Below are 236,947 nucleotides of genomic sequence, written 5' to 3'. Positions count from 1 at the left end.
CACAAGGCACTGAATTCTGCCAACAGTGAGAATGAGCATAGAAGCTGATCTCCCCCCGGGGGCGCCTGGGTGGCTCAGTCGGTTGGCATCCGACTTCAGCTCAGGTAACAATCTCATGGTTCATGGGTTCGAGCCCCACGTGGGGCTCTGTGCTGACAGCTCAGAGCCTGGAGCCTGTTTCAGATTCTGTGTCTCCCTCTCTCTCTCTGCTCCTCCCCTGCTCATGCTCTATCTCTCCCTGTCTCAAGAATAAATAAACATTTAAAAAAAATAAAATAAAAAAAAAAAAAGAAACTGATCTTCCCCAGAGCTTCCAGGTGAGGACTCGGCCTGGGCCAACACCTTGATTTGGGCTGTGTGGGACTGGAAGCAGGAAATTCAGCTGAGTCTTTCTGGACTTCCAGCCTAAAAAGCTGAGACCATTAATGGATTTTGTTTTTAGGGGCTAAATTTGTGAAAATCTGTTATGCAGCAATAGAAAGCTAATACACAGAATTAGGGGAAGGGTGTCTTAGGAGACTCCTATGATGGGAAGGAGGGAGATAAAGTTGGAAGAGGTCTGGGTTTCTATCCCAATGCCATTTCTCTCCCCCCATGTTCCCACATATCAACAATTGACTGGAGCTGCTCCCCAGCTGCCAAAGTCATCACGTCTCCCTATTGCTTTACCTGGGATCCAACCCTTGCAAACATTTAAATTTGTGACTCTTGCAAGGTGGAGCCTGAACCCCAGGGTTATGAGGAGCAGGGATTCACCTCTCATAGCAAAGGGTCCTTGACAGGAGGAACTTCTATGGAATTTGCTCAGGCAAAGCCCTCCAAGATATGGGTAGGGGCAGGCTTATTCAGTGCAATTGCAGACAGAGATTCCCTCCCCATCCCAGAGTTTTTTGGTTTTGTTTTTAATGTTTATTTATTTTTGATAAAGAGAGAGAGAGACAGAGTGTGAGTGGGGGAGGAGCAGAGAGGCTCCTCGGTTTCCTGAGCTCCTTTCTGGGAGTGGCTGTAGCTAGATCTCACTGGGCTTTCTAATCTCTCTCTCTCTCTCTCTCTCTCTCTCTCTCTCTCCCTCCCTCCCTCCCTCCCTCCCTCCCTCCCTCCCTCTCTCTCCTTCTCCCACGTATCTAAAGCAAAGAGACCTAAGTTTTCAGTATGTGGAGGGTTAGCCCATGGCCCTGAAACCTGGAGTTCTGAATCAGCAAATGCCCACTTGCCCTGAGATGGGAGCTCCTGACCTCTAACCTCCAGAACCAGTGGTATGGGGGACATAGACTCTAAGCTCTAACCCTGCTAGAAGCAGGGGTTCTGGCTCTATAGCTCACATATATCCCTATACATTCCTGACACGTGGTCCCCACACATGTCCATGCACATACCTGATCTCTGCTTGTCAGCCCCACACATGCCTGATTTGATTCCACATGGGCTCCACACAGGGCTTGATGGGTGCCTAGACTGGCCTGAGACACCACCTTCCCCCAGCTCCAGATTTCCCCTGAGAAATCCTCTCTCATCACTGTGACTTTGGACTCAATGGACTTTGGACTTTGGGAGCACTTTGGGGCCAGTTTGACAAGGGCTTCTGGTCAGGCCACCCTACCTACCTGCTAGACCACACACCCATTGGAAAGGAATCACCCCCCTGGCCTGTTCCTCTTCCCCTCAAGCTGCCTAATGGGGAGAAAGCCTGGGACCCTTAGTGTCTGACCTGAGGAGAGAAGGCCTCAGAGGCCATGCCCTTCTTCTCCCTGACGGAGAACAGTCCTGGAGCCCTGGGCAGCTCGTTTCTCACCTAAGGGGCCAAGGACTGCAGCCCCCACCTCAGAGCTTCTGAGAGCCAAGGTTCCCCACCCCCACCTTGAGGGCCTCCCTAGCCTTCCACCACCCAAGTGCCTATAGAAGCTGCAGAATCAAGTAAAGGAGGAAGGCTCTAGGAAGATGCCCTAGAGAAGCCCTACTTGCTGCCCAATCTATACTATGCAACTATGCAGCTTCAGTTTTTACTGTGAAGTACAGACTCAGACCACAGATATCCCTCCAGAGCCTGGCTCCATAGGCAAGAGGAAAGCTCTCTTCTCCATGTTTCAAGTTCTATCTTTCTGGACCTCACTCCCTCTACCTGATAGGAACAGACAATCAAGCCTCTCTGGGATCTGGAAAGGGAAGGGCTGCTCCGACGCACAGGGATGGCGAGACACAGGAATGCTCCAGGGGTCATCTTCAGGGACAGGGGGATCGTCAAAAATGGGTATCATGAGGGCGGAGCCTTGGGGGTGGGCTGGGCCGCTACTGCCAGGTGTATAGGGGGAGGGATGGGACAGGTATTGAGGTCGACGGGCGCACTTCCCGGAACAGGCCAGCAGAGGGCGCGCGAGGACCGACGAAGAGGACGGGCGAAGCGGCCCTGCGGTGTGCGAAGGCCGGGATGGGGGTGTGGCAGAGAGTGCGCCAGGTACCGGGAGGAACCGCCTAGTGGAGCTTCTCTCCCAGGTCGGGGAGGGGAATAGGAGGTTGGGGCTGGAAGGGTCCGGAATGCGCTGCCGCTACGCATCCCCTCCTTCCTCCTCCAGAGGATGCCTTGGGGGATGTGGCTTAGTGCCCCTCCATGGGTGGGTAGACCCTCCCCATCACCCGGGAGGGAGCAGGATCCTGGACTGGTTACCTTAATGTGGTATGCTGGGGACCCTTTTCCCAGACTCACCTCTGGTCCGGATTCTGTGCCTCAGTTTCCCCCTGGGTGAGTTCTGTCCTTGCTACTGGAAGCTATAAACTGGGAGACCAGGTGGGGTGAGACGACCAGTAAGAGGGAACCAGTACCCTCCCCTTCCCTCCCCAACCTTGTAGCTGAGCTTTGAGAGGAAATAGAAAAAGAGGAGAGGAGAAAAGAGCGATGGAGGGAGAGGTGACGCTGGGGAAAGCAAATGGAAGGGGCGAGTGGAGGGGGGAGAGGAGGGTGGCTAGGGTGGGTAGGAAGAGGGGCCTAACCTCTCAGCGGAAGCTCTCCCAGCTCTTGGGCAATCTGTGACTCCTCTGGGCTGTGCTGGGGGCCGAGCTCTCCGCTGCATCCCGGAACCTTCGCTCTGCCTGTAGGCCCCCTCCAGCCGCCATGATTTATAGCTGGGCCAGGCCTAGCGACCTTGGACGGATAACTAATGACGGGTCAATAACGCTACAGAAAAAGTGAACTGGTAAGGGAGGAGGGACGAGGCCCATTAGCCGTCATTTTCTCTCTAATCCTGGTGCGCTCACTGCAGTCTCCTTGCTGGGGTTTTCCCTAGGGCCTCTTGATGGGTCTGAAAGGTGACAGTTAACACAGCTGTAACAGGAAAAGGGGAGGAGGGACCTCAACGTACTAGAGAGACCCAAAATGGGTCATATGAGGGTGAAGGAGACAGGTGCCCTGTCCGGGAAATACTTCCCACTCCCCCTATTCTGTAGACAGGAGTAGGTCACATGTTGGGAAGCTAAAGTTAGCAGGTCAGTTCCTGTCAGGCAGAAGGCAGGGCACCTGCCTTTCTCTCCCAGGGAGAGAAATAGGGAGAAAGTGCAGAAAATAGGGAGGGGGTGCCCTCTACTCCACCACCTCCACCTAGCTCCCTCCCCTGGCCCATATCTCTGGAGATGTCCTCTGCCTCCCCTCACTCCAAGCTACCCAAAGGGAGGGTGTTTACTTCAGTCCTGGGGACACCTCATATTCGGCCTGTGTCCCTGCTTGCAGGTGGGCTGGGGAAGCAGGGGCCCGTCTGTGTCTCAATTCCTAGGTCATCTGGTTCTTTTTTTTTTTTTTTTTTAATTTTTTATACATTTATTTATTTCTGATAGACAGAGCACAAGTGGGGGAGGGGCAGAGAGGAGACACAGAATCAGAAGTAGGCTCCAGGCTCCGAGCTGTCAGCACAGAGCCCAACTCGGGGCTCGAAATCACAAACCGCGAAATCATACCTGAGCCGAAGTTGGACGCTTAACTGACTGAGCCACCCAGGCACCCCATCTGGTTCCTATTGATAGTGGACCAAAGCCTTCTTCTCCCAATCTGGCCACTCCCCTCCTCCTATTTGAGGTCACCTGGGTCATCCTCTGGGTCCCCAGTCTATTTTTGACACCTCAGGAACCCCAGAGTTGAAAGGAAGGAAGTAATTCTCTCAATACCTGACCTGATAGAAAAATCTCCCCTAATAATCTCTGTTGACATCAAGGTGCCTATATAAATGTTTTTCCACCTTATAGTCCCATTTTGTGGATGACGAAGTTGGAGCTCAGAAGCATAGTCAGCAGAGAGAGGAACTGAAACTTGAATTCATATCCTCTGGCTCCAAATCATAGCGTCTCCCCTCCCGGTCACTACAGGATCCTGGGCTCCTGCCCCATCAGCTCATCCTGAACTCCTGCCCTGCTTTGTTTGCAAAGGAGACACCCAGTGAGGAGGCCACTGAGGCAAGGGCATTCTTTCCCCAGAGTAGACACAGGGTAACAGAACAACCCTGGAGGAAGTATTGGGTGGTGGCAATGGGGAATGGGCCTGCATGTACCCCTCACGTTGGGGACCAGACTCCCGGTGGGTGTACATATATGGACTTGTGTGTGCTCGTTCATTCACGCTATCACTTATTCCTTCAACAAACAGGTATTGAGTGGCAACCATGTGCGGTGACCTGGGGACATAGGGGCAGCACTGGGGAGCTTATAGTCTAGCGAAGGGAGTACACAGAATAGGTATGTCTGTGGCGCCTGGCAGTTAGTGGATTCCCCGGGGAGCAGAACCAAGCATGAGCAGAGGCAGATGCAAGGCACCAACTTCTGGGGATAGAGACACTAATCATTACCCATCACCTCAGCCCCTCAATCCACATCTAGACTCTCACGTATCAAACTTGCTTCTTATACTGTCTTACTTGATCAGCCTGGCTCCAGCACTGGCTACATAATTTTGGGGCCCCATGGCCAAATGAAAATTCAGACTCCTTATTATAAAATTATAAAGAATTTCAAGACAGCATCAAACCAAGCACGGGGCCCTTCTAAATGCAGGGCCCCCTGGGACTGCACTGTTCATATGCCTGTAAAATTGTCCCTGGCTGGCCCTTTCCCATTCATTGACCTCTTGGTTTTCTCTTTTTTTTTTCCTTCGGTAATCGCTATACTCAACGTGGGGCTCAAACTCAAAATCCAGAGATTGAGAGTCACATTCTCTTGTGACCAGGCCAGCCCGGTGCCCCTGCCCTCCCCTTTTCTATGTCTGGTGCTGACTTAGGCCTCACAGGTCCCTCATGTGGACCTGCCTCGGCCTCCTTGCTGGCCCTCTAGCCTCCAGGCTCTTCCCAACTGCAGCCTCCTGGCTCTTGTCTCTGTGATGACAAGTCTCCTCACTTCTCGCTGACACTCACCCAGTGCCATTTGCCTGCACTCCTGGCCCCTTAGACTCCTCGGCCCCAAACACTCCCTACAGGTTCCCATTTTCATACCTTTTTTTTTTTTTTTTTTTTAAACAGAATTCAATTCCTTTTGAGAAATCATTCTTCCTTTAGCCACCTCCTCCAGGAAGACTTTTCTGATTTTTCTGTTGGAGATCTCACGTCACAACTAAGTACTTGGGTCAAAGCACAAATCATCTTCTGCCTTCATTCATAGCCATTTGTCTGCTGCCTCTCATAGACTTAGAATTCTGGAAGACAGGGATGATGTCATATTCATCATTGTAAATTCCACAGTACCTAGCTGACATGTAGGGGCTCAGTTAATATTTGTTACATGTTAATAACAGTTACAGCTGTGTGTGTGTGTGTGTGTGTGTGTGTGTGTGTGTGTGTCTGGAAACCCTGAATTGTGTGTGCAGAGCTTGTATGTAGGGGTTGTGTCCACAAACATTTCTGCTTATGTGTACACATACCTCCATATCCATGGATGTACAGGCATGTTGGGGGCATACATGTGCACGGAGATAAGTGTTGTTTTTGTAGGCATGTGTACTAACCACAGGTGCATGGATTTATGTTGGTGGGTATGCACCCAGATTTGGATGGCAGATGTATGCCCATGCATGGCACAAAAACATGCGTCTCTGGTCCTGTGAGGTGGGGGTTGTGCCTGGACAGGAGCTGCAGGTGCACTGTGCAAGGACACAGGCGGCTGGCGCGTGTGCGGACCATGTGTGTGCACAGCTGCGTGTCCTGGCCGCCGGCAGGCCTGCCCAGTGCGCCTAGCGCTCCCGCTGAGCTCGCCGCTTTGTTCCTCCGCCGCGGGCGGCCGCGTGGGCTCCTGGCTCCTAGGCCTGGGCGGCTCGGGCCCTTCGTGATTGGCGGCCAGGCGGGTAGCATGGCTCCCTCCCGGGCGGGCGGAGCCAGATCGGCTCCCGTTACCGGCGCAGGGGGTAAGGGTGGGGGTGGGGGGGGGCGCCAGGCCATCCATCTTCTGTTATTACAGCGTAATGGGGCTGCTCGGGCGCCCGCCCATTTGTCATCGGCCTCGTTCGCTGATAACGGGCATTTGTCATCACTTTCCTCTGCGCCAATGTCATCAGCGCCGTTGACAGGCGGGGCGGATGCGGGGGGCGGGGGGCGGGCGGGGTGTCGTGTGCATGAGCACAGGCGCGCACACATGCTCGTGGTCCTGCTGGACACACGCTTTTGCACATACAAACGGGCACACGAACCCAAGGGGCACACCGAACCTGGAGGGACACATGCCCCTATGTGTGGATCAAAGCTCCCCAGAGACGGACACACATGCAGACACACACTCAGAACAGCCTCATCTGTCAAGCAGCTATTCCCAGCTGGAGATCCTCTTCCCCAGTTGAGGAGACATGTGCTGGGGGGAGGGGCTGGTTCGTGGTTAATGGCAGCTTGAGTGCAGGTGGCCCTCTGCCAGCTCCCTGTGTGCACATGTGTGACATCAGCCACCAACATTTACTGAGCCCCTTGCAGGCTCTACAGGCTTGTGTGTGACTGTGTGTCCTATTGACAGAGTGTGGCAGTGCAGGGACAGCCACATGGTTGCTCTGAGGCCTCCCAGACTTCTCAGACCCAAGGACTTTGGACAAGTCTGCGGGGCTGGATGGTGGGGGTCCTGGGGTGGTGGAGGTGATGTTTGGTGGTGGGATGGTGGCTGGTGGGATGATGGGTGGTGGTCCTCATGATGCTTTCCTTCCAACCCTCCAGAGACAGTGTAGCTGGGCAGATACCCTTCCACTCCTGGCTCTACTCAGGCTCTGAGCCTAGGCTGATTTGCAGCAAGAGGGATTCAGGAAAGACTCCAGAAAGAACTTCCTGTCGGAAAAGGGTACGTAGCAGTTTGGGGTAGGCATGGCACTGGTAGCCAAGAGGTGAGTTTGGAAGGGTGAGAACATCTCTTGCCCATATCCTATGCCCCCTGGCTGGCTCAGGTACCAGCTCACCTGGGGCATGGATGATGTGTTTCTGATGCTGCCTTTTGGCATATTCACTCCAGGATGGTGTAGGGGACGCCATTAGCCCTTATCAGGGAGGGAGACATCTCCTTCCCCAATCTTGCTAGTCCCTAGTTGTCTGGCACATATTAGGTGCTCAATAAATAGCTGTTGAATGAATAAATGATTGAAGACAGGGTATGTGGAGGTGGGGAGTCTTCCTAGTCCCTCCCTGAGTGGCCACCAGCCACGGATGGACCCGATCTCATCTCCCACCCACCCCCCTAACTCCTTTCTTCACTCTTTTGTAGCCCCCCAAATTCCCCTTCTCCCCCAGCCTCTCCCTCCTGGGCTGAGGGGGAGAGGGTGGGGGCAAGGTCCCCTGGCAGAGCAGGGCTCGCTTGTTCCTTGTAAATGAAGACCATAATTAACATTAAATTAAGGTAATACAAATGAAGGCAACATAGAGGCTGACAAGATGAGCGTTTGGGGAGGCAGTGGGGAGAAGTGATTCATATTTTTAATTTACTGTACGGATGGGCCGTGTGGCTGGGGAACGGGCGGCTCGCATGGAGGGGGTGTCGCCCCGCGATGTTTGCTGGGCTCTGAGCAAGCACACAATGACTATTAAACTCAACTGTCCATATAATGGGACAGATTCGACATGACGCCCACCAGAGCACCAGGAGCCTGGCCGGCCAGGCTGTAAATCCTGCCCACACAGCGCCTGCCTGTCCACCTGCCGACCTAGCCTGGCTTGGCTCAGGCCTGGCATCTGGTGGGCACAATCCCCAAGCGGCCTGAGAGGGGCCTTGGACCTGGGCCACCACAGGGGCCAAGACGGTGCAGGCTCCTTGCCCCAGCTGAGTTCAGGGCTGGGGGGCAATGGCAGGTCACATCTTGATCATGCTGGGGTGACCCTGGTATGCCCTCTCAGCACAGGACCTTGGTGCCAGGATGCGGCTGGAGCTCTGTGGCCCCACACGTGGTCTGATCCAGGAAATGAAGAGGAGACAATGGTGTCCTCTTCTAAAGAAGGGAGCGAATTGTGTCTACATCACCACCACCACAGATCACATTTACCAAGCACCTACTATGCACAGATCCCCACCTCTGACCCATTAACTGACTCCTCACAACCAGCCTATGAAGAAGATGCTATCCCCATTTTACACATGGGGAAACTGAAGCTGAGAGACGGGGAGTAAGTTGGCCACGGGGCCTGCCCGTAAGTGTCCACTGCCTCATCCCAGGCCTCTGAACCCCAGAGCCTGAGGCTACCCCTCGATCTTGTAAACTCTGTACACAGAATGAAGGCTGGCATTCCTGGTGGCCCTCACCCACTGGACCCCGAAGCCTCAGACACAGAGCCCTCTGAGGACTCCAGTGTGGGTGCACATCATCCACCCTCCCTCCAACCAGGAGAAAGGTGTCAACAAATCCCAGGCAGGCAGGGAGGGATCCCTGCTTACTCACTCTGCAAACAGAGCCTAAAGATGCTCGTCTCTGGGATGAGAGACGCAAGTGTAATTTAGGTTTTGATATTATGAAAGTCTCGCTGCTCTAAAACAGCAGGGCACTCGGTGCCTCATTAATAAAGGATAAACTCGGAGTCTATTTACAAGGCGCTTTTTGGGGTTATTTACTCTCCAATATACATATGTAATGTTGCGCATACTTACCGCTAGGTACGGCTCATCGTTCCTGCCTGTGCCTTGGAGTTAGCCTGGTGGGGGGGGGCGTCCCTACAGAGTGGAGAGTGTCACTGGGGAAGAGGGACTGCAGAGGGGGCCACCCCTGGGAGTAGGGAGGCTCTGTGGAAGAAGACAAGGCCCCACGGAGGGAGGGGAGTCATAGAATTTTAGAGCTGGAAGGTAGAAGGGGCAGAGGGTGGATTCCATCTGTCTCCCCTCCCTCCTCTCCCCTCCCTGAAGCTCAGCACCGTTAAAGATAAGGTACAGGCGAGGCTCCCCTTCTAGGCCCCCAGGATCTCCCTTCCAGTCCCTCCTTCTGTATCAGGCCAGGGCATGGTGGCCTCCCTCAGCAGGACCCCTACTCTGACCAGATTCTGACCACACTGGGGAAAGGCCCTGTAGTTCTGAAAGGAGGTCGGCCAATTTGTATCAGCAAGCACGTCCTGAGCAACTACTGTGCGTCTTACACCAACCCTAACTCAGCCCTGCTCACTGTGCCCAACAGTGCCTGGAGTGGGAGAGGCCTTCCCCAAACCAAGATGGAGGTTACCTCCTAGCTCCTGGTGCCACAACAGAAATGAGTTCTCTGCAGCTGCTTCCACCTTAGCCTGGACTCTATGTGCAGTATCTCAGTGAAACTGCAGCCATCTTATGAAATAGGGCACTGCTTTTATCTCCATTTTATAGAGTGAACTGAGACATAGGTTAGGGAACTCACCCAATGTCATATAATAGCCAGAAGGTGCCAGGCTGGAATTTTAACCCAGATTAGGGTTCTTACCCCCACAAGACCTCCTCAAGAGTCCTGGGCCTTAACTGCCCATCCTGGCCCCTCTGTGAAGCCTGGGCTTCAAGCAGCCCATGGCCTCCAATGAGGATCTCTAGGCCCCATCCTCCCAGAACACATCTCCCCTCACTGATCCATTCGTTTGAGTCATCGAACATCCACCATGTGCAGACTTGGGCCTGAACCTATGGTCTTGGTGAGTGTAAGGGTGCGGCAGTGGAGGTCTTGGTTGGAGACCTGGTTAATGCACAGGAGAGCTTGGAGATAGGAATGCCCACCCATGTCCCATAGCTTAGAGTTGGAAGGTTTTCTGTGCTTGCCAGAATGTGGATGAGGAATGGGTGGCTCAGGGCCCAGCCTGGGGATGGAGAGGGGCAACAGAGCACCTCCTCCCTGGCCAGTTTGGACCAAGGAGACACCCGGTGGCATTGCCTTTTTGAAGAGAGCCCTGGGTGGAGGGATCAGTCTAAGCAGTCCTTTGGGAATCCCCAGGGGTCTAAAAGGAGGACATAATCACTACTGGAATGGAGCTCATGGGCCTCAGTGAGATGAGAGCAAGTTCTTGCATTCTTCCCAACCTGAGCTGGGGGAGAGCTGACCTGGGTGGTGCTGGACAGAGGGAGGATGGCAAGCAGGAGGATCTGATCCATCATTGTTGGTGAACAATGAGCCGTCACCACCCTAATTAAAGATGTAATTACAGCAAATACATTCCGGGCTGAGAATGAATGACGGATGGCAGGAAGGCACCTTGTAGCCGGCAGCCAGGACACATTGCCCTGAAAAGCTCCCTCGTCCAAGCTAGGGAACCATCCCCCTCTGCAGCGCCTGGTAGCTGGCTATAGGATGTCCTGATGCCTCCTGACAGGATAGTGACAGACAGGAAGGCAGATACTGAGGCCCTGAGGGGCCAGGCAAGGGCCAGGGGCTGGGGCCTTGTTGGAGGATTGAGGGTGGAAGGAAGCCAAGGTTATTGGAGGATGGAGGGTGGAAGAGGCATGAGAGGGACTGGGCAGGTAAGTGAGCAAGGCCAGTGAGGAGCAGGTATCTCTCGGGGAGTATCACCAGAGCACAAAATAGAATTTCAAGGCATACCAGCTTGGGGAGTAATTGGGCTCATGGTCATTGATCCTTGGCCCTAGAGGGTGAGTGCAGGGGCCAGGCCAAGAGGACTCACCCTGTATAGGGTAACAACACTGGGGGATCTAGTGGGCCATACTGGATCTTAGGTCTGTCCCAGGTATCAGGGACTGGGGTGGGGGGGTACTATCCTGAGGGCTGATTTGTCCTTATATGGGGTCAGGGTACCGGGCAGGGGACTGGCCACACGAAGGGAAAAGAGGTGGATTCCTCCCAGTGATCTTCAGGAGGGAAGGCCTCCAACTACCCCCTCCACACACCCCCTACCCTTACCCAGGGCCACCTCAGGAGTTGTGGGCACCAGCTGTCTGGGATGCCTGGCCTCAGGACGTCTTCCCATACTTGGGGTCTGAGCATCTGGATTCCAAGGCCTATTTGCCCTGGGCCCCCATCCGCACTCTCAGGGAATAGGAAACATTGAGCACAGGGTCAGGTCACTCTGGGGCCAGCCTGAGCTTGACCATCCTGGGGTCAATGCAAGAAGGCCTGCCTAGATGGGGAGCTTGGTGGCCTCAGCCTCATCTGCTGTGGTGGCCCCTGGCCAGGGTCCCTCAGGGTGTGTGGGCTGACCCCAAGGGAGACAGGGCTGGGGGGGCAGGCAAGGAGGAGCCCAGGCAGGCAGGCAGAGGGGAGGGAGGGAAGGCCACTGACAGCAGAACAAATGCTTGTAATTTTATAACCAATCTCAGCGTGTCCGTGGGGGGCCGTTTGCGTCTCCACTCAGGACCAATCAGCCTGACAGAGCTATGAGTCTGCCTGAGTGAATGTGAGCAGCTTCCCCCCCCAACACCACTTACTGCAATCTCATTACCCGCCCAGCCCAAGACTGGCCAGAGCTGAGGGGCGGCAGGGAAGGGGGCTCCAGCCTGCGCTGGGGCAGAGCCAGGCCAGAAGCAGGGCTGGGACTGGGGCCAGGAGGGCAGGGTGGGTGGCCTTGGAGGTCTAGGGGCTCAGGGGGAGGAGGGCGGGAGGCAGGTTCAGGAAACATTTACTAAGCACCCACTGGTGGCTGAGCATGTAGGATACGGATAGGGCACAAACACCTGCCCTCAAGGGGCTTGCAGTCCGCTAGGCACAGATGGAAAGATTGCAGAGGGATGGGCCCTGGTGAAATCGGAGATGGAGAGATGGGAGGGACAGAGCCCCAGAACAGAGCTGGCACGGGGCAAGTGGTGGGAAGGAGGGAGGGGTAAGAAAATCAAGGGAGAAGGAACCAGAGGAACCTCAGTGGTGCACGCAGAGCCTGGGCAGAGGGGTACAGGGCCTGGGAGAGAAATGTCCACCTGGGAAGAGAGGAGGTCGTCCAGGAGGAGCTGGCTGGGCAGTGGTGGATATTAAAGGACGGCCTTGCTAGATATCTGGCTCTGGGGATGGCTATGTGCCCATTAGTCTCTCTAATTGTCAAAAATCTAATTTAGTGTCTGGAGCCAGGGCCGGCCTTGGGTTAAATGGAGGGAGGCAGGCCTAGCCATAAATCTGCCCTCCCGGTCTGGGCTGGTGCTAATTCTGCAGTTAAGTGAGGGGGTGAAGAGGGCAGCAAGATGGGACAGGGAGGGTTCTGGAGAGGGGCTAACTTTGACCCTGCATGCCAGCCCCCATGTGCCAAGTCAGAGCCAGGCTGGAGGGCTTGCCTAGGCTCACTTGGACCACGCAGGGGAAGTGCCTCAGCTGTGTGGTGAGCTCAGGACTAGAGTCCTCTCAGGGTCTGTGTGGCTGGGATTGTAAACCCATCAGCCCTTCCTCGTCCCGGACCCACTCTGGGTCTATGTGGGTGCAGCTCCTGCAAAGTGACCGGTAGGAAGGTTACACTTGCTAATAACATACTGAGCCTTTGGTGAGGAAGGGGGCGTGGAGACTCACACCATGTGACCAAGCCACCGGTCATCCTGTTCACCAGGTGACCACTAGCAATAGCCTTGGTGTGGGCCGTTCGTTACTGGGGAGAACACAAGCCCTGGGGCGGCCTAGCCTCTCCTTCCCTGGCTCACTCCAAACAAGGTGCCCGGACAGACTGGCACAGTACCTGAGGGCCTCATGTGTCCTTAGGCAGGGGAAGCTCTCCACCTGGGCTTGGTAATGACCTCACTCCCCTCAGAGCTGCTGATTGAAAGCAAGGGGTGTGGCAGGCGCAGCAGGAAACGCTGGGGGACTGAGAGGGTTCCCTGAGAGGCTCGGCTTCCACGGGGGGGGGGGGGGGGGGGGGGGGGGGGGGGAGGAAAACAATTTCTCCTGGCTTCAGCTCCATCTCACCAGGCACCCACCCGGCCTCTCCCGCTGCTAACGAAGTGCCTTTAATTAGCAGCCTAATAAAATGCTCTTAATTGGCAAGAGCCAATCAGGGGGAAGAGAGGTCTCCTCCCTTAGTCATTGCTGATGGTGGGGCAGCTCTAGGTTTCAAAGGGAGAGGGATTCCAAGCCCAGTCTCGCTCTAGGACACAGTGACTTCAGCGCTGAGTCTTCCAAGGGCATGCCCTACAAGACCCCAACCTTCTTGACACTGGTTTGAAGGTGAGACCCATAAAATCCAGGCCCAGCCTCTGCTCACTTTTGGGCTCAGGAGCCTAGCTGGTGACAACTGACCAGTGGCCTGGTCTCTGTGGGCTCCTCCCTCCCTGTCCTTAGTAGTTCGGCAGGAAACTCTGGTGTGGTCTCAGGCAATGTGAGGAGCCCCCCTTTTTGCTGCTCAGGTTCCCCGCCTGCAAAATGCCGGTGCACCTGAGGCTCTGACGTGTCTCCAGTTCTAGCAGCGTAGTTTTGCACTTGGGGCCCTGATATCTAACAGTCTGAGAAGAGCTCTCAGGAGCACAGTCTCAGTCTAGGTATAAGCACTGAGATCACAAGCTGACAGATTCAGGGAGTCTAGTCAAACAGGGAGGAGCACGACCTCTAAAAGCTCCCAAATGTAAAGCAAGAGGGAGTAGAGTCCATCATGCTTATAACCTTGTACCCTTCTCCCGAGATTTTCTTTTTCTCCCCCCGCGGTTTTGTTTAAGGAGAGAAAGGGATGGGTTCACCTGGAGAAGCAGTTTTGCCCCAGATGGCCAATGCTCCCGGTCGTGAGATCGTGTCCCATGTTGGGCTCTGTGCTGGGTGGTGCTGAGCCTGCTTGGGATTGTCTCTCTTCCTCTTCTCTCCCTCCTCATGTACACGCTCTCTCAAAAAAAAATTTTTTTTTTAGATTTTAAGTAATCTCTAAACCCAACGTGGGGCCTGAACTTAAAACCCCAAGAACAAGAGTTGCATCGTCTACTGACTGAGACAGCCAAGCACTCTGCCCCACTCCCTTCATTTTTGTAGTTTGTTGGGAGTTTCTCTGGAAATTGCCCCTGGATGTGAGCTCACCTCTCCTGAAACTGATTGAAGGGGATGCAGGGGAAACCTGTCCTCTCACCCACTAAGGAGGCAGAGGAAAATCTAAGTTCTAGGCTCAGGCTGGGATGGGGCAGGCTGAGGCCATGGTGACCAGTTCCCAAATTAGGTATCACTTGGGAACACTGTCTGCCAGGGGTCCCATAATTATTCACATCATTTGGCCCTGACTTCTCTAAATGTTGTTTTCTCACATCAGATTATCTTAAAAGGTATCTGTGCATGCCCTCAATTTGTATATTGAAACTCATTGTCCTCTTGATGTTGGGGCAAAGAGACAAGACACTTAGAAAACTCACTTTAATCTTATATTTGTAATTTAAGTTACTTTTTTTTCTGAACAGTTAAAAAAAAAAAAAAACCAGAACACACTATTTTACCATGATCCTAGGTTGTGAACATATTGGTACCTTGACTACATATCACGATAACATAACCACAAAAGTCAAAGCAGTCAGTACTTAGGAGTCTAGAGAACAGAGGGCTGAGCCAATCGAAAGCTCTCAGGGAAGCTCACACTCGTCAGGCAGGCCTGCCCCATAGCTGAAGTCCAACGAACATCCCTCAGAACAGTCTGAATGGGCTTGAGTGATTTGGGAAGGTGTTAGTTTCCTTGGTACCCAAAGGTCTAACCCTCCTTGTTGGTCTTTTCCTTCAGTGTCCAAGAGGAGAAAAGGATAGAGGGGAAGGGATGCTTTATAATGCCATTTACTGCACTGATTCTTAAATACACACATAGCCAACCAGGAGCTGAGAGAGCCAGCTGGGTGGGCTGGAGAGCACATCTTTTAGAGGTCATCTAATTTTCTAAATTTCTCCAGGAAATTTTAGATCATAGGTACTCAACTTCCAACAGAAGAGGTTTCTAGGAAGTTCCACTGGAAATCAGGCAGCCATAATCGTGCTTTTTTGGTTTCTCTCCTCAGTTCCAAGGATTCTGAAGTCACAAATGAAGTACAGATAAAAACAGCAAGAAGCAAAACTCAGCTTTATTACCCTGGAGACGGCTATCTTTCTGGCACTGATTATGTTGAGACAATGGTAAAGTAAGAGGCTCTGCTCGGTCAGTGATCAGCCCAGGGAGATTAACTCAGCCTGCAGGCTTTGGGTGTGCTTGTTACAAGCGAGAGTTATTCTAGGAGAGAAAAGAGGAAGGCAAAGAGAAGCAAGGGCACCTTTTCATGTTGTCCAGTTCTCGGAAAGTCTGTCCAACTCATCCAAATAGGGAAGGAGATCGGAAATGTGGATTAAAGTGATAGGGTAAACCTGATCATCAAAGAGCATGATGGTCACAGGTGGTGGGTATCTAAGCATCCCCTTTTCCGCCAGGAAGTACTTTTGGATTCCTCCAGAGTTAAGCTTGCAGCCTAGGCTCTCAGGCCTGCACTATTCTGGGTTGGATGGCTTGCACTTCAGGCAGGAAGGTATTACCATCTAAAGTAAATGGAAGATGCCAAGAAGGTCAACAATACCGAGGTATCTAATCTACTTTTAGGAAGGAGAAAAAAACCACTGTAATTATTTCCAATATCCACCCCCCTCCACCCCAAGTCCTTGGTTTCCATGTACAATCAAGTGCTAAGTAAGGAGTAGACCAACCACAGCTGCTCTGACCAATGGGTACCAGAAGGCAGCAGGGGAGAAGAGTGCATATTTTCTTCTCTTCAGCTTATGACTTTACAAAAGAAAAATAAAAAGGATTTTTCTTACTCAAGCAGAAAACAGAATGATTTAGGGGTCCCAGGGTTTTTTCTAGTTCAGAAGCAAGTTATGAGGGCCAGACTTTATTACACGTCAATAGAGTTCAGAGAGTCCTGTCTCTGAAGTTTCTGGTGAAGAGTCACCAGAAAAAAATCTTGCCAAGGGACAAGTGTAAAACGCCTCCCATTCACAATCCATGTCCACTTTCAAATTGCACAGAACAAAGGAAAAGGATGTTCTCAGCAGTGAAAATACACACACGTGCAGCAAGGCATGCTGGTTTTGTCCAAGCAGCCCCAGTGTGACTGGAGAGCTCCCACGTGCCCAGAGAGCTCCTGGGTGCAGGTGCGTGCACTCGCTCCTTGTGTGCCTGCCTTTGAAGGGGCTTCCTCCCATCTTTATGAAACGGTTCTTTCAGGCCCATGCTGGAATTTTAGTGAGAAGAGACTAAGCTACAATGGAGACATGGCGTTTCTGAGTCAAGAGACTCCTTTAGCTCCTTTTCTACCATTCCTTTCAATGTGTTGAGACTTTCTTTGTTTCTCTTTTCTTTTTAAAAAGGTCAAACTTTACATTTATTCTAGCCCAGTTGGGGATTAGTGATAATCAATTCCCACTGAAATCATGCAGAGATGGTAAGTGGGGTTTACCTTCTCTGGAAATGAACTTCTACTTACCTGATTATTTCTTCTACAATGAACTGGTAAATGACCCCCAGAGCTGAGAAATGTGACTGACTCAGTTTTTCAGACCACTTCACTTCATTCCCATTTCCATCAGCAGCAAAGGACAACTTGGAGAATATCCTCGATGGAGCTAATGGCTCCAGACTGCAGGGTCCACTCTCGATCTCATTTATGATGTACTGGACAAGCCTCAAAACAATCTAAGAAACAATCTACCTTAAAGTGAACCTAGATGGGAGAGCAAAACCCCGGGCACCAATGAATATTCAACAGCTCCCACGTTTAAACAGCAGCATATAATAGAAGGGCTAGTAAAGTTATGGCTATTGGACAATATTTTCAAACAGCTTGAAATCCATGCCTCTTTAATGCCTGACCTGTGTGTTATTCAGGGCTGATGGCCCTCTGCCTCACCTGTAGCAAAATCCTTAACCAAGCAAAAAGCCAAAAAGTCAACACAACAGACAAGGAACTCTGATGATGGCTAAATAGAAAACATTTCTCTGTAGCATTTGGGTAGCTGGGAAGGGAATTATACTCAGAAAGTATTTCCCAGGCAAGGACATATTACACTGGGAAGTAGTTTCTGAATATAACCTGGAACCAAAAGCTTAAAAGCACTCATGAAGTCAGAAAGGAAAAATGCGTATACATAACTTGCCTCCCAATATGTAATAACAACATTCAGTCAAATCAGGAGGGAAGAGTGAACATGGCTTTCTCTTCCTCTTCCCTTTGCTAAACTAAAAGTGGTCTGGCTTTGAGGTCACCTGCAACTGGCTCCTGTTCTGATGTTTCTACAGCAGCTGGCTTAAAAGGGGCTTTTACTCAACTGCTTTGATTAGGAACAGAAACGACAGGCCTGACTGCTCGGCTTCCAAGGGAAACTAGAGACGGCGGTGTGGCGCTGGGCCTTCGATGTGTGTGCCCATGCCACACAAGATGGCTGGGGCAGCTCCATGCCTGCCCTGGGAAACACGCTGGGCACATGCTGATAGTATACCCTGTGTTCCCAGGTTGGGGTGGCACATGTGCCCTGCACCTGATGCCCATACAGCTGCCTTTCAAGTGGCCAGGTTGGCCTGGCTCTTGCTGAGGTCCATTTGTTTATGTTGCTTACCAACATCCAGAGAAATTTTACTGGTTGGGGAGAGTGGAGAGTTAAATAAGGCCGGAGGAGGAAGAAAAGGAAAGAGAAGGCAGTGTCTGCCCCGCTAGTAAACCCTGTGTGCCAAACTTCACCCTGATCCTCTTTTTGGCAACTCTGCCCTTTTGTAAATATGGGATTTGGGAAATGCGTGAAGAAGGTTCTACAGTGCAAGGTTGAGATGATTAGCTTGCTTTTTGAGAGATGATATTTACTGTTCTAAATGAGAAAGAAATCCACTTTTAACCCTGATCACTTCTTCAGCTGCTTTGATCGTGATCTTGGCAAAGATATAGGCGCTGGGTGCTCACAGACCCTGATGAGCAAATCAGAGGTGTGAGCCATTATGCAGAATGCACCCAGCAACTGGCTCCGGCCATTTCAAACCTTTCTTTAGGCTGAGCCTTACCAGTGATTTAAGATGAAGTACAATGCTTTTTATTACACATCTAATTGTTAATGAGAGGAAATGCAATCAGCAACTCCTTTCCACACTCTACATGGAATCGAGGAGACTGCTGAGTCCAGAAAAGAGGCAGCCATTGATGGAGCCCAGGCAATTTCTGCCCCCCCACCCCACACCGTTTTTGGAGGGGGGTGGTGTTAGAAGAAGAGAGAAGAATTGCAAATACGATGGGGGTACCTTCTAAGAACCCACTGCTGCCACATGGGGTCATCTGCAGCAAAAGCTTGGGTTTGAAATTTTGATCCGAACAGCATTTAGCTCTTCCAGGTGTGGCATTTTCTCGCTGATTTGCCTCATGTTAACTGAGATTACTCTCTTCATACTCTTTCTTCTCAGGTGGCGCAGAAAAAGGCTGAAGGGGGGCGGGGGAGGAGGGGAGATGGGGAGACGAGGGACAGAAACAGAGAAAGAGATGAAAGGAAAGAGGCCCAGATCTTCCAGTGTGGATTCTCGTTTTCTCTCTTTCTTTCTTGCCCCAAAGGCCATAAGACAGCTGTCTCCTCTTAAGCACAGTGGGGCTGGGCTGATCCTGCCAGGTGCTGGGCATTCCTGCAGTTCACAGGGAGAAACTGGGTGCTGTCTGGCTTGAAGTTGTATCCCCTGTCCCCTAGAAGTTGGTCTCCCAGAAGGCTATATAGGGAAACTAGTTCTTCTGCTTAACGGCAAGGCAAGAGAGATTCTGGCAAAACACTAAATATATTTATAAGTCATCTTTGTCTGGAACCAAATGAGGAAAAACAGGTGCAGAGAGGAAAGGAGGAGGGACGTGAGGTGAGGTTTAAAAGTTCCAATCATTCACAAAAGATAAAAGACATCTTCTGATAGCAGCACGGAAGCAGTCAGCTGTGCTGAGTAGACCATCCTGGGTCGACTGCAGACCAACTGTGTCCCAACAGGAGTCTCAAATCCCCGTTCCTCGGCTAGTCCGGGGAAGTGGGTAGTAGTTTGATTGTTACTGTTGTTGCTCATCCTGGTATTGGCAGATATGTTAAATACCGCAACTTTAATGAGTCCTGTGTGAAAACAGAGCACAGAGTCATTAGTCCCTTTCCCTACGTTTCTCACTTGCTCTGAGAGAGAAGAATATTAACTCAGCTGTCAATTGGGAGAAAGGCTCAGAGGTCCTTCCTAACACCTGCTCTCTGCCCATGCCAAGCAGGAGCTTCTGTCAAAGGCTACGTAGCCTGCCTGGTGACATGGTGGGGCTCACTGACATGCCCAGGGCCCCAGTGCTCGTGCAGGGTAACTCTGATGCCTTGAGATTAAGAGTGACTCTGGTGGGTATATCATCAAGCTCTCACCCGCTCCCTGTAATGGTGCAGTAGATGAGGCTGGCTCTGAGGTTCTGGCCCCGAGTGGCCAGAAGCACAGCTGTGCCACCAGCATGAATGGGGCAGCTGGGTGAAGCTGTCTGGCCACTTGGCTGGAGGGCCCCAGCAGAACAGATGAAAGTCTGATTGTTAGAAATGTGCATTGGATGGGCTTCTGGTACCTTCAAGGCCAGATGCGTAGGTGGTGGCTGGTAATGTGGCATGGAGATTAAGACAGAGGTTGGGACTAGAGATATAAGTTTGAGAGTCATCTACATTGAGATGAGAGCTGAGAAAAGGCAACCAAAACAGGAAGCTTCAAAAAGGAAGAAAAGCTCGAGACACACTCTTCGGTGATGTCTGTGTTTTAGGGGTGAGGGGAGATAGGAGACATAATCAGAGAACCAGGAAGAATATTTTAAGTGGCAAAATGCCACAGCAATCCAATGAAGAGAAAATTTTGGCAAAAGGAGGGGACGGGTACATGACAATTATAGTATTACTAACAATGACCACTTCTTACTGAGGGCTTGTTCTATGCTTGGCACTGTGCTAAGCTCTAAGCATTTTACATACGACATTTCAAGGCAATCCTCACAACAGCTCTGTGAGATAGGGATTGCAACCCATCTTACCAATAAGGAGTCTAAGGCTCTGGAAGTTGCTTGCCCAGGGATTCTCACCTAGGCCTGCCTGTGTGATTTGGCTGAGGGATAGGAAGCAGCATGTCCTCTGTGAGAGCAGCAAGCGATGAAGTGAGCCCAGCAGGGGCACGGACCACCCCACTTGGAAGAACCACTATGAAAAGACATGTAGTAAAGTGTACTAAATCCGTACTTCTGCCATAGAAGTGAGGTAGGCATAGGGAATAAGAAACCGTAACGACAGCAACACTGCCCAGGAGTGCAGCTTTCCTAGCCCAATGATAGCCTGATGAATGGATCTGAACTGTCTGACACTGGGTATGATCTGAATATAGCATAACATAGGATGTTCTCCTGCTGCACAGGAAGGTTGCAGACTCGAGTGGGAGAGTACCCAGAGTTCTCACCAACTGCAGAGCTACTTGCAAGGTCAAAAGACAGTTCTTTTCTTTTTTGGAGGGCATGAGGAGGGGGGATGACGATAAAAAAGCCACTTTTTATAATCCAATGACACTGACAAAGCAGAGCTGTGAGAAGTCAGCCAAAAGATGTCACCAAGAAAATTTTCCACTCACACATTATTTACTTGGTTTGAAGGGTCTCTGTTACAGGAACTGGTTTGATATGGGAACTACAAAGTCATAGGCTTATGGGTCATTACTCTTAGTTTTGAAATGGATTCAAATCTCATTTTATTGTCTTAACAATCCTATCAGATAACTGGGGTGGGAATTATTCATTCTACTACATAAGGACCATCCAGATCTAGTTCAACAATCACCTAGAACTGAGAGGCTAGCTACCTTGATGAAAGACAGCGTCCAATGTGCAGCCCCAGCCCTGTCTCATGTTATTGGCTTTACCTGCTTAACAGGAATTGTAGAGATAAAGGGCGAGAGAAGGCTCTATGAACTAGCAACACCTTACAGCCAATATTCCTACCCACCGTGCTATGTACACAATTCTTTTTCATACCTGGGCAAGTATGAGGTCACTGTATGATTATTTATCTGGAGATATAGGTGTATGTTCGAGAAGGGGAGCGGGGGGGTTCAGCTTGGGCAGCTGGATCATTTAGGAAGTCCCAGATGAGGATTGTGTCATCATGTGAACTACTGACAATCTGGAATTCATCAAACTGGAGTCGGAAAACTCTTCCAGAATGCTCCTAAAGCAGCAGAAACAAAAACTTTTGAACTACTCAAAATCAAAAGGACACAAATTCAGCAACATGTCAAAAGGAGTCTATGGAAAGACTATGGTATGATGATATTTTTCTCTAATATTTAGCTGTTTCAAGAACACAGAGAAAAAGTAATTTGGATTAAAGGCACAATGGAAAAATCAAATATTGGTCAGCTGATTTTGTACAAAGTTACATTCACTACAGCTGAGCCATGTCAAAGAGCATGCTGGTTTCTCACTGCTACCTCTCCTTGGTTTAGGCTGAACGAGAACATTCCTCAGTACCTACCTGGCCTTATCCTCTTTCTGTATCTGCTGGATCCTTCTACGGTCAGAGGCCAAGGATTGATGAGCAGTAATATGAGGCACGCTGGGAAATGGTTTATCAACAAATTCTCCCCAATTTGTAAAAGCATTCGCGTATTTTCATGATGTAAAAATTCCTACAGTGGCTAATTTCAAGCTACCCGTGTGAGGTCAACTGGCTTGCAAAAATCATGAAAATTTAAGTGCTCTCATGGCCCTTATTCAATACTACCTTCACCCCAATGCTTTCATTATCAATTCGTTTTTTTGTTTGTGAATTATATATATATATAAATGCATATATCTTTTTACTCAACAGTGCAAGATTCCTCTTTGTTACTGCATGTAATGTTCGTTTTCTAAATTACTGGTTGGCATTTCATTATTTGAACACACTACAATTTATCTTTTCTCCTGTGGTGGACATATGGCCTGACCTAGTTTTGGATATTTAATAAAGCTGCTATGAACATTTACGTCCATGTTTTTTTGATGGATACATGCTCTCATTTTACCTGGGTAGACAGAGCTGCTGGGCCACAGAGGAGGTAGGTTTGGCTTTAGCGGGTACAGGGAAATAGTTTTATGAAAGTTGTGCCAGTTTATACTGCCGCCAGCAGTGTGTCAGAGTTCCGGCTGCTCCACATCTTCACCAGCAAACTGATACTGTCAATCTTTTTAATTTTAGCCATTCTGGTAGGTGAATAGTGGTTTTTTATAAGAGTTTTAGTTTGCATTTTTCTTTATGAAGTTGAAGTTCCCCTCTATTCCTAGTTTGTTGAGAGTTTTTATCATGAATGGATACTGGATTCTGCTAAATATCTTTTCTGCATCTACTGACATAACCACGTGATTTTTCTTCTTTAGCTTTTTAAATTTTTTTTTTTAACGTTTTATTTTATTTTTGAGACAGAGAGAGACAGAGCATGAATGGGGGAGGGTCACAGAGAGAGGGAGACACAGAATCCGAAACAGGCTCCAGGCTCTGAGCTGTCGACACAGAGCCCGACGCGGGGCTCGAACCCACGGACCGCGAGATCGTGACCTGAGCCGAAGTCGGACGCTCAACCGACCAAGCCACCCAGGTGCCCCGTTTTTGATGTGATGGATTAAATAGTTGATTTTTAAAAAAATATTAAACCAGTTTTGTATACCTGGAATAAATACCACTAGGTCATAGTGTACATTTTTAATACACTGTTGAATTCAATTTGCTAATACTTTGATGAAGTTTTTTAAAAGAGCTACTTCATTTTATTGGCTTATACTACTACTTTTTAAATAAGTACAGAAATTCTTTATTGTGAAATCACTAAATGTAAGGACAGTGACAAGACTACACTTAGATCTTAAGCAAACAGTTTAAGACATTACCAAAAACTTCTGCCTAATAAACTCGTATCAGTCATACAATTGTGTTTGCCATTACATTAGCATTTTTAAAAAATATTTTATTTTGGGGGCGCCTGGGTGGCTCAGTCGGTTAAGTGTCCGACTTCAGCTCAGGTCATGATCTCACGGTTTGTGGGTTTGAGCCCCACGTCGGGTTCTGTGCTGACAGCTCAGAGCCTGGAGCCTGTTTCGGATTGTGTGTCTCCCTCTCTCTCTCTCTGACCCTCCCCAATTCATGCTCTGTCTCTCTCTGTCTCAAAAGTAAATAAACGTTAAAAAAAAAATTTTTTTTTTAAAAAATATTTTATTTTGAATTATGGTAAAAACCACATAAAATTTACCATCTTATCTATTTATCGTTAAGTGTATAGTTCAGTGTTGTTAAGTACATTCACAATGTTGTACAATCAACATCCAGAACTTTTTCATCTTGCAACACTGAAACTCTATACCCACTGAACAGCAACTTCCTATCTCTTCCCCCTCCCCCCAACCCCTGGCAACCACCATTCTACTTTCTGGGTTTGATCACTTGTAGATACTTCATGTAAGTGCAATAATATAGTATTTTGTCTTTTTGTGACTGGCTTGTTTCAATTTAAATAACGTCCTCACATTTTATTCATGTTGTAGCATGTGACAATATATCCTAAGGCTGAATAATATTCTACTGTACATATATATACACCACATTGGTTTATTCATTCATCTGCTGATGAATACCTGGGTTGCTTCCACCTCTTGGCTACTGTGAATAATACTGATATGAACTGCATATGCGTGAGATTCTGCTTTCAATACTTTTGGATATATACACAGAAGTGGGAGTGCTGGATCATATGGTAATGCTATCTTCAATATTTTGAGAAACCCCATACTGCCTTCCATAGAGGCTGCACCATTTTACATTCTTCACAAGAAGTAAATGAGCTCATAGATGAGCATCTGTGTTCATTAGACAGGCTCATCTGTACTTTTCTTGTAATACCTTTGTTTGTTTTTGGTATGAGGGTCATGCTGCCCTTACAGAAGGAGTTACAAAGTATTCACTCTGCTTCTATCTTTTGTAAAAGATTGTGAAGAATTGGTATTAATTCATTCTTAAAAATTTGGTAGAATTCACCAGTTAACCCATCTGGGCCTGTGCTTTCTGTTTTGTAAGGTTATTAATTATCAATTAAATTTAATAGGTTTAGTCCCATTCAGATTGTCTATTTCCTCCTATGTGAGTGGTGGAAGATTATACCTTTCGAGGAATTGGTCCATTTCATCTAGGTTATCAAATTTGGGGGCACAGAGTTGTTCACAGTAGTCCCTGATTATTATCCTTTTAATGTTCATGGGATCTATAGTGATACAAAATTAGGTTTAACATTTCGATGCACATAAAAGCAGTTATACAAAATCCATTCCCAATAAAAACTCTCAGCAATCTAGGAACACAAAGAAACTTCCTAATCAATGGGTATCCACAAATATATATACGTATGTATATACATATATACAAAATATATACATATATACAAGATACATATACAAAATATAAATATATGTATACACACACACACACACACACACACAATGGTAAAAGACCAACTGTCTTTTCCCCAAGATAAGGACATCTACTCTTCCCAATTCTTTTGACACTGTACTGAAGGTCTTAGTACAAAACAAGAAAGAGGAATGAAAGGCACACAGATCATAAAAGAAGTAAAAGTGTATTTTGATATACTTGTAATGAACAGTTTAGAAATTAGAGATTTTAAATACCTCCCGAAACTTTAAAAAATACTATTTATAATGGCATTAAAATTACAAAACACTTAGGGATAAATATGACAAAAGATGCATCAGACCTTTATTTACCCTGAAAGGTATAAAAAACACTGTTGGAGAAATTTTTAAAGACCTAAACAAATGGAGAGATATACTGTGTTCATGGACCAGAAGACTTTGTGTTGTTAAGAAGTCAATTTTCTCCAAACTGATCTAGATTCATCACAATCCCAAGTGAAAATCTCAGCCCTTTTATTTTTTTTTTGGTTGTTGAAATTGGCAAACAGATTCTAAAATTCACATGAAAATTCAAAGGACCCAAAAAATTTTGAAAAGGAGCGAAGTTGAAGGACTTACACTACCTGACATCAAGAGTTAATAAAAAGCTGCAGTAACCAAGAGAGTATGATACTGGCAAAAAAAAGACCAATGGAACTGAAAGGGTCTAGAAGTAGACCCACACATATATGGTCAATTGATTTTTGACAAAGCTGCAAAGGCAATTCAGAGGATTGCCTAAATAGTGCTGGAACAAGTGGATATGAACTTCGATCCGTATCTGTACCATCTACAAAAATGAACTCAAAATGAATCACAGACCAAAATGTAAAGCCTAAACTACAGAAATTTTAGAAGAAAACACAGGGGAAGATCTCCGTGACACTGGATTAGGTAAAGATTTTTTTTTTTAAGATATAACTGCAAATAATACAATCCATAATGGAAAAAGTTGATACACTGGACTTAATAAAAATGAAGAATCTCTGTTTTTCAAAAGATACTTTCAAGAGAATGAAAAACAAAGCATGGACTGGGAAAATATACGTATGCATCACGTATCTCCTAAAGGACTTGTATCTTGAATAAGTAAAAGAAATCTCAAAACTCACTAAGAAAACCAGTCAATTAAAAAAAATTACCAAAGGATTCAAAACAGATACTTCACCAAAGCAGACATACAGATGGCAAATAAATGCATGAAAAGATGCTCAACATTATTAACATTAGGTATGTGCAAATTAAAGTCACAATGAGGTACCACAATATACTATTAGAATGATTCAAAAAGACTGTACTAAGGATTAGTGAGGATGTGGAGTCACTGGAACTCTCATGCACCACTGCATGATACAACTGCTGTGGAGAACAGTTTGGCAGTTTCTAAAAATATGAAACATATGACTTAACTATTCTGCTCCTATGAGTTGCCTTAGAGAAACCAAAGCATATGTTCATTTTATTGTACATAAATGTTTATAGAAACTTTATTTATGATAGCCCCAAACTGGAAACAACCCACATTTTCATCATCCAGCCAAAGGATAAAGAAATTATGGTATAACCATGCAATGGAGTACTACTCAGCAATTTTTAAAAAGAAATTAACTATTGACACAAATCAATGACATGTAATTAGGCTTAATGAAAACAGACAAAAAAGAATACATACTGTGTGATTTCATTTATAAAAGTTAGAAAATGCACACAAATCAATACTGACAGAAAACAGATCAGTGGCTGCCTGGGGACTAGAATAGCAGGAAGTGGGGTGGGATGGGAAGAAGAGATTACAGAGGGGGCACGAAGATATGTTCACAATCTTGGCAGAAGTGGATGGTCTCACTGGTATGTACCTATGTCAAAGTTTATTAAGTTGTGCACTTTAAATATGTCCATTGTATTGTATGTTGATTACATCTCAATAACTCAGTTTTTAAAAACGTAATAAGGCAACTCAATAAATAAATGAGGACAAGATTTGAACAGACACTTCATAAAAGAAGATAAGCAAATAAGAAGATGTTCTACACCATTAATTATCACAGAAATGCAAATTAAAACTACAACCACTACACACCCACTCAGACTACTATAATTCTTAAAAAAACTGACAATACTGAGTATGGTCAAGGATGTGGAAAAATGGGACTCTCATACACTAAGTCAATGGAAATACAAAATGGTTTGCATTTGTGAATTCTCAAAATGGCACTTTGGGAAACACCTTGGTAGTTTCTTGTAAATTTAACACACACTTATCATAGGACCCAGAAATTGCACTCCTACTCTCTGGGTATTTATCCAAGAGAAGTGAAAACAGTATATATACACAAAAATCTGTATGGGAATATTGTTAGCATCACCCCAAACTGGAAGCATTCCAAATGTCCTTAAACTGGTGACAATTAAACAAACTAGCTCATCCACACAATGGACTACTACTCAGCAATACAAAAAAACAAAGCACTAAAACATGCAACAACATGAATGAATCTAGAATGAAGTGAAAAAAGCCAAATGCAAAAGCTACATACTATATGACTTACTTTATATGACATTCATAAGATAGCAAAACTATTAGGAAGAAATCAGAAGAATGGTTGCTAGGGGTGGAGGAGAGGGGATTGATACGAAGGGGGCATTGTTTTTGGGACGATAGAAATGTTTTAGATCTTGACTGAGGTATTTACACACTGCAAAATTCAGAAAAAATACACTAAAAAAGGGTAAAACTTGCTGTGTATAAATTATACTTCACAGTAAACCAGACTTAGTTTAGCTGTAAATGAATGAAAGTACACACTTTAAAAACATGTGTGAAACACAGGCAAAGTAGGTCTGGTGCTGCAAGAAAGAGCTTTAAATCCAACAAAGTCTTAAGACAAAGAAACGTCTCTCTCTCCTCTCCAGAGCAGAGACTGCCAAATGTTGAGAGTCAGGATTCAGAACACTGGCTTCAAACGCTAGCTCTCATCTTTTTCCTGAGTTGTGCAAAAGATTCTCTGCTCCCTGGTGTCCCACCTAATCTTCTTTTTCTAATGGCGGCTGCTTTTAACCTTAGGCCATTTTCTCATCCGGGCCTTTGGTGAACACCATGATAAAGAATTTAGTACTTTCAAAGGTGACTTTCCTCCTTTTGAGTCACTTCTTTCTTCAACTGTCAAGATGTTCACGGCAAGGGGGTATATGAGGAATAAAAAAGACAGGATTCATGTTGCTGGAGGCGGCATGCCTTGAACAGGCTGCAGAGCTAGGGGGCTGACCGGGGGCTCACACAGGCTCCCACGGCACTTTTTGCAGGCACAGGTGTGCAGGTCCTCAGATTCTGGACAGGTTCCAATTTGAGTAATTATGTTCTCTCTCCCTAAGTACCCCCTACTGTTTCTGGTGGATACAGAATTCTTATTCACTTCCTGTACTAAACTGTTGTGTAGAGTTGCTGTGCAGCTGTTAAACAGCTGCCACGTTCCTCTCCATATATAGTCTCTAAAGCACTTTTGGATGAAAGGCGCTATATAAACATATTTTATTGTCATGTATTGGTTGCCTTTCCACTTAGTAGTAGGTTTTGTGAGCGTCTAACTATCAAATCCAGATCTATATTCCACAGCACATCAATGTTTAATTCCTTCCCCTTCCTGTTCCCCAGCCCCCTCAAGGCTCTTACCACAAGGGTCCGTAGACACAGCGTCCCTGCAGGAGCTCGGGGGTCCAAAGCAGCTACAAGATCCCACACTTTAATTTTTCTAAAGATCAAAAATGGGATAAAAATCTTGATTAAAAGCAAAATTAAGGGACCACAGGAAGAACAGCACAAAGTCACGGCAATAAATATGTATGGTGAAAGTAATTTATATGACAAATGCAGTTCACAAGAATATACAAAAACTTTTTTGTTTTTGGAGACTTGGTCCTTGCATTCATTCTTGGGTCAAGGTTATTGGTCTTAACAGGGGAAAAAGTACAAATTTAACCTAAAAATGAGGAACAGGTTAGCCTTAACCAAGCTGAAGATAGTGAATGGTAAGTTTACACCATATTTTGGGGCCAGGAAGAGATCTTATATACTAGACCTCTTAATGATATAACAGATTATTTAGGCCTAGAAACCTACAATTCTGAGAATGGCCCAGGTCATGTGTACCAGAGGACTGGAACTCACTGAAGAACTCTGGAGTTTAAATTTTTTTTTAAAGTTTATTTTTATTTTTGACAGAGAGAGAGAGTAAGCGTGAGCTAGGGAGGGGCAGAGAGAGAGAGGGAGACACAGAATCTGAAGCAGGTTCCAGGCTCTGAGCTATCAGCACAGAGCCCGATGAGAGGCTTGAACTCACGAACTGTGAGATCATGACCTGGGCCGAAGTTGGACGCTTAACCCACTGAGCCACCCAGGCGCCCCTGAACTCTGGAGTTTATATAAGCAAATTCTCATAGTTTAAGTAAGAAAAGCTTAGCCCTTCTAAAAATCAAACATATGGTTATGCCTTCTCACGGTAAATAACAGATAAAACCCAAGAAAGGTGGGAACAGATCAAAACCGGGGCAATGAGAAAATATAACCTAGCTGGAATGCGTCATCATACCGTGAACAATTTCCCAAGGGTAGAACAGTGACGGCTGACTCAAAGCAGAGGAAGCTCTGCTTCCTGCAGCTTGAGTTGTCTTAATCAGTAAAGCCAGCTCATAAACTAAGATCAAGCTGTAAGTCAGCTTCTGATACTTAAAAGCTGCCAGTTTTTGAACTGTAGCCTTCCACTCCCCCATGTTAGGCACCCTGACAAGAAGAAATGATAAGGAGGCCTTTTAAGTGAATATACTTTCGTTAAGAGTTTACTGTGTGCTTACCACTGCTGGACATGGTACACACTCACAACATGAATGGATTCTAGTACCATTGCTATTAGACCAAAGAAAATAAAGATTACTAAACTTGTTGTAACTGAAATGTTAGGAGAAGTGAAGACAAGAGAGCTGCACTTTTAGAATTTCTCAAAAAGATAAAAATTCAGGACCTTACCACATTGTGCCCCAAAGATACTGCCTCCAATATTTCAATTTTATTAATAAGTCACTATTTTATACACATATCCTGGTATACTGGGATTTTTCCAGTTCACTGCTTTATAGAGTAAAACAGACAAATGTATAACCAAATAACTTATATTAATGAAAATCAGGAGCAAACAAGTACAATTAAATGACTGGGAAGAACATTTTAGAAAAGTAAACAAGAAAAGAAAAGGAAAGAGGAGAATAGTAAATAATAGAAAAGAAAGTAAACAAGAGAGGTGCCTGGGTTGCTCAGCTGGTTAAGCGTCTTGACTTTTGATTTCGGCTCAGGTCATGATCTCATGGTTTGTGGGTTCAAGCCCTGCGTTGGGCTCCAGGCTCACAGTACAGAGCCTGCTTGGGACTCTCTCTGCCCTCCCTGCTCTCTCTCTCAAAATAAATACTTTTTCTTTTTAAAAGTTTATTTAAACAAAGCAAAGGTGAACATATAGATCAGGCACAAGAAATATCGTATCAGAACCTTTCCATGAAATTTATAATCTTTTAGAGTCAAGGGAAGACTATATTTAACATCCTCAGGCAGGAGGGATCAAGATGTACATTTTTTTTTTTTTTAAACCCTGTTAGCAAACTCACCCATCATAGGCCCCACTCACTATCCTCTTGTTATCAAATCGAATACAGCGCACCAGTTCCTCATGGCCTTCCAACACTCGTAAACATGCACCACATTCTATGTCCCATAATCTGGAAGAGAAAATTGAGTGAACTTTCGTGTATTCTTTTCTAAAGCTTTGGATGTTATAATAATACACTTTGTATGTCTTCAAAAAATCCACAAACATAAAATCAATCAACAATCATACAAAAATGTACTCTTTTCAATGTAATTTATTTCCTTTCTGCTGTATAACTCAGACAGAAGAATGTATGATTTAAGTTCAAATGAAATATATATTTTCAAAGCACGATGCTTTATATAATTCTGTAACCAGGGTCCCCAAGGCATAAAAAGGATGAATTCAATGTCCCCAGTTGCCTGTGAAGGACAAAACCAAGCCAAGAGAAGTAATGCTTCCTGAAATCACTATTAAGAATGAGATGCAGGGTATCAGTGATATCCTGCTCTCACAAAGCATGTCCACGTCTGTTAGTAAGGACACTCTCTGCTTTTACCCACTGTCCAGGACAGTCTTTCTCATATAATGGAAACAAAAAGCAAGTTCTCAAAAACTTTCGTATATTAATTTAAAAAATTATATGCTTCCAGACCAAGGCAAATGAAAGGACAATTTCCTTAGATGTGACAATAGTTCTATCCGTTGTTTTTTTAATAGCCTTTTCATTCTCTTAGTACTTTTTGAAGGAAGGGAGAGGATTCATAAATCTTCCAAATTCTATTCATATCTGTGTCATTCATCTTTGTGAAGATGAAAACACCAAAAAAGTACTTTAAGCTGTGGATTCTTCATAATTTCAAATTATGGATAATTACGTAATGCTAAGAAAACAAAATGCACAATTTCTAGTAGGGAAAACATAGTTTTTCTTTTTTTTGTTAGAACACTGGTGGAAAAAAGGCCTTTTGCTACTTATTAGGACTTTTCAACTGTACACAGGAAGAGCTTAAAGAGGAGGGCCTTCAACCTCCATTTACTTATCACTCTTGTCCACTTCCTCATTCAAGCAGTACCTTTAAAATAAGTATATCTGGTAATGAAACTATTATAGAAAGGAAACACATCAATAAAAGGCTTTGCTATGCTATCTTTCTGCTTAGGACAAAAAAAAATTTTTTTTTTTTTTTTTTTTTTTTTTCCAAACTTTTGGCCTATAAGAAGCTATAGAAGGAAAAACATTTGGGGTGTCTGGCTGGCTCAGTTGGTAGAGCGTGTGACTCTTGATCTCTGGGCTGTGAGTTTGAGCCCCACACTGGGAGTAAAAATTAAAAAAAAAAAAAATTATTTATTTATTTTGAGAGACAGAGAGAGAGACAGTGCAAGTGGGGAAGGTGCAGAGAAAGAGAGAGAGAGAGAGAGAGAGAGAGTGAAAGAGAATCTCAAGGAGGCTCCACACCACCACAGTGCAGAGCCCAATGTGGGGCTTGAACTCACAAACCAGGAGATCAAGACATGAGCTGAAGTCAGATGCTTAACCGACAGAGTCACCCAGGAACTTCTACAAATAAAAATCTTTAAAAAAAAAAACAAGAAAGGAAAAACACTTTATTATAAACATAACACACTTGAAGATGTGTTTGATCTGTGTGCAAACAATGAATGGCAGAGTAATAGTGATCCCTTCTGGGTAAAGGCACCTGCTGCTCACCTGATAGTGTTGTCAGACGAGCCACTCACCACCAGCCTATCTCTGTACTGCAAACAGGCAATGCCACGTTTGTGTCCATTTAAGGTCCTTACAAACTCACAAGTACTTGTGTTCCATACCTGAAACAGAAATAGTATTTAGCAGTTGATTTGGTGCTTTTACTAGTAAAATCTAGGGCAATTGGAGTCTTGGGGAAGCAGAAAAGAGTACTGAGCCAATAGGGGGAAGTCAACTTCTCAAACCAAACCAAATAAAAAAAAAGAAAAAAAAAAAAAAAAAGACAAGTTTAATTCTCAATAACACAGGGGTAATTTGTAGCTGGCTGCTATAACGTGAGAATTCCTCCAACTGATTTATTCTTATGGAGTTATTAGTCTGGTCTTGCAGACAAATTTTCTAGAAGCTGAGTTTACCCCTGGCCTTCTCACACTCACCATTATCTATAGGACTAAGATACCTAACCAAAATTTTCACACCGCTTGTCTCATTCATCGCCTTCTTACAAACAGACTAGTATCTGAATTAAATATTAAACTACTCCATATGGACGTTTAAATATGAAATTTCCCTTGATTGGATTTTCATATGAACACCCTTACTCTAAATTGGAGACTTATCAAAAGATGCCTCATTACCTTTATAGTCCTATCTCCAGACGCAGAAACGATGTACTTGTCATCAAAGTCTACAACGTTGACAGCAGCTCTATGTCCGACTAGCACCCTCCGGAGGGTAATGTCAGTTGGGGAGGCCATATCCCATACAGCAATGGAACGGTCTTTGGAACAGGTCACCATCATGCCATTATTGAAACGTAAGTGCAGAACTGCTTCACAATGGTGAATCAAGGTGTTTAGCATTTCACCTGTATTTACATCCCATACCCTGGAACAAACAACATTAAGAAGCTTATCTGAGGCTTCGATGATATTCCTGGCTATGATCTATTTGACTACCACATTCCCCACTCATCTTGCCTCATTTTCATAATTAGTGTTACACTCTACCCTCTTGTAGCTTTGGGACTGAGCTGAGGTAAAGAGTTCTGATGGACCACAGGGAAGTGATAGATAGAGGGCTGGACTAGGAGAGTAGGACAAGGAGAGGGACAGGATGCTGCCAATGTGAAATCCTTAAGACACACTATTTGAAATATGGGTGAGTTATATGGGAGAAGGGTAAGAATGAGGATACAACCACTGTCACCTACTAATTGGGCCTAGACTTCAAGATTATTACAAAACTTCTGACATTCAATCTGATGCCTTTAATGAGATATATATTTTTTTTAATGTTTATTTTTGAAAGAGAGAGAGAGGGAGAGAGAGAGACAGAGTACGCACGAACATGGGAGGGGCAGAGACAGAGAGGGAGACAGGATCTGTAGCGGGCCCTGTGCTGACAGCAGAGAGCCTGATGCAGGGCTTGAACTCAGGAACCGTGAGATCATGACCTGAGCTGAAGTCAGATGCTTAACCGCTTAACTGACTGAACCACCCAGGCGCCCCTAATGAGATACATTTTTAAGTAGGAATCTGATTAATGACAGTAGCATTAGTGTCCCACGGATAGCCCTCAGGAAATAGAACTGATTCAGGCCAAGAAGCTTCTGTAACAGTCTGACTTAGTACTGTGGATTTGAGCTTGATAACCCTGGATCTTCAATTTTACCATACAGGCCAGGCCCAAGATGACCTATACTCTTAAGTCTAAAGTTCCATTTCTGTGCCTTGAATGGGGGTAGAGATCAAGAATAGCCATCCCAGGGGTGCCTGGGTGCCTCAGCTGGTTAAGTGCCTGACTCTGGATTTCAGGTCAGGTGCTGATCTCAAGGTTTATGGGATCAAGCTCTGTGCTATGAGCATGGAGCCTGCTTGGGATTCTCTACCTCTCTTTCTGCCCCCTCCCTGCTCGCTCATGCCCGTGCTCACTTGCTCTCTAACAAAATAAACATTAAAGAAAATAAGGGAAAAAAATAGCCACAGTGTAAATGGGGGCTTACAGCAGAGTGTGGGACCTTTGGATATCTTGAGAATTTTGTGTGATGATATATTTCGATTACTCTGTTTTTGTGTATTTACTTTGATTTTCATAACACATTTTATTTCCTTTTCCAATTTAACCCCATCTTTTAGAAAATCATTTTGTCCCTTATCCTATAAATGATGTTAGCCTCTACAATGTTTAGCTTCCTTGAGGCACTCCAGAGCATCAATAAATGTTAAATGTCGATAACTATAAGAACTGAGTTTGCTATGCCTTTAAGTCAAAAGACAAGAAAGAGGAACAGCCTTTTCTTATTCACAGAGGATAATTTGGATTGGTAAACATTTAACTTCAGAGGATCTAACAATGCAGTTAACTGCTTTTTTTTCCTATTTTTTTTAAAAGTTACTTTTGATGCATTATGTTTAGAAAATCCTTTAGCTTAAGGCAAAATTCCTAACAGAGGTTTCCAGCAGTGCTGCTGGTACCCAGAACTCAAGCTACACTGGACTCCAGCAGCATAATGGCTGTGTCATCAAATCACTAACGCCTCTGGAAATTGAAGGCCCCTCCCTGAGTAAACCTTGCAATTAAAAACTGCAGGGACAGCAGGGGAGGGGCTGGCAAAGAGAGAGCATTGCTCACCTGTACACATTTTAAAGGAGGTAATGCATGTCTGTACCACAGTTATAACCACCTGAAAGGAGGCTTAATTCCATTCACATCATTCCCCTGCGAGGTGGTTTTTGTAAGGCATGCACAAGGTTTACCAAGTTTTTATAATTGATGATTTTCCCAAATTAAAACAGAATATGTAGTTTCTTCAATGTGCAAAAATGTAAACTTGCCTTAATCATTCCTAAATCAAGTTTTCTACTTCTAGGTGGACACAATGATGTGGAGAGCTGATGGCTTATTCTTCTTTAGTTATGAAGTTTCAGAACTGCGTTCATGCAGCTACATACAGCAAAACTACTATCTATGACAAAGAACAGAGCAGATCTGATATTCCAGAGTTCAAAAGATCATTTGGAATTCTCTACCTGACTGTGGAATCCGATGATCCAGTTATGATCACCCTCTCATCATACTGGAGACACAGGACAGAACCCGTATGGCCTGTGAGAATTCGCTTGCATTCCAGCGTGCTTTTATCCCAGATCTAGGATGGCAAACAAGATCTTTTTGATCACTGTGATAATGGGGTGGTGCTGAGACTTGTTGGCTCTACTATGTGTTTGATTCCTCTAAAGAATCAAAGCCCAGAGTAATGTGGAATGCATTCTTTTCTATAGGTATAGCTAAGCACCTATGTGTGTGTGTGTGTGTGTGTGTGTGTGTACACACACACACATATAGGTGGCTTTAATACTAATGCTGACTTTATCCTTTTCATTAAGGAACAGAGGTAACCTATAATTATGTGAAGCCTAAAGGAGTAATAGCACATTCAGTGCACTTTAAGGAGAGAATTTAACCCTAGGACTATCCATTTGTACATGCTTCTGGCAGAAAGCAAGTAACTGTCCTTTAAGGAAATGATTCTGGCTTCAGGATGGGAAACAACCTAAAACTCTCATTTACCTTCTGGAAATAATACTTAGAGATGATGCTGGGACTGCTTTATTAATGTGGACACCCTTCTCCTTCAGCCATCTTCCCATTATTGAACAGACCTCACCTTGATTGTGTTGTCTCGAAGGCCGCTTACTATCTTCTGATCATCATACTGTAAACAGTAAACTCCTTTGCTTGTTTCACTTCGGCAGTGGATTCTCTGTAAACTATGTCTTCCACATCTCCAGTTAGATTCTATTGTCTAGGAGAAGGAATAATAAAAAGTTAGTAATTAGGAAAGGACCAGCACTAAATCCTTATCTGACTTTCATGGCAACCAATGACAAATGCTCAGTGCTTCACTCTATTAACTATATAGAACTTAAGGCAAACTCAAAATATGTTTTAAAAAAACCACTGTTTAAATTTGTATAACATTTTTTCATTTGTAAAGTTATTAAAGATTTACTTTCTAGAACTCTCCTGCATATAACTCATCCAATTAAATGATAAACCTGGTGGAAAAGGGGCAACAGAGGGCAAGCTGTGCACTTCATGAGGTTACATGCTCAGTGCTCCCCATACCTATGTGGTGGCCATTTCTACCAGTGAACTTCCAGGAAGGCTCAATTCATAAGATATTGGAGTATCGTAACAGTCTCAGTGCTATTGCATGAAGATATCATTTTCTCTCTCTCATCTACTTATCTACCAGTAAACAATCTTTAAAAGCTTTAAAAATTTTGCCTGGCAATTTACTATATTTTACCTACCCTATTTACTTAAAAGAAATTGATTTTTAACCCACATTAATAAACCTTAATGGGTTTGCTGTAACAATTCTGTTATTGAAGAATGCTGATGATTCTCTAGTATTTGGCAAATATCCAAATATAAATAGATTCTTACCTCAATGTCTTGTATAATTTTAGGATAAAGTGCTCTGTAAAAGGAGTTGGGAGGAGCGTTCCCATCAGGAGGTTTGTTTTTGAATAAATACTGTCCCCTAAAAAACAAATATTTTCAATAAAAATCACAATATCAAACATTTACAAGGAGCTTCTTATTTTTTCAAAGTGTTGTCACAGTTACCATTCCATATAATCTCTGTAGCCTGGAAAGGTGTGAAGTTAAGCCTGATTTCAGGAGGCCAACTTTCTGGGTTCTAAGGAGCTCAGTCAACACTGATTGTAAACATGACCACTTGTAGTGTAGCCATCAGAGTATCAGGCCTTCAGGAATACTATAATGTCATCAAGCAAATACGCATAATCAGAATTTATCAACTAGTCTATCAGACCTCTGTACAGGCAGATTCACTGGGCTTTTGAAAATTTTGTTAGTGATGGTAACTACTAACTCTGAACTAGGCACATGCCCCACATTCTCTACCCCCCCCAAGTAAAGCTGTGCCAGTATCAGTGGAGCCTAGCATCATGGGCAATAGGAATGCCTCTATCATGGAGATCATTTTTTCTAGTCTTCATTTATGTGGGGTAAGGTGTGTTGGCAGCTCGGGCACCCAGGCTGCTGGTGATCAGTGTAGCTGTGCTTTAAAAGGAGCAATTCAATTCATTTTGACAGAGAAGAAAGGAAACACAGGAGTGTCCAGCAGCAGGTATGGAAGAAGATGAAAAGAAATGCCTAAGAGCACTGTGCTGTCAAGTCTAAGGCATGACATTCTTTCCCAGGTTCCTGGCTATGCACATACATACATGCATTTTACTGCCTTTCCTTGACTCCAGTGAGCAACATTTGTTAGCATCTCCTTCCTTATGACAGCACATCTCTGGAATACTCGTATCCCAAGCTAGATCTTTGCTACAAAAAAAACCAGTAAATGGCAATCACTTCCTGCTGGGTAAAAAATTTAATTCCTCATCCTGAAGTTAAGAACCCACCGAACACGGTGTGGAAGCTAGTAAACCCCACTATGGGTGTACTAACTGCTGTTCTCACTGGCACCGTGCCTTGCAAAGTGGAGATAGGCAGAAATGCCTCAGAGTGTAATCCTGGCACCAGAGAAATCATGTTTTCTCTGGGCCAGTCATCCACTCCTCCCTCTATAGCTCCATTACAATATAATTAATTGTTCAATGTCTCCAGGAGCGCTTCTCCCCTGCCCTCTTCCTATTATACACCTTGAAAATTAGTTGAGAAAATTTATCAGGAAGGTAGCTTTCACTTCTGTGTTAACAGAGGAAGGCAAATCTAGAATGGAGAAGCTAAAATAATAGTTTATAAAAGGGGGCTAATAGGAGCAAGAAATATGATACATCAACATAAAGGGCAAACAAGACACATTGTGAAATAATTCTGGGTTACAAGCACACTTCTCTTATTCTGCAATAAGAGAACAATCTTACTCTGCAAACACACTGTAACCAAACAACAGATTTTGAGCGAAAAGATCCTAAATCTGGTTAATAGTTATAACTTAATAATTTCAATTCCAACACCCTTTCATGAGGTGATAATCACTACATTCATTTTGCAAGCAAACAAATCAAATGCCAGGGAGGTTAGGTAACCCGCTCAAGGTCACACACCTAGCAAGTAGACCTGGAATTTGAATCTAAGTCTGATTTTAGAGCCTACACTCTACTACTTTATTATCTCCCAGTACCCACCATTCCTCAGAGATTCCTGCCCTCCTTTTAATCTCTGGCAATTGACTATAGGCGCCCAGGATTTTCTTCATATGTAATGAAACTATCCCTACATTCTAAGAAAAGAGAAATCATATAAGCCTCTGATTTCATTTTTTACCTCAATGTATTTTTCATGCCTTGCTAAAGTGTCTGAGTTTCTTCAAATTAAAGGTGCTACAAAAAAGGGTGGTGAGGTGCTGAAAACTGGTTTTTCAGTCTGTATCTGTGTTGTAAGTCAAAACCTTTTATGATGGAAGCTCTCTGACAACAGGGACCACTTCTGTGTGAAATGTCTAGTACCTCTGAGAATGTAAGTACATGATAAATGCTAAATATTAAATTTAGAATGTTATCATAAAATGTGATCTGCTGATTAAGAAAATGGACTTTCCCAAGTGGTCGTTTATTATACTTTTAAGAGTTACCATTACTGAGCACAGAGAGTACACTCAATATTATTCAAGATAGAAAGAGACAGAGTTCATGTCCTAGGGGCAGACTGTCAGATTCATCTAAATACAACAGTGGAGTGGAAGCTAAACCCAAAGCTTCATTAGAAAACGATATTTACTTATTGTTTTTGGTTGGGGGAAATGGAAGAAACTGTCAAAGCCAGGATTTGGGGAAAGGTATGAAAGGAAAACTTTATTGACACAGTAGGCTTGGAAAGACAATCTGAGAGAAGATGAGAACGTGATCATAGACTGAATTTTTTAAAAAGTAGGGAGAACACTAACACAAGAAGAAAGTCAAAGTTAAAAATACAAGCAGTCACTGGGACGCCTGGGTGGCTTGGTCTGTTGAACGTCTGACTTTGGCTCAAGTCATGATCTTGCGGTTTCTGAGTTCAAGCCCTGCGTCGGGCTCTGTGCTGACAGCTCAGAGCTTGGAGCCTGCTTCGGATTCTGTGTCTCCCTCTCTCTCTGCCCCTCCCCTGCTCTTGCTCTGTCTCTCTCTCTCTCAAAAATAAATATAAACATTAAAAAAGTTTTAAAAAGACACAAGCAGTCAAGGGTGCCTGAGTAGCTCAATCGGTTAGGTGTTCAACTTCAACTCAGTTCATGATCTTGCAGTATGAGTTCAAGCCCTGTGTCCGGGCTCTGTGCTGACAGCTCAGAGCCTGAAGCTTGCTTCAGATTCTATGTCTCCCTTTCTCTCTACCCTTCCCCCACTCATGCTCTCTCTCTCTCTCAAAAAAAAAAAAAAAAAATACAAGCAGTCAGAGAAAGTCAAGGGGGATATTAAAGGAAGTCTCCACGGGGTGGACAAATTCTTGTAATTTCATGGGGCTCTATCAAGGTAAGATGACAAATGTGGCCAGGGACAAAAGAATATGGTCTGAACTATGAAGGATGCTCAAAAGAACAGAAATGGGCTCCTGTGGTTGAGGAGATAGGGAAAGAGTGATAATCAATACTGGATCCTAGATTATTTCTCATCCATACCTTCATATACCCTTCATATAAAAGGCAAAAGGCCATCTTTTCAATGATCTTGTTTGTTTTTTCTCTTTGTAACTAACATAACAGATCTTCCTATTTACTGCCAACTCCAAGTAAAATTGTGGAGGCTGTTATCTTTGGTATTTTCACAAGCATCTGTCCAAATCTACTTATCTGTTTCTTGTTCTTCCTGCCTTCAAAAAAAAGAGTTTGTAAGGGCACTTGGGTGGCTCAGTTGGTTAAGCATCCGACTCTTGATTTCAGCTCAGCTCGTGATCTCATGATTCATGAGATGGAGCCCTTCGTCAGGTTCTAGGCTGATAGCACGGGATTCTCTCTCTCTGGCCCCTCCCCCCCCCCCCCCCCCCCACTCCACACAAGTGGTCTCTCAAAATAAATATATTTTTTAAAAAGTAAAAAAAAAAAAAAGTTTGTAAACTCCCAATGTCTGATAAAGGTTTACTGTTATTTACAGTATAAATGGGAAAAAGTATATTTTAACAGGGAAGAAACCTTTATTGTTATGGGAGTGAATCTCTGTCCTAGAGATTTTAGGTTATGAGTTCCAATTTGGAGGAGAATTTGGGTTTTTCTTTTGAAATGTCATTTTTTAAAAGATTAAAAAAAATTTTTAAGTTTATTTTTTGAGAGAGAGAGCATGAGTGAGTGTCAGTGAGGGAGAGAGAGACAGGGAGACAAAGGATCCGAAACAGGCTCCGCACTGACAGCATGGAGCCCCATGTAGGGCTTGGACTCACAAACCATGAGATCAAGACCTGAGCCAAAGTTGGATGCTTAATTGACCGAGCCACCCAGGCGCCCTAAATGATGTTTTTTAAATTTTTATTTTTTTAATGTTTTATTTATTTTCTGAGAGAGAGAGAGAGAGAGAGAGAGAGAGAGAGAGCACGAGCGAGCGCACGCAAATGGGGGAGGGGCAGAGAGATAAAGAGACACAGAATCTGAAGCAGGCTCCAGGCTCCGAGTTGTCAGCACAGAGCCTGAATTCACGAACCATGAGATCATGACCTGAGCCGAAGTCGGCTGCTTAACCAAATGAGCCACCCAGTGCCCCTAAATGACTTTTTTTTTTTTTAGAGTTTATTCATTTATTTTGGGGGAGGGGGAGGGAGGGACAGAGAGAGCGAGAGAGGGAGGGAGGGAATGAGCAGGGGAGGGGCAGAGACAGAGACAGAGAGAGAATCCCAAGCTGACAGCAGAGAGCCCAATTCAGGGTTCAGTCTCATGAACTGTGAGATCACGACTGGAGCCAAAATGAAGAGATGGGCACTTACTCAACTGAGCCACCCAGGTGACCCTGGAGAATTTTTCTTTTTTTCTTTTCTCTTCTTTTTTCCCTGTGAGGGGTAGTAGAATATTCCTAGCTGCCCTAAAACTCTTCCACGTAAGCAACTGCTCTATATCTAAGGCTGGTCCTGGCATGCCTGTTAGCAAAACGATGGATTTTGAATCCCATACAACTATATATATGTATATGTATATGTATATGTATATGTATATGTATATATATATATATGTATATATGTATATATGTATGTGTGTGTGTGTGTATATATATATATATATTTGCTTTTTTATAAAGAGTTTATTTCCAAAGTATGAAATAAATTATGAAAGGTTTCTATTTTTCTATATAGTGAAATAAATGAGAATAAGAAAAACATATTTGGGAAGAATAACACTATGCTTTCATATATTCACGTTTATATAGCCAAAGAATAGCTTGGCATTTGCTTCCTTTAAAATTGAATTTGAGGGGCGCCTGGGTGGCTCAGTTGGTTAAGCGGCCGACTTCAGCTCAGGTCACGATCTCGCGGTCCGTGAGTTCGAGCCCCGCGTCGGGCTCTGTGCTGACAGCTCAGAGCCTGGAGCCTGTTTCAGATTCTGTGTCTCCCTCTCTCTCTGCCCCTCCCCTGTTCATGCTGTGTCTCTCTCTGTCTCAAAAATAAATAAACGTTAAAAAAATTTTTTTTTTAATTGAATTTGAGGGAAATTATAAAGCCTTCCTAATAGCCAGAATGACAGAAATTTCTTGAAGCATTTGGTATAACATTTAGGGGTCAATACGTTTATTATATATCAATGAATTTCAAATATCCAAAAAGATAAAAGAAAGGGAGCCATAAATTTCAAAGATGAAAAAAAAATGAGCTAACTATATTTTAATGAAAATTGCTGAGAAAAGCTGCCCCTCTTTTCTTAACAGTTTTGTATCTCTTTATGGTCCAAGATATATAATTGATAAAATTAATTGCTCAGGATATCCCTGAGCACACATATGTCTGCTGGTGCATTTCTATCAACTAAAATATTTAATATGTCACTTTTATTTTACTTATGAAATTATTCACACCTGACTTTCTTTCAGTGACATTCTAGAGATATCCTTTGAAAGTACATATAGAAGGCATCTTCCAGAAGTTCTAATGAAATGGTACCTTTATCTTAAAAGAACAACAATAAAATTGGTGAGGTCTCTCAGGCTGCTCACTATATAATGCCTCAAGGAATTCAGGATTAAGCAGTAAAATCTTAAGAAAATATGAGTCTTCTGAGGAAACAGTGAGATATACTAGATGACACATTTCACTCTTTCCCATGCCTAGAGTTCTTATTCTAGTTGAGTGTAAAAATAATTTTGATTACAAAGGTGATAAACCACCACAGGCATGGATTAAAGACAAGAAATCTTCTGAAGGAGAGCATACTTACTGGTTCGGGATTGTTTCGGGCATCTGATGGCTTCTGTGTGATCTAAACTCATCTGTCTTACAAACTGCCTATCAGCCCTTTTTCAGGACACTACTTTCTGCCCAGAGAACAGAATGCTCTAAATGAAGTCGGTTTTTAATCATTTTTTGCAAAGTAGTATTAACACAGTATGTCATTTATGAATGATTGGTCAGAAGAAACACTGTTGAGTACGTGTACAACTATTTTACATTTTGTGCTATAAACCAGCAACATCATCATATTCAATGAGAAGCAGTCTCTCTGGTTCCCAATATTATTCCAATGACTCTGAACGGCCAAGTCCTGAAGCTCCATGATAGTAAGAAAGTTAAAAGGCTCACCATCCTCTTCGTTCTGCCAGGCCTCTCCACAGAGAATCCGTCCTGACCATTCTCTCAATGAGCTTCTTCCATAACATGCCATCAGATGTCACTCGGTACCATTCCTTACATACAAGTTCAGCAGCACATAGTGATTTGGCATCCAGGTATGACAGAATGTTCTCCGCAATGTGATCCAAACCCCGAGCTGTTGGGTTTGGGGGAGGAGGTAAAGAAGAGAAGCATAGGTGGTGAATGGTTTTTTACAAAAGGTCCTTAAAAAAAGAACAGCATTTATTCTGTTCTGAAAGCATATCATTGTCCCTAGTGTGGTCCAGTTTCTTTTTCAAACAGAAACTTGGGTAAAATGAGTGTCAATAATTTTTCCATAAGGTTACAGAAATGAACAGTATTTTCCATCTTCCTTTAGATAAGGAAGTTAGAGCTAACAACTAGCAAACCCCCCAAGACATTAAAAATAAAAAGGATTCCAGAAAACAATTCACATCTATCTATATGGATTTCAGCACTAGGGGATGTTCTATGGATGGCATCTCAAAGTCTGTGATTCAGACCCCCCCAAATCTCTATATTAGGTCCATTTCTCATTCTGTTTCTATTACTGCTGCAGTTCCAAAGCTGTTCAGTAAAAGAAATATCCTTTAAATGTACTAGGGGAGAGGCACTAAGTCAGAATGTGCTGGGTTATAGAATTTTGGGCATGCAGAAAGAAGAGAAGAAGGAAATACAGATTGGTATGGGAACATCCCAAGAGGAAAAGAGAGAGGTATGTTTAAGTTCAAGTATCAGTTTAATTTCAAATGTTTAAAAAAACTGTATTTGAGAGTAGTTGCTGCTATAAAGCCTACATGACAGCTGACCAAAAGATGAAAAAAATCCCAGACCAATAAATAACTTGGTTAGAATTTCAGAGACCATTTTGTAGGATGTATAGAGGAAAACAATGGAAGTAGATCTTGGGCTTCCTAAACTGGATGGGCTTCCCAGTTAAAATACTCTACCACCCAAATCTGTACTGAGGCCTCAGAGAAATAGATACTATAAAACAGGATGATCACACGAATAAAGTTTTTGGCTATTGTTCTAATTCACAAATGAGACAAACACATTCACGGTTATTTCTTCTTCGGGTTACATATCAGAGGTGTGCTAAAGACTTAAATAGTGCAGAAGGATTCCTTCATACTCTGACCCCCTCAGGCACAAACTTAACCAAAAGGAAAGAGAATACCACATTTCATTTTGTGCCTTTCCCTTGAATCACACGAAGACACAATTGGACACCATTAGCAACAACCCAAACGTGCTTAAACATTATTCTAATTATAAAATTGTATGGATAGCAGTCACATTTTTCAGCAGATTTGGAGAAGAAAGCATTAAATGGATTTTGTTTGGCTGGCATCACATGTTCATATTTAAGCATAAGCAGATGGAGGCATCCATCACTTAATTCTTATTAAAGGAAAATGACTATAACCCAATTAAAGATATAATAATTAGTTCTTCGTGAAAAAAAAACAAAAAACAAAAAAACAGTGATGGTACAATTCCTGCACCTTTAAATTGAAACTTTCTATGCCGTCAGAAGTTTCCAAAATTCATTCCTGTGTTTTTAATGGCTGTCATCAAATTGTTCCTGATCTTCACTATATCCCTATAGTAAGTCTTTGGAAGTAATTTCACCTAACACTCTAAACAAACCCATTACATTAATGGATTATAGGCATTTTTTGAAGTAGTTTGGTTTACTAAATGTAGCCAGATGGTGTAGGTTTATAAGTTAAAATGGCCATAAAGCATTAGCCTGATGATTTAATATCTTATAAAGTGGTCAGCAGATACACACCAGGGATCAGGATTAGGCAAAGGATACACAGATCTAATCAACTCCTGCTCAATTCTTAGTGGTATATGCTTGAGATAGTAGCATGTCTCAGTAACTGGGGAGAGCACAGTAATGAGGTGCACACAGATTGTTCACACAATGAAAACTGTTTGCCTATGGCTAGAACAAAATCCAGTGAGGGAAGAGGGGGCAGAAGTCTATTCTACTTAACAAAAAATATAGATACAAATTTAGTTTTAAAATGGTTATTTCTAAGATATAAATAGGTATTTCTTTTGTTTTAAAGGGTGATTTAAATTCCAATTTTGGAAAAACAAACAAAAAAATTAATTGGCCAAGATGAAGCAAAGTAGTAATATGCCTTTTGGGGGAGGGCTGGCATATTTTTGAAGAGGACAGTTTGGCACAAGTATTAAAAACCTTGAAAATATTCATAATAATATTTCTGTTACTTCTTCCTAGGAAAAGACTAGTGAATAAGAATGTCTACCACAGCAAAGTTTACAATAGGAAAAATATTTTGAACTACCTAAGTGTCAAAAAAAGGGGTTAAATAATATGTGTTTTGGCCCCCATAAAGAATATATAATACTATAAATAATTACGTTTTATTTAAAAAAAATTTTTTTTAACGTTTATTTATTTTTGAGACAGAGAGAGACAGAGCATGAACGGGGAGGGTCAGAGAGAGGGAGACACAGAATCTGAAACAGGCTCCAGGCTCTGAGCTGTCAGCACAGAGCCCGACGCGGGGCTCGAACTCACGGACCGCGAGATCATGACCTGAGCCGAAGTCGGCCGCTTAACCGACTGAGCCACCCAGGCGCCCCAATAATTACGTTTTTTTTTTTTTTTTTTTTTTAATTTTTTTTTTTTTTTCAACGTTTTTTATTTATTTTTGGGACAGAGAGAGACAGAGCATGAATGGGGGAGGGGCAGAGAGAGAGGGAGACACAGAATCGGAAACAGGCTCCAGGCTCCGAGCCATCAGCCCAGAGCCTGACGCGGGGCTCGAACTCACGGACCGTGAGATCGTGACCTGGCTGAAGTCGGACGCTTAACCGACTGCGCCACCCAGGTGCCCCCCCAATAATTACGTTTTAAAAGAACACTCAGGAAAATACATTAAGAGAACACAGTAAGAAAAAAAATGTTACAAACGTTTTAGAAGGAAATATACACACCTAGAAAAAACAGTAAGGCTACATGCCAAAATATTAATAGCATATTAGCAGCTCTCTCTGAATGGTGGTGTTCTGGGAAATTTTATTTTTATATTTTAAATGGTTTTGAATTTTCTAAATTTCCTATAACTTCTATAATCAGGAAACAATTGAAAAAAATAAAAACATGATATAATAATATTTTAGAGATTCACTCATCTTTTGTACTATATGTTCTTTTATAGCTTTTTTAAAAAATGTTTTTATTTATTTTTGAGAGAGACAGAGCAAATGGGAGAGGGGCAGAAAGAGAGAGGAAGACACAGAATCTGAAGCAGGCTCCAGGCTCTGAGCCGTCAGCACAGAGCCTAATGCAGGGCTTGAACTCATGAGTTGTGAGATCATGACCTGAACTGAAGTCGGATGCTCAACCAACTAAGCCACTCAGGGCCCCGATACTGTATGTTCTTTTAAAATAAACTTTTAACACAGAGGACAACCTTGTATTTCCTCGAGATAGCATTTCCTCCAAATACTGATGTCTACAAAGTATCCTAGGATCACCATCAAGCATTCAGTAAAACCACCACATCATCTTCCACAAAAAATGTATTTTAAGTGTGTGAGCTTGTGCATGTGTGTATTCAAACATATATTTAGCTTATGATAAATGTTTGGTTATTGAGAACAGTGAGGTTGCAAAGCCTGGTGTTTACAAATTATTGTCACAAGGCTCCTGAGATATCTTTCTTTACAAAATACTCACTTAAAAATTCAGTCCCATAATTTAAATTATTCTGTTGACAAATTCCCATAGAAATCCAAATCCAAGTACATAAGTTAACATATCTTGAAGCTAAGACACATTATCAAGGTAGCACCTCACAAAAAATTTTATCTGTACCTCTCAGTGGGTAAGAACAGGGTGACTAGAAGGTAGGAGATCCAGAGAAGACTGGGGAAAGAAGGGTCTCTATTTCCAGAGTTTGATGTTTTGGGTATTTATACCCCAAGAAGGTAACATTAAAGAACTCAGTTTATAAAAATCAAGCCAATGAAGACTTTTAAAAAGAAAGACGAAGATCTAGTTCCATTACCATTGTCACATATCTTCTAGGCAAATTAATGGCTCACAAACACCCGGAGACATACCTGGCAGAGCAGTTATGAAATCCCTCTGCAGCATAGGTTTAAGATATGAGTTTATGTGTCCATGTTGGTAATGACACATTTGGGATATAAGATGTTCTACAAATTCCACTTGATCGGACTCTGACCACTGCTCAAAATATTTGACACACAGCTCCTTTTCCTTCTCATAGCTTGCTGAGAGTTTTCGTTGCTTGGGCACAATCATACTGGAAGTGCCATTGGCAAGTTTCGTCTGTAGAAGGGGTGGATTAAAAGAAACATGAAACAGTAAGTACTGAAAATGAGGGAAATATATAATTTTCTGGTCTGGCATGCTATTTATGTCTATATGATGGAGCTCACTCTGTTACTCTATTAGTAATTGGATGCTTGTGAATAGCAGTTACATAGAAAGCCACACAAAGACCACAGTAAGTTGGTAAATCAGAAATAGTGTTGGATGACTAGACATTCATGTCTAAAAGTTCACAGGAAGATATTATTTGGAGATACACAGATGAAAACTGAAAGCTGAAGGCATATTAAGTTATTATTACTAGCAAGCAAAAAAGCTAATTTGCTCTTTTTTTTTTGTATATACCAGTTACTGGACATTTACAGAATTACTTACTTACAACTTATTTTTTACCAATCAAATAAGAAACCTTCCACGCAAAGAAAGGCCAATGAATAATCTGAAACTCTAGTACCTTGGAGATAAAGCTTAAATATAATATGTATATGTTCAACCTACCCTTTTCCTTCTAAAAAGGAAATCAAACTTACATGCCATACAGTCTTTCTATTAATTAGTTAGTTCATTGAGAAAATATCAACCAAGCATCTACGATGTGTCAAACACTGTCCTAGGTGCTAGGAATACAACACTGAACCAAAATAACAGTGTCTGTTATCAGGAACTTGTAGTATGTACAGCAAGATAAAAACATAACCAAATACTGGAAAATACAATGTGCATAGTGCTATTAAGAAAAGTAAGGGGATATGGGGCGCCTGGGTGGACCAGCTGGTTGAGTATCCAACTCTTGATTTCAGTTCAGGTCATGATCCCAGGGTTGTGGAACCGAGCCCTGCATTGGGTTCCATGCTCAGTGTGGAGCCTGTTTCAAGATTCTCTCTCTCTCTTCCTCTGCCCCTCTCCCCCACTCTCACTCTCATTCTCTCAAATAAAAGATTAAAAACTTAAAAAAAAAATAAGGGGATAGAAAAAAAAAGTATACGTTATTGTACTAGGCAAAATTCTAAGATGGCTCCCCCCAAGATTCTGGGCCTTAGGTGTGTGTACGTATATATATATATATATATATATATACGTACACACACCTTCTCTCAGCTATTCAAACAAACACATAGGCACTGCTTTAATTAAGGTGCCAAATCAGCTGACCTTAAGATAGGGAGATTACTGGAGTGGGTTTGACCTATCAAATGAGCTCTTTAAAAGCAGAGAGCTTTCTCCAATTGGTTACTGAAGAAGAAGGGGACCACATGGCAAAGGATGTGGTCAGCCTCTGCGAGTTGAGAGAGCTCCCAGATGACAGCCAGTAAGGAAATGGGTACCTCAATACTACAAAGGCAAGGATCTGAATTCTGCTGACAACAATGAGCTGAGAAGAGGATTTCCCCCCAGAGCCTCCAGATGAGAACGCAGCCTGGTCAGCACCTTCATTTCAGCCTTGTGACACTCTGAACAGAGGACGTGGCCATGCTATGCCAGACTTCTGACCTAGAAAATTGTAAGCTAATGAATGGGTGTTATTTTATCCTGGTAGCTTGTTATGCAGCAATTAAAAAAACACAAAAAACTAATATAATTATTTAAGCCTAAGGGGTCAGAGATAGTTTCCCTAAAGAGATGACTTCTGACCTGAGACATGAAGGAAATGAGGAAATTAGACATTTTGTTACATGGGGGAAGAATGGTCTAGGGCAAAGGGAATTTGAGGGCAAAGGTCCTGGGTGGCACAGTCTGTCTGGCATTTTTTTTTTTTAAACGTTTATTTATTTTTGAGACAGAGAGAGACAGAGCATGAACAGGGGAGGGGCAGAGAGAGAGGGAGACACAGAATCTGAAACAGGCTCCAGGCTCTGAGCTGTCAGCACAGAGCCCGACGCGGGGCTCGAACTCACAGACCGCGAGATCATGACCTGAGCTGAAGTCGGACGCTCAACCGACTGAGCCACCCAGGCGCCCCTGTCTGGCATTTTTAAGGCACACCAAAAAGGCCCAGGTGGTTTGAACCAAGGGAACAAGGAGAAGTAAGCCGGAGTAGTTCAAGCCAGTTCATCCAGGTCATTTAGGTGGGAGCAGCCAATCTCCAAGACGGCCTGAAACAATTCCATCTCTCCCTGAACATTGAATGCTGTTCCTTCCATCAAAAGGCAGAGTTTGTCTTAGCCTTTGAATCTGGGCTTTGGCTAACAAAGTGTGGAGAAAGTGACATTCAGCTTCTGCTTACTTCTTAGAGTCTTGAGCTACCCAGTAAGAAATTCAGGCTACCGTGCTGGAAAGGGAACTCAGGAAGATGAGCAGCTATGTAGAGAGAGAGAGAGAGAGAGAGAGAGAGAGACAGAGAGAGAGATCACATAGACAAGCACCTAGAAGCCCTAGAGTGACATGATCTGACTTCTTTTAAATGGAGCATGGCTATGTGAACAACAAGACTGTAGGGGACATGAATAGAAATAAGGAGACTGATTAAAAGACTACTTCGAAGTAGTCCATGGAAGAGAACAATCTTTTGGACTAGGGCTGTAGAGGTAATGAGAAATAATTGGGACTCAACGTATACTTTGAAAGCTAAGCAAACTGAACTTGCTGACAGACTGGACATGGGGTATGAGAAAAGAAAGAAGACAAGGATCATATGCAAGTTTGAAGCTGGGGACACTTTTCAAAGTACTTTGATAGATCTTCGGCACATTTGCCTGAGGCAATTCCGATTTGGCAGGAAGGCCAATGTTACTATGGAGCTCATACCTGCCTAGACATATTGAACGTGCTATAAAACTATCAAATTTGGAAAATCAACTTCTGCTATTCAAGGCACAGGCTGGCTTAATTTCTAAATGTTAAATCCTACATGCAGGTTTCTGTACAAATGATCCACGAAACACAATTCAAAGTGTATGGTCAAGAATGACATTAGCCATTCTGTTTACACGAAAGAGCTGACACCTGTAAGCAGCAGGCTCTGGTATACAGAGTTGGGTGTTTTCTAGCGTAAGTGCCACTGTGGTCTATGATATAGACTAAAAATGATTAATAAGAACCTTGTTGGACACAGGCCTTGGGGGACTTCAGAGCTATTTTGGGGTAGGTTATTTGTTTGCATTTCAGAAAAGAAAAATTTGTGAAATATGGAGTAAGATTTAGTGAGCTAATGAATAGGTGGGTGTACAAGCTTCACCAACACCACTTCTCAACAACCCAAACCTCCCCCTCCATCATCTTTTATAAATTTGTCTTTTTGTCTTTTAAAAGGTGGAAATGGGTTGGAGTTGGATGCTACCCTAGGTTATTGTTTTCTTGCTAAAGACCAGAAATGCCAGGAACAGAGAACAATAATCGGCATGGTAATGAAATGATTCTATTTATAATCTTCAACAAACCAGATGTTTCTAGAATCACAGGGAGTCATGCTTTGATCAGTGGCTATCAGACTATTAACAGATAAAAATGCCTAAGGATTTCACAAATTTGGTTATCCCACTGCAGGAGCTAAAGTTCAGTCAGGACTTCCTTGTATTTTCAATGATCCAATCATAAATAGGACCTAAAACATTTGGCTATTAGAAATGAAGTATAAACTGATAGTTCATGTATGTACCAACTGTCTGGGCTACTCCAGCTGGTACTACATTTTAGTCACAACTTCCAAAACAGAGTATTTCCTTGTGAGGTAGGAAAACACACACTTTAGACCCATTATTGCTTTGAATGAGTTGCTTACTCTTAACCTCTACACCACACTGTATTTTTTAAGAGTTGTGGTCCTACAGTAGTACAAAGACCTGGTTTCAAACTCTAGGTCCACGATTTACTAGCTGTGTGTCATGGAATAAACAACTTGATTTTTTTTTTTTTTTTGAGTCTCTGTTTCCCTCATCTTGCCAAATGGGGATAATTACACAATATATTCCACTGGGTTTTTGTGAGGATCAAATAAAATAATCTAAGAAAAGCATGCTTAGTTTACTACCTGGCACACAGTAAAGTGCTCAATAAATCAACACTCCTAATGAACTTATGACACTGCTGGAATTGGACTTTCCCTCTTCTTTTGAAAATACATACTTCTGGGGCACCTGGGTAGCTCAGGCAGTTAAGCATCTGACTCTTGATTGTGGCTCAGGTCATGATCTCACAGTTTAGATTTGATCCCCATGTCAGGCTCCATGCTGATAGTGCAGAGCCTGCTTGGGATTCTCTCCCTTTCTCTCTCTGTCCCTACCCCACTCGTGCTTTCTCTCTCTCAAAATATATAAACTTAAAAGAAAATCCTTATTTCTTTCTCACTATGTAATATGTATTTTTCTATTTTAATTTTTCATTACAGTATAATATACATAAAAGTGTATAATTTTGGAGCACCTGGGTGGCTCATTCAGTTGGGCATCCAACTTCTGCTCAGGTCATGATCTCACAGTACACGAGTTCAAGCCCTGCACTGGGCTCTGTGCTGACAGCTAAGAGCCTGGAGCCTGCTTCAGATTCTGTGTCTCCCCCTCACTCTGCCCCTCCCCTGCTCGTGCTCTCTCTCAGAAATAAACATTAAAAACAATTTTTTTTTAAAGTGCATAATCTTAAGACAAATATATGACTTCACTTGTATGAGGACTTTAAGAGACAAAACAGATGAACATAAGGGAAGGGAAACAAAAATAATATAAAAATGGGGAGGGGGACAAAACATAAAAGACTCTTAAATATGGAGAACAAACAGAGGCTTACGGGAGGCGTTGTGGGAGGGGGGATGGGCTAAATGGGTAAGGGGCATTAAGGAATCTACTCCTGAAATCATTGTTGCACTATATGCTAATTTGGATGTAAATTTAAAAAAAAATAAAATTAAAAAATGTGCATAATCTTAAATGTATAGCTTGATGAATTTTCAGAATGTGAACACACCCATGTAACCAGCACCTAGATCAAGAAACAGATTACCAGGAGCCTTATAAGCCCTGCCTTGACTCCTTTTTTTGGGTTGCCAGCCCTGCTAAGGGTAAGCACTATACTCATTTCTTTTTTTGGAAAAATACTTTTTAAAACTGTTTGCCTGGGACACCTGGGTGGCTCAGTTGGTTGAAATAAAATATTTTCATTTATAAAGAATAAATAAATGAATAAAACTGTCTGCCTATACAATTTACAGTAGCATTAAAAAATATAATACTTAGGAATAAACGTAACAACATATGTGTTAATACCTGTAAAACTGAAAACAACAAAACAGTGCTGAGGGAAACTTAAAAAAAAATTTTTAACGTTTATTTATTTTTGCATGCGAGAGACACACAGAGCACAAGCAGGGGAGGGGAAAGACAGGGAGACACAGAATCCAAAGCAGGCTCCAGGCTCTGAGCTGTCAGCACAGAGCTTGATATGGGGCTTGAACCCATTAGCTGTGAGATCATGACCTGAGCCAAAGTTGGATGCTTAATGGACTGAACCACCCAGGTGCCCTGGGTGCTGAGGGAAATTTTATAAGACCTAAATAAATGGAGAGATATATTATGTTCACAAATGGGACTCAATATGGTTAAGATGTTCATTCCTTCCAATCGATCCATTGATAAGAGTCAATGCAATATCAATGAAATCCCAGCAAGCAAACTGACAACGTGACTCTAAAATTTAAATGGAAACACAAAGGACCTAAACTTCAGCCAAGTGATTCTGCAAAACAGAAACAAAGATGGAGGATTCACAGCACTGAATTTCGAGACTTAAATAAAGCAATAGTAATCAAGATAGTGTGACTTTGGTGTAAGGACAAGCATGTAGATCAATGAAACAGAATATAGACTCAACGAAGAGACTTACATATGGCCAGTTGATTTTTGAGAAAGGTGCCAAGATAACTTAATAAGGAAAAAATAGACTTTTCAAAAGATGATGATGAAACATCTGGATATCCATGTAGAGACAATGGACTTTGTTCTTTACTTTCAACCATATCTGAAAGTTAACTTACATGGATTTTGGATTTATATGTAGGAGCTAAGACAATGTCTAGAAGCAAACACAGGAGAAAATCTTGGTACTCTTGAGACAGGTAAACATTTCATACATAGGACACAAAAGCACAAACTTTTTTTTTTTTTTTTTAAGTTTATTTATTTGGGCGGGAGAAAGCGAGAGTGAGAGCAAGCAAGCAGGGGAGGGGCAGAGAATCCCAAGCAGGCTCCACACAGTGCAGAGCCTGACATGGCTCAACCCCACAAACCGAGAGATCACCACCTGAGCCGAAATCAAGAGTCAGACACTTAATTGACTGAGCCACCCAGGCACTCCTACAAACTATTTCTTAAGGAAAACATAGATAAATTAGCATGTGCCAAAAATTTAAACTTCTGGTTTCTAAAAGAAACAGTTAACAAAATAAAAACACGAATCACAAATTGGGAGAAAATATTTGCAATATACACTTTTGACAAAGGACTTGTATTCAGAATATATAAAGAACTCTTAGAACTTGATAATAACAAATAATTCTTTTTTTTTTTAATGGGCCGAAGATTTGAATAGACACTTCACAAAAAAAGAATCATGGATGGCCAATAAGCCCATGGAAAGATGTTCAGAATCATCAGTCACTAGGGAAATGCAAATTAAAATCACAATGAGATACTACTACACAATTATGACAATGGCTAAAATTAAAAAGACTGATCATAGCACATATGGGCAAAAATGAGGAGCAAATGAGCCTCTCATACTTTGCTGGCAGTAATGGTTAAAGGTACAACTACTTTAGAACACACAGCACAGTTTCTATATAACTGAACTTATATTTATCATATGACCCACTTCTAGGCATTTACCTCCTCTGCAAAATGAAAACATATTTCATAATAGTCCCAAGCTAAAAAAAAAATCTCAATGTCCATCAAGAGTTAAGCAAACTGAGATATATCTGTAAAATGGAACAGTACTGGGCAATAAAAGGAATGAACTACAGATACACAAAATCTCATGTATGAATCTCAAAAACATGCTGAACAAAAGAAGCCAGGCACAAAAACTCATACTTTACAACTCTACTTATATGAAACTCTAGGAACAACTACTCTAATTTATAATGATAGAAACAGGTAAGTGATGGACTGGGGCTGGATGTGGGCATGGGGTTGATTGAGTAAGGGCACAAGGGAAGGTTGTGGGGCAATGAATATGTTCTACAGCTTGACTGTTACACAGCTGTATGTGTACTTCTGCTAAAATTCATCAAACTTGTGTACTTAAAATGGGTGTATTTTATTGAATGTAAATTAAATTTTAATAAAATTGAAACTTCTAAGGATAGAGTACTCCCAAATATAAATGTCATTGTAATATTAATTTCATCTGTAACAAAGATATTACATTTGTAGAGAGCTCAGAGGTCTTTGTTATCAAGCCTTTTCCCTCTATCATTCTCCCATACAGATTTTTCTACTAATGGCTAAAGCAAAAGTAGCAAAATTTCAATTTGAGAACCTCTGAAAATCCACAAGGGCACAGTGAAAAGGTTCAATTATTAAAAAATCAAAAGGTTGTATATTAGAGTGTATGGGAGAAAGGGTAATGGTTACTGGTGGCAATAGAATTGATTTGGCTTTCCCAACAAAAGCTTGATGACTCAACCACTGCTGTTCAAATGTCTAGGAAAGCTGACAAACAACCTCAGTTTAATGGTGACACTAACTTTCTGCCACCCCTGCACATCTCTTCTTCTGCTTTTCTGTTTACAATGAACAGTTAGCTCCAAAAGAAAGAAAGGAAGAAGCTGTCAGGTGACAAGCACATAAATGAAAGGACTTAAGTATTTATATGACTGTCCTCAGCTTAGTCCTCAAAGGCTAAAGCCAACATTTTCCCCCCCCTGAAAACATATTACAAGCACCACTTTCAAAATTACCATGAATTTCTTTGAAGCTGCTGCCTGGGCCAGGAGGGAGAAATATACACTTGCAGACATCAACCAGCCTAACTACAACCACTGCAATATCGAGTGAGCTGACTTTGCTAATTGTAATGTGTAGAGGTTGGAAGACACAGCATGGACTGGCTGAATTTGATGATGAGATGATAGATGTTTCCAGTTGGCATGTAAACTCTGCTTTAGCCGCAGGAAGGGTGTGGTAAGTAGAGAAAGAAAAACGTTTTAGACACAGGACACCATTGGGAATTGGGGGTGCAAGGACTAGATAAAGAGTAATATTTATGACTAGAGAGAGGCAAATGATATTTAAGGATTCTTTCTGGCCTTAGGAAGGGCTTTGGGGGTGTGTGTGAAATAGTTAATGGGGATTAAGGAGTACACTTGCTGTGGGGTGCCTGTGTGACACAGTTGGTTCTGACTTTGGCTCAGGTCATGATCTCATGGTTCGTTGAGTCTGAGCCCCTCATTGCGCTCTCTGCTGTCAGTGAGGAGCCTGCCTCAGATCCTCTGTCCTCCCTTCTCTCTGCCCTTCCCCCGCTGGTGCGTGTGTGCACAGGCTCTCTCTTTCTTTTAAATATAAATACACATTTTTAAAAAATTAAAAAAAAAAAAGGAGTGCACTTGCCATGATAAACACCAGGTGATTTTTTAAAAAAGGGCTCTGAGGAAAGACTAGCATTGAAACCCATGGTAGAGGAAGAGGGATTTAATGATTAAGATGATGAATGAGTCTAAGAATAAAATGGGCAAGGATTGTGCTGGGGATAGGGCTATAGCTTAGGAGGGATAGGACAAGAACTGTGACTAAGGCTGGGACTTCAGAGTTATCAATCAACCAACAACCATTTATTGAATAACTATTCTGTGCTAGGCACTTTTCTAAGTGCTAGAGAAATTGTAGTGAACAGGCACAGTTTATCTTCTCTAGGGAGGAGTGGAATGAGAATATATAATAAATGTTAATTTCAGAAACCAATAAATATTGTCAAGAAAATGAAATAATTGTTAACATAAAACAGGGAGGGAATAGTACAGTCTACTGTAACTGAGGTGGTCATGAAATGATGCAGAAGGAGGTAACATCTGAGCTAAGAGCTGAATAATGAGGGTCAGTCTTGTGAAGATCTGGGAAAAGACCCCCAAACAAGAAGTCAAAGGTGTGTTCAAGTGAAAGACAGAAAGAAGGCTAGTATGGCTGGGGCACAGTGAATGTTGGGGAAAGTATTGGGAAATGAGTTAGCGAGGTGGCCTGAGGCCATATCACATTAGGCTTTCTGTAAGTAAGGAGTCTGGATTTTATCCTAAGTGTCAAGGAGAACCTCTGCTGGTTCTGAAGTAGTCAAATATGACAGCATCTGATTTATCCTTTAGAAATATTTATACCAGCTGCCATGTAGAGAATGGTGAGGGGATAACAGGAGCAAGGTGCATGAACAGAGGAAGGCCAACTAGAAGGCTGATAAAATGATCCAGGCAAGAGGTGATCATGGCTAAGATTACAACAGGCAGATTAGCAAGTACTTGGAAGAAAGGTATTTTATCCTCACAAGAAAGGAAGGAGAACCTGTTGAAAATTGTACATTTGGGGTATAATACACATTTACTTCAGTAATAGTAACTCACTTTTTCAACAGGGCTGATCCTTCAAATATTTAACCTGGTATATTAACCTGGAAGGGGACAGAACCAGGGTTCTTGATCCTGTGGCCAGAAGAAACAAGGTAAAACATTCAAGAGTTCCGAGGGGGGGAAAGGGAGAATTTTTTTAAAAAATTTTTAATTGTTTATTTGAGAGAATGTGAGTGGGGGAGGGGCAGAGAGAGGAGGAGGAGGGAGGGAGGGAGAGAGAGAGAGAGAGAGACAGAGACTCTCAAGCAGGTTCTGTACTGTCTATGCAGAGCCTGATGAGGGGCTCAAACTCCCAAACTGTGAGATCATGACCTGAGCCGAAATCAAGAGCTGGATGTTCAACACACTGAACCACCCAGGCATCCCAAAAAGGGAGGACGGAGGATTTTTTAAAGGTCTATACTATACTCTCTATTGGCTGTTGCCAGGTTTAGTTAAATAAGAATCCAAAGGCAATAACTTTAAAGTTTTTTCTTACTGTTTTCCCTTGATTTCTTTGGAAAAATATCTCTTACATAAGTTCAACATAGCCTTGGTTGAATTAAGAGGAAATGGTATCGTCTGAATTTTGATTAGGACTGAAAGAGGTAAGTAAACACACATAGGGATGAGGACATGGTGATGGTAGGGGATCCAGAACAGCTCTAGAGCTCCTAAAGAGCTAGACAGAAACAAAAGAGGAACCCAGAAGGGTAAGGGCCCACTGGCATTGGGGCATCTTTTATTTAACAGAGGATTTCAAGAGAAACTGAAAGAATCTGGCCATAAATTGAACATGCAGAATGAGAGGTACTGAGTGTTCAAAAGTGGGATCATAGATTTTATCATTCTAGTTTTCAGTTCTTAAAAAACCTTTATAACTTTCAGTGACCAAAAAAGTAGTCTATTGTCCCATTTCTCTTGGGGTGGGGGTGAGGGGGCGTGAGAGTGCAAATGAAAAGAAACCGGTGGCTCCACATATAAACAGAATGGGACATACATTTCAACAGAAGTAAACATCACATTTCTCGGTGGGATTATTGCATTAATATTTTAACAGTCTCTACTAAATATGATTACATATTAGGTGAACTCATAAATATGTCAGATCTGATTAGTGAACATGGAAGACAGGAAGGGGCAGATTTGTCAGCAGAAGGAAAGTTCACATTATGAATCTGACTTGTTTCTAATAACCAACAAGAAAAAGCTCGCAATCACTTCAATTCTTTCAAATAAAACTCGCTAGAAATGAACTCACAAAGGTCCCAGTACATATGATTATTTATAGACTGGACACCTGCCAATTTTCTATTTACTAATTATAGGAAAAGCCATATAAAAAATTCACCAAAATCAAAACAAAGCCATTTTTGATTATTTCCAGGTTTCCAGGGTAGTTAAAGAGATCAGATAGTCACTTAGCATTGTTAGGTTTCAAAACCAGGGCTCTTGTTTCTGCAGTGGCTTCCCTCATGCAACTTCATAGCTTCCAGGGCAATAGGTTCTTTTGTTCTAAACCAAGAAACTCACAGCAGTTTAATTTACTGCTGCATTATTATAGCTACTAACTACACACACCTCCAAGGCTGGTAAACCCACTGATGTAGGCAGTGCCACCTTAAAAGGATTTTTGGATGGGTCTTAGTGATGGGGGGAAGAAAAGGACATAATGTTTAATTATAAGAAATGATTGAAATAGGCACAGACATACCCCGGGTGCCTCTGCACTGCAGCAAGCTCTAAACTTGTTATCGTTAATGGTTTAAATTTCACTGTGCTAATCATTTCAGGACACAAGCCTTTCTTGATAATCTAATGAATTATTCCAACATCCTTCAGCAAAAAAAAAATCCTCCATGACAGCACTAATTACAAGACGTTTTCCCAGAGCTTATGTAAAATATGACAGAGCAGCAGCTTAGGGAATTGCAGAAAACTGCTTCTAATTTCCACTGAGAAACTGACAAACACCTCTCTTTCATCTCTCCCAGCTCTCAAGTAAGATTTAACTTTCTCATTTAGTTAATTACCGAGTGAGGATCATCATTTCCCCGGATCGGAGCGGCACAGAGCCTTTATCGTGTTAACTTGTGAACTTGATCGATGGCTGCTGCTAAAACTTAATAACTTCACCCCCTGGCAAATTGTAAGATAAATATAATAGGAGAAACTCTGACAGTAAAAACCTGCCAGAAATGAGCGCTGTGTTTATGTTTCTTTGCAGGCAGCAAAAAAACAACCGACAGCTTATTACTGGTTGCGTGTTACTTATATTTAAAAGACTCCAGGCAGTTAACTTTCTACGTACTGTTAAAACTTTGCTCACAAGATGGGGGAAAATGGGAAAAAGCACCAATAATGCAGACTTGGAGAAGTGAGGAAATAAGAAACACAAACAAGGAGAAAGGCAAGGCAAGGGAGCAAATACACTGTGTAAATTCTTTTAAAATGTCATGTTTATCGTATAAAATGTCCAACCTGCATAAATAGGCACAAAATCCTTAAAAAAAAAAAAAAGAATTCAGGAATTCTAAGGCACTATATGAACTATATCTAGGAGCAAAGCAAGAGAATTTTGCTCACTCACATTTTTTCAATGACCATAAGTCCTGGCCTGAAGAATTCAATTAATTGTATAATTCCTAGATCTCTTTTCAAAAACCCCTGCAGCTAGAAAACCATTCACTAACTATACCATTTAACCCTTTCTTAAATGATCACACTATAGGTAGGAAAGGGATAACTTTGTCTCGAACACTTACTTCATCTAATCTTACACTCACCTTCTACACCTAAGCTAGCTAGCAAGAAGGACATAGTCTGGAAGTTTTTTTGGTCAAACTTGAATCTGTACTTGGAATTTTAACATTTAACTGTAACAGAGTTGGTATCACAGCCTAGTATAACATGAATTTTATGCCTTTTATAACCAACAGTACCAAGGGCAATAAAGAAGGTACAATAATGAGGTGTAACAATAATAGAATGGCTGTTCACCAATGCCAGTTCCCTCTATCCCCCAAGACTGATAACAGGGCTGAAAACAAATCTATGTACAAATTGCCAAGTCTGTCACATTGACCACCCTCAGTGTATAGAAGATTAAGAAAAAAACAAAATAGGAACTAAATTTTGGGGAAGCAGAGAAAGGAAGAAAAGGTCTTATAGGACTTAGAGGTTGAGCCTAACTTGTAAGACTATATTTAACATCCATTGTGTGCTATGATAGTGCCAATAGCTGAAAGCTTCCTGCTGTAGTCCAAAGGGCCACCATTTTGAAAGTTAAAAGAATTTGGAAAACTAAACATCAAAAAACAAACCAGATTCATACTCGCTAGAGGGTCAAATCTGATTCTTCCATTTTGTTTTGTTTTAATTTTCAATAAATAAGGACCTAGTGGGGTCAAGCAGAGAAAGACTAATTTGTTTTTTAAAAAACACTGGGGTGCTTGGGCGGCTCAAGTCGGATAAGCATCTGACTTCAGCTCAGGTCATGATCTCGTGGTTTGTGAGTTCAAGCCCCATGTCAGGCTCTGTGCTGACAGCTCAGAGCCTGGAGCCTGCTTCAGATTCTGTGTCTCCCTCTCTCTCTGCCCCTCCCCTGCTCATGCTCTGTCTCTCTCTCTCTCTGTCCCTCAATAATAAATAAACGTTAAAAATTTTTTTAAATCATTTATAATAGATACACTTTAGACAATGTGAAAAATATAGAAGCACAAAGAACATAAAAACTGCCCATAATTTCCACCATCAATAAATAATTTTCACATTTTGGTGGGTAAATATGTTTCTGGTCTTTAAAAAATATATACTAGTCAATTATTTGATGTATAGGGGAGGGGGATGTTTCTGTGCCATCTAGAGGACTTTTTTGTCTGTAACATCGAATTAATCAGAGCTGGGAAAACTTCTCTCCTTTGCCTCAGACAAGTCAAGATCTGATCCTGGAGGATATGGAATTACAGATCACTGTGACTGTGGACAGGAGGAGAGAGAAGAGGAAGAAGAAGAGGGAAAAGGAGACAGGAGAGGAGAAGGTTGGAGCAAAGGAAGAGGGGGAAGGAGAGGAGAGAGAAAGAGAAGGGGAAGAGGGAGGAGAGGAGAAAAGGGAGAGGAATGACCAAAGTGTCTGCGGGCAGGGGAGAGACAGGGAGCACTTGAGAGGGGGTAGGTGAGAGACCTGAAAAGAGTGAGGAGAGATAAGCAGGGGTAGGGGGAGATGGGAAGGGAGAGAAAGATAAGGCACAGAAGAGATTGGGGGTGGGGTTGTAAGTAGAGTAGGGGTGAGGTGGAGAGAGATGAAGGGGACAAGAACAAATGCAATAGGGACCCAGCATTACCAAGCTCACCTTCAATATGCTCGTTGGACAAACAGGTCCTCTCCCACACAATAAACAATAAACATCAAGAAGGAGAGGAGATGGAAAACCATTTTCTGAAACCACTACTTAATGTTTCAGGCAGAGTAATAAAGTTTAATTGTCTGGAATCTGGTTGCTCTTTCTGTAAACTTCCTCAGATAGAGGTTGCTCATCGGGATGTTAAATAATGCTAATATTGCCAAAATAAAATTTCTGTGATGGAGAAAGTTTAAACTAAGAGTCTTCTCCCCAACTTCCCCCTCACATCCTCCCTTTATTTTAGCAGCAGAAAGTTTACGTTCTACCATAAATAACAGGGAAGGACGGGGGTATTGGCTGCCAAAGGAAAACAGACACCCACTTAAAGCACAATTAAAAGTACATGGGAGAAATACAGTCAGTTTTAAATAAAGAAAGAAAAAAACTACCCCCCCCTCCTCTTTGTGCTCTAATCCTTACATTTTTGTGTCCAATAAAAAGGTCTCCATGATTTGGTAAAACTTGCTCCTGAAGAACGCTTTTGAGAAGGTATATCTAAAACCTGGATTAGGAAAATACAACGGTTTTTGGAATAGGATCTTAAGAAGCCAACTCAACTTTCCAGAAGAAATTCAACTCTTTCCAAATGCTTGTTAATGCATGTTAAATGCAGCAAGAAATAATCCTATGAGGCGGCAGTACAGGCCTCTCTTAGCTGCAGTGAATGAAGTAAATGACTTGTAACTTCTGGAAGTCTTGGTTATCTGCAGGTAAAACTTTAATAACCCTTGGAGCATCAAGGGACTAAAGACATTTCTCTCTGGAATACTTGGGTAATTGTTTTCTTAATTTATCCAGGAGAACCTTAGTTTGGATGCAGCATCTGTTTTTTTAGCAGAGGTGATCAAAATAACTTGTTCAGATTCACATAAGTTCAGAGTAAATTTCAAAATGCAGTTGTTATATAAAGTGAACAGTTTTTTTCTAAAATGAAACTTTGGCCCTTCCACTTTTTAATGACAATAAAACTCCAGGTCAATGACTAAGACTAAATGTTAAAGATCAGGACCGCTTTGTACAGATGGATAAATACATTTTCTACAGCTTTCAAAAGTGGTTTTCATAAGCACCATGACCACAAGTGCCACACTGAAGCTAGTTCAAATGTCATTGTGAAGAAATTTATGTTTCTGTAATGGAATATCACAAAAAATGATACCATAATTTGGCACTGATTCTATCCTAGCTCTACCATTTACTCAATGTGTGATCTTGGATTAATTACTTAACCTATCTGTGCCTCAATTTCATCATCTATAAAAGGGTGATTCTTACAGTAATCACCTAGAGGTGAGGTTAATGTTAGGATTAAAAATAAAATAATACAATGTAAAGACATTTAGAAGAGTACCTGGCACAGAGTAAGGGTATTAGCTGTAATCATGCTTTTAACTAGAGAGAACTGTAATAAACTTAGTTGCTGATTGTAATTAGCTTAATGCTTTATTAAATACAAGCTTCTTTGCTTTTATAACAATTTTATGTCTAGAAATATTCACTTTCACACGAGATTTTAAACTCTGAAGGATAGAGATGATGACATAAGCACTTTATGTCTATGTAACAGCAGCTCAAAAATATTTGGTAAACTGAATTTTTAATCCAAACTTCTAGCAAGAGCAGATATTGCTTTTTGGGATTATAGCAGTAAAGCATATATGGAGTCCCCTTCTCTCACTAAACAAGGATGCTACTATCACTACATTGATGCTTTGTCCGTAAGTACTCTAACTTGGCAATCTTTAATCCATTGTTTTCTAAGATTTGTTTCGAAGTTTTCGTGTAATTATGTAAAAATCTAAAGATCATAGTAAAACTTAAGTTCCAAAAGGAGTTATGATTGACACTAGGTTGATGTTTCCATTAAATTTAACAGTTGGAGAGAAAGAAAAGAGCAAAAGGAAGACTTCTAAATATGTTTTACAATATGGAAAAAAAGGCATGTGCACTGATTTTTTTATTTCATTTTCAATCTTTCAGAGCAGTTGCCAAAACATTCCTGTAACACTCCAATTTAGTGAGGAAAGAACAATAAGGAAATTATTAGCATGGTAACAAGACTCTCAATGCATTACTCCAATTTCTAAAATCCACCTTGTTTCTATCAAAGAGCTAACATCCTGTGTACAGAGTACATTTTGCCTCCTTCAGACTTTTAAAAAATTTTTTTTGTTTAACGTTTATTCATTTTTGAGAGAGAGAGAGCAAGCAAGTAGGGGAGGGGCAGGGAGAGAGGGAGACACAGAATCCTAAGCAAGATCCAGGCTCTGAGCTGTCAGCACAGAGCCTGACGCAGGGCTCGAACCCACGAACCGTGAGATCATGACCTGAGCCGAAGTCAGATGCTCAACCAACTGAGCCACCCAGGCACCCCGCTTCCTTCAGACTTTATACTTTGTGTTAGTGATAAGCAAAGGCAGAGCTAGAGCTAAAACCAGAATGAAATTCTGTTACCAGCACTCACTCTCCTCTCTCTCAAAAACTGGCAGAAAAACTATCACCATTTGATTCTGTTTGAAGTTTATTTATACTTCCCTCACAGGGGCACTATTTTTATGGGATTTCATGGGCCAGACAGAGACTGTAGATTTTGGTATTTCTGAGGAAAGATTTAATTTTGAGGATCACGAAAACTACCCCCCCCCCTCCCCCGAATAGGACAAACTTCCACCAGGGATTTTGAGTGTGTATTTGTTGGGGATAGAGGTGGCAGATGAAAACAAAATCAGGAAGAAATGATAATCAAGAAGACAGTTACTTCCACAATGTTTATGCAGTTGATTTAGAAAGAAATCATATTCTTTCTCTGCAGAACTTGGCTTTTCTTAAAGTATGAAATGGTGTCTATAAAGTTATTTCCTGGTTTACTACTCCACCTTTTTTTTTTTTTTTAAAGCTTTTTAAAGAAAAATTGTTTATTCATCTTTGAAAGAGAGCAAGAGAGAGCAAGCGTGAGCAGGGGGAGGGGAAAAGAGAGGGGAGAACAGAGGGTCTGAAGCAGGCTCTGTGCTAACAGCGGCGAGCTCAATGTGGGGCTTGAACTCATGAACCACGAGATCATGACCTGAGCCAAAGTCGGACAGACGCTCAACCGAAATGAGCCAAGCAGGGGCCCCACTACCCTACCTTTTAACTTCACCTGGCTGTGATGTAAACTCACCTAGAACACTATAAAAATGAAACTCAAGGGTGCCAACTTTTTCTCATGAAATTTTTCTGTGTATCAAATGTTCTGAAATTTACATTAGTTTTATTTTCTGTTTAAGGAATACATACCCAACTCTGATACCCTGGAAATAAAACATTATGAAAAGTTTTCTTGTAGTTGACAGACATATAAACTGCCCCACAGCAAAGCATGATGACCCAGCCCTATCACTAATTACCTATGTGATTGTGGGCAAGTTTCTACGTCATTGGACCATATCTGTAAAATGAGTAGGTGGACAGAATAATCTGAGGCTCAGTCTGGCTTTTGTATTTTGAGTCCATATGATTCAGCTCCATGGTAAATTAAAATAGAGCTGAGTAGGGGTGCCTGGGTGGCTCAGTCGGTTAAGCGTCCGACTTCAGCTCAGGTCATGATCTCACACTTCGTGAGTTCAAGCCCCGCATCGGGCTCTGTGCTGACAGCTCAGAGCCTGGAGCCTGTTTCGGATTCTGTGTCTCCCTCTCTCTCTGACCCTCCCCCCATTCATGCTCTGTCTCTCTCTGTCTCAAAAATAAATAAATGTTAAAAAAATTAAAAAAAAAATAGAGCTGAGTAAATAAATTTAAAAATAAAGATTCATCCTTCATATTTTCTTACTAAAAAATTAACATGTTAGAATTTAAGTATGTCCCTCAAGTGAAAAGAGAAATATTTTTGGGGTGCCAGGGTGGCTCAATTGATTAAACCTCCGACTCCTGATATTGGCTCAGGTAGTGATCTCTCTCTCAGTTGTGAGATCAAGTCCCGTGACAGTCTCCATGCTGAGCTCCATGCTGAGCGTGGAGTCTATTTGGGATTCTCTCTAACCTCCCCCCAATCTCTGCCCCTCCCGCACTTGCATGTGTGTGCACGTTCTCTCTCTCTTTCTCTCTCTCTCTCTTTCAATAAACATTTAAAAAGAGAAAAAAAATATTTTTCATATTATTTGGATAAGCAATATATTCCAGAATCTTAAGAACAAGTCAACCTTTTCTAAAATGAACAAATTTTTTATTTTATTTATTAGTTTATTTTAAAAAGATTGAATTTTCTTTTTTACATTTACTTGAGAGAAAGGGAGAGAGAGAAGGAGAGACAGAATCCCAAGCAGGCCCTGCACTGTCGACAAGCTCGACATGGGGCTTGAACCCACACACCCTGAGATCATGACCTGAGCCGAAAACAAGAGTTGGATATTTAACTGACTAAGCCACCCAGGCACCTCTAAAAATACTGAATGTTTAATGCAAAGAAATGTTACCATTTTGAGTGACAGGTACACAGGTATTATTATTCTCTCACTTTTCTACAGGCTAAAATATTCCATAATTAAGAAATTAACACTTTAGGGGCATCTGGGAGTCTTAGTCAGTTAAGTGGCCGACTTTAGCTCAGGTCATGATCTCACAGTTCGTGAGTTTGAGCTCCGCCTTGGGCTCTGTGCTGACAGCTCAGAGCCTGGAGCCTGCTTCAGATTCTGTGTCTCCCTTTCTCTCTGCCCCTTCCCTGCTCGCGCTCTCTCTCTCTCTCTCTCTCTCTCTCAAAAATAAACAAACATTAAAAAAAAAAGGGAAATTAACCCTTTAAAAGTGATAAACTTTCTCAGGGCTGACACTAAGTAGGAAGACTTAATAATGTCATATTGAAGTTTATTAACTCATTTCTTTCACGTTTAGTCTCATTTCCTCCATCTACCCCTCTGTCCATAGTTCCCAGTATCTAAGATAATGTTTTCTAGAAAAATGTCAATAAATGAATGTATCTCTCTACTAAAAATCCCTCCGTGTGTTGGCAAAAAATTCTATCAGTTTAATACACCAACTTGTCTTATTTAGGGCCAATTCAAAATAGTAGGACTACATGAAGAGTCTGCAAATAGATATGAAAAACCTACTGGGATGTCTCAGCACAGTGCCCGCTTCAGATCCTCTGTCCTCCTCTCTCACTGCTCCTTCCCCACTGGTGTTCTCTCTCTCAAAAATAAATAAGTGCTGGGTCAACTGATTATCACCTAACAACAAAAAACAACAACAACTCTTCACCTATACCTAATACCAAAACACACAAAAAATCAAGTGGACTGTACTCCAAATGTAAAAGGTCAAACCATTCAAATTTTAGAAGAAAACAGAATATCTTCATGACACTGGGGTAGGCACAGATTTAAGTAGAATGTAAAATACTAACTATATGTGGCAAAGATTGATATATTGGACTATACTAAAATTAAGAACCTGGGTTTCTCAGTAGACATCATTAACAAAAAGTGCAAAAGCAAGGCACGGAATAGGAGAAAATATCTGCAACACATATATCATATCAAACAAAGGACTTTGTATCCAGAATTTACATAGAACCCTTATAAATCATTAAGAAAAATACATAAAACCACATAGAAAACTGGGCAAAAGGACCCGAACAGGCATATCACATCGAAACGGTCAATGTATAAAAACATAGTCAATTTTAACTTTTAAGGGAAACTTAAATTAAAAAACACAATGTGACAGTGTGCATATATTTAACACTACTGGACTGTACACTTAGAAATGAAATCACAAAAAAACCCACAACAATGTAATGTGATTCTCCTCCTCACCATCAGAACGCTCAATGAAAAAGCCAAAAAATCAAGTGTTGGGTAACAATGGAACTTTCACTCACACACTGGCAGGAGTATAAATTGGTACTACCAGTTTGGAAATCCCAATTCCCTTCCTAGATACATACCCAATAGGATACATGTATTCATTGTATGTACTTACCGACAGATATATACAATTTTTCTGTAGTTATCAAAATCTGAAAGCACCCAAATGTTCATCTATAGCAAAATGGATAGATCGGTATAATGAAATACTACACATCAATGAAAATTTAAAAATTTACAACTATATGCAATGTGACTCTCAAAAACATTATGTTGAGTGAAATAAGTCAGACAGTAAAGAGTATGTATCATGTGATTTCATTTATATGAAGAAAAACAGGCAAAACTAATGACTGATGTTAGAAGTAAGGATAATGTTACCCTTGGGAGGGGAGTGACAAAGAGGACAGGAATGGGTTTCTGCTAATGTTCTTTTTCTTTCCGTTCTTTTTCAACAAAACAAAACAAAACAGAAAACGAAAAAAAATTCAGTGGTGAGTATTCAGGTGTGTTTTCACTTTGTGAAAATTCACTGAGCCAAATTCAGGGTCTCCTGAAAACTGTATTAGAAGGAGATGATTAGATTTATAGAAAGAGGAATGAGGGTGACTAAAGTCCTGTTTGATTATACTTAGACAGTCCTCACCCATATTTTCTGATATACAGGAAACTAAAGGAAACAGGGAGTTCTAATAAAGATCTAAATTTTTGCCACGTAACATCCTTAGCCTCCTATCTTTACTTGCGACCCCATGGCCACATACAGACAATTGTTCCCATATGCCACTACTCTGAACAAGGTTAGAGCTCCCTCTAGCACTTTTAACTAAGGAAACACCACAGGCCCTTCCAGAGCTGACACAGTTTGGCGCTGCCCATGGTTAAATGCAATATGGCGATTTTTATTTTTAATTTGCTTTAATTGTTGCTATGATATGAATAATTAATAGGCTGCCGAAGCCAGTTTTGTAAAGTTCACAATACAGAAAGCCAGGAGAGAAATATCTACTTAGAAAGGAGGCTTAAAAATGGTTATAACTGCTATAATATTAGGGAATTCAGAATATTTATTCATGATTTGTGGAAACATTATGTCTTACCAACAAAGAAACACGCTACCAAGCACTTGCTACTAAAAAATTCTTCTGGTCTTCATCTATTTTTCTCTGCATAACTGTTTTATCTATAGTACCATATAAGCAAAGTAGGTCAGTGTTAGGAGAACCTTGCTCTTCAATGGAGAAGAGAAAGGTTTGGCTGTAAACACTTAACCTAGCTCCATCTATGCTAAAGCAAGTATTTATTAGCATTAAATAACCCCCTGGACAATAGAGACCCATTCCAATTGAAGCTTGTACTCTTTTCCCAATGCTAGTAAGCTTCCTTCTTTACTGACAGACACCTTAACCACTAGAAATTATGGTATCAATGCTTCCACTTAACAATGTCTACTTCGTGTTTAAATATTGCCGGAAAGTATAATTTAGGTATGTTGTAACCCTATGCAGTCCAAACAGAATTTGAGCAGGCTCTAAAAGTTCAATGATTATGATACATACAACCATCTAGGAATGCAGCCAGAAATGAAAGAGACTTCATTTTTCATTATTGGATTTCAAATCTTCCCCACCCTGAAAGCAACAGTGCTTTTCAACACTCTTTAAAATAGAATTCAACACTTGTTAAAATATAAATACAAAACCAGCTAATAAATAAGTTTATTGAATCAAGAAGGGAGAATGAAAGAATGAAAAGGAAGAGAACGTAAAGAGTCACATCAAAAGTAAACTCATTTTAGTGAAGACTGTTGTGTTCTTTGTTACTCTGTATTCTAAAATTAACAAAAAAAATTTTTTAATTATGATATGAAACAAACATTTCCTTATCAACTTTTTTTTTCTTTTTTACGCATATAGATCCCTCAAGAAGTATGTCCATAATTAAGGGAGACTTAAGCCATTTCCAAGGGGAATTTTTACCATTTTGTTTTTTAGCATTCTAAATAAAAATTAATAGAAGTCAGTAGGATATCCTCTCTCATGCTCTGGTTACATACAAGCACCTTTCTCCCAGTGACAGCCCGCTATGGACATCAGTTGTGGATCTTTCTTGCACAGACCGCAAAGCCATGGTGCCATGTCACCAACTAGTTTGGTTTTGCATCGTGTCTGCTGGTCACATCAACACGGCCACATTCATTCCAAGGGCAGCTCCAACTAGGGGTGAAATATTGTCTGAAAACAGTTATTCATTAACCTACTGTGAGCCTCAGTCATGACTTGTGTTTTTCTTAAAACAGGATTCACTACTGCTTCTCATTCAATTCTCCCCCTATCTGTTGGGAGCCATATATCATCAACTAGGACCAGAATGGCAGATCTAAATTAACACGACAGAAAACTATTTGATGCTGCCTCTTGGTTTCTCCTCTTCACCCTCTTCTGTGGCATCCAAATGCTTCAGAACCCTGGCATTAATTAAGCAACAGTTTTATTACACATAATCAAAGTCTGCAAAGAAAAGCCTAACAGACAGCAAGAGGACATTACAAGGTTCAATTAACAGTTTTACTTTTTTGTGGTTGCTAATTGAGGTATTTTTAATTTTTAGCATCTCACATGGAATGCTGAAAAGGAAAATACCGTAAGTGCGAGTGAAGATTACAAACCTAAAATGTATTACTGTATCATAATTTTATACAACCAATTTGCATCCTTCTGTGTTTTCCAAATCCTGGCTACTTGATGGTAAATTCTTAACATCTAATAGGCACCATAGAGAACTTTTTAGGTAACCTCCCTACTGCACCCTTACTTCCATGTACTAAAACTCACCATCCACCCTTATTTTGATGTACTAAAATTCACAAACGACAGTAATTGAAAGTACATGGCTATGGGGCCAGTCTGGGTTCAAATTCCAGTTCTGCAACATAACTTGGGCAAGGTGCTTGATCTGAGTAGTAATGTATTTGTATGTAAAATGGGGTTGTGTGCTTAATGAGACTGTTGTGAGGATTTAAGTGAGAGTGTAGTACCCGTAACACAGTGTCTGACCCACTGTAAACATTCAATGAAAGTAATGGTGCAAAAGGCTATCATATATGATAACAATATTAATATATTTTTTTTTATTTATTAAAAAAATTTTTTTAATGTTTATTTATTTTTGAGCAAAAGGGTAGACAGAGCGTAAGTGGGGGAGAGGCAGAGAGAGAGGGAAACACAGAGTCCAAAGCAAGCTCCAGGCTCCAGGCTCTGAGCTGTCAGCACAGAGCCCGACACAGGGTTCGAACCCACAAACCGCGAGATCATGACTTGAGGGGAAGTCAGACACTTAACCAACTGAGCCACCCAGGCGCCCCAACAATCTTAATATTTTAAAGAACGTATTTCACAATTTATTTTTTTTAGAAGTCAATTAGACTCAACAAATATAATCTGAGAATCTACCTTTTGCCAAGTGAAAATTAGTTCCATTCAAACTCTACAATGAAGGCAATTTACTTCTGCATACCATTTGCCTTACAAAAATAACCTGTATTACACATTTTCAATTGAGGGAAAGCACGGAGTAAAAATCTAAGGCTCAAACTTTTGAAGTTTCAAGAGCACTAAATAATAGTATTACTTGGCAGTCAACAACCTAAAGAGTTGACAAAAACATTAGTTTAAAAAAGCTCTCACTTAGGGGAACGTGGGCGGCTTAGTCAGTTAAGCGTCTGACTTCAGCTCAGGTCATGATCTCATGGTTCGTGAGTTCAAGCCCAGCGTCAGGCTCTGTGCCAACAGCTCAGAGCCTGGAGCCTACTTCAAATTGTGTGTCTCCCTCTCGCTGTGCCTCCCCTGCACACTCTGTTGCTCTCTCTCTCTCAAAAATAAATAAATATTAAAAAAAAAAAAAAAGCTCTTAGGATTTACCCTTATTGCATGTTCTCATGTTAAAATGTTGAGACAATGGCTATTAGTGTTCCAGTCTAGACTACTCAAGTTTACATTACTCAGTAGCCAAACCTTTCAAAAGCATCCTCTATTCACAAAACTGCACATGAAATCTACTGGGATTTAGATACATGTAGTGCCTACACCTACTCCTTAATGTTCATAACTGATATCTAAAAGATAGCTGTATTTCCTGGACTTAATTTCAGAACCCACTACTTTTCCTTAAATATTGCCCAGAGAAAAAGTTAAAAGAAACTCTTCCAACCTATCGATTTTAAAGTCTTAAAAAATGACAATACATGAATGTGACAAAAAATACGTAAAGTAAGATTCAAGGAAACGGTTTTTTTTTTTTTAAGTTCCCTAATTAAACTATCAGGTTGTAAGTGTTCCAATCACAAGAATAACAGAAAATACACAAACTGTAAAAGAACCTCACACATAGATGTAAATAAAGCCACTCTTTAGGTTGCCCATTAATCCACAAGTGGCATATTCATCTTATTTACAGTATTATACCCCCTGCCATGATATTCCATTACAGAGTCACGCTACACACTCCATAGTTAACACTGTAGGAACCATCTCTGTTTAAACCTGGTTTTCTCTGTATATTTCCCTTTTGGTTGGCTCTTAGGTTTTAAAAAAAAAAAAATCTTTACAATTAAATTTCTTATGCTATTAGATATTCCAAGAAAATGTGTATAAAGTATACACATCTTATACATGTGTATAAAGATGTGATGTCTGTCCTATAAAATGTAATTACATTTAGTTCATTCTTCCAGAAATATTTCAACATTCCTGTTTGTCATGGTCTCTGTGCTCCATGTGCGCAAGTACTTACGTATTCTTGTAAGTCTGAGCATGAAATTTATGTCAACCGTAACTATCAAACACTTCTTTCTATTAGAGAATATGCAGGGAGATTTTATTTGTGTGCACATGCTAATAGCCATGTTTGCTTGCTTTTTCTTTTTTTTTTTTTAACATTTATTTTGAGAGAGAGCGTGTGCACGCAAGCAGGGGAGAGGCAGAAAGAGAGGGAGACAGAGAATCCCAAACAGGCTCCGTGCTGTCAGCACAGAACCTGATGTGGGGCTTGATGTCATGAATAGTGAGATCATGGCCTGAGCAGAAATCAAGAGTTGGACGCTTAACCAACTGAGTCAGCCAGGTGCCCCTGTTTGCTTTTTGTTTTCATTTGCTTTCAATAAACCTGTTTCTTTTTAATAAATCACTCCTCTCCCAAGTTTCCTCTCTCCTCTCTGAAACAGGACTTTAATGTCCAGCTATTAATTCTGATATCCTCACCATGTCTTTGCAATCACCAAATTATCCAGAAGCACGTAAACCATATAAAAATATTTACTGAAATGTAATCAGAGCCAGGGTTTTGAAGCCATAAGGGACATTTTTTTTAACTGCCAAAATTAATTACCAAGCTGAATCAGGAAAAATAAATTTTTGGTATAAAAGGACTGCCAATACATACTTACAATGTAAATCCTGACACAGAAAGTAGGATGAGATCTGTATTCCAAAACAACTTTTTTTTTTTTAACGTTCATTTATTTTTGAGAGAGAGAGAGCGAGAGAGAGCGTGCGCATGCACACACACAAGCACGCGTGAACGGGGGAGGGGCAGGGAGAGAGGGAGACACGGAATCCGAAGCAGGCTCCAGGCTCTGAGCTGTCAGCACAGAGCCCGACGCGGGGCTCAAACTCATGAACTGAGAGATCATGACCTGAGCCTAAGTCGAACACTTATCTGACTGAGCCACCCCAGCGCCCCTCAAAACAACTTCTAAAACAATAAGGTGTGAGTGACCACACTGAACCGGCTGTATTGGACTCATACTGTCCCTCTCATTTAACGTGTAGAACTATGAATGGAACATGGAGCCATGAGGTCATCTTAGATACGTTAAAGACCTTTGTTTACAAGGCAAGTGATTATTATTGAGTAAGCATTTAAAATTACATAGTAGAATTATTGACTAAGTAGCCCAGAATAGAGATAGTTAAGTCTTCTGAATATCGTACTTGGCTCAGGTCAGTCAGAACAACGTATTTTACAAGCAGTAAAGGAGGCAGGGGAGATGAAGAAATAACATTTGCTAGCTGTCAAAAGTGTTACAGGAATCAAATGGCGAAAAGCTATAGGTGGTTTGTAGTGTGAGGCCAATTGTAATGGTAGGAGAGATACAGAGGGCCTCCAAATATTATTTGAAAGGCAACAAACCTGGTCTAGTATAGAAATGACTCTGAAGTCAGGGAGATCTGAGTTGAAAACTTGACCCTACAACTTAAAGATGTGAAAACCTGGGAAAAGACTTAACTTCTCTAAGTTTCAGGTTCCTTATCTATAAAATAGGGGTTATATATCCATCGTATCAGGTTCACGTAAGGACTGAAATAGGTAACACAGCTAGCACTATAGTGCCTAAACATAGGGCTTAGTAAATATTAACATACCCTCTCTCCTCCTCAAACTTTTGGGTAGCAAAATACAAAGCTGAAAGAAAAAAAAAGACAAACGTCTTCCATCCTGAAGGTACATGAGAAAAAATGGGACATTTTCCAATTCTTTAAATAGGAACATATCCCAAAACCAAAAAGCAGGTGGATGGAGAACTTAGAAAGGATCATAATAGCCTCAGAGATTCAGCTGATTCCACACACGAGAACTCCAAAAGACTAGACTAATGAAAAATTCTCTACAGTGAACCCGACTGATGAGACTTGGAATTAGTAGAATTTAAGGTGACTTGGTAATTCTAGCTCTGTTAGGAAACTAAAAAGGAGTTTCTTGGTCATTCAGCCAGTTAGACATTTCTGTAATTACTAACATAAAAAAATATGCCCTCGTCTATTTTAACACTAATCTTGAGTAGCAAATCTTACTGGAAAAGAACTCTAACAAGAACAAATATTGGCAAGGTCACTAGGTCAGATGGAAATCCAGAATCATAGGAAAAAAGGAGAAAAATACCAATTTTATTTGGTAGAAAGTTGGTATAGAGTAGAATAGTCATTTAAATTCATAGCTCATTTGCCTTACAAGCTGGAGTCATGAAACAAGAATAAGATTTTACATGTATGGATCCTGAGCTCATGGGTACTGAAAGGTTCAAAAGAAGAGCTCAGGTTTCACAAGCTTTGTAAGTGATCTATTTACACCATATGACTAAGAACATATCCTTGGACAACTTATGAGCCCAGGCTTCTGAAACTGCCAAATTAGGAGAAAGGAGAATAAACAGCCACAAAAATCCATAAAAGCGGTAAGTAAAAAATTTTTCTTCAGATTAAGGAATATAGAAAAATATCATGCAAAATTCTAACAAGTGGGCTTTAAAATATTAATATGCACAGTAGCACCATTCTCTTAAAGAGTGTGTTGGGGGTAGGGGAAGTCCTAGAAACTATTTTGTATTAAGTCACTGATCCTAAAATACTGAATAAGAGTATTTTCAGGAAAAGTGATCAATCAAAAAACAAAAACAAAAACAAAAATAAGGTTTCTGACAGAATTCCAAAAGCTATACTAAAGATTTGGGGGGGTGGGGGTGGGGAGAGGACTAGGGAGATGGGTAGTGAAGTGCCTTTATTCTATGGGTTTTACATAGGGCTATAATATCAGGGACTTACATTCTGTAAATACCTTAAGGTTGCAAGGCTAGAATCTCCATTAGTTATACAAATTATGAAGAAAGTCCTATTAACTATGATGATAAAAGATATTACACCTAACCTCAATATTTCATACAACAGGCTCTTTATTGTTAATTCTGTACTCAGAAGGGTGCCTGATAACTGGCTTTTATGTATTAGTACTTTATTTTAAAGTTTATTTATTTCTTTTGTGAGAGAGAGAGACAGAGAGAGAGAGAGAACACGAGCAGGGGAAGGGCACAGAGAGATGGAAAGAGAGAATCCTAGGCAGGCTCCGCACTGTCAGTGTGGAGCCTGAACTCATGAACTGCGAGATCATGACCTGAGCCGAAAACAAGAGTTGGATGCTTAACCGACTGAGCCACCCAGGTGCCCCATATGTACTAGTACTTTAAATAAATGTCTAAGTCACTTAATTGTTAATATAAAAAAAAAAACAAATTTATTTTATATATGCTTGGAAGATAACTGGATTCATTTACATAGCTTACATTATATTTCTGCTTTCACTGTAAGCAACTAAAAGCATAAGGATTAAAATACTAAAAACCTCATACCTTCCCCAAAGTTAAAGCCTGTCAAAATAGGCCTAGAAAACAGGCATTGATTTGGCAGAGAAAATCTGGCTCATTAATATCTTCCATGGCTTTATACCACATTTTCCAATATTACAGCGATAATTAACAAGGTTTCAATTTTAGTATAACTGAGCTTTAAATGGATGAATCAGCCTTTAGTCTGTTGCTACATAGATTTCACCCTCTCTTCCTCCTATAAATACCATACTTTATTGATATTCAATTCTTAATTATATAAATTGAAATAACACCCTCAACACTGATAAGTCAACAGCACGGTGGGGGGCGGGGTGGGAGGGGACACAGTGATTTTCCTAATAAACAGAATCAGGAAAGGGACACAATTTAAATATGCCATAGCTTCCTGCCTGGACTTTGCTCCTCTTTCAAACAACTCAAAGTGACAAAAGTTTTCCAGACCAGAAAACTCTGATGCTACTTGCAAGAAAAACTCTACATATTGGAGGGGCTGAATGGTGGGAGGTCGACAAAGCAGACCTTTTAAAATGTAAATTCTTTGCTTACTTAATTTAAAAAAAAAAAAATCAAAAGTTAAAACCCAATATGCAATGCCAAAGACAGTATACTGGTAATCAAAATCCTAAATGACCCCTGAAAGAATTACAGCCTATAGATGACAAACACATCAACTATATTTATGATATTACTTTGGAAAGTAGGCAGTATTTGTTGAAGTCTGTAAACAAGCTCCAGAATGGAAACACGATGCCTATATACAGCAAGAGAAGTATGATATAAAACCCACTGATTTTTCTTTTTATTCTTTCCCCTTTCAGGAATTGTGCCTGGCATTGTGCAGCTGTGGTGCTGCCTTCTTCACTCCCTGCGTTTCCAATCTTGCTAATTAAAAGGTTGATCACAGAACAATGCTCTTCTCATTAATTTCAGTGTTCCGATTGGGCAGGATCCCTGCTTACCCCACCTGATCTTTTCACACTACTGAAGTTAATGTGACAAGAGCCCGAAGATGGATTACCTGCTGCCATATTGCCCATCGCCTCCAATCAGGAGCTATCTGTGTAAACTGATTGTTCTAATTTGCTCTCATTATTTTTACAATATCAGGAGAAAATAACGCACACAGCTCACTGTCAAAGCCATGAAAATCAGCCATTAGTTAAACCCAGACACTGAGTGGCTTTATTAGAGGCACTGCAGTTTATTGATGTAGCTCCAGTCAAACAAGGCAGCATTTGCTTCAGTGGAAGGAAATGTTTATACTGAAAGTAAATATTTATTGTAATAATACCCACAGCAACATGGTATTTTGAATAATCCTGTTCTTATTTCAGAAGCTTTGTTTTGACACAAATTAACAACAATGAAGAGTTGGGTTGGCATAAGAAAGCAGGTAACATTTAATACAGACTCAGTAGCATGAAAATCTGTCTATTAACTCAGATCTATGAGCACTCCTCACCTCCTATACCTTGTATAAATAAACTTGATTCTGTGACTACCAACCCTAATCAATCAATAAATAATGGAGGTTCTACTCTGCTCCACACAACAAATATTTTTCCCAAACAGAAATGTTATGACTTAGGAATCAAAATTATTTCTATAATGATCATACAGGTACAGTTTTAAATAAGAATAACTGCATTTTTGTACAATGTAAGCATTCAACAAGAAAGATTCCTAATCCTAGCATCATAGACATTCACAATATATTGCAGAATAGAAAATAAGCAATGCAGTAAAGCCAGCTAAGCAAACAAGCTGGGTTTTAAACCCTTCAGTAAGAGATGGTTTCTTAAACCGGAAGGCAGAACTCTACAGAAAGGTTTGATATTCAATGAGATGAGATCTTTAAAAGATTTATTTTGGGCACAAAGGAAATATATTTTCCTGTTGTAAAGAAAATGATAAACTCTAGAAGAAAAGATTTAAACTTGGCATTTTTAGTCTCGCCTGGCTATGAACAATTTTGTAAAAATGTTAACTAAATGGTGCCTGAACAGCATTTGGGGGGCCGGTAAAGGCGGGTATAAATAATAGAAACTGACGCCTTTTAAATAAAGGAATTTAGTCCATACACTCTTCCCCCTCCCCCACTTTAGTACTGAAGGAAACATGGCTTCCTCCTGTTTTCTTTCTACACTAAGATTCCTAGGTAATGTGAAGGCAAGAGTATGCCCTTCTTGCTGCTCCCCTTTTAATGGCCACTTTTCTTTCTCTAAGAAACGTGTGCCATGCTTTTCTCCTTAAAATTCCTGCACTAAAAGACTGCACCATACTGCACTCCGCAAAACGTGCTGATGGCGCCAATTACAAGCCCCCAGCCGAACGCTCCAGCCCCCACCATTCGGGCAGATTTATGCGGACTCTTGCCGACGTTATTACAAGTCAGAGTTTATTGGGAAATTGTTACATTATGCGGAGTGTCTAACAAATTGCTTATGCTGCTATAATTGGATTACAACAGCCGCTTGCTCCCACCGGTAAGATTAGGCAAGTAGGACTCCTGCCGATCTCTGAGCGTTAGCAGTAATTTTATTTGCCTTGCCTCTCTCTTTCCTAACAACATGCCTCTCTCCCTGCCAGCTGTCTGCTGAAAAGGCACAGGCTTGTTCCTTGGCCCTAACAATGCAATTACAGCCCCGCAGATCGCACTGTTTGTGCATTAAGTACAGAGCCAAAACGAGGCGAATTGATCGTTTGACTTTTGGAGAAGCCATGTGATCTCTCGGTGCGGGTGATCCGACATGCATCAGCAGGCAATACTGCAGTCAGTTCTTGATGAAGAACTTTCTTCCTTCACCCCTCTCTCTCCCAACCTTTCCTTTTTCACTGAGGAAAACACTGACTGGGCTCATCTCCTGCTAATCTAGACCGATCCACAAAGACAGGCTTAATCTTATTAGCTCCCTGGCTAGACAGAAATGTGAATAGGTTCTAGCATCTTGAAGTGCCTCGGTCAGATCTAGTGGTTCCCAACAGTTGAACCAATGCTGCTATCTTTAAAAAAAAAAAAAAAAAAAAAAAAAAAAAAAAGGTTCATAAAGAGTTCACTAAGGAAAATAAGTTTACACAAACAACGTAGTTCAAAAGAACCACACAAAGTTTTGGGTTCTGGCCAATAAAACTGCCTTGGAAAGGCTTTGAAGCTCTATCTTCAAGGGCCCATCAAGAATCAGCACTGAAACCCATGTCTGCCTTTCTCTGCAGATCTGCTCTGCTGGAAGATGCTGGTGTCCAACATGTAGAATCAACACAGCTGACTTTAGGCTTCTAACAGCCAGTCTGATATCCACTCAAGGCAAAGTTTTACACATACTCTGTTGACAGCTTTCTGCTTCTTGTTTCTATCTCCTGTATGTTTAGCAATGAGTACAGTTAGTAAGGAGACTATATAGGCAGTTCTCTCATTCAAGGGCATAGTTCAAGATTCTCAATGGGGTCTGGACTTTTTTTTGTTTTCCTTTTGAAATTAATGCTCTTGAAATGGTTAAATATGACTTTTACTTTTATCGAATTAATATAGACCAGGATTCCTGTTTACAGTTTCCTCTCCAATGGCATATGCTACTTAAGGTTCCTGAAGATGATTATACAACAAATGCAGCTGATCCATTTTGGTGTCCCTCGTCAGTACTCCTAAATATCATGTACATCTAGAAGGTGTATTCTTGCATCTTTAATCTGACAAACACACAAACTCTTGTCTATAATAATGGTCCTTGATTCTATTATTCTATTATTACCTGAAAGCGAGCTGGGAAATGTCACTTTACTAGTATTTCTCAGAACCTCTCTATAACTCCCATTCACACTCATTAAAATCATATGAACATCTGTAAAATGAAAGAAAAAAAATAGTACTTCTGAACTTTATTCCTGCCTTTTTGAAACGGCAATATGCCTAATGTGTAACACATTAACATGCCGGAGTTTTTCCAACCTTATTGGCCTCAATGATATGGTTCCATGTTAATATATTCTCCACAAAGCTAATGTTTAGACCCGACAGAGAGGCCTGTGCAAAGAATGGACCATCTGACATGCTACTTGTGGAACAGTATGTTAAAGAAGCCTGTTAACATGTAGTTTAAAACTCAAAAGAAACTCTGAACAGCTGAAATGCCTTATAAATAGCGCAGACCCAGAGGAAGTGCAAACGTCTGCATTGTGAATTGTAGATCTTAATTACCGACAATGGCTGGTACAGCAAGTAGCACGGAAAAAAAGTGAAACAGTTGCACTGTTCATGGTTGGCAATAATTCTTCAGGAAAATATTTACTATCAATCAGTTATGAGAAAAGGGACTCTGTGCTCGTAAAACAGCACGTTGCTTCTCATACCAGGACCATTTTGCTTCAGCATAATCTGAATTTAAACAGCTTGTTTCCTGCGGATATAATTTTGGAAATAAATAAAACAAGTCTTCTATCAAAATCTGGAGTGAGTGGAAAGGAACATCACATTTTTCTGTCTCAGTCAGTTGCAAACAGATTATTAGTCTCAAGTAAAAAACAGTAACAACAAACAACTACAATACAGAACATCTACAAAGGACTACTGAAAAGGTTTATTTTCCAAACATAAAGAGGCATAACTTCTCCCACCTGGGCAGGTATGTCGGTAGCTGTGTTCAAACAACTCAATTTTAATTCTGTGCATGCATGTATGTGTAAAAAGTAAATTAGGAAAACCCTGAACCCAAAATTTTCAGTAATATTTAAATATAAAGTCACCAACAAGATAACATAAAAAAGTAATGCTCTTCATTTTTCTAGTTAGCTTTCTTTACCAATTAAAAAACATCATGAAGGTTGACAATTAGGTACAATGTAATTATTGATTTTAAAGACTAAGCTGGCAGTCAATAATGACTGTCCATTTAAAGCTACAATAAATACAGAGCTCGTCATGTTCCAAACAAATCTCATGAACTACAGACCTATAATTAGAAAGAAAAGAAGGCTTTGGAAGAAAATAAAAGATATTTCAATGCCTCCAAATGTTACTTAGACCAGGTTATACTGATAAAATGACCCCATTTTTATTTTTAAATCTTTTCCTAGGTCTCATTCTTCAAGTTAGAGATTCAGATTATTATTAACCTAGAGTGGCCGTAGTTTTTCTTACCACTTTGTTTTCTTGTATTCTAAAGAGGACGAATGGGCCCGTTTTCATAGACCTATTATAAAACATTTATTGTAAGCTATTTCTGCCAAAGAAGAGTCACATACTATGTACTACAGGGTCTGAACTTAACAACTTTGCTGTTTTTCAGGGAATAACTGGTATTGATGTCTTCTCTAAAACTCATATAAACAATATTCAATAATAGTAACTACTATTTTCACCCAAATCAAAGTCACTCATCAGAATTAGCTGCTTTGCGCTAGAGGAAAAAATGGTTGACAGCACTATATTATAGGTGCTCTCACATGGAGATGGTTGGACATTCAAGGCCACTCGGGAGTACGGTCTGAATCAACAACGGACACCTGTACAAAGTTAAAAACCACTGCAGCCATATCAAATGTAGCAGATGAAACTACTCAGTTAAGGGCTAAAGGTGAAGAGCAGGAAACAGGACAAGCTTGTAGACCTACAAAAATAATGGCAAGTCATTACCTTTCACAGGTCAAGCAATAAATGAGGCCAACAGAAACAGCACAGAATCATGAGGTACACATAACATATGTAAATAGAAAAGGGAAAACTCTTACGGAAGGGAAATAGAAAAGGAAAACTCATGTTACTGGTACCTACTGGAGGCTGTTACAAGAAAGACATAATTTTAGCTACGTGTTTTTATTTGCCATTGATCAACTAATTATTTGGCTCAAATCTGAAGCAATGAACCAGAAGCCAGGATGTGGGCCAACAAAAGGAACCAGAAAGTTAGGTAGGTTCCAACAGGAAATGATAGAAATCATTATTAAATTAGGGTATTTAAGGAGACGATGAAAGGATCTAAGTGTCAGAATAATGTTAAAATAAGCAAGAGTGGGATGAGAGGGTCACCATCTGGGAGCAAAGGAAACAGACAGATGAGCAGCAATGAGCAAACTTATTTCCTCACCCAAGAGCACAGAAGAAATTATGCCATTGTGCCAGATGCCAGAAGATTTCTAACCATGCACCACTGAAGTACAGGGTGGGAGAAAAACAAAACAAAACACATCATACAGACACACACCAACATGACTATATAGCTTAGAAATCCTGGCTTACAAAGTATGGAGAAACAAAAGGAACAGATGCTCACTTGGCCAGCTCTCAATGAAACTCATTAAAATTGTCACCCTGTCCTTGGATCGGTGCTCATGCTAAGATTTTACCTTGTTTAGCCAGAAGTCACCCACTTGTGATGAAACTGAGCAATGTGGCCAAAAAGGAGGAAGATTATTTTTAGAGGCCCAAATAATTGGTCCCCCATTTCAATGTACAAATGCCAGACACAAAATAGGGTCAATTAGCACTTGTTAGTTGTGACTAAATGGCTGAAAAAATAAATACATGTAATTTATTATTTTCATATTTTACAGCAAGTTACTAGACACTCTAATTTAGGAGACACTTAACCAACTTTTTAAACTATAATTTTAAATAAATTCTGACACTTATTATATGGATCATTTCTAATGGTTATAGTTAGTATGATTTCAGTTGATTAAGTAGGTCCAGTGACTATGTTTTAAGAAAGAAAATAAAAATAATAAAAAATATTGCTGTCCTTTGATTTTTTAGTAAAGGATGGAGACTACCTGATTACCAGGTCTGGCTCTAATAATAATAGCAAGTAACTGAAAGCCTTAGTATAATAAGATAGACTAAACTAAAGTAGTTAAAGTTGGAAATGTTGTAACAGTGACAAATCCCTGAATAGCTATTAAAACAATAATTTTGCATATATGCAAAGTAAAAGTCTAGAAACCGAGCCCATACTGGAATTTTACTTAGTCCTGGAATAATCAAAATGGCTGATATCGAAATTTAGGTCAAAGTTCCTAACTAATTAGAGATACTTGAAAGATTTGAGCCATAGTTAATGTAATTATTAGATCATAAGATCTCTAATGTGTGATTAATTTTATCTCTGTAGATATACATACATTTTGTGCACGAGAAAAGGTAGAGCATATGCACGATAAAACATACTTGTACACTCAGATCAAAATCACCAAAAGCAATATTTCTATCTTTAGCCATTCAATAAATAATAATAGTATTATAATAACTGGATTTTCTATAGTGTATCTCACAATCCTTGCAATGGATACCCTATACTTAATTACATTTAAAACCCATGAACAACCTTATGAAAGTAATTGTATATTTTCTTTCATGAATCTTATTTATTTGTAATAATCCATAACTAGTGTCAAGTAACAAATGTGAATTCGACTGAAGTGTGACCAGAATGCATAATCAAAAGATTCTTTTGCAACTGAAAAGATGGAGACTCCAACTTGCAATCTGCTTTGGATAAAATGATGTCTCCTGTATTTTTTTTTAAATATAAAATCTTGTGATGATCTTTAATAACAATATGATATAAAGATGTTTACAGATAAAGCACTGTTAAGATGCGGTATAATGCATATTGATGAGTAATATTACTTACTTTGGCCACACAATTTTCAGTCTTCATAGCAGTGCTTGCTAGACATACTGTTTCTTGGTTTAAGCAGAGTCTGGCACAGCTGTTGTAAGTCTGTAATGAGAATTTTTTGGAAACAGGTTTAAATATTAAAATGCTGTCATATACAGTTTTCAAATTTTGTTCCATTTCTCAAAATCAACGTACAGATAGACCTATGTATAAATTCCAGATTTATGCGAACTGGAAACAAGGTAGACAACAGGAAGCAAAGAAAGTGAGAGCCCACAAGAGCCAATGATGAACTCATGAACAAGTATGTAAGCAGCAGTGATCTGCTGGAAGGTGATAGAGCTATTCAAAAATGTGCAAAGAACTTAAACAGACATTTCTCTGAAGAAATACAAATGGCCAACAAGCACATCAGCTCAGAAATGAAACCACAATGAGATACCACTTCATACCCACTAAGATGGTTACTATTAAAAAACAGAAAACAGGGGCGCCTGGGTGGCTCAGTCAGTTAAGCGGCCGACTTCAGCTCAGGTCGTGATCTCGCGGTCCGTGAGTTCGAGCCCCGCGTCGGGCTCTGTGCTGACAGCTCAGAGCCTGGAGCCTGTTTCAGATTCTGTGTCTCCCTCTCTCTGACCCTCCCCCGTTCATGCTCTGTCTCTCCCTGTCTCAAAAATAAATAAAACGTTAAAAAAATTAAAAACAAAAACAGAAAACAGTAAGTGTTGGCAAGGATGTGGAACAATTGGAACCACTGAGCACTGCCGGTGGGAATGTAAAAGGCTACAGCTGCTGTGGATGACAGCATGGTAATGGTTCCTCAAAAAATTAAAATTAGAATTACCATATGATCCAACAATGCCACTTCTGGATGTATACCCAAAAGAATTGAAAGCAGTCTTAAAAAGATATTTCTACATCCATGTTCATAGCAGCATTATTCACATGGAAGCAACCCAAATATCCACTAACAGATGAAGGGACAAGCAAAATGTGGCATGTACATCAATGGAATAGTATTCAGCCGTAAAAAGGAAGGACATTCTGGGGCACCTGGGTGGCTCAGTGGGTTAGTCACTGGACACTTGATCTTGGCTCAAGTCATGATTTCATGGTTCATGAGATCGAGCTCTGCGTCCAGCTCTGTGCTGACAGCACGGATCCTGCCTGGGAGTCTCTCTCTTCCTCTCTCTCTGCCCCTCACCTGCTCTCTCACTCTCTGTCTCGCTCTCTCTCAAAACAAATAAATAAACATTAAAAGAAAGTTAAAAAAAAAAAAAAAAGGAAGAACATTCTGACATATAGGACAATATGGATGAACCTTGAGGACATTATGGTAGGTGGAATAAGCTAGTTATAAAAAGATAAATACTGATAAGTGGTTGCCAGAGGCTGGTATAGAGTTTCAGTTTTACAAGATGAAAAGAATTATGGGGATGGATGGTGGTGACAATTACATAATAATGTAAATATATTTAATCCACTGAACCGTACATTTAAAAATGATTAAGAGGTTGTTATGTTACATGGATTTTACCACAATCTGAAAAAATGGTAAGCAAACATTATTAATAACTGGCCAATATAGTAAAACAATGTTTTCTTGTAGTCTAAGTTTTAATTGATGGTACAAATCATGGTTCTCAAACTTTAGCATGCATCAGAGTCATCTGGAGGGCTTGTTAAAACACAGATTGTTAGGTCCCATCCCCAGGCTTCTGAGAATTTGCATTTATAACAAATCCCCAGTTGATATGAATGCTGTTGGTTTAGGAACACTCTTTGAGAACTACTATGCTGGAGAACCATATGTGTTGGAATTAAAGAGAAAAATCTTAAGACACAGGCGATCTCAGGGCGCTTGGATGGCTCAGTTGGTTGAGAGACTGGTTTCGGCTTAGGTCATAATCTCACGGTTTGTGAGTTCGAGCCCCACGTTGGGCTCTGTGCTGACAGCTCAGAGTCTGGAGCCTACTTCTGATTCCATGTCTCCCTCTCTCTCTGCCCCTCCCCAACTCGTGCTCTGTCTCTCTCTGTCTCAGAAATAAACGTTAAAAAATTTTTTTTAAAAAAAAGACGTAAGCAATCTCTCATAACCAACAATAGCAAAGAATCCATTTTTTAAATTCTAGATTTACACAGTAGTTGCAAAAATAAGTTCCTGTATACCCTCCCCCAGCTTCCCCTTATGTTAATGTCTTATGTAACCACAAAAGACTTACCAAAGTTAAGTAAATTAACATGGTACAATATAAAGAATTTATTTTTAGTTTCACCACTTTTCTCACCAATATCCTTTTATTATTCAGGATCTCCCCCCACCCCCCGCCCCGGTTTATTTTGAGTTGGGGAAAGGGGCAGAGAGAAATTAAGAGAGAGAATCCCAAGCAGGCTCCGTAACAGATGCAGGGTTCAAACTCATGAACCGTGAGATCATGGCCTGAGCCAAACCCAAGAGTCAGACCCTTAACCAACTGAGCTACCCAGGCAGAACCTCTGTTCAGGATCTAACCTAAGATCCCACATTGAATTTAGTTACCATGTCTCCTTAGTATCCTCTAATCTGTGACAATTTCAGTCTTATCTTTTATGATTATGACACTTCTGAAGAGAACTGATTAATCTATATAATGCCTCTCAATCTGGCTTTGTCTCATGTTTTCTCACGATCAGATGGAAGTTATACATTATTGGGAATAATACCACATAAGAGATGTGCCCTTCTCAATGCATCAAGTAAGTCAGGAGGTATGTTAATAAGTATTTATAGTGATGTTAACCTTTATCACTTGCCTAAGGTCATGTCTGACAAGATTTTCCATTATAAGTTTATTATTCTTCCTTTGGGAATTACTAAATATATTGGGGGAAATATTGAGACTATGCAAATATACTGTTTCCGTTTCAACTTCAGCCTGCTAATTTTAGCATCTACTGGTAGATCTTGCCTATGGTAATTTTTAGTGTAGTGTTCTGACAGTGATTTTTTTTTAAATTTATTTTTATTCTTTTAAGTTTATTTATTTTGAGGGAGAGAGAGAGCACGAACATGTGCACACAAGAGAGAGGAGAGAGAGAATCCCACTAACAGTGCAGAGCCTGACATGGGGCTCAAACCCACAAACTGCGAGCTTGTGATCTGAGCAGAGAAGTCAAGAGTCGGACACTTAACTGACTGAACCACCCAGATGCCCCTTTTTAAATTTTATAAAATGTTTATTTATTTTGAGAGAGAGCATGTGCACAGCAGAGGAGAGGCAGAGAAAAAGGGAGAGAGAGAATCCCAAGCTGACAGCATGGAGTCTGATGGGGGCTTGATCTCACAAACTGTGAAATCATGACCTGAGCTGAAATCAAGAGTTGGATGCTTAACCAAATGAGCCACCCAGGCGCCCCTGATGGTGATTTTTCCCCTGAGGGTGATTTTCCCTCTTTCCTTCCACATTTATTAAATGGAATGTTTTCTGTGAGGAAGAGCCATGATTTCTCCTATTTATTTATGTCAGCAATGGATGCATAGATATTTTAAGTTATTCATTTTTGGTCAATTCTTTGGAAAGGTGTAGGTAAAAAAAATCTAAGAAAACGGAGAAAAAGTATTATAAAATTGGTTTTCCATTTACACAAGTTAAACTTTAAAAATTTATCCACTGAACTATTTTACTCTTATATTATTTAAGTTGAAATTATTTCAAAACATATTTCAAAGGAATAAATTGGATCATTTGTAAGCAGGTATTGGTACGTGAATCTTCTGGGCTCAGGATTCAGTACTTCTTTTGCAGCTACTAATACCGCAAACATTATGCATGTACAGACAACACAAAAGTCTTTAAATAAAACTTCCTATATTTTTAAAAGACACTTATGAAGTAACTAGTATATACTGAATAACATAAAAACTGTAAGCCACAGAGCTCAAGTTCCAAAAATGGTAGAGATATTTATATGGGATTAACCCTCATAAGGCAACAATTATAAACCATGGCGGAGGGGGGGGGGATATTTTAAAATTACTACTTAAAAGCACCAGAGATTGACTTAGTCAGGAACCAGGGGAGGGGGAGGGTAGGTGAAGAAGAGGGGGAGGAAGGGTGTGGACTGACCTTGAAAGAGGAGAATCACACTGGGTAACATCCTTGTTTATGTGCTTTTTCCCTAAGGGTACTCACCAATCTACTTGGTACAGGGTGACTAAAATTCAATTAGAAAGCCATTCTATTGGCTTGATATGTCAAAGGACGGAGTTCTGGACTGCCACAGTGGCTGGAGACCGAGAAGAGAAATCATAGAAAATAGACAGACCCACAGGGGAGGCACAATTCCCCTCAAATCCATGGCTGATCTCCAAACTACATACATGAATGGGACACTCTAAGGATTCCAGTGGAAAATGACAGAAGACTGAAAGATCCAAGCTGAGATTCTAGCTGCTGCCCATGAGGGGAGACATAGTTTAGAATATGATTCCTACTAAGTTAGAGGAATTTGATAGGCATCTCAAACTTTCCACTGAAAAGTTGGAAAACCCTACACTGAGAATAAATAGTAAGTCTAAGGAGTAAGGGATCTACCTTAAGACCAAGGGCAAAATGAAAACATACTTGCCCTAACAAACATGGAACCAAGACTCTATGAAGTCATGTGATCAGTCAGTAAGTTAATCGGTGTTAGATAAAAGAATCCAGGGTCATCGCAATTAGTCATTTATAATTCTACAATATAATAAAAAAACTGCTAGACATGAGAAAAAGCAGATAAATGGAACCCATAGTCAAGAGAAAAAAGGATAAAAAATGACCCTGAGATGGTCTTGTATGGGAATCAGCATATAAAAGCTTTACAGAAGCTATAATGAATGTTCAACATCTTAAATGAAAGACAGTCATAATGAATAAACAGAAATTTTCACCAGAAAAAAATGAAAATCCAAAATGAACCGGACAGAAACTACAATTGAAAAGTGTATTATCTGAAATTTAAAATTTACTATATGGGCTCAAAAGCAGATTGGAGATAGCAGGGAAAAAAAAGTCAATGAACTAAAAAGACAGATCAACTGAAATTATCCAAACTGGAGAATAGAGACAGTGAAAGAAAAAGAAATGAATAGAGTCTCAGTTATCTGTGGAATAAGTGTCAATAATCTAACATATGTATAATTGGAAACCCAGAAGAGAAGTGAGAATGGGGCACAAAAGTTATAAAAATAGTGATCAAATATTTCTCAAATTTGGTGAAAACCACTGGCTTACTGATCGAAGATCAGCAAACTCTAGGGAGATTAAATACAAAGATAACAAGAACTACACACAGTCAAAATTGCTGAAAACCAATAAAGACAAAACTTTGAAAGCAGCCAAAGAAAAAAGATGGATGCTTCATACATGGGAGCCAACAATATAAATAAAGGCAGACTCTCCACCATAAACAACAAAGGCTAGAAGACAAGAAATAACATTTTCAAATTGCTGAAAGGAAAAAAAAAAAATCTCAAACCAGGTTTCTTACAATTAGAAAAGAGAATTATAAATATGAAAAGGAAGAGCTCTAGAACAAACTCTGTGGTGCTGAATTGGAATTGAAGGTACCAATGTGAATTCATGGTTTTCAAATATATAAACCCAGATGAAAAATCTTGGCTTCTAGATACCATTTTACACTAAAAGGAACCATAGCTCTCTGGAGAAATGGCTGGTTACAGGACTGGACGGTGAAAATACAAGATGAACCTGGAGATCTGCAGGGAATGATGGCGATGTGTCAGAGGGGAATGATGCCAGCTTAAAGGGGCTTTTAGTAACCCAATATGGGATAATCTCAGTATTAAAATAAAAAAATACAGCCTGCAATCTGTTGAATAAGGTACATTTCTTGAAAAACATAAATTACCAAAACTGACACAATAAGAAATAGAAAATCTGAATAGCTCTGCATCTATTAAAGAAATTAAAATTGTAATAAAAAATTATTCCACATAAATTTTAAAAAATCCTCCCATAAAGAAAACTTCTACCCAGATGGTTTCACTGGTGAATTCTATTAAATAATATGAAAGAAATAATACAAGAACTATACACAAACACTTTTAGAAAACAGAGGAGGAGGAGAAGACTTCTCATCTCATTTTATCAGGGCATCATAATCCTAACACCAAAAACTGACACAGACATTAGAAAGAAAACTACAGGCCAATATCCCCCATGAACACAGACACAAAAAGTCTTAATAAATTCAATTAATGTAATTCACCATATTAACAGAATAAGTGTGGATGGGAGCATTTGACAAAATTAAACACCCATTCATGATGACAATAACAACAACAAAAACAAACCAAAATCTCAGCAAACTAGAAATAAAAGGGAACGTTCTTAATCCCACAAAGAGTGGCTAAAAAAATGTTAACTAACATCATACTTAGTAGTGAAAGACCAAATACAGTCCCTCTGAGATTGGGGACAAGGAAGGCAAAGATGTTCTCTTACCACATCTATTCAACATTATATTGGAGGCCACTGCCATTCAAATAAAGCAAAAAAGGGAAACAAATGGCAAATATGTTGGAAAAGAAGAAATAAAACTGTCTTTAGTAACAAATGATAGGAAATAAGGTCAAGAGTCAAAAATCAATTTATATTTTCTAGCAACAAACAATTAGAGAATGAAAAAAATTTACAATAGCACTGAAAAAAGATTAAAGAGTTAGAACTGAGTAAGAAATATACATTGAAAACTAAGAAACATTGCTCAGAAAAATTTAGAAAGACAATTAAATGCAGATATATACCATGTTTACAGACTGGAAAACTCAATATTACAGCAAGGTTAATTCTACTCAAATGGATACATGGTTTCAATAAAATCCAAATCAAAACCCAGACTTCTTAAAAGAAACTAAGTTGATTCTAAAATCTATATAGAAATGCAAAGTATCTATGATAGCCAAAATAATATTAAAATTAAGAATACGGAAGACTTGGGGCACCTGGGTGGCTCAGTTAGTTGAGCATCCAACTTCGGCTCAGGTCATGATCTCACGGTTCAGGGGTTCGAGCCCCCCATTGCGCTCTGTGCTGACAGCTTACTCAGAGCCTAGAGCCTGCTTCGGATTCTGTGTCTCCCTCTCTCTGCCTCCCCACCCCACCCCCCACCCCCCGCCTTGTGTTCTGTTTCTCTCTCTCAACAATAAATTAAAAAAAATTTTTTTTTAATTAAAAAAAAAAAGGACATGGAAGACTCACACACACTACCTGATTTCAAGACTTACTAAAGCTACAATGATGAAGACAGTGTAGCATTTGGTGCAAGGATAGACACTTCTAAAAAGAAAAGGTACTTTGAGCTCGTCCTCTGTGTGGATTTGAAGTAGGGGTTGGTCAGTGCCTCAGCTGCTATTACCCTTTGCTCTGCATCCCAGCAGCACCCTGTTTTCCAGGAGGTGCAGAAATAGACTACACTGGGGGCACCTGGGTGGCTCAGTCGGTTAAGTGTCAGACTCTTGATTTTGGCTCAGGTCATGATCTCAGGGTTCATGAGATGGAGCGCCGCCATCAGGCTCTCCGCTGACAATGCAGAGCATGCTTGGGATTCTGTCTCCTGCACCCCCCTTCCCCTCCCCACTCTCTCTCTCTCTCTCAAAATAAATAAATATTAAAAAAAAAAAGAGAGAGAGAGAGAGAGAAAGAAATAGAATACACTTGTACAACCAACTGATTTTTGGCAACGACACTTCTGGAATTCATTGGGGGAAAGAAAAGACTTTTCAACAATGGTGTCAAAACAACTGAATAAAAAAGTGTTGGTAAAATAATGAACAGCACTCATAAGAATTAATTTGAGATGGACTAAAGGGTAAAAGCTAAAACTTAACAAACCTTCTGGAAGAAAACCTAGAATATGTACAAATCATGGGGTAATGATTGACAGACTGGGTTTCATTCAAAAATTAGAAACTTTTCATCAAAACACACCATGAATAAGCAAGCCATATATTATGAGAAAACACAGAACACATATCTCACAGAGCCAGCAGCTAGAACTCAACAGAACTCAGTAAGACAATGCAATTTTTTTAAATGGCAAAAAACTTAAAACAGATACTTCACAAAATATCTGAATAGCTAATAAGCACATCAAAAAGTATTCAACATATGCTCACTAAAAAAGCTTTATATAAGAACATCCATAGCAACTTCACTTACAAAAATGCAAGCAGCTTAGGTGTCCATCAAAAGAATGGAAAACAAACTATAATGTACTTATTCAACAGATATATCATAAAAAAGAATAAACTACTGAATCAGTGGTATAAAATGGATGTCATAAAATTACACTGAGTGAAAGTCAGACTCCAAAAATCTATGATTCTATTACATGAAATTCTAGAAAAGGTGAAACTAACCTATGAGAGTAAGCTGACCAGTTTTTGATTCACTGGCGATGGGAAAACTGATTGGGAAGGAGACCAAGGAAACTTTCTTGGGTAATGAAAATGTTCTATAGCTTGATGAGGGTGGTGGTTACACAGGTAGATAGACTCATCATTAACTCACTGACTTATACAATATCTATGCAGTTCACTGTATGAAAATTTTACTTCCGTGAAAATGTAAAAGTATGCAGTTAATATTTTAGAGGAAAAAGGACTAAACGTTTGCATAATTAATAAAAATATGCTATTTTCTAGGAAAAAATAGTTATGGTAGGTTAGACAATTCCTTTTCCCCTCAGAAATGGATAGAAGACACTCAGAGGAACATTAGACAGATTCAAGAAACCAGTTCTAGTCCTGCAGGAGTTTCTAGAGTAAGGCTATGCATAAGCTTTTATTTTCTAGACATCCCATCTGTAAAATGGGCATATGATCTTGTTTACCTCCCAAGAAAGTCACATAGATTAGTAAACTAAAACTTGTCACAGTCTTAAGATCACCCTGGAATAAAAAGGCCAAAAAAGTCAGTATTTTACATTCAATATTTTACTAAGACTTCTTCCAGGCTAGAATTAAACTAGTGAGTATAATTGCCACTGGCAAGATACGCTCTGTCCCCATGCAACATTCGGAAAGGTAGCCTCACTGCTGAACCAGAGGCAGAGAATTTTGCGTTGGAGTACTTTAATACGTTTTTATATTGCATATAAAGCACATAAGCATAAACCAGTAAGATGCCTTGCTGAAAACTACCTTCTTTGTGAAAGCAGGCTGTAATTCTGAACAAGTTTTCAATTTTCACAGTGCTGCTAGGGTAAAACATTTTAAAGAGTTTAATTTTTTACAATGGATTCAATGACATAGGATTATCTAACAAAGTAATGGCTAATCAATAGAAGGTTTAGTTGTCAGGTGAAACATATAACACACTAAAAGGGATTGATTGCCAGACTTCTCCTTATTTACTAGAAGGTATATATTTAAAATGACACAAACTTGTTACCAGGCTGCATTCTTTTAACCTTGCAAAAAGCTGCTTAAGAAATCTGTTCAGCAGCCCTATAGCAAAACAAGATACGGTATAATGAAAATGGGCAGCGATTGGGGGGCAGTACAGGGGGGTACAGGGAGGGGGGAGACGGGGACCTTCAGATATATGGTAACATCAAATCAAGTTCCCAGCAAGAATATGGGATAGAAAAAGCAAACTACAAGGCGACATCTAGGGAAGCTGGGACTGGGCTTTAAAAATGCCACGCTGATGCTACCCAATCTCATTCAATGGATGCAATGCTCTATCTGATCTCCTCCCAAAGTACTCTTAGGGCAGATTTTTAAAAGACTCATACAAAAGGGCACAATAGGCTCCCTTCACCATTTTTTTTTTTAATGGTACATCCACATTAAGCACTGAACACAAAATGAATTGGTCCATATGGGCTTCGACCAGCATATAAGCTGTTTCCTTTATAATTTATTCACAACATCTCAAGTCTCTATATGAAAATACACTTTTTATGGTCATTGCAACCCAGGAGTTCAATAATACTTTTTCTACTAAGTCAGTGATTACACAATTTATCAAAGAATGATTACCCTGAAATAAACATAAAACAAAACACCAACCCCCTATACAGTCTTCCTTCCTCAAAGTAATTTTAAGAAAGCCGGTTATTAAATTGCTTCTTTTGGAAGAAGGGTTTTTGTAGCTAGACACAAATTGCCAAACCATGTTTTTAAAAAAAGTTATTAGACTCTGAAGGATTCAGCCGAAGTGGGAAGTTAAATAAACAAATCACTTCATCAGACTTGGAAAGATCACTTTTGTCTTACTTAAGAGACCTACATTAATTACCTTTAAGATCTTTTACATGTACTATTTAAAATAAGTACAATTTATTTATTTATTTCAAATGAGGTGCTTCTTCCAAAGTATTAAATAATGTCTACAAATGCAAAAGCATTTTTATAAATAGGTAATTAAAACAGATGACTAAAATTAAGTCAAGCTGCAAAACATTACCCGGGATGCACTGTGATTTTTTTTTTTTTTTTTTTTTTTTAATAAACATCTCACGCAATATTTTTCCATCCAAAGCCCAAAGCACTTCAGGGGGTAAAAAAGAGGTAGGAAGTTTCATAGGGAAAAAAAAAACACACACATATATAATGAAATAACGCCAAACTCCAAACTAAAGTATTTACAAGATAGTCCCTTAAGCATAGTTTGTCATATTGCAATTACACCTTGCCTACTGCCAAGTCAAAGTGCTTACTATTGCCACTAGAGGGAGAAGTGTCTTAACACAAAGCAACAGCAGATAGGGAATGGGTTTTCTTGAGCAATTATCAGAACAAAGCTCCCCTGGCTGTGTGTACCTTCTAATTACTCAATACAATTAAAATGACTAACCTAAAACAAATAGAAAAAAAACTTGCCTGGCTAATATCTGGGACTTCATTAAACCTTCTCTCCTCATCAATCAAATCAGAAAGAAGGGAATGCCATCATATACAAACATTATAGAGCTATTAAAGGAAGTAAATTCAGTGAGGTTTTTTTTTTTGTTTTTTGTTTTTTTTTTAAGGAAGAAAAGAAGTGGCTCTCTTGAAAAAAAGAAATGTCGTGGTATTTACCCATCTGGATGCTGCTTGAAAACAAATTGTCCTCCAAAGAGCAGAAATACAGTATGTTTTCTCTCAGTTCACTGGCTTATGAATGACTTTTTGTTATTGTTGTTGTTTTGTTAATACACAATATAATGTCATTTTCTGTGTCAGTGACGTGCTTTTTTCCTCCTACTCATCCAACTGTATAAAGGAGCTGTGCCAGTTAGACCCCCATGCTTATACGGGGCTGTTTAAGATCTTTACTGCTGTGTTTTATGGATCTACTCCAAGGTACTGTTCAGAACAACATAGGAATTTGGGGGCACAGGGATAGGAAAGGAAAACAGCTACTTATTCCTTCCAAAAGGCTTATGAGTTCCCTTTATAAGGCCCAGTCATTAACAGAAGATGACAACACAGTCATTTTTCTTTCAGCTGACAATTGTGACATTTTTCCAGCAGCGTGCAAGGTGTTGAAAACCTGGCAGCTGTTACCTCCTGGGATGAAGATACTTTTTTATCCTCCCTTGACAGTTTAACTCAGTGGGTCAGCACCTTTAAAAGACTGCAAAGTATCCTTGAAGAGGATGGAAGCTTGAATTACTGCTCCCTCCCTAATCAATGTAAACCCTCACTGCAGGTGAAGTCTCCATCTATAGAGGTGCATGGGGGAGGAAAATGTAATGCCCTGAGCCAGATGGTTTTTATCTTGTTTTTAAAGAATAAAGGAACAAGCTAACAAGGGAGACAGCTACTTTGTTAGCTTCTTGGCCTCTCTCATGGCTTTGCATCCCCAGGGTTCCAGCTACACAAGAGAAAGAATACAGAAAAACGTAAACACTTAAAGAAATATAACTAGAGGGCTGGCATCATGCTGCTTTCAAAGAGTTGAGAGAGTTCTACTCAATGCTTTATTTATCACTGCCCACGTTCTCAGGATGGTAAGTGGACACATACACAAAGGGAATGGGGGATGGGGGAAGGATTAGACAGAGGTCACAATTTACTCAATTACATAGAAAGGCAGGGCTGACAGATCCTATTAGCACCAATGTGAAGCAAAGGAGTTGCATGTTGTGAGGCTACATTTTCAAAAAGTAATGAGTACTTTCATGTATCCTCCCAGGCCTTTGCCCTTGTTTGCAGATATGAATAAAAGCTATGAAAACAGTTGCTATGGTTTCTTTGACTTCACATTTTAGAAATAAAAGCAGAAAGAAAATTGTAGCCACTTTGTACATTCTTTAAATAAAAGTTCACACTTCACTTAATGTGGATAGAAGAGATTATTCTGAAATTTAGAAAATTAAAAGAATACATTACCTTTCTTTCCCCACCAACTTTCCTGCCTTCTGATATGGAATGGAAAAGCAGGTATACAAAATGGCTTAGTGACACAGGGACTAGTGTCTCCTGACTTTCTCCCTCAGTATTTTCTTTTTCTACTAATGTCTTTGTTAGGTTTTGGAATTACGGTAATGGTGGCCTCAGAATACAAGTCCGGAAGTGTTCCTGCCTTCTCTATTTTCTCTAGTTTCTGAGCACAGGAGTGGGTTATTTATTCTGCAATATTTCATAGAATTCACCAGTGAAACCATATGGGGGCCTTTTGATAATCTGATTTCTTTAATAGACATCAGGCTATTCAAATTTGGTTTCACCTTGCATTGGTTTCTGTAAGTTTTATTTTTCAAGGAATTAGTCCATTTCATCTAAGTTGCCAAAGCTGTGGTTTAAAGTTGTTTATAATATTCCCTCATTATCCTTTAAATGTCTGTAAGAATTGTAGTGATAACCTTTCTTTTAGCTCCTCCAGTGATTAAGTAACTCAAAGTTACCACACAGTAGTCACAGTCTATCAACACCTGTGAAACTGTACTTTAGAACAATATATGTAAACTATAAAATCAGTTTAAAACACTACTATGTAACCAAGCATTTAAAAATAAAAAGTGAAAGAGTTCCTGAAATCCCATTAGAAATATCTGTAAAAGGATCTCAAGGGATTGGCCTAGATGATGCAAATCCTACCTACATCAACACTAGGGAAAAGGCAGCTTTGACATCTTTTTATCTATATAGCTTGACTAAAGTGGGGAGGGGGAGCAAATGGCACTTCATTATTGTCATGCAACAGAGAAAAGGGGGAGTTTAAACAGCTTATATATTATGTCCTACATTAAAAAAATCAGCAGTGGGGTAATCAAGTTCAGGGCAGTCCCGGACAGCTGCCCTGTGACCCGCTTCTATTGACCCCTGCTATTCATCACTCTTCCCTAAGATTGAGAGGGCAAGCTCCTAGGGAGTGACCACCACAATAGACAGACACAAGCCAACAGTAATCTGGTTCGAGCAAAAAACCAGATGGCACTGCAATAAATTTACAAATCTGCATTCATGGGGCTGTTAAAACACCCAGAAGCTAAAAGATTCAGAGGGCCCCAAGAGGATCTCCTACTTCCCAGTTTCTAAAGGCCATTTCTCTTTCCAAGAACACTGAGTTCATGCTCTTCATAAAGAGAATAGAGAAAAAACCCTTTACAAAGAGAGGAGGGGGAAAAAAACCTCATGACCTAATTAATCTCCAGAGCTTGGATCTCAACACTGAATGGCAGATATTAGAAAAACCATTGTGGAGCAATAGGAGGAAAAACAAAAACAAAAACAAGACAGTTGTTATATTAGAGTGGAGAGGGTGAAGCAAACCTGCTAAAAAGCAGTGAAAAAGCCACATCAAATCTCTTTCAAATACTGCACACGACAGATCTTGCAAGTAGAAAATGATTCAATAATGTATGCATTTATTTTTAAAATGAATCAGATTAGTCCCATGTGTGACCTGCTGGTCCATCTGTATGTGCTGGACTTAATAGGCACGATTCTCTCTCTTGCTTCAGTTTGAAGTATGAGAGAGATAAATTTAGTTTAATTTTCAACAGATCAGCCTATCCATTTTCCAAATGGACCATCTGGATCAGCCTATTAAAATTAATTTATAACTTTGCAGAGTGAAAATTCGTTTGTTAGCTTAAATAAAGTTGCCAAAACTTTTTGTCGTGTCATTGTTTTCTGACAGTTGTTTCTGTATAGTGGGCAGACCGCTTCCACCTCTAAATTTATCTTACTCAATACTGTTCTATTTATTTAGATTTATAGATCAGGTGTTTGTCTCCAAATAGTTAAAGTTGTAACTGCACAATACCAATCACTGATCATTTGGGTTTTTTACAAAGCTTCCTGAATGGATTCAATTCTACTTACTAGACAATAATTTTTACAAAAAACGAAAGTGCCCAAACCCAAATTTTTAACAGAAAGTAAATAAAAAATGGACATATCACAGTTTCAAGGACTTTCTCCCTAAATTAACACTGTATACAGGGGCACCTGCGTGGCTCAGTTGGTTAAGCGTCTGACTTCGGCTCAGGTCACGATCTCAGAGTTTGTGGTCTTGAGCCCCGTGTCGGGCTCCGTGCTGACAGTTCAGAGTCTGGAACCTGCTTCAGATTCTGTGTCTCCCTTTCTCTCTGCCCCTCCCCTGCTCATGCTCGCTCGTGCTCTCTCACTCTCAAACCTAAAATAAACATTAACAAAACCCAAACACTACACAAACCGGAATAAGAAGGCAGAAGTAGAAACACTTGGGCAACATTGAGGTCTCGCTTTTAACTCACTGACTGGCTAATAAGCAAGTCCTCTAGTCTCTCTAAGCCTCCATTTTCTTCATCTATAAATCAGAGACCCTATCTAGAAACTTTGCAGGGGGATTGTGAGGACGGAATGAAACAAGTAGCAGGGTTATGGTGGGCACCCAACAAATATTAGACCTCTTCTCCTTTTTCCTAGAATAATGCATAATGCAAGTAAATTAAAATTATTTTTACTACTGCTCGTTCTCATCTTACCCAACTATATATTAAAAGTTAATAGGTGGTATGCCTATTCTCTGGCAACACTGTAAGAACTTGTTTTTGTTGCTAGTGGGAGACAGAAGATGTTAGAGGTTGTTGCTACAGGCAGTGAGAAGAAGAAATTTTTTGGTGAAATGTTTTTGGACATTTTAATCCAAAAAAAAGTTTTTTTTTTAACGTTTATTTACTTTTAAGAGACAGAGACTGACAGAGTGCAAGCAGGGGAGGGGCAGAGAGAGAGAGAGGGAGACACAGAATCTGACGCAGACTCCAGGCTCTGAGGTGTCAGCACAGAGCCTGATGAGGGGCTCAAACTCACAAACTGTGAGATCGTGACCTGAGCTGAAGTTGGTCACCCAAGTGGCCCAGGACATTTTAATTTTAAAAAAGAGAGCACCAAGGAATTAACTTTCAAAGTAAAATGTGTTACCTTTGGGGACTGGGAACACAGTAAGCAGTAAGTTTTTTTTAGGTTATCAATAACAGTCTTTACTTTTAGAAAAGGCAAATATCGCTCAGACTAAAAGGAGCTAACTTCTCTAGAGGCAGATCCCTTTTGATTGTTAATTTTTTTTAATGTATTAAGAATCTCAGTAGGAAAGTAAGATTTAAAGCCAACTATTCTACTATCTGCACTTAAGAAGCAATTCAAGTTATTTTTCCTGAATAAGAAAACTTTTATTTGATGTTGTTTTCACTACACGTAAGCAATCGATCTGTCCTGTACTTGTACACCTAGGATATTTTTAAATGATTGGGAAAACAATGTTACCTGATTGAAATTGATGGCTATAGCCAGACCAACTTCAAAGTACTCTTAATTTAAGCTCTAATGCTTAATGAATGGCAAATTGAGGGTTTCCTGTCTTTTGTTTTGTTGTTGGTAGCTTTTTACTTTAAGACAGACTGAATTTCATACCTGTCTAAGTGAATTCTTCTCTGGTATTATCTTCCTAGGGGGTTCGCCATTATTACAGTCTTCTCTCTCTGAGGAATTCTGTGAAAGAAAGTAAGCTTTAATTCAGTTCTCATTATCTTCAATCTTATTCTGTGGGGGTAACTGAATTACATTTCTAATTCTGTAAGCTAGAATACCATGTATATTTATGCATTTATTCATTTGAAGATTTATATACATATAGACATACACTTATGTAAAGGAAAACATATGCCCATGTATATAAATAAATGCAAGTAGGGACGTAGGTGGAAAGTATTTCATTTATATTTAAGCACTGCCCAGCAGATCACATTCATCAGATATCTAGTTTATTGCTCTTTGAAAATGCAGGTGGGCACTGGACATGAGAAAGTTCCAGTTTATGCTTAGCTGATAACAACTTAAAGCATGATTATTACCTTCTCTTTAAATAATTAGTTTTGAACTATAGTAAATGTTTGGTCACTACAAATTCTCAAAGTATGGATCCTAGAAAAAGAGTTCTTTCTCTTCTTCTTCTTCTCAGATTTGATTTTCTTTTATTAAAAATAACATAGTACTTAGCTCAAAACAACATCATTTCATCAACGCTTTAGGATTAGAGTCCATTCTTGCCACTATCATCTCAAATAGCAGCTAGGAGGCCATAAATGTCAATGGGATTTTTAAATACTTAAGAAGAGGAGGAAAAACAACAATCCAATTGAAAGCAAGTTCAGAATTCTAAATATCAACAGAATTATAAAGCAGCAACACACCGAATGGGAGAAAATATTTGCAAATCATGTATCTGATAAAGGATGAATATCTAGAATATGTAAAGAAGTGGTAAACTAACCAAACAAAAAACCCCAAACAACCCAACTCAAAAATGCACAAAGGACTTGGATAGACATTTCTCTAAAGAAGGTACAAACGGCCAATCAGCACATAAAAAGATGACCAACATCACTAATCATATTTCAGAATGTAAATCAAAAAGTGTAAGTAGATACCACATCACATTCATCAAGAAGGCGACTATAAAAAACAGACAAAAACCAAAATATATATTGGCAAGGTTGCTGAGAAATTGGAACTCTTATGCACTGTTAGTATGAATGTAGAAACAGCTGCTGTGGAAAACAGTATGGTGGTTCCTCAAAAATTAAAAATAGAATTATCATATGATCCAACAATTCCACTTCTAGTATATACTCAAAAGAGGAGAAAGCAGAGTCTCAAGGAGGTATGTGCACGTTCATGTTCATAGCAGCATTACCCACAATAGCTAAAAGGTGGAAGCAATCCAAGTGTCCACTGACTGATGGAAGGGACAAATAAAATGTGGTGTATACATCAAAGGAACAGGGTTCAGCCTCAAAAAGGAAGGAAAATGAAACAGGCTACCACATGGACAAACCTTGAGAACATTATGCTAAGTGACATAAGTCAGTCACAAAAAGATAAACCCTGTATGATTCCACATATATGAGATACTCAGAGTAGTCAAAATCATACAGAAAGCGGACGGTGATTGCCAGGGACTGGGAGAAGGGGGGAATGGGGAATTATTGTTTAATGGGTATAGAATTTCAGTTTTACAAGATGGAGAATTATGGAGACAGATGGGGGTGATGGTTGCAAAACATTATGAATGTATTTAACACCACTAAAAAATGGTTAAGATGATTAATTTTGTTATATATTTTTACCACAATACAAAATAATAGAAAAAAAAATCTGGTAATCAACACACGTAAGTCACTATCTGCAAGGCAAAATACAGAAACTCCGAATACATATTTTGGGGTACTATTTTCCACAACTACATTTATAGTGTTAATATTTTAATATTTGCAAGTTTAAAATACTCATTACATATATCCAACACAGTCTAACTGGGGAGCTACTTTATTTTTAGATCCAGGAATTGTTTCCAAACATGAGTTGATCTGAAAATTTTCATACAAGTATGAAGTTATTAGTAGAGTATAGGATCATAACTGTACTTTAAACTTAGGTGTACCTTTTTTGGTTTGTATCAAATATCGTATTTTAAAATATATTAAAGGACAAGCAGCATATATAGAGTGTCATTTTAGGGCCTTTGCACCTCTGTGGCTACAATCTGTGGGCCCTGTGCATTACCTGTAGTTGGGTGACAGACTACTACTGTAAGGTGTTCCTTTTGGGCAGAAATCTCTTATGAGATTTAACTTGATATTTTATATTTGGATGACCACTTGAAGGTAATGGTCCCTAAAATTAAGACAAAAAAGAAAAAATATGCTTTGCTATAAGCAAGGGACAGAGAGACTCAATAACTTCAGAATTCTGTCTTTTCTCCGCATTTTGAAAAAAAAGTAATTTAGTCTACCTACAAAACGGAGAGATAAAGCTGAATTAATGACTATAAAGCATTCCAAACAAGGAAACTAGCAATATATGCCACTGTAAGATAAGCAAAGGAGGGGAAAGGCCAACATTAAACCCGTAAGATCAACTTGAGTATTGAACTTTTTTTAAAAAAAAGAAAGTATAGGGGCGCCTAGGTGGCTTAGTCAGTTAAGTGTCTGACTCTTGGTTTTGGCTCAGGTCACGATTCATGGTTTGTGTGGTCGAGCCCTGTGTCAGGCTCTGTGCTGACAGTGCAGAGCCTGCTTGGGATAGTCTCTCATCCTCTCTGCCCCTCCCCAGCTCTTGTTCTCTCTCTCTCTTTCACAAAGTAAATAGATAAATGTTAAACAAAATAAAAAATAAAGTATAGATCAAAGTTTTAAATGCTAAAATTAAAAAATTAAATGTTTTACAGAATACAAACTTAAGGCAGTATTCAATTATAAACTTACAATTTGCAAGTAACTATTCCCCAGACCATGAAGTTCCACCCTCCCTTAAATGAAGTACCATTTATAATCAAAACTGGTTTAATTCAATGTAAATTCCCATATTTGAACGTTAATTATGTTTTATAAAAATGTCATCATAATAAACTGGAAGCCTAGTTATGTTTTGGTCAAAGTTTATTATAGTAAAGTCACCCTAAAGCACATTTTTACTGTATACGTACAGGAAGTGAAACAAAATTGATGGTAAACTCTCTATATACTAAATTACATTGTGAAAACAGTAACGTGAACCTAATGAGCGGCAACTATCTAGTCCATATCCACAATTTTCTTCCTCCTGACTCTCTTAATCTGATTTATTTATCTCTACCTCACAGTAGAGAGATCTGATAGACACTACCTTAACATTATGTGCCTCTTGATATGATGTACTGAGAAGAACACATTATTACTTCTGAGGTAACCTTGCCAAAAATATCTAAGCTCAATCTGATCACAGAAAATATCAGACTAACCCAAATTGAGGGATTGAGTAATTTTTTAAAATTACTAGTATTGTACTAACAAACAATGTCACAGTCATGAAATACAAAGAAAGATTAAGGATCTGTTTCAGGTGAAAGGAAACTAAAGAGACATGACAACTGAATGCAACTTGTGCTCTGAGATCACTGGGGTGGGGGTGGGGGAGTTAAAGCAAAATTGATGGTAAACTCCTCTGTACAGAATTATATAGTGACAACAGTGATCTGCATCTAAGAGAATGAGTAGTGCCTATCTAGACCACACCCACAATCTTCTTCCTCCTGACCCCTCTACTGCATTTGATTTTGATGGTTAAGTACTGAGTGAGTATTGTGACATAATGGTATAAAGAACATTATTGGAACAATTAGAAAAATTTGAATAAGGTCTACAGATGAGCTAATAACATTGTATTGGTGTTAATTTCCTGATTGTTTCCTCACTTTTAAAATTTACATACAGAAAAATTCGCTTGTTTTGGTGTTTAGTTATAGGAGTTTGACAAAAAACATACCGTTATGTAACTACCACCGCACTCAAGATGTATCATTTCCCAAATTCTCTTGCACTGCCCTTATCCAGTGAGCCCCTTTCTCTAGTAATCACAGATTTTTTTTTGTCTCAATAATTTTATCTTTTCCAAATATCACAAAATAGAATCATATGCTATGTAATTTTTTGAGCCTTTTCCCACTTGGCTTAATACATCCGAGATTCACTCTTGTTGAATAGACCAGTAGTCCTTTCCTTTTTACTGTCAAGTAGTATCACTGTATGGATGCTGCACAGTTTCTTTATACATTGTTTCCTGATTTTGATAATTTGTACTGTGATTATTTGAAAGAATATCCTTGTTTTTTGGAACATACAATGAAACACTTATGTTGGAAAAAGGACATTATATCTGTAACTAACTTTCAAAAGGTTCAGAAAAAATAATAAGTAAATGAATGTGAGCACATGTTTCCATATAAACAGAGATAAAGCAAATGTGGCAACATGTTAATATGTGGAGAATATGTGTGAAGAGTATAAGGGGATTCTTTTCACTATTCTTTCAACTGTTCTGGAATTCTGAAATCATATGAAAATAAAAAATAACAAGTAAAACTGATGAAACCTAGAGGAAAATATGTTTAAAAATGGAAAGACGGGGCGCAGCTGGTTAAGCGTCTGACTCTTGATTTCGGCTCAGGTCATGATCTCATGGTTAGTGAGTTTGAGCCCCACACTGGGCTCTGCGCTGACAGCACGGCGCCTGCTTGGGATTCTCTCTCTCTCTCTCTCTCTCTCTCTCTCTCTCTCTGCCCCTCCCAACTTGCTCTCTCTCTCTCTCAAAATAAATGAACTTAAAAAAAATGGAAAGGTAGAAGTCAGATAAGTGAAAAATAAATTTTGGGGGAAAAATTCCCTCAAATATAAATAAAAGTTACATTCTACCACTTAACCCTGAGCCAACTAGAAGAACTTGACTGCCTATTACGGCTCATTCACAATACTCAGATTAAACATTTCATTATAGTAAACACATTTGCAGAATGTATTTGTAGTCCTGGAGCAATAATATGGTATAAATAGTAGCAGTATATTAAAATATTTCTAAAATATTTCATTACCTTTCATAAATTTATTACCTTTAATTCAAATATTTCTCACTTAAGCCCAGGAGCCCCTGGGTGGCTCAGTAGGTTAAGCATCTGACTCTTGATTTCGGCTCAGGTCATGATCTCACGATTCCTGAGCTCAAGCCAAGCATCAGGCTCTGTGCTGACAGCATAGAGCCTGCTTTGGATTCTCTTTCTCCCGCTCTCTCTGCCCACCCCACCCTCATGCCTGCACCCCCTCTCTTAGTCCAGCACTTAATAGTTTAGAATTGTAACTTCAAACTGGAAGCATTTGGGTTGTAACACCTATACACATATTCACAGATGTTTGGGTAGGAAAAAGTCAATAAAGTGAAATAATGCTAAAGCTTGTGCATTAGATCTCAGGGATGTATTCTGGATAAAATGTTTCCAGGAGTAACCTCAAGGTGAATAAAAAAGAAAAACCATCTCAAAGAAAGTATTCAGGTGATAAATTTAAATAACCTGTCTCAAAATCAACATATCCAAATTTAAAGCACTCTTTTACCATTCTCACCCATCTTAGGCCACCTCTTTCTCTCCCAACTTTTCTTCCCACCTCAAACTTAAATCCTCAGTCAATTTTTACTCATCCCTCCCCCCAACTTTTTTTTTCTTTGAATGTATCTAACCAATTTCAGGTCTTCAATTTTTCCTTTGAATCGTCTCTTTTAATAGATCTAACCCTTGGTTTGTATTTCCAGTCTCTACTCTAGGCCACCACCAATGCTATTACTATTGAGACAGCCTTCCGACACACTTACCGAAACCCTTGTCTAAACCATTCTACACACTACTGTCAAAACCATCGTTCTAAAAAGACTTACCTCATCTCACCCCACACCTTGCTCAAACACCTTTTATAGCTCTCTGTCACCTTCAGGATTAAGTCCAAACCTCTTAGTATAGCATCCACAATCTGGACAATTTACCTTTCCATCAGTCTCTGGAACCATTTACATGACATTATTTACCGTTCTCCAAAGTATGAAAAGCACTCTCTCATCCCTGTGCTTTTGCTAATTCTATTCCCTCAGTGTGTAATAGACTCCTTTCCTGATCTCTCCATCATCAAAATCCTGATTCAAGAATCAACTAAAACGATACTTTGTCAGGGAAGCCTACACTTATGCCCTCCTCCACCTACACCACACTTACCCCAGATGGAACTGATTACTCTGAATTAGCACTTTATTTCTATTTTGGCACTTATACTTTATATCTCTCTATATTATATCTCTCTGTGAACAAGCTTCCCACCCCTACTCCCCACTGTAAGATTCCTTCTGAGCAGGGGCAGTTTCTTTTTCATCTGCATTTTCCAGTGGCTCAGCACAAAGTTTGAGAACATAATATGAGCTTTTAAGCATTTGCTGGATTGAATGCTATTGCCAGATTAATCTTTCTTAAACACCACTAATTTCATGGTGGTCTTTTTTCCTTAAAAACGTTCAGTAGCCAGCCCTTTGTATCTATGGAATCAAATATTAAGTTCTAGGCCTGATTTTCAAGATCTTCCAGAATTTTCTGCCACATTACACCAAGTTATTTCCCTCAAGATACATTTTCTGCCCTAGTCAAGCAAGTCTCTTCACAGTCTTTTTTTTTTAATTTTTTTAACGTTTATTTATTTTTCAGACAGAGAGAGACACAGCATGAATGGGGGAGGGGCAGAGAGAGAGGGAAACACAGAATCTGAAGCAGGCTCCAGGCTCTGGGCTGATGGCCAGCAGCCCAGAGCCCGACGCGGTGCTCGAACCCGCGGACCGCGAGATCGTGACCTGAGCCGAAGTCGGACACTTAACCAACTGAGCCACCCAGGCGCCCCTCTTCACAGTCTTATAAACAAGTGATATGACCTCAACATTTTCAGGCTGGAAGGATCCTTAACTTTAATGTCATTCATTCAACAATTATAAACACAAGAAAATTATTTAAACTATTCAAGTCCTACCCATTCTTGAAATGAGCTTCAACTGTCGAATTCTCTAAGAAACCATACAGCTATTCCATCTTTCCCTACTGGAAATTCCTTAACATTTCTATCTTGGTCCACACAGTTGAGCACTTAATTAGGTAAATGTTTGCATGTTACTCTCAGCTACCCAATAACATTGAAAGCTTACTGGGTAAAGTCTTTGTGGCTCCCTGTACTTCCCAACACATTACATAATATACAGATAAGTGCTTAATAAATAATCAAAGCCCTATACCCACATTGTCCAGCTAGCTTTAAAAAAGATTTTCAGGGGCGCCTAGGTGGCTCAGTCGGTTAAGCATCCAACTTCAGCTCTGGTCACGATCTCGCGGTTTGTGGGTTCGAGCCCTGAATAGGGCTCTGTGCTGACAGCTCGAAGCCTGGAGCCTGCTTTGGATTCTGTGTCTCCTTCTCTCTGCCCCTCCCCCACTTGTGCTCTGTCTCTGTCTTTCAAAAATAAAAAAATGTAAAAAAAATTTTTAGTAAAAAAAAATTTTTTAAAAAAGAAAAAAAAGATTTTCAAAGCAGAAAACCTTCAAAGTGATAGCCCAACTACAGTCCTACTAGCCCATCACTAAGGATGTCAGCATGACAATTTAAAGCAGGAGCTAGCAAGTTCCTGCTCTAAATAAAGTTTTTGCAAATAATGTTTTTCTGGAACTTAGCCAACTCCACTCATTCACCTTTTATCTATGGCAACTTGCATACATCAATGGCAAAGGTGAATAATCACAATAGAGATCCTATGGCCCAGAAAGCCTCAAATATTTACTGTCTGGTCCTTTGCAGTTAAAGTTTGTCAAGCCTTGATTAAGAAGGAAAAGTTCTTCTGTGGACAAGCAAAGCACTCCTGATTCTTCAGAACTGGATTTTATTTGTTTCTCCCGGTGTCCAAAACAAGTAGATGGATTTTGATGATAGCACACAGCAGGTTTACGGCTAGGGCAATATTCTCCACGACCTAGTAAGTGGCTTATTTACTGTTTTCAGTTATCTATTCGAACACACAACTCCTGATGACATGGATAATCAAGAGTTGATTATATAATCAAATGAAAAACTAAACTAATTTACACAGTGATGAAAAGTCAAGCCACTTGTAATGACTTATCATAATCTTTGAATAAGCATCTTGCTCAAGGTTGGATGGTGCAACAGAGCCTGAGTCTGTCTAAATAGACATCTGTTATAAATAAAATAATCACTGCCAACACTAGAAGTAACATTCCCCACCTATGCCACATTTCTTATTGAGAAAATTCAAAGGATTCTGTAACCAGGAAAGTTGTATCATTTTAGCGAAATGGGTAAATTGTGGTGATTTTGACTCTGATTTTGAACACATTTAAAAAATGGAGTCATTTGAGCATCATCACATAGAATGACAACCACATGAAAGATGAAATCTTGAGACCAATTTCTAATAGCTAGTTGCAAACATCATACAGTGGGCTTGATTGGTAAATTAGTAATTGAATTAATATTTTTCCCATTAACTTAATATATCATTTGGAACTAAGAACAGCCTCCAAATATATATGATTTGCAATTCTCAAAAACAGAAACAATTCTACAAGGTTAAAGGTAATTTAACTACATGAATAAGAACCACTCAAACCCTTTAGTGAAAGGTGACAACTAAAATGTGTGTGTGTGTGTGTATCTAAACAAATTTTAATTAATCCTTCTAGGATACATTGGGGAAAACATAGGTCATTTAAGTTCAGAAGCTGACTGAAGAATCCTATTCAAGGACCAGTTCTAGGGAGGACCTGAAGTGTCCTCATAAGATAATATTCTCTGGCATGTTTTCATGCACACTGCTTCTCCGGCACGTTTATCATTTGACATACTCGATTAAACCACAACCACATCAAAGCCTCCCCATCCTGCTAAACTTCAACAAGATCTTCCAGTTAAAGCTTTCAAGAAGTGGTATTTTCTAGTAATATACCAATCCAAGCACAGTGCTAGGAACCAGATATAATGGAAAGCACTATCAGACAACCAAACACACAGGATTTCCATTAGTACTGTCTTACTTCCTATGAGAGAAGTAAAAAAAACTACCAACTAGGTTTTTTCCCCTGCGACACTGTCCGACACTAATTATAAAACACTACAGATGCAGCCTTTCTAAAAATGCAAAGGGATTGTGTATATTTGCAAAGAACAACTATTTTTTATGCTTCCAAATTCTTAATCCTGTTTGGAGCTGTCAGTGGGGGTTAATGGAAGCCTTGGATAGGAGAATTCCAATCTGGTTGGCAGATGGATAGGTTGGTTATAGCTGCATAACTATGTCTTGCCTGCAGGCACAATTCAGAACACTGTTAAAGCAATATAAAGTCTCTGTCAAGCTGAACCATTTGGATCAGTAGCAAGGAGAAATAATAATAAAAAAGAAGTTCATTTCTGGGCCTTGTGCATTTATGCTAGTATGCAGAAACTGATTAATTGTCATAGTGTGCTGGTCTTCTATACTTCAGATTTCTACTTCTGGAGTAGATTTTGCATGCTAATATAATCATTCTCCCTCTTGAGACATTAGCAAATAATCAAATGAAAAACAGGATCATAATTTACTGAGATTCGAGCAATTCTCTATGCAAATTTGACTTGTTATTGCTGCTGCCTCGTTAATCTGAATGCCTTTGACAAACTCCTTTGATTTATGAACTCGTGACAACTCCAATGTGTATATATTTTGCTAGATTGACATTATCATTAAGAGTGGGTGGACTGAGCTCACATGAATGGCTGATTTTATTCGCTGGTGTCTGCTGCTCAACAGCTGAGCATCTCCTCCTCACAAAGCCCCTGAGCGTCAGGCTCTTCCCATCTTCCCATCCATTCATCATCTCGATGTTAATTGGCCCAGGCTTTAAGCAAATTTTCAACACGATTTAAAGGCACGATGACACTGATTACTGACCCTCTGCCATACGGTGCCTATTGATTAACCTGACAGAGATGATGAGCTTGAGGGAAACTAGGTGTGTGGGGACCTCAGGGGGAAAAATATATTGTCTATGCAGGCAAACACTTGTCATTACCTCACAAGCTTGAATTTGCACTGCACACATTCTTAAAACACACTACTGCATTAACACCTACAGCTAACAGAGAAAGTGCTTTCTGTATTCAGAGATATTACAGATATGTCCTGTCAAAGCACATGACACATTCAGTATTTAGAAGAACTCCCAGATAGATGGCTGCCTTTCAACCAATTATACTTGTGCTAGCTGATATATGTATTTTAGGTTAAGTTCAAAGAAAGTGTTGGGTGGCTTGGTAGTTCTGTAGGAGACCAGAAAATAATTAGAAGAGGAAAACGTGCTAGGTTTTTAATAAATACAGAAAGAAAGAAAAGGAGTAAGATTGCTATCATTCCACCAATACTATAATCTGCCGTTCTACCACTATTAAAATAAGAGGTACTCCAAAAAAGGAAGAAAACAACAAACTGAATTTACAAATTTGATTTTCTATTCTTTAAATACTGCTACTTTAATTCCAATTGTCAAGAGTATTCCTGGCACAGAAATTACCAATAACTGAATATTTTAAAACAAAGCTAAGCATATTTAAGCCTAACAAACATACCCCTTAAATTCTTGCTTACCCACTTTCAACTACTGCTATACTTAGGGAAATTGTGCAGCATATTTGAAGTTAAGCTTCATGAGAAAACTAAATGCTTCATTAATTCGAGGGAAAAAAGTTCCTAATTAATAGTTACTGATCAGGCTCACGCATTAGTAACAAACAAAAGTCTGCTTTACAATACTGCTAGATCTACAAATTTACAAAAGCATGCACACTATCAGGGATCAGACAAACACCATATTTAGATAGGGAAGATTCTTATTTAAAACAAAGCTAACAAAATATGCTCCTGGCCACACATATCACCTTGTTTACTTACGAGTCCTGGGGGGACAGCCAATATACAATTTTAAACACGGAGATTTTGGAGCAGCACTAACAGTTATTTCAAAGCTAAAATAATAGAAAACTGAGCAGCAGCCCAGCTGTAGTCTCTATTACAGTGACACGGGCTGTTAATGTAAGAGATCAAATGTTTTTCAAGTCAAACAGCATTGGTGCCTGTTATACTGGAACATGTAGCTTACTCCCTAAAAGCCTGCCTCCTGCTCTTTTCAGATAAACAAGCTCAACTAAACACTGAGATACTCCGATAAGAAGGATGGAAGCGAGGAGCTGCACCAGGGAGTGACAAGGCAAGGGCAGGAAGGAACAAGCATGCTTTTGTTAACTTTCAAGTTACAGAATACACTGTAATATGGCATTTTAATACTTCACCATTAAATGTACAGCTATAGGAAAAGGATGAATTTCTGCCAATACACATGGGAATTAAAAAAAAAAAAAGCTGAAACAGTTACTTGTTTTACACGTTTTGTGAATAGAAGAGCTACCACACAGCAGTCTCAACACAGTCAGCTGTGTGACTTAAAGGCTGAACCTCAACTTAAGAATGACTAGGAATATATAAAAGAGTTTGTAATTATGTTAATATGCTCCACATCAGAAATAATAGTCTATTTAAACTCTAAAGGTTTTTGATTCTAAAGGCTTGATTTAACAACAAACCAAAAACTTCACACCTTGACCTTTCCAGCACATATTTTTTCATTTTATTCTGCTTAACATCCCAATTAGGTCACAAAACTGCATTTACTTGTAACAATGTGGCTTAATATTTTTAAAAATCCCAATAGGCTTACAAGGGGGCATTTATATACTACTGTAGATTGTTTTTCTTGACAGAACTAAGACAACTATCACTCTCATTCAGGAAAAAAAGGAGTTTCAGGCATATGCTTTCACTGTTTAAAATACAATTGACAAAACACGAAGTAGCTAAACAAGCATGGTAAGGTGAACAAAAATTCACCAAAGATTTGGGGTAAAAAGACACATGTAATATAAAACCAAACTCACCTACCATGTGAAACAAAAGTGTTTCTAGCTTAATTTACCTCTTTTACCTTTAAATCTACATGGATCTTAAAGAATGGGTGTTTTTTTTTTTTTCCTTTTCAAGATACTACCTTTTTGATTATGTGTTTAGGGCAGAGCCTTTCATGCCACAATTTTCTTTTCTGCCATATTTACACAATATTTCATCCAGAGATCCTCTGCATATAGTTTTAGGTGAATTAAGAGGCAAACATTTGCTTCTACTAATAAGCACATCTGGTTATTTTTGTAACTCAAAGACATCTGCATTCTGTAGATCTTTTTGATTTCTCAAAATGGGGTTGAGAACTATAGAACCCTTAGGATGTATGCCAAAATCCTTTCTGTCCGCAGATTAGTTATTTCTCTCATCCCTATTCCTGATTTTTTTCTGCTAAATGATTTTCGTCACCTTGGAGGTCTTCCCTGTTTTGGTGTTCCCATTTGATTACAATTCAACAATATCATGAAAAAAAATTAAAGGCTTCTTTAAAGTTGATAAACTGTAATATCCCCAATGTCTACGTATTGTGGGGTAAAAATGAAATCCTTCCACGTAAGTAAGTAAATTTCTAAAAACCAGATTGGACTAGGTTAAGATTTGTGTCAGGTATGTATTTCAGTTGTGAACTGTCCCTTATTTAATTACTTTTTTTCTTATTATTATTAAAAAATTACTATTTTGTGGGCTTATTATCCTCTGGACTTTTCCACTAATTATACAAAGTCTTAACGAATTTTCAGGTCTTTAAAATTACAAATATCATCTCCTCTTACATAGACTTATATAGATTTTTGGTTCCCAAGGGTAGAAAAACATGGTCCAACATAGGCCAACATATACTTGAAGGATATGCCTTAAAGAACTGCAATATATCAATAAGAAATAAAAAATCACACTTTGTTTTATATCTCTTGCTTTCTTTTTAAAATGCCAAACAGACTAACTACACTCCTTATCCAGGATACTCGGCTTTAAGCTGTAACTTTTGCTTTTACTATAAATTCTGCTTTCTCATTTTCTGCTCATCTCCACCACAGAATTTTTTAAAAAACTACAATAAGGGAAAATATGTTTTTAAACAGAAAACAGCTAATATAATTTATAATGACTATATTCTCATAGGCCTCTAAATAGCCAGATACCAAGGTAGTATTGGCCTAAAGGATTTAAAATTTAAGTGAGAAGTCTTCTATTTCTGAAGGGTCAAAGGTTATAAATAACAATTCATGGCTTCAATTTTTCATTTGTCAATATTACCAAACAACAAAATGAAAATAAAACCAAAACAGATTGACTTCAGAGTTCTACCAGGAGTACTTTAACAAATTTATTTGGAAAGATGGCTAATTTTACCGCCCCAGGAATAAACAACCTTTGTAGGTTGGCTGCTGTTGTTTTAACAATGCTCTTTAAGTATAACAAATTTAAAAACAGTTTTCTTTTTCTCCAGATTTTTTTTTTATATAACAATGCAAATGGTTTCTACTTAAAGGGTATGTTTGTGTGTTTCTCTAACAAAACTATTTCTCTTAAGCCTATGGTCTTAAATTATTGGACTACTAGAGAATGATTAAATACCTTAAATCTTCCATTTAGTTAAGTATACAGAATTTTGTTTATGCATTCCTGACAAATCCTACAAACAGTTTATGTGTCATTACTTTCTATACCAAAATTGTTCTTAAAGAGTCACAACAAATCTACATTATCTTCTTCTCTCAGAATTACATGAAAAGTCACTACAAATTGAAAAAGTAAGTTTTACTATCATTTGGCAGAAGTAAAGAGCTTTCTTTGCAAATATTAATGATCCTTTGTTGATTAAAGAAAAAACACATGAGAAATATTAATCCAAATGTTCCAAAATTATTCGACCTTGGATCAGCAGCTCATTTTAAAATGGCCTTTTTATTTAATTAAATAATCATGCTAAAATGATAAAAATTATAATGATTAGCCAATTTAAATGGGACTAGTTTTAATCAATGATTTTTAAAAATCTGTTATTATTATCATCAATAGTATTTTGTTGTGTTATGAAAAAAAAATCGCTTTACTAACTTTAGACCTCCATATTGGATAACTGGTTTGACAGATATCAAACATTAGTTTTAACACGTTAGTACTTGTTCTCACAGCCCAGAACCTGTGAATAGCCTAAGAACCAACTTGGTATTTAGTTTGTTTTGCCACAATTCCCTCTTGTGGAAACCAATGGATCTCTTGCTCCTGCAATGAAGGCAATGAAGGAATAGTTGACTTCAAAACCAGTTGCCTATCACTGACTGCTGTACAAAGACATTCTGGGTAGTGGTTGGTAAAGAAAGCATAGCCATTTCTAAATGCCAGTAGTTCCCAGCATCTCTTTTCCTTCTGAGTGGAATGAAGTCTGCAAGCACTGACTGGTGGGTCATTCGACCCACGAGGGCCTGGAAAGGTTTCAAGAATAACAGAGGTCATGTAATTGCCAAAAGAGCATTAGCCACTCAATCATAATGGATAATTAAATGACCTACATGATTCCTGAAATAGCTGCTCTATATTTGGTCTATTACTTGCGTCCCTCAAGATAAGCTACTCGTCTGGTCTGCCTTGACCCGCAAAAGTCCAACCTGCGCCTGAAAACTAGCTGCATGCTTCTATTGCTTTGTAAATCCGCTCCCCCCGCCCCGCTCCCCCCCCCCCCCCCGTGCCTCCAAGTAGTCATGCCCCACACTATGCTTTCAAGAGGACACACATAAAAAAAATCAATCTTGTATCCTTCTCCCTATTGTGCTCTGTGGAATACAAATGACTAAAGCAAAGAAAAAAAATTAGTAAATTCCTGGTTTAGATCTTTAGGGGATAGAAGGAAGAAACATAAGAACCACAAAGAAGGAAAGTCATGATAAAATTTTTTTAAAGTTTTGCTCAGTACGCCTCCAAAGAATTTCACATTTGATTATAAAGCTAGTCAGGGCAGCAAGTCATTAAAACTCCAATTGCCTGGACTGCATTTTTGATGGTGTGTGGCTATTAGAATCTTTCCTGGCCTAGTTTTTTAGTCCATACAGAAAGCAAACTGCCTCTCAACAAAATGAAATATACCGGGAACCAACTGTTTATATAATAGAAGTAACAAAAGGAACAAGAATCTCTATGCCTCACATTTTCATCTTTCTAAATAGTTCAACAATCTTACTACAATATTTGATCAGAAATATAACTGAATAGAAGCCAGCAGCATGAAATGGCAAAAATGTACAGAAGAATATGCTTCTTTAGGAGAAAAGGATCTGTCCATGGCCTTAGAGTAGCTGCATATCAAGCAAACACAACAGAAAAAGGCAAGAGACAAGAAACCAAAGACAACTACACAATAATGGCAAGGAACAAGGCATGTGAGGGACAAAAGAGCTCACATTTAGAATGCCTTGGAGGCTAGTAGAATTTTTCCGTTTCCACAGGAAATTATGTAGCTTGAGGCTACTGACTACCCTGATCTCTTACTAGTACATGAATGGCTTATTAAACCTAGAACATATCTGTTTTAGTTAACTTCTGGGCAGGGAGGGGGTTGGGGGGGAAAGAGAACAAAATGTACTTAAATGCTGAATTTTTTCTCCAGGCTGAATGCCTTTCATCCAATAAGACATTCAAAGCAGTGACCCAGCAAATGGATTGAAAAAGCAATCTTCCGTCCCAGTGCCACATTATCATTCCTATTCAGTATTCTCCATGAGATATCTCAATCAGCTGTGTGTAAGTGACAACGCAGCCCATTGCTGGGTTAATTAAACATTTGACTTTAACACCCTCCCCGTCATTAAGCAAATAAAAACAGATAATTCAAACTGCACTTCATCCTCAGGGTACACAACACACATGTCAAAATTAAGAGAGTCCAAGGCCTCTGGGGAATTCTGTTGGGGGCTATAATCAGTTTAAATCTTATCTGGTTTATCAATTATTCTATTGATTAAACCAAACCGGTTATATACAACTCCTCTGCCACATGGGATTGATGTCAGCAGAGCAAGAAAATAACTCCAGGAGGTTCCAAACTGATTTAAAAAGAGACCAACAGACAGACCAATAATAGTCGATTATTACATACCAGTGATCCATATACTGAAAAGTTGATTCTTAGTTTCAGGCGGGTGAAGTGAACTGTTTCCAATCACTATGTCCCCCTACCTTAGAGTTGGCTTGAGTAAATTTATGTCTTGGAAGATCAACATATTTTCTACTGATTTAAACAGAAGCTACCATGCCCAGCAGCTAAAATATTTTATAGATACTAACCCTAAACTGTAACAGAATCTCAAACAAGGAAAACTATTTTTTTCTTATCTTCTTCTTACTTGTCTGCATGTAACCAGGAACATGCAGGGATGAGAGGGGACACGCTTGAAAGTGGATTCTCCTGGGGCGCCTGGGTGGCGCAGTCGGTTAAGCGTCCGACTTCAGCCAGGTCACGATCTCGCGGTCCGTGAGTTCGAGCCCCGCGTCGGGCTCTGGGCTGACGGCTCGGAGCCTGGAGCCTGTTTCCGATTCTGTGTCTCCCTCTCTCTCTGCCCCTCCCCCGTTCATGCTCTGTCTCTCTCTCTGTCCCAAAAATAAATAAAAAAAAAACGTTGAAAAAAAAAAACAAAAAAACAAACAAAAAAAAAAGAAAGTGGATTCTCCTAAAAATATGTAATCGCCCAGCCATTCCGGTATCCTAAAACACCATATTCTTGAAAAAAGAGAATCTAAGAAAGTACAAAGACCTTACCATAGATACAGAGTCATGGTTCCTCTTACTAATTCCAAAGGTAAACATCTTCAAAGCTATTAATAACAGTGAAAATACTGAGCCGCATCTCAAAAGAAATGTTGATATCTACAATCCCAACATATTGCATTTCTCCTGGATTTTTTAAAACACAATTTACTCTCCTGCCCAATTCATTGTGTGATATCCTTCAAGTGTCCAGAATGCTTAAAACAAGGCCATGCCCTACTGTATATGAGAAACCTACTACCAAAAGCGGGGGCGGGGGCGGGGGCGGGGGTGGGGGGGGAGGCTACTATACACCTGCTATTTGTACACTTGTACCTATACTCTTCAGAAACAAAATTTGTTTACTGCTCTGTTGGCACCGCATGTGCAATCAACCATAATTTAACTTATCTCCTTCAGATTTTTTGTTTTCAGGCAGACTAAGTAAGAAACCTGCATTAGCATGCTGTATTCTACACTCACCACTAGAAATACTGAGGGTGCTATTTGTAATTGTATTCTTTTTAAGAGGTTTGTTCTCTGCAGCTGTTTTCTGCTTGCAGTGTATTTTGTGTAATCAGCACATCATCATAAATACATTGGCTGTTCCCCTGAGGGTAGCTGTCAGTGTTTAATTTACAGAACAACCTGGCCAATGTGAATTTTAACACTACAGCACTATGGCAAGGAGTTACCACACTCTGTGAAAAACAGGTTTCAATGAATTTTTATATGAAGAGCTGGTCCCATGACAATTTAGGTTCTAGAAATAGACTGTTTAAAGAAGCATTTTATACCTTGCATGCAATGGACTCTTTCCCGTTTGTGGCCTTAGAAGAAGCCCTAACTACCAAACCACAAGTGGGCACTACCAACTCTAGAAACAAGGATTGAAAATCTGTGCTCTACCAGCAGGAGGCACTATAATAAATGTTACCCATCTCTTTTTTAAGCTGTATGTAAAACTACCAAAAACAATACTGCTCCCTTGGAAGGTGTCTAAAGGAAGAAGGGAAAGCCATTAAAGAGACAGACTAGTCTGAAATATGCATATCACTCTTTTGGCTGAGATGAGTTATATCTGATGTGAACATCAGTGTACTGCTCCTTAGGGCTGCTATTATGCCAGGCCTCTAGCTCAATGAAAGGGAAAAATACATTCAACTAATGGTTGCTCACAGTAGCAATGCCTCAAATTATATGCATAGTGCCCTGGTACATAGGTTCTCCATAACTGTCTAATAAATGACTCTAAGCTCCTTGAGGACAGGGCCTGACTCTTAATTTATGCCCAATTCTCTGTACAGTACCTGGCACACAGAAAGTATTCCCTCTATATATGAATTAAATGGGATTGTGGCTAGTTGTGAATGGCAATATTGTTTGTTAAAGCTTTAGATCTACATGATGTCAAAATGCATTTTCCCCTTACAGCCTATATAGAGCACACATCATATACTTCAGTCATTTTTATCAAAGCCACTTGTACAAAAACCCTATGTAGTTCCATCTTACAATAAAAAACTTGCCTACACAATAGTAGAATATTTCAAACTTATATTTTTATTTTAATAATGATGATTATATAGGAAAGATTAAAACTTTTATAATACTTTGTTTCTTTCATACAATAAAATTAAAAGATCATTTTAAATGCTCAGAAAGGTAACCAGTAGCAATTCTCTATTCATAAAGTAGTGGTACATGCACACATACACTTTCTACAAATCAGGGGATTACACATATTTATTTTTCTGGTAGGGGCTATTTTACAGTTAGAATGCCTAGAGCTAAACTGAATCAAAAGAACAGTTCATGCTGAGTTCTACTCAGTGTGTTTGCTTTTAAAGCTGTATAGAATTATACTTTTCATGATGTTTTACAAAAATCATTAAATTATTTTTTTAGGAAAAGGAAAGAATTACCTATTTCACTTCTGAGAATTTCAAATTTGCCCAAATTTATGGTACAGTTAAATTTTAAATGATTAACTAGAGCAACAGACGTTTGTGGAACTTGATCTGATACTGCTATACTTAAAATGTTTTTCTCTATAACAATTTTAAAAATTTTATAAAGCATAATCACGTATAACAAAATGTGTTAACACTCCTAAACTGACTGATCGGTATTTTGACAACCAGGAAGAAATTTTAGTTAAGAACCCAAACCCTATGCCACTCTTCCCTTCTGTGATGCGAAGACATTTCAAAAAGGTAATTCTTTTGTGTCATATGGAAGGCAAAATAGGAACATGATCCACTGACTCAGTACATTTGCAATTGTTTTCACCCATTAAATTAGAGATGAGAAGTTTTAAATTTAATTGAATATTTACAACTTAATACTTCATAAAAAATTGTATGCCTAATAAAACCTATCTTAATTTTTAATGGAGAAATTAATCATATTCTTCCTTCTTAGATTTAGAATTACAAAAATACATCCTGAGACCTTTTGAACTAAACAGGACGGGGTTAGACCGAGGTCACACCAGATCAGAAGACTGTGTTCTCTCTTCCCAGGAGACCACGGAGTAGTTCCATAGGCTGCCATTAGATAGCAGCACAGTACACACCATCAGTCATATCTCCCACAGTCTCTCCTGGTAAGACTGGAACTATCTCAGTTACACACACACGCTACACACACACACACACACACACACACACACACACACACACACAGATTCTAATTCAATTAGTGCAGTCGGCAACTCCAGAAAAGAGTAATTCAATTAGTGCATTGTGGAGCTCTACAATACCTCTAAGCAGATGTTCACCATCTTCAGGAACTGGAGTAGGTTTAAAATACCTGCACCACTCAGATATGCCACTACATTATGTCATTTGTCAAAGTGCTTACATATGCTTTTCTGGCTTCAAAGAAAAGGTGAGGAAACATACCCAGGCTAAGTTCCTAGAGATTTTTCTATCCCCTCCCCTACAGAAGTATTTGAGTTTTAGGCGGCAATAATTAAATTACATACTCTGAATTTAACGTTCAAAACAAGATGTTTCACTGTATACTACACTATTACACACTTTTGCAGCACTACCTCCAGTTATGCATGCCACATTGTAATGAGGACACTGTCAAGGTGGAATGCACTTACAAGGAAAGACAACCAGAATGATAACGCCCTCCACCAAAATAGGAGGTTATGAAAATGGCAGGTATGAATACTGATATTTTCCAAAGAAACCCTAACAGAACCAAGAATATTCACCCTGGGAATGGAAAATATAAGCAACATGATAGCCATCCTCAAACACAAATATACAAACATGAAAATAATTCCTTTATATTACTATGAAAGGTAGACTTCTAATCACTAGGTGAACAAAAAGTTTGACTCCTTCTTGAGGGAACCCCTTCTTATAGAACCAACACTGAAGAAGAAAACAAGATGCCTCAACAAGTCCAGCTTGCCAATAATGGCCGTGATCAGAGATTACATGACCCCGTGACAAACATTTCATAAAGGATTCCTCTATGTGACAAAATGTCCATGTATGTCCCTCCCAATTCTGAAATTCTAAGATTCCATGAATACACTGATTTTTGCTCATGAGGCAAGCCTGGACTTTAGGTAGTAAGGCTAATCATTATCATGGAGGTGTGACTGTTTAAAAGCCCATGGGCGGAGGCATTTTCACAGTAATTGATGCACTAATAATATAACAAAAGAGGAAATTCTGCACACTTTCTCCGTGTTAAGATTTAGGAGATTTCATAAATGTACATATTTATAGCCTTATTTCTTTGATAAGCGCTTGCATAACTCTTATTCTTCCCACATTGAACAGAATGGTTTGTTTTTATTCATCCTCAAGAAATCAGACAATGAGAAATCAATTTCTGTGAGAATGATTTTTGAAACCCCCCGCCCCAACTGAGTCAAGAGAGTGGGTTCTCACAGCACAGCTGAAATGCATATCTACATCAATATTTATGCTTTAAAAATAGAGAGCAATACTTAAAACAACAGTAATTAATTCTCAATGTTTCTCCCTTTGGTCTTGCGCTGTATTTTGTAAGTGAAAACATAATTCTGGGTACAGGAGAGCAGGACATTATTTTACAATTATTATCTCCTCTCTTTCCAGCATGACCTCAAAGGAGGGAATTAAGAAATGTCCAAAATGATTACCACCATTTTTCCAGTGCATTTCACTATGTATTCGTGATAGAGAGCAGCTCTCCTGCCTTTCACATTTGTAGACGGAGAGAGCTAAGAGAAACAAATGTCCTTTAAAACCATCGATAATGTTAAAACACACACACACACACACACACACACACACACACACACACCCACCCACCCACCCAAATAGTGTTAATTCAAGTACTTTCAACACAAACTCCTACTTTTTCATTCTCCAGAAGAATTACAAAATATCATTCTCACTTAAAACTTTACTGGTAAGGTCTATGCCCCAAAATGGATTAAGATAACAGCACACATCTATTAACAGTGCTGTTTTCTTTTTTTTTTTTTTTTTTTTTTTTTTAATTTTTTTTTTATTTTTGGGACAGAGAGAGACAGAGCACGAACGGGGGAGGGGCAGAGAGAGAGGGAGACACAGAATCGGAAACAGGCTCCAGGCTCCGAGCCATCAGCCCAGAGCCTGACGCGGGGCTCGAACTCACGGACCGCGAGATCGTGACCTGGCTGAAGTCGGACGCTTAACCGACTGCGCCACCCAGGCGCCCCAACAGTGCTGTTTTCTTAAGAAGAAAATTTTTTAAAAAAATATGTGTTGTTTTAAGATAAACAAATAGCATCTTAAAACAAATAGCAATGGAAAACACATTCTACAACTAGAAAATATTTACCAAGAAAACTATGGTTTGGCTTTTGCAACCAAGATTTTCTATTCATGTGCCATTAAGTTGTACTAATACAAACATAATGGTTCTTTCCATATGACCTCGTCATCATCAACCTTACAATAAATATGAATTTTGCACATTAAAAAACGCTATTTTTCTTACTGAACTTCTAAGTCTTTCATAATGAACCACTTCCTAAAGACAGTGGATAATTAGAGCAATAAATAACATAGCTGCGTTAATTCTGACTTCACTGACAATACGGTTATGTAGTTGGCTATCAGTTTAACAAACCATGTTATCCCATCTCTTATCTTTACCCACTACTGCCTTCCCAACCTCCTGCCTCCAAAAAAATAGAACCAAGACCTAAACCAATTCTTCCTAAACTTCCTTATGCAGTGTTCCATAAACCCCCAGATTAATGAGCTAACCCAACTTCAGTCTGCTTTTGCCCATGCCTCACAGGCGGCACTTCTATTCCAGTGTTAAGTTTATTTGGCTCCATCAGCACCACTTCTCTTTAACATTGTCCCTTTTCATGCATTTAAGGCAACCACCTCCAACCCTATCAATGAGAGCAGACAAATGGGGGAGAAAGGAATGAACTGCAAACACCTCAAACAAGAGAGGTTGCTTAAAAAACCAAGTGTCACATTCTGACAGTTCAATATTTCATAGCCAATACAAGGAATGTGCAACGACACTGCAACTTTAAATCTTTTCCTCCTATGTCAGTCTCTCTTTCTCTCATTGTAATGCCAAAGGGAACAGCAATCAGAGTGGAGATGTTCAACGTGATAGAGGTCAGGACACCATCGGATCAACGTACCAGAAACACGACCTTGTTTATTTTTTTTTCCACAGTATTATTGTTTACAGGGTGCTTTGCTCGTGTACCTTGTGGTTCTTAGCTAAAAGATGAAATTACAGCCCAGGATGAAGCGCTCAGGCACACATCCAATTTGTGTTTCCATCTCAGAAAACAAAAAGCTTCTAAGGCCCTCAGGCTGCCATTCAAACTTGGAGGCTGACATTTTTAACAGCATGAACCAGAGACTGGCAGAGAGAATGATATAATGCATTTCTGACTTGTCAATCAAAGACCTCACCTCTGCTGTCTTGTAAACAGTTGGGGGCCATCTAACTACATTCATAAACCTAGGGAGAGCTTACTGCCAGCTGGGGTGCTGGAGCCACATGCTCTGGCTTCTATTCGCCAAAATCATGATTCAGTTTTATAATCTCACTGTAAATAGTCCATAGGCACATTTCCAGGACTACTGGAATAGAACCAGAATAGGGAATACAAAAGAGATTTTGGTCAAATACTGTGTTATTTTCAAGCTGTTGGAATCCTGTACCCATTTTATCCTCATTTTACCAATTCCCCCCAAAGGACTGCACTATACTGCAACTGAAATGCTTAAAAAAATTAATGACCTGCCAATTTAAAAATCTAGGAGAAATATACAAATATTATACCAGAAATTTCCCTTACGTTTTATTACATGTTAAGAAACAGGCACTCCCCCCAAAAAACACGGCTCACGCAAAGGGTAGAAATTGCAATGAACAACAGCAACTATTTTTTAGTAAAACTGATCATGTGTTTTCATTCAAATATAAAACTTTCCATGCTACACAAAAGCTTTATATTTACTAGTTGGAAATAGTGCTCTCTCTATATTCATGTGTGTGTGAAACATGAAAACAAAACAAGTACTTATCTCTTTACTCTTCCCTTTCTGTTTACGACCTCTAACACAAAAAAATTAAACCAAATCAGGCTAAGACCTGAACGTTTTGCTGAAGGAGCATATAAGAAAATGGATATACTCTTTTTTAATGTCAGTTTTACAGGACACAAAATTCCAATTTAATTCATATCAAGACACAGATACTAGGTTTGCAACAAAGGTCTTAAGGATTTGAATGGTACACCTGAGAACTTTAAAAGGCGGATGACAGATAAGCCAACAGGGGAAGGTACGCTGCAACATGCTGTTCCATAATGATGTACTACATCCTAGACCCAAATAACTATTTCAAAATATAACAGACTTGGTCTCCAGAGGGCTGGGACAGAGAATATAGAAAATCTCAAAGCTACTCAACATCACTCTCAGGAAAAACAAAACTCATGGGTATCACCTCCCAATAGTAAAGTATTGCAATTCTTAGAGGCCTATGCAGCTAAACAAGTAAAGAGATGGGTCCCCCCCCCACCCCCCACCATGAGGCTGTCATAAATAACCTGGGTTTCTCTCTTCATGAAAAATGACAAAAAAAGTTTCCTGAATGCTGCCGATGTACCAAGACTGCATATCTTGACAGTCCACATAAAATACCAAGTCTAGAAACTAACACAAGGAAGGACAGCAAGACAATAAAACACTACCACATAAAGCAGAATAGTGAAAGAAGGTACAAATAGCTGTGGCAGTCACAAAACAACCAACAATGATTCCTGAAGAACAGAGAAAGAACTCCTGTGATACTCTGGCCTCTACTCAGCACAAAAAGGAGAATAACAAGAAGGTAATCTTGGAATATAAAGAAAGTAATACATACTTCTTCAGAGGATACAGGTGAGTCTTAACTGCCCATAGCAAGAATTTGTCTGATAAGGACAGTACATCCACAGAGGTTCCCATCACCCTTAAAGGTTTCATCAATTCCTTCCTCCAGTCTGTGCTTCTTACACTGAGGCAATCCCAGGCCCCTTGGCGTACCTGTACTCTCCCTTCTGCCATTAGAGGTCATGTTGAATTTAGAGCAATTAGGGAAAATCCAACATTATTTAACATAAAGGGTAAGCCCACTTTATGAAGAGTTTAATTTTTCAGAACCATTAGGGAAAAAAAAAATTTAAAGGAAATGATTGTCTCACAATAAAATGATTTTGATTTGGTTTACTCTAAACATTAGATAATGTTGCACATTAGCCTGTAAATGAACATTACCAGCATCACAGGCATGTCAAAATACTCAGCAATGGAGGAATCTATTATAACAAAACTTGAAATAACTGGAGTATTTAAATAACCAAAGTGGGCATCTTAAAAGACAAATCGATCCATGGGCACCTGGCTGGCTCAGTCGGTTAAGCATCTGACTTCAGCTCAGGTCAAGAGCTCACGGTCTGTGAGTGAGTTCGAGCCCCGCGTCGAGCTCTGTGCTGACAGCTCAGAGCCTGGAGCCTGTTTGGGATTCTGTGTCTCCCTCTCTCTCTACCTCTCCCTCCCGCCCTTCCTTTCTCTCTCTCTCTCAAAAATAAACTAAAAAAAATTTTTTTTTTAAAAAGACAAATCAGTCCTAATGATTCCTCCAAGAAAACCTATTTCCAGGATAGAGTAAAATGCAGCAAACTCAGTTCATCTCTCCTTTTCTTAGTGAAATTCATACAAACTTTGCAAAGGGTAGAAGCTGAACAGTAAATTCCAATGTTAGCTAAAATGTTTTAAAATCTACAATTATACTTTATTTTTAAGAAATGATCTTCAATAATATATTTCCAACATCTTGCACATGTACTTTAATTTTGTGCCTCATCAAGCCTGAAGGGTCACTTTCAGTATGCTTGATGAATTCTACCTTCTCTAGACTGTTGTTTATCACTACTAGCATCATTTTAATTTTCCCAGTGTATATTCTTCATAAAATAAGGATAAAATGCAATAAAATAGTCAAATAATTGTTCAAACATACACTGCTGTGTTGATAAAGATGTTGAATCATCGAAACCAAACTGTTTACTGGATGGCATTGGCAGTGCCACTATTTAATAGCTGGAAATGTGCATTTGTTCATCAACAAGAGTCCAAATTCAGCATACAAAATCCAATTCAGAGGGGATCATCATAGTGTGAGCTGTATGAAAGCCAAATGTATAAAATTTGAAGACTACCCATAAATCAGATTCAGCGTGTTTTCCTTGTTTCCATGTAAATGTGTGGTCTTTGAAATGTTTAATTATCATGACTTCTTTCTGAATGCACAACAGTAGTGTGTATGTATGTGTAGGTACCACTGGCAATTCAATGCTTTCACTTCTCCCACTTTATATATGTTATTTGATAGTTTTCTTCAAATTATTTAAGTCATTTGTTCCGCAAAAAATCCTAAAGCACATACTTTGTATCAAGCACTGTACTTGACATTGAAAATATAAAATGAACATAATCCTACTCTCAAGAAACTCAGTCTAGTGAGGGAACAACTGCAAAAGCTTATCAGTGCTATGACAGAGGTATCCATTGTATGCCCTGGGTACAGATGCTCCAACGAGATTAAGGGGGAGGGTGAAAAGATCAGTGAGGACCTTTATCCTAGAGGTAAAACTACTTGAGTTGAATCATGAAGATTAGTAAGTAGTCAGGTAGATAAACGTGGGAGGTAGGAGTTAGTTAGGGAGGACAGGTGTTTTCTGTAGAGTTCTCCAGGTAGAACAGAACACGCAAAGACACAGATATATATAAGAGAACATAGCACTTTTGGAGAACTGTAAATTTGAAATGGCTAAGAATTACATGAGAGGAAAGTGGTGGCAAGCCAATCAATTAAGCCAACTTCAAACTACGTTCAACTTACAAACATGTAAGCAACTGGCCATGAGATAAAAACTGACCAAAATCAATGTAACCAGCTGATAAATGTAGAATTTGAACAAGAATATGACATAGTTAAAATCTGGAAAGTATTAGTTTCAATAAAGTGGTAATATCCACAAGGACACTTAAAACATTTCTTTTCTGTGGCACAAAAACAGTCACTCAAACCGATGAAACAGAATAGAGAACCCAGAAATAGACCCACAAACGTATGGCCAACTAATCTTTGACAAAGCAGGAAAGAATATCCAATGGAATAAAGACAGTCTCTTCAGCAAGTGGTGCTGGGAAAACTGGACAGCGATAAGCAGAAAAATGAACCTCGACCACTTTCTTACACCACACACAAAAATAAACTCAAAATGGATGAAAGACCTAAATATAAGACCAGAAGCCATCAAAATTCTCAAGGAAAAAGCAGGCAAAAACCTCTTTGATCTTGGCCGCAGCAACTTCTTACTCAACATGTCTCTGGAGGCAAGGGAAACAAAAGCAAAAATGAACTATTGGGACCTCATCAAAATAAAAAGCTTCTGCAGAGCGAAGGAAACAATCAGCAAAACTAAGAAGCAACCAACAGAATGGGAGAAGATATTTGCAAATGACATATCACATAAAGGGTTAGTATCCAAAATCTATAAAGAACTTATCAAACTCAACACCCAAAAAACAAATAATCTAGTAAAGAAATGGGCAAAAGACATGAATAGTACACTTCTCCAAAAAAGATATCCAGATGGCTGACCGGCACATGAAAAAATGCTCAACATCACTCATTACCAGGGACATAAAAATCAAAACCACAGTGAGATACCACCTCACACCTGTCAGAATGGCTAACATTAACAACTCAGGCAACAACAGATGTTGGCGAGGATGCGGAGAAAGATCTCTTTTGCCCTGCTGGTGGGAATGCAAACTGGTGCAGCTTCTCTGGAATACAGTATGGAGATTCCTCAAAAAACTAAAAATAGAATTACCCTATGACCCAGCAATTGCACTACTAGGTATTTATCCAAGGGACACAGGTGTGCTGTTTTGAAGGGGCACATGCACCCCAATGTTTATAGCAGCACTATCAACAATAGCCAAAGTATAGAAAGAGCCCAAATGTCCATCAATGGATGGATGGATAAAGAAGACGTGGTATACATATACAAAGGAGTATTACTCAGCAATCAAAAAGAATGAAATCTTGCCACTTGCAAGATGGAACATGGATGGAACTAGAGGGTATTATGCTAAGCAAAATTAGTCAGAGAAAGACAAATATAACTTCACTCATATGAGGACTTTAAGACACAGAACAGATGAACACAAGGAAAGGGAAGCAAAAATAATATAAAACCAGGGAGGGGGACAAAACATAAGAGACTCATAAATATGGAGAACAAACAGGGTTACTGGAGGGATTTGGGGAGGGGGGATGGGCTAAATGGGTAAGGGGCATTAAGGAAATCTACTCCTGAAATCATTGTTGCACTATATGCTAACTAATTTGGATGTAAATAAAAATTTTAAAAATAAAAAACAAAAACAAAAACATTTCACTTCCTTTCTGCTCTGTGCTGACAGCTAGCTCAGAGCCTGGAGCCTGTCTTCAGATTCTGTGTCTCCCTCTCTCTGTCCCTCCCCTGCTCGTGTTGTCTCTCTCTCAAAAATAAAACATAAAAAAAAAAAAAAATTAAAAGAAAACCATTTCCTTTCTTATTTCTACTTGTCTGTATTTTCTACAATATTAAAATTTTAATTTTTGTATTTTGTAATTTTACAATAAAATGGAATAAAAAATATTTTAAAGCTAAACTGCATTTGCAAGACATGCCTGTGTGCATATATCCACAAATGGAGGTCATTCCAAACTGAAGGAAGCTAACATATGATTATGCAAGGATTATGGGCGATATTTTCTTGTTTATATATTTACCAAATAATTTATATGTTCTACAACAAACAATAAATTGGTTTTATAAGTAGGGGGAAACGTGTGTCTCCCCACCCCTGCCACACACACACACACACACACACACACACACAAAATAAAAGCATTTTTTATTTGCCACTACATGCTAACTCCTAATGCAAAGACTATGGCTGGGATAAACATAGGTCAAATGTCAACATATACACAAAAAGAACCAAATTCTTTATTATACAGAAATTATGCTGTACTGAGATTATCCATATACAATGCTGTGGAGGAGGCCATCACCTAGGGCTAGTAAGCATTTTTGTCATGGGAAAATTTTCCTTATGGTGTTATTTTCTGGTCAGATTTGAATGTCAGTTTACATTCAGGGTGATAATCCATATTGCCATTTAACCTCAACTATAAAATGAAGTCTTCCATACATACATATACATACACACGGACATTTTGAAAAATGCTTAATTTTCCTAGTATTGTTCCATGGTAGATGGCAAGATTTAGTGGATCTCTAAATATTCTTTTTTTTTTTTTTTTAACGTTTATTTATTTTTGAGAGACAGGGTGCGAGCGGGGAAGGGGCAGAGAGGGAGAGGAAGACACAGAATCCGAAACAGGCTCCAGGCTCTGAGCTGTCAGCACAGAGCCAGACGCGGGACTCCAACCCGTGAACAGTGAGATCATGACCCGAGCTGAAGTCAGTCACCCAACCAATTGAGCCACCCACGTGCCCCAGACCTCTAAATATTCTTAAACAATAAAATACACTGTCTCTCCTAAAGTCAACCCCAAACAATTTCAACCTTTGACAAGGGACCGTTACTAATATTAAAATATTATATGGTACATTTAGCTCAAGATTTCCTTAAAATATCATAGCTATACTTGACACCTGAAATACTGTAAGGCCATATAAATCTAGTTATATTCTTAATGTTACAATTTCTCTTCTCTTTCAATGTCTAAAGAAAATAAAGAATCTTAATTACCCAGTTATTTTTAGGCACTTTCTTTCTACTGCTCATTTTCATTTAATATCAGATCATAAGATCACCACTTGCTGAGGATGAGCAAACGATTCCACGAAATACATCCACTGTTAATCAACAGAAATCCTCTTAATTATCCATATACTTTCCAGGACAAACCAATGGAATGATGAAAATGAAAATATGTTCAAATTAACCACGTCCTCATAGAATCCATTTAAACAGTATTTTCACAATCTTTTCTGTGACTAGTTTAAAATGCGTGATGTGAAATGTTAATTAATCAAACCATCTCAATGTTGCCATTTCCATATGAGTTACTGAAGATAACCCAACAAACTAAATAATGACTCCAAGGCTCTTCTTCTTCTGTTGTCATTGAATTTTGACTTTGAAGGTACTTCAAACTTACTAAAGAAATGACATAATTTCAAAGAAAAAAAATATCATGAAGCTATTACCAACTCACTTCGTTACACACATTTGGCAATATTAGTAAAATGAGTATTCCTTCGGGGATAATCACTTTGAAGAAATACTTGGCTGTCTCTCTTCTTTTCTTAAGTTTTAAAATTTAAATTCCAGTTAGTTAACATACATTGTAATATTAGTTTCAGATGTAACGGTGATTCAACATTTCCATACACCACTCCTTAATCCCCATCATCTATTCAACCCATCTCCCACATCCACTTCCCCTCTGATAACCATCAGTTTGTTCTCTTTGTATACTTAAGAGTCTGTTTCTTGGTTAGCCTCTCTCTCTTTTTTTCTTGCTGCTTTGTTCGTTTGTTTCTTAAATTCCACATGAGTGAAATCATACGGTATTTGTCTTTCTCTGACTTAGTTTGCTTAGCATAATACTCTCTAGCCTTTAGCTCCATCCACATCATTGCAAATGGCAAGATTTCATTCTTTTTTATGGCTGAGTAATATTCCATTGTGTGTGTGCGCGCGCACACGCACGCACGCACACACACACAAATATATACACATACATACCGTATCTTCTTTATCCATTCACCAGTTGATGGACAGTTGGGCTGTTTCCATTTGACTGTCTCTTTTAAAGTTAAAAATATGCTTTATTTTATGACACAGCAATTACATTCTTTTTTTAGAAATGTTTATTTATTTTTGGGAGAGCGCAGGTGAGGGAGGGGTAGAGAGAAGGGGACAGAGGATCCCAAACGGGCTCTGTGCTAACAGGCTGACAGCAGTGAGCCCGATGTGGGGCCTGAACTCATGAACCGCGAGATCATGACCTGAGCTGAAGTTGGACACTGAACAGACGGGGTCACCCAGGTGTCCCGACCCAGCAGTTACATTCTTAGGCACTTACCAAGAGAAATAAAGACACATGTCCACAAAAAGACTTGTACAAACTGTATACAGTAGCTTTATACATAGTAGTCAAAAAATGGAAATAATCTAAATGTCTATCAATAAACAGATAAATTGTGGTATAGTAATATAATAGAACATATTCAGCAATAAAAAAGAATAAATTACTGATAAACAACAAAATGGACAAAACTCAAAAACATATTGGTCAAAAGAAAAAAGACACAAAACAATGTATGCTATATGAGTGCATTTATATGAAGCTGAAGAACAGGAAAAAAACAATCTTAGTGGCAAATCAGAACAGTAATTGCATAGGGGGGATGAGTACTAACTGGAAGGGGGTACAAAGAAACTTTCTCAGATTATGCAAATATTCTATGTCTTGAGAATGAGGTTACATAAATGTATAAATGTCAAACTCAGTACACTTCAGATTTGTGTGTAAATTTTACATTAATAAAAATCTAAATAAGTAAAATAAAACCCAAACCAGAAAGACGTAAATGTACTAGGAATGTTTTATTCTAGTAGGAACAGAAAAGACGTAAATGCTGCATCTTGCTAATTCGTCAGCCAGTAATATTGAGCATCTGTGCACACTGACCCTGTCATAGAATTATTGAATTAATAGAATAAAACTGGTATATAAGCTCATGTCTTCCATTTTTGCTACGTAAGACATAATAAGAAAAATAAACATTCACACCTACAGTAATATTGAGAAAAGCAAAATTTTTTCATCAGTCCCTGAACCAAGAGTAGGCTCCCTATGATACAAAATTGGGCTATAAGGAATGAAAAAAAAATAAGAATTTATTGAACAGTATATTGCTTTATAACAAGGTGAAAACAGTGTTTGCTGAAAGTCTCCAAACCTATTCTTCTGTACATTTTCCCAATAATATAAAACTCATTCATGTGCCAGACACTGTTCTAAGGACTTAACATAACTCATTTAATGTTAACAACTGTATGAGATAAGTACTATTATTATCCCCATTTTCCCAATTTAAAAAACTGAGGTATAGAGAGGTCAAGCACTTGCCCAAGGTCACACACAGACAGAGCCAAGCACAAGTCTCAAGCAGTCTGGCACCAAGGCCCAAGCTCATAACCACAACACTACAAAATAGCCTTTGGCCTGCTTTTCTAAAATGTTTCTTAAGCACCTCTTTTCTGCCTGTGCCACACAATTTCACTCCTGCAATATACTTCAAGGTCCATACACCCAATTTATTCCTGATTTTTCCAGCAAAATCACTAAATCAACATCCCTCCAATTATATTCCAGAAGTGGTAACTTACAAGGAGACTAAAAATATTTTTTAAATAGGTATTTGTTGATTTTTAATTAAGAGCTAACAGAAAGGGACGCCTGGCTGGCTCAGTCAGTATAACATGTGAGTTTTCATCTTGGGGTTGTGAGTTTCAGCTCCATGTTGGGGGTAGAGATTACTTAAAAAATAAAATCTTAAAAAACAAAAAAGAAAAAGACCAAATAGAGAAAGTCCTGAGAGTGACAGTAAATTGCAGAATTCTTTCCTACCTGACCTGAGATTCAGACTGCTTTAGATAAAATGAAAATTTGAATTTTTTTGGTATCTTGGTGTGCAAGTCAGATGATTTTAACTTATATGCTTTAAAAAAATTTTTTTAATGTTTATTTATTTTTTGAGAGAGAGAGAGGGAGGGAGAGGGAGAATGAATGAACAGGGGATGGGCAGAGAGAAAGGGAGACACAGAATCTGAAGCTGGCTTCAGGCTCTGAGCTGTCAGCACATAGCCCAACAGGGGGCTCGAATTCATGAACTGTGAGATCATGACCTGAGCTGAAGGTGGAGGCTTAACCGACTGAGCCACCCAGGTGCCCCTAACTTACACAATTTTTAATCGCATGTTATTTAACACTGTCTAATATAGTTCAAATCATTCCCCCCAAATACTAAAAATCACTCTACAGAACACTGTGAAGGTCAACTGATAAATACAAAAGATTGCTTCTGCTTTCAAGGAATTTTCTAGCCCAACATCTCTCATATTAAACTAGGATGTGGGTCTAAACCTAGGGTCTACTGAATTCCCAATCCCTACATCCAGGGTGAGAAGAGGCATGTGGTAGTAATGCAGTAGTATCTCACTGTGTTTGCCCAACCCAAAGTCACAATGACTTTTTTCTCCCTCATTTTTTCCTATTAGTTTTGTAATTTTAGCTTATATATAGGTCTATGATCCAATTTGAGTTAATTTTTATATATGGTGCAATGTAATAGTCGAGGTTCATTATCTTAGACATAGATGTCCAATTGCTCCAGCATGATTTGTTGAAAAGATTGAGACCAATGCATCTTAATGTAACAGAACACAAAAAGTGTGTACGTTTTAGATTCTATACTGTAACTCATCTTTAAGAAATTACAACTAACTGGGGTGCCTGGGTGGCTCAGTCGGTGAAGCGTCTGACTTCAGCTCAGGTCATGATCTCATGATCCATGAGTCAGCACAGAGCCTAGAGCCTGCTGCGGATTTTGGGTTTCCCTCTCTCTCTCTGCCCCTCCCCTGCTCGCTCTCTGTCAAAATCAAAAACAAACAAACAAACAAAAAAAACCATAAAAAAAATAATAAAGAAATTACTAACTGAAAAGGGTATTAAAGCACCCCTCTCTTTTTAAACTATATATCTGTATGAGGCTGGATACTTCATATATTTCGACCAAAACACCACAACACAACAGATTGCAGAAACAGAAATGAGAATCCAGCTGCCTTTCACTAATCCAGACATTATTTGCACTAGCATGTAACGGATTTATTACAGATACTTTAATAAGTTAATACTTAAATTTTTTCTCAGTTCTAATTTCAAATAGTGACTATCAGTGCATATAACCCACATAAACAAAAGCATTCTGCTGGCCTCAATAATTTTTTAGAATGCAAAGGAGTTCCAGACCAAAACCAAACGACCACAATCTGTCTCTTCAATTACTGAAATCATCCTTGTGATAGCTAGAGTTAATACATCTAAAGTGGAAATCAAAACTTGTGTTTAAGTCCTTTCGACAGCTTACTGCTCTTCTTAGCATCAAGACTAACCTGGCCCACAAATCCTGCATGATCAAACTTCCCAGTCTTTCCTAGCTCCATTCTCCTCATTCTCTAAAATAATAGTGTTTTTTCAGTAGAGGCCTTACATGCAACAAGCTCCACCAGTCTCCAGAGCCTTTGCATTGCCTCTTCCTTAAGCCTGAAATGTGTTCCCCTCCCCTCTTTTGCCTAGTTAATTCCTACTCACCCTTTAGACCTTAACTCAATCAAACATTACCTGATTTTCCTTACCCTCACCCTCAGGTTAGATCAAGTTCCTCTTTTATGTATTCTTACAGCTCCTCTATATTTCTGTGATAGGATTTTTCAGTTTGGGAGTTAATACTTTGAGGATTATGTGATTTAATATAAATATAATAATCACACACATAACTATTAAATAAAATTTTGCCTATGTGCCATATGCAGTTTTTCCCAAGGTCAATAGTGCTCATTAGATTCTCAAAGTAGTCCGTAACACCTGTGTAGTGAAGGATTAACCTTATCAAAGATAGGCATGGCCTTTTCCTTTGGCTATCGGGAAGTGGTATCTAGGCTTCTGGAACTTCTTACCTAACAGAAGTGTCTTTCTTCCTGCGGCTTCTGGCCATTGGACAAATGGGATTTAGAGTGGGGGCTCTGAACCATACTTTATCAATTCCTATCCAGAGAGGAAACTGAGGCAAAAAGCATTAGTGTGACCTACAGGAGGGGCTAGAGACTAACAGTCAGCCATGCAGGCAGTTTGTAATTGAGCCCCAACAAAACTGTAGACACCAAAGACTTGGGTAAATTTCCCTAGCTGGTAATACCCTGTGTTGTACTGTCATATACTGTGGCCAGGAGGCAGTAACGCCATTCCTGAATCCATGGAGATAATGACAGGAAGTTCTATATTTGGTCCCCTCTTGAATCTGCCCTATGTGTCTCTTTCCTTTGGTTAATTTTAACCTGTCTCCTCACCCTGTAATAAATTCTAAGAGCTTTCAGTGAGTTCTGTGAGTCCTTTTTAGTGAATTCTCAAGCATGAATGTGGTCAAGGGGACTCCTAAACTTGCAACTGGTGTCTGAAATGAGGGCAGTCTTGCAGTGACTATTCTCTTGGAGTTTGGAGTTTGGCTAAACTTATTACAACCCAAACAAGATTAAAAACCCACAGGTTAGACCAGGAGTTCCTCGAGAGCAGAAACTTTATCAATATGACATGTGGTAAAAAAAATTTACAATATTTGAAATAAATTGATAGGAAAGTAGCATTCTCTAACAGTAATAGTGGTAATGTTAATAATAATGAAGATGATAAAAACAGCAACCGTTTACTGCATGCCTTTACTGCAGTCTCTGTTTACAGATGAGGAACACAAGGATTAGAGTGAAATGGCTTGCTCAAGACCATACTAGTGACAAAGACAGTATGTAAGCCCTGATCTAACTAATTTTAAGGCCTATGCACTTTCCTATATTGTATCTCCTAAGACAAGCAAAGGAAGTTTAATATTCTATTTTGCAAAGAACAAATACAAATATCTAGCATTATCACCACTAAAATTGTATCATTAAAGACTAGCAATTGTCAGCACAATCCAAAATGTGGAACACTTAACTTTGTCTCTTCTAACTAAGACGATAGTCTACGCATTCTGATGCTTACTTATAACTTGCCTTTGAAATTCTTCTAAATAGAATATGAGCTACAAAGGTTAAAAACAAACCAAAAGCTAACTTGTTGTGTATTGCTATCAAATGCTAAACACAAACTGCAAATACCTGAGGTGGATAGATAACATTTCTACCAAGAAAATATACAGTACCCAGATTTGTAAGCTACGAGCATCAAGTGCTTTCTTACATTTTTCTCTACAAATTTTTCATTCTCTCTATAGATTTCTTTCACATCCTAGAACTGTCCTGATATTCTCTAAGAAAGGCTGAAGGGAACTAGAATCTGTCCGTTCATGCAAGACAAGCTGGACTGTTTCAAGCTAAATATTATACTCAAAGGTCTTTAAAAGGCCTTTTCACCTTGAAACCAGACTTGTTAGTCAAGAAATAAATAAACACAGATCTTACCCCAAAATATATATATAGCTGTATAGCAACCAGGAGACACTCTGAACAGAGCACTTTTTATTTTTAGTAATCATAAGAAAAACACAACGTGTTCAGGCAACTGGCTGTAATTAATTAATCAATTACATTAATTGGCTTTTTGTAGGTCCAGAACAAACATTACATAATAAACACTATTTGTTGAAATTACTTTAAAATTCACTATCATACTTCCACTAGATATGAAAACAGTCAAGTTGTGCTATGTCAATTCTGGCAAACCAATCACGATAATAAAATTGTCTTAAGAGTGGAATGGTCTGGGTCTACATTAAAAAATAATAATTAAAAGAGTACTGAGTGATGTGAAATACAGGCAATATGAAGGAGAGAAAGTGAACATAAGTAGAGCACAAGAAAGAACGAGGACACGCTAATGAATCAGACATACACACTAATGCCCGCAAATAACCCACAGAGACAGAGAAAGTACCTGGAAAGCTGTGAGTGCGCCAGTCCCTGGGTTATACAGGCATCGCAGCGAAGGCATGCTGTCCGCCAGGCTGGAGCAGCCCAGCCACAGAGACCTGGGCATAGAGCACTGCAGAGAGAGGACAACTATGAGATGGGACAGTATGAGACAGGATGGCACAGATTACAGGAATTTTCAAAGCTTGGCTGAATGTAATACTCCAGTCGCAGCTGGCCTTTATGATAGAAACATATTCAAGAAACATACTACTTACAAGTTCTAACCCCAGAGAGAACCTCAAAAGGGGCACTAGTGGCCAAAAGGCAAGGGGAAAGAAAGGAGGTTACAGATCAAAGAAACAAATATCTAGTGAAATTTTTTTCTCTGTTCTTTTACGTAGGAGTCCAAAGGAAATCTACTTCTTAATCCAATAATCAATTCTTTTTCTCTCTACACCTCAACTCATCTCCCATGAATTCACCACAGGGTGAGATACTGCACAGACTAAACAGCAAAAGGAACCCTTCATGGTAGCATTTCATTATTAGGAATGGTAAATTAGAAAACAAAATACAAGAGAAAAGTTGGTGTTTTTTAGAAGGTGGGGAGGAGGAAAAGAGAAAGTATCATACCCCCACAGCTTTGACAGCGACCAACTCTGCACAGTTTGCATATGTTTTATGTATCTTGTTAGTCTGCTATTCATTAACCGAAATGCATAGTTACCATAGCAGCTGCCTCTTCATCTTTCCAGATGGATTGGGGGGCGGGGAGGGGGGGCAACTCAAACAGAAGGGAAAACAACAAAGGAAGAGAGACAAGGATGGAAAAAGAGAAAGAAAGAGAAAAAGAGAAAGAACCCAAAAAAGTTACTGGTATTAAAACCTCCTAAACAGAAAGATATGTGTGAGTATAAATATACACAGTGTATTCAGTAGCAAAAAAGAGTAGAAATGATTTCTAGTAACATTAATTAAACACTATCAGTGTTACTGCTCCTATAATCTTATAAAATAATATATCTTTTAAAAGAATTTTTACATGCTTCAAGTTTCTCTAAATGTATCCCCACCGGTGGTTTGGTCCATCAACTTGGGTGCTATTACAATCTAATAGTACTAAAAAAACTAAACACCTGATCATATATAAAAACAGGAATACATATTTTAAAATATAGCAGTCAATACACATAATATTAAACTTGAAATTATAACTTTTGAAATATTTAGTATCATGGGACTTTTTTATTCTTTTTTTTTAATGTTTATTTATTTTCAAAAAGAGAGAGAGAGAGGAGACAGAGCATGAGCAGGGGAGGGACAGAGAGACAGGGAGACACAGAATCCAAAGCAGGCTCCAGGCTCTGAGCTAGCAGCACAGAGCCTGATGTGGGGCTCGAACTCATGAACAGCAAGATCATGACCTGAGCTGAAGTCAGATGCCCAACCAACTCAGCCACCCAGGTGCCCAGGACTTTTTTATTCTTAAAATACCCTAGTTGTAGAAATTAATATCAGGAAACAAAACATGGTATTTATTGCTCACACTCCCTATAATTGATATAAGAAGTGTGCAATGCAAACGACTCCAAAAAATGATCTGGTCTAGATCCTGCTTTCAGGTCATTATTTCCTCATTTTACAATTAAGGTGACTGATACCCAGGAAAAATTGAAGTATTTATTCATGATCATGAATTTAGAAAGCAGAGAAGTAGGTACGGGAAAACTGGCCTATTGCTTTTTAAGTGCCCTGCCTCCCTCCATCCATCCCTAGGTCATAATGCGGAGACATGAGACTTCAAAGAAGGGTATCTGCTAAAGGCATCACTGGATGACACACCAACCAAAATAGCTACGCTGCTTTCAACTACTACAACAATCTCCTGACTTTGTTCACTGTTCCCAATGTTCCTTCACCACAAGCTATAATCCATCCATTTTATGAAGAGCAACTAAGTAGAATAATTGTGTTCAGCTTACTATCATGTCACTCTCGCCAATAATTCATAATGGCTCCCTCTATCTACTGTATGAAACCCAAGCACTCTGTTGATCTGATCTTTCCCTACTGCCTACATTAACACTTTCTCTGTCCTTCCAATTGGCCCTGGCACTCTAGCTAATAACTAACTTGATATTTTGTTCAAATATCCATCTTACTCCCATCCTTTGAACCTGTAATTTCCTTCTCCCTTTCACCCTACCAATGTACACCTCCCATTTACTTCAGCTCTCCTTAGAACTATTTATACTAATTTCAGTCTCATTCAGTAGGCCTCAGTAGCAGAGATTCTCATATTGTCAGAAGGCAATAGGGAGAAGAGATTAAGGGGGAGCAGGACAAAAAAAGTTTCTTTCTCCCTGAGAATCGCTGTTTTCATATTACTGCTCTACCACAGAGGTTATAAAGTTCTTCGCTAAAGTATTTTTTTCAATAAATGATGTTAAAAAATTTCTAAGTCTAGGGGCACCTGGGTGGCTCAGTCACTGGTTGAGTGTCCAACTCTTGATTTCAACTTAGGTCATGATCTCACAGTTCGTGAATTCAAGTCCCGCATGGGGCTCTGCACTGACAGTGCAGCGCCTGCTTCAGATTCTCTCTCTCCTTCTCTCTCTGCCCCTCCGCTGCTCACTCACTCTGTCAAAAATAAACATTTTTTTTAAAAAATTCTAAGTCAGAGGTGTCTGGGTGGCTCAGTTGGTTAAGAATCCAAATCTTGATTTCAGCTTAGGTCATGATCTCAAGGTCATGGGATTGAGCACCACGTCAGGCTCGATGCTGAGTGTGGAGCCCTGCTTGGGATTTCTTCTCTCCCTCTCTCTCTCTGTCCCTCCCCTGCTCATGTTCTCTCTCTCTCAAAATAAAGAAATAAACATTAAAAAAAAAAAAGTTAAAAAAAATGTCTAAGTCTAGGGGTACCTGGCTTAGTTGGAAGATCATGCAACTCTTGATCTCAGGGTTGTGAGTTCAAGCCCCATGTTGGGCATAGAGATTACTTAAAAAAATAAATTTTTAAAAAAACCTTATAAGTCTAATTTTTTAGTCATTTATTCAACAAATATTCATTGAGCATTTTCTTTGTACTGTTCTAGAGACCAGGGATAGAACAATGAACAAGAGACAAAAATCCATTCTAGTGACATTCTGTCAAACTTATTCTATGTTTAAAATCTTTAATGTAAAAAACAAAACCACAAAAATCCAAAAACTTGTTTTTGAGAGTTGAGAGTTTCTCTCATGGTTAATGAGAGACACTGTACATTATAAAGCAATTGGTTAAAGTTCTATGTATGCCAGGTAGAAAAGAAAGTCTCATCCTGGAGAAGGGACTGAATTTCAGAAAACTGGTAGAGTAAGGGAGAATAAAAAAGAGAGAATGAAAATACAGTAGAGGAAAAAGGAAATGGTAGAACGAAAAAGCAGTAAGCACTGGAAGACAGCTTTACTTCCCTTCGTAAGAGGTATACGGCTCATGCGCTTTATGCCACACTGAAGCCATCTGCATGATCACTTCCTTTTTATTAACTATGCATATTTGTTTGTATTTGTGAACACTCCCTGGTAAGTTTTTAAGGCACTCTTTTTGTAATGTTTTGTCTCCTTCATTTTATATTAGATCCTGGGTTATTTTTGCAGTATGTCCTTGATTAATTATTATAACTTCCTTACTATTACTCATTCTAACACTCTTCCTTATTCATTCATCCCTATCCTCCATCGAAACTCCTAACTAAGAATTTGAAAGGACTTACCCCATCCTTTTAAACTAAAATTTCAAAATAAAATTATAATCAATAATGAAACAAAGACACTCAGAAAAGCCACTAGATATACTGGGATGATTTCTAAAACAGCATTAACTTGCAAACACCACGCAGAGGATGCATTTTCCATTATTACAAGACAATTGGTATGGGTATGAAAACTGCACTTGCATATAGTCAGATCTGAGCATTATCATAAGATTTTATACATTATAGCTCAATTTAAAAACCAATTTGAAAATTGGTTTGTATTATAACAATTAATCTTACCCATACTGGTAAATGCCACTTAAAAACATTGAAGAAAAAAATTTAATCACAAAATTAATGGAATAGGCTGTAACTTCTACTCTACCTCTTTCCCTTCTATCTTCACATTTAGGAGTATTTTCTAAATGAAGGGGGAAATCAAAAGAAATTTGGGTAACAGGTGGAAGTAAGTAAGTAACAGGTGGAAAGGAGTGTCACTTTGGTTACTATTCTTATGTATTCTATATAATTCAGGGCTATCCTGATTGGTTAATTTCTGACAAAGATCTAAGACTTCTTTTGTCCTTCAATGTTTAATATATAATCCCCTTTAAAGCTTACCTTTAAAACCCCGAAGACAAAACAAATAGTTTTCTACTTGAAGTTTAGGCTGCAAAATATTTAAATTTCTAAGGTTTTCTCTCTACATTAAAAAAAATTTTTAATTAAAAAAAGCAGATTCGTGGGGCACCTGGGTAGCTCAATTGGTTAACTGTCTGACTTAGGCTCAGGTCATGATCTCACTGTTCCTGAGTTCGAGCCCCGTGTCGGGCTCTGTGCTGACAGCTCAGAGCCTGGAGCCTGCTTCAGATCCTGTGTCTCCTGCGCTCGCGCACCCACGTGTGCGCGCTCTCTCTCTCTCTCTCTCAAAAGTAAACATTAAAAAAAAAAAAAAAGGCAGGTTCTAGAGACATCTGGGTGGCTCAGTCAATGAGGCATCGGACTCTTGATTTTGGCTCAGGTCATGATCTCAGGGTTTCATGAGTGAGAGCTCCACATCGGGCTCTGTGGACTGGCTGCTCAGAGCCTGCTTGGGATTCTCTCTCCTTTGCTCTCTGCCCCTTCCCCACTTGTGCTCTGTCTCTCTCAAAATAAACTTAAAAAAAAAGCAGGTTCTAATAATTTAGAACTGCAATCTAGCAACTACATCCTCACATTTAAATATTTAATTTCTATTAACTGTTAAAGAGCTTGTGAATGACCTACTCCTTAAATGTTACTCCTATGCAATCTCAAAAGATACAACAGTTTAGATCATACGTGTGCCTTCATCCTGTACAAATCCAGCCCTACACAGCACATGTTTGTCTCTTCAGCTTTCTCCATTTAACCTCATTCCAACTAACTCTACTCTGCAAAATCAAAGAAAGTTGAAGGCCATAATAATTACAACTGAATTCTGTTACCCAACTGAGTAAGTTTACCAGCTTTTGAAAAGCAGACACAGCATTTTAAAAAATCCTTGAACATGTTTTCTACTACTTGGAAGAATCAGAAAGAGATTGAAATGTTGCAACAAAGGGCCTCCAGTGCTTCAAGAAGAATATACTACCGAGTGCCCTTCAGGTTCAACAGTACAAATTCATTTTCACAGAAAAACTGAAAACCTTGACTCCTCCCCCTACTTGGCTGCCTAGAGAAAAGTCACAGTTCCTCTTCACTGATAGAGAGCCCTGCAGGCAAAGGGCTGGCCTCAGCATTTACTATATGAAAGCTGAATGACAAAATCTCCTAAACTCAGGTCCCTGTTGGTCAACTTCTAGGAGTAATAGAAGCTATAATAATCAACAATAAAAAGATTGCTGCATTGAGAGTTTGTGTATCCTTAAGCCATGGAATAGAAGAATTCCCTTTTCACTACTATATCAACTAAAAAGTCAGGCCAAGAGAACTACAGTATTCCATAGGCCATGTAATAGATTCAGAATCTACCTATACAAATTCAATGATTGCCTCTTAAGAATCCCAATTGAGTTCACTCACTTTAAAAATGAAACTCTACATGTCACATAGAATAGTCGTATCTGCCTAGCCTTATTGCACAAGGTTGTGATAAAATTAAAATTAAAATAAGAGTACAAAAGAAAAAACATATAAATTGGCATCATTACTAAGAACAGAATTCCATGAATGTCACTTGCATTTCAAAATGTTCTGGGAAGCCATTGCGAACCGCAGACCATAGAATCAATAAATTAATCCGTCAATCAAATACTTACTGTTCTTTACCAGAATGGATACATACGGAGTACAAGAGAAGAACCAAAATTTATCAGGCATAAATTGTGCTAGACCCTTTAAATACATTATACCATTTAATGACTACAATCCACGTCAAAGGGTTATTAATATTTCACTTTAACTCGAGAGTAAACTCGAGTTCAGAAGAGTTACAGTAACTACATGGCAATGACAGAAATAAGACCCTAATGTGTTTGTCTACCCAAACCCAAAGATTCACCACAACAACGACCTGTTCTCAAGTAGTTTACACTCTATCTTAGGGAGATAAATTAACCAACACAAACAGTAACTGCAAGGAAAAACAGAAGAATGTATTAAATTGTGTTAGACAACAGCTGCTGTATAAGTTTAATTAAAATTTAGAAAACTTCAGACACAGGCTTTAATTTTATTGTAGCACTTGTTATTATTATATGTAATTTAATTATATATTTGCTCCTCTATCAGCCTGTAGTCCTCAGAGAGATGAGTCATATATATATATATATTTTTAATCTCCAGTATCTGGTCATAGTAGATACTCAATAAATGTGAGCTTATGGTGAGAGATCATGGACAGCTACATACCACAGAGAAAGAAACATTTTTTACTTATGGAATAGTGAAAACACTGATAAAATAACAATGGTTACTTTACTAACACCAATCTTACTAGACTGGAAGATCTTACTAGACTGGTGTTAGATAAAGCTCTTTCACAATTCATTATCTTACTTACCTGTAAAACAATCTAGCAAGGTAAATAACATCCAGAGGGGTTAAATAAATTAACAAAAGTTGATGGGTACCTAGCAAGCAGTAAAAATGGGATTCAAAACTAGGTATTTTAGTACCTAGGATAGTCCCACATAAAAATGGCACTTAAAAAGGAATCCCACCCAGGAGGCTGTTGTAATCATCAAAGTAATGGCCATGGAGAAGATAAATGTACATCAAAAGAAGAATCAACAGGACTTAATGACCGACTATAAGGAAAGAAGGAGTACAGTCAGAAATGACTGTAAGATTTCAAATTTGAAGGACTAGAAGGATGGTGGTAGCACCGTTGGACAAGGCAGGAGGAAAGTGAGCTAGATAAGCTCAGAAATCATTAATTTGACATGATAATACACCTCTAGTATGTAAAAATTTAGCATGAAAGCTTGGATATAAACGTGTAAGGATTACATAGATGTGGGAATCACTGAGTTCTACATAAGCACTAGGTTAAAAGCATTTGCTGTAAAAATACTATTGAGGTTTTTTAAATAAAATTTTATTCCTCTTTCCTTGTCTCCTTTCCTACTTGAAAAATTCAACAGCCATTAAGTAAGAACAGGCTAAGCGGGCATCCCGCTGAGTGGTAGAAGTGGTAGCTGTAGTGACCCGATACAGGCTTTTGGAGTCCAAGTAGTATGAGAAAGGTGTCTCTGAGGGGTTAGAGGCCTGCCACAGTGTCAGAGCTCAAGCTGGGTGAGGGAAAAAATATGCACAAGACGGTGGCCTGGCAGGGGGTACCACACCCTAGTGGACTGAGAAAGGCTTCCACATGGGGGACCAGAATGGCAGGAGCAGGATGATGAGGGATGTGATGGAGCAGGGCAGGGCAGTGCAGGAAGGCAGGGCAGCAAGGGTTCCCAAAGTGAACAGAAGACATTCATTGAGAGTGGAGGGATATTGGCCCAACACTGAGTTTCAGACCCAGTGGGATAAGCAGGGTGGAGGGGCAGTGGCCCAAAACAGTGTTTCAGACCCAATGGGAGAGGAGCCCAATGCAAATAATCAGAAACCTAAAGAGTAAGGAAAACATCCACACAGAATATGAGGTGGGGGATGAAGAGCCTTTTACTAGCAACGGGAGATGAGTTATATAGGAGGATTGATCAAATAAGGGGGTAGATCAAATACTGAGGATAGGAGCAAGATTTCTCATAATCAAAGTTACAAAATACAGAAAAGAAAAACTGAATGAATGCTATGTTGCTCAACTACAATTAAAGATATTGTGAGCTCAAACCTTACAGTACATGGAGAAATTTCTAGGTAAATGATGTATATGTATGTGTACATACATACACATTACAGATACAGGTTTCCACTGCTATCCAAAAGTAGAGTGTTCCTATGAAACGTTTCGTAAGCCAAAATGGCATAAAGCAAGGAAAGAATTACCATGAATTTATATGGAAACATTTTTAGTGTTCCCAGACCCAAAAAAAATAACCTCTCCTAGGATCTTCTGATACCTCACAGCACATCTTGCTAATGGACACACAAAATAAAAGGAGATAAAGCAGGGGCGCCTGGGTGGCTCAGTCGGCTAAGCGTCCGACTTCAGCTCAGGTCACGATCTCGCGGTTCGTGGGTTCAAGCCCCGCGTCGGGCTCTGTGCTGACAGCTCAGAGCCTGGAGCCTGTTTCAGATTCTGTGTCTCCCTCTCTCTGACCCACCCCATTCATGCTCTATCTCTCTCTGTCTCAAAAATAAATAAACGTTAAAAAAAAAAATTAAAAAAAAAAAAAGGAGATAAAGCAAAGATGTTCATAAAGCTATGGAGGCTTGATGCTGAGATGCTGAGTATAATTCTTGGAGAAGGAGCATGACAGTGCCGCTCTTACTGCTCCAGGGAATAGTACGCTCCCTCTACCACAACTGACAGCAAAACAAATACCGAATGCTACTTTTACTTGTCTCCTTTTTTCATAAAAGTGAGAATCTCCTTCAGATTTCTTTTGGTTAGTGAAAACAGGTACTAATGTAGGTCTTTTATAAAAGCAAAATGATATGAAGCAGGAGATACCTGTACACAAAAACACACCCCCGTTCTATCATTTGAGAAGGCTCACTAACTGTAACCCCCTAATAGCAATGAATACATTTAACGATCCTAAATACCACTCTCCAAGCTGCTTAGGACAATGGCTGAATCCAGGACTCGGGCAGGAAAAAGTTTAAGATGAGCAAAGAACATTTTCTCATGGTACTCAAAGGATAACGGAGACATGGCAAAATGACATGGGGCCAATATGAAATGCTCTCACAGGATAAATTTGAGACAAATCAGATATCAAAATAATGATAATAATGGATTATAACTGTGGTAGGCAAAATGTAACATACTCCCCAATGATCCCTACTTCTTGGCATTCACAACCCTTGTGTAATCCTATCGATGCTCCTAAGTATGGGACAGCCTAATACCTTCTAAGTTACATAAAACAGTAACTTCCATCTTACTAACAGACACTACTGCCTTCTTGGCCTGGATGTATTAATGAAGCAAGTAGTCCACATGGCAAAGAACTGAGCATGGCCTCCTACCAACAGCCAGCTAGGAATTGAGGCTCTCAGTCCAATAGCCCTTAAAGAAAGGAATTCTGCAACAAACAAACAAATAACAACGACAACAACAAAAAACATGTAAGCCTGCAAGTGGATCTCTCCTCAATCACGCTTTCAAATGAGACCTCAGCCCTGGCCTACCCCTTGATTACAGCCTTATGAGAGATGTTGAAGCAAAGGATTTGGGTCAGCCATGGCCAGGCTCCTGACCCAAAGGAACTGCAAGATAATAAATGTGTGTTGCATGTTATTATTAGCCACTAAATTTGTGGTAATTTGGTATGCGGCAAAAGATACCTAATACAATAAGCCATCGAGTAAAATAAAAATATATGACTCTATTAATAACAGAATAAACTGAAAGTTTCATGAGAAGCATGATAATTGAATAGTCTCAAATGTCTCCCCATATAAAACAATAACTTTAAAGTGGAAAAACCTGGTTGACCTCTTAATCAAGTGATCAACATTAATATCACCAATAATGAAACAAATTAAAATCATGTGTCATCTGAGAGGATACAATAAGAACAACACAGCATCACTTCTGTGATATTCTGCCAAAGATACACAGCCTCTACCCAATCATAAGAAAACGTCAGGAAATCCCAAACTAAAAAACAATCTACAAAATAACTGGCTTATAATCCTCAAAAAAGTCAATGTCATGAAAGTCAAGGAAAGATTGAAGAACCATCCCAGATTGAAAGAGACATAAAAAGTATGACAACATAATGCAACATGTGATTCTGACCTAGATCCTTTTGCTATAAAGGACATAGGATTGCTAGAAAAACTTGAATACGGTCTGTAAATTAGTTGGCAGTCCTTATTTTTGATAGTCATTAATAGGTCATGTAAGAGAATGCTCTTGTTTGTAGGAAATACGTATCAAAGAATTCAGGAGTGATGAGAAATCATGTCTGTACCTTAGTCTCAAATGATTTATAGGAAAATGTTACTTGTATTTTACTTGCAACTTTTCTGTAAACTTGAGAATGTTTTTAAAATAATATGAAATTTTAATTAATGAAAATTATATTAAGATTTTGCTTCAGCTATGGTGTATTAATTGCTATGAAACTAAATTTTATGTACAAAAAGAGAACTATAAAATCTGAATAAAATACAGAAAGCTATTTGAAGGCATCAGAGAACAACTAATGCAGCTAAGACTTTAGGGGCCAAAATTCTAGGCAGGAGGGAGATGTATTGCGGTGAATCTGACATTCTATGCAATTTCCCTCCAGACATTTGCTGACATTTGGTCCTATGTTTTGCATGTAGAGTCAGATTTGAAAAACCAAATTTAAAATTTATTTAGCAATCTCATGGTGCTAAGGCACCAAAAACTGGAATACAGAACCAATCAAGGACAAGGTACCCTGGGGAAAAAAAGTTAGACTTTCAGCTGACACCATGGAAAGACACCAGAAATCAATCAAACCAAAGGGATATGTCCATGAAAAGAATATTAAACCCTATGAAGGAAGCTATCATCTAAAGTCTCCACCATTTCATGTTTACCATTCAATTAAAAATGACTAAGAATTCAAAGAAAAGGGATTAAATTTGCCCCCCCCCAAAAAAACCCAGAAAAATAAACAATAAAAACAGACCCAAATAGCCAAAAGGTAGAAATAACCCAAGTATCTACCAGTAGATAAATGGATAAATAAAATGTGGCATATACATACAATGGAATACTATTCAACCTTAAAAAGGAACGAAATTCTGACATGTGCTACAATATGGACGAACCTTAAAAACATTATGCTAAATGAAAAAAGCCAGTCAGAAAAAGGAAAATACTGTATGATTCCAACTCATATGAGGTACCAAGAGTAATCAAACTGAGAAAGAATAGTGGTTGCGAAGGAAGAGGAGAATGGGGAATTGTTGTTTAACTGGCCTATAATTTTGCAAGATGAAAAAGTTCTGGAGATAGGCTGGCCAACAACGTGAATGTAAAACTACTGAACTTAAAAATGAGTAAGATGATTATGTACATTTTAATACAATTTTTGAAAGCCCCCAAAAGTAGTAAGTATTGGAACTCCTAAACACAGGCTTTAAAATAACCATGTTTGAGGGGCGCCTGGGTGGCTCAGTTGGTTAACCTTCTGACTTCAGCTCAGGTCATGATCTCACGGTCCGTGGGTTCGAGCTCCGCATCGGGCTCTGTGCTGACAGCTCAGAGCCTGGAGCCTGCTTCTGATTCTGTGTCTCCCTCTTTCTCTCTGCCCCTCCCCTGCTCATGCTCTGTCTCTCTCCATGTCTGAAAATGAATAAACGTTAAAAAATTTAAAAAAAAAAACAAAAAACATGTTTGAGGCACGTAGGTGACTCAGTCGATTAAGTGCCTGACTTGATTTTGGCTCAGGTCATAATCTCGCAATTTGTGGGTTCGAGCCCTACATTGGGCTCTGCACTGACAGGGCAGAGCCTGCTTAGAATTCTCTCTCTCTCAAAACAAATAAAAATAAACTTTAAAATAACCACGTTTAGGGAGTGCCTAGGTGGGTCAGTCAGTTAAGTATCCGACTTCAGCTCAGGTCATGATCTCACAGTCCATGAGTTTGAGCCCTGCCTTGGGCTCTGTGCTCACAGCTCAGAGCCTGGAGCCTGCTTCAGATTCTGTGTCTCCCTCTCTCTCTGCCCCTCCTCCACTCATGTTCTCTCTCTCTCTCTCTCTCTCTCTCTCTCTCACACACACACACACACACACACACACACACACACACACAAATATAAACATTAAAAAAAAAAATAGAATAACCACGTTTAAGATATTCAAGATGAAAAAAATGAAGCATTCCATCAGAAAACTCAAATCTATAACAGAACATATATACCACAGAAGTTAATATTACAAACACAAAAGCTGAATTTAAGAATTCTTGGGGCACCTGGGTGGCTCCGTTGGTTGAGTGTCTGACTTCAGCCCAGGTCATGATCTCATGGTTCATGAGTTCAAGCCCCATATCGGCTTGCTGCTGTCAGCACAGAGCCCGCTTCGGATCTTCTGTCCCTCTCTCTGTCCTTCCCCTACTTGCGCTCCCTCAAAAATAAATAAAACATTAAAAAAAAAAAAAAAAGGATTCTTTAGACTGGTGGGGTACCTGGGTAGCTCAGCCGGTTAAGTATCTGACTTCAGCTCAGGTCATGATCTTGGGATTCATGGGTTCGAGCCGCCCCACATCGGGCTCTGTGCTGACAGCTGGAGCCTGAAGCCTCCTTCAGATTCTGTCTCCCTCTCTCTCTGCCCCTCCCCCACTCACCCTCTGTCTGTGTCTCTCTCTCAAAAATAAACATAAAAAAAAATTGGCAAACTGCCTCTTTCATTATCCATTTTTGTAAAATATCTCGTGGAATTAACACTGGAAGAGGAGACAATACAACTGTATTTCATGTTGTCTATGCATAAACTCAATAACAGATGTGCAGTGACTAATTCACAACAGACTTTGGAACAAGTGTGATTGTGATGAGTATCTGCCTTACCCACAGTGAACTGCAGACCAGAAAGCTTGTACTTTATAAAAATTACAGTTAATACACTGATAACTAAAATTTCAGCCATATTTTGGGGAAACGGTATTATTTAACTGAACTTTAGTAAATTGAAATTTGTGTATATCAGAACCATGTAAAGTGAGGTCTTCCAGTACATTAAATAAAATATGAACTCTCAGGGGGCGCCTGGGTGGCGCAGTCGGTTAAGCGTCCGACTTCAGCCAGGTCACGATCTCGCGGTCCGTGAGTTCGAGCCCCGCGTCAGGCTCTTGGCTGATGGCTCGGAGCCTGGAGCCTGTTTCCGATTCTGTGTCTCCCTCTCTCTCTGCCCCTCCCCTGTTCATGCTCTGTCTCTCTCTGTCCCAAAAATAAAAAAAAAAAAAAAAAATATGAACTCTCAGTAAAAGCACATTAGACTTTAGCTTCCACCATAAGAGAGTAGCTAATATCAAAAATAGCCCCCCATCATGGACAAGAAAATTGGACAAAATATGTGAAAAATATATTTGAAGACAACTTGGACAACAGGCAGTGACAGATTGTAATGACCCTCATCATCGTCCTACTCTTACACCTCAAAGCATTTTTCAGTCAATGGCACAAGAAAGGAGGAATCCAAGCAGAGCAAAATGGGACAACTTATTGAGGAAATACAGAACAGAATTTGGGGAAGCCAAAGAGACTAGAATTGATGAGGCAGAATACTGGAGAATGAATTATATGCACAAATAAGCTTCAGATATCTGAACATTAAGTCTGCTCCTGAACACAAAATCCTATTTACATGAGGTGAAACTCTACAAGGCCAAGCAAAGAACTATGAGGGAGCTGGAAGCTCAATAACTCCCAGAACCCACACAGGGCTAGGGAACTTTTCTGTTTTGACCATCCAGATTGCAGAAGCCTAGCTGAACACTTGGGACTTTCAGCAGGAGACCCAGAAAGCTCACACTTCACTTATAGGGATAAACTACACTAGTATAAAGGTTACACTAAGTCTACCCTAATAAAATTTAAAATCAAGCCACAACAGTATCAAGCTGATCCACAGGAAACTTAACTGCTGGCTGAAATAAATTCAACCTTCTTTTACAAAGACAATAAAATACAAATATTGAATAATGTAACATTCACAATCTAAATCTAAAATTACTAGATGAAACAAGCAGCAATAAAATGTGACCCATAATCAGGAAGAATACCAGTCAATGGAAGCAGATCCAAAAATGATAGGGTGAAATCAGCAGACCAAAATATTGAATAGCTATTATAACATGAACATAGTGAAAGGAACTGTAGGATTTTTTAAAAAATGAATGAAATAGAACTCCCAGGGAAAAAAAAATACAATGTCTGAAATGTTAATTTCAGGAGATAGTATTAAGAGCTGTAGAAGAAAAGATTAGTGAATTTGAAGAAATAGCAATATGCAAAATAAAGCACTAAGAGAAAAAAAACTGGAAAAAATTGAACACCTCAATGACCTGTGGGAAATAATAAAGTAGTCCCAAATATGTATAATTGGTGTCCCACAAAGAAAATTGGGGGCATTTGGAGAGGGGCAGCATAAAATATATTTGGAAAATACGTTTCCCAAATATATTTAGAAAATGATACTGGATATATCAGCCAGGATGTGGAGGAAAAGGAACCCTCATGTACTGTTGGTGCAAATGACTGTGGAAAACAGTATGAAGTTTCCTCAAAAAGTTAAAAATAGAATTACCATATGACCCAGTAATTCTACTACTGGGTTATTTACCCAAAGAAAATAAAAACACTAATTTAAAATGATATATGCACCCCTATGTTTACTGCAGCATTATTTACAATAGCCAAGGTACAGAAACAACCCAAGTGTCCATCAATAGATGAATGGATAAAGAAGATGTGGTATATATATAAAATGAACATATATGGATATAGATATACACACACAATACAATATTATTCAGCCATTAAAAAAACGAAATCTTTCCATTTGCAACAACATGGATGAACCTAGACAGTATAATGTTAAGTAAAACAAGTCGGAGACAAATACCATATGATTTCACTCATATGTGGAATTAAAGACACAAAACAAATCAACAAAGAAAAACGGAGACAAACAAAAAAGCAGACTCTTAAACACAGAGAACAAACTGGTGGCTGCCAGAGAGGAGATGGGCAGGAGAATGGGTGAAACAGATAAAGGGAAGTAAGAGTACACTTATCTTGATGAGTACTGAGAAATGTATAGAATTTTGTCAATGTTTTTTATTTTTATTTTTGGGACAGAGAGAGACAGAGCATGAAAGGGGGAGGGGCAGAGAGAGAGGGAGACACAGAATCGGAAACAGGCTCCAGGCTCTGAGCCATCAGCCCAGAGCCCGACGCGGGGCTCGAACTCACGGACCGCGAGATCGTGACCTGGCTGAAGTCGGAGGCTTAACCGACTGCGCCACCCAGGCGCCCCAGAATTTTGAATCCTTATACTGTGCACCTGAAACTAATATAACACTGTATGTTACTCATACTTCAATTTAAAAATAAATATGAAAAGTGCCAGAAATATTAAATATGTGAGTAAATATTTTTAAAATCCTTCTCATTTTAAAAATTTACTTTAAAAACAATAAACAATTTAAAAATAAATATCAATTTAACAATAATGAATTATGATATTCATAATTGGAAACAAAATATATGAAAATAACACCACAAGAATAATAGGAGAAAAGGAAATATATGAGAAGTGAAATATTATTTCAAGGGAGTTTGTAGTAAGTTAAAAGTACATATAGTTTGGCAAATCACATATTTGATAAGGGTCTAGTATTCAGAATATATAAAGAACTTCTACAACTCAACAACAAAAAGACAACCCGATTCAAAAATGGACAAAGGAGGGGCGCCTGGGTGGCTCAGTCGGTTAAGCGTCCCGACTTCAACTCAGGTCACGATCTCACGGTCCGTGAGGTTGAGCCCCGCGTCGGGCTCTGGGCTGATGGCTCAGAGCCTGGAGCCTGCTTCAGATTCTGTGTCTCCCTCTCTCTCTGCCCCTCCCCCGTTCATGCTCTGTCTCTCTCTGTCTCAAAAATAGATAAATGTTAAAAAAAAAAAATAAAATAAAAAAAAAAAAACAACAAAAATGGACAAAGGACTTAAACACATATTTCTCCAAAGATACATAAATGGACAACAAGCACATAAAAAGGGCGCTCAACATCATTAGTCATTAGGGAAATGAAAACCAAAACCACAGGAGGTGCCCTTCATTCCCACTAAGATGGCAATTAAAAAACAAAAAAAACCAGAGCCATCCAGAAACTTCAGATAAGACACATGCCAGGAGATGCAGCTGGACTGGAAGGGGTTTTATCATCAAAGTCTTATTCAGTCTCAAAAGCTTTTGAAGCTACAATAATGGAAACACAAAACAAAACAAAAAACAAAAATGCAAAACCACACACACACACAGAAAATAACAAGTGAGGATGTAGAGAAACTGGAACTTTCGTTGCTAGTGGGAATATAAAAAAGGTCAGCCACTACAGAAAACAGCTTGGCAGTTCCTCAGAAAGTTAAAGAATTACCATGTGACCGTTTCTGGCAATTCCACTACTGAGTGTATTCCCACAAGAATTGAAAACAGGTACTCAAACAAATATATGAAAACATGTTCTTAGCAACCTTATTCGCAACAACCAAAAGGTAGAAACAGCCTAAATGTTTACCAACAAATGAAGAGATAAACAAATTGTGGTATATTCTAAACCATGGAATATTATTCAGCCCTAAAAATGAATGAAGTACGGATACATGCTACAACACGGATAACCATCAAAACTATTATTCTAAGTGAAAGAAGGTCAGGTCATCATGGCACAGTTGTGAGATCAAGCCCCCACTGTGAGATAGAGCCCCACATAGTTCCACCCTTGGCTCCTGCTTAAGAGTTTTTCTCTCTCTCTCTCTCTCTCTCTCTCTCTCCCTCTCTCTCGCCACCACTCCCCCATCTGCGTGGGCACAAACATACTCTTTCTCCGTCTCCAAAAAGAAAAAAAAAAAAAAGAAATTTTACCAGGAGTTTTGGAACTAGATAGAGATGGTGGTTGCACAACATTGTGAATGTACTAAATGACACTAAACTGTTCACTTTAAAGTGGTTAATTTTAGGGGCACCTGGGTGGCTCAGTTGGTTGAGTGTCCGGCTTCAGCTCAGGTCATGATCTCACAGTTCTGTGAGAGAGAGCCTGCTTCGAATTCTGTGTGTGTATCTCTCTCTCTGCCCCTCCCCGACTTGTGCTCTGTTTCTCTGTCTCTCTCAAAAATAAACATCAAAAAAAAATTTTTAAGCAATTTAATTTTATGTCATATGAATTTCACCTCAATGAATCACCCTGAACGTAGATTTGAACTGTGAGGATCAACGTATATGCAGACTTTTTTGGACAAATATAGTACAGTACTATAAATGTGTTTACTCTTATGATTTTAATAAAATCTTTTCTCTAGCTTACTTTATTGTAAGAATACAGTATATAGTACATATCATATACAAAATACATGTTAATCAACTCTTTATGTCATTGATAAGGCTACCAGTCAATAGTAGGTTATTAGCAGTTAAGTTGTGTCAAAAGTTATATAAGGATTTTCAACTGTGGGGAGGGGTGTCAGCTCCCATAGCCCCCGTGTTGTTCAAGGGTCAACTGTATTTTAAAATTCATATTGTAGGGACGCCTGGGTGGCTCAACTGGTTGAGTGTCCGACTCTTGATTTTGGCTCAGGTTATCATGTCACAGTTCATGATTTGAGCCCCATGGTTGGGCTCCATGCTGACAATGCTGAGCCTGCTTGAGATTCTCTCTCTCTCTCTCTCTCTCTCTCTCTCTCTCTCTGCCCCTCCCCTGCTCATGCCCTCTCTCTCTCTCTCAAAATAAATAAGTAAACTTAAAAATAAATAAATAAATAAAATGCATATTGTCATCTCTAGAGTGACCACAAGAACAAAACAAAGATACCTAATAAGCCAATAAATAGAAGAGATAAAATGGAATACAAAACAACAACAAAAACAACAACAAAAAAACACCTAATTCAAGAGAGGGCAGGAAAATTTTTAAATAAAAAGGTAAAAAAGGAACAGGTGGTATAAACAGAAACAAATAACGAAACAGTGCATTTGAACTTAGTCATGCTAATAACTACATTAAATATAAATGGTCTAAATCAACATTTTTCAAATAGTGACCACTACTCACATGTGGCTACTGAACATTTGAATGGTGGCTAGTCCAAACTGAGATGTGCTTAACTGTAAAATCACATGAGATTTTGAGGACTCAATATAAAGGAAAAAAGAAGAAAATATCTCAATAACTTTATATTGATTACATGTTAAAATAATACTGAGGGGCACCTGGGTGGCTCACTTGGTTGAGCATCTGACTTTGGCTCTGGTCATGATCTTCTGGTTCATGAGTTTGAGCCCCACCTCAGGCTCGCTGCTGTCAGTGCAAAGTCTGCTTCAGATCCTCTGACCCCCTCTCTGCCCCTCCCCTGCTTACGCTTTCTCAAAAATAAACATTTAAAAATGTATTTTAAAAAATAATACTTAAAATATACTGGGTTAAATAAAAACACTGAAAATTTCAACAAGTCTTTTTACTTTTTTGATGTGGTTATATGAAAATTTTAAGTTATATACTTTGTTAAGATCTGTGACTAACACATTTCTACTGGACAGTGTTTGCAAGTCCAAACACTGACAGATTGTTAGACCAAATTAAAGACACAACTATATATTAATGCATACAGATAAAAGTCAAAGCTTGAAAAAGATATCACAAAAGGCCATCATAAGATAGCTGAAATGGCTCTACTAACATCAAAGTACACTTCTGACAAGGAATATCAATAGAGATAAAGATAACCATTTCTTTTTTTTTTTTTAATGTTTTTTATTTATTTTTGAGACAGAGAGAGAGAGAGAGAGCATGAACGGGGGAGGGTGAGAGAGAGGGAGACACAGAATCTGAAACAGGCTCCAGGCTCTGAGCGGTCAGCACAGAGCCCGACGTGGGGCTCAAACTCACGGACTGCGAGATCATGACCTGAGCCGAAGGTGGCTGCTTAACCAACTGAGTCACCCAGGCGCCCCAAGATAACCATTTCATAAGGATAAAGAGGTCGATTAATCAAGACGTCTTAAAAGTACATGTATTAATAACAAAATTTCAAAATATAACAAGCAAAATAAACAGAACTAAAGGGACAATAGACAAATTTACAGTTTCAGGTTTTAACACCCCTCCCTCAGCTATTTGATAGAATAAGCAAAAAAGAACTGAAGAGCATAATCAATGAACTTGACCTAATGACTTTTCTAGAACATTGCACCAAACAACTGTAGGTGTTTTCAATCACGCTTGCTACAAAACAGAACTTAAGATGGGCCATGCATGGAGCAAATATCAACAAATTTCAAATGACTGAACTTGCACAGATTATGTCGTTAACTAGCTATAAAACAGTTTCAAAAAGATAACTAAAAGGGATTCTGGTTCCAGTTAAAATGGAATAAGCATGCTCTCTCCTCTATCTCCCATTGAATGCGGCTACCAAAAGTGGGCAGAATGCATGGCACAGCTATTTGAGGACCCTGAGAAGTAAACAGCAGTAAGCAAACTGGGGAAGAAGACTTCAACACAACACTAAACCAACAATGGATTTACCTTTGTTTTTTGTTGTTCCTCTAGTATCCACCAGCCTAGACTACAGCCTGAAACCCAAAAGTAGATATCTGTATAGGCAAAGAGAGATCCAAGAGAAGCCCTCTAATTCTGGCCCAGTGAGTGTAAAGGGGAATCTAACACTAAGAGAAAATGGTGGAAAACTTCCATCTTTATTTCCTTAAAGTTCTCTCTATTGCCTCCAAGTAATCCCATGATGAAAGCCACAGTAGAAGCAGGGGCCCATGGGAGCCTGAAACTCTGAAACAAGGAAACTCTCTTTGATCAGAGGAGCTGTGATCCTAAAAGGCTAAGGTGAAACATCACTGCTTCCTTTTCCTCTTCATCCTCCCGTCACTTAGCCCCAGATACAGTAACATATTTAGGTTGCAAAGCAGGTTAAATAAAGCTCCAGCTCTCTGGCTAGAGAACTGAAATAGGGAGTCCTAGGGAACTAGATGGTACTGGGGAGATCATGGAGAAGGAGTTCAGGAAAGCAAGCCCATAAAGTGGTTCATGAACTCCTGTGCTCACCCACAAGCTTCATGTGTGTGGCTATGACCCAAAACAGCAAGCCACAGACAGACTTCGAGAACTGAACTACAGACTGGCCACTGACTAGCATACATACAGAAGAGATTTCAATAGCACTGCAAAGGCTTTAAAAATGTAATAAACTTTGAAATGACAACCCCACAGAAGGCTGTTTGAACTCGCAGGCCAAACTCAACTGGACTGTGAGAGCCTGATAAAACAAAAATATCAATATTTTCAATAAGATTTAAACAAAACTCAGAGTCTTGTAATATTAAAAAATGTCCAGGTTACAACCCCAAAATAACATGGCATGAGGGAGGGAGAGAGAGAGAGAGAGGGAGAGAGAGAGAGAGAGAGAGAGAGAGAGAGGGAGGGAGGGAGGGAGGGAGGGAGGGGAAATCTCAATTTACATCAACAGATGACAATTTTAAACTGACACAGATGTTGGAATTACCTTTAGAGACAAAGAAGTCAGCTAGTATAAAAATGTTCCAATATTAAGGGCAGACACTCTTGAAAGAAATGGATAGATAGAAAGTCTCAGCAAAGAAATAACAGACATAACACAGAACCAAATGGAAATCTAGGAACTGAAAATAACTGCAATTTCAAAACTCAGTGGATGGACTCAATAGCAGAATGGAGATTACAGACCAATACTCCTAATGGATATACAGGCAAACATCCTACTCAAAATACTTGCAAACAAAATCCAGCAACATATAAAAAGGTGATATATCATGATTCACCCCAGGATTTACCCCAGGATTGCAAGTGTGGCTACTTAGATTCCTACTGGTGTTCTGATGCCCAGTTCCACATTTTTGTGGTACCTCACTATACATCTTTCCACTTAGCTCTATAAGCTATCTCTGTACCCTAAAATAGTTGCCCCTCCTTAAGGGGAAATGATACATCTGTTACTTAAAACCAAAAGCACTTGATGAAGACAGAAATATAACTCTAAAATGAGTATTATCCCCAGAGTAGACACCATGGGAAGCTACTTATCCCAACAATGCCATCAATGCTTGAAAAAAAAATTTTTAATTTAAATTTACCAAAATGAAACTGGATTAAGTTTATGAGAACAAAACCCGACCTACCTTTAAGATTATAATCTAGTAGAAGCAAACAAAAAAGATTATAATCTAGAATAAGTAGATTTAAAAGTTTAGTCCACTACATGTTAATATTTATAAACACTGGAAAACACAAAATAAATTAGAATTAAAAGGTAAAATATTACTTGTTTGGTATCATTGTTAGACCGTACAAACTCACACTATTCTTATAATCTCTGCATGCCCGGCCCACATAGCAGAAGTGTTCAAGAAATCCCTGGTGAAATAAACTGTTGAATTATCATGACAACCGGGAGATGTGACACTAACCCAGGAGGGAAGACTTCAGGTTCTGGTACAGACTTATCCTCAAACCAATTGTAAGATCTTGAGCAGTTCACTTCATTTCTATGCATCTCAGCCTCTCCACTGGTAGAGTCAGGTAGATTAAAACATTTCTGACAGTACCTTGCAGCAATGAAATTCCATAATTCTGTGATTTAAGTCTATCTACAATACTTCTAATATGGATTTTTCTTAGGAATTATTAGTTTCACCACTAAATCTAGACTAAAGGGATCGAAATCCCTTTAAACAGTAAGATGAAGGGGGAGGAGAGAAAGCAGCCCCTGATGTTTATTTAGAACTGTTAAAATTCAAACTTGGATGCTTTCTAAAATAAATTGTATTCATTATTATTTATTAATATGCAATTAATCAAATATAACACTCTGATAACTAGAATTTTGGCTGCTTTCTAAAATAAATTTTATTCATTATTATCTATTAAGTATGCAATTAGTCAAATATAACACTGATAAACTAGAATTTTGAACAAACAAATGCTTTAAAATTCTAATAACTATGCATAAGCAATAAATTATTCTTACTCGAATTTCTACTGCTGTGTAGTGCAGGGTTACTAAGTACATAATTACATAAGAGAGTCACCCTACTTCCAAAGGAGCCATTCCAGTGAATTGTGTAAATAATATGCTTTAAAAAAACATAACCTCCTCACATATGAATTTAGATTTACCAGATATGGAGTAGCTGTGTACCTGTGAGACTAGAACATAGTCTTTAAAAGGCCTTTCTAATTATGAATTTACCAGAGAGACTAGAATGACCCAAAGCAAATTAATACATAGACTTCTTTTCATAACTTTCTATAAAAACATTGTCACTAATCTGTTTCAGTAAATAAAACAAAAGATCTTAAAAGTCACTGGCTTGAGAGAAGAACTCCAGAGTGCAAGCCTATAACCTAATTTTTCCAACACTGACATTCTGGTTTCCTTAATTACCAAATATTTGGGTTTCGTTTTTCTTTCATTTGTATCAATATAACAAATTCTAAATATTTGGTCTATAGCTGATTTTATGTGAGATTGTTGAATTTGAAAATAAGAACAATTTTGGTTTTTTAAAAAAATCACATAAAATATTCAACATCAGTAGGCAGCAGGGTATCATAATACCTAGATGCCACATGTTTTCTGTACCGAAAAAGTCATTTTTAATACCCAACCACAGGAAATCAACCAACTTAGTAAACAAATTTATGCATACAGCCAGGTGGTATCTTTATTCTCCTCATAACAGAACAAAAAGTAAGGATGTTCACTTACATTTTCTTTGCTACATTATTAAAAATCACCTTATGCTAAGTAAAGAGAATTCCTATATTTTTGAAGTGCTCATTTACTCAGTATGAGTAAAACTGCAATTAGCTCAGATTAGTTTTTACAAACTCAATCTCCTATACCTGTACTTAAAGACCTTTTAAATCATGCCACAAAGAAATTATTTGGTTATACTAGATTTCCATTGAATTAAAAATTCAAGTCAAATCCCACTATAATAAACTCTTAAGAAACTGTCCAAATTATTTTCTTGCCCTAGAATTTATTGTATTAAATATTATTTTAAATAAGTAGGCCACCAGCTGAGGCCTAGGAATCTTGGGGTTAAACAACAATTTTTGATGATGTGGGGTTGGCCTATATACAAATTTCAAATGACTGCAGTGCTCACTGGAAGGATTAGATTAGGCTTTATGTGCTCTGAGAAAGAGGAGGAAAGAACGAGAGGAAAGGTAGGGTAAGGGAAAAGAAAGGCGGGGGAGACACAAAAAAGTTTGGTTGTAACTAGAGAAGTAAAGAGAAGTTGAAGCAGTCTTCCATCTTGAAGAACATTTATAACACTTCCTTTTCAGTATGGATTTACATGGTTGTTCATAGGAGTTACTATTACTCAACAGAGGTTGGTGTCATGTTAATAATCCACATAGGAGGCTGGCTATCATATGAGCAATCAGAGCTCTTGTCCCTCACTTTACTGGCAAAAAGAGCAAAAGAAGCCACAGAGTAAAATCCTTTGGTTGAGAGGTCAGGACAGGGTAGAGGAGACAAACCCTCACACTTCTATATAATCCCCCTCTCTATAAATGCATTTGCTCTAACAATGAGTTCAAAAGGAGAACTATCGGGGGTGCCTAGGTAGCTCAGTCGGATGAGCATCCAACTCTGGCTCAGGTCATGATCTCCCGGTTCGTGAGTTCGAGCCCCACGTCAGGCTCTGTGCTGACAGCTCTGAGCTGTGAGCATGGAGCCTGAAGCCTCCTTGGGATTCTGTGTCTCCCTCTCTCTCTCTCTCTGCCCCTCTGCCACTCACACTCTGTCTCTCTCTGTCTCTCATAAAAAACGTTAAAAAAAAAAAAAAAAAAAAAGGAGAACTATCCGGAGCTTTCTTCTTAACTGAGAAGGAAACTCTGCTCGTGAAAAGGGTCCCCGGATATCAAACAGTATTTCAAAGACTGCAAACCAAGTATCCCAGCCCTCTTGGGTACTCCTTAATTTAACTTCTGTGTAGGAGAAGAGAAAAGAAAATTACTTCCTCATTAGAAAGAGAGTAAATGCCTACATAAATAAATGGAACTGTATTACATCTGACTTCCTAGGCACCACAGACCAGCAGAGAAGAAACTTGTTTTCAGCAGTGTGTTTACTTCACTATTTGCAAATGGCTGGCTGATTGGCAGCTACAATATATGAAAATAAATAACCATTTCAAAGATCAAGTGTCATGTTCTCAGGTAAGTAACAAAAATGAACATCATCTACCCTCCCCATCCAGTTTATGGAATTTAGCAGGAGAATAGGTTTATTGGCTATTTGATTACTTGATATGTTGTGAGGACATTTTCTGTGATGGTGTGGTTATTATTTAGGTTAGATCAGAAATTCTGCTTTCTCTCAGGACATCAGTATTAAGAGTTACATATTCACAAGGATCCGAAATGAATATTTCTGAAGCAAGTGAAATGTGACAAGAAATTGTGAAATGGGAGTGATGAATATATCTAATATTTTTTTTCTTCCAGGAAAATAAAGTACTTGATCTTACAATCCAATTTATCACAAGCCAAGATGCAAACTAGTAAATCTCAAATGCACAATCTGATGATACTGCCCACTTAAAAAAAAATTTTTTTTTTTACATTTATTTATTTTTGAGAGACAGAGCACAAGTGGGGGAGGAGCAGAGAGAGAAGGAGACACAGAATCCAAGACAGGCTCCAGGCTCTGAGCTGTCAGCACAGAGCCCGACATGGGGCTCAAACTCATGAACCGTGAGATTATGACCTGAGCCGAAGTCAGATGCTTAACTGACTGAGCCACCCAGGTGCCCCATATATTGCCCACTTTTAGACACCAATCTAAAAATCAGTGCATCAGATTTTAATGGGAAATATTTTTATATATTTACAAAGTTACCTTTAAAAATGTCTGTTCCAAGATAAGTTAGGAGAAAGGGAGACTCAAATTCAGTTACCTCCCAGTGGTGCTACAGTATCTAGGCATAAGGGATATGGGCACTTATGGTCAACTTTTCATTTTCCAACTCCTTTACAGAATTTTAGCTAACTTGTTGACAGAGTCTTTGAAGTGTCTGCTGTGTATCTGAACCATTTAATAGCTTAAGTTGTCTGATCTAGTCACATAAGTCATACATGACCTATTAGCATAAAGAACAACAGAAAAAGATGAGTATTTTACAAATCTTTCAAAACAAACAAAAAACCCTCGTTAGCTCTCTCTTCTTTCCTCTAAAAAAGTTGCTATCTTTTTCTACTTTTTAAAACAAGGTTTCTTGGGGCGCCTGGGTGGCTCAATCAGTTGAGCATTGGACTTCGGCTCAGGTCATGATCTCATGGTTCGGGAGTTCGAGCCCCACATCAGGCTGGCTGCTGTCAGCATGGAGCCTGCTTTGGACCCTCTGTCCCTCTCTCTCTCTGCCCCCCTCCCGCTTGCACTCTCTCTAAAAAATATTAAACATTTAAAAACTAAATAAAAATAAAAAGAGGTTTCTTCCCTACCTATATGAAGGGACGGATTTTGGTCAGTCAGGCAAACCTGCGCAATGCTTAAAGAGCTTATTTATGAAAACTAATATTTAAGCAAATTAACATTAAATATTTGGATTGTGGCTGAAAATATTCAATAGATTACATTAAACACTGTTCTTCTGGTCAAGTCAATATTATCTCTCATAACTGACTTATGTTCATACCACAAGAATATTAAATATAAAAATCTCAACTAAAGGGCCAGAGGGTAATGGCATTAGTGTACTCAGGCTCGGGTAGTGTTCAAATGTAGACAAATATACAGGAATTCTGACAACACAGTTTTAGACAAGCCCCTCAGTTTTATAGATACTTATAGTGCGTAGGTGTCCAGTCTAGCAGAACTCCATCTTCCTCCAGCTCATTTGTAACATAAACTGCTCTTAAACCATTTCAATACATTGTTACTGAGATACTTCTTTGACACAGTACCTACACCAAGCAGCAGATCAATACTCTAATACAGAGATGCCGATTCCATTACCACAAAAACCCTTGCAAGCAGCCAGATGCTGAACAAAGAGTGCGGCTTTCATCAGGTTTATTCCTAACATGTCTCCACTCCACCTGGATAAAATATTTTGCTATGGTGGGCAACTAGAAGTTAGGAAAGAAATAATGGCATTTAAAATAACAATTAAGAAGCTTTGATTACGGAGGAAGTGTGAAAGATAAAGCTAAAATAAATTTCTCCACACCTACAGGATGCTTATCATTTATCATCAAACCCATCTGTTCATCTGCAATCATAATGCTGCACTTGATGCTTTACAAACTGCCATGACATTAGGTGTTTATGTTACAGTTCAACACAAGACTGAAATGATACAGGAAGGGGTTATAGAAAAGAAAGAAAATAAAGTATTGGGTGAGTAATGAGGGGAAAGGGAAATAGGAGAAAAGGAAAACATTCTACTGTTCTTTTAAAGCCATTTTCAGTAACAAATTTTGTAACTTTGATTTCTTTCTAATTTTGCTCCAAAAAAAATTTTTTAACGCTTTTCATATAGTTATTACATTTATATTTCCCTCATACCATCATTATGATCGGAGGCAATAAAACAGAGTTGAAATATAATTAGAAAGGACAGATATCTGTCTACATGCAGCGGTACTAGCAACTTGTGGCACCAGCGGGATTTAACTTTTGTCTAAAACCAATTCTGTCTTTTCTTACATAGTTACTTCCAATGGACTAATGCTGCAATACATCCTTTATAGACCAGCTTTAATCATTTTCACAACTATGGTTGCTATGACAACAGGATGCAGCTTACGTGTGCTGTTTTCATTTTCTCCATTTGAGTTGCCATAACAACACAATTATTCTGCCTTTCTCCATTATGTGACAACTTTATTTTAGGATTGTGCTCTTAAAGACACTGGATTTCCCCATGAAAAAAGTAAATAATACAATGTATAAGAATTTTAAAATCTTTTAAAATTTTAAGATCTTTTAAAATCTCATTTTGATGGGTCTTTCGTCATACGAAACCAAACAACATTAAAAACCCTGATATCTGCTGAAATCTGAACTGATTTTTGTATAGACTTCCACAAGCAAAAGACAGCAATGCCATCATGATTATGAGCTGTAGGACAAAGTGTCCATTAATACCTGTCCCAAGTAGAACAATCAAGAATGAAGACAGTTCTGCACCACATACTTTGCGATGGTAATCCAACATAACTCATTACAAATACAAGTTCGGAGTAGCAGACTTTATACTACGTAAACTACTTTTGAAAATCTTTATCTTTATCCAAGATTTTCCATGGTGGTAGAATCCTGCAGAAGTTTATACAGTTCAAATTCTTTTATACTATATATTGAGTATAAAAACATTCATACAATAGATTGAAGACAAGCATTTATTATTCTAAACGAATAATATAAAATTTTAAAAATATTTTTGGCTACTGAACCACCATATCCATAACTAGGACCATCAAGATGGGACGTGAAAGTGCGTTTTTTAAAAACTCTCAATTGCTATAACCCTTTGTTGTATCAATATTTGCTATAACAGGACTTTGTATATGCAAAAGATTACCTTAATTTAATAGCTTATCTTATCTTACTAAGTTCAGATCTTTTAGCCCTTTAATCAGCTGACAAAGATACATTAAAAACTTCTCCCACTGCATAAATATCCATGAATATATATACATATTTATTGCTTATAAACAAAACATGGAATTATTACTATGTAAAGGAGAAAATATGCAAATGTTACTAAATTCCCTTTAGTTCCCTATAGGCATATAAAAGATCATTTATAATATTGTAGTATTTTTACAGGATAGAACTAATTTTCACATATTAATATAACAAGACACATTTTAATGTTAATCACAGCTGAGATAATTTAATAAATTTTATTGTTTACAATGATCTGAAAAAATTAGATTTATTTAACCAAACCTGAGGATCAAAAGAAAACTTAGTCTTTCATAGCACAATCATTTCCTTAAGTTCATTTTTTAAAGAAAAAAATCTACTAACTTATCTAAAGTAACAATGCAACAATTTTTAGCCTTTTTTTTTTTTTTTTCAAAGGGCTGTAGTGGAGAGGGTCTGAAAACGTTAAGAGCAAAAGTAATAACTGAACCAAGATCTTTCCTTTAGAATCCTTTCCACATAGGAAACTGAGGAACACTGATAATGAAAATAAGGCCACTGGAGCAATAGGGTGTTTACGCTGCTTACAGGGGGGTTGAGAGAGGGGTAGCAACAGCACAGAAGGTGCTGAAAAAAAGGAGAGAGACTAGCACAAAATAAATTCCAATCCTAGGAGAAATGGCTAGACCCTCACATGAAAATGAAACCAGCAAGCTAGGCTAAAATCATATATGAAACCCCACCTCTCTCCACCCCTGCTTTCTTCTTTCCTTAGTTTGTTGTATTGGTAAGGAACCTCAAGAAAATCCTCCTTTGTAAAGCCTACACTCCCCCAAGGAAGTGCTACCTTGCAATGACTTCTAAATTAGCTGAAGCCAGTAGGTCCTAGGCTGTAAGCAACATGATGTAATTTTATTATACTGCAATAATGTGAATTTAGGTGCTAATGCTGTTGGAATCATGTGTCTCAAGACTGGATTTTTGTGATACACTTTGACAGGATCAGTGAATTATTTGTGCCTGTGCGGCCTGGCATTCTTGGTAAAAGCAATGACTCATCCAAAATACCCCTTAAAAGAAAGCCTCTGGCCTCATCTCCAGGGCAGTCTGCTGTGAGCTGACATGCATTCAGATCCGTGCTATTGCTGTTACACCTGCTGGAACTCACTGGTAGAATTGCTATTCCTGCCCTGATCTGACATGTCTAGCCATGTACTCCACAGGGACTTACAGGCTACTGGGACAAGCCCCTACCACTCTTCTCAGGAATGTGTTATACCCTGTCAAGAGTGGTAAGAATTTTAACCCTTACTCTCTCTGGGCAAGGGCCTTCCTTATGTCTCCTCTCTGCTCCTTAAGAGGTGGTTTGCTTTTGTTTTACTCATAACTAAATTCATTATTTCTTATGTGTTTTGTGGAGAGAAGAGTAGGGGTAGAACCTGCTTTTAGCTTTACCTTTGATACTAGATAATTGAGTCTACAAAAAGACAAAAACTCTTAACAAAAGAACAAACTATTGTCCCTATTAGAAGCAAAGTGAAGGGGCGCCTGGGTGGCGCAGTCGGTTAAGCGTCCGACTTCAGCCAGGTCACGATCTCACGGTCCGTGAGTTCAAGCCCCGCCTCAGGCTCTGGGCTGATGGCTCAGAGCCTGGAGCCTGTTTCCGATTCTGTGTCTCCCTCTCTCTCTGTCCCTCCCCCGTTCATGCTCTGTCTCTCTCTGTCCCAAAAATAAATAAACGTTGAAAAAAAAAATTAAAAAAAAAAAAAAAAAAAAAGAAGCAAAGTGAAATTCACAAGCCAAGCCAGTTGTCTGCTGCAAAAAGTGCGGAAAGGGTAAGAATCTCATATATATTTAAGCGATCTATATGTACTCCCACGCTCCAAGATACAATGCAGTGATTTATAAAGTTCTTCCAAATAGAATTGAGATGAAAATATCTCCTGTGGTCCAGCTAAACAATGTCCACATTCCATAAAGTCTTAACTTACTAAAAGCCTTGGAATAAAGATGTAGGTACAAATTCCTAGGCATACAGCTAATTTTAGAAGGACATTCTATACAGTATAAGGAGTTTGTATTACATGGGCTATACTTATTCTAAGGATTAGTTTTCCCAATCTAGTGCCTTTCAATGGTATGAAATTTGAAGAGAATGTGAGAAAAGAAAGGCAAAGAACTCAATTCTGTCACAAGTAGGCCAGTTGTGTTAGGCCACTTGTTTTCCAAACTGAGGTGTACACATGCCAGGGGATAGGCTAGATGATCATTTGGGATGCAGGGGAGAAAGGCAGACTTTTATTTAAATTAATTTAGTGTAGAAAAGAAATGAATGTTTTCTGATTTTTATAATATAGATTGACACTGGTTCCCTCACTTGATCTGATGTGTTAGATGGTCAAATGTCACTTGTGAACCAAGTGACCCAAAGGAAGACTGAGAATTCCACAACACAAATGAGGTGACAGCAGCACCCCTCAATTCCTATTCATTCTCTTTTAGCATATTGCAAAAATCATAGTATGCCCAGGATTTAAGAACATAATCTAGTTTTAAATAAACTGTCAAGTGATGCTTCTCTAATTCCTTGCAGAAGTCCTTCATTAGTTACTTTATAAGATAAAAACACTGTATTAGTCATCTGCAAAAAAAAGTGAGCCAAAGACAATATAAAGCAACCATCTGAAATATGAATTTATGTGTACTATTTATATACATGTATATACACTATTCATAATTTTTTTTAACATTGATTTATTTTGAGAGAGAAAGAGCACAAGCAGGGGAGGGGCAGAGAGAAAAGGGGACAGAGGATCCGAAGTGGGTTCCATGCTGACAGCAGCAAGCCCAATATAGGGCTCGAACTCATAAACTGCAAGATCATAACATGAGCCAAAGTCAGACGCTTAACTGACTGAGCCACCCAGGCGCCCCCACTATTCATAATTTATATTCATAAAGTATATACAATGTGTATGTCCTGCTGTAAGTACATATACTATGCCTTGATATTGTAGCTAATGATAGTAGTGCATGCATACAATTTACAATTTGTAAGTCAACAAATAAAAATATTTAGGATGGGTACTCAAAATTACTTTTTGGCTAGGAGACCACTGTTCTAGAGAGAAAGTTACTTGGATTTACTTATTTTTAATCGAGATATAATTGAAATATAACATTGTGTAAGTTTAAGGTCTATAAAATATTGATTTGAGACATTTTTATATTACAATATGATTGCCATTGTAGTGTTAGCTAACACCTCATCTCATCACATAATTATAATTTCTCACATAATTATCATTTCTTCTGGTGGCAGGAACAATTAAGATCACTTGGATTTGTTTTTAAAAGAATTTAGCAAATTAAGGCACATGCCAACCTTACCTTTTTTATAAACAGTCTCTGAACTTTACACCTCCAACTTACACCTGGTGAACAAGAAGGGGGACTTTGTGATGCCTCAACTAAGAAAGCTAAAATCATGCTAAGAAACAAAACTAATTTTCCATTTGGCATTTGTTGTAACAATTGACGCAGAGACAATTAACATGGACAGTACTATTTTTTTAGTTATTACAAACTCCATTTGCTAGTAAATTAGGCCTCTAGTTCCAAACACTAGATGTTCCAAATGATTAGACAGTCTCTAGTTTCAAAGGGTAGTTTCTTTATACATTCCAAAATAATAAATTTCAAAAAAAGTAGTTCTCCTAGTTGAATACTTCTAATCCAAAAATACGTTCCATCGCTTCTCGGCCTTTTGGCTAAGATCAAGGGTAGTATCAAAAATACGTTCCAAAGGGGGCGCCTGGGTGGCTCAGTCGGTTGAGCGTCCGACTTCAGCTCAGGTCACGATCTCGCGGTCCGTGAGTTCGAGCCCCGCGTCGGGCTCTGGGCTGACGGCTCGGAGCCTGGAGCCTGCTTCGGATTCTGTGTCTCCCTCTCTCTCTGCCCCTCCCCCGTTCATGCTCTGTCTCTCTCTGTCTCAAAAATAAATTAAAAAAAACGTTTAAAAAAAAAAAAAAAATACGTTCCAAGGAATTCAAATTACACGATTTTCCAAACCTAACCTAACTCCTCAAGTGTTGTCATGTATATTTTTTTTAGTGTTGTAATATTTTAATCATGGCAGGAGCTATAGTTACCATCTAGGATAAATAGTAACTCTACAAGTTGTTTTAAAATATAAATCAGACTGTATGCCATATCAAGAAATCCTGCTTATATACAGACTAGTTTCAGTAAAAGTTCTTTAGGCAAAATTCTTATAAAAACTTAAATAATCAAGAGTAAAATTTCCAAATATGATGTAGAACCATTTATATTTACCTCTTTTCACACAAGCATCAAAATACACATTTGAATTACCCACATAACTTCAAAAGCATGAAATTAATGTGTTCTACCTGATATGATCACTTGAAAAATGTTTGGAAGCTGCGTGGGACAGAAAAAACAGAAGAGTGCTAGACAGTATATTAATCATTAAAAGTGTTTTAAAAAATAAGTAAAGTTTAAAAAGTGGTTGTGTAGGGTGACAAGATTTTTAAATTTTTACTTTCTCAAATTTGTTCTTTTAAAAAAAGCAAGGAAAAAAACTCACTTATCAAAAGTTATCATATGGAACATCAAAACTGATACTACAATATTGTTAAGATTACTTACTCCCTAGAATGACTTCATGAGGTGGGATAGGCCATTTATCATTACCCTCATTTTACAAGATGAGAAATATGGAAGGTAAGTGATTTCATAAATATTTATTTGCTGCCTATCATGTGCCATCCACTGAGATATACTGGAGGACAAAACAGATAAAACTTTACCTCATGGAGTTTATTTTCTAGTAGAAATAACAATGAAGGAGCACTGGCTTTAGATAGGGTAGTCTCTAAGAAAGTGACATCTGAACTGAGATACAAAAGATCCAGTAAGGATTTAAGCAAAAAACCAAGGTCAAAGAAAACAGCAAATGAAAAGGCCTTACAGTTGTCTTGCAAGAGTTTGGCAAAAGGCCAGTGTAACTATAATGTAAGTGAAGAGTGGGAATATTGACTTTAGATAGGGAAAGAGGTAGGTAGGAAAGGACCCAATCTGCCTGGCAGAACAAAAGTTAAAGTCTAATCATGCATGGCCTAAGTGCAAAGGAAAGAAAATGAAAAGTTTTATATTTAGATTTTTGAAAGATCCCTATGACTTCTGTATGGAAATTAGATTTAATGAGTATAATAGTTAGAAAACTATTACAAATTAAAAGCAATAATAACCTATAGTAAGTTGATGGTAGCAGAAGCAGAAAGAAGCGAAAGATTTTGAGATATTTTGGAAGTAAAACAGATAAAATCTGATGAGGAATTGGATATTAGAGTAAGGAAAAGTGAGGCGTCCAGGATGATCCCAGGTTTGGGGTTTCAGTAACTGGGTAAATCGTGAGTAAATGGGCTAGCAAAAACAAAAAACAAACAAACAAAAAAAAAAAACCACAAGATTTCTGATATACTGTATTAAGTTTGAAATCACTATGCAACATTCAAGTGGATAGGAAGTTAAATATGTAATTCTAGGTGTCAGAGAAGAAAGATGACCTGGAGATCAATGGCACATTAGGAGTCATCAGCACACAGATGGTTCCCCCTTAGCCAGGGGGAAAACAATCCAAGACCTTCAGTGGATGCCTGAAACCCTATATACACTTTCTCTTATGCATGCATACCTGTGATAAAGTTGAATTTATAAATTAGGTACAGTGAGAGGTTAACAACAATAATAATAAAAATAGAAGTTATAATAATATACTATAATAAAAGTCATAAAAGTCATGTGAATGTTCTCTCTCAAAATCTTCTTGCTCTGGACTCACCTTCTTGTGATGATCTAAGATACAAAATCACTATGTGATGAGATAAAGTGAGTGAATAACAGAGGCATTTTGAGGTAGTGCTGAGCTACCACTGACTTTATGACAATATGTCAGAAGGAGGAAATGACCACAGGTAACCTGAAACTGTGGAAAGCCACAGAAATAAATGAAATCACCTAGGAAGAAACTGTAGACAGGAAGAAGAGGACCCAGGAGTAAGGGCTAAAAAACTCCAGCATATAGAAAATTTATCTAAGGACCAAATGCTTATTAAATGATCTAGCTCAACGAAGTGTTCTTTCATTAAACCCCATTGCTATTAACATTAAAAAAAAGCCATCTTCTTTAGCCAAAGGTTCTCAAAATTTAGTATTTAACCCATTGTAGGTGTATTCTAGGTGGGTCCTAAAAAAACTACTTATAGAATCTAGCAAAATAATAAGAAAGGAGACAAATAGTTGCTTCTGGAGCAGGAAACTGAATGATAAGCAGATGGGTAAGAAAGATTTTTTTGTTATATATCCTTTTCTTTTTTCTTTGAGAGAGAGAAAGGGTGAGTGAGCATGTACGAATGGGTTAGAGGTGCAGAGGGAGGGAAAGAATCTTAAGCAGGCTCCATGCTCGGCATGGAACCTGCTATGGGGCTCCATACCATGACCCTGGGATCATGACCTGAGCCAAAATCAAGAGTCACAAACTCAAATCAACTGAGCCACCCAAGTGCCCCAATGCTATATATCCTTTTCTACTTTTTAAATTCTGTACTGTGTTGCATGTTTTACATATCCAAAAATACATATTTTTAAAATAACTCCATATTTTGGCTTCTATTAATAATTAACTTGAATCCCAACAGGTTTATTACTGTTTGCCTTTGAGTTGCTGTTGTTACTGAACCTTGACAAGTTACCTGTAAAATATTCTTATGAAGGTATAAAAAGCCATGATTAGACAAGACTCTCTTGAAGAAACACAACAAGGTATGAGAACTTAACTAACTACCATATATCAAGGCTTATTATAAAGCTACATGAATAAGGCTACACGATACTGACACAGGGATGAATAGAAAAATAGAACAATATAACAGAATAATGAGTCCAAAAACAAATCAATGCATGAAGGACATGAGGACAAGGCATGTAAGGACATGAATTATGATGGAGGGAGCACTGCAGATCAGTGCAGAATACATATTCTTCCACTAGATGATGCTGGGAGGCATTGGAAATCCATATGAGGGAAAAATGAAACGGAATCCCTTCCTCACATCACATACAAAATCAATTCTAGAGAGACTGAAGTTCTAAATATAAATGGCAAAACTATAAAGCTTCTAGTAGAAAACATGAGATTATGCTCATGAGAGTAGAAAAGGTTTTCTTAAACAAGTCAAAGAAACACTCGCACTCATACACACACACACACACACACACACACACACACACACACACACACCCTTCAATTCACCTATCAATCACAATTACATCCAGTGGAAGAAACACAAACAAAACAAGTCAAAAGGGCACCAACTAGGTTTGGATTAGGGAAATGAGGGCTCTAATCCAGGCTGTATTCAACTGTTAACTTTGGACAAGTCAAATGACCTCTTTGGGTCCCAGTTTCTTCATTTTTAAAAGAAAGGAGTCATACTTTATGATCCAAACAAGGTCTTTGCCCAAAGTGATCTAAAATGATCAGGGAATCACAGCTTCTTGAACGAGCTGTGGACAGCATTCCCAATGTTGATACCTTAAGAGAATGAAGAAAAAGAGAAAATGATGTTTCCCAGCACTCCCAGTACTGCAAGTATAAATAACTGAATATGTTGACAGTGTTTAAGGTTGACCTTGATAGAAAAGTGTATTCTAAATGCTCTTAAATGTAAAGTGCACTCACTGGGGTAAACTGACCTTGCTGGGCATTTACTTGGTCGTACTATTTCTTTAATAAAACTGATAAAAGTAGAAAGATCATGGAAATATCAGTAGGCTTGCAATCAAAGGCTTTAAGTGTGTCTACCCATATATCCCTGACAAGTAAAATTCCACCATCATAGACAGGAATAAATTATGGCTGCTTGCCTGGGTGGCTGAGGGAATGAGAAAATTAAGAACAGGACGTTCCCGTAGGATTTGTGATAACCACCACCCAAGTCATTTCTGTACCATTTTTCCTAACACTACCAAATAACATATTCAACATTTCATTAGCTTCTCAAAATGGCATTTTATGATAAAGCTCAGATCGGATAGTCATAACCTTGTTAAAACAGTCAAAACTAGTTATAGTGAAATAATTAGTGAAATAATTATAGTGAATAGTTATAAATAGTTATAGTGACATAATTTACAATAAAAGGTTCTCCACTAAAATACTTTATGAAACAACATTAAAATAAGGCTCGATCAGGGGTCTTACTCTAGGATCCAGGAATAGGAGTCATCGGTCCCTGAGCCTTTTAAAACTGTGTACAGAACCTATCTGGGGAGAGTAGCTCATGACAATACAAAAGATTTTTAGTTAGGTCCATGAACAAAAAAGGTTATGAAGCCTTTAATTAGATGATACTCCAGATTCTTAAAGCCTATGACCTCATACATATTTGGTGACATTTTAGTTAAGGCAAATCACTGACTGACTTAAGGAAATAGAACTTTGCCTCCTGATTCATTGCTCTTTCTCTTATTCCAAGTATAATAAAAGTCAGTCTCACTTTAAAATAAATAAAAGTTAAAACCAAATAAAAATTAAAAAAAAATTTTTTTAATGTTTATTTATTTTTGAGAGAGAGACACACACACGCAGAGAGAGAGACAGAGACAGAGCGTGAGCAGGAGAGGGGCAGAGAGAGAAGGAGACATATAATCTGACAGGCTCCAGGCTCTGAGCTGTCATCACAGAGCCTGATGTGGGGCTCGAACCCACTAACTGTGACATCATGCCCTGAGCCGAAGTCAGACACTTAACCAACTAAGCCACCCAGGTGCCCCAAACCAAATAAAATTTGTAAAAATAAAAATGGGGGGTGCCTGGCTGGCTCAGTGGATAGAGCATGGGACTCTTGATTCAAGTCTCATGTTGGGCATGGAGGCTACTCAAAAAAACAAACAAATAAAATAAATAAAAATTTAAAATTTAAAGCTTCATGGCTTCGGGGTGCCTGGGTGGCTCAGTTAGTTGGTTAAGTGTTTGACTTTGGCTCAGATCATAATCTCATGGTTTGTGAGTTCAAGCCTCAAGTCAGAGCCTGGAGCCTGCTTCGGATTCTGTGTCTCCCTCTCTCTCTGCCCCTCCCCCGCTTACATTCTGTCCGTCTGTGTGTCTCTCTCTCAAAAAATATTACAAACAAACATTGGGGTGCGTGGGTGGCTCAGTTGGTTAAGTGTCCGACTTCAGCTCAGTCATGATCTCACGGTTCATAGGGTTCAAGCCCCATGTCAGGTTCTGTACTGACAGCTTAGAGCCTGGAGCCTGCTTCAGATTCTGTCCCCATCTCTCTCTGCCCCTCCCCCATTCACACTCTGTCTGTCTCTCTCTCAAATATAAATAAACATTAAAAAAAGTTAGGGGTGCCTTGGTGGCTCAGTGGGTTGTGTGTCCAACTTCAGCTCAGGTCATGATCTCATAGCTCGTTGAGTCTGAGCCCTGCATCTGGCTCTGTGCTGCTAGCTCAGAACCTGGAGCCTGCTTAGGATTCTGTGTCTGCCTCTCTCTCTGTCCCTCCCCTGCTCTGCTCTGTCTCTCTGTTTCTCAGAAATAAATAAACATTTAAAAAAATTAAAAAAAAAAAAACTTCATGGCTTCAATTAAACAATTAAAAATTCATTTCAATAACTTCCTCCAATTTCAAAACCTTCAGTTCATCTCCTTTTAAGCCTCTCTAAATATTCAAGTTTTAACTACAATATATTCCATTCCTCAGTAAGAAAGATAATCTATTCTTTGGTCTTTTCCACCAGGCATCACTCCTTCTAGGTCCTCAGTAGATTTTCACATTAATTGAAAACAAGATCTCACTCTGTCCTAACTGCTTTACATAATTAATTGGGATTGCTAGTCCAAATTCACCAATCCCTAAGCCTTTGAAAAAAGCTATTAGTCAAATCCTACTCTGGCCAAAATATGGTGACTGATTCCCACTCCTACTTCATAAATACATAGTTAAAAAAACACACACAAAACTTACTAATGAGAACTATAATTTACCACCAACTACTCATAAGAAATTATGGCTCTGCTGACTGGCAAGTAATTTGCAAAAGCAGATCAGTTTAGCTGCATAAAATAAATATCCACCTGCACGTACTAGCACTAATCAGGGCGTGAAATTAAACTTTTTATTCGGAAGGAAATAACTGCTTCAAAGCTGTGATTTAGTCTGGGAAGCAAATATTAAGGTCATCCTTTTCTCTCTGATGTTTATAGTATTTCTAACGCGGGAAGCAAGGGAGTTGGGCCAACTGACCAAATTGTGTAAAAGCAAAAATATCTCTATGACATAACAAATATTCTACTTGCTTTACTAATTACACAGACTTAACAGAACCAAATTGCTGGAATGTATGCAGAAATCATTTAAGAACTGAAAGCCCAAACAGATCACTACAGACATCTAATTCAGTCAAAACTAAGGGATCAGTATTTCATTAAGTGAAATAAAGAAAATTCAACAAATACAAATGCCACAGTAAGTTTTTAAATAGCCTATAGCCATTTTCTTTATAACACAGTCAATTCTGGATTAGCCAGGTTAATGAGATCCTATTCAGTAATAGTATTAGCCAATAATAGCCAATAGAAGCCAATTTCCACAATTTTTTCAGCATTTATCAAAATTAACTAATGCAAACTTCAACTTATTCCACTATTCTATATCCACTATTCTAGAGAAAGCAAACAAGTGGAAGGGAGTCCAAATTTTCACAAGCAAAATCCTGGCTTGAAAGGCCTACAGAAGTCACTATGGCACTCAAACTACAATCCCACAACTAGCATCATCATTTGGAAACTAGAAATGCAAATTTTCAGGCCTCATCCCAGGCCTACTGAATGGAAAATACAACCCCTCCAGGAAATTCTTTTTTGTTTTTTAAGTTTATTTATTTTAAGAGAGACAGAGACAGTGCGAGCAGGGGAGGGGCAGAGAGAGGAAGAATCCCAAGTAGGCTCTGAGCAGTCAGTATGAGTCCACATGAAACCTGTGAGATGTTATTCTTTGGTCTGAGCTGTTATTCTTTGGTCAGTTAACTAACTGAGCCACCCAGGCACCGCCCCCTCCAGGAAATTCTAATACAGCTTTTACTACCACATTGGTAAATCAGGGTTATATAATAACAATACATACCTAATAAGGTGAGAGGGTCAAATGAGTTAATGTACATCAAGTGCCTAAAATCCAGCATGGTACGTACTAAGCTTTGCTGTCATTATGACTGTAGTTATTTTATTATTACTACCTACAACTACCACCACCCAAGGTCAGAGAAATAAAGAATCATAGCTTGGGGGGCGCCTGGGTGGCTCAGTCGGTGGACGTCCGACTTCGGCTCAGGTCATGATCTCGCAGTCTGTGAGTTCGAGCCCTGCGTCGGGCTCTGCGCTGACAGCTCAGAGCCTGGAGCCTGTTTCAGATTCTGTGTCTCCCTCGCTCTCTGACCTTCCCTTGTTCATGCTCTCTCTCTGTCTCAAAAATGAATAAATGTTAAAAAAAAAAAATTAAAAAAAAAAAGAATCATAGCTTGGATGTTCATAGTCCTATAGAATTTCCAAAATATTTTTACTATCAATAGCTTCACTTAGTCCTCACAACAGCTCTTTGGAGTAGGAAGAGTATTATTATCTCTGCTTTCCAGATGAGGAAAATGAGACTCAGAAAAGTTATGCAACTTGCCCAATGTTTTATGACTTTTAGAAAGTAGTGTGAGATGGGAACAAGGTCTTGTTTTCACTATAGCACAATGTAAAATTTATATTCTAATCTAAAAAGATTACATGGTATTTCAAAGAAAATACTTAAGACAGGTAGAACTCCCATACTGGCAGTTATAGAGAAAAGAAGTTATCACTAGTCCATTCAGCAAAACAGATGTCACTTCGCAGAGCTTTGATATTTTTCTTAAATACCCTTGAAAACAAGGATCAAAAAATATGAACTCTTATAAAAACGGATTTATTGTATTTTTATAGCTTATTACATACCTTGTAACAATCATTTTGTTAAATGTGAATGTCAGTTTTATTTTCGGTCCCTTTTTTCCTGGCTATTTACAAGCTTTGTAAGAATCGTTCCTTAATTAAGTCTAAACATAGTTTTATATAAATGGATTCCTGGAAATAAAACGTTCAGACTTAAGAAATGATTGTTACAGAGACTGTAACAGGCCGTAAAAAAAGAATGCCACTTTAAACAAAGATTTCTCATTTTAATTAAAAAGATAATCATCAGAACATTCCTATACTTAACAGAACCATTTAAAGAAGCTTCTTTGGGAAAAAAAATATGTAGCATCTTATGCAGCCTTCCATGTATAATTTATAATATATTTAAATCAAAGTCTCAGTTGATCCTATAGGATGAATTCTTATATACTATGCCTACATTTTAATAACACATTGAAAGTGAAGCGGGTCCAAATGAAATAAACATCAGGGCACCTGGGTACCTGAGGTCTTGATTTCATGGTCTGTGAATTCGAGCCCCACGCCAGGCTCTGAGCTGTCAGCTCAGAGCCTAGAACTGCTTTGGATTCTCTGTGTCTCCCTCTCTCTCTGCCCCTCCCTTGCTTGAGCTCTCTCTCTCTCTCAAAACTAAATAAACATTAAAAAATAAATAAACAAACATCATTTCTAATTCTTTTTAACATGAACACTTTCAAAAGATTGTGAATATTTTTCCATAAAATATTGGTAAGACACATTTAAGAATACTTAAGAAATACTTTTTAACATGACCACATATGAACATAACAAGGATCATATAGTTTACTGATGCAATCACTACGTGTCAGCTACAGGTGTTAGGTAAAGGGACTATATTCACAACACTACCATATAATCAAAGATGACACCTACCTGAATAAAGAACTCTATTCTCAAACTCTGATAAAAAATAAAGTGACCATTCTGCTTTTCAAAATGCCAAACCTGGATACGATTGGAGGGTGTGAAAAACCTTTACAAGTATGATTTAACAAGCAGGATTCTTTTCAATGAATTCATTTGGATAATTTTAAATTGTCCGTTTTTACCTCAAATCTCATAAAATTTGTAATCTTAGGCAAGAGTCCAAGAGAGAGTGAAGCAGATCTTATAAGCTGCCATTATAATTAACTGCAATTTGAAAAACAGATGAATCAATGTTCTACTTAAGTCACCTTTTCTAAATTACACTAGAGTCCCTACTTGACAGTCTATCTCTGTAGCAATATATTACTGGAAACTGCTTCAAAGTGGACTATATTTTCCCAGGGAAATAAGTTATAAGCAGGAAGCTATCTCCTGAGGACTTGGTAACAAAGAAAGTACTCACATGCCTGACAACATCAAAACAAAGAGTCAATAACTATAAACATCTACAGTCATTAAAAATAAGGAAATTACATTCCAGCTTCATGAACTAGGATAACATACCGATGATGAGCAAGTATTTGTCCAAAGTGGGAAAAAAAAAAACATAACTCTTCCATATTTACTCATTAAACAAATTTGACCTCAAGCTAATAACCAACTAAAATAAACACTAAACATTTAATTAGCAAACATTTGGTTCGCTTCTCATAATACAAACTGCTGCCTGGGATGATTTATAAGGAAGGGAAAAGAAGCAGGAGAGGGTCAAATATTACTACTCACAGGAATATCCTCCTTTCCTTTATCTTTCCTTTATCTAAATTATATCCCTAAATAAGCAAGTTATTCAAAATCATACCACTGACCTATGCTACCAGTAATAGATCAGTTTATGTTGATCATGATGACCACAAGTGTTTCTCATTTATTTTGCTTTAAGAAATTATAGGATGACCAGATATATTTTTCATTTGCTTATCTCCTCAGTTTATTAAAACCCACCAAGTGTGCTATGTAAGACCAAAGGTCACCAGAAACAAACTTCTCTCATTCTCACTGTCACAAAGGCTTACTTGAGACTTTATAGACATGTTTCAGAGTGCCCCACTCTTAATTAAGAACCACGAACATTTATTAGTACAAACTCCTTTTTAAAATATTCACAGAGTATCTTTCATAGAATGTTAAATTTAAGGCATATTCTGATGAGCATTCCTCTGATTCTTCTGATGATGACTATCTCTTGTGTTTGATCCCAACAGATAAAGTCATCAAGAACTGAGGCATTCATTAGAAAAATACAAATTAAAACCACAGTAAGATATTACTATATACATATTCAAATGGCTACAATAAAAAATAGAGACAATCCCAAGGGCAACTAAGGATGCAGAGCAACCAGAACTTTCATACACTGCTGTGGGAATGCAAAATGGTACAGCCAGAGATGAAATAGGGGAAGTGGATTAAAAGGTACAATCTTCCAGTTACAAAATAAATAAGACAGGAATGCCTGGGTGGCTCAGTTGGTTAAGCGTCTGACTCTGGATTTCAGCTCGGGTTATGATCCTGTGGATTGTGAGATTGAGACCGCCATCGGGCTCTGCACTAATAGCACAGGGCCTGTTTATGGTTCTCTCTCCCCCTCTCTCTGCCCCTCCCCCCTTCGTGCTTTTTCTCTCTCTCAAAATAAATACATAAACTTAAAAATTTAAATAATAAATAAGGCAAAGGGATGTAATGTACAGCATAGGAAATATAGTCACTAATACTGGAACAACTTTATATCGTGATAGACTGCAATCAGATTTATTGTGGTGACCACACTAAGTAATTTTACATTTACATTTACACTAAGTAAATTTACATAATTTATGTAAATGTCAAATCACTACCTTGTACACCTGAAACTAATACAATATTGTACGTCGATTATTCTTCAATTTAAAAAAATGGTACAGTCACTCTTGGAAACTGGCAGTTTCTTATAAATTTAAACATGTGTTTACCATACAACCCAGCAATTCCCCTCCTGGGTATTTACCCTACAGGAAAAAAAAAAACCTTATATTCACACAAAACCTATACATAAGTATATATAGCAGCTCTATTTAAAGTCACCAAAAACCAGAAACAACCCATATATCCTTCAACAGGTGAATGGATAGACAAAATGTGGTAAAACCCATACAATGGATTACTAAACAATAAAAAGGAATGAAATATTGATATATGCAACGACTTGCATGAATCTATCTCAAGGGCATTGTGCTCAGTGAAAGAAGCCAATGGCAAAAGATCACATACTCTACGATTCCATTTAGATGACATTCTCAAAAAGATAAAACTAAAATGAGAGAGAAAGTTCACAGTTCCTAAAAGTTAGAGATGAGGTGGGGGGAACATAGTACATGGGAGTTTTGGGGAAGAGTGATGGGACTGTTTTGTATATTGACTGCGGTGGTAGTTACATAAATCTACACGTGTTAAAATTCTGAGACCTATACACAAAAAAACCTCAATTTTACTGGATGTTAATAAAAATTCTTTTTTAAAGAACTAAGACCAAAAATTTGCACACAGCAGCATGAATAAATATATGCTCAAGCAGTAAAATGGAATAGTGGTAGAATGCCTATTCAATAAACCTTGAAAGTCTGTGTGAATTATTTTGTGTTAGAATTTTGTTCTAAAAGTATCATCGCCACTATATCCTTATGGCCTAGAAAGCACTGTCACATTTACCTCATTTAATTGTATCAAATTATATCTTCCTTCCTCTATTTGAAAGATGCTGTGGCAGATGGTGATGACGATCCAAGAAATGGGAGAGAAAAAGACCTTTTTAGACAGAATTTCTCACTACCTAGAGAGCCTGTGGCTATGTGCCTGTCACTTGAGGTCAGCCTGAGGTCCTTGCTCAAAAGCATTCCAGTCTAGGTAATTGTACCAGAGACTAATCTTTCATCATAAATTTCTCTACCATTTAAGTATGCCTTTTAAGCAATACTTCAGTGATTCCTCAAAATTCTTCCCTTGCTCCTTAACATTACTTCTACTTCAGAGCAATATGAAACAACTGGGGAGGTATTCTGTTGTTATTTACTTTCACACATGTGATAGGTTCCTAAAATACTAACAATAAAAGTAACATCAGAACTATTCACAACAATTTCATAAGCACCAACAGGGACTACTATTTTGTACTGTGAGGTAATTTTAACATACCTAGAGTGTCCACATTTTGGGATGTTGCTATTGTTCTTCTACTAGATGTACCTCTTCTTTTTTTTAAGTTTATTTATATTTATTTTGAGAGAGAAAGAGCACGAGCAGGGAAGGGGCAGAGAGAGGGAGAGAGAGAATCCCAAGCAGGCTCCGTGCTGTCAGCGCAGAGCCCAACATGGTGCTTGAAACTTGAATCATGAGATCATGACCTGAGCCAAAACCAAGAGTCAGACACTCTTGACTGAGCCACCCAGGTGCCTCTCTGCTAGATATACCTCTTATAAATGGCCTATCTTGCTTATTTTTCTGCCCCTCATAGCTCACCAATTTCTCTAGCTGCAAACAGCCCCCAGAAGTAAATTCTTTTTAGAAATCTAATCCGTTGGAATTCAGATTCCAAGCCTCTGCCATGAGGTTTGTGTCATTCTGCCTTCACTCTTTTTCCCCCAGCTTTATTGACATATAATTGGCATACAAAAGTGTGCAGGCTTAAGGGGTATAATACATTGATTTAATACACTTTCATACTATATTACAAAATGATTACCACCTGCCTTCACTTTTGATTCCAGTTAACTCAGTTCCTTCCTGCTATGTTCTCCACGTACAAGGCTTCACCTTTTACTTTGGTTCTAGCCACAATACTCCCCCACTCCCTCTTTGTTGGTAGACTGGCCAGAACACAGTGGACTAGACTTTTGTCAAACATGATCTGAGAAATATCTGTATCAGAAACACTGAGGGGTGCCTGGATGGGTCAGTCGATTAACCATCTGGCTCAGGTCATGATCTCATGGTTCATGAATTCGAGCCACACATGGGGCTCTGCGCAGACAGCGTGGAGCCTGCTTCAGATCTCTGTCTCCCTCTCTCTGCCCCTATCCTGCTTTCATGTGCTCGCTAGCTCACTCTCTCTCTCTTTCTCTTTCTCTGTCTCTCAAAAATAAAATAGGGGCGCCTGGGTGGCTTAGTCGGTTAAGCATCCAACTTCAGCTCAGATCACGATCTTGTGGTCCGTGGGTTCGAGCCCTGTGTCAAGCTCTGCGCTGACGGCTCAGAGTCTAGAGCCTGCTTCAGATTCTGAGTCTCCCTCTCTCTCCACACCCCCCCCACCCCCACTTACACTCTGTCTCTCTCTCTCAAAAAATAAACATTAAAAAGAACTAAAAATACATAAATAAAATAAAATAAACACTAAAAAAAAGTAACACTGTTAAATATGCAGATTCTTGAGACCTACTAAATTAAGTGGAGGGAGAAAAGCACAGAATCTGCACTACAATTTAACACACTCTCCAAATAATTCTTATGCATGGTAAAGTGTAGGACTATTGTAGCAGGCACTAATGAGTACTGGTTGAATGAATAAATGAATTGAATGATGAATTCTTTAGTTCCTTGCTGGGTATTCCAGTTTGACTTTTGATCCCCAACTTTAATCAGGGTCCTTGCTACCTGTTTTCAGTACATACTGATGCTGTCTATCTGGATCTCCTCAGAATATCTGCACCCAGACTTCTTGTCACTGTTCTCGCCCTGAAAGAATATCCTGCCCTTGCGAAACTTGAGTTGCCAACAGATGCCATGTTCCATCTACCTAGCTAAATTTCCTCTCCTTAACTCCTAGCCACATCCACGCACTTGGCCTACCTCAGCTAGCATGGAAAGCCTTTGTAGCTTTGAGCATCCTTATCTGGCTGATCTTGATAAAACAGTGTCACAGCACAAGACAGTGATCATGAAATTACTCAAAAGCCAAATATAGTGTTTAGATGAATCCTGATCTTTCTATCACATAGGAATTTGAGGTGAGTGGTCCAGAGAACTTCAATTTGGCTCACTCTCTATGCGGATAAATCTTTCTCTTTTAACTTGTTACTATGATACTTTTATATACACAGAAAAGTATGGAATAGCATATAATGGATTCCCTTCACTCAGCTTTCCACCTTCCAAATCCCAAGGCAAATCCCAAATATACCATTATGCCCATTTTTTATTTTTTTAAATGTTTTTATTTATTTTTGAGAGAGAGATACAGATAGACAGAGAATGAGTGGGGGAGAGGGGCAGAGAGATTGGGAGACACAAATCCAAAGCAGGCTCCAGGCTGTGAGCTGTCAGCACAGAGCCCGACGCGGGTTTCAAATTCATAAACCATGAGATCATGACCTGAGCTGAAGCCAGACACTTAACCAACTGACTGAGCCACCCAGGCGCCCCATGCCCATTTTTATCTATGTGAATATATTTTAAATTTAGTCTCCTTGTTAGAATTAGGGACTATCTCAACATCTTTACCCGCCAAATACTCATTTTCCCATATCTATTGCTATGGAAAACTTCCCTTTAACTGCCCCCAAACATGCCTGACACCTTTTTTTACTCTTTTCTCTTTTTATTTATTTCTCCTATCCTACTCCAGGCAAACCTTATTCATTCTATCTCGAGAATATTCCTTAAGTGTCTTTCGTTCTTTCCATACTTACTGTCCTGGCTCAAGCCCATATGGCTTCTTACCTGGACTATTATATAACCTCTAAGTGACCTCTCTGCCTCTGTCTATTCCCTCCTCCCAAGTCCAATCTACTCTAAGTGAAACTGCTACAGTGGTCTTTAACCTTTGTTGTTATTGCCCTCAGTGGGAATCAGGTTCAGATGTAAATTATAGACCTTTCAGAAAAAAAGTATTTGCATGTGTTTATATCTTGAATGGGGGCCATGGACTTCAGATTAAAAAACCTTTGCACTATCAGCAACAAGTGGAAAATTAAATTTTAAAAATAGCATCTTAAAAAAAAGCATCTAAAAATAACAAATACCTAGGAATAAACCTAACAAAAAATGTACAAAGACCTCTACATAGAGAAATTAAAGACCTAAATAAATGGAAAGATGTACCATTTTCATGGATTGTAAAATTCAATAGTGTTACAATCTCAATTCTCCCCAAACTTTATATAGAGATTCGATGCAATAAAAATCATACCAGCATGTTTGTGGACGTTAACAAGCTGATTCCAAATATATATATGGAAATGCAAAAAGCCAAGAATAGCCAGTACAATCGGGGGGGGGGGGGGGGAGGGGTGTGTGGAGGAACTGAAGGGCATATACTATCAGATATCAAGAAGTGATATAAAAATACAGTAATTAAGAAAGTATGATATTGGCACAAGAATAACAGAACAATGGAACAGAACAGAGAGTCCTAGAAACAAGCTATACAGACAGGTGGTATATGGCAAAAGTGACCCTGCAATGCAACATAGAAAGAATAATCTTTTCAATAAATGACATCGGATCAACTGGATTAAAAAACAAACTGAATTCTGTCCTCTACCTCACACCAAACATTAATTAATTAATTAATTCCAGATGGACTATAGATCTAAATGTAAAAGGTGGGGTACCTGGGTGGCTCAGGTGGTTAAGCGTCCAACTTAGCTCAGGTCATTATTGCATGGTTCACAAGTTCAAGCCCTGCTCTGGGCTCTGTGCTGACAGCTCAGAGCTTGGAGCCTGCTTCGGATTCTATGTCTCCCTGTCTCTCTGCCCCTCCTCCACTCTGTCTCAGTCTCTCAAAAATGAATAAACATTTCAAAAGAAAGAAAGGAAGGAAGGAAGGAAGGAAGGAAGGAAGGAAGGAAGGAAGGAAGAAAGAAAGAAAGAAAGAAAGAAAGAAAGAAAGAAAGAAAGAAAGAAAGAAATAAAAAGAAAGGAAGAAAGAAAAAGGTAAAACAATAAAGCCTTTCAGGGTCTTAAAGACATTATCTCTTTTTTTAATTAATTTTATTTTAAATAATCTCTACACCCACACAGGGCTCGAACTCATGACCAAGATCAAGAGTTGCATGCTCTTCTGAGCCAGCCAGACACCCCCTTAAAAAGACTATCTCTAAACTCATGTTCATAGCATTATTCACAATAGCCAAAAGGTGGAAGGATCCCAAGCATCTGGCAAGAGATCAATGGATAAACAAAATATGATGTTTATATACGATGGAATATTAGTCAGCCTTAAAAAACGGAAGGAGGAGCACCTGGCTGGCTCAGTTGGTTAAGCATCTGACTCTTGGTTTTGGCTCAGGTCATGATCTCTCAGTTTGAGTTCCAGTCCCACATCGGGCTCTGTGATGGTGGCATGGAGCCTGCTTGGAATTCTGTCTCCTTCTCTCTCTCTGCTCCCCCACCTGCTCACTCTCTGTCTCTCTCAAAAGTAAATAAACATTTAAAAAAAAAAAAAAAAAAAAAAGGAAGGAAATTCTGACATATGCTGCAACATGGATGAACCTTGAGGACATCCTGCTAAAAAAAAATAAGACATTTACCAAGAAACAAATACTATAGGATACCACTTATATGAGGTATCTAAAGTAGCCAATTTCATAGAAACAAAGTAGAATGGTGGTTGCCAAAGGCTGAGGGAAGGGGGAAATGGAGAATTGTTGTTAAATGGGTATACAGTTTGTTTTGCAAGATTTAAAAAAAAAAAAAAAAAAAAAGCATCCAGTTTAGTCAGGGCCAAGCACAATATATGTCTACACAAGATGGGGTGGTGGGATCAGCACTGATCTACTGTAGGAAGTCAGAGTGCTAGCAGGATAAAGAGGATGTACATACAGGAATATGGCAGCCTTGGCAGCCCTGCATGGAGTGCTGGAATCCAGATGGACTGAGAAGAGCAACCTAGTGCAGGGTATCAGAGCCTGAAGTGAGAAAGATGTTCAAACAGGGAGTAGAGGCAGCAGCCTGATATGGGATTTTGGAGCCTGAGTAAGGATGCCATCCATGTGGTAGATGTCAGGAACAGCAGCAAGAGGAGAAACTGGTCACATATAGGGAAATTGACTGGTAAAATACATTGAGGATAATGAAAACCAACTTACTGTCAGAAAAGGGAATTAAGGAAATTACTGAATGAAACCTATTACAGTGTTAGACTAGAACTGGACATATCAAAGTGAACTCATGGTTTGAAATAAATATGTAGATAGAGTTAAAATAGTGATATAAATGCAGGTGTGCATGTTTACACATACATATATACCCTACCTCTGTCCAGTGAGAGGACCTGGGAGCAGCGAGACCCCAATAGCAATGAGTACATCTAACACCCATATCTTGACTTCTAAAGATCATTCTCTACTAAAAGAAACCAAGGTTACTGGGAGAAATCACTGATTCCAGGGCTGAGAGAAAAAATACAAGATGAGCCTTTTTAAATATAATAATACCTTCTTATACCAGAAAGAAAGAAAATGCTTAAAGAATGATGGGAATACATCAAAAAGACAAAGGAAGCAGCTTGAAAGCACTGTCATAAGCTAAACAGGGAACAGCTTAAGCATCAAAATAAATGACAGCACTGAGGGGCGCCTGGGTGGCTCAGTCGGCTGGGTGTGTGACTTCGGCTCAGGTAATGATCTCATGGTTTATGCACTGGGCTTGCTGCTGTCTGTGCAGAGCCCAGTTCGGATCCTCTATCCCCCTTTCTCTCTACCCCTCCCCTGCTCACTCGCTCTCTCTCTCTCTCTCAAAAATGAGTAAACATCTAGGGCACCTGAGTGGCTTAGTCAGTTAAACACCTGACATTGACTCAGGTCATGATCTCGCAGCTCTCGCAGTTGAGTTTGAGCCCCATGTCAGGCTCTCTGCCGACAGATCAGAGCCTGGAGGCTGCTTCGGGTTTTGTGTCTCCCTCTCTCTCTGCCCCTCCCCTACTCTCTCAAAAATAAATAAACATTAAAAAAACATTTTAATGAATAAACATTTAAAAAATAAATATAGTATCCAAAATCTATAAAGAACTTAAACTCAACACCCAAAAAAACAAATAACCCGGTGAAGAAATGGGCAAAAGACACGAACAGGCACTTTTCCAAAGAAGATATCCAGATGACCAACAGACCCATGAAAAAATGGTCAACATCACTCATCATCAGGGAAATACAAATCAAAACCACAATGAGATACCACCTCACACCGTCAGAATGGCTAACATTAACAACAATCGATGGTGAGGATGCAGATAAAGAGGAACCCTTTTGCACTGCTGGTAGGAATGCAAACTGGTACAGCCTCTCTGGAAAACAGTATGGAGGTTCCTCAAAAAATTAAAAATAGAACTACCCTGCGACCCAGCAATTGCACTACTAGGTATTTATGCAAAGGATACAGGTGTGCTGTTTTGAAGGGGCACATGCACCCCAATGTTTACAGCAGTGCTATCAACAATAGCCAAAGTATGGCAAGAGCCCAAATGTCCATCAACAGATGAATGGATAAAGAAGATGTGGTATATATATACAATATAGTACTCAGCAATCAAAAAGAATGAAATCTTACCATTTGCAACAACATGGATGGAACTAGAGTGAGGGTATTATGCTAAACAAAATTGGTCAGTCACAGAAAGACAAGTATCATATGACTTCACTCATATGTAGAATTTAAGATACAAAACAGATGAACATAAGGGAAGGGAAGCAAAAATAATATAAAAACAGGGAGGGGGACAAAATGTAAGAGACTCTTAAATATAGAGGACAAATTGAGGGTTGCTGGAGAGGTTGTGGGTGGGAGGATGGGCTAAATGGGCAAGGGGCATTAAGGAGAACACTTGTTGGGATAAGCAATGGGTATTATATGTAGGGGATGAATCACTGGATTACTCCTGAAATCATTATACTATATGCTAACTAACTTGGATGTAAATTTTAAAAAATTAAAAATTAAAATAAAAATAGATAAAAATAAATGACAGTAATGGACTACAGCCCATCAAATAAAACAGGGTTTCATAAGCCCATTCTGTTACAAATAAATGGACTGAAAATCTGATGAAAAAAATAGGATAGTTACCTAGTTCCAAAGTCTCTTTCCATAAAATATTTACTACAACTAGACACAAGGCTGAAGGCAAGGGAAAGAAAAGCAAACAGGTCTATTGGGACTTCATCAAGATAAAAAGCTTCTGCACAGTGAAGGAAAGAATCAAGAAAACTAAAAGGAAACTGATGGAATGGGCTAAGATAATCGCAAATGACATATCAGATAAAGGGTTAGTATCCAAAATCTATACAGAACTTATCAAACTTAACACCCAAAAAAACAAATATGGGCAGGGGGTGCCTGGGTGGCTCAGTCGGTTAAGCGGCTGACTTCAGCTCAGGTCACGATCTCGCGGTCCGTGAGTTCGAGCCCCGCGTCGGGCTCTGGGCTGATGGCTCAGAGCCTGGAGCCTGCTTCCGATTCTGTGTCTCCCTCTCTCTCTGCCCCTCCCCCGTTCATGCTCTGTCTCTCTCTGTCTCAAAAATAAATAAAACGTTAAAAAAAAAAATTAAAATAAATAAATAAATAAATAAATAAATAAATAAATAAATAAAACAAATATGGGCAGAAGACATGAATAGACACTTTTCAAAGACGACATCCAGATGGCTAAAAGACACGTGAAAAGATGCTCAACGTCACTCATCATCAGGGAAATACAAATCAAAACCACAATGAGATACCACCTCACACCTGTCAGAATGGCTAAAATTAACAACCCAAGAAACAACAGGTGTTGGTGAGGATGTGGAGAAAGGGGATCCCTCTTGCACTGTTGTGGGAATGCAAACTGGTGCAGCCACACTGGAAAACAGTATGGAGGTTCCTCAAGAAACTAAAAATAGAACTATTCCTATGATGCAGCAATTGCACTATTATTTACCCAAAGGATACAAAAATGCTGATTCAAAGGGGCACAGGCACCCCAATGTTTATAGCGGCATTGTCAACAATAGTCAAACTATGGAAAGAGTCCAAATATCCATTGACTGATGAATGGATAAAGAAGATGTGGTATAGGGGAGCCTGGGTGGCTCAGTCAGTTGAGCGTCCGACTTCAGCTCAGGTCATGATCTCACAGTTTGTGAGTTTGGGCCCCGCATCGGGCTCTGTGCTGACAGCTCAGAGCCTGGAGCCTGCTTCAGATTCTGTGTCTCCCTCTCTCTCTGCCCCTCCCCTACTGGCACTCTGTCTCTCTCTGCCTTCAAAAAATAAAGTAATAAAAAAAAAAAAAAGAAAAAAAAATATTTACTACAAAAGAAAAAAATTTTTAAAAGAAGAAACTGGCAGATGCCACCTTAATGAAGTAAACAAAATGATAAGACAAATAAAAATCATGTGTCACCCGACAGGAGGCAATGAGTAAAACAGAGCATAACTTTTGTGGGATTTCTGCCAAAAATACATAACCTGGATCCAATCATGAGGAAAAATCAGATAAACCCAAATTGAGGGAGCATTCCACAAAATAACTAGCCTATCATGTTCAAAAGTGCCATAGTTATGAGAGTCAAAGAAAGACTAATTAACTGTTGTACACTGAAGGAGACTAAAGAGACAGGACAACTAAATTCAATATGTGATTCTAGATTCGATCGTTTTTGCTATAAAGAACATTACTGGAACAGGTAGCAAAGTTTGAATGGGGTCTGAGAGTTAGATCTGTAATTATACCCTATAAATTTCTGAATGGTTTTATTATAGTTATGTAACATGTCCTTATTTGTAAAAAATACACACGAAAGCATTTAGTGATGTGACAACTTACACTCAAATGATTCAGGAAAAAATTTCATTTGTTTCATTTGAAACTCTTCTGTAATTCTGAGATTGATTCAAAATAAAATGTTGACAGAAAGAGAAAGGACTGCACTGGTAGTTATCAAACACTAAAGATAAAGATACTGATATTATGCATGTATATATATATGCATGTTTATCAACATATACACCCCAATTAGGGTAACTACCTTTTTTTTTTAATGTTTATTTTTGAGAGAGAGAGACAGAGACAGAGTGCAAGTGGGGGAGGAACAGAGAGAGAGACAGAGGCACAGGATCTGAAATAGGCTCTAGGCTCCGAACTGTCAGCACAGAGCCCGATGCAGGGCTCGAACTCACAAGCCATGAGTGAGATCATGACTTGAGCCAAAGTGAGACGCTTAATGGACTAAGCCACCCAGACACTCCAAGGGTAACCATCTTCTCTTGAGAAAGAGTGTATTAGTTTTCTGTGTCTGCTGTAACAAATTACCACATACTTAGTGGCTTAAAACAACATCAATTTATTATTTTACAGTTCTGTAGTTCAGAAGTCTGAAATGGGTCTCACTGAGCCAAAATCAAGGGGTCAGTGGGAATATGTTCTGTTCCGGAGGCTCTAGCTTGTCCTTAACAGCTTCTAGGGGCTGCTTACATTCCTTAGCTCATGCCTCTCCTCTCCCATCCTCAAAGCCAGCAACAGTAGATTGAGTTCTCACATGGCATCACTCTGACCTCTTCTTCTGCCTTCCTCTTACACATTCGGGGTCCCTTGTGATTAATACTGGGACCAACATGAACAATCCAGGATAATCTCCCTATCTTAAAGTCAACTGATTAGCAACCTTAATTCCATCAGTCGCCTTAATTCCCATGTAATTTAACATATTCACAGGTTTTTGGAATTGGGGAATGGGGGGGGGGGTGTTTATTCTGCCTACCCTAAAGAGTTTCCTTTATCCTGAGATTATATCCTTGCTATTTGTGGCATTTCTTTCTTTTATAAAATGATGGTGTTGTGATGATTCTTTTTTTTTTTTTTTTAAGTTTATTTATTTTGAGAGAGACACAGAGACAGAGAATCCCAAGCAGGCTCCACACTGTCAACATGGAGCCCAACACAGGGCTCGTGAGATCATGACCTAAGCCAAAATCAAGAGTAGGAGGCTTAACCAACTGAGCCACGCAAGTGCCCCATTATGATTGTTTTTAAAGTACTGGTATGTAGAGGAAAAAAAAAAAAAACTTGCTAATCCCGTGAATCCTATGTAGTACAAAATCCTAGGTAGTACACAAAATCTTGTGACATTTTTTATTGATCCCTCAAATGAAAGTCTGAAAACAAACATTCTGTTCATACAAAGATACCATATCCTTGACAAAAGATTTGTATTTTTCAGAATATAAGGAACAAATCAATTTAAAAAAAAATGACCAAGGCTTGAATAGACACTTTACAAAAGAGTATATTTAAAGAGCCAATAAACCTAAAAAGGTGCTTGATTACAGTAGTCCCTAAGGAAATGCAAATTAAAGCACTGAGATAGTACCATTCATCTACTAGTATGGCTAAAATGAAAAAGACAGACAACAAGTGAGTGTTACAAGACCACGAAGCAACTGGAATTCTCATACGCTGCTGTTCGAAGTGTGAAATGGAAAAGAATTTCATCGTACTTATGAAAGCTAAACATTTTCATAGTCTATGACCCAGCAATCCCACTCCTAGATATATACTTGACAAAGATATGTACATAGGTTCAAGAAAAGACATGTATAAGATTATTCATAACAGCACAATTCACAATAGTCAAAAATTGGAAATAACCCAAATGTACATCAACAGTAGAATGGCTAAAAATACGAAGTATAGTCACACATTGGAATACTACACAGCAATAAGAATGAACACACTACACCTAACAAAAACACCTGAATGAATCATCTTACAAACAATATGGGACAAAAGAAGCCAGACACTTAGAATATATACTGGAATGATTCCATTTATATGAGGTTAAATACAAATAAAGGTAAAACTAATCTTTAGATATTAGATAATGCTTACACAGAAGTGATCACTGAGGTGCCTGGGTGACTCTTGATTTCGGCTCAGGTCATGATCTCATGGTTTGTGAGTTCAAGCTCCTCAGTAGGCTCTGCACTGTCAGCGCACTTGGGATTCTCTCTCTCTCCCTCTCTCTTCACCTTCCCTTCTCACTCTCAAAATAAATAAACTTAAGAAAGAGAGAAAGAGAGAGAGGGAAAGAAAGAAAGAAAGAAAGAAAGAAAGAAAGAAAGAAAGAAAGAGAGAGAGAGAGAGAGAGAGAGAGAAAGAAAGAAAGAAAGAAAGAAAGAAAGAAAGAAAGAAAGAAAGAAAGAAAGAAAGAAAGAAAGAAAAACAAGTGATCAGGGCACCCAGGTGGCTCAGTTGGTTAAGCGTCTGACTTCCGCTCAGGTAGGTCACGATCTGCTCAGGTAGGTCACGATCTCGTGGTTTGTGAGTTAGAGGCCCTCATTGGGCTCTCTGCTGTAAGCACAGAGCCCGCTTCAGATCCTCTGTCTCCCTCTCTCTCTGTGCCCCTCCCCTGCCTGCGCTATTTCTCTCTCTCAAAAATAGATAAACAAAAAAAAATGTTTTAAGTGATCAGGGTAAAAACTGAATGAGCTATTTATGATTTATGTGCTTTTTTATATAATTACTTCTCGAAAAAGCTTACACAGACACATACACAAAGTACACTAGAATATTATTTTTCAATATAATTCAATCCAAACTCCCCAGTACTATTTCTTTTCTTTCTTGTCTGCTATGCACCTATGTCCAAGTCGTATCTATCTACTCAACCTGTGCCTGCCCATCTCCTGATTTTCTAACCTTTACCCAAACTACTCTCTCCTCTTCCTGGAATTACCCACCTCAAAAACAAGTCTATCAAAACCTATCTATTCTACAAGATCCAATATGAAGCTACCTTCTCCCACAAAGTCCAAAGATCTCTCCAGTTAAAACTGATTTCCCCTCCGTTAACTTCTGTAACACTCTGTGCCCCTATTTTGGCACTTACTGGTGTGCCTTAAGAGGTATTTATAAATGCCTATCTTCTCAATAGACTGTGAAGTTCTAGAGGAGACAGAAGTTTTATTTAATTTTGTATCTTCATCCCCTCCTGCCCCCGTAACCACCTCCCTCCATATGTAACACAATGCTTTGCAACTCAGTTTATGTTCACATTTTTATCAAATCACATTGCATGCCAACTATCATGGCTTCGTTTTCAGCTGTCAACCCACTGAATATGCCAAGTATTATTTAAAAGGAAAACACAGTGCTCCAGCACAATTTAGGAACACACAGTCCTAAATTCCCAATGAAAATCTTGGATACATAGGAGTTTAACAGTATAAATTATCAATTAATATATAATACATGGCAATTTACAATTTAAAATGAACTGAGAAGGAGAAAAAAAGAGAACGTTTTTAGGAAGGTAAAACTAATAACAGCCCATTTTCCAATTAAGAAAATGAGCTTGGCTACACTGCAGTCCATGATCAAGTGCAGGTCTTAATTTGAGGCACTTGTTTTATAAGTATATGCACTCAGTATACTAAACTTAAATTTCTTATTAAAAACAATACACATTCGCTGTAGAATCTAGAAAACATTAAAGAATGCAAAGAAAATCACCCAAGTAATGCTTTTGTGTGTATGTTTACTAGTACATTTTCAGATGTCACTAAATATTTTGAAATATTTGAAATAATCCAATAATTCACAAACAACCACATTAACAATTTAGTGCTAATGTGTTAGTTCCCAAGTACAAGGATTTGTGCATCTGAGCAGCAAAAGTATTATTCACATGCTATAATACCTGGAGGTCTACTTCTATGACTTTTCAGTGAAAGCCTGAAATTCCCCCAGACATCTGAAAATACCAGTACCATATCTCTGCAGCCTCAAGTTTAGGTGCAGAGAAGGGATTTAAGAGCTCTAACCCTGCTACCAAGGGAGTTGTTAAAGCATTACATATGACCTTGATTCAAATTCTGTTACAGTTCAAATTCTGTTACAAATGCCACTGGAATGACATCAACTTTATCCTCCCTAAGGATTGAAGAATAGCTTGTAATAGTGATGAATTTTTCAGGGCATATCTGTGGATTAAAGTCAAGATTCTAACTATTTCTTAAATTTTTTTTTAATGTTTATTTATTTTTGAGACAGAGAGAGACAGAGCACGAATGGGGGAGGGTCAGAGAGAGAGGGAGACACAGAATCCGAAGCAGGCTCCAGGCTCCGAGCTGTCAGCACACAGCCAGACACAGGGCTCGAACTCACGGACCGTGAGATCATGACCTGAGCCAAAGTCAGAAGCTCAACCGACTGAGCCACCCAGGCGCCCCTCTAACTATTTCTTTATGCCCTTTTTTAATTGCACAAAACATTATGCAAAGGCACCTGTTATATTAAATAGTGATTCTGAAAGTATCCAACCAGAAAGTGTCGTTCAGTAACCAAAGTGAGAAAGTGCTAGTCAGGACAGCGTAACAATGAAGAGCAGAAAGAAAGCACAATAGCTGTCATAGTAAACATTTTATCACTCTTCTATAAATCAAATGAACTAGAGTACAGACTATTGTTATTGAAGTGCATTATTGGGCAAGTTTCTCCCTCCCCCATGCCTTCTATGGGCAGAGTATATTTTCCTGCCCTTTGACTCTGGGCTTGCCCATGTGACTTGCTTTGGTTAATGGAATACTGGCAGGTGTGATACAACCGATGACTGAAAGGTACTTGAATAATTGGGCTTGCTCTCTTGTGCCTTTGCTGTAGCAATGAGAAGAGCTTTGCCTGAGAAGTCACCATTTCTTTAGTCTGAGCCCCAGAATATCATATGTTAACAGTCCTCAGTGAGCAGCAATGTCCAGAGTCACCCAGCTAAGCCCAGCCTATACCATCCAATACTCAGCAAATCCACATATTCATGAGGATAAATGTCTACATTGTGTGTGATGGTATTTTGTGGGTTTTATTACTCAGCAACAGCTAACTGATACAGTAATGCTGTGACTAAACTATAAAGTCTTACTCCACTTCCTCAGTAATTCAAATGATTAGAAAATCTATACATAAGTCTGGACAGTAACTCTTCCACTCCAGCTATCATGTGACTAGCAAAGAAATATGCCATTATATTCCACTGTTTCTCTGCTCTTCAAAGATTAAAAATAGTGTAAGTCAGGGTTGAGTCAGACTGCATGGCTTTGATGTCAGGCTCCTTGCTAGCAGAGTGACTTTGTACAAGTTACTTAACCTCTCTGGAATGAGTCTTCTTATCTGAAAATGGAAATAGTACTGAATCTATTATTGGGAGGATTAAATGAAATAATATCTATAAAGAATTTAGGGACATAGGGCTGGCTCAGTCAGAAGAGCATGCGACTCTTGATCTTAAGGTGGTGATTTCGAGCCCATTGGCACAGAGATTAAAATAAACTTAAAAAAAAAAAAAGAATTTAGAACAGCACATAGTAAACAATAAGTAAATGATAGTTGTTAGCTATTCATGGCTAACTATATTTTTAAAAACACACAAAATTAAAAAAAACACAACTTGCCCACTTCTACTGTGGTTACCTCATTACTGACAGAGTCAAGTCAGGTAAGATCATAGCTTGGGAATAAGAAGGCAAGTATATCCTGGGGCACCTGAGTGGCTCAGTCAGTTGAGTGTCCGACTTCAGCTCAGGTCATGATCTCACGGTTCGTGGGTTTGAGCCCTGCGTTAGGATCTGCGCTGATGGCTCAGAACCTGGAGACTGCTTTGGATTATGTCTCTCCCTCTCTGCCCCTCCCCTGCTCACATTCTGTCTCTCCCTCTCTCTCAAAAATAAATAAACATCAAAAAAAATTTTTTTTAATATTGCTAGAAAGTAAATGGTATTTTAAAACACTTCAATAGCACAAAGATTTCCTTTTTCTTTCCTCGTTTTAATTGTGATGCCATTTACCATAAAATAATCTTTTCTATACGTGATCAAGATCTTATATATATATCCCATCTTCCTTTAGCAATGGAAAAAAATTCTCATCTGCTTCCTCTTTCAGGATTTAAACACTATATAAATAATATACAATAATAAGTGCTCTCTTTTTTAAGTTTACTTATTTTGAGAGAGAGGGTGCATGCAAGAGGGGGAATGGCAGAGAGAGAGGGAGGAAGAGAATCCCAAGCAGGCTCCGCACCATCAGTGCAGAACGGGACACGGGGTTCTCACGAGATCATGACCTGAGCCAAAATCCAGAGTGGAAGGCTTAACTGACTGAGCCTTCCAGGCACCCTATCGGAAATTTTTTATTGCTAAATTAGAAAATGAACTTTAAAAAGAGACCACTTATTATCTGGGGCATCTGGGTGGCTCAGGCAGCTAAGCCTCCAACTCTGGATACCTGCTCAGGTCATGATCTCATAGTTCATGATATCAAGACCCCCTGATGGCATGGAGCCTGTTTGAGATTCTCTCCCTCTCTCTCTCTCAAAATAAATAAACTTAAAAAAAAATTTTTTTTTCTGACAATCTTTCAAAACAAAATTTTCACTTTACAACTAATAATTCACATCTGGGCCACCTCAGTGGCTCAGTCCATTAAGTGACAAGCTCTTCACTTCAGCTCAGGTCATGATCTCACAGAGTTCGTGAGTTCTAGCCCTGCCTCTGGCTCTGCACTGACAGAGCATAGCCTACTTAAAATTCTCTCTCTCCGTCTCACTGCCCCTCCCCCATGCTCTCTCTCTCTAAATAAACTTAAAAAAATAATTCACTTCCAGTAATACATTATGTACATCACAAACATGAACTTAAAAAATTAGCACAAAGAATTACCACTAATTCGTAATTTCATACCCTAATACCTATATGAGTATCCAAAAAAAGAAACTGAAGGCTAATTTAAATTGAAAACAAGTAAAAGATACACAGAAACTCCAACAACTAAACTAAGAACTAGTTTCAAATGTTCACCCAACCTGCTGGTAATCAAACTCACTGACTTAAGGAAAAGCCCATCACAGTGAAAAATCTGAGTATTTTGAAATGCAATTTCTTGCTTTTAGATACATATGCTTCTCAAGCAAATAAGAAGTTACTGAATCACAAGCAAATAAGAAGTTACTGAATCATATAATTCACCCAGTATTATCTCTGCAGTAATGTTATCAAGGCAAGGCATGCAGGAGATCATGTCAGTTCCTTAAGAAGTTAACCTCAAAAAAGATGCTTCCAAAGCAAACCTAGTGTTTTTATTCACAAATTTGGCTGATCCCATTTGTATTTTTAGCTTGAACATCCAACTAGAATAGCATCCCTGGTAGCCAGTCTCAAAAGGGCACGGCCCCCAGCAATTTCCCTGTTTTCGCACCTCATTCTTCTTGTCTCCAGGCAGAGATTATTTCCCCTCCCTTTGACTCTGGGCTGGCCTTGACTATCTTTGACCAAGAGTGACATTCTCAGACTTCCAATCCAAGGACTTAAAAGAACTGGCTGATTGCCTTCTACTTCCTATCTCTTAAAATGTTCCTTCTTAGAATCCAGGCACCATGCTTAACTAAATCCAAAGACCACGCGGAGAAAGTAGGCCCACATAAAGTAGGACTGAAGGCCTTCAGGGCTAACTGAACTCTCAGGCAATGGTCAGCCATGTGAGTGTGGCCATTCTGAACATTCCAGCTATCCTGGCGCTCCAGCCAACACCATGTGAAACAGAAAACCCATCATCAACCACAAATTTGAGAGAAATAATAAGTTGGTTTTTTAAGCTACTAAGTTGTGGGGTGGTCTGTTACCACAAATTATCTTTTATACTGTTTAACTTAGCTATCAATTCTATAAAAAATATTTTATATGCCCCAAAATTATTTCATCCAAGTTCAAATGTTTCCCCAGATCTAATATTCTGGGACTCATTTATCCTGTCCATTTTTTAAAATAAACTTCAAATCCAGCCCTCAACTCATCTTTCCATCCACTGTGTGTATTTTTTTAATATCTCATAAAATGGTGCCTACATTCCCTCAATCATTTTCATTTCTCTTCTCAGACCCTCTTCCAGTTCCCATTTATCTATTCTGAATTATAATTTTGTCGACCAAGTATTAAGAAGGTACTTGAGGACCTGCTAAAGCTGAATGAGATATTAGCATACAGGTTATTCAATGTATACCACTGCTTTAATGTCATTTGTTTCTGAAAGTTAAACATTCTGCTTAAACTATTTTTTGACAAGTATCCAAGGGTAAACTTTAAATCTAGACTAGGTGTAAATTATGGCCAACTCTGAATTAGCAGTCTTGTTAATAAGACTTTACTGTAAAATTCCTAATCGAAGCACTACGCTAATGTTGTAATAAGCAAAAATCATGAAAGAGAGTATTTCATGTTGGCATATTAAATAAATTTTACATTTTCTTAAACCATGGAAATCAGGGCATCTGTATAAAATTGCCATTCACAATTCGCAATTGAGGGAAGGAATAAGACCAGAACAATCCAAAGACTATATAAAAATTTCAATTTGATTAAAAGGATCATTCTTCCCTGTGGATTGTGCACTAATGACTTGGTACAAGCACAAATAAAAGTTCTTCCTATCTCAAAACTGACTGAGTAAAGAGACGTGTTTTAGCAGGGTAAATGGGACCAAAGGCAAGTTGTGACTTACTCAGATTCATAATAAGACTGTGACTGGGCTGAAAAATATGAAATTTCTAACTCTCCATTCTCTGCTTCGGTTATTTAGGTGTCATTCTTGGTGACGCTCTTCCAGTTGGTCTTTTCTCAAACAGCAGCAGCCAAAATAGCAGGCAAGGTCAAAAATGAAAGTAACTAAAATTAAAGAAAAAATTGGCTTCTCCATATGAAAACTGACTCAATATTTAATAATGTGTGGTGCCCTAAAAGCTGCAAACTACTACATGGCCATCTCCGGATCCACTTTAACTCAATCGGGAGACCATTATCGAAACATTAACTCACTGGTACAAAGCAAAAATCAAGCAGTTGCGAATGTTCCTAGGCTGAGGTCTAATGAAGAGTAAAGAAGATGATCTCATAATGTCTCTTTATGATCTATAAATCACATTATTCCCTAAATCTGACACAAGTGTCAAGATCAGGACAGCCAACCTCTAAGTAGGAAAACAAAAATAAGCATCTACCAATTTTCTAACTAAAATCTAGAAGCTGACATACAGGTTATTAAGCACAGAGATTAATATAAGTAAAATAGAAAGCAACTTCCTGTTATTTCTAAAGTCCAAAAATTTTTAATATTTTAGAATTTCAACATTGGCAGAAACTCAAGAACCTTCCCTCAGGCCTAATGACATTTTGTTAATGATACACTTGAACTTTAGGTAGGTGATTTTGAAAGCACTAAAGTTTTAGTAAATTTGACCAGTCTCTGAAAAAGTATTCTTATAAATGGGGCAGTTTAAAGCCTAATTTCAATTAGAATAGTGTCCAGGTTTATTTAGATTTGCTTTGGTATTTCAGGCAGAAACAAAATAACTATCAAAGAAATGAGATTTGGAATGAGAGGTTACAATTACTTCTGAAAAAGGACTCCACCGCAAATAAGATCAGTATCCCTAAGGCCATCTGTTAAGATAGCAATCTATGCATTCCATCATTCTTTAGCAGTAACCACGAAGTCTGGTTTTACACCTAGGATATACAAGAAGCATCAGATTAAAAGCATCAAATATCAGCCTATACAAATTTGCCAAACAAGCACAGCAAAAGAGAAGCATGATACAAAGTTAAAGAACTAGGCTCCAAAGGATTTAAATACACCCAACAAATTCCAATCCAAGTTCATACAGCGCTTCAACCTAAAACTGATAAGTAAACACCAATTCTGACATCTATTCCACTAATTACATCTCCTCTTTATCTCCTGAATTTCTCCACTGATCTCATCACTTCTTAGGAGCCCTGCGATTGTAATCTCCATGGCCTTTCCTTCCCCAGAAAGTGATACCACACCAGGCCCCCATGTTCTACTGTCTTTACAATGAAGCACTACGGTTTATTTTACTCTGTTAGATACTAATTTCCCCCCAATCTCCTGTACCTGTTTCCCTGACAGGCCAATCTCTTGTGTTTTATCACCTCATCCTAGCTACAATAATTAGCCTCTCCTTTCAAAATAGAGTATGTATCCCTTTTTTGTGACATTTGTAATTCTGACTCACCATCAACACCCCCTTCCTGTCCTATAGACTATTCACCACAACCCTAGGTCTCCATCCCTAGCCCTCGTCCTCGTGAGGATGGCCTCTTCCTTTCCAGAGTTTGTCAACACCAGTCTGGCCAAGCTGGGATTGTACCCTGAAGGCAAAGGCTATCTCCCCTCCCCGCACCACCACCACCCCCACCCACCTTCTACAAAACAAGTCTCCCACCTGCCCTGGCTTTCTCTCCTCCACCCTTAGATCCATCTGCATCCCGTCATGCCCGTTCCCCCCATGCCCCCCGCCCCGTAGCTCTCCTTCCACTATCCCTCGCTCCCCTTCCCCACTCCTGAACGAACCTCCTCTCCTGGGCCTTACCCGAAACCCTGACACCGAGAAGGCCCTGCCAGCAGCCTCACGGCGTATCTCCTCCGGGCTTCCTCGGCTCTTCAGTAACTGTCCCCACGCCCCTTTCCCTCCAGGGCCCCGCGCGCCTCCCAGAGCCCCCTCCCTGATTAAGCTCCCGCTGTCACTTGGCCTCTCATCCACAAGATGGCGGAGCTGTTGCCCCCCACCCCCGGGTCCTCTCCGCAACCCCCCTCCCGCCTCCCTGGAGCTCTCCCGTCCCGTCCCTTCAGCTGCCCCCGCCGCGGGCCTCGGCCCAGGGTCCTGCTGCCCCCTCCTCCCGCAGACGGGCGGCCCAGGCCCGAGCCTCAGCGACGCCGCCAACGCCACCGCCTCCACAGTACCCCGGCCTGCGCCTTCTCCTCACCATAAACTTGAGCGCTTTTTCCTGCAGGACCGCCTCGGCTGGGTCCATAATCGCCGGGGGCCACTGGGTCTGCACTCCGCCGGGGCCGCCCCCTTGGTGCCAGGCCGCAGCCAACGCAGCTCCCGGATCCGCCTCCTCTTCCTTCCCCCGCCCTCTCTTACCTCTCAGGCTCCGGCAGGGGGCCAACGAGGACCCACTGTTCCGTGCACATGCGTGAGCCCACTGGCTCACGGGATTTGTAGTGCTGGAGTTTCCCGCGGCAAAAAGTGAGGCCTAGTCGCGAACCGCAACTCCCGCGGTTCACTGCGGCACGGTCGCGGCGGCCAAAAGGCAAATCTAGACAACTCGCCATCAAGTGGAGAAAATCGGCTGATGGGAATCGTAGTTTACAGCCTCTACGGATGGGAAAGGGGAGGGGGCACGGGTGTCTCCGTGGTTACCGAGCGACGCCAGTGGCGGCTCGCCTGGCATTTGATATCAAGATGGCGACGATCGCCTCACCTGTAGCCTAAACGCTAGGAAAAACTGAGAAGACTCAGAGGTCTCGGCAGCACCTCACGGACCCGTGCACATTTCAAGGTCCTTCTAACCTATCACCCCACACTTCCCCTGAGCACCTTATTCTACCCCCACAAGAAGTCAGGGTCAGAGAGAACTCACCTCAGGAAATTTTTGAGTGTTTAGTACTCAGAAGGCATTGCCTGTTACTGCTAACCCCGGGATTTAAGCCTGCATTAAGGGTCAAAAAGTGCTTACAAAATGCCTTCGGTGGCGGGGTATAATGGCCATCGAGCAAATAAAGCTTGTAAGTATTTAGTTTGTCCTGGAAAGGAACAGTATGATTTTAGATTGTGTCTACCTCAGTGGAAAAAACACTAGGGTTGAGCTAGAAGTGATACGCTAGTATAGAATACCCGGACTGATAAAATAAGTGAATTAGGAAAATGCCTTTCCGCTTACAGAAAAAATTTCCATTGTAAACTATTTTATTCATCTGTTCAACAATAAGTCCCTAACTGTGTCCAGACATCATCCTAAGAGATGGGGATTCATTGGTGAACATGATAGACCCAGTGTTGTGGAGCTCCCATGTGTGGTACGTTGATACGGTATTCCTAGTCATCTCTCTGTCCACAGAACTCAGCACGATACTTAATACACAATAGGCTTTCAGTTAATAAAAAGTTTTACTCTGGAATTAAAGTTCTACACAACTGCAAAATGGAGAAAACTTAAAAATTCATTCACATGGAAACGACCTGGAAGTTGTCATCGGACTAGGGCAGCATGTGACACAATTGCCAGAAATGCTTAAGGAGTTCTAGGCAGCTTGAAGCATAGTGTCCGGGGGAGAGAGGCTCGTGGTCTTCGTCTTGAAGCAATCAGACCACACCTAGAATACTGCGTTCTGTTATGGGCGCCGTGTCCTACCAAACATCATATGCAGCAGCATAGACAAGGCCAGGCTGACCAAGGGAGAAAACATTGGTAGATGCTTAGTGTGAAAAAAATCAGAGCACTTAGGAATAACATGACGACTAAATTCAAGTGTTTGAAAGTATCAAAAGGCATATGACAATAATAACAGCTATCACTTTATTAGCTCTTTGTGCCAGGCTTTGTACTAGGAATTTTATACTCGTCATTTCTAATATTCATAGTAACTCCGCAAAATAGGCATTATTACCCCTAATTTACAGATGAAGAGACTGATAGAAGATGAATAACTTGCACAAGTCATACAGCAAATTACATTGTCAGAATTCTAACCCAGGTCCTCCTGACTCCAAGGCCTGTGCTATATTCCCTGAACCACACTGCAGACGCATAGGACTCAGACTCAGAGCTTTGTACTAATCAGAACTGTGCTGACAGAGGAATGGGCCACCCCATTCCTGAAAACACGTAGAGGCAGGATGACTATCTGGGCACGTCTAGAGGGTTTCGGTTTGGGGGGGAGGTTAAGATCTTTTAAACGCTAATATTCTATTCTGTTGAGAAATCATTCGTTGTGCTTTGTTATCCATAAAGGAGTATGAAAATACTGCCAGATGAGGCTGGCAGTCAGTGATAGTCCTCACTTTGTTCAGCCATGTAAAGGTAAGGATTAGTAAAACAAACCCAAGGAGTTTTTGCTTGAAAGCACAACAAGCTAGACAGTTCATATGCATATGGATTGAAGCTGGCAGGGACTGGGTACAGAGAGGGTAAATCTTTCCTTGAAAATTGACTGCTCATGATCAGTCAAACCGAGAAATCCAAGTATACACGGCCTTTATTTTGTTGTTTTTTTTTTTTTTTTCAACGTTTTTTATTTATTTTTGGGACAGAGAGAGACAGAGCATGAACGGGGGAGGGGCAGAGAGAGAGGGAGACACAGAATCGGAAACAGGCTCCAGGCTCCGAGCCATCAGCCCAGAGCCTGACGCGGGGCTCGAACTCACAGACCGCGAGATCATGACCTGACTGAAGTCGCACGCTTAACCGACTGCGCCACCCAGGCGCCCCACACATGGCCTTTATTTTGAAGCCTATCATATCCAACATAGTTTAGGACTAGTCATTGGACTGGATGTTAAGAAGCCCTGGTTCTAGCCCATTCTTTCTCCAGTTAATTTGTTGACTGGGCAATTAACTGAACCTCTCTGCTCCTTTCTCTTGTCATCTAGAAAACAAAGATCTCTGCCAACTCTAAAATGTGTGCACTTATGAGCCTACTTATGGTGCAGTTGCTCAAGGAGAACACTGAATCATTAGAACCTTTTAAAGCTCCACTTTACTGAAAAATTAGATTTCCAGTATAAGAAATCACACCTACTACTGGACTTAATTTCTTCCCCAACCTCCTGGTTTAAGACCTCAGAGTACTCTTTGACTCATCCTGGTCTATTAGTGTCTGTATTCAGTCAGTAATCTATCAAAATGTCTTTTCCAGCCTCTACCTCCGATGTTAGTCTATTCCAGACTATCACCATCTCATTTGCTTAGTTCGCTGTATTCACCCCCAATCTAGTTCTCTGACTCGAGGCTCTTATTCCATTTCATATGATACTGTCTTTTAGACTTCACTTTCATCCCAGTTCTTCCCTGCTCAATCCTTTTCTGCCTCTCTTGTCTCTGTCATCTTTGTGTAAATTCCTTTGTCTGCCTTTCCAGAACTTCACAATCTTATCCAGTCCCCTCTCCCACCTCACTCCCCACTTTGCTTTGATATGCCCCTCTGCTCCAATCAGACACTTCTCCTACACACCTGTTCAGTATACTCCTGCCTCCTGGCCTTGGCTTGTGGTAATCATTGCAGACTTCTACAAGTCTTCCCTTTCTCCCTCTTTCCTATTCATCTTTCGAGGTCTGGTTTAAATCCTAGTTTTAAAAATAGTTGTCTTGTTAATTGCTCTCTTCTAGCACATAGCTTGGTCCCTTTTCCCTTCCCCCATAGACAATTTTTATCTTTTTTTTTTTTTGTATGGTTCTCGAAAAATAGATATTCATGTGCTACATTTAAAAAAATTTTTTAATGTTTATTTCTTTTTGAGAGACAGGGAGTGAGTGGGGGAGAGGCAGAAAGGAAGAGAGACACAGAATCCAAAGCAGGCTTCGGGCTCCATGCTGTCAGCACAAAGCCCGATGTGGGGCTTGAACCCACAAACCGTGAGATCATGACCTGAGCTGAAGTCAGACGCTCAACCAACTGAGCCACCAGGCACCCCTCATGCACTACATTTTAAATTCTATTACATACTGTTTATATATGTCATTATATGTAATAATATATAGGTAATATTGTTTTATATATTTTATATTATTATATTTATATATTATTTATTTTATTTATATATTTATTTATATATTTTATATTTTATAAAATATATTTTATATATTTATATATTATTATTTTATTTATATATGTATTGATATTATATTTTATATATATCTCATTATGTTTCATACTTTTTTCACCCAGTGCCTATGGTTTTCCGATCCATTTATGTTGCTATGTGTACATCTAACCTGTTGCTTCTAAATGCTGCATAGTAGGATCAAAAATAATGAAATCTTTCCATTTGCAACAATGTGGATGGAACTAGAGGGTATTATGCTAAGCAAAATCAGTCAGAGAAAGACAAATATCATATGATTTCACTCATATGTGGAATTTAAGAAACAAAACAGATGAACATAGGGGAAGGGAAGCAAAAACAAGATAAAAACAGAGAGGGAGACAAACCATAAGAGACTCTTAAATACGAAAACAAACTAAGGGTTGCTGGCGGGGTGTTGGATGGGGGGGATGGGCTAAACTGGGGGTGGGCATTAAGGAGGGCACTTGTTGGGATGAGCACTGGGTGTTATTTGTAAGTGATGAATCACTAAATTCTATTCCTGAAATCATTATTACACTATACGTTAACTAACTTGGATTTAAATTTAAAAAATAATAATAAGGAAAATAAACAAATTAACTAATTAATCCTGCATCGTACCCTGATGTTGTGTATCCCTCACATTTCATCTATCCACTCTCCCAGCAAAGCCTACAGTTCCCAGTCACTGCCAATAACGCTGCAGTGATCAACCTCCTACATACCCCGAGTAAGAATATCTTTGGGAATGCCTACCTAAGCTCATACTTGCTGGTTCATAGCTATTAAGGACACTTAATTGGACTATTTAGTGCTAAACTGAGGTACAGAAAGACCAGAAAAGTCTACACTTCCATCACACTATTCTACCACACTTGGCATTATCCAGGTTTCTACCATTTTTCCCCAGTCTATACGTTCTACCTTCTTCTTCTTCTTCTTCTTTTTAATATTTGTTTATTTTCGGGAGAGTACAGGCAGGGGAGGGACAGATAGAGGGGAACAGAGGATCCAAAGCGAGCTCTGCACTGACAGGCTGACAGCAGTGAGCCTGATGTGGGGCTCAAACTCATGAACAGCAAGATCATGAGCCGAAGTTGGACACTCACCTGGCTGAGCCACCCAGCTGCCCCTTTACCCTCTTTAAGAAAGTGCACAAGGATCATGCCCTTCTCTAAGCACACTGTTCTGCTCTTCTAACCCTTATCCCCGTAATGTGTAATCGTAACACATAGCAGGCTGGAGCCAGAAATAGTCCACATGTGCCTTCACTTTTTTCTCATTCCACGGCATTCCCTTCTCCTGTACCCAATAGGGGTCTCAGCCCTGATTATACTTATGAGTCGTTTGAGGGGTTTTATAAAAAATACCAGTGTCTAAGCTCTACTCCCCAGGTATTCTGATTTGATAGATGTCCTCGGCAATGGTAATTGTAAAAAGGTCCCCAGGTGGTTCTAATCTGTAACCAGATTTGGAAGCACTGCCTTGGAGTTTAGATGCCCAGTGCCTTCTTGCTGACCCCTGGCTATCCAGAGTTCCCCTCCATGCCTAACTTGTCTTCAAAACTCTAGAATTACTTCTCCTCCCATCCCCAAACCCTCTGTTTTCCGAGGACAGCCAATCAAAGCTCAAGGTTGACCAGAAGCAAAGTGATGAACTGATTAAAACCCCATCAATTATTTGATATCTGATAGGCTTAATTCTAGGGCCAAGACCTCCAGCGGAGGTAGGAAAGATTATTTGTATTTCAGTTGGCAGGAGAGACATTGTTTTAGTTATGGGCTAAAGAAAGGATCTTTCCCCCTTCCCCTCACGTCCTTATTCTCATAAAAGGTCAAGAGTGGGTGACTTCTGAAAGTTTGTTGACCCCATTGGGGTTCTATATTCTTGTACCGAAGTGGAAGGAGTCACTATCAACAGTGATCTGTGATCCAGATTTGGTTCCCTTCACAACTGTTATCACTGTCATAGGCCTAGGCCATCCTTATCTAGATAGAGCAATCAGTCCCCTTCACGGCAGTGGGAATGGGGTGGGATGGTTGTGGGGCCACCGGAAAGTGTTCCAGGAAAAGGCAACTGCATTTTTAATGGTGCATCCTGAGAACCAAAACAAGGCCAGGTGACTTTAGGGGAAGAGTGACATTAGATGAGACTGCAGACAACAATAGCATCAGACTCTATAGGCAAGCCATCATTCAGCCATCACATTTTGGTCAGGTGAACCAGCTGACATCCTTTCAAACTGGGGTCAGTACCTGTGCCCTACCAGCAATAGGATATTTTAACTTTCACCCCCCATTTATAGGTCACATTAAGGAATTTGGACTTTATCCTGAGGGCTGTAAGAGAAGAGACAACTGAAAACTTTTAAGCAGAGATGTAGCATGATCAGATTTGTAATTTTAGAAAATCATTTATGGCTGGAGGCTGGGAAAAGGATTATGAGACTGCTGAAATCTTCCTGGGAGAGATGATGGAGGCCTGATGAGGGAGATGAACAGAAAGAAGTAAATAGATTCCAGAGATATTGAGGAGATAGAATCTGTAGGACTTGGTGATTGATTAGATATGTCATGGATGATGTCAAAGGGATGTGTCAAAGATGACTTCTAGGTATCTAGCTCAGGAAACAGGATGAATGAGGAGTGCCATTATTTGAGACAAGGAACACAGTAGAAGGAACAGGGGGTAGGAGGATAATCAGTTCTTTTTTGGACATATTGCTTTAAGGTGCCTGCGAGACGAGATTTCCACGTAGATTCAGATGTTGAGGAGGCAGCTGGATATTTGGAACTGAAGCTGGAGAAAAAAACCTGGGCGGCACATAGAGATCTTCAACATACAGGTGGTAATCGCAGCACCCTCCCTTCCCCCCGCAAAGAATGAAATCACCCAGGGCAAGTATAAGCAGTGTAAAGAGCGGCAGGTCTAGGAAAGAGTCCTGAAGATCCTTGAGATTTACAGGAAGAGCAGAAGAGGAGCTGGCAAGAGCCCAAGAAGTGACCAGAGAGGCAAGAGGAAAAGCCAGCGAGTGTGGGTCTCGGTGGGAGGCTGATACCGATACCACAGCGCAGTGAGCTGAGTGCTCTCAAGGGAGAGAGAGAAGCGACAGCACAATGGTTAGAGGTAGAAGCGGAGGGTCTAAGGAAAGTGTTCATGGTTTTGTTTAAATGAAGGGAGACTTTAGTTCAAAAAAAGCTGAAGAGGTATGACAGCTAAATGTAATAAACTGGACTGATCCCTGATTGGACCATGGAACAGCACACACACACACACTGACACACAAAAGAGAAAACAGCTATACAAGACCCTAGTGGGACAATCAGGGAAAACTGAATATAGGCTGTATATCAGATAATAGTATTATATCAGTGTTAAATTTCCTGGGTGTGAGGATTAGAAAATCAAAAAATGCCCCAGTCCTTAGGCTATATGCTAAAATATTTAGGACGAAATGTTACGATGTCTGCAACTAACTCTCAAATGGTTTAGGAGAAAAAAACAAAAGTGTGTGTGTGTGTGTGTGTGTGTGTGTGCGCGCGCGCGCTGTGCGCGCTCACGAAGGAGAGAGGGAGGGAATTAAAGCAAATGTGGCAAAATGTTAGTAATCAATGGATCTAGGTGAAGGGTTACGGGTATTCATTGTACCTACCCATTCTTTCTTGCAACTTTTCTGAAGGTTTGAAATTTCCCAAAATAAAAACTTAGGGAATGAAATGAAATGAGACTTGAGCATATTTAAATGCTGACGGAAAAGATCCATTGGAGAGAAAGGTTGAAGATAAAAGACAGAGAGAGAGATAATGATGGAGCCAGGTCCCGAGCAGGTAAGACAAAATGGGATCCAGATGGAGGGATTTAGCCTCCTGTGACAGGAAGGAGGAGAATAGGGATGCAAAATCAAGTCGAGCATAGGGCTAGCTGGAGGAGAAAGATCAAGAGGTCCCCTTCTGCTGGATGTTGGAATAGGCCACTAGCAATCTTTGCCACAAAAAGAAATGAGATTTTTATATTTTCTGCTCTTCTAGATTTGGTTATCCCTTTTCTTTCATTCATTAGCACAATCAAAAAGCAGCTTTTCTTAGATTAGATGAATGCTATTCTAGACCAGTGGTTCTCAGCTGGGGGCGATTTTGTTCCCCAGAAGATATTTAGCAATATTTGTACTCCAAGCCTGCACAGCAGGAGGATGCTGTAGAGGACACAGGACATCTGACCCTTTTTAAGGGTACGTTCTAGAAGTCCAGTAAAACAGTTCTGCTATACCTCATTGGTAACTGGGTGAATTGGGGCAAGTTACTTGACCTTTCTATGCCTCAATCAGTGAAATGGGGACCACAATAGTTCCTATTTCATTGCACTGCTCTGAGCATTCATAGAGAATCCTTAGAACATTACCTGGCAATAGTAAGTATTCAATAAATGTTAGCAACTTATAGGTCTAAATTCCCATAATTTGCATATACAGTACAATCAAGGTGGGCCCAATTTACTTGCACCTTCTCCTTCCTGAACAATTTAGTCTTAAAAGCATTATGTAGGGGGCGCCTGGGTGGCTCAATCGGGTAAGCATACGATTTTGGCTCAGGTCATGATTTCATGGCTTGTGAATTTGAGCCCCATAGTGGACTCTCTGCTGTCAGCACAGAACCCACTTTGGATCCCTTGTCCCTTATCTCTCTGCCCCTCGCCAGCTCCTTTCTCTCTCTCTCTTTCTCTCTCTCTCTCTCTCTCAAAATAAATAAATGATCTTTAAAAAAAAAAAGCATTATGTAGGGCAGAATAAGTTTGATGTCTGTGCTGAGAGATGGTCTGCATGGGCCACTGGAGTCCAAGTGGCCTGGTAGGGTATCCATATGGAGGTAGAAGCTAGCAGCAGGGATGGAAGATTGGCTACATACATATATATGTACATTCCCTAGCTCCACCCACTGCCAGGGCCTTGGAGCAGCCATACACAATAGCAATGAGTACATGTAGCACCCAGATCTTAGCTTCTAAGTGCCATTCTCCACTAAAAGAAATCAATACTCCTTGGATAAATGGCTGATTCCAGGGCGGGGACAAGGAAAGTACAAGATGAGCCCAGAACATTTTGTGCGAGAACATGAGGAAGTGCTCAAAGAATCATGGGGATATGTCAAAAGGACACATCATTTCATAGTATTTCCTCCCCAAATGCTTCATGACTTGAAAAAGAAAAAGGTAACTTCACAGTGGAGAAGTCTGGGAAACAAACCTTCAATCAACTGATCAGACCGAACATCATCAGGAATGAGGCAAATTGAAATTGTGTGCCCCAGATAGAATGCAATGAGAACAAAGAAGAACAAAAATTACCTCCAATTCACATCCCTCCTATACTGAATAGAGCTGACTTGTGTGACCAATAAGATATGGCACAAAATCGGGGAGGCTGGGTGGCTCAAGTCAGTTCAGTGTCCAACTTCAGCTCAGGTCATGATCTCGTGGTTCGTGGGCTCAAGCCCCGTGTCGGGCTCTATGCTGATACCTCAGAGCCTGGAGCCTGCTTCGGATTCTGTGTTTCCCTCTCTCCGTGCCCCTCTCCTGTTCAAACTCTGTCTCTTTCTCTCTCTCTCAAAAATAAATAAACATTACAAATTTTTTTAAAAAGATATTGCACAAATGATGGAGGATGATTCCCAAGGCTAGGTTATAAAAGCTCTTGTGTTTTCTGCCTTACTCACTTGAATCACTTGGTCTAGTGGAAATAGGCTATGTTGTGAGAACTGTCAAGCAGCCCTATGGAAAGGTCCACATGGCAAGAAACTGAAGGCTTCTGCCAAGTAGCTGGTAATGTGCATGGGCCATCATAGAGAGGATCCACTAGCCCCAGTCAAGCCCTCAGATGACTACAGCCCCAGCCAATATCATGACTATGACCTCATGAGACACTGGGTGGAAGACTCAGCTAGAGCTGTTCATCAATTCCTGACCCAAGTAAGATAATGAATGTCTGTTGTTGTTTTAAGCTCTTAAGTTTTGGGGTTATTTGTTAGGCAGCAATATATAACTAATACAGATTCTCCCATAGATAGTCCAACACCAGCACCTAACTGCAGTGATAGTATCTCATTGATTAACAGTGGTGTCCTAAACAGACAAAAAGAGTATTCTCTTCAGTTATAAAAAGATACTTTATTGGGGCACCTGAGTGGCTCAGTCGGTTGAGCATCTGGCTTCGGCTCAGGTCATGATCTTGCAGTCTGTGAGTTCGAGCCCTGCGTTGGGCTCCGTGCTGACAGCTTAGAGCCTGGAGCCTGTTTCTGATTCTGTGTCTCCCTCCCTCTCTGCTCCTCCCCTGCTCATGCTCTGTCTCTCTCTCTCTCCTTCGAAAATAAATAAAAACATTAAAAAAATTAAAAAGATACTTTATCTATTTGCTGCATATTTTTTCTCAGCCTGGGAGTTAATCAGCCTTTTGTACTGACAAAGCTATCTTTCCCATGATCTCTTTGCTTAGATTTATAGACTTTGACCAAGAGTATTTCCATATTTCATTTTATAGCTTTCAGCTGAAGTTGATACAGGAGGCTTTCTCCTTCACTGGCCTTTGTCCAGATCTCATCACTACCATGCCTTCAGGTAGATGGCTTCCTTTATCTGGCTGCTGTCATTTCCCAGACATTTACAGTATCTGAAGCTAGTTTTCATTTGATTTCCCTTCCCTCCCCAAAAAAAGTCATTTGAGAAAAAGGTGATGAGGGCCAGGAATAGTTCTCTCAGTGAGTATTAAACACTCTCTAGATCTTTATTACCTTGTACATAGATAGATAAGAGTTGGGCCATGACTTCAAGAAGTTTTCTGTTTTGTAAAGGAAACAAAACACAAACATATATACTAACCAGGGTTCTCTTAGTGACAGTATGGGCCTGTATATCCATATATATGCCAGTCAGGATCCTGGCATATGTAAACTTGGTTAATTTGAGGAAGTCTTAACTAAGGGCCTATTTTTCAAAGGTGTGGGCAGGATTTAGGGAAACCAGCAAGAGATAGTATATACCCCTGGGCTAGCAATAGGAGAGACCATACCACTCCTAGGCCTGAAGAGTTGAAGGGAGGGAGTGGTTACCAAGATACTGAGGAGGTGGCTTTGGGGTAAGGGCCATTGACGATATCTGTGACCTTCACAAGGGGATGCAGCCCTTCCACAGTAACTTAACAGGAAAGGGATATAGAATGATTCATACCGCACTCTCCTCTAATCTTCTTATATCTCCTGTTGGCCAAACAGGAACCAGAGGGCAAGATGCAGTTCACCTAGGTTGTTTCCCAGGGTCCACAGTAGGGCGGGTAAGAATGGAAAAGGGATCTGGAAGGGCAAATAGAAGACTTTAGCATGGGACTGCTTTAGGGGTGGATGAGATCTGGGATCTGGGCAGCCTGCAGGCCAGGGCAGATCATTCAGGGAAGCCCCAGGAAAAAACCGCAGGGAGACTTTCAGCTGGAAGGACCTTCTACATGGGGCACATTAGTAGGCTAACAGAGAACAATCCAGACGGCCAGGCTGTCAGCCCCCAAGAGGTCTGGGATTATACTAGGACACGAGGTAGCAGAAAGGCAGAACTTTAATGCTAAGAAACCGTCCCTTAAATCAAATGCCATCTCTTCCATGTACGAAGAGACAATTTTTGAGGGAACAACTCTGAGGATGGGTGGGAGTATAGAGGAGGGTGCCAGGACAGCTCTACAAAAAGGTCTGGCCTCCCTATCCCAGAATTTGCATCTTCTTGGGGTTCTCACACAACCCTCCCTTCTACCTCCACTGCACCTGGATCCTAGGAGCCCTTTTCTCACTGGCCCAGATGCAAATAGAACCCATTTGACTTGGTTTGTCTTTTCCACAGCTATAATAGGCTGACATTTAAAAATTAAAAAAAAACCCACACACACACACACACATTACTTCAGAAGCAATAACAAAACAACCGAGAAAAAGAAAACACCCAGAAGTAATCACACACACACAAAGAAAGAAAAGGGGAAAAAGGCACAGTGTATGTGTACATGTGGGTGGGTATTGAACTTCCAATTAGGTAAACTTTCAAACATATACAAAGGTAAAGAGAAGAATATAATGAACTCTTTTCACTCATTACTCAGCTTCAAAAATATTGACTTATTGAAAGGGGACTTTACCTCCATTTTGACCTCCAGCTTTCTGAGCTCTTCTTTCCAGCTTACCTCTTAACTCAGGCAAAAGACCCTGCAGGCAAAGCATGTGATAGGAAGTGAAATGACACTTTCAAGCCAGAAGAACTGCCCTGAGTGAGCAAGACCCTGCCTGTGATGGACCCTAAGATGATGATCCACCTGACCTCACTGCCCACCAGCATGGACCCACCCACCTTTGTCCCACATCTTCCTTATACAAACCTGGAAGTGTTTTCAGAACTTTGGAGACAGTCTTTGAGACATTAATCCACTCTTTCCAGTGTTGGTCTCCGTGAAATAAGTCCCTTTCTTGTTTCACCTCCACTAATCTCTCTGCTTTTGGATTTTGTCAGTAGCGAGTGGCCGAACCTGATCTCTTTGGGACTCCTGGAGCCAGGGGCTCCGGCAACCCCTGTGTCCCAGCTACATTATGGCCACTTTTGTTTCATGTGTACCCCCCACCCTCTTCTTTCCCCTGTCCTCTGGATTATAATGATGCAAATCTCAGATATATCATTTTAGCCATGAATATGTCAATAGCTTGCAGTTTATAATGTCATAAAGCTCTGTCCTGATTTCTGGTCTCGAAACTTTCCAGAGAACAGAATTCCTTTATCCCAAGCTAGTATCTTTCCACATTGTTATTAAATGGAGACATGACCGAATGCTACTCTCCAGTCTGTCAGAGAACTGTCACAAACTTGTCCCAACTGTCAGAGAGCAGCCTATCTAGACTTTACCTCCAACCCCTGAGTACCCTATCTGAAATTAAATTTAACTGGGCATTCTTTTTTTTTTTTTTTTTTTGGCCTAAATTTAGCAAGCCCACTCCTCCCGACCCCTGCTGGTTCCAGTACTGGCCTGAGGGTCTGCCTCATTTACAGAAGAGCCCTGGACAAACACTGTCCTTGTTCAGGCTTAGCAGTCCAGGTTTAGCTGGACCAGGGGGAGAAGACACATAGAAAGCACTTTGTCAGCGCCCCAGCTCATGCTAAGGACTTAGTAAATGTTACAGGGCGGTGGTGATGATGGCAGTGACAAAGACCAGACAGAATCCTGTCAAGGACTCAGGTCCAGAGAGGACTCAGCAAAGATTCCTTTAACAAAATTCAGCTGTGAGGCCTTAACTTGAATCTAAGCATGGCAGAGTAGTTTTTTGTGGCTGTTTGTTTTAATTTACCTTCTCCAGATGATGGGGGATTTAACAGGAGACGCTCTGATCACACAATGCTGGAAATATGCAGAGGGTTGTAAAGCTGGGCTTTTGTTATGAGCGCTCGCCTCCCAACATTCTCCCCAATTCGGTCATGTGTCAGGGAATCTGACTGAGAGAGTCCCTCAGAGAAGGGGCCAGACCATGGAAGAAAGGATGGTAAGAGAATCTGAGGATGGCTGGGGGTGCAGGTGGAAAAGGGAGAGAAGGGGCAAGTGGAAGGATGTGTTCGGCCTCCCTCTGGGGTCAGAGGATTTGTCGGACCCCCAATGACTTGGGCGGGAAGAGAAGCCAGATGACAGAGCCATGGAGCCACTCTGGAATCTTCAGGTCTTGTGGTTGTAAAACATTTTTATTCAAGTCATCAGTACTAGGTGAGAACTTGAATGGTTCACAGCCAAACTCTTTGGGTCACAGACTGTGCTGCCCCTTCCCTTCAATACCAGGGTATCTATGGGGGGAGCGTTATCTCAGGAACAAAACAGTTAGCTGCTAAAACCACCCATGAGACTTCCTGATTCCAAACCTCTGAGTTCCAGAGCAGAAGTGCTTTGTGATACTCCTAATGATAACTTGAGAAGTAGCTTAGGGACAACTCCACTGAGGGTGGACTGAGGGTTGATTCCAAACAGTAGGTGGATTAATCCTACCTAAATGTTTCTGGGACTACCCCTCATCACCACCCCCCCACAAATTACAGGGCAAGTTCACGTTCTTTCCCCCTTCTCTACCTCACTAAGCAGTTGGGGGTTGTGTTGCTGAACCTTTATTATGCTGGAAGAGAGAAAGTGGTAGATTGTTCTGTGCAGAAGAGGCACACAGGATCAAAAGGTTTTGGTGGGAAAGAAGAGATTCTGAAGGAGGAGGAGGAACTGAAGAAAGACCACCTAAATCAGAGGAGAAGGGAAAAAAATTCTCTCTTGAGCCAAGGTAGGTCCCACCTCAGAGCCTTTACACTTGCTGTTCATACTCTCACCTAAGTCACTCTTTTCTCCTCTCCTGACTGGTCTGTCTCACTGGGCAGGCATCAGGGCACCCAGTTAGTCCCTTCAGAGCATTCATCGTAATTTAGAATTATTGTTTGCTTACTTGTGTTTCATTTGTCTCCCCCGTGAGACTACAAGTGCCCTTGAATCAGGACTCAGGTATATCTTGTTCAGCATTATCTAGCCAGCACCTAATGTGGTAGTTGTTCAATAAGTATTTGTGACAAGGAAGAGTGGAAGAAGGGAGAAAGATTTTGGTGGGGAGAAGCTTCTATAAGGAGAGGTCTTTAAGCAGTGATGTATGGTGGAAGGAATTTCCCTTCTTTGCTGTCCCTTTAAGAGATTAAGACTTAAATTACTCTTTGGTGCTATTTAGAGTCAAATTTGTGTTTTAAAAAAGAGAGAGACTTCATGCTGGCTACACGGGTATATTCACTTTGAAGAAATTCATTGAGCTGTAACCTTATTATTCTGTGCACTTTTCTGTATGTATATTACACTTAAATAAAAATTACATTAAAAGGAGGGGGAGAGGGAGAGGAGAGAAAAACGCCATACCAGGCGTTTACATACATACCACGTATGTAAAACCCAGATCCAGGTGAGGAGTGGAGGGGAAGGCACACATAGGTGAGGGCGAGGACCAGGGTGAATTAGAACGAAGACAGGAGAACACAGCTGGCGTGTATGAAAGGCTGGAACGATCGGGGAGAGTGGAGGTGAGGGCCACCTAGGGTCAGACTGGTGGCCTGGATACCACAGTGGAGGTTTGGGATCTGATTGAAACTACTGGAAGCCAGTGTTCACAGATTATACCAACTGTTTCCCACGTTTGGATGCATAATCATCCGGAGAGCTGGTTAAACAGCAGGCTCACGAGCCCCCATATTCAGAGATCCTGATCAAGAAGATTGGGTGGGGGTCATGAACCAGCATCTTAACAAGCCTCCCAGATGATTTAGTTAAAGACTGTCCTTAGGTCATAATTTGAGGAACAAAGGACAGTCCCTCAGTCTCCCATTGGGCCCAGGATCCTGGGTTCTTGACAGACATTTGTGGATTTTGATGAAGATCAAACATAGCATCAAAACGAACCTAACTCTGAGGTTAGATGTCCTGTTTCTAGCTTAGATCAGAATTTAGATCCTGCTGTAGAAAGACAGTTCTCTTGTACCTATAATCACTTGGCAGTTTTCAACAGTTTTGTGGTTAACAGCACAGGCTCTAGAACCCAAACCTGGGTTCAATCCATGAGCTACTATTTAATTTCTCTAAGTTTAACTGTAAGATGGGGATAGAGAATGGGATCTACTTCACAGATGATGAGGATTAAATAAATTGCCAAGTGAGAGCACTTAACCCAGCGCCCGGCACATGGTAAATTCTCATTAAATAACAATGATCCTGATTCCCTTCGCAGCCCTTGCTCCCATGGTCTTCTTCTCCAACACTGAGCACTGGAAATAGTGCAGACAGGTTCCAGAATATCCTGCAGCCTCCTGCCCTCCCTAGCGCCGGGGCAGCCAAGCAGGGAAAAGTCTGGCCTCCACAGACCTCTATCAGCATCTGTGTGGGAGAGTTTTCCTACGGAGGAGACTCTCATCTCAACCTGCCCCCCAATTTTATTAGCCCTAGGTCTAATTTATTTCAGGCCCTGGATCTGGGACTCCAGATTAATTAATGAGTTGATATCGTTCTGCCTCATAAGAATATAGACCTCCTGGATTTTCTCGAGCAGGAGATTGAGAAATCAGTGAAACCAGGAAAACTCCCCAGAGGTGACAGCAGGTCAAGAGTCAGGATCGTCATCTTTTTCATTCTCATTTAGGAGCACAGCAGCCGGCACCCATTCCTCATCACCCCTCCACCTATACGGCTCAAGTGCCAATGCCCCAGCATGCTAGAACTCACAGGCTGGACCTTCCCATTAGGCAAGAGCTAACCACCCTCCTTCCCACGGCAGGGCTTCAGCTAGCGGATCTGGCAGTTCATTTGTCAATATTATTTGTTGCTAGCTTAATTGTAGGAAAATTGAAAAGTGTAATGCATAGCCATGAAACCCTTAAGGCTGGTTGATCTTTTTGGATTGTAACCAATGTAATTTTTATTAGCTGATCCCGTCTTGACTACAATACGCAGAGTGCTGGAAAAGTTGCTGAAGGCTCCAAGTCATGGTGTGCACGGGGAACCAGACAGGCTCCATCATCTGCATTTTCTGCCAAGGAGAGAGGAAGGGCAGAGGGGTCTGGGTGGAAAGAACTGGGTCTGAGATGTCGGTGGGAAGAGGAGAGCAGTCTCCAGGATAGACACAGAGGTGATCCTGGCAGTCCCATTAGGAGAGGGGCTAGGCCAAGCCGGGTTAGGTCCTGTGCCTTATATGCTGGAGGCACTCAGGCCCAGCAGTGTGCGGCAGTGAGAACATTCGAGTAAGGACGACGACTCAGAATTAGGAGGAAACAGAGACAAATCCAAAAGGCCATCAGCACTGATTTATTTATGATTATTTGAAGAGTCCCTCTTCAATTTTATAGTTCAAGCATGGTAGTAGCATCAATAATTGGAATGGTATCCACAAATGAGAATTTGAAATGTGTAAAGGACGATGCTAACAGTCTCTCGTCCCCCTCTGGACTTTGATTTTCTGCACCAGAGAATGGGGAACAGATATTCTCAGCCATTCTTCTGCCCCTTCTCAGCTCCGACATACGAGGAAGTCTCCTCTTTGGCTTTGGCATCTCCAGAGAAGGAAGGAGCTTTGCATTCTCTTGGGTACCTCCAAATCCCCAGTCTAGCAATGAGCCCCTTCCAAAAGGTGAAGTTGCAGGCCAGAAACACCGGGATTCTACTGACACTTGACTGATGCCCTTGACCCCCAACCGTACAGTAAATGATCCAGCAACCTATTTTAGACAAACGGGGAGCCTAGAGGCAGCACATGGGCATTTTTCCCCTTAGCCCTTTTATGAATATAAATATTTAGCGCATGGTGTTTTGCAGAATTAAATCTCTGAGCCTAGATTAGCCTGGTAATATCATTATGTAGATACCAGGGACGAGCTACCTGTGACTGCTGTGTGTCTTCTCGTTCAAGGATACCTGTGACGACTTGATGCACTTTCACTTGCCAGGGCAATCATTAATTGCATATGAAACAGTTGGTGTTTGGCTTTAAGGGAAGCTGATTGGGTCAGTCACCGAGTGTTTGGCTCAGTGATCTACAGCTGGCTCTTTGCGCCTGCACTCCTGCTTTCTTTTCAAAGCATCCTTGCTCAGTGTTTTGGGGACCCCCTGAGGAAGAGGCAGTGAAACATAGGGGGTTTTAATCTGTGTTTTCCTTTGGGCATTATAGCTTTAATTTTAATATTTTGGATAATAAAGAATGATTTTAAATTAAATGTGCGAGTCTGCCATCTGTGATTGTTTGGACTTTTTCCTCCTCTCTGGCGGGTTTTTCACTTGATTCTTTGTGAGCGTTAGCAAGAGTAGTACGCAAGCCCAAAGAACTTAGAGAAATGGGGAAAGGCTTTGATCCTTGGCCTCTGGCCCTGGGGGTTGGTGGGAAAAGCTGGGTGCCTTGAGTCAAACTCACAAAAGTTAACTCAGATATCATTGCAGCTTCCTGTCATCTCCTCTTGATTTGACTTTGAGAAAGAAATCTGCCAGGGTTATGCCTCGGTTTGCCCATCTGTTAAACAGAGAAGTGCTTTTCCCCACAGACTTGCCACTACAGTTTTGACATAGTTCTTCATCTGAGAACAGCCACTGGGACCCAGTCATGATCACTATCTACTGAAAGCTCAAAGGGTCTGAGGGCTTTTGTGTGTTTCCATAACTAAAGTTGAATCCAAGAAACCTCTACCTAGAAATATGTTCTTAAGCTTGTCAGTGAAATCCAGGAAGAATTTTCTACCCTTCCAAGGGAAGTGAGGGCACATCATCGTCACCACTGCAGACCATGGCATTAATGAGTCAGACAAGGCCACCGAACACACATATGCTGCACGAGTACCGGAAAAAAATGAAGAAGCACCTGCCAGCGGCGGGGTTACTATGATGAGTGGGTTGGCTAGGGAAGGTGGGGTGCGGGGAGGGGGGGCAAGGCAAGTAACTCCTTTTTTAACAGAAGGTGGCTCCTTGGTGGGATCAAATTTTGCATTTAGGGGAAAAGAGAGTTTGAGGAGCAGTATGGGGAGAGTATGCGGTATGGGCCGGGCCGGCTGAGCAGAAGCCTTACCCAGAGGATAGTACAGTGATCAGGGCCTGAGGTTAAGGGGGTGAGGGGAAGGAGATAGCCCAGGGGAGGGAAATAAACCAGAGGGTGCGGAAAGCTACCTTAAGTGCTCTCTGGAACAAAAAAATGGGCTATAAACAAATTACTAGGAAGCTGCTAGAGGCCTGACGTTGTGGGTAGGTCAGAGGGAATTGTTAGCATGAGAGTGATTTCCTTTACATCTCTGTTCTTTCCCCACTGTCTCCCCTCCTTCACCCCCAAATTCTGCTTTCATCAGATCCAGGTGGGTCTCCCAGCCACTTCCCTACACAGAGAAGGGCCCAAATCACTGCTGCACGGGTGAGGAGGCAAAGGTTCGTGAAATGACCTTGAAGGTCAGAGAGGCAATATCCATGGCTCTGAGCAGAATGGAAGCTCAGTAAACAAGTATTTATCATGTTTTTAAGACCTCACATGAGCATCCTTTGTCCCACATGACGCTTAGACTAAGAGATAAGCTTGGAATCTCAATCAATCTCTCTCTCTCTCTCTCTCTCCCTCTCTCTCTCTCTCTCTCTCTCTCTCTCTCACACACACACACACACACACACACGCACCCTCTCTCACCTCCTTTTCCTCTCTCCTTTCCAAAATCCCTGGTTCTACTAAATACAACCTGGTATCCCCCCAATAGTAGAAAACAACCCCAACAAGTGCCTATGAAAAAAGCCTTTAAGACTCATGAATATTTAGCTCGTCCTCATGTAAAATATATGACTTTGTGTAAGGATCAGGCGAACGAGGTGCATGATTTTTTTCTGATTTATGGGCCTGGAGACGGATTATTCATAGCAGAGCAGCTGTGTGGAAAGATTCATCCGCTGCAAAATGTGATTGTACATCAGGCAGTGTGTGGGAACGGAGCTATGACTAATGGCTGCTTTACATATAAATGAGAAGGTTTGTGCTAGGAACTGTAAAAAAATACAATCACTCAGCTGACGGGCAGGCTCCTTATCGTGGGTGCAAGAAAGGGACCACAGGAGAGGCAGGCAAATGAATGCCTTGCCCTGAAAAACCAGGTGGGGGGAAGAGTCAGGGAGCAGGAGAGGGGATGGAAGGAATTGGGAGAACAGGCCGACTCTCCTGATCTGGCCGCAGATAGCCTCGTATTTGTAACTCCATCTTCCAGGGCCCTGGGCCCTGCTGTGACCTCTGAGAGCCTGTCAGGGCAGAGAGAGGCCCAATGGAAGAAGCTGCATCACCAATACATCCAGGGGCGATGACCGGGCCCCGAACTCTCCAGAGCTTGGTGTTAGGCTGCTGAAGATTCAGGTCCATTTCAGAAGTCAGCACGGGATTCATCTGGGTAAACCTCAGAAGAGAAAAATTGTGAAAAATCTGAGATTTCCCTCTGCCACTCCTCACGTCTCTCTGGCTTTCCCCCGTTCATCTCTCTCCTCTCTTGTAGCTGAGACAGGCTGTCTAGACACTGCAGATGTGGACAGATGTTGGGTCTGTAATTTATAACAACGGCCTCCAGAAGGCAATTCCAATTTGTTTCGGTAAGGCTTTGAGTTACAGGCAGAAAAAATATCCTGTAAATACCGTTGACTTACATGGTAAGTACACCAAGGGTTTACTTAGTGAACAACCACTAACTACAGCATAATTACATATCCCTGCGGATTACCAGAGAATTTAATGACACTGAGCAGGTAATGACCACCAAAACCAAGTTCCTGGTTGCGGGGGGCCGGCGGTGGGGGTGGGGGTGGGGCCTGGAGAGCAAGGGCGTTGAGCCACACTTAACAGCAATTTATGCCTGTTTGTCCAAGTCATCAATTACTCTTCATTTCGAGGGCCTTTCAGTTTTATCGACGTGTCAGACATCCCCTCGCTATCAACTGAACTCCAAGCAGGTTGGATCCTCTTTGTTGCTTTCCACGGATACGGTTTTAAACCATGTGTTATCGGTAGGTACTCACAAAGTCCTCAGACATGCCGGGAGGCTGGAAAATTATCTTCTCTGTTCTCATAATGGGTCATGCACTCTGCAGCAGGGCTGAGCTGCACTGACCCACTCTCTCCTGCTGGCCGATGACTAAACAGCCATCCAGGCCAATAGTGAAGGGGACTGGCCCACCCAAGATCAAGCTAACCCGCATGGGGACTAAATTCCGATGTGGTAATTACAGTGGGAAATGGAAAGGTGCATTTCTAGAATAGTGTTTCAAGAAATTCAGGATGCCTCTGTCTATCATCTGGGGTAGTATGTGTACCGGGGGAGCAGGATGCTGATAATAGAGCCAGCACACAGAGAAGCTCAGTAATCTGGCCATGATCAGAGTCTGTTGGAAGCAGAAGCCAAATTTGCACTTGAGGTCTGCCGTCCCTGAGAACTCTGACCAGCTGGTCCCTCTGGGATTAGGGGATCAGAGCTGGCCAGCAGCTGGGGGGCTCAGGCTTCCCTGGGTATATAGGGTTGCAGCTGAAATAGCCATCAGGGTATCATTTTATGTCAGTCTGGGGGAAGGGAAAAGAGGAATGGGAATAAAGGGGGTAGGAGAATGTGGAAATCAAATAAACACATTGACAGGGTTGGATTCCAATTTTTAATCCATCACCAACCTCTTCTAGTTTATCTGTTCCACAGAATCTTCCTCCCTCCTCTTGTCTGTCCAAAGACAGTCAGACAAAACTTAATACACCCCTAGGCACAGACCCCTGGGTTTCCACAGACCGTGAGAGGAAAGCCTGATGCCAGTTGAAGGACAGATATCGTCTGGAGGATCCTGATTCTTTGCGATGGTTGCTGTGATCTCCCCTTCTCGTCCTCCCCCTGCTCTGCCCTTGCTTTGTATCCATCCAACTTCAATGATATCTTGCTTCACCTGAAGAAGTGGGTCTGGTTTAGGATATCAGCTCCTGGAAGAGCCACAAAACTGATCACTAGCTGGGAGGGTAGGCCACCTGGGCCAGAGGGAAGTGGTTAGAAGTATCAGGCATCATGACTGAAATTGTGCTTCTCCGGTGGGCATTGGCCAGTGGGTCTGGCCTCGGGTCTGGCCCGGGAGAAAAGATGTCAGCTACAGAAGAATGGGTTTAGGAAACAATCTGTGTCTCAGGAGCTTAAGGTTTTGGATGCAGTGTCTAAAGAGACTCTTGAGATTTATTTTATGGAGACTTTAAAAAATATGAGTGACTCCTACTTGCCAGGGGTGTGTTGAGATTTTTGTCCTACTGAGAGATATAGATGGCAATGGCCTGGAGCCCTATAAACCCAGGAGATCCTTGTAAGTGCACCAAGCCTCACTCAGCTCCCTGGCAGGAGGAGATGGGGCTATTTGAACTTCCAGCCCTAGGAGGGCTGTGGGAAGAAGGAGGGATGCCCTCTGGTCAGGGAGGACAAATGAGCTACAATAGTGTTAATATCTGACATGAATTGAGAGATTACTGCGTGCCAGGCATATATTTTCTCTTTGATGATGCATCTATGCACTAGCTCTTTGACAGAGAAAGTTACTCTCTGCCAGGGAACAGAACTTCCTCAAAATAAGAGGAAGCTCGTGGCACACAATCCTACTCTGCGGCTTGCCAACATTAGCTGGAGGGTCACATAATTTCCTGGGTAGAGGACAGAAGCAAGAGGAAAAGTCAGCTACAGAGGCATATATCTGGAGACATCTCTGAGGCGGGAACTTCAGGGTGCGGACTCAGGGGTCTGCATACTTGGAAAGTGCACATGATGGGATATGAGAGAACTGGTGCAAGGAGAGGATCACTGATGCACGCGTATGCATCCATGAACACGTGTCCACACACAACATGTCCACACAGATACATATCATCTGGTGAGTAAATATCTCTGAGTTCATGAGAAAGGACCACATGGCTTAATCAAAAGGGACACGTTACAAGATGTGGTTGATTCTATACACACAGGAATGATGTTCCATCTCCCACAAAGACCTTCCCAGACTTTTTACTAAGCTAACACAAGCCTGGGGTGTTAGAGGAAGGACAGGGCAGGACTGGGAAGGGTTTGCATTATGGGCATCTCCCCACAGAGATTCAGGTCTGGTCTTCTAAGGTATCCCGTGTCTGTGGAGAGGCTAGGGTCTGGGTCAGGAGGAGGCGTGGGTCTAGAGTCCAACGTCAGTTTATTTCGCCAATACAGACCAGACCCTGAGAGTCCAAAAATAGTTGCCTGAAATAAGTAGCAGAAATACCAAGGGCTTTGGAGCCAGAAAGCCTAGGTTTGATTCCTGTCTTTTTTACTTATTAGTGTCTCATTCATTCACTCACTCAATAAATATTTATTGAGCATCCATTGTGTGACAAGTGTGTGACCTCTTTTGGGCAAGCTATTTAAGTTCAGTTGGCTTCATGGGCACCTGGGTGGCTCAGTCAGTTGAGTGTCCAACTTCGGCTCAGGTCATGATCTCCCAGTTCATGGGTTTGAGCCCCGTGTCAGGCTTTGTGCTGACAGTTCAGAGCCTGGAACCTGCTTCAGAATCTGTGTCTCCCTCTCTCTATGCCCCTCCCCTACTCGTGCTCTCTCTCTCTCTCTCTCTCTCAAAAATAAATAAACATTAAAAAAACTCATTTGGCATCAGTCTCCTCATCTATAACACAGGGATAATAATATCTAGGTGTCACAGTTATTGTGAGGGTTACATGAGAAGAGAAGCTTGGCACATGGTTGATTCTCAGTAAATGCTTCTTATTAGCACTAGTAAAAGAATTCCAATTATGCCCCTTTAATAAAGTCTCTTTCTTTTGCTGTATCTTCCCCCCAGTGGTGACTGAGCTATGTCTGGGGGAAATTTAGGAGAATTTTATATGGCCTCAGATCAGTCACTTCTCGTAGGTGACTTTCACAATGGGCCCAGGACATAGCTTCTCTCTGGAGTGAGCAGCACGGGACAGGTTTAGCACCAGAGTTTGTCTCTCTCCCTCCCTGGACTGTGAGCTCCTCAGGGGAAGGGACTATGTCTTCAACTGTTTACCATGCGGCCACAGTGCCTGTGACATTGCCTGGCCCTTAGGAGACATTCAGTAGATGTTTGCTGAATGAATGAAAGAAGGAAGAAGAAGGGTTTCTACCCCTGTAGTGGTTGTTCGGGCCCCTCATTTCTTCATTTAAGCCACTCAATGAGTGGCTACAATGTTCCTGAGTACTGTACCAGGTGTTGGAGCTACAATGGTGAGCAAAATAGACACGGCCCCTGCTCTCACGAGATCATGGGAGCCCAGAGGGAGAATACAGACCGTCATCAAATAGTTGTACAAAACCCAGAATCCTTGCGATGTATGATCTGCGTTGAAAAGGAAGTAAATGATGCTAAGAAAGCATATCAAGGAAGAGAACACTAGCCAAGTCTGGGTAGGCCCAGAAGGCTTCTTCCAGGATGTAACATGCCAGCTGACACCTGAAATGGGAGGAGTGAAGGCCATGCTGGAGTGGTCTATTGCCCTGAGAGGAGTCTTCCAAGAAGAGGCAACCTCACATGCACAGCCCCAGTGGCTGTTTAGAATGTGGCACATTCAGAGACAACAGGAAAAGGCCAATGTGGCCTGGAGCATGGCCTGCAACGGAGAGTGTGAGGCAAAGACATTGGAGTCATGGGTTCCAGTCTTCATCCTAAAAGCAAGGGGACACTATAGCAGGGTTTCGAGTGGAGGGACAAGAGTAGTGACATGACCACCACTCGGCCGAGTTGAGGGGGTAAGAAGTTGAGGGAGCAGGAAGGCACCTGTGGAGACCACAGTCGAGAGAGGGTTGAGTCAGTCGGGCAACAGATGGCAGTGGCCTTGGACCGAGGGGGTGGAAATAGAAAGGGGGGAACGTAAGTGAAATGGCTCACTGATGGCGGGTCGTGCAGTGACAGATGAGGGAGCAGAGGAGCCATGGGGAACTCCTAGTTCTGTAAAACTTGTTCCTAGCATCTGTCTGCTCCTTGTTCACTTCTAGAAAAGGTCTCCTACCTCGTCCACCCAAGAGTTTCGTTCTGATAGCCTTTGGAGGTGGATGCATCTCCATTTCCAGAGAATGAGAGGGACTACAAGATAGCCTGCAGCATCTGGGAGGCACCTTAGAGGGTCATTTTCCCAACCAACCCCCACTGAGGCACTCATTTGTCCTCCCAGACTCACCCAAACCCAAACGTACTCTCAGATTCTCTGGCTCCCCACACTTACATAGACTTCCAAACACTCCCTACAGACCACTTCATCCTACCCTTCTGATCCTTGCCTCCCAAGGCCCTCCGTGCCCCCTCCCCCGCTCTTCTCCCTAGCTGCCCCCCCCAGCCCCCACCTCCCTCTGTCTCCACTTCACCCTATTAAGAAACAACAACCCCCCAGAACGCCTGCCCCCGGCTGCTGCTCCCTGAGCCCCGCCCGCCCTCCCTCCTCCTGCTCCTCTCCCTGACAGATGCCTCAGAGCCCCGGGCCGCAGTTAAGGTGACGAGATGCAGCAATTCTTTATGAACATTTCATTCCTGCTCGCTACACGACGTAAATTAGATGGTGTGTTACATTCGGGCAATAAGAGAGATATGTCACCACGACGCTGGCCCATTGGATGGAGAGGGTAATCCTGCCGTGAATTTCATTACTGCTTTTATATAGACAGAATTAGCTCGGTGACAGCGAGCCTGATTGTCTTTCACTAGGGGTTTGGAGAAGAGCTGAAAGGATTTCACCCTGATGTGCACACTACTGAGTGACCCCGCTCACCAGCGGCTCCGCTGATTGCTTTGCACCTTGCGGACCCGCGATCGGCTCAGCCTCGCCGCCGCCTCGCCTCCCTCCCTGGTCCCCAGCCCTCCCCGCCCGCCCGGCTTTTTCTTGAAGCAAGAAGAAAGGAGACCTAGTGGAAGAGTCACAAGGTCACGAAGGGAAATTTGTACGCGGGGAGGGGCAAGTTGGCAGAGTTGAAAAACCAAAAACCAAAAAACTAACAATCCCTTTCCAATCAGAGTCTCCTGGACAGAAGCTATCGCTGTTCACTCCTGCCTCCCAGAAAAGGGCAAGAAGGACTGTGGGCCACGTGTCCATCACTCTCAGGGCAAAGGAGGGACTGGGTAGGGACCAGCAAGTCCTTGTGAGTCTCCCTAGCAGAGACCAGACCCCGGAGCTGCCACTGGGTCCCTGTCCCTCGGCCTCTTGCACCTTTGGGTCTTTCCCCCTGTGGTGGCTCAGGCTCTTTCCCACCTCCTAGGCAGGAAGAGTGGAGAAAAACAAGAGTAAGTAAGAACCATTGTCCCTCCCAGGCTGTGGACTCGGCAACTCCAATGTGGAAGGCCAGGGAGGGGTGTGGATTCCCTTCGTTCTGTCTCCCACACTCACCCTCATGGCTCGCGCCCCAACCCTACCACATATACATACAACCCTCTTCGATGACCTCCAAAATCCTGAATAGCACCTGAGTGGCCCGTTCCAGCAGCCTGCGAACAAGCCCAGACTGGGCACTTCCGTTCTTCAGTTTTCTGCGGGAATGGCTAGCTCTGAGAGAGCCAGCTCCTTCCCTGTTCCCTGGGAAACTTGCTATCTCTCACCTCTGTCGCCTTGTCCGCTCCTTCCTTCCCCTCTGTCATTCCCCCAGCAAACATCTTCTGCCAGACTTTCCGGAGGCGGCTGTTGCCCCTGGGGCTGGCCGGGGAGGGGGCTGACCATTGCTGTACCCTGCTGACTGCCATGCTGCCCCCCTCCAAAAGCCCCCAGGGAGACCCACAGGGCTTCATTTCTTGCAGGCCCAAGGGCCAGGCATCAAGCAGGCAGAATAATTTCCTCAAAGCCCCTCATCTTTTGGTCAATCGGACACATCTGTCAGGAAGTTTTCTCTTGCGACCCAGATCAGCCAGCTCTGTGGCCTGCGCTGAGAGGGATGAAGGCCACAGTCTCCACTTTCCAAAGGGAAAGGAGGCTCCCTGGACCTTGGCAGAGTCGAGCGGACCCTCCGGAGGCCTGGCACAGGGCCGCTGCACCCTGACTCTGTCTGCCCCTGAGGTGTAGTACCCTGAGCTCCCCTTCCAGCCCCCCATCACCCCCCAAGCTCCTACCGTCTATCCTCCATGGAGCCCAGGGCGAGTGATCGCTCGATGATGTACTCACAAAGTCACTCTGGACTAGTTTGCCACTGAAACCCCTTCTCCATGAAGCAAAGACTAAGTCCAGGATGCTGGGACTAACTATGCTGTAGCCCTGCCTCTGTGCTAGCTGTGCGACAAGGAGCTCATCACACCTCTCTGAACTTCAGCTTCGTCATCTTCAAAAGGAGAGAGATAACTGCTATGGCGGAGGCTGGGGTGCAATGCTGTGCTTCCTGGGTACTGAGCGAGGGCCTCCAACTGTTGCCCTGCCCTGTCAGGCTCCCTTGGATTTGTCTCTGCCGAAGAGAGCTGTCTCACCTAAGGCCATGCCTTTCCCTGGGCAGCCTGCATCCAATGCCTTGTCACCATGGACATAGGAAGGCCCAGCCACCTCTCCCTACCTCAGGACCGTTCAGAAGGGCCATCCCTGCCTCAGAGTTCCCTTGAGGTTGGTGAAGGCCTTTTTCTGAGACTACAGCGCAGCCCAATTTCTCCCTCTGGAGAAATGCCTTCTCTTGCACTGGTGATAATCCCAAGGGCACTCGCCAGGAAAGTTCTAGCGCCTTGGTCTCCATCCCAAAGTCTGCCTCCAGACCAACCTGCAGACGAGTCCTGCCTACCTACCCACCCATGGGGCTACTGCAGGATGAGGGTGTTTTGTGGAGGGCTATGAAAATATAGCTGGTGCTGTCTCTCATCATCATCGTCGTCCTCGTCATTGTTACGGCAGGCTCTGCCCGGCTGGTGTGATGGGGGGAACATACTTTGGCCATGAAGTCCAGTGAATGAACGGCCAACCTTCTTTTCTCCTCTACAGACAAGGTTCTTTGCATTCTGCCTTTTGTCTTCTTATTGGAATGACCTCCCCAGACTGGCCAGACTATCCCTCGGGAAGCTAAACCATGGTCCCAAAGACCTAGAGGTTCAAACTGCTGGAGTTCTGTTACCCATATCTCACTCTTTGCCCTAAGAATCAGGAGCTAAGTGCCTACCAGATATCTCTCCTACACTGTTGGATGTATTCCCAGCTGGGCTCCCTACCCTTTTATTTAAAGCATGTACTTTCCTCCCATAGACCAAAACATCCAGCCTTTGGGGGGGTGGGGTGACAACAAATCTCAAATGAGGCCTAAGAACAGGGTCCCTGTGGGCGAAGTCACTCTGGACAAGCTTTACACTGAAACCCTTTCTCCTTGAAGCGAAGACTAAGTCTAGGATGCTTTAACTATACTGTAGCCCTGTCTTTATACTAGCTGTATGACAAGGCTTCTTTGAGCCAAGACTTCCTTCCTTCTGGGCCTTGTTCACAGCCACCCCCCCCAACGAATAAAGCAAGCCTAGGATCCCTCTCCCAGGGAAGAGGGAGGAGCGCAGGCAACGGTCTCAGATTATTGTTACCCTTCTGAGTACGCCCACACTGTCTCTCTACTGGGCCCACTGCCTTGTCAGCATTTTGGAGTCGAGTGGCAGGTAGGGACACTGCCAGGTGAATCAGATCTTCTACTCTGTCCCGACTCCTGGGCCCTGACCCAGAACGTGTGCTTCTCAGGAGTGCAATGTCCTGCATCTCTTCCAGAGCTTTCCCTGCAAAGCAGCAGACACTGAGCCAGGAGCCAGGGATATGGGGGATGGAAATTTCTCACCCTACCCCCCATTCTGACATCACAGCCCTCGCTTTCTGACACTAATTGGTTGCCATGGAAACCAGTTCCTTACAGTACATGATCACTTGAGGTGGTGGGAGGGAGAGCCACAGGAGCCGGCCGTGCCACAAAGGATCCACAGAGCCCCTCAGCATCAGCAGGGCTGTCCCTATCCTCTGCAGGTACATATGCCTTGCACATTAAGGAGACAAGTTCCCCGGCTCAGGAAAATGCCCCAGGACTGCACAAAGGTAATCCTCATTCACCACTCATACCATCTCCCACCTCATTTGGAAGTCCATCTTATCTTTGAGTGGGGACATCTTGCTGTAAAGTCACAGTCCAAAGCAGGAAAAGCCAGCCACGTACCCTGGAACAAATGGATACCAGATGTGACATGGGCCTCTCTGTCCCAGTCCCAGATTGGAACTTTTCGTCTTTTCTAAGAAACTGTCTTTAACTGGCCTATCTCCCATCTCCAACACCATCACCATCACACACACACACACACACACACACACACACACACACACACACACACACTTACTCACTCTAGAGCTTATACATTCTTTTAGTCATGTATTCAACAAGTATTTACGAGCCTCTGGAGTGTTGTAGACCCCGTGTCAGGCCCGAGGGATACAGCCGGGAGCTGATAGAGACCCACCTCTGTGGAGCTCACCATTGCTACCTTTTACATTCAGACACGACATCCCTTTAGTATTTCTGGGTCTCCTGTTTTCACTCTAGTCCCCAAATGTGGTAAGCTATCTGGCTGCTGAGAGGGTGGAGTGCACTTTGCTTAGCTATCCCCTTCTACCCCTGGGCCTTCCAAGAGTGGGGACCTTGAGCCTATTAATATACATCTTAGCCTGACACTGTAAGATTTGGGGCCTGTCAGCCTTTCCTGTCACCCCATTGCTCTCAGAACCAGGCTTTCAAAGACCCTGGTTTCTTCCACTGTCTTTCAAGGCCAAGGAGCAGGAGAATGGATGGGACTTGAGGATGGCAGCAGAAAGGTATGTCTGCTGTGGGTCCACTGGAATGCGTGCACGGGCATCAGATACGCGGCCATGCCTCCATCCATCTGTGGCCTGCTGTCACGCACGTGCACTCACGTTGGCTGTATCTGTGACTTCTCCCAAATCGGCCAGCACAGGGATGTGAGCATGTGTGTGATTCCACTTATGAGCGTGAGTGAGCATGTGTTCAGGGGAAGGGGAATTTAGGGGTATGTCTCTATGTGTGTTTTTTCCAAATGCTTGGCTTTTTTCAAAATGGCTTAGAGCACTACTGTCATTTATGGGGTTTAAAATGTCAGAACAGGGCCCGTGGGGAGGCAGGGGAGATTAAACTGCAAACAGTGAAGGTTATAGATGACGTTTCTGATAGGCTGACAGGCAGACTCAAATGATGCTGCACTTTAGCAATCATTTAAACACACACACACGCACGCACGCACGCGCGCCCATGCACACACACACACACACACACACACACACACACACACACAACACACACACACACCCCAGATCATCTCTCCATATTTTAATGGCACATTCTGAAGGCTAAAAACATAAAAGGCCATGTCTAGAAAACCACAGCTCTGCTTTCAGAACACAACCAGCAGCTGTCGTGTGTGTGTGTGTGTGTGTGTGTGTGTGTGTGTGTGTGTGTGTGTATTCAAGTGCACCTACCTGTGTTAAGTGGACAGAGTAGCTTATTTGCATTTTAATGTCTGCATGAGTTAATTCCACCTCATTTTTGTATAGCGTCCTATACAATGAACAAAACACATCATATCCGATAGTCTACCTGAGCATCATAACTACTTGTAAAAAGTAGGCAGGGATGGAATTACTACCCCTACTTTACAGAAAAAAAAAATTGAGGCTCAAAGAGGTCCAGTAGGTTTCCTAAGACATCTCAGCTTGGAAGTAACAAAAGTAAGGTTAGAAGCAGGGCCGTTTCGTACTTATCCAGAGCTCTTCTTGAGGTGGTGGTTCTCAACCCTGGCTACACTTTACAATCACCTGCAGAGCTTTAAAAACCCACCGTGCCCCAGAGATTCTGATCCAATTGTTCCAGAGGTGGCCCTTGCAGTATGTTTTTTGAAGACCCCTGGGAATTCTACACTTAACTCTGAGTGGGAAGCTTTACACATAGCATTGTCTTTGATCTTTGTAACAGCCTAGGCGGGCAGATATTTTTTTTAAGTTTATTTATTTTGAGAGAGAGGGAGAGAGCGAGAGAGAGAGAGTGCAGAAGGAACAGACAGAGAGGGAGGGAGAGAGAGAGAGAGAGAGAGAGAGAGAGAGAGAGAGAGGGAATCCCAAGGGGGCTCCACACTGTCAGCAAGGAGCCCGATGTGGGGGTTGAACTCATGAACCATGAGATCATGACCTGAGCTATCATCAAGAGTCAGACGCTTAACTGACTGAGCTGCCCAGGCTCCCAGACCCCTGGAAATTCTAACAGGGGATATCCCAGGTGTCTGATTATGCTCGCATCCCCTCCATGTGAATGTGGATTCCAGTCTCCTTCCTCCTCAAGGTCTACCTCTGCATCTACTTCCCAGAAGACTCACTTCCCAGGAGGGTCGAATCCTCTATTCCTTCTGCATCACCCTGACTCCCCACCCGCCTCCTAGACTGTGGAGGCTTAGAAAAATGATCAACTCCGCCTGGTGAATGAAGAGGCTATTGGCCACGTGGCCCATAGTTGTGGCCACCTGATAAGGGGCAGACCGTGTTGTCTCAGCAAGAGAACCAGCCCCACCTCGCCCCATCAGCCAGAAGGCCAGAAGGGTGAGGAGCAGCCCTCACAGACCTGCTGTGAACGGAAAAAAGGAAAGAGACAGAAAGATGAAGGAGAAGAGGAGGAGAGCTGACCCCTTGGGAGGTTGTTCTGATCAGCTCAGTGTGAAAGCCAGGAACAACGTTCTTCTCGCTCAGCCACGGCAAGAGAGGTGGCCCTAGCACAGTGGTTAGCAGCACAGATTCGGTGGCGGCCTGCCTGGGCTTGAATCCTGGTTTCTGCTTGCTAGTTGTGTGACTTTGGGCAAGTACTTAACCTCCCTGTGTCTCAGTTTCTTTATCATTCAAATGGCAATTATAATAACAGTACCTGCCTTGTAGGGTCTCCAGGAGGATTCAGGGAGTTCACATAAAGTCTCTGACATAGCACACGTACTGGGTAGGAGTTAACCATTATTATTCTGCACAATTGGACGCTTTGGAACTCTCCCCTCTTGAAACTCTCCCTATCTTCCTGAACATTCCTTCTCGGTCTCCTTTGCTAGCCCCGTTCCTCTGCCCTCCCTCTAAGTCATTGGTTCTCAACCTGAGGAACTTGTACAGCTTCCTCTCAGAGATTCAGATTTAGTTGGTGTGGGGGGGGGCCTAGACATGGGTGTTTTTCTTTCCTTTTTTAATTTTTTTTAAGTTTATTTATTTGTTTTGAGAGAGAGAGCGAGCACAGGGGAGGAGCAGAAAGAGAGGGAGAGAGAGAATCCCAAGTGGGCTCTGTGCTGAACAGGGCTCGAACTCACGAACCGTGAGATCCTGACCTGAGCAGAAACCAAGAGTCAGAGGCTTAACCGACTGAGTGTTTTTCAAGTCCCCTGTCTGATCCAAATGGTTGCCAGGGTTGAAAACCACCCCTCTATTTTGTTTTAATGCATTTTTTTTTTTAATTTTAGAGAGAGGGAGCATGAGGTGGGGAGAGGGGCAGAGGGAGAGAGAGAGAATCTTAAGCAGGCTTCATGCCCAGTGTGGAGCCTGATGCAGGGCTCGATCCCATGACCTTGGGATCATGACCTGAGCCAAAATCAAGAGTTGGACACTCAATCGACTGAACCACCCAGCCACCCCAAAAACTACCCCTTTAAGTGCTGATACTCCCTAAGACTCTGCTCTTACCCTCTTCTCCCCTCACTTGTCCTTCCCAAGTAACAGACTTCCTTCCCATGGCCTTGATTACTATCCAGAAGCTGGTGACTCTCCAATCCATGTACCCTGACAAGACTTCTTTCTTGAACTCCACACACTATCTCCAGCTCCCTGTCAGACATCTTGATTTCCAAATTGTGGAGATAAAGTTCTTAACGGTCTCTTGGCCTCCCGCATACCTGCGCTGAGATGTACTCTAGACAACCACACCATATGCATGTCCCGATCAGAACTCAGTAGCTCTTCTTTCCCCAAACCTATTCCACCTCTTCTATTCTCCATCTCTGTCACTTCCAACCATTCGCCCAGGTGAGACCCGGCAGTCATCCAGGGATCCTCTCCCTCGTCATCTCCACACCCGCTCAGGGAGAAAATTCTGTCAGTTCCGTGAAAGGCTCTCTCCAGCCTCACTCCTTGGTATCCCCACGCCACACCAGATGCTGGTCCTCTTTGTCTCTTACCTGTATAGTTTGAAGAGCCTCTCCGCCACCCTCCCACCTCCAGCTTTTTTGGCTGCACCCTTCCCCCATTTTCTTCATCATCCTCAGAGCTAGTTTTTGGAAGTGCAACTCACTCCACTGCTCAAGCCCTTCAGGCTAGAAGTCAAGTTTGCACGGCCCTTTACTATCCGTCCCTTTCCACTGGCCTCCATCAAAGTGACCCTACCCTCTATACTTGAGTTCTCCAAGCGTGCCAGGCTGTGTGACACCTCAAGGTTTTTGCAAATGCCATTCCCCCTGCCTTAAACGTTCTTCTCTTCCCCCTCCCATTTTGCCCACTGCTAGCGAAGCTCCAGCTCCTCTAGGAAGTGCTACCTGAGCACACGCTCCCTTTTGGTCCCCACTGCACCCTGTAGTATGTCTATTATGTTGGCTCTCACTGTGTCTTCTGCTTCTTTGTTTTCATGCCTGTCTCTCATACTGGACTGTGATCATCTGGAAGGCATGGGCCTGTCTTGTCTTTGAGGAGGACAGTGAGTAGGGTAAAGACCAGACTCCAAGTCCAAGTAGGGAGTTTGGTTCCCTTGGCTAAAGCACTTGGTGAAGAATGTTTTGGGTTATGCTCTGGATCTTGAAGGGTAGCTTCTTCCCTCCTGGGGCCAAGCAGGGAGGCTAGGTATGAGCAAAGAGACCCAAATAAGCAACTGGCCCAACACTGTGCCCCTAAGTTCCTCCCCTGGGTCTACCTCTTGAAGCCCCAGACCTGGAAGCCCTGACCACGGTAACACCTGGTGTCCCTTCGGCGCCCGACGAAAGTGGGTAGAGCCCCCTTTCCTCTCTTTCATCTGAGATCAGGCTGGAATGCCTCCAAAGGATCCTTCAGAGAGAAACCAAGAAAAACTAAAAAGCAAGCAAGCAAACAAGCAAACAAACCTATAAATACTTAGAAATGTAGAAATGGACAGAATGCAGATGTCTGATTCTAATTTGTCACCTGTGCCTATCGGAGCAAATTCAAGAGTTGCCTTTTAGACCTTGTAACCCTTGCCTAAGACAGTATATTCAAAAGTCACCTTCTCCCTCCACCAGTGCCCAAGGAAGGGCCTAGGCAGGAATCCTAGTCCCCTCCCAGGCGGGCGGGCAGCTGGAAAGCTGTAATTCTTATAGTCAGTGAAACTGAAGCAAGCCCTCATCCTCCACAGAAGTGAAAGGTCAAGGCCAGCAATGGTCCAGAGCCACAGAAAAAACCAAGGGCCCAAAGAACGGCCCGCAGACGGAATGTGGTCTCTGGGACACTCAGCAGTGTGTGCCTCACTCGTGGCTGGATTTGCCGTGCCAGACCCCCACTCGCTAATATTCCTAGAACCCTCGCCACATGTCAGCACTACGCCAAACACTAGATTAGCCTGCACCACTTTCGCAACGACCCTATGAAGTGTAGGGACTATCGTTATTCCTGTTACAGATGAGAAAACTGTGAGGGAGGCTAAGCGGCTTTTCCAAGGTCCCAAAGCTGGTAGGTGGCTAAGCTAGGATTCAAATTCAGACAGTCTGACTGCAAAACCATAGTTAAACTCTGTGGTATACTGCCTAACCCATTCAGCAAGTGATTATTTAGTATTTGCTAATAGTAATAACAGCTAACATTTATTGAACATTTCACATGTGCCAAGCACTGTGTTAATGCATTATCTTATTCACTAGACAGGCGCTCTTATACTTCCATTTTACAGATGAGGACACTGAGGCTTCGAGAAGTTAAGAGCATTGTCCACGGTCCCAAAACCAGGTGAAATAACTGGAATACAAACCCAGAGCGATGAATCAATTAATGACCGAGGCACAGACAATCCCCTGACCGGCACCACCATCATCCTGGAGAGTGTCCATGAAGGACTTTCCAAGAGCCCTGATAAGGTGGCTGACACCTTGATGAAGGCTGTCTGTGGGCTTTTATCCCATGTCCTGGCAAAGGCAGCTCCAGTCCAGATAGCTTTACCCAGTTTGGGGCCCAGTGCACACAGAAGTGACCCTAGAAGGCTAGCTCCTCCTTTCCCCCCAAGGCCTCTCCAGAGCACCCTCTGGCCAACTCTATCCATTCACAATAGTCTGGCCCTTGGAATCTGGTTGGGTTTGGGGACCCCACTATCCAGAAAAACAGAGCCTCCAAGACCCTCCCCTAAGCAGGCCGTTTTCAACTCTCCCTGCTGGATCCCTCCGTTCCTGAGTCTCCAGCTTTGGCTCCTGGTAGGGATCCTTCCAGAGCCATCCAGGCACCGGAGGAAAGAGGGAGAGGGGAGGGGAGGAGCCAATTCCCAGATTCTCCTCCCCCTCTCCTTCCCTTCCCCCAAAACCCTGCAGGTGGCCCCCACCACCTCCAAGCCCGCAGTTTCTCACCTTCAGGCAAAGGCAGATGATGGCAGAGCTGGGGAGCAGAATTTAACTGAGCCCAGGCCACTGCAAATCCCAGTCATTAGTATTTAGGGAATGTGAGTCCCTGGGGGGGGGGGGGGCGGCGGAGGCAGGGAGAGGAAGGCCAAGATGCTCAGAGATGCAGAGATGTAGATGAACACAGATATCCGGAGAGGTTACAGAGAGACAGAAGAGGAGGGAGTGAGGGAGGAGAAGAAAGGAGACTGAGGAGGGTGGCAGAGAGTCAGGGAAAGGGGGGAGGGAGGAGAGAGACAGAAAGAGCCAGTTGCTTTATTCATGGCTGGTGATATTATAGACTGAGTGAAAATCACATTATCGTAATGGGAAAGTTAGAGTTGCTGAGATGATGCCCTGAAGCCTCGGCGCTGATTGGGGTGTGATTGCTATCTGTATTTATATGTAGAAAGCAAAGTTCACTGCCAGTTCAAGATGGTGGCGGCTGCTTTATGCCACATAATTCTTCAGTAGGGAGACGCCCCGAGCGAGCTGAGCCAGCCGAGCCGGGAGTGGCAAACGGGAGCCCGAACGCGAGGACGCCTGAGCGCGCGCCGGAGCAGGCGCTGGAGCCGGGGCCGGAGCCGCGCGGGGCTCAGCGTGCCGAGCGGCGGGAACGCGAACCCGCGTGGGCGCTCGGCCAGGACCGGGACCTGGGCCCGGGCCCGGGCCTGACGCGAGGTGGGGCGACAGCGGGGCTCTCGAGCGTCTAGGGACTAGGTAGGGGCGGGGAAGTAGGAGCAGCGCCCCCCCCCCCCATCCCCTCCCGGGCCGGCCCCGAGTTAGCCTCACCCACCAGAGGTCAGAGAACTTGAACGGATTATACAGCTGACCCCTGCACCCCCACCCCTACCCCCGCTATATAATTCAGCGCTACACCCTACAATAAATGTCAGCAAGTTTTTATTTTCCCCATGATAACTGCTTTGATGCTTTTTTTGACATCTCAAATATCCTGACTTTTTTTTTTTCTTCCTGTAATTTTTAATTTTTTTTTTCGGGGACCTCTGCTGTGCGCGTGCCCCCTGCTCCCTCCCCCCCCCCCCGCCGTGGCCCCTGCTCCCCCCACCCACCAGTGGTGTCCACCCCCCACTGCCTGTGGAGCAGCCCATTGCGGGGATGAAAAAGGGCCCATCCCTACTGATTGGTGAGTGGGTGTGATCTCCGACTCCCCCAGAGCTGGGGGCAGGCAGGTCGCCCAGACGCCCTGCACGGAGCCCTGCCCCACTGTCCGAGGCATCAGCCACAGTCAGGGAGAGAGAAGAGAGTTGTCGGTGCCGCCTGAGCAGTCAGGCTCAGACCGCTTTTTTTTTTTTTTTTTTTTTTTTTTTTTTGAGAGAGAGAGAGAGAGGGAGAGAGAGACAGAGCATGAGCAGGGGAGGAGCAGAGAGAGAGGGAGACACAGAATCTGAAGCAGGCTCCAGGCTCTGAGCCGTCAGCACACAGCCCGATGGGGGGACCAAACTCACAAACCGTGAGATCATGACCAGGGCTGAAGTCTGACCCTTAGCGGACTGAGCCACCCAAGTGCCCCCAGCCCACCTTTGACTTCAGGCCTATTTCCCTCAGGGCTTTCTGGATGAAATGGGGCAGGCCTGGGCCCCACCCTAGAGCTGCCAGATAAAAATGCAGGATACCCAGTTAAATTTGAATTTCAGGTAAACAATAAATAGCTTTTTGGTATAAGCATGTCCCAAATATTGCATAGGACATAATTAAACCAAATTTGTTTATCTGAGATTCAAATTTAACTCGGCATCCTGTGTTTTTATTTGCTGAATCTGTTAACCTGGTAGCCTTGCCCCCACCTTCCCTATTGACCTCAGGTTTTATATTGATTTTAAATCTGAAGGAGGCAGTGCCGCCCCTGAATGGAAAGAGCCGGATCCAACACTTAATAGCTGTGTGGCTTTGGACCTGTTTTTACCCTGGACCTTCAATCTCTTTGTCTGAGCAGGTTTCTCACAGGATGGTTGTAGCCATTAATGAAACATCGTATGTAAAATACTCAGTGCACTACCTCACACAAAATAAACACTCAATAAATGATGACTGTAAAATACTACCACTCCTATATTCCCTCTAAGGCACCCTTTATTCCCTTCCCATCTCTATTCTAGGCTTCTTAGAAGCCAAATACAAGGCTTATAATTAGGATCTCTACTCTGGAAACTGCTGCCTGAATGGGGGAAGTTCCAGGAACAGACCTAATCATAGTATGGTCGCCCTCAGCTGCCTGACCCTATCGTGTCCACTGAGAGTTCTGGAAAGCTGATTGCAAGGGTGAAGCAGGGACCACGAGCAAGCAGTATCCCCAGCCCCACATCAAGCCCCACACATTCCCAGCTACTTTCTCCGAATTCAAGAACCTGCCGTAGGACTCCTAAGTCTCCCTTTCTCCCAGGAAGTTGGAGGGCGGGGCAGGGTGATAAGATGCTGGACAGGAAGGAGAGTCTGCCTATCCGTGAGGCCACAGAATGGGCTGTTTGAGCCACCAGTCTGCCCGACAGCCAGCCCATCAGGCCAAACCCCTCTCCATCCTCTGGTAGAAGCCCGTGTCCTGGATATACCAACTGGAAATTAGTAACTCCCTCAGGGTCTCTCTGTTCTCCCTCTGTCTCTCTTATCTCTCAGCCTCAGCTCAGAACTGACTTGGTAAAGTCACACTGTCCCTTCTCCCAGGTACGGTACTCTGTAGATCCCAAAGGGTGTGATTGGAAACGGGGGGGGGGGGGTGCTCTCTGTACAGTTAATCCATATGGTAGAACCAACACGCATGCATCTGGGACCTCTGGAATGCCCCCCCCCCATTTTGATCCTCATAACAAGCTTCTACTGTGAAGGCAGGAAACTGACAAGAAGTTCCCACACTCCCTAGCCTTAATATCAGGAAGTTGAACTCCAATCCTAGTGGTTTAAGGCCATGTTTGTTATGGACGCCATCAGGATATATGATGGCCCTCTCCCAAGGATCCCCCAGGCAGTCCTCAGCCTTGCTGGGGACTGAACCATAAAGCAGAAGCACCCTTAGGCACTCAGGCCACTGACCCTAGAATGATCCTGAGAGAGGATGCAGAGTCTGGAGCTTTTCCATGCTCCTTCTGGTCCATTCCATCTTTGGCCATCAGTGCTAGAATCTAAGTAACTCTTCTTGGGCTTGCTCGTTTCAGCAAAACAGAAGTTGATCAATCAGTTGCAATAAATAAAAGAAATTAAAATCCAGTGTTCTTTCAAAGATTCCTGAGAACTGATTTTCCAGATAACTTGCCGTTTGGAATTGTTTGTGTTCCTGTCCCCTCCACTTCAGAATTGTATATAACATTGATCATCACAAGCATCTTATCAAAGGTAGGATGTCCACACCTTGGGGAATGACTGCCCAAATCACACAGGCGTCAGGGGAGGGCCACTTGAATGAGGTTTTGTCATCTTAGAGATGCAGGGGGGAGTCCAAAGAGATGATTTCTGTCCTGTCTTAGAGACATGAGTCTTTGAAGATGGAAGTGAGACATCTCCCAAGGGCGGAAAGCTTGGCTGGTGGCTTGTTTATTCGGATTCCTCTGAGATGCCTATTTTATGTCCCTTTGGGTTTGTGTCTATGCAGCTGTGTTCGGGGATTGTGCATATGTCTCTGATCACTAGAATGACCCAGCAAGAGAAATTGAGGTTTGGGAGAAAACAGTCTTCTTATGCTGGAGGGAAAAGAGATAAGGCACCTGGCCCAGAACACTGCCCCCC

General features: G+C 40.5%; 1 protein-coding gene and 2 long non-coding RNA genes across 9 annotated transcripts; 1 reads left to right on the top strand and 2 right to left on the bottom strand.

The window, feature by feature from the left end:
* Nucleotides 1-15,345: 15,345 nt before the first annotated feature.
* On the bottom strand, nucleotides 15,346-198,460 carry BTRC (beta-transducin repeat containing E3 ubiquitin protein ligase). Of its 6 annotated transcripts, XM_019459202.2 has the most exons (15): nucleotides 198,200-198,460; nucleotides 134,721-134,828; nucleotides 98,666-98,743; nucleotides 82,804-82,893; nucleotides 47,002-47,233; nucleotides 42,838-43,024; nucleotides 36,559-36,655; nucleotides 35,774-35,911; nucleotides 35,136-35,254; nucleotides 32,742-32,991; nucleotides 32,107-32,225; nucleotides 30,415-30,525; nucleotides 28,436-28,514; nucleotides 21,304-21,496; nucleotides 15,346-19,387 (listed from the first exon to the last, which is right to left on the bottom strand). In XM_019459202.2, the coding sequence occupies exons 1-14, from the start codon at nucleotides 198,245-198,247 to the stop codon at nucleotides 21,335-21,337; spliced, it is 1,818 nt and encodes a 605-aa protein (XP_019314747.1). In that variant the 5' UTR covers nucleotides 198,248-198,460; the 3' UTR covers nucleotides 15,346-19,387; nucleotides 21,304-21,334. The 6 variants fall into 6 exon arrangements, with proteins under 6 accessions (XP_019314747.1, XP_019314741.1, XP_019314742.1 ...); XM_019459196.2 differs by lacking the exon at nucleotides 98,666-98,743 and having other exon boundaries at nucleotides 198,200-198,363; XM_019459197.2 differs by lacking the exon at nucleotides 134,721-134,828 and having other exon boundaries at nucleotides 198,200-198,363.
* A 10,735-nt stretch (nucleotides 198,461-209,195) lies between these two features.
* On the bottom strand, nucleotides 209,196-211,592 carry LOC128779072 (uncharacterized). The gene is made up of 3 exons (XR_008425002.1): nucleotides 211,422-211,592; nucleotides 210,227-210,293; nucleotides 209,196-209,399 (listed from the first exon to the last, which is right to left on the bottom strand). It is a non-coding gene; the product is annotated as an uncharacterized LOC128779072 (long non-coding RNA).
* A 14,900-nt stretch (nucleotides 211,593-226,492) lies between these two features.
* LOC109272791 (uncharacterized) lies at nucleotides 226,493-234,234 on the top strand. Of its 2 annotated transcripts, XR_002082611.2 has the most exons (4): nucleotides 226,493-226,643; nucleotides 227,011-227,112; nucleotides 227,365-227,411; nucleotides 233,681-234,234. It is a non-coding gene; the product is annotated as an uncharacterized LOC109272791 (long non-coding RNA). The 2 variants fall into 2 exon arrangements; XR_002082612.2 differs by lacking the exon at nucleotides 227,365-227,411.
* Nucleotides 234,235-236,947: the final 2,713 nt, after the last annotated feature.

Source organism: Panthera pardus, unplaced genomic scaffold (genome assembly GCF_024362965.1).
Source record: "Panthera pardus isolate Hobbes unplaced genomic scaffold, ASM2436296v1 HiC_scaffold_22, whole genome shotgun sequence".
Taxonomy (NCBI): domain Eukaryota; kingdom Metazoa; phylum Chordata; class Mammalia; order Carnivora; family Felidae; genus Panthera; species Panthera pardus.
The sequence above is the reverse complement of the archived record's forward strand: the minus strand, read 5'-3'. Positions and strand labels throughout refer to the sequence as shown.

What these genes read in the sequence shown, in the direction of transcription:
- BTRC (XM_019459202.2), bottom strand. Translation starts at nt 198,247, where the DNA reads ATGGACCCAGCCGAGGCGGTCCTGCAGGAAAAAGCGCTCAAGTTTATG. An exon ending in GCGCACTCACAGCTTTCCAG is followed by an intron (nt 98,744 to 134,720) that starts GTACTTTCTCTG and finishes TTTCTTTCACAG; the next exon opens with AATTCCTCAGAGAGAGAAGA. An exon ending in CTGGCAGAACGAAGAGGATG is followed by an intron (nt 36,656 to 42,837) that starts GTGAGCCTTTTA and finishes TTTGTTTTTTAG; the next exon opens with GGGACAGTATTTATTCAAAA.